Below are 288,358 nucleotides of genomic sequence, written 5' to 3'. Positions count from 1 at the left end.
AAACCTGTGGCTCTGGAGCAGCAATCGGGGGTTCAGCCTCTTTGTTGTGTCTCTCTTCACATGTGTGGATATTTTTTTCCACACATAGTGGGGAAAATCTGTGTCTTTATAATGAGTTTTACAAAATCCAACTTTCTATGAGACCGTGAATCCATCCTGGTTGAGTTCAGTTTGTTGATTGGATGAGCTTGAGTTTGGTTGCCTGTATTGGTTGAGATCACAAAAATAGAAACACATAGAAAGCTCACACCCGGACATCGCCGCCGCGCAGTGCTTCAGTGCAAACGCCGCCATCTTGTGTAGCACAACTTGGCATCTCAGTATGTGCAGCGTATAGGCATATATAGGTAGTTTACAGCCAGCATTTTAATGCTTTATCGCGTCCAGAATTTCAGAAAACATTGAAAAACATTGAAAGTCGCAAATAAACAAGGTAGTGCAACATAAGATGGCGACAAAAACGTACGGCTCATGAGTTTTCTACGTAATGTAATTCTGTGGTTGAGATGCAACAGACGCTAATGCTGTAAAGTAACCAACTATTAATATATAGTCCGCCCCAAAAATACATGGCAAGAATATGCGGAATAGCATTACATGCATTGCTGCGTCTTTTTGGCTGTTTTTATAACTTTACAACGCACAGAAAAGAGGAAGACACTCTCACATTCATAGTGTGGGTTTCCTTTAAGTTACCAAATATGGTTCCTTGTCCTTTTATAGAGGGATATTTATAATAATAATAATACATTTTATTTGTATAGCGCTTTTCAGAGTACTCAAAGACGCCTTTTACATTTACATTTAGGACTGTAAATATACAATACATAAACAACGTGATGCGTTCATGCTGTGTTGTGCACACACACACACACACATACACACAGACACATAATCACAGACAAAAGGCACATCCGCTATAGTTCCAATGTAATAAACACGTCCCTGAGGAACGTGCTTGGCTGCCATTTTTTAGAATGATGGACTGATAGTGAAGTGATGTTGGGGCAGATGGGCACACCACACACACACACACACACACACTTTAAAAATACAAACCCCTGCAGAGACATATCCCCAGTAGGTCTGATGTGGAGGTAGTGGCTTAGTAACAGCAGTGCTGTGTGTGTGTGTGTGTGTGTGTGTATTATGATTTAGGCTGCCATGCAAATTTAATCAATTGGAGTACTTGTCACCAGCCAGGGCTCATTAGCAGCCTTTTTAAAGAAGGTTTTGTGATCCTAACCTCCAGTCAGACGTCACACTAAGAACACATATCTGAACACTGCAGCAAAAATGATATTATATTTAAAAAAAAAAAAAACATGTCAAGAGGTGTCTGTCAAGAATATAAAGATTTTCCTTCACACATTTTCCCTCTGGCACGCCAGCCCATCCTCCTCCTCCTCCTCCTCCTCCTCCTCCTCCTCCTCTTCGGGTGTCCCTCCTCTCTATCCACTACTTCAAAAAGCTCCATGACACCCAGCTTCAAGTTAAAGGATAAGCAAGATCTAGCACTAACCCCCCCGCCCTCCACCGCCACTCACGTTCTGAGACAGCCTCCGAACACTCAAACCCTGCGGCGCCCCTCTTCTTCATCCCCCCACCCCCCCTCCATACAGTCCAGCACTATAATTATAATCGGGGGATCGATTAGTGCTGTCCTTAACCATACTTAACCTGGCCTCTGAGAGCTGGTCAATGAGAACACAAAGGGCTTCCAGGAAATGGACAAATCAAGTGTAATTCTATATTTATTTATTTAGTGCAGAAAATAAATACTAGTAAAAGTAAGCTTTTATAATCCACTGTAACTATTAAACATGTTTTTGTCAAATTGCAACGTTCTTGTATAATGTAAAAGTAGTAGTGTCAAAATAGGTAAACAACTTTATATTAAGACATAAAAACCACAAACAGTTTCTAAAGACAAATTGTCTGTTCCAGTGTCAAACTGTCTTAGACACAGATAACTGTAGGCCTTATAATATTTCAATTGAACAGGCAAAATTTAATTAAACTGCAATGGGCTGGCAACCAGTCCAGGGTGTACCCCGCCTCTCGTTTGAAGTCAGCTGGGATAGGCTCCAGCATACCTGCAAGTATAAGAGTAGAAGGCGGCATAGAAAATGGATGGAGGGAGAATGTTATTAAATATTTAAAAAGGTCAGATATACTTTTAATGTAATTATTTTACTACAATATGATATAACTATCTCAGTGTCATTTTGTTTTGTTTTTTGCTTGCTATGCTACAGCATTGTAATAACATTGTTTCAATATTATTATTTTTTCAGAGTTTAATTTATAAATGTTGTAATTAATTGTTTTACATTTTCATTAGTTAATCTACATATGTTCAGCAAATTGCAATGTATTTTTTAATAATAATTCTGTGTGTGTGAGACTGTCCACATGTTGGCATGATGATTGTCTAAAGGTTATCTTTAAAATCAGAAGGTCATATCTTCTGAGTCTTAGCATAAGAGTCCCATGGCTGTTGGAGAGGGAGGCGAGGGGGGGTGACAATGAAAGGACAGACTCAGTATGAACAGTGGCGTGTCTGTCCACGGTCAATGGGGGTGGGTGGGGTGGGGTGGGGTTCCGGAACTGCGTACATCGTGTTTTGACCCCTTGGCTTTGGGCTTACGGATGGTGGGGCAGAGGGTGCCCATGCAGGATGTCATACAGACATATTTCTTCTTCTATGGTCGATTCAATTGAATTAGCATCGCATCATTAACAGCTGCGGCTGTAGGCAACTGCCTTTTTTTCATGAAGTCCACCTGATGGCAGTAGCTACATTTAAAGAATGACGATTAGTCAGCATCCTTCAGCCTTCCCTGTGTTGGCCTGTCATAAGCGTACTAGCTCACCTTTGGTCACATCATCAATGTCTGGACCAAGGCCTTCGGTTCTCCTCTCCCTCCTCCTCCTCCTCCTCCGCTCTGCTGACATTTCTGCCTGACTCCCTCTCCTTCTTCTTCCCTTCCAGAGGTTCCCAGGAGACTTTGATGGATTGGCCCCGTTTATGAAGCTGCTGCCACCACTGGCGATCAATCACGGTCCCGATCACTGTGATCTGCTGTTGGACTTCAGCCTATCTCATACTATATAAAGGCCAAGCAGGAGGTACACACACACACACACACACACACACACATATATTATCAATGTTGTGACTGAACATTCACTGGCCACAATATTAGGCACACTACACATGCACAATACTGGTAATTGCCGTTGTGATTGACACGAGCAGTGTTTTCAATGTCAGTATATGTTTATGGTTGCTGTCATTTGAATTTACAGGAATGTGTCTAATATTTTCTATTTATATTAGAAACAGTTCTCAACGTGCTGGTGTAGGTGTACGCTGCTGAAAAACTATGACTGAATTATGGACAGAAAGAACTCCACCGTGACTCAAATTCACTCTTAAATAGGAATATATAACATTGTCCAGTGGTCCAAAGTGCAGCCCGGCGGCCATTTGCAATCCATAACGCAAATTGTTTTATTATTGGCTCGCAACACATTCTAAAAATATAATATATTTTTTTTAAATATCATCAGTAATACTCCAAGAATAAAGTCAAAATATTAACAGAAAAAGGAGTGAGAAAGTGCCATTTTAGGAGAACGTCATAATATTGTAAGGAAAAATAAGGTAATTTTAGTAGCAAAAAGTTTAAAAATAAAGAAAAAAGTCATAATATTATTAGAAACAAAACAAAGTTGTGATTTGGGGAAAATTCAGTTGCAGAAAACTTTCAGGGAGTAAATTTAAAATATCATGGAAGAAAAGTCATAATTACAATAAGAACATTGACAAGAAAGTTGAAATAATTAGGAAAATTTGCAAGAATTAAGTCAAAATATTAAGAGAAAAATATACAAGAAAAAAATATTACATTGAGGAAAAATTTTATTTTTGTAACATTGAATTGAAATAAAACATACAAAAAATTTAATTTTTTGTAATATGAGAAACAAAATGAAATAAAGTTGTCACTTGTGGAAAATTAGGTTTTTATTACAGGAATCAAGTACAAATATGATAATAAAGTCGTATTATGCAATGTAATAATTGTAAACAAAATGAAAAAAAAAAGTATCATTGACGGATAAAGTTGCAATACCTGAAAAAACAGCAAGCAACAAGCAAATATCAAAGTTGCATTAAAAAAATCTATAGTATATCCCAAAGCTGATATTTTCAGTTTTTCATGAAATGTATAACTTCTCAACATATCTATGTGTTGGCTTCCAAAAATCAAAGTGGCCCTTGCATCCTCTCATTTTGGATATGCCAAGCTATCATGGTCAGGGTTATCGTAATACAGGCTAATAGCACCATCTACTGGTACAAAATATAAACTACAGCAACATTATCAGGAGTCGTCCACTAAGTTTCTCATTTTTATGTCTTAAATTATGCAGAACCAAAGCAAAACAACAATAGAGAGTGATGTCAAGTATATTTTAATGTTTAATAACCACCAGACAGAAAAAGAGTACTTGTTTACCAAAACTAATAGCAGCAATAAAGTCCAGCATTGAGGCGAATCAGCGCTTCCTCTTGGTCTCAAACTTGTAGATGGCAGCTGCGTGAGTTGTCTCCTTCCTTACTTTCACCCTCTTGGTTTTATCCTGCAGCACACAATGAAGCGATCAGTCTAAAAAGTAGAGCTGTCAAGAATAACGCGTGTGTGTAACCTGGTGCCTGAAGGGTTAATTCAGATGTACAATTTGCAACATTTAAGTATGCTGGAAATTACACTGAAAAAAATCTATTTACCTTAAATGACATGTCTGTGAACACAACCCCTAAGAACCCCATTAAAGTGTGATTCAAGTGTTCTACTACTAGAGACTGTTAGAAAAATGGATCCCCATGCTATCTTTCAGCTTGATTGACATATTCAGGACGGCACGGCGATCGAGTGGTTAGCGCGCAGACCTCACAGCTAGGAGACCAGGGTTCAATTCCACCCTCGGCCATCTCTGTACGGAGTTTGCATGTTCTCCCCGTGCATGCGTGGGTTTTCTCCGGGTACTCCGGTTTCCTCCCACATTCCAAAAACATGCTAGGTTACTTGGCGACTCCATATTGTCCATAGGTATGAATGTGAGTGTGAATGGTTGTTTGTCTATATGTGCCCTGTGATTGGCTGGCGACCAGTCCGGGGTGTACCCCGCCTCTCGCCCGAAGACAGCTGGGATAGGCTCCAGCACCTTCGCGACCCTCGTGAGGAAAAAGCGGTAGAAAATGAATGACATATTCAGTTCATTTGGAGCGCTTAATACATACAAATATATATCATTTATATATATATATATAATTTAAATACAGTAGAAAATGGGCATATTTCAGACATAATTGTTAGATTAATCGTGACAATTTTTAAATTATTAATCAGATTTTTAATCTTTTTTTTTTTTAATCTTTTTAATCATTTGACAGCCCTAATAAAAAGTAAATATCAGATGCTACAAAAGTTACCTGCAGGTCCTTGCGGGTCTGGATCTTCTGGCTGATGACAAACAATTTCTTTTCCCGGTCAATCCTCTGGGAAAGAAGCTTGTACTCATTGGACTGTTTCTTGGACAGCGCCTATACACGAGTGGAAGGGGTGCAAAACTATCAGTCTCGGTGGCTTTTTTTGTGTTTTTGTTGCAAGGAACAAAGAAGCATTCATCACAAAGACGTACCTTTAGGTTGGCGGGCTGGACAGCTCCGTGAAAGTGCTTGGTCCTCAGCGTGTCCACCGTCGGTCTGTTGTACACTCGATGCACCAGCTTGGGGAGGGTGTTGAGGTGTTTGGCCAAGTTAAATGACTCCACTGCAGACACACACACACGCCGTTTGTTAAAATCTTGCACGACTTCAAAAACAAGCTAATCGTTCATATCTCTATAGACTGGATTTGATGCAGAGGTGTCATGTTTTAAGATGGCGCCGCTGGGGGCCATGTGAAAGCTAGTTACGGCTGAGTTTTTAGTGTTTAATAGTGCTTTATTTTTTACTTTCTTGTTGTTTTTGGTGCCATACCGACCCCTTGAGCAAGTGTGTTCATCTTGTTACATTTGTAGCTTGTGTGTTACTCCATTGTTTACACGCGGAAGCGGCTGTTAGCATTGAGCACCCCTTCACTACACTGACAGACCAGACATCCGCTGAGATACGGAGGAGGAGAGGCTGCATAGCGGGAGTGAACAGCGAAAAATACGTCATAAAGGTTGCTGGATAAAGACTGTATCAACCATGTTTAACCATCTGAACGTGAGATGGAAGCGCTAACGGCGCTAACCCTGCTGCAGAGAGATTACCATGACTATAGCATGATTACGCTGAAGATTGAACATTTACATTTTTCTATACTTATTTAAAAAGGAGAACATACCATGTTATTTCAGCAACTGTTTTCCTACAAGATTGTTTACATTTTAATAAAATGGGGTTCGCATATTTTGACTTTTGTGTAAACTCACTTTGCACATGTTAATTACATTTAAAAGGATGGCAACTCATACACTCTGGCAGGTGTATTATAATACTACGTTTTAGTCATTATTGACATTGTAGTATAAATATAATACATCATATTATAGTATACAGTAGTTAGCTGACAAGGTTAATAACTAAATACTAATTATTACGTTTTACATGATACCAGACACCTAATTTTCTGTCAGTTTCAGTTAATTTCCATGAAAACCGTCCAAAATTCATCTCGTCATTAGTATTTGTAACCAATACTCACCTTCCTTTTTGGAATCCACAAAAAAGATTTGCTTGTTTTTTTGGGCTCCATCTGCCGCCAGAAGATGGAGGTTTGCCTTCATCCGCTCAATTTTCTGAAAAATTAATAACGAATGAATGTCAACTTGACGTTTTCTTCAGCTGTGACACAATTATCAAAGGAATTAATTCTCAGATATTTTCCTCAATGATACATCCTTGCCAGATTTGCTTAGGTTTGCTGAGGATCTCAAGTGTCTGAGATGAGGATCGAAGAGCTATCATCATGGAAAGCGCATCCTTTTTAGAAGTTAGTTTGCCCTTGCCTGAGACATACTGTATAAAATACATGCAGATAGCTGCTGTATCAGTCTTAAATCTTGCAGAACATGTTTAGTAATATCCACAAATCAAATCTCAAACAAGGACAGTGTGTCAGTGAGTCTGTACATTTTTTCTCTATAAAATGCATTGTCAAATTTCATCACAACATCTCCTTACAATAAGGAAATAATCGGAAGTAAGAAAATGGGATTGACTCGTTCTGGAGTGGAGTATCAATATAGTGTTTCCACTATTTTCCACATACTGCATTGAAGATTCAAATATACATTCTGTATTTCATTTAGAGAACTTACCCTCGCCTCCGCCACCCTCTTCATTTCCACGTATCGGATATCTTGTGTCCTCATCATTTTCTTCTGCTCCTCTGTCACCGGTTCCTCCTCTTTAAATGTGTGAACGCCATCCTGCCATTGGGACATAACATGAGATATAATAATAAGACTTGTATACGTAATAACAGATCCTCAAAAAGATTATACATTTATGTTAAATCACTGTTTTGTGTGCGGCGATTCAGGCGTAGAAGACTTAACTAGTGTAAGTACAAGTACAAGTTTGTTGTCCGTTTGTTGGTTACCTTCATCTGCGATCTGATCATTTTGTGGTAAAACTCATCTGGATTCTTCTCCAGAGCTTTCTTCTTGAGGGCTGTGAGGGTGTTTTGTTTCTTGTTGTAGTCACTGTTAGTGTTAGAATAGAACACCATCAAAAAAAACGTGGTTATATATCTATGTTAACAAACTTCAACTTACTCTGCACGGAGTTTGTAGTCTTTCTTCTTCTCCAGCAATCCCAAATGCGATCTAAATGCAGGCTGATAAAACACATCCAAAGATTTAGAGCTAAATAACAAGTCGTATACTGTGTAACATACGTGTGTCCATGCATAGCTGTTAGCCAGGTCGGCGAGCTGCTAGCTAGTCAAACTTCCTATAAACTCACCTGAGATCTTTCATGGTGGTTTCTCTGTCGGGATTTCAAGGCTTTCCTGAACGACGACATGTTTAAGAAATGTCAGATAAAGCGGTTTACAGAAGACAAACCCTTTAAATGTTTTAATCTATCGGGCAACTCAATGCTGGTACTTCTCTTCAAACTGTTTCCTGGAAGAAACACGTGGTTTCCTGTTTGGCGTGCAGCGTGTATTTCTTTCCGTAGATTCAACACAAACATACTAAAACGTTCCATAGGTTGTTAACCGTGACTCGAACATGATAGATGGTGATAGTAATAATAATATATAATATAATAATAATAATATATACAATATAATTTTACAGCCAGCATATATCGTGTGGACGCTAACACAAAATAAATCGCCCATTGCTTCCAACTGTATGAGTTTTCGTAGAAGCGACAGGGGGTGCTATTCTGCAAATTTTTCCTGCGTGAATAAATCCTTTTGTTGATTTATTACCGTTCAAGCAACAGAAAAAGCAAGCAGACGCTACAATTTTACTCCTGAAAAAATATATAATTATACTTTCAAAGTAAATAACAAATAAGTCAACTGCTTTATGTAACTTTTTGCACCAGGTCACTTCCTGTTCTGCATCATTTATTTTAATTTATAAATAGTATTCTGCCCATTGTCAAATGTGCCCTAATGTGCAGATTCCATTATGATTTTCAGCTACAAACTGCACTAAAATCTCATGGAAGTGAACCTTGTAATCATGCATTGAAATGCTCAACATTGTTGTACATCCACAAGTGTTTAATCATGCAGTATTCACTGGATAACTGGACTGTGTCCATGTTATTGTTCCTTTGTCAAAGTGCATCAAACTTGGCTGGAACTACTCTAACAAGCGAAGGTCACTGCAGTGCAAATACAGTACATAAAAAAAACGAGAGCCTCGTTAACACCAATTAGTAACAAGAGTGTGTTTTACCAACATGGACTTTGATATTTGCCTTATGTCCACACCAATAAACCTAAGATGGAAAGTCAGCAATGTTTCTCATAATCAATAGGAACTAAACTGCATATTTAAAAATCAACAAGTAAACTACACATAAGGGGGGGAAAGACAGGCATTTGTAGCCAATTGCTATGCGGATGAAGACTTGTGCAAAGCAAGACAGATCAGATCAGAAAGCATTAAACAGCAATCTTCACTTGCACATGTAAACACTGTGGACCATCAACACAACAATAGACAGTGGCAGCGTGCAGGGATAAGAACAGAGAAAAAATAACACAGAGCAGTTAAGAGGTCTGACTTTTTTGTGATGCAAATGTTTTACTCTTTTGAACGCATATTGTTTTAAGAAACAAAACACTTAAGAGTCCCCTGCATTGTTCTCCACAATGAAAACCAACCAGAACTCGGCTCACAAGACGAAGTGGGGGAAAAGTCACAGTTGATGCATTACACTGCTGATGGGGATGTCATACAACGTCATGTCAAAAAAGCCAAACTCTCTTTTATGCGGAAAATGAGTAGCAGGAGGCTATTAGATAACAGCTGAGGGGGTGCCGATATTTTTCAGACATGACATAAAGCCACAAAGGCACCAGTGAGCTAATCTCACCCAGACTTGCAACTCTGCATGGATGTGATATCCCACCATACTCATCCTCCACCCCCCTCCTTGCCCCCAAAATGGCATCTCACTACCACTGCCTCCATCCCCTTTCGTCTGAACCGCGAAGAATGTCTGTTACATGTGTGAGATTTGCCCAGCATGCAGAATGTTTGTGGCGGATGAGGCCGATGAATGGGATCAGTGTTTCCACATGATGTCACATGTTTTGTTTATCAACCCAGCGGGTAAAGACCTGAACCCTTCACACGTTACAGCATGACCAAAAACCACCAGGGTAGTTAGTTACACTTCTTAATGTCTGCAATCAGACTTACGGGGCTCCTTGCTGTTCTGAGAGGAAAATACTGAAATGGAAATCAAACAATGCAAGCTGGTCAACTTTCACTTTGTTCAGATTTCTTTTTTTCCACACGGGAAGTCATGAAAATAGAAATAAAAAGTGTTCTGGGGTCAAACACTCACACTTATTGGAGGTTAGTGTGCAAAAAGATAGATTCTTGGATAATACAAGTGCAATACAAGTGTAAAGGTGACAATAGGGGTGTTATGTCACATCATCTCTAATAATGTCAAAAACCGTATTTAGAAGGTCATGAACAGGTTTTCTGTACTCTAATTACAAGAGTACAGAATTTTGCAGAATTTTGCCGTTTACTAATTAAAATTACGACTTCTCTGAAGATTATGTCTTTTTCCGGCAAAATAAATATAACGTAATTCCTAGAATATTTGGACAACTTTTTCCTCAAAATATTACAAATTCATTCTTGTCATTTTATTTTTAAAAAAATATGTTTTAAAGCGTGGCATGGTGATCTAGTGGTTAGCGCGCAGACCTCACAGCTAGGAGACCAGGGTTCAATTCCACCCTCGGCCATCTCTGTGTGGAGTTTGCATGTTCTCCCCGTGCTTGCGTGGGTTTTCTCTGGGTACTCCGGTTTCCTCCCACATTCCAAAAACATGCTGGGTTAATTAGCGACTCCAAATTGTCCATAGGTATGAATGTGAGTGTGAATGGTTGTTTGTCTAAATGTGCCCTGTGATTGGCTGGCCACCAGTCCAGGGTGTACCCCGCCTCTCGCCTGAAGACAGCTGGGATAGGCTCCAGCACCCCCGCGACCCTCGTGAGGAAAAAGCGGTAGAAAATGAATGAATGAATGAATGTTTTAAAGCGCGCCACGGCGGTCTAGTGGTTAGCGTGCAGACCTCACAGCTAGGAGACCAGGGTTCAATTCCACCCTCGGCCATCTCTCTGCGTGGAGTTTGCATGTTCTCCCCGTGCATGCGTGGGTTTTCTCCGGGTACACCGGTTCCTCCCACATTCCAAAAACATGCTAGGTTAATTGGTGACTCCAAATTGTCCATAGGTATGAATGTGAGTGTGAATGGTTGTTTGTCTATATGTGCCCTGTGATTGGCTGGCGACCAGTCCAGGGTGTACCCCGCCTCACGCCCAAAGACAGCTGGGATAAGCGGCATAGAAAATCGGTGGATGGATGTTTCAAGGCTTAGTGAATGCTCAGATTCCACTATATTTTCAAATATTTACTTCAGCTCTAATCCACATGTTGTGTAAAAGAATGCAGAATGCAAATAAAAATAATATAGTCAAGGGTCACACTCCATTCAGCCATCCGAGGTCAGGTGACGGGGATGGCAGCCTAAGACTTCCCTCTCCCCGGCCAATTAATCCAGCTCCTCCCACCAGATCACAGTCTCTCCAATGTCTCCTACGTTGGATGTGCCCTGAACACCTCCTTGGGGAGGCACCAGATGCCCAAGCCACCTCATCTGGCTCCTCTCAATGCGGAGGAGCAGCTTTTCTTCTCTGAGTTTCTCTTCTCATCTTATTTCCTCGTCTTGAGTGCTTTAACATCCTGCAGGACAGCGATTCCAACTTCGAGCTTTTGCACATATTTTATCTATTCTTGTTTAGTGGTTGTCAATTCCACTCCAGTCCTCTAGGTGTCAGTGATATACATTAGAAAATGGTTGATGACTACTACTAAACCACTGAAGGAGGCTATGAGAAAGTATTTGTGTAACCCTGACGCTGATACTCCTTGTACATTTGGTTAAAAAAGCTTTGTACCGAACATCACATTTTAGGGATCGCTGTATATTTACACTGTGGTCTCTTCATACAAACTTCCACAACTCGTTGGCCATCAGCAGCACTGCACGGCCTCCGTTCGATGCCCTCTCAGATATGGGTGGTATTCTCACCAGAGCCTCTGCACCGCAAAGTCTTGTAAAACAAAAATGATCTACAATTAAATGCAAATATACAGCTTATTTTCCCTGCTAGAAGTTTTAAGAGTGTATTACAGCATGTTAGTTTTTTAACACAGTCAAGTGGTGAGGCTATTTGGGTGGCATTGGGAGTCCAAGTGTGGAAAAAGTTGAAATGATCACTGTGGCACATCATTAGAAATGACATTTTGTTATATAACAGTAAAAGGATTACCAAAACAATTACCTCATGCCAGTTAGGGACAACACGGACCTTTTGTGTTAAACATGGCATGTTTTTTTAAATAGTGATTTACTACATTACATTCAGGTGGGAATCACATCAACAATTTTGTCCATTCTTTTACACGACAACATGTGGTTTAGAGCTGAAGTAAACATTTGAAAATATAGTGGAATCTGAGCATTCACTAAGCCTTGAAACGTCCATCCATTCATTTTCTATGCCGCTTAACCTCACTAGGGTCGCATGGGTATGCTGGAACCTATCCCAGTTGTTTTCAAGAGAAAGGCCGGGTACACCCTGGACTGGTGGCCAGCCAACCACAGGGCACATATAGACAAACAACCATTCACACTCACATTCATACCTATGGACAATTAACCTAGCATGTTTTTGGAATGTGGGAGGAAACCGGAGTACCCGGAGAAAACCCACGCATGCACGGGGAGAACATGCAAACTCCACACAGAGATGGCCGAGAGTGGAATCGAACTCGGGTCTCTGAGTGTGTGGCCTGTGCGCTAATCACTTTAGCAGCCCACTACAAAACATTTAACAAAAATACTGTATATTATTTTTTTCAAAAGTAAAAAAATGTTTAATCTTACAAGCATAAACGACCATCCTGAAGCATAAACAGTAGAAAATAAATGAATGAATGAATGTTTTGTAGCCTTTTTCATGTTATATTGTAGCCTTTTTTGTCACCCAACAACACACAGTTTTGTAGAAATTGGTTGAGGATTTTTTTTGTCAAGGATAGTAAATTGACTCAGTTAGACACCTTATAAAAAGAGCTTTTTCATGTTGATGGAGTAAAGAGAACTGAAACTTACCAATGTATTTCACTTACCATGATGAGCACAGCATTGAGCAATGTGTGCTACTAACAGAACCACACCTTGTACAATTCGTACTGTGTGTACGGTTTACTTAGTTTTGATCGTCTTGTGTCATGATTTGAGTTGGTTGTGTGGGCTGATCATCAAAGCCACTTCAGAAAGGAAGCTTCTTTTTGAACCAACTCCCAAAGCTGGTGAAATCCAAAGCTAAATTGCACATGTGTCTATGGGAGTTTACTTCTTCCGTACAGTCGGGGGGTGGATACCCTGATGATTTGCATCCTCCCCGAGGACGCCTTTTGGAGAGCACCGAACAGGAGCTGGCTCTGCTCGGCCACAAATTGTACCTTTTTAAAGCAAAACTCTGTGCTGATAACTTAAATGGTGTCAAAGACTTGGTTTCGTCCCACACTTCCTCCAGTGTAAAGGTCAAGGTGGATGTCTGGTTGCGCACTCCGACCTACCGCAAGAGAGACACACACAAGGCTGTAAAACATGTCACGCAGCAGCAGCTGAGATATACTGTATTCGTCTTCCAAATGGACTCAAAGCTTTTATTGCTTTTTCCACTCTGGATGATGGCAGGCCTTTTCGCCCTCATCTTCAATGTGTTGCTGTGTGGAAGATGGAGAGGGTTTATTTGAAATATACCAAGCCTGAAAGGACGGGGAGGACTGATTTAAGCTCAGTCCCCGAAGACAAAAGTTGTAAATACACTATATCAGGGGTGTCCAAAGTGTAACCCGGGGGCCGCCATCTCTTTTTTTAAAAATTGTCCTGTGGCCAGCGTTGTAAGTATTAAATTAGTAATTATATTTTTGAGTGATTGAATTAAATACAAATGGAATGCATTATTATGCACTGATATCTGCATGTGGCTTCAGTAAAAGATGTAATTTTTTTTGCAAATAATGTTGTAATATTATGAGGAAAAATAATGTCATTTTACAAAGTTGAAATACGTGGAAATTAAAAAAAAAAAAAGTCAACAGCAGGAATGGAAAAAGCAGCCATAGTCTGCAATATTGAGTGGAAAAAAGTCACAATTTAAGAAGAGTAAAATCGTAAAATTATGAGAAAAAATAATGCCATTTCAGTAGCATGGAGTTGAAATATTAAAGAAAAAATATGGACGTAATATTATGAGAAACAAATAAAACAAAAATTTACATTTTTGGGAAGTTAGGTTATGACACAGGAATCAAGTCATAATATTCCACTTATATCCCAAAGCATATTTACATGTGTTGGTTTACAAAATATCAAAGTGGCCCTTGCATCCTTTCATTTTTCAGTATATATGGCCCTTACAGCAAAAGGTTTGGACTTTCCTTTTTTTGTTAGGGTTCTCATTGGGAGTGACCAGGATGGATAGGATCAGGAAGGAGTACATCAGAGGGACATTACATGTTAGAGGTCTTGGAGATAAAGTCAGAGAGGCCAGACTGAGATGGTTGGGACATGTCCAGAGGAGAGATAGTGAATATATTGGTAGAAGGATGCTGCCAGGTAGGAGGCGTAGAAGAAGACTAAAGAGGAGGTTTATGGATGTAGTGAAGGAGGACATGAGGAGAGACAGATGCAGAAGACAGGGTTGGATGGAGGCAATTGATCTGCCGTGCCGAAAAGCTGACTAGAAAAAGTTTGGACACCCCTGCCTTTTCAGACATTCGGAACTGTAAATTGACATGAAACATTCGTATGTATATTTGGAATAAATTAAACCATAATCATAACTGCAGAAAGGTGCTCCCAATTATTTCACAAGCTCCCTTTGACGTTGAATTCCTAGTAATGAACCACTCATAACGCTTAATCTCAGTGACTACAGTTTTTGCAACCTTCCAAAATGTTCTACTTGTCAAAAGATCAGCCACTGACATTAGCCTGTAAGCCAAGACTTTAATGTCATGACTAACAGTAACACAATGTTATCAAATGGGGTGGGGCTTGTGTCAACACCACCATGGCGTTCAAATGTTTAGCTTGCATAATGACTCAAAAAGAGAATGATGTACCTTTCCTTTAAAGAGTATGACTTTCATATTTAGTTTGATACATTTTTTACATTTTTGCAAATTGTGACTGCAGCAGAATATGTTGTGTTATTTTGTTAATTGATGGTTTTGTGGGAGGCTGTATAAGTAATGTTAAATCTTCAGTTTTCCATTCATTTGTCATTTGTAATTTTTTTCTGCATGTGAAACTATACTTAACTATAACTTTAATTATACAATGTGTTTTTGTTAATATTTGTGGGTGTCTGGAACGGATGACTTGGCTTTAAATTTGCTTTGTTTAGAGTCGTACATATGTATATACAAAGAAAAGACTACATATTGTAATCATGACTACTACTACTAATAATAATACTTTGTATAATAACATTCATTCATTCATTCATTTTCTACCGCTTATCCTCACGAGGGTCGCGGGGGTGCTGGAGCCTATCCCAGCTGTCTTCGGGCGAGAGGCGGGGTACACCCTGGACTGGTCGCCAGCCAATCACAGGTCACATATAGACAAACAACCATTCACACTCACATTCATACCTATGGACAATTTGGAGTGGCGAATTAACCTAGCATGTTTTTGGAATGTGGGAGGAAACCGGAGTACCCGGAGAAAATCCACGCATGCACGGGTAGAACATGCAAACTCCACACAGAGATGGCCGAGGGTGGAATTGAACCCAAGTCTCCTAGCTGTGAGGTCTGCGCTAACCACTAGACCGCCGTGCCGCCCTGTATAATAACAAAAAATTTAAAATAAATAAAAATAATTAATAAATAAATATTAAATATTTAATAAAAAGTTAACAAGTTTGATTCCCTGTTAATATTTTTAAATTGCAATGATTTGCAATGATTTTTACATACAGTGATAGCTGTGGCGTTCAATGGCAAGACTATGCACACGTGCAACCACTTAAACAGCTCCCATTATCTGCCTTATATTATGTCCAATTAAAGCTCATTTCGTTAAAATACCACGGAAGCAAGCCACTGGCTTTCACCTCCCCATAGCCTGCTGCAGAGATGCAAGGAAGGGAGAGTACTTTCCATTTATGGAAGTGGGGGGCGGGGGGCTGGGGGGAGTAGGAGAAGGGGGCGGGGTCCTGTGACTCACCAGCGACTTCCTCAATAGTACAGACTAAAAAAAAAGTAGCCGGCAAGCTGCACAACTTTGTTGACCACAGTCCTCCCAGGAAAGTTTTTGAGCGTGTACTGCTGGCGGGCGACGCTGCCGACTCACCGGAGCAGCCTCCACTCACGAGCCCGCGTCATAGTGCTCGATTCCCGGCTGACTGACACCCAGGCTGCCCCGTGTCAGATCCTGCTTCAATTCCTGGTAGGACACATGGATTTTTATTGATTTGATCTTCCTGACAGTCTTATAGCTAAATGCATGCAAATACACACGGAAGTTGTGTGTGTTTGACGGTTTAACTTTGTATGTATGTGCCTAATGAACTTCATTCAAACTTTGCATGGATTTAAAGGAACAGTATCCACACAATGCTACTTATTGCATTCTAAGGTCATATAACTTTTCTAATTTTTGCCATAATCTCACACTTATTAAAAGCTTTGGATATACATTTTCTGTTGGCATCATGTATGATGATTCTTTTAAATCAGAAAACAAAGAATATATGTTATATATGTGTGTGTATGTATATGTAGATATGCTAAATCTAATTTCAATGTCTTTTTAAATTAATTTCAATTAAAAAGTTACATTTAAATATCATCTTATAAAACGAATAAATCTTTGTTCTGTTTTATCCACACAAAAAAGAAGTAACTTTCCAAATAATAATAAAAAAATAAATAAAAACCTGGGTCAGTGTGAAAAAAAAAAAAAAAAATACAAAATTACTACTAATTACTCTAGCTAACTAACTAATTATTCAAAAGTAATCCAAATAGGGTCAACAAATTGTACATTTTTATTGAAAAAAAATATATTTTTTAACTTAAAAGAAGATTTGAAAAATCTGCTTTTGTGCTTTTTAAACATTACAATTAAAGGAAAAAAAATCTACTATTTTTTCCAATACATAATATGTGGAACCAAGAGTTATACTTGTCTGTAAGTTTGTGTTTTGTTTTTAAAAATAAGGACAATTTCAATAGAATTTTAAAGAAAATTTCCGAACAATAAAAAAATAGAATCTTTTTGCGATTAAATTCCTTTTTATCTGAAAACAACAAATGTAATTTTCACATTAAAAACTAGATATGTTGTGATTGCATTTTGTGGCAATAGTGAGCGCAGGCACGGCCAAGATAAGGCTTGATAAGGCTTTAATGCATCACTATTTAGTCAAAGAGAAAGAAAAAACACTTCTCATTCATCTTCTGCCAGGTTGCGTTTTTCCCTTTCTTTACTTGTTACACCGTAAAAAAAGACCCTCCATATTGTGTATTAGAGTGTGGCTATGGCAGAATATGCATGTGTTATAAGTGTTATTGCGTCGAACCTGTGACGTCTGCTCACCTGTTGCACAGTCACAAGGTGATGTGGGAGTGAAGGGAAGCACATATGATGCAATTAAATACACATATAAAGCTTACAACACTTTACTTTAGCAGTAAAAGAGAGACTGTAAAAAAAAGAGGGCTGTGGCTAGCTGCTAGTGTTAGCATTAGTTTACTAGAAGTAATGTAACACCCTTCAAAGCCGCTGCTAGCGTAACGCTTAGAACATTAGCTTGAAAGTAAATGATATATGAGCGACTACAAACAAAGGACTGCAGCTAGCTACTAGTGTTAGGGTGGCGCTAACGACATTAGCACATGTAATTCAAAACCGCTGCTTTGTTAACACAAACGCTAAACATTTGTGAGATACCACAGAAGAAGGGCCGCTAGCGCTAAAGTAATTCTATGAAAAATAGCCTACCAACAGAAGTACTGTGGTATGCATTTGCCTACCTGGGCTTTGTTGTAATGTGTTTCTGACCATGGGCAAGCAAATAGAGCCAAAAAGGTAGCGTCAATTGTTTCTGTGGTGGTCCAAATTTAATTGTGCCGGGCCATTCAAAAATAACTGAATGCAACCTAGCGCTTAAAAGCCACTGGTAGCTGCTTGTGCAATGCTTACATGAGCTTAGCAGTAGAGGTTTAATTTGACTTAACAAAAGCAAAGCTGTGGCAAGCTACTAGCGTTAGCATGGTGCTAACAACATTAGCTTACCAAGAGATTTTGTGATTGATACTACTGGTAGTGTAAACAGCAACATTCTTGATTTCTTGTGTTTATAGTCTCTAGTTGTTGTGACCTCGGTTTTGTTGTGAACAAAGAACATATTTTAAGGCCTTTGAGTCGCTGTGCTGCTTTTCAATCGTTTGGCGGCACTTTGGACGGAAAGTGCGCGTTCTGTTGGATCCATCTGCAAGAAGCCGCCAAGAGGCTGTCACTATGTCTGTCTCCTTTTTAGCATCTTGGAAACAGGCCTCAGTGACGCCTACGGGCTGCATAATATGTTTGTTTGCCTCCCTCCTTGTCCTCTCGTCACTGTTTTTATGGCGTGCATGCTCATATTTCTCCGAGATCACTCAGTGTTTGCCACGGGTCAACCCTGTGTGGTTGCTGGAGGCCGGCCAGCAGCTGAAGAACTCCTTGTGGCTGGCATCGGTTTTGAAAAGCAGCTCAAAAAGAACAGGCAGTCAAGTGCTTGCAGGTGCTTAGAAAGTGGACATTTTTACCCCTTCGGGGACAAATCTGCATCGACACCAAAAGCTTTAATGTTGGATGGCATGGGTTCAAAAATGTAGTCTCCAAAATGACTGAAATGTCATGAATGAATGATAACATTACATAAAACATCTGTTTCAGCTAAATAAACCACAGCAGTGCAACAAAGTGGGTGTTCCGAACGAGCTAGCGGGAGTCAAAGATCCTCTATACTAAAGAAGCAGTCTGTTGTTTTTAAGCACGTGCTGCAAAAGCGCTAGTCAAAGATTGTCCACTTGTCTTTTTAGGAATCTACTGCAAAAAATCTCGTCAAAAATTCTTAATGACAAGAACCCAGCTCCTTTTGTACTGCAGTTGTCTCATCAAAGATCCTTTAGATCATTTTTGTTAGCCTTTATTGCACCAAGGCTCATACTGTAATTCTGTAAATGTACTGTAAATGGAAAAGTTGGGGGTGAATGGAAATGTGTATGAATGACTCAGGTTAATTACAGACATTCTATCATCTAGTGGAAGAGATTTGAATTTCTTGTCACTGTAAAATCTAAAAATCTACAGTAATTTTACAAGAATAAAATCAAAATCTAGCAATAAATTGTCGTAATTTTCTTCGTAATATGAGAAAAAGTAGCATTTAGTAGCTTGAAGTTGATATTCATTCATTCATTTTCTACCGTTGTCTTGGGGCGAGAGGCGGGGTACACCCTGAACTGGTAGCCAGCCAATCACAGGGCACATATAGACAAACAACCATTCACACTATTTGGAGTCGCCAATTAACCTAGCATGTTTTTGGAATGTGGGAGGAAACCGGAGTACCCGGAGAAAACCCACGCATGCACGGGGAGAACATGCTATCGCCACACAGAGATGGCCGAGGGTGGAATTGAATCCTGGTCTCCTAGCTGTGAGGTCTGCGCGCTAACCACTCGACCGCCGTGCCGCCCTGAAGTTGATATATTTAAGAAAAAAAATACGTTTTAATCAAAGAAACAAAGAACGCTAAGTTGTAATTTTTGGAATAAAAGTTATAATTTTATGAGAATTAACTCAAACTATTATGGGAATAAAGTCAAAATATTACAAGAAGAACATTTCCAGCAAAAAAGTTTGAAAAAAAATCAGAAATGGAAAAAAACAGCATTTTTTGTATGTCAAAATATTAAGACAAAGTCGTAGTATAATGAGAAAAAAGTCATAGTTTTACCAAAATATACTTGTAATATTTTCCGACCAAGGAAATTAAATTGCATAATTTCCTCCTTTTCATAGCACCCTACTTCAGATGGTAGCGCTCTGCTGTTTAAGGCCCTACAGAAAAAATGAAAATCAATTTTCCATGCAGATCCACTATGTCAGAGGTTTTTAAAAATGCAGTGGTCCCTCGCTACATCACTGACAGAGTTTTTTTTTTGTTTTTTGTTTTTTTACAGCGTATGAACGCGTATTGTGCTCTGCATTCTGATTGGCTGCAATGATTGCAGACCTGCTAATCCGTCTCCGCCAAGCCTTCCTGTGCAGTACAGAATGCGTTTGGCTTTGCCAAATTTACACAAATGCTGGTAGTGTGACTCTGAAATGCTGCATGTTTTCAAGTTTTATACCCGACAACACCCACAATGTTGACGAAACTTTCTGCTCCCCAAAAGGCAAAGTAGAAAGAAGAAGTTGCGGCTGTAGGGCACCATTACGGAAGAAAAACGATGATAGGAGCAATACAAGGATACAAAAACACTACAGTACAACGGAATTGCACCAGTATGAGGAGTCTAATACGCGTAATAGTTAAAATTCAAAGGACGTTTTGAACTTTTTGGAGTGTTTAAACAAGAGAGAAATGTGAGGCCCCCATTAATTTCTTGCTTTGAGCCCCCAAGAACCCCCCCATGGGGGTATCCTGCCTCTCGCCCAAAGACAGCTCCAGCATAACCACGATTCTAATGAGGATAAGTGACACAGAAAACAGATGGATGCCTTCTTTTATGTCATCATATCTACTTTATATCGGATAAAAGGAGTTTAAAAGGGACTATAGGGGTGTTAGTTCAAGTCTAGAGGGCTCTAATCTTGTTCAAAACTGTATTTAGAAGTGTGTGTTTGAATATATTATGAGCAAGGAAAAACAGGTAGTGCTAAATGTATTTGTGGCGGTCCACTTGAGTAGCCCTGATGTGTTGTAGGCTTAAACACATTCTAGTGCAAATTCTTTCCCTTTGTGCCCGAAATTGCACACAGGGGCGCGTGGCTGGCAGTAAGAGTGCGTCTGCATTCCCTAAAAGATTGGGGAAGTGACCTCAGGTTTCCTGTGTGGGTGAGGATGTCCATGTGTTACGGTGAGGGGTGCGGGACTTCCTTCATGAAAGCTCATGGACGTTGTTAACATGATCCTTCCAGCCTGTGGGAGGTCAAACACCCCCCCCCCCCATCCCCATCCCCAACTCTTACACAGTGTTGCTTTAAAGCAGCATCAGCGTTATATAAGTCACTGACTTTGCTGGTGTTGTAATTACACTCCTCATGGGATATAATTACAGTTCTGCACCTAGCACTTACCCGCTAATTTTAAAAGAAACGCTGTTTTCCCTGGGAAATGGAGAAATTATAGGAATTGTCGGATATATTCTAATTACAGACACTTGTTGAATTTTCTGTTTATTTAAGAAGCAGACTATCCTGTACAGTCGGTCAATTATGTAAGGCTTTTAATTAATAGCACCATTTCAATCAATCTTTCTCATCACATGTAACAGAAATCTCACGCAGCAGAAATACAGTCAAACCTCAGTTTTCCAACGCCTCATATTATGTATGATTCAGTTTTTGTGGTAAATTTTTGCAGATTTGCGCCGTTTTTTGTACATTACTGAGCGTAACAAACAAGTCTATTTGCCCTGTACTGTATCGTTTTGTGGAATCGAGTCCCCAAACAAGGTACCCTATGCATTGCTGACTCACTGCCAATGCATTTTTTTTATTGTTGCGACTGCAAAGTCAACAATTAGATAAAGAAGGTGAGAAACATACAAAGAGCTATAATTATAGTCTATAAATTGCATTTTATATTTCCAATATACATATTATATATTAATTAATTATAGAGTAATTATAAATTAATCCTTTCCAGAATATGAGCGACTGAAACCAAAACGGACTCTAACCAAAACATATTTTCCCATACACAATCATGTAAATCCAATATTTTGGGTGTCTGAAACATTCATTCATTCATTTTCTACCGCTTATCGCTGGAGCCTATCCCAGCTGTCTTTGGGCGAGAGGCAGGGTACACCCTGGACTGGTCGCCAGCCAATCACAAGGCACATATAGACAATTTGGAGTCGCCAATTAACCTAGCATGTTTTTGGAATGTGGGAGGAAACCCACGCATGCACGGGGAGAACTGTCTGAAACATATTAATTGAATTTACATTATTCCTTATAGGAAAGTAGTCTTGATGTTGGTACGTCTTGGTTTTGGAAAGAATAATAATAACAAAAAGGATGGTCCAACATTTCTGTGGTTAAGCATTGTTATAATCTTGCAAGTGTACATTGATAACTATTTTCAGGGTTTTGATGTTTGTCAAATATGAGAACCATGTCATTTTGGGGTTGATTTAGTAGTGTAGTAGTGTAGTATCTGAGAAAACAATGAAAATATGTTTTTGTAAAATGTACAGTATGCATGTACCACCTCTAGAAATCCTACAATTTGTATGTTTATACTTTTATGCTTCACTGATAGTTTGTTCATCAAGCATTGAGCTTTTGCATTTTCTTATATTAATGGTAATGGTTTTATTTCCTTTGAACATGCATCAGATTACAATTGAATGCATCACATAATCAGTTCACAGTTCCACATGTCCAAAAGGAGTAGTTACATTTGTTCACTTCCTGCTTTCAATACAGTTTTTTTTTCTTTTTTTTTTAATTTTTAAATTTTGTAATTTTTTGTCACGTGCCGAAGTACGAGGTGATATGACCATGCAATTACATAATGGGTACCATAGTAAGTGTCAATATAGTGATATGTATAGCACATCATGACTGGTTCAAGACTCTTCATCCTTGTATTTAGCAAACATCAACTGCTTGTATTGTTTCTTGAATTGGCTCATCGTTGTGCATTGTTTGAGGTCCTTACTCAATCCATTCCATAGTTTGATTCCACATACTGAAATGCTATGGCTTTTTAACGTAGCACGTAGTGTTCCCTGAGACATAAGAGCAGCTTTGACAGTCAATCCGGCCTCACCATTTGCAGGTGAACATAACTTCCTATAGGATAGTAAATTGTGAATGGAATTACAACAGGCAAGCAGTGTGGATTATGACGACCAGGCTAAAGGCTACACAGTAGCTCCGATTTAATCTGTTTGATTATCTTACATTATCATCAGGAGGGTTATGAGTGTGTTTTTTTTGCCATTCACAGTTTGGTTTGAAAGAGCAAAGTTCTACCACTCTATTGGTCTAGAATGAATTATGCTATCTTGGAAACACATACTGGGATAGCCGTTACAAATAACCAGCACAGATGGGAATATATTTTTAGTCAAGTCACATTTAAATGGACAAATAATTTGCTATGTTTTGGTATACAGCCTGTAATTTGATGTATCATCGTCACACTGGACGATCGCTAATGACCTACTAATAGCACACCCTATGGCTGATGGAGGAAAATACTGCTGCGTATGGAGAATTCCTCACATAAATGAGGTAACGCAGCGGCATGTATGCCCAAAATCCCTGCTAGGATACAAGTTATGCATGACATTGCAACCCCACATCATCATAAATCAATAAAAGAAGGCAACCCCTTGCTGGGTAATGTTGTTACTGGGGGTGGATTACGACTTTATTGACCTTAATTTTTCATGGAGTTTACGTGTTGTAATACCCAATCTTCCCTGCTATTATATGCCGTTATGGTGTGAGTAAGACCTCAGTCATTTCATGGCAGACGGCCGCCTCACCCACATAACTGTCAGAGTTGTTTTATTTGTGCGGAGGTTGTCATCATTCTTCCTGTTCGATGTTCTTGCTCGCTTACTTAATTAGGCAATACTGGGAGAACATGTGGCAAGCAGCCCTCAGCAGCAACAACGCCTGCAGGCCCGAATGTCACCTTACAGCAAAAAAAGAAAGTAGGCGAGTAAGACTTCCCTTTATCTTTGGCAGCTTTGAGGCATCTTATTTGTCCCCCCCTTACTGGATGTTGTCTCGATAAGGCTTTAAACATGCCAGCCAAGAAAGAATCCAGACTCATGAGAACATCTAATGCACATGCATCTGTGGTTTCTTGTCAGAACTCCGCATTGAGCAACTGTCGCCCAAGCAGGAACCAGAAGGACGTGAGTTGTTGTGCTGCCAGTTGGTTGGGAATGAGATGCGCGTTGTCTTGTTCGTGAGTAAATTTATGACCGCTCAAGAGCATTCCTCTCACTGACAGTAAACATTGTTAAAATCACAGCTCGGCATGATGAAACTAGATCACGGCTATTCGACTGAAGCTAAATAGTTCTGGGAGACCTCCTGCAAAACGCGAGTCAAAGAGCCTCTACCTGACAGGAACGCTGTGCTGTTTTGAATAAAGTTACATCATTGCTATTTGCTTAAATAGTCACCTGAATACACACCTAACCCACGAGGCGAGGCGATGCACGAGATTGGGTCGACAAGATCAAGACTAGATGAGAATTTAACATTAATTATAAGGAAAGTAAAATAACAAATATGAATGGACAAGCAATCTTTTTTATTTAACAAAGTCAAAAAACAATGCAGGTGTGTTTTGGTATTGACGCTCAAAGAATATTGTTGTCATCATATTTTGAGACCAAATCAACCACTGTTCTAATAATAATAATAATAATAATAATAATATTAATAATAATAATAATAATAATAATAATAATAATAATAATAATAATAATAATAATAATAATAATAATACTATATAATTGTATATACTACTACTACTAATAATAATAATAATAATAATAATAATTATTATTATATTTTATTTTTAATATTATATAATAATAATAATTATTATTATTATATTTTATTTTTATATTATTATTTTAAAATAATATAATAAAATAATGATTTTAATTATTATTATTATAACAATAATAATATAACAATATAACAATAATATTAATAATAATAATTATTATTTTTTATTTTCTGGCTGCACGGGTGAGTGGTTAGCGCGCAAGCCACACAGCGAGGAGATCCAAGTTCAATTCCACCCTCGGCCATGCATGTTCTCCCCATGCATGTTTTCTCCGGTTTCCTCCCACATTCCAAAAACATGCTAGGTTAATTGGTGACTCCAAATTGTCCATAGGTATGAATGTGAGTGTGAATGGTTGTTTGTCTATATGTGCCCTGTGATTGGCTGCCGACCAGTCCGGGGTTTACCTTGCTTCTCGCCTGAAGACAGCTGGAATAAGCTCCAGCACCCCCGCAACCCTTGTGAGGATAAGCGGTAGAAAATTAATAAATGATTGAATAATAAGTTCCGCTCTATTTTTCCACTTGTTGTTCCAATTTGTGTGTCCAAGGTCTACCTTCTAGGCAATGTGGGCTGGGTTGCATTATGGAGGTTTTTCCAGCTTTCAGACACACTTTGCTGAAACTGAGTGAGAAAGAAGGACAAAATAAGCAGCCAAAAAGTTACCAATTCCACACAGAATAGTTGGCCATAGTCAACCATAAAACAGAGATAATTAATATTGTGTTTTAACCTACTGCAGAAATGCTAGTCAAAGATCTTATAAATGACTGTAAATAATACTCTGCTGCGTTTAAGGATCAACAGTAAAAACACTGGTCAGTGATGCTCTATATGAAATAACATTCTGCAAAAATGTTAGTCAAGGGTTCTATAAACGACAGGCTTGTTCTGCTGTTTTAAGGGTCAACATCATAACGTCTTTTGATGACAGCATCCTTTCAGCCAAGTATTTACAGGCGTGGTGTCTCGCTCTCACTTTTGTCTGCGAACTAGTGTGGATTCTACAGATGAGGGCATGCTCAGACAAGCCAGATGAGCTCTGTGCAGCATGCTGAGGTGTGGAATTATGTCACTATTGAATTGAATTGAACGTATGTGCAGAAGCTCTGATTGACTGGCGACCAGTCCAGGGTGTACTCCGATTCTTGTCCGAAATCAGCTGGATAGGCTCCAGCATACCCCCCACGACCCTAACGTGGACAAGTGCCATAGAAAACAACTTGGTGGGTATGTGCAGAAGTCAATGAGGGGTATGCACTCAATACTATTCAATTAGTAACCTGTTGAGGTTACCTTGGCGTCCAAAAGGATGGGTTCTCACATTACTGGACTTCACTGGACTTCACTCTGACGGTTCCATAAATGGCAGAAAGTGTCCTTGGTGTGTCCAAAAAAGGACTTCTCCTTGCTTGTTGATTTACGACAGGGACGAGCTAAACAGGGAATTTTTTGGCGTCTCCTGTTGGCGTTAATAGAGAAGAGTGAAGGGATGACTTAAGGAGAGGAGCGGCCCGGGCACATCATGTAACCCACAGGCTAGTCTGTCATCAGGCTGTCAGAGGAAAAGCTTAATAGAAGTCAAATGCAAGTCTTCCACTGTGTTAGTTTACTCGGTGCGTGCCACCTCTTCACCCTGCAAAGCTTTCAAACAGCTTTTTACCGCTATTTACACTTGTAGCTAAGAAGTTCTTGACGTTATCAAGCAGTGATTGCGTGAAGGATACTTGGAGTGAAGCATTCACTTCACTTTTATTTGTCATCTATTCAATGAAACGCTACCAATGTTGGCACTTCGCTCCTCTTAGTATGTTTTTGGATCAAAGATCCTCTATATGGGGCGGCACAGTGGGCGAGTGGTTAGCGTGCAGACCTCACAGCTAGGAGACCAGGGTCGATTCCACCCTTGGCCATCTCTGTGTGGGGTTTGCATGTTCTCCCCGTGCATGCATGGGTTTTCCTCCCACATTCCAAAAAACATGCTAGGTTAATTGGTTACTACAAATTGTGAATGGTTGTTTGTCTATATGTGCCCTGTGATTGGCTGGTGACCTCTCGCCCGAAGACAGTTGGGGTAGACTCCAGCGATAAGTGGTAGAAAATGAATGAATGAATGAATGAATGTTTCAGACACCCAAAATATTGGCTTTACATGATTGTCTATGGGAAAATATGTTTTGGTTAGAGTCCGTTTTGGTTTCAGTCGAAAGGATTAATTTGTAATTACTCTATATTTAATTAATATATAATATGTATACTGGAAATATAAAATGCAATTTATAGACTATAATTATAGCTCTTTGCATGTTTCTCACCTTCTTTATCTAATTGTTGACATTGCAGTCACAACAATAAAATAAAAATGCATTGGCAGTGAGTCAGCAATGCATAGGGTACCTTGCTTGGGGACTCGATTCCACCAAAGGATACAGTGCAGGGCAAATAGACTTGTTTGTTACGCTCAGTAATGTACAAAAATCTGCAAAAATCTACCAGGAAAACGGAATCATACATTATCTGGGGTGTTGGAAAACTGAGGTTTGACTGTATTTGTGCTGCGTGAGATTTCTGTTTCATGTGATGAGAAAGATTGATTGAAACGGTGCTATTAATTAAATGCCTTATATAATTGACTGGCTGTACAGGATAGTCTGATTCTTAAATAAACATAAAGTCCAGGGTGTACCCCGCCTCTCGCCCGAAGACAGCTGGGATAGGCTCCAGCACCCCCGCGACCCTTGTGTGGATCCTCTATATGACAAGAGTGTGCTGCTGTTTTTAAGGACCTGGTGCAAAAACATTAGTGAAAGATCTTCCGTATGACAGGACTATGCTGTTTTTAAGTACTTCCTACAACAACACCAGTTAAAGATTTTCTATATATTACAAGGGTGCTGGGTGTACTGCAATAATGCTAGTAAAGGATCCTTTACCAAGGTCCACATAGTGAAAAATGAAAGAGTCAAGGGCCACTTTGACGAAAAACACAAGAAAGGACAGAATCTGAAAAAGGCCCCCCCATTCCAAATTCAGCCTTGGTGGAGGTCTGCACTCCCCAAAGTGACATTCTAGTTATATATGGTCATGAAAGTATTGTGTCCTAAAACTTGTTGCATGGTACCGTAAACTGCAAACATCCCAAGCTCCGTGTGATTTGCTGCTTGTGAACACGCTGTCAAACAATGCTGTATTTCAGCATAACGATTTCCCCTGCTTTTTATGTTGCACATAGCATATCCCCTTCGTCATGTGGATGGCGGAAAGTAGCTGGAATTTTTTTTTGCAGACGAAGGGAATATTCGGAACGATGGAGAAAGAGAGAGGTGGTGTTCACTTGAGTAAACGGCACAGGAGGTGGAGGAGGAGGAGGCTCGCCGCTTAGCAGCTGTCACCACATTTCTGTGAATAATCGCTCATGTATTGTATTTCACTGGCTGACTTTTTGGGCCCGCAAAGTGCTAGTTGCTAAATGTGTATTTTTGTCAAAGCCACAAAAGCACAGATGGACAAATGCTCTAATGCTTAATAAGCTACATTATAAACAGTGGCCATGAATCACAGCTACATAAGCCAAAAGAATAGCCCTCAGCAGAATGGCCGACTGTATCTTTCACACAGGGTGGTACATGAATATATATTAATTATGACAATTATGGTCCTTCTTAGGGCTTTTGGCCATGCAAACTCCACACAGAGATGGCCGAGGGTGGAATTGAACTCAGGTCTCCTAGCTGTGAGGCCTGCACACTAACCACTCGCAATTCAAGAAACAATACAAGCACAATACAAACACAATACCATCTTCACACACACAGGTGTAGCGGGCTGGACCGGAGAGCCTACTGCCTACCCCCGCGATTGGCCCGCTGGCTGCTGGGGCTTGGCGGCTCGCTCGGGGTGCCCTGGGCTGCAGGATATTTTGGTCTGGTCTGCCTGGCCTTCCTGGGGGTCCCGCTGGAACCAGCTGACGCCGGGGCTTGCCCTGGTGTCATGGTTGGCGCTACCTCCCTGGATCTGTCCTGGGTCGCGGGCGCCAACGTGCCCTTGGGGGGGCGTTCACCGGCCTCCAGGCAGTGGGGTCCGCGCTGCTGGTGGCCTGAAGTCTACGGTGGTGGCTTGGGGTTGTTGCACTGTGGTGGCTGCTGCGGGGACCGGGCTGTGTGTTGGGAGGGGACCTGATCCTGCTCGTGGGTACGGGGGCCGGGGTGGCGTGTGGGGATGGGGAGCATGCTCCTCGGGGTGGGGCCTGCTGGGGGGGCGGTGCTCTTTCGGGCGTTTGGGTGTCTGCTGCCACTGGTCCTATGCTCTGCCGCATCGCTGTCCCTGTCTTTGCCCATCCCCAGTCTTGCCTTAGGGCTCGTCGGGGATGGTTCTCCGGTACGTGGGCGGAGCGCTGCTGGTTCTGGGGGCGGGGGGGGGCTGGCCCTCCCGGTGGATGGTGGGGTCCTTCGGGGGCCTTGCGCTGGTCTTAACTCCTCGGCTCTGGTGCGTGGCCTCCCCGTGACTTGGAGCTATGGCTCTCCCTCACGGGGGTGAGCTGCCCGGTGGATGTCGGCCGGCGCAGTGGAGCGCCTCACCACTCGCCTGCTCGCCCCCTCCGCTTGCTCATGTGCGGGCCTCCTCCCCTCGCCCGCTCCTTTGTCTGCCACACTGCAGTAGCCCTGATGCCGTGGTCGAGGGGAGTTTGGGGGTGCTATGCCTTGGCGGTCCGTACCTCCCTGGGCTCGGGGCCTGGTTGTGGGTCTGGGACCCCTGGGTCCCCCACCCTGTGATGCCCCGGACGCCCCACCCGGGGACGTCCACAGCATGTGTGTGTATTGAGTGGATGGGGTGTGCATGTGTCTGAGTTTATTTTATGTATTTATTGTTTTAAATACTTAGATAATTAATGATTAGTTTTATTATAATTATATATATATGTATATATATATGTATATGTGTGGATGTGTATGTGGGTATATGGCCATGTAGATATACGGGGGGGGGGGCTCTGCGGGGGTCTGGCGTAGGGTGTTCCATCTCAACCGCGCGGTCCTCCATGGGGCAGTGTGCCCGGGCCTCTTCTGTCCTGGCCGGGGCGGTCCTATGTCGGTGGTCGGGCCTGGGGTTACCTGGGGCGGGCCGGGTTCTGCTTCCTGGGGGTGTGTGGGGGGCGGGAGGCGGTGCCTCCGGCCGTGGACGGGCTCCCTTCCGGCCGGCAGGGGCGCCCCTGTGCCCACGGGTGTGTGGCCTTCGATGCCCTTCTGCCCTAGTAGGGTATGGTCTCCCGCTGGTCTTGGGGGTGCGGCTCTCCTCCGGCCTGCTGGCGCCCTGTTGCCGGTTGGGATTGCTCCTCCATGGCCTCTTGCTGGTCTCTTCGGGGAGTTGCTTCGGGGGCGGGTCTTGGGGAGTCGGCCCTGGCTTTGCCCACACCCACGGGGCCGGAGGATCTCTGGCGGTGGGGGCTTGACCTGGCTGCGCGGGGCGGGGTTTGCTGGGTGGTAGAAGGCAGTCTCTCTCCTTTTGTCATTCTCAGTGACAATTACACATTCACACACTCGCATTCACATACACAACACACCTCCATATGGGCAATCACAGCACATGGGTGCTTCTCTATACAATCTACTCTCTTATCCCTGATGTTTATATAGTATTGGTATGCTATTATTACAGTAATAATGATGTCAAGCAATGAGATTTTAATTACTGTAACTGTATGGTTGCAATTGTGTTTACTATCATGGGTCATGTCCTCATTGTTACTATTGCTATTGGTAAGTTGGACTGTTTCATTCCACTGATATCATCTCCAGTGTGACCCTTAGCCATCATTGACATTTAACTGTTCTGTTTGTCACTGTTGTTGTTTTGGGAATTCTTGTTGCTGCTGTTTTTGTCTCTCCCTCTACTGCCCCCCCCCCCCCCCCCCCGACCCCACCTTTCTCTTCTCTCTTCTTCTTTTCTGTTCTTCTTCTTGCTCCGGTCCGGTCGTCCCAAATGGCATAACAAAGACGTCAAATAACGGCAAATAAAATTTCATGGTACAGGGAAGTTGTAGCCAACACCTTTCCTGACACAGAGCAAATCTGTCTAGCATGTAAGGGCATTTAGATCAACAATACTATCTGCCCCAATGGCTGGACGGGACAAAAAAAAAAAAAAAAAGAAACAATACAAGCAGTCATTGGATGGTCATATCACCTCGTATTTTGGTACGAGGTGCATTATTAAAAAAAACAAAAAAAACAAAAAAAAAACAAACAAACTGTATTATGGAAAGCAGGAAGTGAACAAATGTAACAGTTACTGATTTTAAAAGTATTTTAAAAAAAGTATTTAGGATTTAATAAGCTTTGCTTCTTCCTACTCCTTTTGGACATGTGGAACTGTGAACTGATTATGTGATGCATTCAATTGTAATCTGATACATGTTCAAATGAAATTAAACCATTACCATTCATTTTCCACTGCTTATCCTCACGAAGGTCGCGGGGTTGCTGGAGCCTATCCTAGCTCTTTAGAGCGAGAGGCGGGGTACACCATGGACTGGTCGCCAGCCAATCACAGGGCACATATAGACAAACAACCATTCACACTCACATTCATACCTATGAACAATTTGGAGTCAACAATTAACCTAGCATGTTTTTGGAATGTGGGAAAAACCCCATGCATGCACGGGGGGAACATGCAAACTCCACACAGAGATGGCCGAGGGTGGAATTGAACTCGGTTCTCCTAGCTGTGAGTCCTGCACGCTAACCACTCATTCACCATGCAAGTGTTTTTCAACCAATCTTGCTCAAATTTTACACACGCATGCTTGTCAGTCCCTTATAAGTGTTTACCAAATTTTGTGGTGCCCCCCTGACGTTACAGTTTTTTTTATTGTGCATTGAGCTGTGTGAGAAATGTCAAGTGAACCTTACTAATGAGGTTTCATAACTAACATGTGGTATATTAGTCAGGAAAACTAAGGAGCGTAGGCAATATAGTAGGGGTGCACGCTTGTCAATTTTTGACACTTTAATATGAAGCGGTTCAGGAGTAGAAGAGTAACTGAGCAGATGTTGGGAGTTTGGGTGTTAAAAATGTCAAATTCTCGTACCGGTATTGTGAATATGCAGTACTTTCACACAGCCACTATCCTGCCTCTGTTAGAGCTTTAATACGACCAGAACAGGTCACCAAGAAAACTTGGTCACCATATTCAAAGTGTATTTTCTCCCATAAAACCATAGCATTACGTGTTCCGTGTCTCCTCAAGAGTCTGGCAACCATCACCAAATTTTCACCTCCACGTTCTTTGCTTCATACGTTAGCAATTCTGCCCCCACCCCCTTCGCTTTAATGGTCCAAAACATCCAGCTTCAAACAGAACCACATCCAATGGCGGCTATGGAAATGAGATCAATGGGTAAAATAGGGGCCAGACGGCGAGCAAAGCGAAACGAAGAGGGCCTATGACACAAGCAGTATGACCTCACCATGCAAGTATTCAAACACCCCCCTCCCCCCCACCTTGTCCCTGCCCCTTATCCCCTCGTATGGCTTCTAGTACTGGTGCCTGGAAACAGTTTTAACGGTTCTACGTTGTTTTTAACATTGATGCGCTGCTTTTTTGTCATAGTTCCTGCATCTTTTTTATTGGACACAGGAGCAGCATGAGATCGGGTAGGATAGAGATGTGCCGAAGAGATCCAAACCGACAGGCCTGTGTGGCTGAACATAATTCAACCACTGCCATTATCAGTGTTTTACCAAAGCACCTGTTTGTTTTTTTTTTAAAGAAAAAAGAACGGTGTCTTCCCTTTTAACAACAGCAGAGACTTTGCATTTTATCAGCAGTAATGAATTAGGTGCAGAAGACGAATGGTGTTTTGCATGCGTGCATGATAAAGAAACGTGTGTGACATCGGGAGATAAGCAACTGATGGATTGCAATTCCGTTTTGGCAAAGTCGAGCCTTTCGGGATTTTCGATCCTTCTGCCTCTTGAGACCCAAACAAATCTGCTGTGATCTATTGGAGAGCGAAAGGAGGTTTTGTTTTTGATAGCGGCCATATCAGGTCATTCAGGCTTAGATCTTTTATTCTGTCACCACTGAATCACGTCTTGTGATTGATCAAACTTGGCCTGCACACTAAGGCAAGAACTAAAGGACATGATTCTTGGGGAAGAAACCAGAATCAATGAAATGCGCCACTGAACCCCAAAACACAAAACACACAAACAGTAAATCCAAGCAGTACATAATGCCTTAGAAATGGCACAAAAAGGGTTTGATTTCCCGCTCGGGCATCTGGAGTTTGCATGTTCTCCCCATGTGTCCGTGGGTTTTCTCCAAGTACTCCGGTTTCCTCCCACATTCCAAAAACATGCTAGGTTAATTGGCGACTCCAAATTGTCCATAGGTATGAATGTGAGTGTGAATGGTTGTTTGTCTATATGTGCCCTGTGATTGGCTGGCGACCAGTCCAGGGTGTACCCCACCTTTCGCCCTAGAGAGCTGGGATAGGCTCCAGCACCCCCGCAACACTCATGGGGATAAGCGGTAGAAAATGAATGACGGAATGGTTGAAAAACACCATCAATAAAAGGGTTCGATTTCCCGCTCGGGCATTGGAGTTTGCATGTTCTCCCCATGTGTCCGTGGGTTTTCTCCAGGTACTCCGGTTTCCTCCCACATTCCAAAAACATGCTAGGTTAATTGGTGACTCCAAATTGTCCATAGGTATGAATGTGAGTGTGAATGGTTGTTTGTCCATATGTGCCCTGTGATTGGCTGGCGACCAGTCCAGGGTGTACCCCGCCTCTCGCCCGAAGACAGCTGGGATAGACTCCAGTATACCCAAGACCCTCGGGCATGGATGGATGCAGGAATTCCAAGATTTTCCGTCCCCCTTTTGATGAAAGTCACACCGTGTCACGGCCTGTCCACATGAGAAAATAACTTTTTTTTTTAGAAAAAATAGTAATGTTGTCCTTTGGCAAGTTACTTCATGGAAAAGTTTCTGACAACTGAAAGGTGCAGAGAGGCGGCACAATGACATCAAAGATTTCACAACACACATGTGAACAGAATTCTAATGTGATAAACTTATGCAGATTCTCCAAAAACGGCTTCCTGTGGTTGTGTGTTCCATATTTGTTTACTTCCATCTTCCATCCGTCACCGCAAGAACTAAATCTGTATTAGCGTGGACAGATCCACAATGAACACACAGTCCTGAACCCACAACAAAGAATTCTGGAGCTGACATAGCAATGGGTGGGGTGGGACTGTGAAACAGCAGGGGGGGGGGTGCAGGCATCGTCAACATACATGGCAGCATGATTTATGGACACCTTTTGAAGTGAGATCATTTCAGCTGCTGGCTACATTTTTCTGGTGCTGGTGGAACGTGGAGAAGGTTGAAGAACACGACCCTTGGGTCACTGACCTCCTCTGATGTATACCTCAAATGGTTGCTGGTCAGGTGAAAAACATTCATGACCGTAAAGAATGACCTGATAGGCTTTGGAGGTCTTAGTATTTGCTGAAGTTCAAGAAGGACAAGGACACTGTGGTGCTTTGGTCCTTCACCCAGAAATATCAATGGAAATTTGGAAATGTCATTGCTTTTGTTAAACTTGGAATTAGAGCTCATATGTTGATTATCCAGTTAATGTACAGCTATTTTGGTATTCAAGTAATTGTTTTTAATTTAAATACGTAAACATTCTCTGATTTCAGACTCTCAAGTGGGACAATTTTTAATTTCTTTAGTCCTCCATTACAGCAGACCTACTACCTTTGTGTTTTGGACTAAACAAGATATTCACCCACATCAGCTTTGACTTTATTGCCTCTTTTCTGATGCTGCAGACCAAACCACTAACGAGTTGAGCTTGGGTCATATTGACTCGGTGCGACTGAGACTACATCAAATAACAAAATTTAATATTGCATTTTTTCACTGCATTATGATCATGTTATAATTAGGGCTGTCACTCGATTAAAATATTTAATCATGATTAATCACATTTGTTCATAGTTAACTCACAATTAATCACATTTCATCGAAGATAGAAAAGTTTTTATCTATAATAAGTAGGGGAAACCTCTTTGTGGTAAACAATTCGATGCACAACTACAACGATAATTACATCAAATTTTATGTAAAAGGATATACATTTCAGAACTACACATCATTATTTAAAACACTACAGTCAAGTAAGCATTTGTATTACTATATTTTTTTGTATTAGCATATTAGCTCTTAAACTTGCTCTTAAACATGAATTACGCTGATATCGGATGTCATTGCTTTTGTTAAACTTGGAATTCGAGCTGATATGTTGATTATCAAGTTAATAGACTAGCTATTTTGGTATTCAAGTAATTGTTTTTTTTATTTAAATACGTAAACATCCTCTGATTTCAGCCTCTCAAATGGGACAATTTTTAATTTCTTTAGTCCTCCATGAAAGCATACCCTACTACTTTGGGTTTTGGACCAAACAAGATATTCACCCACATCAGCTTTGACTTTATTGCCTCTTTTCTGATGTTGCAGACCAAACCACTAACTAGTTGAGCTTGGGTCATATTGACTCGGTGCGACTGAGACTACATCAAATAACAAAATTTAATATTGCATTTTTTTCACTGCATTATGATCATGTTATAATTAGGGCTGTCACTCGATGAAAATATTTAATCACGATTAATCACATTTGTTCATAGTTAACTCACAATTAATCAAATTTAATCAAAGATAGAAAAGTTTTTATCTAAAATAAGTAGGGGAAACCTCTTTGTGGTAAACAATTCGATGCGCAACTACAATGATAGTTACATCAAATTTTATGTAAAAGGATATAAATTTCAGAACTATGCATCATTATTTAAAACAATACAGTCAGGAAGCACATTTTTGTATTACCATTTTTTTGTATTAGCATACTAGCTCTTAAACTCGCTCTTAAACATGAATTACGCTGATATCGGATGTCTTTTGCATTGTTAAACTTGGAATTAGAGCTGATATGTTGACTATCCAGTTAATAGACTAGCAAGCATATTTTTGTATTAACATATTAGCTCTGAAACATGAATTACGCTGATATTGGATGTCAATACTGATTCTAGATTCTAGACCCCCAATCGCATCTACTTGAGTCTGTGTCCTGCCGTTGATGCTCCTCCAATGAGGAAAAACAAGGTACCACCGGATACTGTTTCTATTACCAGGGTTGCGAACATGCCGAGTTGATATCATACAGGTGACGTAAGCCACCGTTGCTGTTTGTTGGCTCTGGATACCACAGACTCCACTCTGCTGCAGTGCTCCAGATCCATTGCCTTGGCCCTCAGTCTCCTCTCGAATAAAATGTGTCCACTTTACAGAGTGCTTCTCAAATTGTGGTGCTAGCCCCCTTGAGGGGGCGTGAGAGACTAATCATTTCTTCAAGGGTAGCAGGTCCTTAAGTGTCTTGTTTCATTAACAATACTGGTGCCAGCAACTCATACAGTGGTTTGTACGGATCAATATCATCAGGTTGTCATTTGTGTTGGTACTGTTGTTAATTACAGCGTCTCAATCCTACAATTTTGGTCTTCCTCTGAAGAGTGAAATTGTTTTGATTGTTTTGTCTTCATCGATTAGATGAAAAAAACAGTTAGTAAATATAACAGGTTGTACATCTTGAAGGGAAGTATCTCCAAAGAGTTTTTAAACAAATGCCGTGTGCTTGTGTATGCAGCTGTTGTTCCTGCACTGCCCCCCCCCCCCACCAACACCATCAACCAGAACTGTTTTTGCTATCTAGCCTTCGTTTTGCTTGCTTTAATGGCTGTAATGTATGCCGGTCTCTGTGAGGTTTAGCTAAGAAGCTGTCATTGACTCATTTGTGTTGTTAAAAGCATCATTAAGCTCATATTTTTTGGCTTTTATAGCAAATACCAGGAATATAGTTGTCATAGTCTGGAAGTGGAGCACAGGGATGTTTCAGGGTGAAAGATTTTACAGTGTATTCACAAAACAATGTGTAGGTTTAACTACCTGCATTGTTAAAAGTGACATATTTATTTGTCTTAGCCAATTCCCTGAGTATGCATCCCAACTTTGTGGGGATGTGTTGATGCATCTGCTTTCTGCCTGTTTTTGGCACAAGCTCATCACGTTTGCACATCGCCATCCCTTTATAAAACACGCTAAGGCCAAGTACCTTGCTGTGAAATGAGTTAAAAAAAAAAAGTTTATGATGATGTGGTGGTGTGAGGACACTGTTTGCACGTTGCCACGGAGATGCGCCTGTAAGGAGAGAGGTGGGCGAAAAAATGGCGGTGCAGACCGGAAATTACTTTGAAGATATTCATCTGTCAGTTTCATATTTTGGCAGGTGACTCCGGGCGTTGTGAAGAAGCCAACAATGACTTTATTTCTCTGCACATGAACCCTTTTGCTACGTTTTACTGGAAAAAATGAGAGATTTTTGAAGAAAAGAAAAGAGTTTTGGGAGGAATAAGCCTCTATAGTTAGACAGAACCAGAAGACTTCAGTAAGGACTGAAGTACATGTGACTCACTACATTAGATCATCGGCCATCATTAGTTTTTATGTTATTATTTTACATATTTAACATATTTTTAGGGCTGCATGGCGGGTTGAGTGGTTAGCATGGAGGCCACACAGCTCGGAGACCGGAGTTCGATTCCACCCTCGGGTATCTCTGTGTGGAGTTTGTTCTCCCTGTGCATGCGTGGGTTTTCTCCGGGTACTTCGGTTTCCTCCCACATTCCAAAAACATGCTAGGTTAATTGGCGACTCCAAATTGTCCATAGGTATGAATGTGAGTGTGAATGGTTGTTTGTCTATATGTGCCCTGTGATTGGCTGGCGACCAGTCCAGGGTGTACCCCGCCTCTCGCCCAAAGACAGCTGGGATAGGCTCCAGCACCCCTGCGACCCTCGTGAGGAAAAGCGGTAGAAAATGAATGAATGAATATTTAACATATTTTTAGGGCTGCATGGCGGACGAGTGGTTAGCATGCAGGCCACACAGCTCGGAGACCGGAGTTCGATTCCACCCTCGGCTATCTCTGTGTGGAGTTTGCATGTTCTCCCCGTGCATGCATGGGTTTTCTCCGGGTACTCCGGTTTCCTCCCACATTCCAAAAACATGCTAGGTTAATTGGTGACTCCAAATTGTCCATAGGTATGAATGTGAGTGTGAATGGTTGTTCACACTCCTGCCCGAAGACAGCTGGGATAGGCTCCAGCACCCCCCGCGACCCTCGTGAGGAAAAGCGGTAGAAAATGGATGAATGAATGAACATTGTTAAAAAGACAAGATGCTTCATTCTTCCAGGCATATATTTTTGTCACATTTTCATAACAAGATGGGTTAACTTCTTTTTCCACTTGTGTGGCAATTAAGAATGTCAAAGAATATTACACATTACACTATAATCTTCAAAGTTATGACTATGGACCAAATTATTTTCTTCTATAGTTGTTGTTTCCTCTTGATATTGAAATGTTATAATTATTGTCAATAATGAAATGGTGCCACAAATACTGAATGTATTAAGTCAGGCAAAGATGTCTTCCTATGTAGGCATGGATCTCCAGGGTCAACTTGCATCACTGCAGCCATGAGCCACAAGCCTGGATGGCTTAGAAATAATTGCAAGCAATCGCGGGTGTGAACGCCACATCTTAGTGTGTGGCACCCGTTTGCGGCTTGGCAAATCTTAACATCAGCAGACCTCCTGCAAATGACCACACATGTTATGGACGTGTCGCATACTGTTAGCAATATATTTAATAGCTTGAGGCAGGAGGTTTTTGGTCTATGAGAAGACGCTTAAGACGTCTACCATGAATGTAGAGGTTCTAATATTACCGTAGTTTTCCATGCATCCTTTTTGATGCTGCTTATCCTTGTGGGTATGCTGGAGCCTATCCCAGCTGTCTTTGAATAAGCGCGGGGTACACCCTGGACTGGTCGCCAGCCAATCACAGGGCACATATAGACAAACAACCATTCACACTCACATTCATACCTATGGACAATTTGGAGTCGCAAATTAACCTAGCATGTTTTTGGAATGTGGGAGGACCTGGACGAACATGCAAACTCTACACAGAGATACCCAAGCAGAGATTCAAACCCAAGTTTTACATATCTCCTGAGTGTGTGGCCTACATGCTAACCACACATCCACCATGTGGATCCTAGTTTTCCATATTTATTTTATTTTTCTAATAAAACTGGATCCCCAGATAGATGATGCGCTCACACTCTGGTCCGTTTCCTCTGTCGGTACGGTTCATTTGATTATTCGAATTCCGGCGTGCACCAAACAAGCGAACTTGCAAGTGAACCTTGGTGCAGCAGCACTATTTGAGTTTCATCACTTAATATATCACGAGAGCTGTGCAAAGCTATTGATACAGTATCTTCTTTACTGCTCAGATTGTTTCAACGCAGCCTCAATATAATAAAATAGTCCTTTGATACAGTAGATAGATAGATAGATAGATAGATAGATAGATAGATAGATAGATAGATAGATAGATAGATAGATAGATAGATAGATAGATAGATAGATAGATAGATAGATAGATAGATAGATAGATAGATAGATAGATAGATAGATAGATAGATAGATAGACTTTCTTTATTGTCATTGCACAATAACACAGCAGGGAAATTGCCAACAAAATGTCATTGCCTGGCTCCCGTATAATAATAAATAATAATATGGAGAATAAATAGATTACATCAAATATGAACAATGTACAGCGTAAACAGTAATTTGTACAAATAATTTAAATAATTTAGAATAAATAATAATAATTTCAAGTTTTGCGTGTGCGTTTGGATGTGGGCAGGTAGAGGCTTATTTGGCATTGAGCAGGGGGAAGTAGCTGTCTCTAAACCTAACATCTAATGACTGTAATGCCACTGTCACTATGATATCTTCCAGGACTTAACCTACTTTTTCCATTTGGAGTTAGCGAGCATATATTTGTGCTTGACAGCTTTACACCATCCTTGTAACCTTTCTCTCATATTATTTACCATCTCGCCGTGCATCCACAGATGAGTTAACAGGCTGTCACAAAATCCACTACTCTCTTTTCTCACCCTGGCTGCAGTCCTACTGCCATCTAAACATATACCAGAAGTTGCAGCAAGGGAAAAAAAAAAAAAAAAAAGACAACCTTGCATTCTCCAGGCAGTGACTCTCCAAAACTGGAAGGCACACAGGAGTCCGCCGCATAGTTTCCTCAATGCAAACCAGATGTCAGGCACTAATGCATGGCAGCGTTTTTCTCGTACTCAAAGGAAGACAAATGTAGGCCAAATGTGTTGTATGTAGGCTATCCGCACACAGCTGTATAAAAATAAATCCATTCCACAGATCCCAAACTTCCTTCATGGTGGTTTGACAGGAACTATATGATTTAGAGTCACTGTGATGTTATTGTTGAGATGATAGCATTGTGAGCACCCTCCGAGCTAACACGTCATCTAGGACGTTACAAACGTATATTTCAAGTCAAACTAAATTAGTGCAAGCTTTTTAAAGCAGACACAAGACTAATATTAGATGGGCTCCATTAGAACAAACTACAAAGGCATCTGTGGGGTTTTCTGGCTGCAGGCGGTCATTTTCTTCTAGTTTGTTTATGATGGTGGCCCTCATTTGATTCCTCTGTCACCTCCCACTCCCACACCAGGCCATGTTTAAATACTCAGCGGCAATAACGGGTTTTGGGTTTCAATGTCTGGTCGTAAAGTCATTCTAGACCCAAGATTTTTCGCATAGGAGTAGCTATGACGCCCAACACCAACAAAGTCATTGATCCTGTTCATATTAAAGAGTCTATATATACAGTAATCCCTCATTTATTGTGATTGTCCTTGATTAGCACTTTCTGCAAAGTATGGTTCCTTATTTATAAATTGAGAATTTTCAAAGTTATATCATCGAAAAAGTATTTAAATACGTTTTTAATATTAGAGATGAGACAGTGCCACTGAGGAAAAGGCAGGAAGCAGAACTGGAGGTAGCAGAGATGAGGATGCTGAGGTTGTAATTGGGAGTGACCAGGATGGATAGGATCAGGAAGGAGTACATCAGAGGGACATTACATGTTAGCCTTGGAGATAAAGTCAGAGAGGCCAGACTGAGATGGTTGTCAGATGAGAGATAGTGAATATATTGGTAGAAGGATGCTGCCAGGTAGGAGGCGTAGAGGAAGACCAAAGAGGAGGTTTATGGATGTAGTGAATAATAATCAGACTGTGCTTCCAGTATAACAAACGAAAACAAACTGTGTATGTATAGTTATACTGTATATTTTGTATTTTCATTTTTAATAGATGTGTCTGCACCTACCTCACCAAAACAAATTCCTAGTATGTGTTCAATCATACCTGGCAATAAACAATTTCTGATCCTGAAGGAGGACATGAGGGTAGTTGGTGTGAGAGAGACAGATGCAGAAGACAGGGTTGGATGGAGGAGATTAATTTGCTGTGGCGACCCCTGAAGGGAAAAACCGAAAGAGAAAGAAGAATATTATGGATAAGATAAGGACTATGCATTACGCACAATGTATGCATTTATGACAAGTACGAAAATGAAACAATATATCATATATATCATCACATATCATCATTATCCATAATCGTGTGTTCACTCTTCATGCTCTGTGATTGGCCAGTCACACACAGCAAATGCCCCTACCTAGGCAGTAGCCACGGAGGAGCATACACTAACTCCAACAATATTCAATTTATTATCACGGAAATTATTTTAACACGGCTCAGCGTGGAACCGATTAACTGCTATAAACAAGGGACGACGACGACGACATACAAATGCAGTAGAGCAGGGGTCTCAAACTCAATTTACTTGGGGGCCACTGGAGCTAGGGTCTGGGTGAGACTGGGCCGCATCAGGTTTTCCAAAAAAAAAAAAAAAAAAACGCATTTATTAAAAACAAAAAATGTTAAAACATCGCTTTGGTTCCAGTTTTCTACAAGAAAAGCTCTGATAAAACATTCCACTGTTCTCAAATATCTTAATTTTTATTTTTCTACACAAAATAAGATGAAAAATAAATAAACAAATCAAGAATAAAGAAAATCAATCAATCAGTAATAAATAAATATAATAATAATAAAACGGCAAATAATAAAAACTTAAGAAACCACATATAGTTGGTGGGTAGACAAATTATTTTTTTCAGATTAAAATGAACAAAGCATTATTAGAGCCCTGTAGACATGACAAAACACGACTATAGTCACATTTATACTCGTTTTATTTACAACATATTGCGCAACTGCAGGGTCTTGAGACACATGCTAACTCGCAAACTAGAGAGCTAGCGACCTAAACGGTAGCCTTCAAGTTATTTCCTTTAAACTTAAATAGCCAAAAACGTACCACTTCCACACGGATAGGGAGGATAACTATTAACAGTTATTTAACCTTTAACATGAACATTAATCAAACGTAATAATTTTTTCTGGGTACATGATACCATACAGCATCCATATCAAACTTGCGCGGGCCGCACTAACATTAAACTTTCATATCAAGGCGGGGGCCTCAAACTAGTGTCCTGTGGGCCACATTTGGCCCGCGGGCCGCATGTTTGAGACCCCTGCAGTAGCGTTATAGGATGTCTACCGGGGTACATTATAGTCATTTACGGCCATGAATGTCTGGTTACCTGAAAAAAAGTTGCTGCTCTCATAATACAGTGGGACAAAAGTGGAAATCATAGCTTTCAATAAGCATTAACATGTCGTCATAGTTGTGCATTCATTTAAATGAAAACATATGTTGATGAATGCACACTGCAGGATAATCATTCCCTCCCCCCCACCTTTCATGTGTAATTCATTCATAGTCTCAGTGGGTTCTGTCAAGTAATGGATTGCAGTCCTGTGGAGGAGGGAGCAGCACGCCTACACTAAGCATTTGACTAATGCCCTAACGTTCGTTTGGGTGACCTGACAACATTAAGTATATGTTCATGTGACACACTGATGTTCATTTAGTCCTCAGAATGAGTGCTCGGCGTCGTCCTAAAAGGAGCAGGTTGCCAGTTTCCTGAAGAATAATATACACTCTCGGACATTGAGTCATAAACATACGTTCTGAACCATTAAAATCTTCTGGTGCAATCCATGCACTTGACTTTTCCCATTCGTCACCCCATGGAACGTCTTCCACGGTCATGAGACGTAGGAGTAAATAAAACCAGTGGACACTTCCATCAGGATCCTATTCAGGTTTCTGACGTGTTTTTTTTTTTTTTTTGACAGTATGCTTTATTTTTTAGGCCCTCAAATGATATACTTGAGTGTCCAGCGTTGAACTTTTTACCCAGCTAAAAGTCAGCCAAGGAGCTTGACTGTGCCTGGAAGATCTCCAGGCAGCAGACAAGAGCGCAAAGTGATGGTATGTGTTTATCCAAACGCTGCCTCCTTCTCTGTTCCTTTGCATTCACGTCTGATTTAGGACTTGTCTCAAGGTTTAAGCTTTGATTTACCCCCCATCTTCAGTTTCCTCGCGTCCTCCTCCAGCAGTGCTGTGAGAGTTCCTCCATCAGTCTTTATGAATCTCATGTAAAAGGAAATAAAAAGTTGCATACTGAAAAGGGGTGGGTTCAAAAAGACACTCCTTCGGTTTTTGTGAGTGCATCGCCTGCCAAAACATTCAGGCCGTTCAAGGTGATGCAAAGGCTTTTGAAGCAGTTAAATCATAAAACACCAAACCTCACAATGAGAATACTCGGCTGTGTTGCATGTGGACCTTCACTAGACGTCCTGTGGTGTTTCCCACAACGTAAATTATCATTTTCAATGGGGCGCTGGTCACGGTTTTGGTGTTTATTACGTTTTTATTGTTTTTTTTGTGCCATACCGAACCCCTAAGCAAGTGTGCAGCTGTATGGATGTTCATCTTGTTATGTTTGTTTACATTCGGGAGCAGCTGTTAGCTTTGAGCGCCCCTTCTCTACGCGGAGCGATGCAAGATCCCCGTGGAGATATGAAGGAGGAGAGGCTCCAAAGCGAGAGTGAACAGCAAAAAAGACGGTATCAACCATGTTTATCGTGAGGTAAAACATATCAAACAGTTATTATTATTATTTTTTTTGTTCACAAATTATTTCAAATAGACGGGAAATCATATGTATGTCTGTGGCTGACACAGCAACTATAATCTCCAAATTTGACATAATTAGTGTACTAATTAAACAACGCTGCTGTCTAAAATACAACATTTCTCAATCCACACAAGTAGCATATAATTTTAGTTACACATTACTTACAGTCACATAGTGTCTAAGGCAAAAGTGGATTAGAAAGTTTTTAAAAAGTGTCCGGTATTGCTCTTTATCACATACTACAGTATTAATTGTCCCTGTACCCTAGAAACCACCAATGAATGATACGGGAAAAGGCCAAAATGATACTGTGTCAAAGCCCAGGGCAGTGATACTGATAAAATATAGAGTTTAACCATGTCCAGTATCAGCCCCCGTAGCTGTCCGCTCTGGTATCGTGCCTGTGAAACAACCAATCAGAGAACAGTGCACGAGCGTGAACACACAGCGCTTGTTTTGCTGCCGTCTGTGCTCTGTCAACATGTCAGTGGTTAAATAGTATAGTAAATATTAGTATAATAGTAAACATTAAATAGTATGTGATAATAAGCTCATGATTAAATACAGTAAACCTCGGATATATCGGACTCGGATATATCGGAAATTCGCTCACAACTGACAGATAAATACGCATATAACGGATTTCGCTTATATCGGACAAAACCAGTGGGAACAATTGAATCCGATATATCCGAGGTTTACTGTAGTATGTGATAATAAGTGCCAGTAACTCGACCTTCGGCCTCGGGCTGATACTGGCACTTGGGGGCATGATACCTGGCCTGATACCAGACAAACCATGTGATAACCTATAAGTATCATAGAATTTGTGTGCCGAACTGCATCACAAGCTCAATTCAATAAATTTCCGTCATCAAAAAAAAAAAAACTTTAATTAAAGGCAGCACCACCAAATTATGAAAAAAAGTGTGATTTATACTCGGTAACAGTTGACTCGGGTACAGTACGTTTTGGTTTGATTTGGACCTTCTGGAAGAGATTACTGACGCTAACCGAGGTTCCACTGTCGTAACTTACTGGCACTTATTCTATGTAAAGACAAATCCCCATTCATCATTCTGTCTTTCCTGTTTGGAATCAGGAGAAAAAGATACAGTGCAGTGCAGCCGTTTTGTTTTCACAGGACTCAGTCATGCCTGCTGCGGTCAAGATGATCTCTGTGTTGTTATAACATGATGTCAAATGCTTTGTCTCGCCCTTTTTAAACCACTTTTTTTTTTACTAAAACTGATTATTTGTACGAGACAGTAGGGTATGGGGACTGGGAAGCCAGGACCTCTTCCTGCAGGGAGTAAACACTCTCATTGGGAATCAAGCAGAGCGTAAGAAGAGTTTGGGCTGGGGATTAAGACCAGACCAGACAGGACCAAACTGGACAGGGCATCGGTAGAGCCGCCCCAGCAGCTTGTGGCTATGTTGCCCCGGCAACAGCCTGCCCCGTCCACTTCCTAGAATCAGCCAGTTGACTTTGTAGTGTCTTCCAATTGGCCCTGAACCTGTCCTTGTTTGCCAATTAGGAAAGGATTGTGATGACTAGTCTAATCCCGGCCTTGGCATTCCTACTCTATCTCACAGGCGGATATTTGAAAACAAATAAAAGCCGGGAAGTCGCAAGGTTCATCGCTAAATTAAAGAGTTGCGAGGAAAGGAATAACACGCCAAGGGTTTTTTTGGTTTCCAGAAGCCGCAGCAGCGAGGCCAAAGTGCAACACGGGTTTAAGGAAAAAAAGGCCACAGACTGAAAACAAGAGGAATGGGCGTGCCTCGTGGAATTCAATTAAACGAAAGCTCTTGTCAACAAAGCTCTTCATGTCAACTTTCTTAATGTGACTTTCTTGGGACCTTTTATTCCCAGTGAATTCAATCAAATGCTGCGAATAAGCAAACTAATCAACGTCCAAACACTTAAGGGAAAAGAAAAGCATGTCTGGTGCATATAGCCGCATTCAATATTTGGCTTCCCGTCTCAGATGAACTCCCACAGGGATCACTGCAGAGAATGGAATTCTCCATTTGGTGGTGCAATACTGTAATAATTAAACTCTGCACAATGTCCTTCATCCTGACTGGACAAATTCTGATTTCCTTGAAATCCAGTCACAGCTGTGGTATTTAGCAAGCTTCCAGACCTGCTCCAAAGTTCTGAGTCACTGGATGTGAAAGAGATGGAGCTTTGTCGGGAAGATCTTACTACTTTCACATTCCTCAACCAATTAAAACCATCCCGACATCAAAATGTTGAAATAATTCGAGAAACGATGGCTTTCCATTGACCTGGTTCCACATTTTCTGTGATCAAATTCCTCTTGAAAATGAATGAAGAATTTTTACATTCCACATTCCAAAGTTGGACCAATGTGAGAAACAACATGACAAAATATGAAGGTGGTGTCATTTAGAAGTGTTTTCTGCATGTACAACTATTAAAAGATGATTTTGTTGATATTTTTTGTTCATTTTACATTCTATTCTGTCTCTATTTTTTATGATATATTGTTCCCTATTAGAAATTAGCAACCTGGTACACGTTAAACACAGGGGGCACTAATTTCGTAGGCCTGGTGCATCTGCCCTGCGCCACGCCTACTTCGTGCCAACCAAATTTTCAAATTTTTGTGAGCAGCGCAGCACAGCGCACTCACGCCCCCGTCCTTCTCACCGGTGTAAGTGGCAAAGAGGGAGGAAAAAAGCCGTTAGACCAATCAAATGACCGCAGTCCAGTCCTGCGTATTTAAAATAATTTAAAAGGTTCATGCACGACGTACAGTTATATTAAACGCAGCATTTATTTAGTGTAGAGCCGACCCTGGTTGGCATCATACTTTCAGCTGCCGTCAGGTTGAGTTCCCATTATGCCTTTGATTTGACATCAGATGTGATGGGACAATTATTACAAAAATGTACATTACATTAAATAGTGGTTGCTGGTTGCATTGAAATGTGCCTGACACTCTGAAAAACCTGATTGAGAGGTTTTGGTGACATATGTGCACTGTGCGCCTGTCAGCCAATTTACCACTCTGCAGGTTGCGCTTCACCTGCGCCAAAAATAGACCAGGTCGGAGCTTGTGATCTTTCAGTGCACTTTTGGCGCGCTGTTTTGTCACAAAATTGTCACTGCAGCAAGATGAAAATGTGGACACCTCCCCTGGTGCGCCACCACAGTCATTTTGGTGCAGTCCAATTACCAAATTGTCTGCATAGTGTTGGACTGGACCAAATTACCACTGTGTGGGCTGCGCCACACTCTGCCACCCTTTGCGCTGCGCCACAAAATTAGTAACTGCTGCGACATGGAGAAGTAGGATTACATAAACTCTGCTTCTTCCTGCTACTTTTCGGACATGATGAACTGTGCTCATGTGATGTACTTCCCTCTAACTTTGTAGAGGGCTGCGCTTCACCTGCGCCAAGAATAGACCAGGTCGGAGCTGGTGATCTTTCAGCGCACTTTTGGCGCGCTGTTTTGTCACAAAATTGTCACTGCGGCAAGCTGAAACTGTGGACACCTCCACTGGTGCGCCATGGCGGCCATCTTGGCACAGTCCAGTCTAACAAATTACCAAATTGTCTGGGTAGTGTTGAACTGGACCAAATTACCACTGTGTGGGCTGCGCCACACTCTGCCACCCTTTGCGCGGCGCCACGAAATTAGTAACTGCTCCGACATGGAGAAGTAGGATTACATAAACTCTGCTTCTTCCTGCTACTTTTCGGACATGATGAACTGTGCTCATGTGATGTACTTCCCTCTAACTTTGTAGTGGGTTGCGCTTCACCTGCGCCAAGAATAGACCAGGTCGGAGCTTGTGATCTTTCAGTGCACTTTTGCTGCGCTGTTTTGTCACAAAATTATCACTGCAGCAAGCTGAAAATGTGGACACTTCTCATGGTGCGCCACCACAGCCATTTTGGTGCAGTCCAGTCTAACAAATTACCAAATTGTCTGCGTAGTGTTGGACTGGACCAAATTACCACTGTGTGTGGGTAACTGCTGCAACATGGAGAAGCAGGATTGCATAAACTCTGCTTCTTCCTACTACTTTTCGGACATGATGAACTGTGCTCATGTGATGTACTTCCCTCTGACTTTGTACAGCATGTTACCATACAGTAGTCGATCCAAAAGCCCTGTGAGGCCTGGAATCTGGAGTTCACTCTGACCCAGATCCTTCTCTCCTCGCAGTCACGTCTTGGCCCTCGCATGGCCTCAGGGGTCAGCACACTGACGTCATGCACCCTCCCCCTCTTCTCGCTCTTTCGTTTTTGGAAGCCTGTGCCATCAGGAGTTGATTTAACCCCCGCGTTGGCCACTCCAGTTCTAACACTCTGAAATGGAAATACTACATGACCCCCTCAGGTCGCAACAAGCCCTTTTGTTTTTTGAAATAATACATATTTATGTATCAGGCTTTTGGATCTGGGGGTATAAAGTTCCCATCTGTGCTGGAGTGAGTTCACTGATACTTACTGTAATCTTACATGATTGTTAGTTATTCTTGCTCAAAACCACATCTCTCCCAAGACCATAAAAACAAGCCAAGGATTTATGAAAGCGCTCTCATGAGGAAATAATCCAATCTTTGGAATAGCCTTGATGATCCTTTCCAGGTATGTGGGTGTCAGCTTGTTGTTCAGATGGTGCTTAAACTGTCACAGGAACACAAACCTTCTAAGCTACTTCCTTCCAGATACAGACGGCTTTTGCTAGCTGCCTTATTTGTAAAGGCCCCCTGTTATGTAAAAGTGACATTTTAATGTTGTTATGTGTCCTGAGAGATGGTTTATGATACGTATGAACAAGTACACCACAGTCTGTATCTGCATTTGTTCACCCATCTAAATTGTCTGTATCCGTATCTGTACTCAGAATAGGCATGATTAACCGGAAATGGGCGGGGACATGATTTTAAGTCTGCAATGGATAAGACAATGAGGAATTGCAATATTTATTGTTTATTAAGCAGCTATATATGTACTTTGTATGAATAGAATACAGACAGACTTGCTGAAGCATGAGCAGTGATTACATTATGCAATGTTTTTGTTTTTTAAATAAACTTCATTCCTAACAACTACTGATCAGCATACACACACAATGAGATTTTCCCTTATGGATACGGATAATTGACATCTGTACACGTTTCATACTCGTAATTGGAAAAAATGCATTATATGTATAACACATAATGAGTATCCGATTGATTCTTAGTTTATGAGACTCAAACCCAAGAAAAATCATCTTTTGAGACAGGAGGCACTCATGAAGGAAAAAAAACGCTTTCCTCATGATAACCTGCTCCTGCTATATTAGCCCAGCCTATGTACTTACCAGTACTTCCCTAACATTTTGTAAGTAAAATACAAGGCTTTGCTACACATCTTAAATAAAACTTTGTCAGTCAATTTTGATTGTTTTGTTTTTCAACAGCTAGCAGGCTAAAATCTATGGGTAATGTTTACACCATATTTGTGTCTTCCTGTCCCACTTCTTAGCTGCACGATGGAGGAGTGGTTAGCACGCAGGCCACACAGCTAGGAGAACCTCGGCCATCTCTGTGTGGAGTTTGCATGTTCTTCCTGTGCATGCGTGGGGTTTCCTCCCACATTCCAAAAATGTTAATTATAGGTTAATAATAGGTTAATAGGTGATTCCAAATTGTCCATAGGTATGAATGTGAGTGTGAATGGTTGTTTGTCTATATGTGCCCTGTGATTGGCTGGCGACCAGTCCAAGGTGTACCCCGCCTCTCGCCCGAAGACAGCTGGGATAGGCTCCAGCACGCCCGCAACCCTCGTGTGCATGTGAAAAGTGAAAAAAGTCCACAATGATGCTTCAGACACACATTAATCCCAATCTAAATTATTGTTATTTTATTGTCTTTAAATTATTATTTATTCTAAATTATTTAAATTATTTGTACAAATTACTGTTTACTATTTATTCTCCACATTATTATTTATAATTTATTATTACACAGGAGCCAGGCAACAACATTTCATTGGCAATTTCACTGCTGTGTTATTGTGCAATGACAATAAAGAAAGTCTATGTCTATCTAGTATTGACAACACACTTTTAATAGACTATAGTATTGTGCGACCTCTGAAAAATATATACAATTGCAGAAAAATACTATAATATTTAAAAAAAAATTGACAGCTAACATAATTTGTCAGCGCATATTTCCACACACAGGGAGTCATGCCTTTTTGTTGTTTTCATTCCCGGCAAGCACATACCTGCCGTACCTGGCAGTGTTGGCAACATAGTGTTCAGTTTCATGGTAATATTGTGTTGATCTAATCTTGACGTCATGGTTACATGGGTCGATGACAGACCGGCTTGGAATTTTTATGATACGTAGATAGATGGAGTGTCAAATGTACATGAAAAATTGAAAAACAAAAGCTGAATACCTTGAAAGTCATGCACAGGTACTCCGAACACAGCTGCTCTTGCTGGCATTTTGCTATCATATTTCTGATGAATTTATTCAGTCAAGAAACCCAGAAAAGTCTTGTTAGCTGATATGAAATGGAAAAATTTAAATAATAGAATGCCATGCAGATATTTAGAACAATGAAATCAGACAGAACGGTACATTAAAAAGTATAATGGTCCACTTTTATTCTATAATCATTAATTATGTATATTATGCAAACATCTATGTACTTGAGCTACAATTCCTTTGTTGATTTTTGTGCGTCTTTCTGTTTATTTCTACTATGCAAGGTGATGTTTTTCATGAGTAGCTAGTAGGAGGAAGGACTGACTTGATAATAATATGTCACATTTATTTTCCGTCCATATTCTCAAGTGTGATTGAGCCTCCCGTGGTCTTAAATATTCTGCATTATTATGCATGCATCTTTCTGCTTATTTCTATTGTGCAAGATGGCGGCAGGAGGATAGGAGGAAAGCTTCAATTGATTACATGACACAACTACATCCATGCACATGTGCTTGATAATGAGCGAGCGTGCCTTGGCTTTGATTTTGTGGATTATTCCGCATTGTAGATTATTCCAGATGGCAGGAGGTTTAAACGCATTGACATTTTGACATGTTCAGGTTGCGTGCGTGCTGCTTTTTTGCTTGAGCAATGACGACGGGCCCCGGCCCTCTCTTGATCTTAAACGTCATTATGTGGTTATCATCGCCGCTGCGGTGGGAATGAAAAAGCCATCGCATCCTGCCAGAGGGGCTGCGTCACTTATCGCCAGGCTGCGTTCCAGTAGTGCTGTAATGTTTAGTCAACCCGATACTGTCGCCACACTCTTCTTACGCCATTGTTAGGCCTCGTCATTGTGCGCCAAGTGTACGATCGCTGTGTTTTCAGACATAACACTCCCTGCTTCTGTGTGAGTGCTTATACTTAAACGGTGACAGGGTGGGCTTTGTGGTGGATCTGGTTGGTGGTCCACGCTCTGATCACATCACTATTATTCCTGTGTTGATGATGTTCTTAGAACAGAAGGAAACGGGAGACGTTTGTTTGTTAACCCGGCTTGTTTCTTTTCCCACTTTCTGTTTCATTTGAGCTAGGGCTGGGCAATGTGGACCAAAATACATATTCCGATATATTTAGGTGGAATATCGAGCCAGCCGTGTTGTTTGGTCAAGAGACAGTGCCACTGAGGAAATGACACAAAACAGAACTGGAGGTAGCAGAGATGAGGATGCTGAGGTTCTCATTGGGAGTGACCAGGATGGATAGGATCAGGAAGGAGTACATCAGAGGGACATTACATGTTAGACAGATGCAGAAGACAGGGTTGGATGGAGGAGATTGATTTGCTCTGGTGACCCCTGAATGGAAAAGCCCAGAAAGATTGAAGAAGAATAATTTTACAAATTTGAGATTTTTGACATTTTTACTGACTTGAGTGGGGAAAAAAACCCAAAGGTTTTTCACGTTCATCAGAATGGGGTAACTGTTAACTGTGCGGTAAGACGGGGCTTAAAATCACCAAAATATAATAAATACTTGATGTATATTTTATGCAGAAGTAGTGGAAACAATGTACGAGGATGCTGAGGTTCTCATTGGGAGTGACCAGGATGGATAGGATCAGGAAGGAGTACATCTGAGGGACATTACATGTTAGAGGCCTTGGAGATAAAGTCAGAGAGGCCAGACTGAGATGGTTGGGACATGTCCAGAGGAGAGATAGTGAATATATTGGTAGAAGGATGCTGCCTTTAGACGAAGACCAAAGAGGAGGTTTATGGATGTAGTGAAGGAGGACATGAGGGTAGTTCGTGTGAGAGAGACAGATGCAGAAGACAGGGTTGGATGGAGGAGATTGATTTGCTGTGGCGACCCCTGAAGGGAAACGCCCAAAAAGAAGAAGATAGTACTATATTTCTAATATGAAGTTGTAATAACATAAAAAGCATATTACATAACAAATGCATATTATTAGAAGTATATTGTTTCATATGTTATTAAGTATATTCCTATTCTTATTCTTGCATCTCCAGGCTTATAAACAAACCGAAAGAAAAACAATGTCCGACCGCTTCGACTGTGACAACTGCAAGGAGTCCCTGTACGGCCGCAAGTACATCCAGTCGGACGACAGCCCCTACTGCATCCCCTGTTACGACAGCCTCTTCTCCAACACGTGCGACGAGTGCAAGGAGCTGATCGGCCATGACGCCAGGGTACGTGTTTGTTTTGATTTCCCCCCCCCCCCCCCAAAAAAAAAACATTTACGCAAGAATGCCATATACTATGATGTCATGCCAACACACTGTGAACCCATTGTATACAATTACAGAGATAAAAGTATCATTCACGAAACAAAGTATGTTAAGGCTAATTTAGCAAGCAAATTATCGACAATCAACTTCAAACATAATCTGCCCTTAATGGGTCACTAACATGAAGTGGACCATTCCAGACTGAGTGATTAGCATTGCATTGAAAAGGGCCAACAAGTTATCAACACCCTCAAGGGCAGCACATTAGAAATTACGCTGTCGTTTTCTTGCTGCTGTTATGCACTATTCACTTTTTATGTGTGCGCTAACATGGCTTATCATGACACAGTCAAAGGATTTTGGGAGATTTTTCCGTCATGATGTCATCATGAAAAGCATACCACGCACCAAACCTCCTTCCCTCTTTTCATTCTAGCGAGCAGTAAGAGAAGAGAGCGATGCCACGTGTTTTGCTGTGACACATTTTGAGTCACTTGGATTTTATGTGAAAAGAAGCCGAGGTATACCGCAGTCAGAACCGCAACAGTGATGTAATTCTTGCCCAGGGGTCTCAAACACGGGGCCCGCGGGCCAAATGTGGCACGCAGGACACTAGTTTGAGGCCACCCGCCTTGATATGAAAGTTTAATGTTAGTGCGGCCCGCGCAAGTTTGATATGGATGCTGTATGGTATCATGTACCCAGAAAAAAATATTATGTTTGATTAATGTTCATGTTAAAGGTTAAATAACTGTTAATAGTTATCCTCCCTATCCGTGTGGAAGTGGTACGTTTTTGACTATTTAAGTTTAAAGGAAATAACTTGAAGGCCACTGTTTAGGTCGCTAGGTCTCTAATTTGCGAGTTAGCATGTGTCTCAAGACCCTGCAGTTGCGTAATATGTTGTAAATAAAAAAGTATAAATGTGACTATAGTCGTGTTTTGTCATGTCTACAGGGCTCTAATAATGCTTTGTTCATTTTAATCTGAAAAAAATAATTTGTCTACCCACCAACTATATGTGGTTTCTTAAGTTTTTATTATTTGCCGTTTTATTATTATTATTATTATTATTTATTTATTACTGATTGATTGATTTTCTTTATTCTTGATTTGTTTATTTATTTTCATCTTATTTTGTGCAGAAAAATGAAAAGTAAGATATTTGAGAACAGTGGAATGTTTTATCAGAGCTTTTCTTGTAGAAAATCGAAACCAAAGCAAAGTTTCTTCATTTTTCTGTTTTTAATAAATGCGTTTTTTGGAGGGTTTTTTTGAAAACCTGATGCGACCCAGTCTCGCCCAGACCCGAGCTCCAGTGGCTCCCAAGTAAATAGAGTTTGAGACCCCTGTTCTTGCCGAATAGCTATCCCAATATGAGCTGCTTTAATTACTTTAATTACTTTAATTACCTCTTTGCAACAGTAGCAGGAAACATGAACTTAACACAATAAGGATCCCTATTGCCGTTTCTAAATGCTAGTAGCTCACAAAAGATTATTTCTACACTTTTTACGAGGTTAGTCCTTCTTGTAAAGTGCCACCAATTGACACCCGCGCCCTTTTTGTGTTCCACCAGGAGCTGTTCTATGAGGACAGGCACTACCACGAGCACTGCTTCCGCTGTTTTCGATGCGACCGCTCCCTGGCGGACGAACCTTTTACCAACCAGGAGGACGCACTGCTCTGCAATGACTGCTACTGCAACGAGTTCTCCTCCAAATGCGTCGCTTGCGATAAGATCGTCATGCCGGGTGAGTGTGGGTAATTTGAAGACCACAAGCTTCTGGTTTTGGAATTGATTCCAAAATATAACCCAAAATATCCAGGAAAATATGTTTTTGGGTCAAATTTTGGCCGTCAGAATCTTTTTGGAGGCATTTTAAAAGGCAATTGACATGCAAGGGTTTGCGTTTTTTTTTGGTCAACACAGTTTTCTTTCCCTTTTGTGCATTATAACACAAAAAAAGAGTTAATTTCAGCTAGCTTACACCTATACACCAATTTCGACTATGGATCCCTCTAAAAAAAATGGTTTGATATACACGCTGTTATCATGCACTAACATGTACACTGATGATAACATCTAATAGTTGCAGTATCTTACCGTATTTCTATTATTTAAAACACTACTGAAACGTCTTCTCTCTTGATTGATACACATACTTATGCTAGTTCTGTCAACAACAACAGCGGCAACAACACTTACGATGTCCGCTCTCATTGGGATGGCTGTGTCTTCCAGCACAAGACGTCTGCTCCAATCCTCAGGCAAAAAATGCTGATGGCAAACGAGCATCTTGCAGAGTCTTTGTAGCGAAATCAAGAGCTCGCTATCCACTCTTTCGTCTGTGAATGACGCTGTGACTAGCAATTAGTGAGGCGTCGTGTTAGTTAGCGAGTATCAATGCACAGAGTAGTGTTTTAAATCATCATAATACAGCAAGATACTGCAACCATTACATGTTATCAGTGTACATGTTAATGCATGATCACATGTATATCAAATCATGCAACGTTGTTAGAGGGTCGAAATAGATGTATCCCAATGACAGTATTGTAAGCTAGCTGAAATTAACTTGTTATTATGCACAGAAAATGGAAAGAAATGTGTGGTCATGTTCAACATAAGGATTGAGAATGATGGTCAAAATTCCCCAAAAGTGCATTTTCCCCTTTAACTCACACTATAGTGTAAAAAGTGCCTAGTGGCTTTGTACAATAATGTCAATTGTTGTTTGTATTTGTTCATAGCAGCACAGTGCAGAGCGGTTAGCACGCAGGCCTCACAGTTAGGAGACCCGAGTTCGATTCCACCCTCGGCCATCTCTGTGTGGAGATAGCATGTTCTCCCTGTGCATGCGTGGGTTTTCTCTGGGTACTCTGGTTTCCTCCCACATTCCAAAAACATGCTAGGTTAATTGGCGACTCCAAATTGTCCATAGGTATGAATGTGAGTGTGAATGGTTGTTTGTCTATATGTGCCCTGTGATTGGCTGGCGACCAGTCCAGGGTGTACCCCGCCTCTCGCTCAAAGACAGCTGGGATAGGCTCCAGCACCCCCGCCGCCCTCGTGAGGATAAGCGGTAGAAAATGAATGAATGAATGAATGAATGAATGTATTTGTTTATGCCGCCACTGAAGGGTACCAATGATGGCAAAGAGTAAAAGTGTGCTGATAGCCATTGAACATCCTACTGGAAGTTGCAATATAAGAAAGCATATTGTTGCATTGTAAGGTATGAGAAATGCAATTAGTTATTATTTATAAATAAATATATATATTTATAAATAAATAAATATAAATAAATATAAGTAAATATAAAAATATAAATAAATATAAATTAATTAATTAAAATAAATTAATATTATCTATTAAAAATTATTTAAATTATTTGTACAAATTACTGTTTACGCTGTACATTGTTCATATTTGATGTCATTATTATTTATTATTATACGGGAGCCAGGCAACGACATTTCGTTGACAATTTCACTGCTGTGTTATTGTGCAATGACAATAAAGTCTATCTATCTATCTACAAAGAAATGATTACAACAAAAATTATTATAACAAAAAAGTACCAGTGATGGCAAAAAGGAAAAGATGTCTGATCGCCATCGAACACTAAATCAACTTTTAATGCAACCATCAACCATCATCACAAAACGCATAGTGTTGGACATTTATTTGTGTACTGGATTTCATTCAATGATGCATGTGTATTTCAGGATCTTGGTGCTGAATGTGTATTTTTTAAATACTGTAGTACTGCAATGCATGTGAGTTTTCCATACATGATATGAGTCTTGAATCCTCCGTCTGCAGTTAGTACAGAAAGTAGATAGGACCCTGAAACCACAGCGTCATCACTGAACAACCCAGCAAGTACTGTAAAGTGAAAAAAAAAGTGGGAGAAGATGGATTATTCAATGACACAAAGAGGGAAAATCGTAAGAATCCATCCTGTACGGCCTGTCGCCAGTTTCCAGCAGCGGTAACCCAATGTGGGGCTTGTGGTATTATGATTCAAAGAAATTACCAATAAATCAAAATAGCTTTTTATGCATTTGTGCAATTCTAGTACATTATTCAAGCAGTCCTGTGAAAAGACCGCAAAACAAACATTACTAAAAGATTTTTCTTTTCCAATCCAGTGAAAGTCTGCCTGTGTTTTTCCGTCGTCTCCAGGTACAAGGAAGCTGGAGTATGCGGGATCCACGTGGCACGAGGGCTGCTTCATCTGCCACAGTTGCGAACAGCCCATCGGCTCCAAGTCCTTCATCCCTGAGAAGGACGAGCACTACTGCGTGTCGTGCTACGAGGACAAGTTCGCGCCGCGCTGCACTCGCTGTAAAAAAGTCAGTGAATGCATCCAGTGAAAGACACAAACACTAGAAGGGTTCAATTAACTAAACCGTAACTGCGAATGACATCCTGGCTGCAACAAAAGTACTTAAAACATCCGTGGCTACATAATGTCATCTTGCTTATTAACTATATACACAAAAGGGTGAAATTCTGTGCTATTATTTTTCTGACCGGTAAGTTTGTTGACTTGTAGGACGCTATGATTTCCGCGTTCACAGAATTGCGGATGGAATCACAGAATTGGCCAATAAAAACGGAATTTAATGTTTAACGCAGAATCACGCAGACATTTACATAATTTGAATGAATGTTGTCGTCATGTGGGGGAGTATTTACCCGACAGATGGCTCAATTGTGGCAGATACAAAAACCTAATCACAAAGCGTGAATGGAAGTTAGCAAAGTGTCTAGCAAAGTGTCTAGCTATGAAAATAGCTAAAATTGTACTATGCTAATATGCTATGCTAATTAATATACTAACATGCAGCATAATAATGTGTAAAAACTAAAGTGTCTATATATGTCCAGTTATGAAAATGGCTAAAAATGCTACTATGCTGATGTTACAATGCTAGAATGCTAACATGCCAATTTTAACATGCTAACACCTAGCATGATAGTGCTAAGTGTTTATATATGTGTCTACCTTTGAAAATAGCTGCAAATGCTACTATGCTAATGTTACAATGCTAGAATGCTAACATGCCAATTTTAGCATGCTAACACCGAGCATGATATTGCTAAGTGTTTATATATGTGTCTACCTTTGAAAATAGCTGCAAATGCTACTATGCTAATGTTACAATGCTAGAATGCTAACATGCCAATTTTAGCATGCTAACACAGAGCATGAGAGTGCTAAGTGTTTATATATGTGTCTACCTTTGAAAATAGCTGCAAATGCGAGTATACTGTCATTAGCATGCTAGCAATACTAACACCTAGTATGATGTACCAGTAAAAGTAAATGTCACAAATGAGTTGAGAATTTAGATGGCGTGAATGGAAGTTAGCAGAGGTTAGCTTAGTTTAGCACACTCGTGTGGTTGTGTGTGTGCGACCACGTTGTGTTTATTTACGGCTTTAAAGGGGACCTATTGTGCTTATTCCACTTTATGACCTATTATGACCTATAATATGTTATTATAATGTTGTATTTTTGTGTTAAACTATGCCAAAGTGTCAGATTATGAGGTTTGCGCATTTGGAGGTGAGCCCTTAAAGAAGTTTGGGATGATTTCAGAGAGTTTTTTTTTTATAATTCCGGCTTACTGTGACATCACAGTGTCTCTGACTTCCTTATATGGGTGTACCCGGGTACAAGCTGTTAGCTGTACGAGTGGAATCGGACCAATCACAGTGGAGTGGGCATACCCATAGGCAGGAAACAGGCCGTTTTGGAAATCCAAGGAAATACAGCTAGAGTAGGTGCAGATTCTTGAAGATCTAGAAAGCTTTCTGTGCACGTTATCATGTGTAACTGCTCTATAGGAGTCCACAACTCAATACAAAAGGCCAAAAATGAAAGTAATAGGTCTCCTTTAATGTAAGCAACGTTTGCCGATGACAACGTGCAGGTTCTGAGTAAAAAAATATGATTAGAAATGTAATTAAATGTGATTATGCATAAACGGGGCATACATGGCATAAATTTGTTTCTCCATCACAATCCACAGTATTTTCATGGCCTTTACAGTCTTATATCCTGTTCTAATAAATTACTGGCTGTTCTGTGGACAGTAGCATGTGAAACTCCATCCTACATCGTAATAGTTTGGGAGGATTTACAATGGAAACTGCAAAAATGTACACAGTTCAGAAGTGAACTGTTCTTTCTGGAAACGGTCTTAAGTGGGACATAAAACAGATCTGTGCTTTGGTCTGGAGTCGTAATGTACCTTCACTATGAAAATAGATGTCATCAGGGCAACTTTACCTTCATGCTTCCAGACTCTGGCGAAAGGTGGTGTGACCTACCGGGACGAGCCGTGGCACAAGGAGTGTTTCGTGTGCAGCAGCTGTAAAACGCAGCTGGCCGGCCAGCACTTCACCTCACGGGATGACAGCCCGTACTGCCTCAAGTGCTTCGGTAGCCTCTACGCCAAGAAATGCGAGGCCTGCAGCAAACCAATCACAGGTAAGATCATTGTGGACATGGTCTTATCATACACTTAAGAATTTACATTGAGGAACATCGCATCCTTATATTCTTTGCACAATTCAACATCCAAAAAGAGTTCAAAAAGGAGTAGGAAGAAGCAACAATTATATCATCCAAACCGATCGCCATGTCTCAACAATTACTGATAACATTCAGTAAATTTACACTTCCTGTGTTTGACATTTATGTTATTTATTTTTATATTGATATGCTAGGTTAATTGGCGACTCCAAATTGTCCATAGGTATGAATGCGAGTGTGAATGGTTGTTTGTCTATATGTGCCCTGTGATTGGCTGGTGACCAGTCCAAGGTGTACCCCGCCTCTCGCCTGAAGACAGCTGGGATAGGCTCCAGCACCCCTCGTGACCTTCGTGAGGAAAAGCGGTAGAAAATGAATGAATGAATGAATGTTTTATGTGTGATACTTTATTTTGCTAACGTTATCATGCTAATGTTATCATGCTAGCAATGTTAGCATGTTGGTAATGCTAACATTAGCATACTATAATATGTGGAAAGTGTTTATATAAAAGTGTCTAGCTATGAAAATGGCTAAAATAGTACTATGCTAATGTGCTATGCTAATTAGTATGCTAACATGCAGCATAATCATGTGTAAAAAATAAAGTGTCTATATATGTCCAGTTATGAAAATGGCTAAAAATGCTACTATGCTAATGTTACCATGCTAGAATGCTAACATGCCAATTTTAGCATGCTAACACCGAGCATGATAGTGCTAAGTGTTTATATATGTCTACCTTTGAAAATAGCTGCAAATGCTACTATGCTAATGTTACAATGCTAGAATGCTAACATGCCAATTTTAACATGCTAACACCGAGCATGATAGTGCTAAGTGTTTATATATGTGTCTACCTTTGAAAATAGCTGCAAATGCTGGTATGCGGACATTAGCATGCTAGCAATGCTAACACCTAGTATGATGTACCGGTAAGAGTAAATGTCCCAAATGAGTTAAGAATTTAGATGGTCTGAAACGGTTGAGAAATGTTAAAATTAGAATTTTAGATCACCCCCAAAATTTAATCAGTTCTTCCATATTTCCGACAATTTCTGAAAACGTCATCAAAATTAGTTAAAAACTTTCCACGTTATTTTGAACACAAAGATAAATGCATGATGATTGTTATTGTTAATAATAATTATTATTTTAATATATTTTTATATATAGTATAATAAAATATAAGTGTGTTCATCATAATTGCCAGGTTTCGGCGGGGGGAAGTACATCTCCTTCGAGGACCGCCAGTGGCATCAGCTTTGCTTCACCTGCTCCCAGTGCTCCGTGTCGCTGGTGGGCGCCGGCTTCTTCCCCAACGGGGAACGCATCCTGTGCCGCGAGTGCCACAACAGCCTATAAAGGACCCCCGAAATCCTCCTTCCACTCGTGTCACAGCCTTTTTACCTGAAGCCAAAGTCCTTACCCAGCAAGGTAAAATCAGGCAAACGAATGCAAAAAATGGTAATTATATGGACCACCACAAAGCACCACAAAACTGTTTCTGTAGTGCCTTAAAGCAACATGATGATAATCATTTTTAAGAGGTGGGACTCTGGTTTACTGTAGTGCAATTTATTGTCCTCACAGTTTTAATGCTGTAACTGCATTTTGAATGTTTGCTTTCTCCCACACAATCACTGCATTCATCATCTTTACATCTTGTAAATATATACCATATTTTTTTTTTTTGTCCCAAAAAAACTAAATCATTAATATTTACAATAAGGGCAGTCTTATGGATGGTATATAAATTGGTTATTAACAAGGTTAATTCTTTATGACAGGAGTGACCAAAGTGCGGCCCAGAGGCCATTTCTAGGTGAGGGCTGTTTTTTTATTGCCCCGCGGCACATTTAAAAATATTATTTAACAACAAAAAAAGTGGAATAATCTATAGTAATTTTACAAGAAGAAGTAAAATATTAGGATATATATATGGTGGTATATATATGATGGTTTATATATATATATGTATTAGGAGAATTACAAGAATTACATCATATTAATATGATGATTAGTAGCAAAGTTTGAATATGAAAAAGTACTTTAAAATTAAATAATTTTAAGTCATAATATTACATTTAAGTTTTTTTTAGAAAATTTGGTTTTCAGAAAAATTATAATATGAGAATAAAAAAATGAAAATATTATGGGAATAAAAAGTGATACAAGAAGAAAGAAGAAGTAAACAACAACTGAAATAACAAAAAAATAGCTGTAATTTTACAAAAATTGCAGAATATTAACAGAAAAAGTTGCAATTTTACAAGCATAAACTTTTAAAAATGTAAAATTATAATGCAAAATAATCAAATTTAATTGATCGCGTTAAACATGGAGTTGAAATATACTTTTTAAAAGCCATAATATTATGAGAAACAAATCCCTGCTTTAGGAAGACGTAATACACTGTGATAAGCCTTATGATAGACTTTACTTAAAATAATTAAGTTATTCTTTTAAAATGTGTAACAGCATTAGCTATGCATAAACAATCTTTATAAAAGTACCTTTAGCAATGGTTTCCAAATTATTTGATTACTAACGATGCTGTTAATGCTTTTTGCCATATCATATGCTAATGATAGCCTGAAATAACTAATTGTGAGCTTCATGTTGAAAATGATAGTTTATAATATCTTTTTATAACAGCATTGTTAACCTACTAATCACCAATTTATAAACCCTTTATAAGAGATTATTATAAAGCGGTGCCAAACCATCAATTTGTATGTCGTCGACGTGAACAATCAAGTAAATTTGCACTCTACTGCTACCATTTTGCATGCACATAAAATAAACACACACAATACAATACAAAAAAACACTGCACAAAACCACTTTTTTGTCATTTCTCTGATTGCTGAACTTTACGTATTCTTTTTTTTTATTATTTAAATATGCCTGCTTCTTTTCTACGATAACTGAAACTTATTTTTTAATCACTTTTCTATCTCTAAGGGAACATTTTTTACCTTTCTGGTGCTCACCCTGTAATACCATTTTGTCCCTCAAGAGGAGCTAGTGAGTCGAACATGTGGGAAAGTTCTGTTCCAATTCGAAGAATGCTAGTGTTTGTTCTTGGACGGCAATTATTCTGGTACTCTGCTGCCCCCTTTTGGTGTGAAGCCTTTTTTACGATTGCCTCCAGATTACACCTAAAAGCATCCAGAAATTATAATCCTAAAGAGGCTGCCTTACTTTTTACGTGTAATGTCGGCGTATGCATGTCTTACTTTATTTTTATGTCTTACTTTTCTCTCCTTTTTTTTTATTGTAACATATGTGACAAAAGTATTACAAAATATATATATTTCATCATTTCAGCTTTGATGCTGGTGAGTCAGAGTTGGCAAATGTGCTTTTTTTTATAAGAAAAAGATACGTCTTCGAAAAAGAGACGTTTTATCGGTATGATGTTACTGTAAATCAAAAATGTTAACAAATCCCAAAATAATGACGAGTTGTGTTTGTTGGTGGAAAATAAAGGGAGTAAAGTATGTGTGCTGTCTGTCTTGGTGTGGTACGGTATTTCAGGAGGAAAAAGACTTTTGCTCTTCCAAGGAAATCATTAAGATTTGTGTTGCAGTGTGAATGAAAATTACAAAAATTCGGAGTTCAATTTTTTTTTTTCTTGGAAAATATGCCTTAAAAGTTCAAAAAAAACTTGTAGATCAAACTACAGTCTACCATTTAACTTTGCTTTTGCTTTTTCTTTGGCTTTCTTTTCTCTTTTTGTGATGCCACTCCAGAAGGGCACACAAAGCTTTCTAGTTCTTCCAGAATCTGCACCTATTCAGCTGTATTTCTTTGGATTTCGGTCTTCCTGCGAAAACGGTCTGTTTTAATGTATTCCACCCATGGCCCGCCTCCAGGCACCAACCACAGCGAAGTGTCACTGTGGTCACACTTGCGAGTGCTTAAAAGGACTTGATTTTTTTTTACTTAGATTTTTCCCGCTAGCTGCTAACAGTATAAAAGTTGATAATAAACGGCAATGTATCTTTTAAAATGTCGACTTTTAACATAGAGAGCTTATCTGGCTTACAACCACGCCCATATAAGGAAGTCCGCTCCTCTGTGACATCACAAAAGACGTCCTGCACGTCTTTTGCAGAGTGTTTTGAGCCTCCCAAACTTCTTTCAAGGCTTCTTTCAAATGCGCAAACCTCGTTATCTGAAACTTTGGCATTGTTTAACACAATAATACAACATTCTAACTACGTTTATAGGTCAGAAAAGTGGAAAAAGCATAACGGGTGCCACTTTAAATATGTTAGCAACATGCGTAAATTGATTTTACTATGCAAATGCTAAAACAATAGCTAATAGCATAATGACTAGCATGAAAATGAGCAAAGAAGCTTTCCATAAAACTGTATTGAACTAATTATTTTTCCTGAGATATAGTCTTATGCTGCTTTGCCAACACAAAAAACACTCACGCATTTCAGCAGTACCTATAAACCGCCACTAGGTGACTCTTTGCTTTGCTTGTCCATTACAGGTATCTTCAAATGGTGAGTAGTTTGCATTATATTGGTTTATTATTAGCTGAGTTTTTGCAGAAATAAATGTAAATAAATGTTTTATGATGGCCACAGTTTGACCCTGGAACAGATGAATGCGCTTACATTATTTCCTGTAATAACGATTTAGTGCGTTGATGCTTGCATACAGGAGGTATTTGTGTGTTTTCTGCGATAACAAGCTCATATAAGTGTCTAAACACGCACACACCGCCATGTTTATGCTTAGTCAACTGTTTTACCACCTTCATGGAGTACACACACAGAATAACAGATACACGCTCCTGTTGGTAAAACTCCCTGCCGCCCTCTCAGATTTTTTCACCAAAAAAGGAAATGGAAAACTCATAGCTGCTTGGGGTGGGGGGTAGGGGGGGTGAGTGTGGGAGAGAGGAAGGAGGATGTTCACATCTGGAGTTGCTCCACGACACTTTCAGCAAGGGCAGGGGGCGGGGGGGTCAGGAACAGCAGCGTTTGTCCGCCATTTTTGGGATTATTGACAGGAGGCCGGCAGTGTCAGCAAGGACAGTTGCTAAGGTTAGCATGCAAGGCTAACATTACTGCAGTTTAGTAGCAAATGGATTACAGTGACATCACACTTTTCCACGGAGTTAATGCCTTTAACTTTTTTCAAAGTTTTATTTTTATTTGATAGATTGACATCTCGGCTGCACGGCGGTCGAGTGGTTAGCGCGCAGACCTCACAGCTAGGAGACCCGAGTTCAATTCCACCCTCGGCCATCTCTGTGTGGAGTTTGCATGTTCTCCCCGTGCATGTGTGGGTTTTCTCCGGGTACTCCGGTTTCCTCCCACATTCCAAAAACATGCTAGGTTAATTGGTGACTCCAAATTGTCCATAGGTATGAATGTGAGTGTGAATGGTTGTTTGTCTATATGTGCCCTGTGATTGGCTGGCGACCAGTCCAGGGTGTACCCCGCCTCTCCCCCGAAGACAGCTGGGATAGGCTCCAGCACCCCCCGTGACCCTCGTGAGGATAAGCGGTAGAAAATGAATGAATGAAGATTGACATCTCTACTCTCATCTCTACTCAAAGTAATGGGAACAAGTTGATGGAGTGCTACTAAATATCAAGAAAGTGAACAAAACTATAAAAATAATAGATCATGGTGCAATTTTCCAAGGATTATTATTCCATAGCAAAGTATTAACAACCTTTTAATAATTATTTTGAATGATATATAGGTACTTTATCCAGATCATGCCCATACGTACCCATGTTCCTTTTACTAAGGAGTGGCTTTCGTCGGCCACTCTACCATACAGGCCTGATTGGTGGATTGCTGCAGAGATGGTTGTCCTTCTGGAAGGCTCTCCTCTCTCCACAGAGGAACACTGGAGCTCTGACAGAGTGACCATCGGGGCCTTGGTCACCTCCCTGACTAAGGCCCTTCTTCCCCGATCGCTCAGTTTAGAAGGCCGGCCAGCTCTAGGAAGAGTCCTGGTGGTTCCAAACGTCTTCCATTTACGAATAATGGAGGCCACTGTGCTCATTGGGACCTTCAAAGCAGCAGAAATTTTTCTGTATCCTTCCCCAGATTTGTGCCTCAAGACAATCCTGTCTCGCAGGTCTACAGACAGTCCTTTTGACTTCATGCTTGGTGTTTGTGCTCTGACATGCACAGTCAACTGTGGGACCTTATATAGACAGGTGTGTGCCTTTCCAAATCATGTCCAATCAACTGAATTTACTGTAGGTGGACTCCAATTAAGCTGTAGAAAGATCTCAAGGATGATCAGTGGAAAAAAGATGCACCAGAGCTTAATTTTGAGCTTCATGGCAAAGGCTGTGAATACTTATGTAAATGTGATTTCTTAGTTTTCTATTTTTAATAAATTCAAAAAAAGTAAAAAAAAAAAAACCTTTTTCACATTGTCATAATGGAGTATTTTGTGTAGAATTTTGAGGTAAGAGATTAAATTAATACAATTTGGAATGAGGCTGTAACATGACAAAATGTGGAAAAAGTGAAGCGCTGTGAATACTTTCCGGATGCACTGTATGTTTCCTGGTTGCATTTATCATCCCAGTTCAAGGTGAGAATAATTACTTTAAATTAGGGATGTCCGGATCTGGTCTTCCGGATCGGGATCCGTGTCCAATCTGAAGAAAACGCAAGGCCAAAACGCAACATTAATATGCGGACATGTCCACAGTGTACAATAATGAATTTAGTTTCATATTGGATATTAGGCTCCGTAGCAACAGCGGTAGTTCCCCTTCACTTCACTACAGACCATCAATTATTTATTGGGTTGTATATCATATAACCAAGCGGGTGAGGATTACCATAATGTTAAGGGAGTCGGAACTGCAGGAGGCATGCTTATTAATATTCTCACGCCATTTATCTCGTCAAGTGACCTCAACACATACAACAATACTTCCGGCCTTCAAAAAAACATGGCTCGGGACAACCTACTTTAAATTGTTTGAATTCGAGTTAAAATATTCAGCTGTCACTTTCTGTCAGAAAACCTTCTTTATTACTACAATAAGTCTCAAATATCTACACGTGGTTATATTTTGTGATGGTTTATAAAGTGCAATATTACGGTGCAATCAAAAGGAGGCAATCCCACTATAGTTTGTTTGACTGATCATTGTTCAATTAATACATGTATAGTTCCCTCTTGTGGTCAAATATTTTAGTTACATTGCAGCACGGGTATAATACTTGAAATCTGCATGTATTCTGTGCACAGTCTAATGTACTACTGTATACTTGTCACCAGTTACTATCATTTGATGAAAGGACTTATTGTACTTACATTACAATATTGTGATGCAACCTTCAACTGCAATACCTTTATATTTCGGTGTAATTTTGGAAAATACTTCAACCCTCCCACCCAAAAAACTGCAGAATTGTTAAAAGTGTGGAATGTAACTTCAACACATTGTGGACTTTTAACAACTTATTAGTAATTTTTGCCCGTGCGGTTCTGAATATTTCCAAAAGAGGGCAGCAGAAACACACTTTATTGTTCTCAAATGGGGCTTGTAGTTAAAAAAATAATAAACACTATACATACATTGAGGTAATGAAGTACTTGATCCTGCTGTAAATCTGGCTCCCTACAAATATATGACATTTTACCAGTCCATTGAGTGGAAAAGTTATTTTACAATGTATTCCAATAGGAGTGTATACAATGCCATGGACACCCTTTATTTAATATATTTTCATCTTTTGTTGACTTAATTACATGTTAAAACCAATGCAATGTAGGTAGAAATATGTCATGTCATTACATATTACTCGGCTTTTAGCCAGCAAAACTAATGGACTTTGTTTTTTGAATATTCTGCAGGTCAATCAGGTCAAAAAAAATGCACTGAGGGCACTACAATGGCCCCCAGGTCAGACTTTGGACACCACTGCTTGTTACGCAATGTGCACATTTAGCAGCCTTACTTTTATTCGTTTCTGAAAACAAACCATCCGTCACCCTTGACCCCAAACCAGAGTTACCCAGTGTTTAAATAGTCAGCGTTAATGAGTGACATCACCAAAGGTCTTGATAACAAAACCAGACTATTCACGATTATTAATGCAGACGATATTGTGAGCAAGTGGAAAAATGTCCTTAATGGCTTGCAGAGCATGCGATCATGATCACACTGTGAGCCAGGCCTGGTGTTTGCAAAAAGAAAACATTTCAATATGGATTATTCCCTCAGCAAGTCCTCCGGGTGAACTTGGATTTGGATTTTTTTTTTTTTTTTTTTTGCTTGATAGGAATGACAAAAAGCATCGGGAAATTGTATGAATAGTATAAACAGTCATAATTTAAAATGACGTTAATGGAACAACGTTACAGGTTTGTGTAACAATAAAGTGCAGCCCTGAGCTCATCTCCACGGCAACCAAGCACTACCACAGCACACTTGAGAAAGCCTTAAAAAGTCAATGTGAAGGCTCAAAAACAATAATAGAATCATAAAAGGACGCCTGCACATGTGCTATCATAGTTTTAAATTGTGAACATACATATAGGGCAGGGGTCTGCAACCCGCGGCTCTGGAACCGCATACAGCTCTTTATTCTCTTTATTTGGTTTATTCATCTATGTACAGTCTTCCCTCGCTACATCTTCGTTCAAACACCGCACCCTCTCTCTATTTGGATTTTCACATAATTAATTACAAAATTACACTTATTAGTATTTTTAAAAATGCATATTTAAGCAAATAAGCGTTGTCAAGTATAAAAATGGGTAAATGAAGTAACTAAATGGACTAAAATACAAATACATGGAGAAAAAGCATTTTAATTAAGTACATTGGCCATTAGGGTACACCCTGGACTGGTCGCCAGCCAATCACAGGGCACATATAGACAAACAACCATTCACACTCACATTCATACCTATGGACAATTTGGAGTCACCAATTAACCTAGCATGTTTTTGGAATGTGGGAGGAAACCGGAGTACCCGGAGAAAACCCACGCATGCACGGGGATGGCTGAGGGTGGAATTGAACTCGGGTCTCCTCGCTGTGAGGCTTGCGCGCTAACCACTCAACCGTCGTGCAGCCTTAGGTGTCAATGTATCCGTTATAAACAAATATCTGTTACGGATAATGCATTTTTGTCAGAGTACATTTTCTACGTTTTTTTCTAACTTTTACATTCCGAGGAGCCTTGCGGATGACATCACGGTCCACGGATTCCACGCCCAAACTCTGAGCAGGCGGTCCATCCATGATGATGTTCATCATGTTGTCATGATGTTGTCATTATCCATATTCGTGTTTAAAGAAAATTATCATTATGTATTCACTCTTTATGTTCTGTGATTGGCCAGTCACACACAGCGACCCCCCTTTCCGGAAATGGACTCTCCAAGCGGTGGTCAGAGAAGAGGATGGCCATTGTTGTCTGGTGAGTCAACTCTGAGAAATCATGATGATGGTCAACTACGTATTTTGCTTGCTGGCTTCCTTTGACATTGTGCCAACTTAATGTAATGGTAATGGTAATGGTTTTATTTCATTTGAACATGCATCAGATTACAATTGAATGCATCACATAATCAGTTCACAGTTCCACATGTCCAAAAGGAGTAGGAAGAAGCAAAGCTTATTAAATCCTACCCCTCCATCTGGTACTTTTACAATCAGTAACTGTTACATTTGTTCACTTCCTGCTTTCCTAATATAGTTTTTTTTTTGTCCCGTACCGAAGTACGAGGTGATATGACCATCCAATGACATAATGGGTACCATAGTAAGTGTCAATATAGTGATATGTATAGCACATCATGACTGGTTCAAGACTCTTCATCCTTGTATTTAGCAAACATCAACTGCTTGTATTGTTTCTTGAATTGGCTCATCGTTGTGCATTGTTTGAGGGTCTTACTCAATCCATTCCATAGTTTGATTCCACATACTGAAATGCTATGGCTTTTTAACGTAGTCCTAGCATATAAGTGTTTCAAATGTAGTTCTTCCCTGAGATCATATTTCTCCTCTCTTGTAGAGAAGTATTGGATGACATTTTTAGCTAATTGGTTATTTTTAGCCTTATGCATTATTTTAGCTGTTTGAAAATGAACTATATCAGCAAGTTTAAGTATTTGTGATTTTAGAAATAAGGAGTTAGTATGTTCTCTGTAGGCCGCATTATGAATATATATATCATTATCATTGTACATGGGGTATGTTATAGTACACACTGTATATTATAGCCATACATTTAAATGTTTTTCAAATTTCAGGAAAAAAAAAACACATCTCTTGGAGTTCAGCAACAAATGGTAACTCTGAATGTGTTCTTTTTATTTGGCTTTTGCGTGCCTTTTTGACACTAAAAAACAGCTAAAAAAAAATCATATACAGTAGCGTGTGTAAATAGTATAAGTAACCACCGGAGTCTGTAATTAACGTCTGTAATTATTTGTGATTTTAGAAATAAGGAGTTAGTATGTTCTCTGTAGGCGGCATTATGAATTATCCTTACTGACCTTTTTTTTTTGCATTTTAGCGAATGAAGATTGCTCTTGTAGTTATTACCCCATATTTCCACACAATAAGTAAGATATGGTAGAACGAGAGAGAGCAATAAAGCGCGTGGAGTGATTTCACTCTGTTGATCTAAAATCGGCTTAAGAAACATTTCCAATGCCTGGTAAATATATTAAAATCACAAAATCTTTCAAAGATCTTGTAAAATAAGCTGCAGGTGTCCATGTTGTAAGCTGGAAAATCACACTATAAAGTTTGCAAACCTATCATTAATATAAGAAGATGGCCACCTTGTTGCCTGAGTGGGTTAAATGATGTCTTAACAAGCCAGCATGGTGTGTGTTCATTGTCAATAATCGTAATGTAAACAGCAAAGTTCAACTTCGGGCTTCCCGCCAACCACTCTTTCCAATTGAATGGACCCAGTGTTCGCCAGCCCCCTTACCCCCCCCCCGCCTCTATAACTGCTGCCATCTCAGCGAGGCGGCTTGTCTTCAGCGTCTTCTATCTGCTGCCCCTTCAATTAGATAAGGACAACAGAGAGGCGCCTTGGCAGGGAGGTGGGTGTTATGGCAAGGCTGCGAGCTGCCACTGCTGAGGTCATGCCTTTTAAGGGAAGTGAGGCACGGCTGCTCCCCCCGCCCCGAGAACCCAGAAACACAAGCGATTAGGTTGGCTGATCTGTCCAAGGTTTACAGGCTGGTGAGGATCAAACGCTCCTGGGAGACCACCTGGAACCTCTCTTGGCAGCAAGACAGAGGGCTGAGGGGCTCTGGGAAAAGCCACTGTGCCTCATCTCTCTGTGAGAACTCTCCTTTTTTGCATCCGTGCCGCATTCATGTGAAGATGAGTGACCAAGATCAGGAAATGGTTCAAATCCCAAGTATCTGGGTTGGTCTAGACCTCCCACGAAAGATACTGTAGACAACCAACCACTTTACTAATAACCAAGGAAACTACCTTTCGTTTCTGATGTAAACTCTGACCTCAGATATTTCAAATGTTGCATATTTACTATTTTTCAATGATTTTAAATACATATTAAAGGTGCTTCAATAGTAAAGTATCATAGAAGTGTGTTGCCTTAATGCTGGAACTTTTTGGCATTTTAGTTAGCCTTGCTGTGAACACACCATTTTGTGTGTCTGTAGCTTTAATGCTAATGAGCTGAGGGTGTGACTCCACTTTTTATATATAGTCATCCATTCCTTCATTCATTCATTTTCTACCGTTCATCCTCACGAGGGTTGCGGGGGTGCTGGAGCCTATCCCAGCTGTCTTCGGACACCCTGGACTGGTCGCCAGCCAATCACAGGGCACATATAGACAAACAACCATTCACACTCACATTCATACCTATGGACAATTTGGAGTCGCCAATTAACCTAGCATGTTTTTGGAATGTGGGAGGAAACCGGAGTACCCGGAGAAAACCCACGCATGCACGGGGAGAACATGCAAACTCCACACAGAGATGGCCGAGGGTGGGATTGAACTCGAGTGAGGTCTGCACGCTAACCACTAGACCGCCGTGCAGATCTATAGTCAGCCAGTTTTTCAAAAATTAATTAACAATTGAAGTATAGAATAATAGGAGTGTAACGGGTGACTGCAGGGTTGTTATTTCATCTCCACAGGGCTCTAATAATGTTTTTTTTTAAATCCATATTTAGAGAGTCCTAAACAAGTTGCTGTAATGACAAAACATTCTATTTATTAACACTGAATCCTAATTCATTCATTCATTTTCTACCGCTTTTCCTCACGAGGGTCGCAGGGGTGCTGGAGCCTATCCCACTTGTCTTCGGGCGAGAGGCGGGGTACACCCTGGACTGGTCACCAGCCAATCACAGGGCACATATAGACAAACAACCATTCACACTCACATTCATACCTATGGACAATTTGGAGTCACCAATTAACCTAGCATGTTTTTGGAATGTGGGAGGAAACCGGAGTACCCGGAGAAAACCCACGCATGCACAGAGAGAACATGCAAACTCCACACAGAGATGGCCGAGGGTGGGATTGAACTCGAGTGAGGTCTGCACGCTAACCACTAGACCGCCGTGCAGCCCGAAAGTCATCCAGTTTTTCAAAAATTAATGAACAATAGGAGTATAGAATAATAGGAGTGTGACTGTAGGGTTGTTATTTCATCTCCACAGGGCTCTAACAATGGTTTTTAAAAAATCCATATTTAGAGAGTCCTAAACAAGTTGCTGTAACGACAAAACATTCTATTTATTAATACTGAATCCTAATAATAAATGAATTGCTGTGTTTCACGTGATGTCACATCCTGTAGTTCTTGGCCCCACGAGATAGGGGAGGCAATGCATATTCGTAACTATAAGTCATGTAAAGTCAGAGCAAAAATCATTCAAAGTATCACAGATGATGCAAATGCCTATTGGTAATGTGGGGACGGGCTCATCTACCTCGGCGCCAGTCAAAGACAGAATAATTTTTTCCTTCACAACATCATGAAAATCCATGAGCGTGTTTACTGTTGAAACTAAAAAGTCACTTTTGCACATAAACACATTTTTAAATGTCTTTGGCATGGACAAATACAGTATACTTTAAACCAGTTGTTTGTTATGTACAGGTTATTTTCCTAGCCTGCGTTCTACCCTCCGCAACTATCCAGCATTACATCACAGCACAAACCACTTTGACAATTCTTTTTATGACTTTCCATCTTACAAATGTAACTTCAGGCCAACCGGCATATTCAAACTACCCCTGGTGGACCACTTTCCACGGCCATTTTATTTTCACCACCGATTCTGAGGTAGGTGCTTTTGAGTGCCTTGCCAGAAGAATTTTGAGGCCAATCGGTGCGCTTTTCAGAATTGACCAAAACTTGGAAGACGTTACGGACTCTTGCGGCACCTGGCTGAAAATAATGCTTCCTTCCATGGAAAACTGACTAATGGTGAAAACAAGGCATGGTAAAGCGCTGTCAAGGTCAAGTGTAAGTCATTTCAAGCTAATTTTCAACCATACTGAAGGTGGTTTTGAAAGCCAAATGTGTGTCATCTTTGTGGACAATGACCTTTCCTGTTATTATTCCTCCAGATGTTTTAATGGAAAGCACTGATATTAATATCTGGATAAAAACAAAAAAAATAACTGACGGAACAGTGGAACGTGGGTTTTCATCTTTAATCTGAGTTACAGTTTCCAATAAAGTACATAAAATGACAGCAGTTAATGAGGAACGAACCTACCTAACCCTAACCACTACTCATTGACATCACCTCAGTAACTACTCTAAATGTATGTGCCTTAGTTCCTCAGTAACAACTGTATTTTGTGTACCTTATTGTAACGTAAGACCTTAATCCGTCCAAGGGCTGAAGATACCCAAAAAGTACAAAACCCGAAGCAATCTTTTTCATAATAAATACTATAGGCTAATGTACATCCAATGAGCCTATTCCAGACACACAAAATATAAACATAAAATACTATAATTCATAAGATGAATAATAGTTTTACTTCCAAAATACATTCATTCATTCATTCATTTTCTACCGCTTATCCTCACGAGGGTCGCGGGGGTCGCTGGAGCCTATCCCAGCTGCCTTTGGGCGAAAGGCGGGGTACACCCTGGACTGGTCGCCAGCCAATCACAGGGCACATATAGACAAACAACCATTCACACTCACATTCATACCTATGGACAATTTGGAGTCGCCAATTAACCTAGCATGTTTTTGGAATGTGGGAGGAAACCGGAGTACCCGGAAAAAACCCACGCATGGACGGGGAGAACATGCAAACTCCACACAGAGATGGCAGAGGGTGGGATTGAACTCGAGTGAGGTCTGCACGCTAACCACTAGACCGCTGTGCAGCCCTATAGTCATCCAGTTTTTTAAAAATTAATTAACAATAGGAGTATAGAATAATAGGAGTGTAACAGGTGACTGTAGGGTTGTTATTTCATCTCCACGGGGCTCTAATAATGTTTTTTTAAAAATCCATATTTAGAGAGTCCTAAACAAGTTGCAAACTCCACGTAGAGATGGCCGAGGGTGGAATTGAACCCTGGTCTCCTAGCTGTGAGGTCTGCGTGCTAACCACTAGACGACCGTGCCGCCTTCCAAAATACATATAAATGGCGAATGAAATGAATATTTAACGTTACCTTTACTGAAGTCGTGTAGGCGAACATGCTGATGAGTGGAGGCAATTTGGGGGCCCTGCTTTAAAGGGTGGACGGTTAGCGCTGTATACTTTACTGTAAACTTCAGCAACAGGTACAATCATAATTATTCACTATCTGTTATGTGTCTCTGTTGAAACATTCCCCCTGCAAACTGTGTTAATGGTTCCTAGCTTGACGTTACAATCCTATTGTAACAAATGCTACTTTCGTACTTTGCTACAACACTTTATTGAATTATATTTTCTTTATTCAAGTTCTGGCACTCGCAACTTTTTTTTACGCCATATTTTCATTCATTCATTCACTTCCTACCGCGGGGGGTGCTGGAGCCTATCTCAGCTGTCTTTGGGCAAGAGGATGTACCCCGCACATCCTGGACTGGTCGCCAGCCAATCACAGAGCACATATAGACAAACAACCATTCACACTCACATTCATACCTATGGACAATTTGGAGTCACCAATTAACCTAGCATGTTTTTGGAATGTGGGAGGAAACCGGAGTACCCGGAGAAAACCCACGCATGCACGGGGAGAACATGCAAACTCCACACAGAGATGGCTGAGGGTGGATTTGAACTCGGGTCTCCTAGCTGTTAGGTCTGCGTGCTAACCACTAGACCACCGTGCCGCCCACGCCATATTTTATGATGACTAAATATACACACATACTCACACACACTAATAATGATTAATGGATTTCCTGAATGGCATATGTCTATACTGTCCTAACTATAAGAACTACTGCACCATTCTTCCCAGAGATAGAGTTGCTAATGTGTGGATGCTGTGTTTGGGCACTCGATCGATTCTTCCGACGAGTTTGTGAGGCACACCATTTGGCAGTACAAAAACGAGGACATACTGTATTTTTAAGCAATAATTCTCATTGAAAACCGTGGCTTACGAAAACCAAGGTTCCACTCTATGTGCCTCTTCTTTAAGCTGGACCTGAGCCGAGAAGAAGAACAACAACTGAACAATAACAAGATTTGGCTCTGAGGCGTCCTCTGCCAACTACAAAACTCTCAAGGGTGAGCCAGAGGACATATAATTTTAGACCGACTACCCTCAAATTCCCTTTTTTGTTTCTTGATGGATCAGTCATCTAACGGTGGTCTCTCTCTATCTGGGCAGAAGGATTTGGCGACTCTAAGACTGTCTCTGCCGGGTCCCATAAATTTTACTATTGCTGACGTTGATCTGTCCTTTCTTTCCCTGACTACGTCCGCCCGCAGAACCAGCAAGACGCTTGCCTAGTAATGTTGCGTTAAACGTAGGCGCAAATTACAAACTCAGGAACATTCCATCATATGTGCACCATTAAGTTTGGTGTTCATGTATATGAGATTTGTCAGATCATATTTTCTGATCCTGCAATACAGGATAATTCTGACAAATAACAACCATTCAGCAATTTTTGTATTTGGGGTTAAGTGGAACAGTTCCATTGAGAGTCAAACTATTTATTGAACTTTATTGACTCTATTTATTGAACCATCCATCGCTAAAAGAGTTGTTTCAGATGGTTTCAAATCAGGGGCCAGATTGGACATCTGCTCCTAGCTGGAGTACAGACAAAAAAACAAAAGCTTAACTTACAAATGTGTTTGGGTAGTTGTCAAAGCGTGCGCAAGATGCTTTCCAACTCACACCGAAACGCAATTTAAAGCAGGAATGGCAATGTATTATTATTCGTACTTGGATGACACACTCAGACGCAAAAGCGCTTTCGACCCCTTCACATTTCACTTGGCATTTTCCATTTGTTGCTAAAACCCAGGACAGTTACTTGATGTACTGTATAAGGAGTGCTGAGTACTACAATTTGGGAAGGGAAATGAAGTTGGGCAACTTTGAGACCCAATCGTCTAAGGTCAGAATGACTGTGTTGCCATTGGACGGTGGGAGTACTGTGACAAAATCCAAGGCCACATAGGACCACGGGCAGGAGGGGATGGGAAACGGGCGCAGAAACCCTGCTGACGCCTAATGGGAAGCCTTATTTCTTATTTCCGATCTGATGGTAGCATCAGGTTTTCCAAAAAAAAAAACGCATTTATTAAAAACAGAAAAATATAAAAAATATACAAACTTTTTCAGTGCTTTGGTTCCGATTTTCTACAATAAAAGCTCTGATAAAACATTCCTCTGTTCTCAAATATCTTAATTTTTATTTTTCTGCACAAAATAAGATGAAAAATAAATAAACAAATCAAGAATAAAGAAAATCAATCAATCAGTAATAAATAAATATAATAATAAAACGGCAAATAATAAAAACTTAAGAAACCACATATAGTTGGTGGGTAGACAAATTATTTTTTTCAGATTAAAATGAACAAAGCATTATTAGAGCCCTGTAGACATGACAAAACACGACTATAGTCACATTTATACTCTTTTTATTTACAACATATTGCGCAACTGCAGGGTCTTGAGACACATGCTAACTCGCAAACTAGAGAGCTAGCGACCTAAACGGTAGCCTTCAAGTTATTTCCTTTAAACTTAAATAGCCAAAAACTTACCACTTCCACACGGATAGGGAGGATAACTATTAACAGTGATTTAACCTTTAACATGAACATGAATCAAATGTAATAATTTTTTCTGGGTACATGATACCATACAGCATCCATATCAAACTTGCGCGGGCCGCACTAACATTAAACTTTCATATCAAGGCGGGGGCCTCAAACTAGTGTCCCGCAGGCCGCATGTTTGAGACCCCTGATCTAGACAAAGCATCTGGCTTGCCATTTGAGAGCCTGGGTGGAAGACAGCAAGAAGTCGGCAACAAGCAGGATGCTATGTTTGGGCACTCAATGTTGTACGATAAGATGATTTACAAAATACGGGGCAAAATTTTGGTAAAATGTTTTTTGAAAAACCAACCTTGTATTGCATCATCATTGTTTAGTTTTGTCACTTCCAGCCTTGTACCCTCAAATGTAAAAAAAACTATGTGTCCACTTGAGTGAACAGTTCGCAAAGTTTGTTTTTCTAGAGACGTTCACCTCTCACTTCGTAGTTGCTGATGAACTCATTAACCACTGGCTGGAAGAAAAAAAAACATACAGTGACGGATTTGTCGGTGAAAGGAGGCCAGCCTGCTTCACACGGCCGAGGATGTTTCCTGATGATTAACACCCTGGACAGCTCCAAAACATGTGTGGGAGGACAATCATGGTCGTGAGTAAGGTAAACAATATCTCTCAGGGAGGAGAAGCATGTCTATATGTAAAAAAAAAAAAAAGAAAGAGTAGAATAAACGTTGTAGAAACAATCTTGTAGTCACACAGCGTGTATAAAAAGTCATCTGTCCCATGACTACTCTTTTTTTAAAAAATACAACAGACTTGTTGATTTAGCTGTGATTGAGTTGTACCTCTTCATTAAGTTACTTTATGAGTTGTTTTAATTGCATGGAAGATAAATTGAACAAAAATCAACAGCAAAACCATGTGACAATTCACCTGACATTGAAGCCAGGTCAGATAGTGCATGATATGCTGCTGCTTGCTGCATTAAGATCCACAGTGTTGTTGTGCTGATCATGCTCTGTTCTGATTAGGATGTCACATGAAGCATCGATGGGAACCTGCTCTGACGTTCCAATTCTCTCGGAATCATTCATGTGATCAGCCAGCAGCACAAGACCAAATAAGAAGGGTGACAGGAAGCGCTTGTGTTCATCCATTTCAACCAGAGTGTGCAACGACGCTTGCTAATTTGGCTGAAATTGTCCATAAAGGAGGATAGTGCAAAGGAGGATGCACCACTCACAGGATTAAACACATCCAGATTCACTGTGCACAGACAGTGCCCCGTTTATGACGTGCTACTGAACTTCTTCCAACCAATCAGGTAAGCAAAACAATAAATTACGTCAATCTTATGCTAACATTGAAGCACCAAACAAATTATACTTTATACTGTGAATAAGGTATATGAATACGGAATACCAGCCAGGAAGTTGACCAGAATCCATGTCTGGGGTCTCAAACACGCGGCCCGCGGGCCAATTGTGGCCCGCAGGACACTAGTTTGAGGCCCCCGCCTTGATATGAAAGTTTCATGTTAGTGCGTCCCGCGCAAGTTTGATATGGATGCTGTATGGTATCATGTACCCAGAAAAAAAATATTACGTTTGATTAATGTTCATGTTAAAGGTTAAATAACTGTTAATAGTTATCCTCCCTATCCGTGTGGAAGTGGTAAGTTTTTGGCTATTTAAGTTTAAAGGAAATAACTTGAAGGCTACCGTTTAGGTCGCTAGCTCTCTAGTTTGCGAGTTAGCATGTGTCTCAAGACCCTGCAGTTGCGCAATATGTTGTAAATAAAAAGAGTATAAATGTGACTATAGTCGTGTTTTGTCATGTCTACAGGGCTCTAATAATGCTTTGTTCATTTTAATCTGAAAAAAATAATTTGTCTACCCACCAACTATATGTGGTTTCTTAAGTTTTTATTATTTGCCGTTTTATTATTATTATTATTATATTTATTTATTACTGATTAATTGATTTTCTTCATTCTTGATTTGTTTATTTATTTTTCATATCATTTTGTGTAGAAAAATAAAAATGAATGTAAAAAAGAATGTTTTATCAGAGCTTTTCTCGTAGAAAATCTGAACCAAAGCAAAGTTTATAGATTTTTCTGTTTTTAATAAATGCGTTTTTTTTGGGGTTTTTTTGGGAAAAACCTGATGCGGCCCAGTCTCACCCACACCCTAGCTCCAGTGGCCCCCAAGTAAATTGAGTTTGAGACCCCTGCTCTATGTTAAGTGTTACTCCATCAACTTCCTCAACACAGGTTAGTCTCACTAACTATTCTGTCTATTCTGCATCACCAACACATGTGCAAGTGTTTTTTTAGAAGCTTTTTAAAAATACAAATCATTTGTGAACATGCATCCATCTATTTTCTATGCCGCCTTTCCACTGGCTTGCAGCCACACCCATATAAGTCCACTCGTCTGTGATGTCACAAAGGGGCAGTTTTACGACGCCTTTTCAAATCGAGCGTTTTGAGCCATCTCAAACTTCTTTTAGGGCTCACTTCCAAATGCGCAAACCTCATTATCTTGAACTTTGGCATCGTTTAACACAGTTTATAGGTCAGAAAAGTGGAAAAAGCACAATAAGGCCCCTTATGGTTGCTTTTAATTTTAAGATAAGGGTTTTGCCTGTACTAACAGTCCCCTCTTCTCCATATTTTATGTTGTCCATCTATTTGTCTTTAAGACTTTGCTCCACCTGGTCTGAGTGAGCATTGGCCAAAACCCCTGAAAATAAAATCTCTCTCAATACAAATCGTGAGGATCAAACCACAGATGAGTCATTCAAAGTAAATAAAATGCCTCTTACTAAAATACTGACTGCTACGTTACGTCATTTTTTCAGTCTTGTGGTTTTGAGGACACTGGCTTACGATACATATTTATTATATAAAGCTTAAGTGGCTTTGACGTGGACACGATGGAGTCTCATAGCGTTGACTGCAACATTTAAGGGGCAAACAGCGAGGGTTCACGGTAAGTAAGGTGATACTCAACCTTGTGTACTTGAGGACCTTAATATGGCAAACACATGTTGGCTGCAGCCAGCACTTCTGGGGATGTTGTCGGAAATGGGATCAATCTTGTTTTCCAGGGAAAAGTAAAGCTACAAATACATCTACTATTCACTTCATGGTATGGTGTTTTATGATTTGGGGTTGAATAATGACGTTGAATAATTGTGGTAATGTGCTTTCTGCGTGATGTTTGTGACAAGATTTAGTGTAAAGGTGACCATAGGGGTGTTATTTCATTTCTACAGGGCTCTAATAATGTTAAAGATTGCATTTAGAAAGTCGTAAACAGGTTTTCTAACTATAAAAATGATAAACATATTCAATTTATTAACATTGTTTCCTACTAGTGGTTAGCGCGCAGACCTCACAGCTGGGAGACCAGGGTTCAATTCCACCTTCGGCCATCTCTGTGTGGAGTTGTTCTCCCCGTGCATGCATGGGTTTTCTCCGGGTACTCCGGTTTCCTCCCACATTCCAAAATCATGCTAGGTTAATTGGCCACTCCAAATTGTCCATAGGTATGAATGTGAGTGTGAATGGTTGTTTGTCTATATGTGCCCTGTGATTGGCTGGCCACCAGTCCAGGGTGTACCCCGCCTCTCGCCCGAAGACAGCTGGGATAGGCTCCAGCACCCCCGCGACCCTCGTGACGAAAAAGCGGTAGAAAATGAATGAATGAATGAATGTTTCCTACTTGGCTTAATCCAAAAAGTTCACTAGCTGTTTCAGACTGACTCATTGGAGTTTGTCTGACAACAAACTTTGTCTTTAAAGCATCCATCTTTTGGCACATAATAATAAATTTGGTGCTGTTTTTTTTTTGACAATTACAGCAGTGTTCATTGCAGGTTTATTGAAAAAAATAGAGATTTATGTATTCACAGAATCAGATATTGGGTAGAGTTGAAAAAACGGAGATAAGTGTATCCTGGATGTTTCTGTTTTTGGCAACGGATTGATTTTGGCAGCTTAGCTTTTGTTATCCAAGCAGAATGGATGCCTCGTCTCACTCGTAGCAGATGTCTGGCCACCAGATGGAGGTCTTGGCTCTAGCACTCGGTCAGCTCCTGGTAGCTGTGGACTGGATTCAGGACATTTGTTCCAGGTGGCATATGGATGAGCGTTCAGTGTTGGCACAGGATGGAGAATGTCCCAATGACTCGATTAAGTGGCAGTTGTTGAAGACCATGTGGAGTCATCCAGACCTTGACTAGTGGAACAGGTTCCTCCAATGACACCTGTGTCAAGAGGGTTTTCACGATGAGATCTTTATAACCACATTGTCCCGATCAAACAGATATTTGTGGTACTTGGTTGTCTGGGGGGCGGCACGGCGGTCTAGTGGTTAGCGGGCAGACCTCACCTAGGAGACGAGGGTTCAATTCCACCATCTCTGTGTGGAGTTTGCATGTTCTCCCCGTGCATGCGTGGGTTTTCTCCGGGTACTCCGGTTTCCTCCCACATTCCAAAAACATGCTAGGTTAATTGGTGACTCCAAATTGTCCATAGGTATGAATGTGAGTGTGAATGGTTGTTTGTCTATATGTGCCCTTTGATTGGCTGGCGACCAGTCCAGGGTGTACCCCGCCTCTTGCCCGAAGACAGATGGGAAAAGCGGTAGAAAATGGATGAATGACTGGTTGTCTGGGCCTTAGTAGAGTCCTTTCTTCTTCGCAGAGCGTTACCATCCACAGGGCTCAAGTTAGTCATGTTCTTCTCTATGGAGCTACTTCTTGAAGTAAATCCCAGTCTTGAGATTTTAAAACTTTACAGAGGACTGCAATTTTTTTCTGTCCTGCATGCCGTGTCCCCAGATATTTCCTTGTCAGCACTCTCAATTATGATTCTGATCTGTTCATTTAAGCTGATACGGTTGTTAACACATATTGTCCTGACTGTATTTTTTGTTATAGGGTTGTCTTATATTTGGGTTGTATAAAAAAGGCCCTCTCGAAACAGAGGAGGAGGTTTGTGCCATCATCGTCTGCTTACAGTAATGTCCAAACATTTCATCTCCAAAGTTTGTTCCATTCACTAACGAGCTGTATTATCATTATTCAGGTGAACCATCAGCTATGATGGACAACCACCACAACAACAACACTAATATTTGCCATTTTGGCCACCTAGCAGTTGGAGAGGGACATATCCACTAGATCAGGGGTCTCAAACTCAATTTACTTGGGGGGCCACTGGAGCAAGGGTCTGGGTGAGACTGGGCCACATCAGGTTTTCAAAAAAAAAATGCATTTATTAAAAACAGAAAAATATACAAACTTTTTCAGTGCTTTGGTTCCGATTTTCTACAAGAAAAGCTCTGATAAAACATTCCACTGTCAAATATCTTAATTTTTATTTTTCTACACAAAATAAGATGAAAAATAAACAAATCAAGAATAAAGAAAATTAATCAGTAATAAATAAATATAATAATAATAATAAAATGGCAAATAATAAAAACTTAAGAAACCACATATAGTTGGTGGGTAGACAAATTATTTTTTTCAGATTATAATTAATAAAGCATTATTAGAGCCCTGTAGACATGACAAAACACGACTATAGTCACATTGAAACTTTTTTTATTTACAACATATTGCGCAACTGCAGGGTCTTCAGACACATGCTAACTCGCAAATTAGAGAGCTAGCGACCTAAACGGTAGCCTTCAAGTTATTTCCTTTAAACTTAAAAAAGCCAAAAACATACCACTTCCACACGGATAGGCAGGATAACTATTAACAGTTATTTAACCTTTAACATGAACATTAATCAAACATAATAATTTTTTCTGGGTACATGATACCATACAGCATCCATATCAAACTTGCACGGGCCGCACTAACATTAAACTTTCATATCAAGGCAGGGGCCTCAAACTAGTGTCTTGCGGGCCACATTTGGCCCACGGGCCGCGTGTTTGAGACCCCTGCACTAGATTGTCAAGATGGTGTTAACATGTCTGACTCCAGATGTCTACCAATGACAACCAGGGAAGGAATGCTTCACAGTGTCCAGCAGGTCACTTAACGTCTGTCTCCTCGTTTTCCCAGGAAGCACGGCTGCGGCGGGGAAGATGCCACAGGTGCTTCGGTGTCACGTCCAATTAGACGGTCACGATCACCAACATGCTTAACCAACGATGAACAGACTGAGACCTCTCGTCACTCATACAGCCGCTATGTCTCTGTGGGGGAGGACACTCCGCAAAAGAGTGGAGCCTCGTGAGGAGCAATGCAAGGTAGCGTAGTAGAATTTAGGAGGGAAACAGATGCTTGCAAAGCCAAATTCCATACTGTGGGAATATTAATATGCAAGGTGAGCGCAAGTATGCACAATTTATTTGAAAGTGGCAACAACATAAAAGAAAACAAAACGAACAAACATATCCATCTGACCCAGTTTTCCCATCTGGGAAAAAGAAACTACACATCAAGAAGCAGAGCCTTTGTTCTGACAGTCAACACTAACTGAGACTTTTGGGCAACAAACTTAATACAAACAGAACAGTGAAAAATGGTGTGCTCTCATAGAAAGTTATCGAAAAAATGCTGCTCTTCACTACAGTTAAAAAGGCATATCTTAATTTGGTTTTAAAAAATTGTTGACAATAATATAGTTTAGCATTATTTATGGGACAATAACGCAAGGCAACTTTATTTATAGAGTACAATTCATACACAAGAGTGTATTCAAGGTGCCACTTATCCTCATTAGGGTTGCGGTGGGTATGCTGGAGCCTATCCCAGCTGTCTTCGGGCGAGAGGTGGGGTACACCCTGGACTGGTGGCCAGCCAATCACAGCGCACATATAGACAAACAACCATTCACACTCACATTCATACCTACGGACAATTTGGAGTCGGCTTTTTTTCCTGATTACGGAGTCGCCACAGCGGATCTTTTTGATCCGCATACTGATTTTTGACTTGAGCCCTTTAAATTCCGGATGCTCTTCTTGTCGAATACCGATGATCATTTCATACAACAAAATAATTGAAAATGAAGATAAAATACTTTCAATTGTCAAATGCACAGTCAAATAGAAGTGTAATTGTGTTTTTCTGATAACTCATCTGAGTTGTTCACCCATCATTGGTTGAATTTACCATCTACATCAGAGATGGGCAAATATTTTGACTTGTGGGCCACAGTGAGTTAACAAAACTGTCCAGGGGGTCCAGAACATATATTTAACACACACACTCTATTTTATGCTTATAATTTTCCTTGGAATATTTGTCTAATTTTATCTGTAAAAGTGTTCTATCTACTATCTGCTATATGTTCTCATGTTCCCTTTTTTTAGGAGCACTTTAAACATCAGACCACATCAAACTATGTAATTTAATTTTACAGTTTTGTTGGGTTTTTTTAACTAAATAATACATTCAACTTGCAAGTCATGTTGCCAGTTTGTATGTTCATTCATTCATTTTCTACTGCTTTTCCTCACGAGGGTCGCGGGGGTTGCTGGAGCCTATCCCAGCTGTCTTTGGGCGTGAGGCGGGGTACACCCTGGACTGGTCACCAGCCAATCACAGGGCACATATAGACAAACAACCATTCACACTCACATTCATACCTATGGACAATTTGGAGTGGCCAATTAACCTAGCATGTTTTTGGAATGTGGGAGGAAACCGGAGTACCCGGAGAAAACCCACGCATGGGGAGAACATGCAAACTCCACACAGAGATGGCCAATGGTGGAATTGAACCCTGGTCTCCTAGCTGTGAGGTCTGCGCGCTAACCACTAGACCGCCGTGCTGCCCCAGTTTGTATGTTAAAAGTTGAAATGGCGAGCCGGATTCAAATGCTTGGTGGGCCGTATGTGGCCCCTGGACTGTAGTTTACCCACCCTTGATCTACATGTTGCTGATAGTAACACCGCAGCCTGTTATGCAAGAAATGATGACTTTAATACCACACTTACATGCATAAGCATCTAACAGCTGACTGACTTTAGTTTAGGACTCCCCCCGGGCTGGTTACTGGCAGACAGTGGATATCCTCCATGACTTAACGGGCTGTAAAATTGATGGAAACATGCTACAAAAGACCCCAGAAGCACCACTTTGTCTCTTAAAATGTCAACTGCCATGTATCACGCATGTCCTCCAACACTGACAAAAGTCCACCGAAGGCATATAATGACATATTAAACCTTCTCATACAACGACTGTGTGCTTGCTGGGCTCAGTCTATGTTTCTGTCATCGCAGGCATTACAATGCTTGGCTGGCAACCACAAAGATCCTTTAATATTCTGTTTTGGAGACAAGAGGTAATAACAAACAGGCCGTGTTCAAAATAAATCTATCATCGGGAGCAGTAGTTTTTCATGCAGCAGGCTGATAAATGTCACATTGTGAAATAATTAACCCCCACTTAGATAAAAGCTGGTCAATCTCTGTAACAAGTGATTCTGTTATTTTTTGCCAAACAGGCATTAAAGGTTACACATTGAACCTGACTTTTTAATGATGATCGAACAGTAATGTGTCCCTAGTGTCTTTTTATGAGCACCAAACATGATAAAAAATCTATCATCACCCTCTGCTCCACTTTTGAAAGAAGAGGCACTGAAATGTTTGCTTTTGAAGTCATGGACATGATACCGCATCATGCTAACCTAGCATGATGTTAGCACTGTAGCTCACAAAGCTATGCTAGTGCTGCTAACGTTTGTGTCCCACTACTTAAAATTATATTGTTGGTTCATATGTGATAATGTAAAGCTCTGCTTTTCGCAGGTATTACATTCCAGCAAATGGCATAAATCTAGGAGAGGCACTGAAATGTTTGCTTTTGAAGTCATAGACATGATACCGCCTCATGCTAACCTAGCATGATGTTAGCACTGTAGCTCACAGAGCTATGCTAGTGCTGCTAACGTTTGTGTCCCACTCCTTAAAGTTATATTGTTGGTTGGTATGTGATACTGTAAAGCTCTGCTTTTCGCAGGGATTACATTCATTTCATTCATTACATTCATTACATTCATTACATTCATTACATTCATTACATTACCCTTGTGTTTGCTTGGCATTGACACTCACCTCCAATTTTCAGTGAGTAATTATTAATTTAGATTTTGTTTCAGAACACTCCCCTTCTCTTATCAATATGCCTCTGACACATAAAACACATTTTCAGGTATAAAATGTATCGGTACTCACCTCTAGATGAACAGATAAAATTGCAGTCACATTAAAAAAAGTGCTAATATATGTTTCACATTTGCATCTCAACTGCCACGTATCCTCACGAGAGTTGCTGGTGAGCTGGAGCCTATCCCAGCTGTCTTCGGGCGAGAGGCGGGGTACACCCTGGACTGGTCGCCAGCCAATCACAGGGCACATGTAGACAAACAACCATTCACACTCACATTCATACCTATGGACAATTTGGAGTTTGGATTTGGTGGAATTGAACTCGGGTCTCCTAGCTGTGTGGCCTGCGCGCTAACCACTTTTCCGCATTGGTACGTGTATACTGACATTTTACCTGTATTATTACATAAATAACGGGCAGCACGGTGGTCTAGTGGTTAGCGTGCAGACCTCACAGCTAGGAGACCAGGGTTCAATTCCACCCTCGGCCATCTCTGTGTGGAGTTTGCATGTTCTCCCCGTGCATGCGTGGGTTTTCTCCGGTTTCCTCCCACATTCCAAAAACATGCTAGGTTAATTGGCGACTCCAAATTGTCCATAGGTATGAATGTGAGTGTGAATGGTTGTTTGTCTATATGTGCCCTGTGATTGGCTGGCGACCAGTCCAGGGTGTACCCCGCCTCTCGCCCGAAGACAACTGGGATAGGCTCCAGCACCCCCTGTGACCCTTGTGAGGAAAAGCGGTAGAAAATAAATATAAATGACTACCGACTTAGGCTGAGTGAAAAGTATTTTCTGTGGAAAAAACTGCAAATTTCGCAAATGTGCTGGTATACACGGTACAGTATATGGTGACACTTGCTAAGTTGTTCAGTGCTGTGTTAAAGTGTATCGGTAAAAAAGTGGCACTTCAGTAATGTAGTTTACATGTATACAAGCATTCTTAGCAGTATAGTCAAGTCAAATGTTGACGTACTTGTATTAGTATTTATGCTTACAGGGGTCCAGTGCAGTTCTCTGCTATGTGGGTGCAGACTTTTTGTGGGCGTGGCTTCCATTGCTCCTGGCAGCAGAGAGCATTGGATGCAAATATCACAGCTAACAGTCCACTTGTAACAGTTGGAGGCTGCAGTGCTCCAACTTGGATTTAAAAAGTTAATACTTTTAATGAACTCCAATGGGAATATATTGTTTTTTAACTTCTTTTTTTGTTTAAATTGGAGTATTTCCTTATTGTTTGACTGCTTCTGGCAAAAAAAAAAAAACTCAAAAATTTCCATTGATGGCAGAGCTTCTGGCAGCTGTTTAATCAGTGAAAGGATTTTCTTTCCTTAAAGACGCCACCGATCTGCAGTGGACATTTATACAAAGGTGAGCTGATCCATTATTCAGACTTGTTGAACTTGGATAACTTATATTAAGTATTGGTATTTGATTTTGCTAACTATGCCAGTGTGCCTAATGTTGAGGCAAGTGAGGGTTAAAGATTAACGGGGGAAAGGGTGGGTGTATCGAGGTGGTCTGTCTCATGTCGCGGCTCTGTCTTCGTACAGCATTATTACACTTGAAGAAATGGCATCATTGGGACTTTTAAAATAAATTTGAATAATTTAACCTGGCTGGATTTGACTCCAATGTAGAACATCACTGAAAACAAAGCAGGTAGGAAAGGTCTAAAGTCAGACACAAATGTAAAGCTTTCCCACATAGCAATAAATTCTCTGATTCTATGGTTATCATCACATCTTTTTTTTGCCCTCACTGGCACCCTTCTGTGCATTATGTTATTAGAATGAAGTCAAAATATTATTGCCATACATTCATAATGACAAAAGAAAATTTAAAAGAAAGTTGAATAAGTTGAAAATAAAAAACAACTGTAATTTAATGAGAATAATGTAATTAAAGTTAAAGAATGTTGTATTCTAACAAGAAAACAAGTCATGAATTTATGAGAATAATGAGAATTATGAGAAAGTCATAATGTTATGAGGAAAAATAATGTCATTTTTGTAGCACGCAATTGAAATATTAAAGAAAATAATATGTTATTTTTAAGTCTGTATACTATGAATAGTCATACCGTACATATTCACTGTCAAATATGATGAGACACAAACAATACAAAATAAAAATGTGATTTTTAGAAAATTCGAATGGGAAAAAATGTATATCAATCTATATAAATTTTAAATATAATGGGAATCAAGCCATAATAGTTTGAGATGAAAATGAAAAATCTAATCAAAATTATTCTAAGTATATCTACGTGTGTTGCTTCATAAAATATTAAAGTGGCCCTTACATTTTTTCATTTTTTTATTGTGTGGCCCTCCTTGGAAAAAGTTTGGACTTATACTTTCAATCACCGGCGCCGCCAGGAATTCCGGGAATCATGAAACCCCCCCCCCCCCCCTCCCATTGCTAATAGCATTATTATTTTAACCTACAGTATTTACTTGGAATTTTTTCCCTTTTACAGCTCCCCTGATTTCAGTATATTTACAGTATCCGCATGGATAGAAAGCTGTTATATTACAAAATACAATCTATAACCAAATACACAAATTAAAAAAGGAAGAACGTTCTAAATCTGGCATGAAAAGTGGACTTTTGTAATATAACAATATTTTTGTAAAAGTGCTCTCTAAAGTTGCAAGAGGATTGCATCAGAGGATTAACTCCATGAATATGATTTGATTTTTCTTTGGCTTTTTGCATCTTTTTGGTAACACTAATCCAAAAGCCGCCCACACGGCAGCCTTTCAGGGATTACGTCACCTGTGGCAGGTTGCCCTAATACCACTCAATTTAATGACCCAGTGAAAAAAAAATTGCAAAATTTTCATCACTTAAAAGAAGAAGAAAGGACGTGTCCTTGGAAAACAGGGCATTTGGTCACCCATTGAATTGCCTTTCAGTGCTTGAATAATTGATGGATCACACTTGGATTTTACAAAGGAGGCAATTTAATCCGCAAGGCTGTGTTTCATAGCCGTAAAGGCTTGCCGGTGCACCCTTAACACTAAAGAGCCTTTTTTACTGTCACATAAATGAACACACGAAAGTTGACCTCATGCATTGAAGTCATCCAACCTGGAGGTCGTCGGACGTAATTGCTCGTCCCGAGCTGCCTCTGAGCAAAGTGTGTAACGTCGGCATTATAAAAGGGTTTTTTTGGCACGTGTGTTGTGTTATTCAGCTGTTGTTCCCAGCGATCCAAGCGTGTGCTGATTGCCAATTATCTGTCTTTCATGGACGAAACAGGTTCTGCACAGTAGAAGGCTTTCATTGACTTAGTTTTTTTTCTAATTGAAAACTACCATTTGGAGAAGCTACAGTACGTACCTCTGTTAGTTCATAATGAATAAAAAATGTTTAACTAATTCCATGTGTCACCATTTTTAATTTGACAATCAAATTGCCTGAGTCACTGTTAGCATTTATTGTAAAAATTAATAGTTGGGAAAGTCAGGAAATTGTGCTATTTTGAATATAACTGAAATCAGGGGTAGTACTTTTAAAATGATAAACTCCCAAAGATCAAATGTCTCCTACAACTATCGAAAATATACATTCAGTCATTCATTTTCTACCGCTTTTTCTCACGAGGGTCGCGGGAGGTGCTGGAGTCTATCCCAGCTGTCTTTGGGCGAGAGGCGGGGTACACACTGGACTGGTCGCCAGCCAATCACAGGGCACATATAGACAAACAACCATTCACACTCACATTCATACCTATGGACAATTTGGAGTTGCCAATTAACCTAGCATGTTTTTGGAATGTGGGAGGAAACCGGAGTACCCGGAGAAAACTCACGCATGCACGGGGAGAACATGCAAACTCCACACAGAGATGGCCGAGGGTGGAATTGAACCCTGTTCCCCTAGCTGTGAGGTCTGCGCGCTAACCACTCGACCGTTGTGCCGCCCCGAAAATATATTATATAACAGTACAAGTATTTATGTAGGCCGTGTGGTGGGCAAGTGGTTGGCATGGAGGTCACACAATCAGGAGATCGGGAAGGCCTGGGAATCTCCTCTTAGTCGTACGTGCGTTACTTTTCTCCCGGTAGTCCGGTTTCCTCCCACATTCCAAAAACATGCTAGGTTAATTGGCGACTCCAAATTGTCCATAGGTATGAATGTGAGTGTGAATGGTTGTTTGTCTATATGTGCCCTGTGATTGGCTGGCGACCAGTCAGGGTGTACCCCGCTTCTCGCCCACTTTCTCATGCACTACAAACCATTATGAAAAAACAACTTTTTATATGTAAGTTTTCAGATTTAGGAAATAACATCCTCTTCTCTCTGTCCTATGCAGGTTTTAGCACAAAGCTACAACATGCAAGCCCTTATTGGAGTTAATAAGATGCACTTGTGAGCTTTGATGATAAAAGAGACGCCTCCCCAGCTGATTCATGGGTTGAAACGCCAAACGACCTCCATCTCCATTTTTCTCTTCACTAAAACCAGATTCATCTACAACAATACTGCCACCAAAATCCATGGCTTGTCATGCACCATGCTCACCTGGACCTGCCGCTTCATCGACTGGTCAATGCAGCAACCTCTAGAGTGAAACCCAAAAACAAAAAGCAAGAGCCCATCCATAGACAAAGCAGTGATCTTCTATCAATCTCAAAAGTCAATCACAGGATAGGCTACCTGCCGTCCACCACCCTCCTTGTCCACAACGGACCCTGCATAGCCAGGAAGCCAACAGGGACTATGCAGTTGGGACTGGTGGCTTTGGCAATGTTCTTCCTCAGCTCCTTAGGTCACACTGATGTGGTCAAGCCCTCCAAGGCCAGGAGGCAGAGACGGGGTGAGTAGGTTCTTTGGATTGTTTTTGACTGAATTAGACTCATTCATTCATTCATTCATTTTCTACCGCTTTTTCCTCACGAGGGTCGCGGGGGTGCTGGAGCCTATCCCAGCTGTCTTTGGGCGGGAGGCGGGGTACACCCTGGACTGGTCGCCAGCCAATCACAGGGCACATATAGACAAACAACCATTCACACTCACATTCATACCTATGGACAATTTGGAGTCACCAATTAACCTAGCATGTTTTTGGAATGTGGGAGGAAACCGGAGTACCCAGAGAAAACCCACGCATGCACGGCGAGAACATGCAAACTCCACACAGAGATGGCCGAGGGTGGAATTGAACCCTGGTCTCCTAGCTGTGAGGTCTGCGCGCTAACCACTAGACTGCCGTGCCGCCCCTGAATTAGATCTTTGAAAAATCTGTTTATTCTATTATTCAATTGAAAAGTGAAAGTGAAACACACCAGTCTTGTCCTCCAGAATCTCCACTGGCTTCCTGTCCAATACTGTATACATTATAAAATCCTGCTACTCACTTTGCTACTCACTTACTCACAACCTGGCTACCTTTTACCTCACTGACCTCCTCGACCATCGCCTTCGCTCCTCTGGCGCCAACCTCCTGTCCACACCCTCAATGGCCATGCACCGTACCTTGGAAAACACAGTCTTTGGATTGTAGAATTGCATGTAGATAAATCCATTTCCATTTGGAGGTTGGAATGCCTACTGTGTTGTCAATTTTTGACAGTAGGACACGTAATTTTAGGAGCAGATATTTTGAAAAATTGGTTAATGGAAGGATTGCTTTTCCACATTATATTATTGAATCTTGCGATAATTATTGATTTGATTTGTATGTATTGAAGAAAGGGCGGCACGGTGGCCTAGTGGTTAGCGCGCAGACCTCACAGCTAGGAGACCAGGGTTCAATTCCCCCCTCTGCCATCTCTCTGTGTGGAGTTTGCATGTTCTCCCCGTGCATGCGTGTGTTTTCTCCGGTTACTCCGGTTTCCTCCCACATTCCAAAAACATGCTAGGTTAATTGGTGACTTCAAATTGTATGAATGTGAGTGTGAATGGTTGTTTGTCTGTATGTGCCCTGTGATTGGCTGGCGACCAGTCCAGGGTGTGCCCCGCCTCTCGCCCGAAGGCAGCTGGGATGGGCTCCAGCACCCCCGCGACCCTCGTGAGGAAAAAGCGGTAGAAAATGAATGAATGAATGTATTGAAGAAATGTGCTATGGTTTATGCCATACTGCGATACAAGGTCATTAAATTGGACAGAGTAGTTTCCTTTACCTTTTACCTATTTGTACCATATGGGAAGATCCAAGGGTGTCACAATCGGGCTTCACCCCCTTGTGACAGCCTTCTTAGTTTTCGTCTTTTCCTCTGTTCCTCGTTTGTGCCCTTATTTTGAATTATTTCCTGTGTTGGTCTGTCCTTTGTTCCGTCACTTTTACTTTCTCCTCTACGCGCACCTGTTTGTAATTTGTTGATTGTATTTAGTTCAGCCGGTGCGTCTTCCTTTTGTCGGTTCATTGTCTTGTGTTGAGTTTGCCATGCTATTGCGCCATCCTGCTGCATAGCGAAAATAAATATATTTTTACCTGCATTTGGGTCCTAATCTCTGCATCCCGGGGTCGAACCTTAAAACTCTCAAGCCGCACCGTGACAAAGGGTTTCTTATAAGATGTCTGCATTATTCCAGAAGGGTGTATATTGGCAAGGAGCGAAGACCTGGTTATTTTTAGAAATTCCCACCAAACTGTCACAGAGGTGCTAATCCAGTACAATAAACCTCGGATATATCGGACTCTGATATATCCAATGCATTTCCAATAAAAATTAATTGCATATATTGGATTTTTTATAACGGATTTAGTCTATTTCGGACAAAATCTCCAGTCTTGTTCCAATGCATTTCCATTAAATTTCCCTCGCATATATCGGATGGCCGCATCGTGGCGCTCTGATTCGCCGAATCGTGACAGGCCGCTATACGACGTCATTTGCAGCGTTTGCAGCATTGCCTGCGCGTCCAGGTACATTGGAAACATAGTCAAGGAAGTGCCTTTTTATCACGGATAAAATCTGATTTATGCATATACCGGATATAAATCCGATATATGCGTAAAACGGACATTTTCCGGTATACGCATATAACGGATTTCGCTTATATCGGACAAAACCAGTGGGAACAATTGAATCCAATATATCCGAGGTTTACTGTATTTATACTTTTAAAGCAATTTTTTTTGTCCCGTAACCTCATACAAGATTACAGCATCACATGTCTGCGCACACACCACAAAATCCTGGCAAAAATGTGAATTAAATGTCATTTTCTGTCAGGTATTCACTGTTACGACCTCATGATAGCAAAGACAAAAAGGCCTCTCATAGAAAGCCATTGCTGCTGAGTTTGGACACAGTAAGACAACTTTTTAAAAGATCCTGAGGGTTACGCTACAAAAAAAGTCAAGTGGTAGACCCAAAAAATGTTTTACTGGCCATGAGCCTGATGATCCAACTGGCTGTCCTTCAAGACACGGAACAATGCTCTACCCAAATGAAGGCCGTTACTGGTGCCGAGTGCTGTTCAATAGCCATCTCACGGCATCTGTGAGAGAAGGGTTTTAAGAAGAAAAATTGTCCTCAAAGGCCTCATCTCCTACAAAGGCACAAAACTGCCCATTTGGAAATATCACAAGAGTACTAAACATGGGAAATTAAAGGTGGAGGAAAGTTTTATTCTCACATGAGTAAAAAAAATGTAACCTTACTGACGTTACTGGCATGACAAGGAGATCCCACCTGATATGTTTTCCACATGATACAATGGAGGGGCTGCCATCAAGACCTGGGGTGTTTTTTCCTTCAATGGAACAATGGAGCTTCAGGTTGTGCAGGGGCGTCAAATGGCAGAGATGTTGCAACGGGCAACCCTCATGACTGAAGGCCCTTGTCTGTGTAGTAATGCAGTAAATTGCTTACTCCAAAATGTTTTTGTCTCATTCTCATTTCTTCTTTTTTTTTATTTTGATGCTCTACTTCAGAGGTCTCAAACTCAATTTACTTGGGGGCCACTGGAGCAAACCACTGGACCAAACTTCGCTTTGGTTCCATTTTTCTACAAGAAAAGCTTTGATAAAACATTCCTCTGTTCTCAAATATCTTACTTTTTATTTTTCTACACAAAATAAGATGAAAAATAAATAAACAAATCAAGAATAAAGAAAATCAATCAATCAGTAATAAATAAATATAATAATAATAATAAAACGGCAAATAATAAAAACTTAAGAAACCACATATAGTTGGTGAGTAGACAAATTATGTTTTTCAGATTAAAATTAACAAAGCATTATTAGAGCCCTGTAGACATGACAAAACACGACTATAGTCACATTTATACTCTTTTTATTTACAGCATATTGCGCAACTTCAGGGTCTTGAGACACATGCTAACTCGCAAACTAGAGAGCTAGCGACCTAAACGGTAGCCTTCAAGTTATTTCCTTTAAACTTAAATCGGCAAAAACTTACCACTTCCACACAGATAGGGAGGATAACTATTAACAGTTATTTAACCTTTAACATGAACATTATCAATCAAACGTAATAATTTTTTCTGGGTACATGATACCATACAGCATCCATATCAAACTTGCGCGGGCCGCACTAACATTAAACTTTCATATCAAGGCGGGGGCCTCAAACTAGTGTCCTGCGGGCCACATTTGGCCCGCGGGCCATGTGTTTGAGACCATTGCTCTACTTGGAAAAACTCGGGATCCAACAGTGCAAAATGTGAATTCTTGCAATTTTTCAACTGGTCTTCAGATTTTGATCAAGACTGTACAGTGAAACAAGTGACCATTCATGATACGATGCAAGAAAAAGTCAATTGGGAGGTTGCCTACAGCCACAGTTGTTCATGCCAATGTTTTTTGACCCTGCACATATTAGAAACCATGGTGATTATTTACTTTTGTAGACTGTGCACCCGGTGCAACAAAATTGGGGAAAAGAAAAATCTTTCTTGACTAAAATTAGCATTGTTCTGCTACAGAACACCAAAATCACAAATACCCTAAAGATGGATTTTGTCATACTTTCGTTTAAAAATGGCACCTTAGCTACGGCCTTCCTGCATGCCAAAGACACCCCTAATCCGACCTGTGTGTTTTTATAGCTCAATATGTGGGAATGCCAGTAAAATATCAAGGCAAACAAATCTCCTTGTTAAAGTCTTTCATATCTTTCTGGAAACAATTTCTTTCCTTTTATTTGATGTTGTTGACAAAATGACCTAATTTCTCTTGTGTGCGTTTCTCCATAGTTAGCAGCGAGATGCTGCCATCTTGCCCCAAAGGTTGTGAGCGTTGCTCCGACTACAACGGCTGCATCAAGTGCCAACCCAAGCTCTTCATCTACTTGGAGCGCAACGACATCCGTCAAGTGGGCGTGTGCCTGGCCTCCTGCCCCATGGGATACTTTGGCATGAGGAACCCGGAAGGCAACAACAGATGTACCCGTGAGGTTTTACTTTACTGTGTGTTTGTTGCCAGTAATTCAGTAAATCCAGTGGGTTTATTCGTCAAATGTCATATTGTTATTGTAAGAAACTCTCCGTTTATCTACAAAAAGTTTGTTATGAAGGCAGCATTCCCGTACTTTGTAGCGGAGGAGAGCCAGCATCCTCAGTCTGTAGTCTGGTTTTGCTTATGTCTGGGCAAGCAGCAGAGGACTGGAACAATATCATGAAACAAAACGCATTGTAGTTTTGAAGATGGTGTCTGTGTTTTTCAATTTGGTCATCACATGCAGGAATTTGCAGAGGCCCAATCCATGTTGGTTTTACTGTTAATTATTACTAGTACTTCTTACTTATAATCCTTATTATCATTTTTAATGATCCTGAGTAGCAATAGTATGATTATTATTACTAATAACCAGTGTTATTTATCTAGATATAAGAATAATGACAATAAAATATAGTATGGAGTTTGCATGTTCTCCCCTTGCGTACATGGGTTTTCTCTGAGTACTGCGGTTTCTTCCCATATCACAAAAATACGCATGTTAACCTAACATGCATTTATTGTTATGCCCATAGGTATGAATGTGAGTGTGAATGGTTGTTTTAGATGGTGGGATAGGCTCCAGCATGCTCCCGTGACCCTAGTGAGGATAAGCAGCATAGAAAATGGATGGATAGAAGAATAGTATGAAAAATAATATGGATAATAATAATATGAGTAATGTTTTTTTACGTACTTCAGTATTTTTTTCCAACAGTGCCATTATGTTAAAAATACTATCGTTTTTATTGTATTTCATATGTGTCACGTACGCACTTGTACTTTTTAGTCTGTGTTAACAGGGAGTTAGAAAAATATGACTTTATCATTACAAAATCATTTGGACAGAGTTTAATATTTATAAAATCAGATTGTTCTCTAAGGAGATTATTTGTAACATTTAATGTCTCTAATGTGTTTATTTAATGTCATGTCTTTTTTATGTATTTTTTAATGAGAGACGACACTAGGGGTTTACTTTCACATGGGAATGCGTTTAGAATTTAAATTTCATCAAATGTTTTTTGGGAATGTGGGGGTGTGTTTAGATCCTCTGTCATTTTGGCAAGGAACCACACGCAGTCGATGCTCTTTTAGGTCTGCACACGCAAACGATGCCAAGAAAACTGCCAACTGGCCCGGAGAAGACAACAGATTCCCAACTTGAGCTGCTGTTTTTCTGGAAAACAACAGTACATTCCGATATTAACACCATAATAAGGGAACTACCTCTCCTTTCCCCCCCCTCATACCCACCCACTCAAGTGATGTTTTAAATTAGACAAATGTCAACAAGTTGTTTGTCGAAGGAGCTGGACACACTGGCTCTTCTCGTTCACACCAAAATACAAACACGTGTGTCACACATGTTGTTAGGGGGCTGTAATTCATTGAAGTGTTGCTCACTAACTAAACGGTCAAAGCTGCTTTTAGCTGCCAGTGAGTTCAAATGGTGGACGAGTGACATCATGTCATCCACATTCTCCTCTTTGTGTCTTCCAGAATGTAAGATAGACAACTGCGATGCCTGCTTCAACCGCAATTTTTGCACAAAATGTAAGGAGGGCTTATACTCCCACAGCGGCCGATGTTATGTCAGCTGCCCGGCTGGTCAGAGCACCGCCAACGACACCATGGAGTGTGTGGGTAAGGCACCTTTGACTTTTAACATGATCCACTGCATCACACTTGCTACAGAAGGTGCATTCATGAGGCAAACTGTATCATGCTTGAGTATGCTCAGGACCACCCCTCGTAGGGCCCACGATTCATGTGGGAGGGTCCCATTTGTCGTGAGGCATAAGTCAGCCACTTGTCAGTTAGTGATGGTGTAATGATACAGCTGCTGCCTCTCATGGTAGAATGTGTGGGTTTGATTACAACCCAAGACATTTTTTGAAATGTGTTATTTTGCAAGCTGCACGACGGTCGAGTGGTTAGCGTGCAGACCTCACAGCTCGGAGACCCCAGTTCAATCCCACCCTCGGTCATCTCTGTGTGGAGTGTTCTCCCCGTGCATGCGTGGGTTTTCTCCGGGTATTCCGGTTTCCTCCCACATTCCAAAAACATGCTAGATTAATTGGCAACTCCAAATAGTCCATAGGTATGAATGTGAGTGTGAATGGTTGTTTGTCTATATGTGCCCTGTGACGACCAGTCCAGGGTGTACCCTGCTTCTCACCCGAAGACAGCTGGGATAGGCTCCAGCACCCCCCGCAACCCTCGTGAGGATAAGCGGTAGAAAATGAATGAATGTTATTTTGCAGTAAAGATCATTTATTAAAGACCTATAAATGTTAGAATGTTGTATTATCGTGTTAAACGATGCAAAAGTTTCAGATAATGAAGTTTAAGTATTTGGAAGTGAAGCCTTAAAGTTATGGATGGCTCTGAACACTCAGTTTAACAAAGTTTTTCCTAACATCGGCTCACTGTGATGTCACAGTGACTTCCTTTTATGGGCGTGCCTGGGTTCAAGCTGTATAAGCTGTTAGCTGTACAAGTGTGACCAATCACTGCGGAGTGTGCGTGCCGTGGGTGGAATAAATTAAAACAGACCATTTTTTGAAATCCAAGGAAGTACAGTTGGAATAGGTGCAGATTCTGGAAGATCTAGAAAGCTTTATGTGTGGGTTATTGTGTGTAGCTGCTCTATATGAGTCCACATCTCAATACAAAGCATTCTGGGTGTAGTGCAGCTGTTTTACCTACAGTCTGTATTGCCGCGTTCAAGAGTGGTACAGCTCCTGTGGGCCTTGCATGGTTACTCAGACATGAGCACGCCATACTTGTCAGCCTTCTTCCATTTTCCCAGGAAACTTAGCCTGTTAATTTCCATAAATTCAAACAAAATTATTGCAGTGCTATCCACGGTTGGCAAATATGGACGAGTGACTGCATGAGCTTTCAACCTGGACGCATATACTGAAAGTCATGCATGCTCCTGCCAATGATGATAAATAACCCACGAGGTCAGGAAAGTTGCAGTAATGCATGGTTTTATGATGAAGTGATGGTGCATATACCGTAATTGTGCTGAAGTCCAAAAAAATGCTGTTTTTCCTGGAGTGGTTGGAAAAAGCAAACATGTGTCTTTAAATAATGGTATCTCTTGAGATAAATTGTAGGGACTTTCTTAGTGTCTGTCTTTCTCACTTCCTGTTCCTGCCAATGCCAATGGTCTATTCTCCACTGTGTGGGGCAGTTGCCAAATGAAACAGAAGACGATACAAATGTTTTAGGGGCACAGATGAGTCTTTCTGCTGAGCAACAAGAGATGTGATAAAAAAAAATGAAAAATCAAAGCAATTGTGTTTGCTAGCTCGCGCAATTGACAGTCGTGAAGTGCAATGTCAAACTAAACTTGAATAGCCGTGTTTATTCCTCATGAATGCATTTCAATGACTCATTGACTTTACAGGAATGTATTACTGTTTTCCATGCAGAATGCGAAATGGCCGAGTGGAGCCAGTGGGGGTCATGCACCAAGAAGAACAAAACATGCGGTTTTAAAAAAGGGACGCAGTCTCGGGTGCGGCAGCCCCACAATCCTGTCACCTACTTGGCGGGGCGTCCTTCTCAGAGGTGTGCAGCGCAGACTGAGAGGAGGAAATGCACGGTGGCCAAGATGCCGTGTGTGAGAGGTAAACACATGTTCCACACAATAACAACTTGTAGAACAGTGATTCCCATCCACTGTTCCGTGGCACATTAGTGTGCCATGGAAAATAATTAATTTTACCTAATTGGTCAGAAATTGGCGTCACAGCGGTCGAGTGGTTAGCGTGCAGACCTCACAGCTCCACCCTCGGCCATTTCTGTGTGGAGTTTGCATGTTTTCCCCGTGCATGTGTGGGTTTTCTCCGGGTACTCCGGTTTCCTCCCACATTCCAAAAACATGCTAGGTTAATTGGCGACTCCAAATTGTCCATAGGTATGAATGTGAGTGTGAATGGTTGTTTGTCAATATGTGCCCTGTGATTGGCTGGCGACCAGTCTAGGGTGTACCCCGCCTTACGCCCGAAGACAGCTGGGATAGGCTCCAGCACCCCCCGCGACCCTCGTGAGGAAAAGCGGTAGAAAATGAATGAATGAATGAACATCCAAAAAGAGTTAAAAAAGGAGTAGGGAGAAGCAACAATTATATAATCCAACCGGATCGCCATGTCTCAACAATTACTGATAATATTCAGTAAATTTACACTTCCTGTGTTTGATATTTATATTATTTATTTTTATATTGATATGCTAGGTTAATTGGCGACTCCAAATTGTCCATAGGTATGAATGTGAGTGTGAATGGTTGTTTGTCTATATGTGCCCTGTGATTGGCTGGCCACCAGTCTAGGGTGTACCTCGTCTCTTGCCCCAAGACAGCTGGGATAGGCTCCAGCACCCCCGCGACCCTCGTGAGGATAAGCGGTAGAAAATGAATGAATGAATGAATGAATGGTCAGAAATTCTAACTCATTTATTCCTTTGTTCAGCTATATTTGCCAGTGATGTATAGTGACATGCAAATTAATTAAATGTACTTCTACTTCATGACCATTCATACAACAGAATAAGTGTAAAATATGTGCTTTGGCTCGGTAAAGGTTGTGACACACTGTTGCAGAACATTGTATACCTTCACAGGTCAATGCAGTGCAATGAATTTCTAGTATTTTGGTTACCTTATTTAGCTCAGTGGAAGTGCAAACCATGAGGAACACCTCTTAGTAGGATGAAGTGGAGTTGTACAACCACAACAATAAACATATTGTCCAATGAACTCCTCTCTGAAGTGGGCTTGAATTCCCAGTCGTGAGTCACTAAATCTGCGTGCTGATTGGGTTTGGTTTGGCCAAGCTTGCCAAAAGGATTCCGACGCTCTTGATTTCTCGGCGTGTAAACAATAAACTCGGTGGATTGTGCCAAGAATCATGAGGGAAGCAGAGCTGGACACGAATCATGCATGGCGCGAGAGAACATTCAGTTGTCTCAGTTGCATACCTGCCATTTATAGTCCATATTCACCTGTTATCAGCTTTACTTGCAGCCTATTCATACCTGTCAGTCCTCCAGTTAGCTTCCCCTTCTTGTCTTACTTTTATCCTTCATTCCCGTCAGCTTCCTGTTTAGTTTTGTACAAACCTCCAGCACTGCTTGGATCATAAACTTATTGTTGTGCGACCCTCAATGGGCAATGCTTTCCAAGAGATATATATTTGGCAGATATGTCTGGTACAGCGCTTGATGCTAATCATAAAGCACATCTGGAAAATCAACGAAGCGTGGCATAAACAGGCTTTAAAGCTTTCATCTGAACAATTTAGAGGGGCAACAATCTAATATTGTGCAAATGTTAATGACTGGAGAGATGTTGCAACAGGTTTGCCTGCATAAACAATAACCAGGGTTTGCATAACCATAACGACATTTACATTTAAGGCCATAGTTTAAGTCAGGGGTCTCAAACATGCGGCCCGCGGGCCAAATGTGGCCCGCAGGACACTAGTTTGAGGCCCCGCCTTGATATGAAAATTTAATGTTAGTGCGGCCCGCGCAAGTTTGATATGGATGCTGTATGGTATCATGTACCCAGAAAAAATTATTACGTTTGATTAATGTTCATGTTAAAGATTAAATAACTGTTAATAGTTATCCTCCCTATCCGTGTGGAAGTGGTAAGTTTTGGGCTTTTTTAAGTTTAAAGGAAATTACTTGGAGGCTACCGTTTAGGTCGCTAGCTCTCTAGTTTGTGAGTTAGCATGTGTCTCAAGACCCTGCAGTTGCGCAATATGTTGTAAATAAAAAGAGTATAAATGTGACTATAGTCGTGTTTTGTCATGTCTACAGGGCTCTAATAATGATTTGTTAATTTAAATCTGAAAAAAAAAATTGTCTACCCACCAACTATATGTGGTTTCTTGAGTTTTTATTATTTGCTGTTTCATTATTATTATTATTATTATATTTATTTATTACTGATTGATTGATTTTCTTTATTCTTGATTTGTTTATTTATTTTCATCTTATTTTGTGCAGGAAAATAAAAATTAAGATATTTGAGAACAGTGGAATGTTTTATCAGCGCTTTTATTGTAGAAAATCGGAACCAAAGCACTGAAAAAGTTTGTATATTTTTTTGTTTTTAATAAATGCGTTTTTTTGTTTGTTTTTTTTTTTGGAAAACTTGATGTGGCCTAGTCTCCTCCAGACCCTAGCTCCAGCGGCCCGCAAGTAAATTGAGTTTGAGACCCCTGGTTTAAATCATTCTGGGTACCGTAATGTAACAATGGAAAGTCTAAAACTGATTAGCTTTCATTATTTTTTTTTCACGAAACTATAACCTATATTATTATACTATATGATGTTATGTAACTGCATTGGTTCAGCACCGAGACGTTTCATAGAACAATGGCATACAGAGTGAGTCCTCTTGTCAGTCATACAGTTGTGTGGTCTCTGTGGGGGAGGTGGGGCTCCTAGCATAAACAAAACAAAAGAGTTATGCAGGTGAAAAGCAAGAATTTCAAAAAATGCTGCATATGATTGACAGACTGTGAGAAAATGCATGTCACAAATTCCGCAACTTTACAGAGTAAAAGATGACATATTAAAGGAATTATGGCATTATTATGATATATTTAACAGTGGTTTATTATGAAGCAGAGATTTACTTCATCTCTTGTACTGACTCATTAAATGGTGCAGGTGTACCTAATGCTCCAAATGTGATAACCCTTCCATGGAGCAAAGTCAGCTGTTCAGTAAATGGCCACAGCAGGCCCCGTTTTTGAGAAATGAGACGTTCACCTTGGAAAGAATTCCAGTGTGGGGTCGGGAGAACAATTAGCAGTGAAATATTATAAACCCTCTCATAAAAACTTCGAAGTGGTTGGCCAGGATGAGGTGTGGGGTGTCCGCTGATGAGAAAAATGATGTCCTTCTTGAGCTTCATGAGGACACACTGCTGCCAAAATGCACAAAAGTGTAGGTGGGGGGGCTGCTGGTACCCTGAGAGTGATGATGAAGCGGTTGGGAATTGATTGTGGGAGTCATCAGGCTGTGGTATAGCACACTGAGGGCAGGGCTTGTATAACAATGTGTGATTTAGTGCTGCACACATCACCCACACCGCCTTTTGTGAGGTTCCTCTAAGGGGTCTCACGCAAAAACTTCTCTGGACGCCTCATTGCATTTGTCAGGCGGAATTGTTTGGACTGGATGGAGAGGAGGTGCAATCAAGGCAGTCATAAATGGATGGAGATGTAATTAAATCCTTACACAAGAAACCATCACATCCTCCATTAGCATGCATCTACTACCGTTTTCTTGATTTGAATGATGACTTATGTTGTTTTTGGTGACATATGAGTCACTTTGTCAATTGTTTAAAGTTTCAGCATGAAAATGAAAACGCGACGGCGCCCGTTGACCTTTGTGTTGTGTTGTCGACGACATGCTGAACACTGTCCAGCCCTTGTGCGCGTGTGTGCTCCTTTAGCCAAGTTCATAACAAACATCCGTCAGTGTAGCTAACTAGCCCGCCTAGCATAAACAAAACGGACTACTTTTGAGTGCAGCCTGAGTAATAGACGTCTGTTCATTTCCACTTTCTACGCAGGGTCGATATGTGACGGGTTAGCTTAGCTTGTGATTGTTTCTGCAAAAATGCATGCTACTTGAGATGTTTGCTCATTATTGATGGTCCCATATTATAGTATTTGTCACCAATGTACAATCGTTGAAGTTGAATGTGTGTTGTTCAAAATCTAGCCTTGATTTAGACCAGGGGTCTCAAACACGCGGCCCGCGGGCCAAATGTGGCCCGCAGGACACTAGTTTGAGGCCCCCGCCTTGATATGAAAGTTTAATGTTAGTGCGGCCCGCGCAAGTTTGATATGGATGCTGTATGGTATCATGTACAAAGAAAGAATTATTACGTTTGATTAATGTTCATGTTAAAGGTTAAATAACTGTTAATAGTTATCCTCCCTATCCGTGTGGAAGTGGTAAGTTTTTGGCTATTTAAGTTTAAAGGAAATATCTCTCTAGCTCTCTAGTTTGCAAGTTAGCATGTGTCTCAAGACCCAATATGTTGCAATATGTTGTAAATAGAGTATAAATGTGACTATAATTTTTTGAAAAATGTCGATAGAATGAGGGCATGATGTTCGAACCGTGATGCGAGGGACGACTGCACACTGTGATTTTGGACGAAATAGGTGCCATATATCACATACAACACATAGTAACGCGACACTAGCATAGCTATGTCAGCCACAGTGCTAACATTCAACTCACACAGCAACATCATGCTAGGCTAGCCTTGGATAGGGCTGTCAAAAATAACACAGGAGCAAATTTTTGTCATTATTTTTTTATATGTAGCAAACAAACTCACAGTTATAACCTGAACACATCAACAATGTATGTATCTCCAACTCACACTCATCTCTAGTCTGTTCATCCTGGACACCACACATCCTCATTCTCATTACAAGAACATGCGATGCATTCAGGCACACTCCAAAAATCACAATACCAGCATTGTAATATGTGTATGTGTATAGGTAAATAAACAGGAAGATAAAGAAAAACATGGGATGGATCTTCTTATCAATCACTTTGTGATTCTTAATTTTGATGTACAATTATCTACATTTAAGTATACAAGAAAATACACAGAAAACAAGTAAATGTACCTTAAGTTACGTGATGTATTTGAGTCATTATATCACGGTTGGAAGCCTGCTTTTTTCTTTACAATGTTGTCCTATACACAAGGTGAGCTCTACTTCCTAGCGGTAAGGGTTTTTTTCCTTCATGATATCATGAAAAGCCACAACTTGTTCTTTCAAAGTGGAGCAAACAAGAGAGGGAGATTTTTCTCACATTTGGTGCTCATAAACATCCTCTAGAGACACATATTACTGTTAGAAAAAATAGGTGTACCTTTAATGTGCATTGCTAGTAATAACAATACTGCCAAAAGGACTGCTAATAGTTTCCTAAGGCTGTATTTACAATCTTTAGTAGGCTTATTAGACATATAACTATAGTCTATTAAATCTAGTCAAGAATGCTCATTTGCAACCTCTGCCTGCCTGATTTTTCCCCATCAGACAAGAAGAACCAAGGTCACGCGAGGGGGAACACACCAGGAGGAAACATCAAAAAAGCCAGTCGAGGCGGAGGGAGAAGGAGTAAAAGCCAAAGCACCGTTGTTGCCAACATCACAAGCAGCTCCGTCACTTAAAGTCCCACGGAAGCGTCACAAAACTAATCCTGGACATGTTGATGATGACACGTGCTGACATCTTGACAAGCTTGACTGCGACACAGCAAAGGCCCACTTGTAGATGCTGACTCAGCATTCTTGCATAGCAAACACAGACTGGAAGGCCAGAGCTCCCATTGGTTTCGAACAAATTTTGCTCCCTGTTTGTGTCGTCAGAGGTGACGGATGGATTCTTTTCTCTTCCACAGACATGAGTAATGAAAGTGGGAGCATATGGAAAGGCACTGGAAGGCATTAGTAGTTGTTCTACACAATATTTTTCCCTATTTTGTAAGAAGTACACACACATCTACAATGTACTTTAGGCTGAATGAGAAACTGAATACCCCAACTATACGCCATGGCTGCTCAGTTATATGTTTGCAACACAGGGTTTTTGATGTTTTTGCACAGTCATGAACATTTATATTTGTTGGTCTTTATTAAGTATTTGCATTATTCATTTATGCTAAGGCTTGTGAACACACATAAACAAATATTAGTAAAGCTGTGTATACCGTATCTTATTTCTTTTTGCGGTGAGACCCCAAATAAAGAGGACTCAAACACTCATTCTGGGGCAAGAACCCTATTGGTTTGGGATAGTATCCAAAATGACCAAGGTGGATGATTGTCAAGGGCATGGACATCACTCTAGCTAAGCCCCCCCCCCTGGATGAAGCCTAAATCGGTGCAGGCTAAGCGCTCTTATCTTTCAATCTTAGTGACGTCCACTAGTCAAGGTCAAGGGTTAATTAAGTCACACAGAATTTGTGATCCAGGGATTTTCAATTTCAAAACAAGAACTGTTCTGATTTTGAACAATGCTGAACATGATTGAGGGTAGGTGATGTCATACTAAAGGACAATTTTACGACCCACTCTCAGATTTTCAGATGCAGTTATGTCTCGGGTAAGAACCCTGTCCATTTTGAAGAATATTTGAGCCAATGTAGTTGAGGCCATATTGGTGAGTGCACTTTATTATTGATAATCTGCATGTTTACAATTATATACCCAATATTTTACCCACGGTGACTGAGGTCACTGAGGTCAAGACTAGGTGTAGCCTATGCTTTTGTGAGTTTGGAACCAGTTTTCAGGCATACAGAAACTAAGAAAACTATTAATTTTGACGTCAAATGAGTTTCTTTTCTGCTCTTGAGCAGTCACACAAACATTCAGTAACAATGTAATTTTTCCATCACTTTTTGGGAACATCGAAACCAAGAAATGTAATCATTTTGAAGTCAAATTAGTTGTTTTCTTCAAGAAAGTAAGAAAGTAAGAAAGTAATTTCTTCAAGGACCCTGCTCATTTCTGAAGAATATCTGAACTAAAGTGACTGAAGACAGTAGACACTGAGTCCCTACGCCATGTACATGTTTCTTTTTGCACAATCTTCAATTTTACTACATCAAAACAGGTGTTTCTTCTCAGTCTTTTCCTGACTCTGTCTCTCAATGGCGCAGGCAATGGCTAAAATATTTCTGGAGAAATTAATCTCCAGAAACATCTCATCCAACACCTTAAGTCAGGGGTGTTTCAATTTGCAGCCCACAGCTTGTTTGTTATTCTCTTGGTTTATTGTACAAATGAAATTCCTTCATTGTTAATGACATATAATACATTTGCTTTGTCACTTAAATAACTTACCTTATATTGACCTATACTGGGTTGAGAATCTTTAATGTACAAAATGCATGCATTCTTTAGCTTTTCCACACCTATCTTAAGGAGTGTTTTGCCTGCTTTGAATACACAAAAGCACACTTAAGCTTAACTTGACCAGTGGGGGCTCCGGCTTCAACTTGACCAAACATGGAGGTGTACTCAAGAGATTATAGTCATCCGCAACATTATTGTTAAATTATCTGACAAGTCCTCCCAAAGTCTCTTGACTAAAGTCTATGATGTGATTTTCAAAAACGAATGAACAATGTTATAAATTAGCATGACAATACACCCGTCTCTATTTCATCCCGACATGATCCTTTAATTTTTTTGGTTTTGATTCCTCATACTTCACATTAGGCTTAGTTGTTCCTACAGGTGTGGGATATGGATAAAGACAGGAGCTTCTGGCCACTTCTTTGCTCTATGCAGTGCTTACAGATGGCGAGAAAATGCCTTTCCAATGAGTTATGGCCTCAAATGTCAAGAAACTAGCACTTGGATGCTGTTACAAAGTGACTATTTAAAGTTTTAACAATGAAACAGAATTTGCTTTGTGGCCTCCACAAATGTTTTTTCTCTGTGATAGTACACTTAATCAACTTGGACACTGTGGTGGCTGTCGATCTTTCTATATTTGCAACAGATTTCTTTTGCTCCAATTCAAAGTGGCCTTCATCAGTTGCTTGTCTTTGTTTAGTCGACCCCCTCACCTTGCCGCCGTTCCAGTTTTTTGACTCAAAGCAGAGACTCGGCATGTTGGACAGGCTGACGTATTATCCACAAATGTGCACATTCACATGCATAGATACGGACCTGTCACGGTGACCCCTGCCTGGATGTGGAGTGATTCCCACTACCTTTTGCCCACAGAAATGCATCTGGAATTTTGTGAGGGCCGTGTGTGGGAGAAAAGACACAAATGTTTTCAAGACAAATTCCTACATCTGTGTATTTGATCGTCTCTGAGAAACTGAGAAGAAGCAACTGTTAAAAATGTATTGTTTATAATGCACATGGTGTACACAAGAGGTTTTGTAGCTGCCGTTGCTATTGTTGTTGTTGTTGGGACGTACGGGTTCAACTGTTTTTTTACATTGGATCATATTTCTTTTACATATTTGGGATCACTTCAGGGAATCTAAATGCTGAGAATTCTAACATCATATAATATCTACAGTATAACATAATATCATTTACATTTTAATTGCATTACAGTATATTGCTTCTATTGGGTGTAAAACGAAAACTGCACGTCTTTGGAATTTTGCCAAACATCCACAATCCTTATATGAGACATGAAAACACGTCTTTCTCTTTGCTATGCGTTCTAAAGATACAAAAACAGATTTAAAAAAAAGGCAGCTCATTATGGTATACAAAGACCACTATTAAAACACCTCCAAAAACCAACATGTTATATGGTTTTGCATTCATGTTGTGAGCAGGTGGTAATAGGTACACTAATGTAATATTTGCATTATTTTCTCCGTATTTTGAGACATTACCGGAACTTCTTACCTTCCTTGATTTCACATAGAAATGAACGACTACACCTAGCATTAACTCAAAAAACAAAACACAGCAGAAGTTCCAATATGTACAGTAGCTGGCTAGTTGCTAGCTGGCTAGTAGCTAGCTGGTGTGGTGGTGCTAGGTGTCAATAAGTAATAAGTAATAATAAGTAATGTAGAAAAAGCAAAGCCATAGTATATGTTCATGTCTCACATAAGGATAGTGGATTATGTGCAAAAATCCAATCATTGAATATTTTCCATTATATACCATAATACAAATCTTTATATATTATTGGAAATCAACTTTAATTTTGCTTCATTCAAAACTTGCAGATTTGTATTTAAATAGGATCCGTATCTGTTTATTTACATTCGTGACAGGCCCCACACAAGCGCCTCACTCTGATTGGTCAGCATCACCGGCGCGCTTTGATGACGTACTTCCGGCCTCCCTTTCTCTTGGCACGTGTCGGTACAGTTTCGGACAGAGGGGAGGAAAACAACGATTAAACTTTTGGGCACCTTCATTTGGTGCCTCTGTTTTTTAATTACCACTGAAGGGGGTTCCGTCTAAACAGTCAAGATGGTGAAGCCTCAGTTTAAGGGAAAGATGACGATTAATCCCTCAACCTCCAGCAGCAATCCGGGTAAGATAGCTAAATTAGCCGCAGTTTGTTTATAGCTAGGCGATTGACATGCACTTGTCAAACGTCGTGTGCCAACATATATTTATGAAGCGCAACTGTAATTTGTTGTTTGTTTACCCACTTTAGTGAAAAGTGTCACGTTTGAGTTAGTGTCGTGTCTCAGTAGTTTTTAAGATCGATCATTTCGCATATCATAGAAACACTGACCGGTCACAACATTAAAGAGTAACTTAAAGAGCCAAATGAGATGTACCTTAGCAGTCTACAACCACAATGATAGACACAGTGTTACGTCAATTAAGTCTGAGTATCAGTATGTTAGTAAATGAATATGAACTTGTTAATTGACGTAATTAACCCTGTAGAACCCTTAATGCTCAAATGGGAGTCCGAAAAAGCTAACCTAGTAGGACCCTTGGGGCTCATTTGGGACGTAATATACTCGCATTATAAATGAATGTTTTTTATATGATATTTTCTTCTGAATTGTCCACAAAAAGCAGATATGTCTTGTGCTCGGGCTCCCCCTGGTGGTGTCATACTCCATGAAGGACTTTTTTCGTAATTCTTCTTTGAAACATTTTGGGGGGTAAACATTGCACATTTTTTATTTAGCAATTATAACAATTGGGAGAGGGGTTTGGACAGAGAGACCTTTAAAACTTAATAATAATAATAAAAACTTAATATCAACAGACTGAAAAGAAAAGGATTCCAAGGTGTTAAGCATATGTTGTTGGTCTGTTGGATGAACTGATACATTATATAAGTACACTTGTGTTTTTACCAGATCGGGTGAAAGGTGCTGGAGGCAGCAACATGAGGGACCGAGCCACCATCAAGCGTCTGAATATGTACAGACAAAAACAGAGATGGTAAAGAAGAGACTTCATGTGTTTCTTGTGTACTGAATGTGTAGAAGTGACTGCAATGCCTTTTAATCCATATTTTTATTCCACAGTAATAACAGAGGAAAAGTCATCAAACCTTTACAGTTCCAGTCCACTGTGAATCCAGGCACGGTGGCCCGAGTGGAACCGAATATTAAGTGGTTTGGTAAGTGTGCTAACACATTTTGTAATGCTGAATTCATTTCATTTATCACAAAATTATAATTCTTAGGCTGTGTTTTTGGTCAATAATAATAAGTGGGCACTTTATTAAAAGTAAGAATAACACGTCGGATCAGGGCTTGAAATATTGATATATCCAGGTTGGTGGGTTCTACTGTAATCGCTACCTCTGTTTAAACTAATCCTGTTGTGTTCCAGCAAACACACGCATTATCAAACAGACCTCCCTCCAGAAGTTCCAAGAGGAGATGAGCGCCGTGCAAAAAGATCCATATCGTGTGGTGATGCGACCAAGCAAACTACCCATGTCTCTGCTGCATGACCGAGTTAAAGCCCACGTGAGTGCATACCAGACTAGAGAGCCTCCTCAGTGTAACATAGTGGAACCGGTGTCAAACTCAATCACACAGGGGGCCAAAACTGGCAACACCCGGCCCTGAGTTTGACGCACATGCCTTAAGATTTTCATTAGAAATAGATGACAAAGTTTTTCCCTTTTCGGGATTCTGATCATCCTCCAATATCATCACATAGGAAATACAAATAACCCATTCCAGGTTTAAACCCAAATTCATACAGGCAACATTTTAACATTACTAACTTTCTGCCATACTCTCTGCAGTTTTTCCTGTATTGTTGCGTCAGACATATTTTAATATATGTTTCCTATTCTCCTATATATCACACTTTTCTTCTTTGCCATCACTGGTACCCCTCTGTGAGGGTGTCATAAAAAGATAATATTTTACTGCGCTAAGTTTATTAAAAATTGGACCTTTTGCGTACCTTCCGGTAAAATATGTGTGATGGGTTTTCGTGAATTTACAGGCATGGAATTGTATTGCACCATTGCATGTGCGTTTGACTTTTTACATGTGCGTTTATATTTTTCACTTTTAACACTAATCAAATTAAGCACCTTCTGATAAAAAATAAACCCTTCAAGTGTGGTATAAATTATCTTTACTGTTTATTTTGCAGAACTCTAAGGTGCACATTTTAGACACAGAGGCTTTCGAGACAACTTTTGGTCCCAAAGCACAGAGGAAGAGGCCCAGTCTGGTGGTCAGTGATGTGAAGGACCTGTTGGTGCAAGCTGAAGCATCCAGTATGAGCTACAATGCAGACAATGACAAAGACTTGGTGACAGAGGACACAGGGGTCCGGTAAGGCCCATTGAATTAACAGTCATCACTTTTCCACCTCATCTTGCAGGTCCACTCATAATCTGTATACATGAAAGACTTAATGTTATCATTTTTTGACAACAGGGATGTGGCCCGTGAGGAAATCTTCAAAAAGGGTCAGTCCAAGAGGATATGGGGAGAACTTTACAAGGTATCGTTTGCTGTTCTTATTTTTGTCCAACCGTAGGCACGCTAGACCAGAGTGGAGACATTTATTTTGATGCCCACCTGGTGCAGTGGGTAGGTTATAGGCTGGTGGATAGGCTCCATCCTACACCCTCGAAGCTAATGAGAAAATTAGGGAATTGATACACAATATCGGCATGTTGTTGGGGATAGTTGGACACTGAAACAGATTATTCCCATTTTGTTATCCTATGGTAAAAATGTCTTGTTATCAGTGCTCGTGGTTGTACTTTGTGAAGACATTTTATTGTCTGATTTATTTCATTGGTTGCCTAAGGTGATCGACTCATCCGACGTCGTTATCCAAGTGCTAGATGCCCGCGATCCTATGGGAACACGCTCCCAGAACATCGAAGCTTACATCAAGAAGGAGAAGTCCTGGAAGCATCTGATCTTTGTCCTCAACAAGTGTGACCTCATCCCTACATGGGTGACTGTACGTGGTTTGCTTTGGCGTTTCTTCTCCAACGTACTATGAATAGCTGCACTGACGTGTTTCTTTTTTGCCTCGTCTTGAACCAGAAACGCTGGGTGGCAGTGTTGTCCCAGGAGTATCCCACCCTGGCCTTCCATGCCAGCCTCACCAACTCTTTTGGTAAAGGCTCCCTCATTCAGCTCCTCAGACAGTTTGGAAAGGTAAATCAGCATCTTTTCCCCAAAAGCCTTTTAAAAAAAATAAAAAAATACATTTTAATGTTCCTGCAGCTCCACACAGATAAGAAACAAATAAGTGTGGGCTTCATCGGTTACCCCAACGTGGGGAAGAGCTCCGTCATCAACACACTGCGCTCAAAGAAAGTCTGCAATGTGGCACCCATTGCCGGAGAAACAAAGGTAGTGTTTCTTCTTTCTCAAAAATGAGCACAATAAGCTTTGTTAAACGTGGTTCATTTTCTCTCATGAATTCATAATATTGTTTATTCCAGGTGTGGCAATACATTACTTTAATGAGGCGGATCTTCCTTATTGATTGCCCAGGCGTGGTCTACCCCTCAGAAGACAGTGAAACCGATATTGTTCTCAAAGGAGTGGTACGTTTTGTTTTAGTTTCAGTCAAGCTGGTTGGAATCATTCACAGGAATGACTTATTTGAAACTGTGCGGCCTTTTTAATTTCAACTGAAAACTTCATGGCTTTTTGTCCTCGTGAAGGTTCAAGTGGAGAAGATCAAAAACCCAGAGGAGCACATTGGGGCAGTGCTAGAGCGGGCCAAGCCAGAATACATCCAGAAGACCTACCGTGTCCCCACGTGGACCTCCACGGAGGATTTCCTGGAGAAGTTGGCATTCCGCAGTGGCAAACTTTTGAAGGTTTGAGAAGACGGCGTTTGCTAGTTATCGCAAATAAAATAAATCTATAAAGCTGGTTAATAATTAAAATGTAAAATGGTTTATTAATATGTCCGTTAATTCCATTTTAAAATTATAAGCTAAAATAATTGTATTGGTCTTACACATGTATTTTGTGACTAATTTATGTATTTAACAATACAAAATATATATTACGTTTCTTAACATAAGTGTTAACATTTCATTCATTCATTTTCTACCGCTTTTTTCCTCACGAGGGTCGCGGGGGGTGCTGGAGCCTATCCCAGCTGTCTTGGGGCGAGAGGCGGGGTACACCCTGGACTGGTCGCCAGCCAATCACAGGGCACATATAGACAAACAACCATTCACACTCACATTCATACCTATGGACAATTTGGAGTCACCAATTAACCTAGCATGTTTTTGGAATGTGGGAGGAAACCGGAGTACCCGGAGAAAACCCACACAGAGTTGGCCGAGGGTGGAATTGAACCCTGATCTCCTAGCTGTGTTACCATTTAATGATTTCAAATATTCTACAGTTTTCTATATATTTGTAATATGTTTTGTATTATGAACTAAAAATGTAACAAAAACATAGCACAGGGGTCAGGAACCGGATGCAGTCATCAAAACAACCACATCTGGCTTCCGATCCATAGGTTCCCTACCCCTGGTCTAGCATATCTTCTGATTGTATTGTTTTCTTGTGCAGGGTGGTGAACCAGATCTCCCCACGGTGTCCAAAATGGTGTTAAATGATTGGCAGAGGGGGCGTATACCTTTCTTTGTGAAGCCCCCAGGACCCCAAGGAGACCAGGAGGTAAATATTTCAGAGATGTTGTGCTTTGCCCAATATTTGTCCCATCTTTTATACTGATAAACCTTTATCTCATACAAGGAACCGTTGCCAGTAAAAGGCCCCTCAGAGGAGGCAGTAGACAGTCAGACAGAAAACACAGCCCTTATCCCCGCTGTTGAAGATGAAGAGAAGGAGAAACAGAAGGAGCAGCTCAATACGATTGTCTCTAGCGTGCGACAGAACTTCGGCAAGATCAACGTGGCGCCCGAATTCAACGAGGAAGACTTGGTTCCCGTGGAAATGCCCGACCTCGACATCTCCAACTTCTCAGACTCAGAAACTGAAACTGAAGATGATGATGAGGAAGAAGAGGCAGAGAAAGAGGAAGAAGGCTCCATTGAGACAACCGTCAAAGAAGCTCAGGTGGATGAGCCCGCCACGACTCCTAGCAAGAATTCCCGGCAGGTGATCCGCGAGCTGGACGAGAAGATCGCCAAGTACAAGCAGTTTCTGGACCGGGCAAAAACAAAACGCTTCTCTGCGATACGGTCAGTCAACTTTTAAACTATTGTATTATTCGGGAGGAGAAACTAACTTGTTTCTCGTTTTGGACAGGATACCTAAATCTCTTTCGGACAAAGTGCTGAGTAACATCAAGAAACGAGAAGCCCCCAAGAAGCAAGCACAGAAGAAAGGTACAACATGACGTTTTAAAGCTATCATGATTTCACTGAAGAAAAACAACTTTAGCAGACTCACTGATAAATTGCTCCTGGTTTTATTTTAAAATGTGTAGCGAAGCCTGTCTTTATTTATTTGTATTTTTTACACAGTCCATGACGACATATCCTGAAAAGACTTCAGCAATGTTTAAGTCTCTCTGTATTTAAAAAAATCAATTTTGTCCACTCGACGACCGAAAAACAGTTTCATTTGAACTGATTGTTGTTTTCTTTAAAGTACCTTTATCGTACAGGGCTCGACAATAATGATGTACCAATGGCCCGGGGCAAGTTAAAACAAAATTCGGGCAAGTAAATCCAATCAGTGATATTCCCGTGGGGCAAGTGTACTTTGGCATGCCATACTGCCAAGAGTTTTTTTTAAAAGCGGTTCTTGTTGGGTGTTGGTAAAACACGGTAATTCCGGTGGTAATTTGCAAACCAATCCTTGCAAATCTTGAAATGGACCAATCAGAATCGTTTATTTAGACCGCGGTCCGGAGTCCACAGTCCGTGTTTTACCCACACCCGTTCTTGTTCGCGATCAACCAATCAGCGGTGGTTTGACTAGGAAAACGTCTATCATGGCGTCCCTGCCAACATGGTCTAATTCTTCAACAACTTGTGAAGGAAAACACCAAAAAGTGATGAAGCAGTGCCTCCTAAACAAGTATTTTATTAGCGGCAGCAAATCAAATGATGGCACAGGTGAGTGAATCACATTGCTGTGACAATTTGAAGTGGTCACAATGAAACACCACCGATTAGATCCAATACAGAGTGCTGATTTTGCAGAAGCTACAAAATCTAGCGCTTCCATTTCTGTGTATTTTTCTCACCTTTGCTTCACAAATTATTGTTTGACCATTGAGCATTTTTTTCTGGATTAAAAACGTCATGATCTATGTAGGAATCTTTGAGATTCTAATGTGATGCCACAAAAATTAGATGATATCATTATGGCAGTCTTTTCATTTTACATGGGGCAGGTTCGGGCAAGTAGTTCTCACCTTAAGGATTCCCTATGGGCAAGTCATTTTTGTTTTTAATGTAAAGCCCTGTAGTATGTTTACTTTTGTCACTACCATAAACAATTGGACGATGCCTGATGAATACTTTGTGGTCATCGATCAGATATTTAGATTTTTTTATTTTTGAGTTAGCCAAAAAACACAATTATTATTAATTAATGATAAAAATAATAATAAAAAATAAAAAAAATATTTTTAATTACTTTAATTATTTTTATTATTTGTGTTCCACCTCAGCTGTACCCCAGAAAAACAAGAAGAGGAAAGCCGAAGATGACGAACCTGCCCAGCCACCCAAACTGTCATCCAAAGAGGTGAGCCTTGTCCTTTGCTACTTTCATTTTCCTCTAAATAAATAGAATGTATTCATATGTTCATATGTTTTTCCTCTACAGAGAAGAGCAATGGACCGTGCCAATAAGTCCAAGAAAGTGGGCGTGCGTTATTATGAGACGCACAATGTGAAAAACAAGAACAAGAACAAGAAAAAAGACATTCAGTCGCTGCATTCAGAGGGCAGTAAAGCAAAAAGAGCCAAACGCTAAAGTAGAGCAATAAATATACATAAAGGATTTTTAGTCATGCTTTTATTATTCAAATGAGTGTTGGATTCACTCTCAGGGGAATAATCATGCCTTAACTTCATCATTGGTTTAAATGTTGTCATCCTTTGGACGCTTTTATGGAAGTTACTTCTTTGGCATAACCATCCCTTCCAGCTGGGACTAAATGGGAATACAAGCCCAAATGTTAAGATAAAGGAAGATGCTAATTGTATCGTTTATATATATTATTTTTCTATCCTCACCTTGAGCTGCTGATTGGTTCTCTTCAGAAAGTGAACCTGCTCCATGTACTTCTTTTCCTGCGCTTCACGCTTTTCCTCTTCCCTCTTCTCAGTCGCAATACACTCTACTTTTTTTTCATTTAGTTGACGGCTTAGATCCTGTATCTCGCTCTCCAAATCCTGAATCTAAATGTGTAAAAAATGGAGGAAAATCTGCTTTATGCATAAAGGCTGCCCTCTGCTGGATATGCAGCAGAAGCACATACAATAATACTAAGGTAGTCTTGCTTACTTTTTGTTGCATGTCCACCTTGCCCTGCTCGGCCTGCAGAGCTTTCCTCATGCCAAACACCACACTGCTCTCGTACAGCGTTTGGTAGGCTGAGATGGTCATTTGGATCTCATCTCGGACCCGAAGCAGCAGGAGGCCCCTCTCTGCACAGTTGATGGTCACCTGTCGGATGAGCTCCTCTAATATAAGAGAGGAAAATAGACCGATGTGCTGTTATGGCTCCATTTGGTTCAGATTTACAAGCAACTTTCCCCATCAAAAGTAATGGAAATCCAATTATTAATCTATTTCACATGTAAGGCGGTGCAATGTATCACATTTTTTATCAGTGTAAGTGTAAAAAGAACATAACCAGTGTCACTTTAATGGTCTCACAAATGTAAAAATAAGTTAACTGCTGCCAATACGTGGAGCGGATTGATACAGCTCTTTTTAAAATAACCAAACAAGTATACGTTGAGGGGTTATTACACCTCATTTCCATTGAAATGTGCCATGGGATTGCTATGATATGCTTCTATGAGATGTGCCACCCAGTGTGAAGAATGTGTTTGGGGGTTCATTGCAATAGATTTTTTGTTTACCAAAGCACTGCGAGTAGAGCTCCCTGCGGATGGGGCAGATGCCCGTTTCCAAGGCGCGCCTCTTCTGCAGTTTCCTGTCCAGAAGCTCCTCCAGGTTGAGGACATCGGCTCGCGTGCACGGTGCAGTGGACACTCGCTGCTGCCACACCTGATTGCCATCCGTCCACTCCCTGCCAAGGACGAACTCATCTGCAATGACTTTGTTTATATTGTATAAAGGATGGAGGTGTGTTACCTGGGTGTGAACATAACATGGAGGATTTCTTCGTTTTGCTGCTTGCTGCCATCAGGTGGTTTGCTTTTAGGGGGAGGGGGCACAGGGGAGTCCACAGGCTGGTGCTGGCTCACTTTAAATGGACGTCCCTGGATAGAGAAACTTTTCAACTACTTAGTCTATACTCTAACAAATTATAATTTTTATTACCATAACCAACTGTAAATATGCACTTTTCTATCATGGCAAACTTCATTGTGAAATATAAAATAACTTTGTATATGAAATTCATTTATATAAATTAAATTATATAAAATGAAGTTAATATAGTAGTCAAATGTTTAAAATAGAGCTTCAAGAAGAAATAATAAACAAATGGTCACAATAGTTGAGCTGCTTATACTTGCGCATATAATATATTCATGTCGGCACAAACAAATAACATATAATTAATATTTTTCCTGTGCAATTGTATATTTTTGTTTATAAAATGTTATCCACTTACCTTTACTGATTTTCTAACACTGCCTTGGTTAGCGAGAACCGGAGTATCATATTTCAGGAGAGACTCTAAGGGCTCAGACATTGTACTTTTTTTTTATATTGTAAAATGATTGTATAATTCTTGCAACAGGTGAGCTTTCTATAAGGAAAAAAATTGCGTTGACGTTTTGCGTTGTTATGACAACACCCTCCGAGTGTTCCATTTAATTCGTCCGAGTGGACTCGATAGAGGACGCCAGCAAGTTCTAAATTAGAAAAAACACTATGCTTTATTCTTATGTTTTTAGTGTTCTTGTGATGTTTATTTGTGATATTTTATTCATTGTAGGTGAAATTTCGATTGCATCTGCAAACAAGGCAAACGGAAACTAAATTAGCAAGGTCTGTGTTGCCGAGACATTTGTCCGCCTAACACCGGAAGCGGAAATAGACGACAAAGTAAGTTCCAACACTTAGCTGCTGGCAAAGTTCGTCGCTTTGTTTTTGTGGAAACGGTGATGTACGCCTAATCTAAACCGCCGCTTATTTTCCTGAATTGACGAACAATGGCCAAAGAAAAGCGACACAAGAGAAGGGATTCACCGGAAGTGAAAGTTAAGGTGAAACAAGAGAAGCTGAGCCCGGAGAGGCCGCGAAAAACACGCCGCTCACCAAGCAGCAACACAAGTCCACCTAGGAGGAGACCGAGCAGGTGTGTTTTGGTTTGTTTTATTTCTCTTCAGAGTGTTTTTAAAACGTAACTGACACAGTGGCAACAACTCGGCCTTTTCTCGACATCGTTTGTTTGTTTGTTTGTTTGCTAGCTTAGCTGTTAGCATTTGTTGCACAACGAACGTGTGGCCCTAAAGACCTTTAATAAATTTACTGACGTTAAAGGACTGTATGCAACTGAATTCAAATGGCATTTTTCAAACAAAAAATATATAAGTATATCTCTGCCGGCGTGTTACTAGTAGCGGTTTCAACGGACAGATTTAACACAATTACGATTCCGGAATTAATTGTTCATTTGGGCCGAATAAAATAACTGGTGTTATTCACGTACATGTGGTGCGTACACACCATAAAAGCGGTCTCAGACAGGTAATCAACAATTTAAATTCATGTTTTAAGATAGACTACACATTCAGTGATAGCCAAACTTTGTCAAATAGCTATCATTCGCTGACAATGAACATAACTAGTGCACTCGTGTGTGTGTGTGTGTGTGTGTTACTCAGCATAATTTATATACTCAAAGCAGGAAGAGGTGGAATATAATGCTTGTAATACAGAATGTTCAAATCTTGCCGTGGAAGAACACAAGGAAGGAAGCTGCAAACAGACCCATAAATTAATTACATTGTTTTGATTTAGGTCACCTGGCAGGACAAGGGACCGACGAGGCAGCAGAAGCCCTCGAAGGAGAAGCCGAAGTCCGCATCGTAATGCTGATGTCAAGTTAAAGCGGGTAATTCAGTTCTAGTTTTCATTCACATAGATTTCACTCAAACTGCAACGTGAATTATTGCACAAATTTGTGTGTTTGATTTTTTTTTAAACACAACACGCCTTAATTAGATTTTGTTTGACTGTTTAAGGATGGAATTCACACACTTGGGCTGTGCAATTGGAAACCAGGTCTGTCATGCATATATACTATATGCAGGGCTGCACAGTGTGAGCATTTTACTTGCAGATGCATCTAAAAATCAACAATGTTCCGATCAGGGTTTTATGCTGCCAATACTGACCCCCATGGTCCATGAGTGAAATCAACCGATACCAATACCGATCACATACATGCAGAGTAAATTTTTAAATGTACAACCATGGGGCCACCATGGTTTTTTCTTCAAGATTAACTTTGTTGTCTCACAAAAAGAAATTTGTTTTGGGTCATTCCCCCACGCTGCAGCTGCAATACACCACTTAAAATATGTAACAAGAAAAACAATACTTACATGTGCCATGTAAACATAAAAAAATGATGCCATAACGTGCAAAAAGCAAGATGCTTCCAGTAACTGTAGCACTGCAAATATGCAACAATAATAGCTGTACATGAATGAATAAACAGCACCTAGCAGGATAATAAATACAAAGATTAAAATGATAATGATATAAATAAAATGCTTGTCAATAAAAACACAGTCATCAATTAATTCATTTAAGAAAATGCAATGTGCAGTGCAATTAGTTAAGAACATTTTTATCTTATCTATTGAACACAGGAGCGTGAAGAGCACCGCTCTGCCGGAGATGACCACAGAAGAAGAAACGAGCTGCCGGAGGAAAGGCGTAGCAGGTGGGAATCAGACCGGCCTCAGGAGAGAGACCGCAATGGCGGCCGACGCCGGGAAAGGGACGCAGCATCTTCCCAGCAGGCCGAGCGTCGGCACCATGATGAGCAGCGCAGGGAAAACCGTCGGCAGCGTGAGGAAAACCAAGAGTTTGATTTTGGGCAACCCAACAGCGGAGGTAACAGCCCGTCTGCGCCTCCTGCTGACAAGGAGAAACCAAACTTTGGTCTGTCGGGAGCGCTTACGGAAGACACAAACACGTTCCGCGGAGTTGTTATTAAATACAATGAGCCGCCCGAGGCTCGCATTCCCAAACGGCGGTGGCGGCTGTACCCTTTCAAGAACGACGAGCAACTTCCAGTCATGTACATTCACAGACAGAGTGCCTATCTGATGGGACGACAACGCAAAATTGCCGACATTCCCATTGATCATCCATCCTGCTCCAAGCAGCATGCAGTATTCCAGTACAGGTATGTCTTTTTACTTAAGTAGAAGTAGTTTTACATGATTTTAGAAGTGTGCAACCTACCTTCTTCATGTCTGCTTCTACAGACTTGTGGAGTTCACACGGGCCGACGGCACCACGGGGCGCCGGGTGAGGCCGTACATCATCGACCTGGGCTCGGGCAACGGTACTTACCTTAACAACCAGCGCATTGAGGCACAGCGTTACTACGAGCTCAAAGAGAAGGACGTGCTCAAGTTCGGCTTCAGCAGCCGCGAATATGTCCTCCTGCACGAGTTCTCCGACACCAGCGAGGTGGATGCTCAGCAAGTGGAAGAAGACGACGACGAAGGCCTTGACGAAGTTACTAACGAATCAGCAAGTTAATTTTTTTTTTTTAATCTGTGGGAACAGTTAACTACAATACTATTGTGTATAGATTGATGTATTCCCTTTTTTTAATTTTATCTGATCAGAGGGCTCACAGCGGTAAATGTACATTTACATTTTTGTACTGTAAATAAAGTCTGTGAAGTATTCATCTGCCTCCAGCAACTTTTCCAACTATTCACATCCAATCTAATTTTGTAGTATTTTACTCAGCAGGGCCGCATGATGGTGGTTAGCATGTTGACCTCAGTCAGGAGATCATGGGTTCGTATAACATCGCTGTGTACAGTTCTCCCTGTGCGGACGTGGGTTCTCTCCAGGTACTCCGGCTTTCTCCCAAACACATAATCACTATAAAAATATGAAAACAAATATACAATTCATTTACAAACAACTTTAAAACTATATAAAACTTCAGAGACCAACGTATCCATGACCCGAGAGGCTAAACAGGATAGAAAATGGATGGGTTTTATTTGAAATGTACACAATGCAGAGGCCATTACACTGATTTTGTATTTTATTGACTTGAAATTTCTCACTGAAATCTATACATTCAAACTACATGAAAAGGTTCTGAAAAGTCTTAATGACTGAAATTGTAATGCTTAAAACCAAGCACTTTGTAAAGTCCCATTACTTGTAGTTGTTGGGTCATGTCATTGGATTGCGTAAGCGGCAGGAAGTATGAATGGAATATCCACAGTATGGTGAAATCTCCTTATAAAGCCAGGCACTTGGTGAATTACCGTTCTTGTGTTATTGAAATTGACTTTTTTTGTGAAAATATAATTGCAGTAATCAAGACCGTCATGACAGCAGAAAAGCGTGCAAAAGTACAAAAGAATAAAACAGTTATGACTAGTTTGAGTATGATTAGTGGAGGTTTCTTTAGTTTGTGGTACTTTGATATACGTACATTGAAAATATCCATTACCAAGTAGAAAAAAACAGTACAAATAAAGTAATCACCTATTTTACTCAAGTACAATATGTTATTACATCTCTGTTCGGAAACATTACCTTTTAACTGCCAATAAAACCATAAAAAAGATGCACTTGTTACGTAATCCAGCATTCTTGTTAAAAAATCAATGAATTGCCATCTTTATTGTTAACGTAAAAAGTCGGAGGTGATGTTCGGTTCTATGTATTTTTTGGTCAAGTAGGTGTGGAGGCGTCCTGGTTCAGGATATGTGACGTCACTTGTGGAAGGGCGGGGTTTCGGGAATGTTTTTGGCTGGAACCTCGATGGGCGGGGACACACCTGGAGAACCACACACTGTCTACACGAGACAGGACGCCCGTTCGTCTACTTTTAACGTAAAAGTATTTTTTTTAATTAAAGGGCAAAATGTACACGACGGAGCGCAGGCGGATGAGCCTCCGCGAGACAAGGAGGCGGGACAACGATTGGTTGTCGTCGGCTGGAAGTTTGTGGCAGGACCCGCTGGCCATAGAGCTCAGCTCTCGAAACACCAAGCAGCACGTCGTCTCGCCGAGGAGCCGCGGCCGCCCAGTGACGGTGGTCTACATCGCCAACGAGGAGGCGGCGGTGGTGGCGTCTTCCCCAGCCGAAGGGAACTTGCCTCTGGCGTGTCTAAAGGAAGCGTGCTCGGAGACCCGCGCCACCTTTAAAAGTATCCCGTTTGAGAGGATCTCCATGGCGACCACAGACGTCCTAGATAGTTTCTACAATGCTGGTGAGTCTTCAATAATTAATATTGTTCTGCATTTTAAAGCAACAAAAGGCTTGGAAGGTGTTTCCTCTCTGTTGCCAAAGTGCTTGTTCATGTGGGGGTTCACTTTGGAGGAGTGTGGTTCTACACCTGCACTGTTGACTGGTTTCTGCTGTGTGAACTGGCAAAAATAAACTTGACCCTGCCAACTTGATCACATTGACCTCTATCCTCACAGACGTTGCCGTGTTTGAGATGAGTGACTCTTTCTGCCAGCCTTCCCTCTTCTACCACCTGGGAGTGAGAGAAAGTTTCAGCATGACAAACAACATCATCCTGTATCACTACAAAGACGACACAGACGTGCAAGCTGTCAAGGTAAGTCTGCAATAATATGTTTTTTTGCCTTACATATTATTTCAACCAGTGACTAAATCATGCATGGACCATATCTTTAGAAATGTTATAGGACACCTTTTAGCACAAAACCTTACTTTTCCTTGCTTATTATGACTTTATCCTCATAATATTTCGACTTTATTCCCATGATATAACTTCATTGTGTTTTGTTTGTTTCTCATAATATTATTATATAATTATTATTATTATTATAAAAATCTTTCAATATTTTAACGATTAATATTTTTTATTTCATGCTACTAAAATTACATTTTCCCCTCAAAATTACAACATAATTCTTGTAAAATATTTTTTCCCACATGAATACAAAAGTTGGCTTTATTCTCATTAAATTACAGCATTTTTTCATTGCTGCCGGTATTTTTTTCTTTTAATTTAACTGTCACTATATTGACAGTCACTATGGTACCCATTATGTCACTGTATGGTCATATCACCTCGTACTTCGGTATGTGACAAAAATAAATTTATTAAAAAAAATAAAAAAACTTTTTTGTTATATTATGTAATATTATTATATTATATATTATTTTTGTTATAATATAAACTTCATGGTCATAACATTTTTATTTTTCCTTATGATTTCCTTATGATTTGTTATTCTGATAAAAAAATATTATTCTGATTTTTTTTTCTTATTCGATTACAACCTTTTTCTCTTAATATTTTGATTTTATTCTTGTCAAATAACTGCTGATGTTGCCATTTTTGCTGCTCTTTTTACATTTTTTAAACTTTTTTTGGTAAAATTATATTTTTAGTCATTTAACAGCCACAGGCCGCAAATGGCCCACATTTTACACTCTGGACACCCGTCTGAAATGTGCTGCATCATAGTGAATAATTCACATTTTCTGGTCTTTATCTACATGAGAAGGTCAAAATATTACAACTGGCACCACGACAATAAATAATAACATGCAATAATAATACATTGTTTAAATGCATACAATTGACAGACATTTGTAAAGCTTTTTCGTGTGTTATAGTTATTTTGAGATGTAAACCAAGATGGAAAATGATAAATCAATTATTTGATGTATTAATGTCAAGGCTATCGCGTCAAAATAATCTCTCACTGTTTCTGTTCTTGTCCTTCAGGAGCAGTGTGGAAGTTATACATTCCTCCCTTACGTGGTGACGCCTCAGAGCAAGGCGTTTGCCTGTGATGGCGGCGTGATGACCGGCATCAAAGAGCTGATGCAGCCTAGCTTCCAACTGGACTCTCTGCTCACACCTCTGGTGGACAGACTGGTTTACATGCTCAACAACGTACACGTGCAGTCCAGGTCAGGCCTCTCCCAAAATACCATCATCTCACATTACGCCTGCCTAAGCGTGTCGATGTCACCTTTTGTTCTCTCTGGAGAACAAACTGTGGAGTAACATTGTGTCTTTATCCCGACAGCGAGTACTTCCGTGAGTCCATCAGGCACGACATCCGCATGGCTAGGGAGCGGTATAGTGGTCAAGCCTTGAGCGAGGAGCTGAGCCGCATCCAGAAGCGTCTGGACAGCGTGGAGCTGCTCACGCCTGACATTGTCGTCAATTTGCTGCTGTCCTACAGGGACATCCAGGTGAGGACTTCAGACAACACTGTGGATTTATTTGCAAGTTTCATACAAACATTCCAAGGTAAGATTCAGACACTTTGCATGAAAGATTTAGACATTTGAAACAACTAGTTCCTTGAGAGTGCATTTTCATCTTCGTTGAGACACAATGGAGCACACTATTTGCTCCACCGGTAGAGATGTTGATTCAGTTTGGAGGTTTGTCTGATGTTCCCTCACTCTTGGGAAAAACTCATCATTCTGCTAAATAAGTCATGGGTTAAAAACATTCCAAAAGACATTCTCTAATACCAATGAAAATAATACAGTAATCCCTTGTGTATTGCAGTTAATTAATAGCAGACCCGACAGTGATAACTGAAGTGGGATTTCTTATTACATTTGGGGGGGGGGGGGGGGTGATCTGGATGACCATCTGGATCCAGGAATTTTTTTAAGCGTTAGAGTGCAGCGGTGAAATACAGTCAAATGCCTTTCCCTGGTTTGTAGCATGTACTGTAAATTTAATTCATACTTGGTACACAAAAAATGTTGAAAAAGATATACAGTATATTAGCGTGGTGGAAATGGGGATTCAGTGCCTTGCTCAAGTAAACACAGTAGTGCTAAAGTAAGCTATAGCATCATCTTCTGCGTTGTTGTTAAGTTCTAAAAAAGTTCTAGAACTATAAATATTTCAAAGATAAATCTTAGCTATAGCTATTGAGCTACAGACTGTGAATATCTCTGACTTTAGGTCTTTTTTGCTACAAGTTGATGCGTCTGTAAAGTAGACTATGTCCTTAGCAACATTGGGCTTGACTTAACTATCTACAATGCTTCACACTGCAGAGGCCAGATAGACCGGATTGTCTTTGCGTATGTACTGTGCGCTCACTGTCATTGTGATGTGCCACTTCCTAGAACTACGATGCTATGATCAAACTGGTGGAGATGCTGAACAACTTACCTATGTGTCTCGTGGCGAAACATCACAATATCAAGTTTCACTACATATTTGCTCTAAACAGGTACGCATACTATTCCTGTTGCTGTGTGGTGTACAACTGAATTGAAATTGTGACAATTTTTGACAGCAAAAAAATAATTATTTCTCGTCCAACCAGGAGGAATCAGCCAGGGGATCGAGTAAAAGCTTTGGAGGAAATCCTTCCCATCGTGGAATCGGGAGGCAGAGTGGTATCGGATGTCTACTGCCTGTGCGGTCGCATCTACAAAGACATGTTCATCACCTCAGGCTTCACTGACCAGCACTGCAGAGATCAGGCCTGTTATTGGTACTATTAGTACAACTTACTAATATAGTGGTAATGATTATTCACCTTAACTGCATCTGGGTGTGTTTGTAGGTATGGAAAAGCCTTTGAGACGGAGCACACGCTTCACTCAGGCATCAACAATGTGGTCCTTCTCATGGCGGCGGGACACGAGTTTGACACCTCCATTGAGCTGCGCAAAATAGGTGCTCAAATGTCTACTTTGTCCAACATAAAGTTGCTTCTAACATTCATATAATTTGACATAAATTATATCATTAATTGAATGTTCATATTCTGTTATGCTTCTCGTACCTGAACTCATACATATGTGGATAAACGTACTGTCCATTCCACACGCGACAGGAATTAAGATTCATGAGGTCTAATACAGCTCCAATACTTTTAGCTGTGTAGTGCACATGAATTACCCCCACTAGCTATTAATGTTAAATGACTGGTTTCCAGGTGTGGCCATAAGCACTCTGCTGGGCCGTAAGGGCAGCTTAGAGAAGATGAAGGACTACTGGGATGTGGGCTTCTACCTCGGCGCCAACATCCTGGCTAATGCACACAGGAAAGTCATCGAGGCTTCAGAGAAACTCTACAAGCTAAAAGCTCCGATATGGTGAGACCATTCTCCATTAGAGCTACATGAAACATCAGATCTGATTAATTTTCTTCACTGTCAGGTACGTGGCATCCGTGATGGAGACCTACATTCTGTACCGACAGTTTGCCAAGCCTCCTGAGGTGAGGCCTCCCAAGCAGGACACATTGGACTTCTGGATGGAGCTTCTGTTGCAGTACTGCAAACCCAAAGTCTGCACTGACCAATGCCCGGTGAGACAACTTGTCCTACACAGGGCTGTTGACCCTTTTTCAGTGTGGTGCTAATAAAGCTAAAGTTTGTGGGTTTGATTCCCATATCGGCCATCATTTATTTACTATATTGCAATAGTGAAAGCATAATAAAGATGGTAAATGTATCTGATGTAAAATCTAAGTACTGTGCTACTTTCTGGCGCTCATCTTGTCAAGCTTTTCTTGCTCTAAGTCAGATGATGAGCCAGAGCTGAAGTGTGAAGCCTTGTTTTTCCAGGTGCTCATTCTGGAGCCCAGTAAAGTCCTTCAGCCTGCTAGCGTGTCTGTGAGTGATGGGGATGAAAGCTGCACTGTCCAGTTGAAGCACGTCACCCCGTTTAAGGTATGTAAACCACGTCACACCCGCCCCTCCTTCTTCTGTCGTTGTCTCGTTTTGGTTCTACCTTTAGGACTTTAAGTTTGCACAATCTAAAAAAGGCCCAACTTTGTTCACTGAGCATATCTTCCAGTACAGTTAACATTTGGTGCCAAATGTGAGGGTGTGTTCTTTGAGCAAATGCGTTGCGCCTCAGGCTGTTTACTTTCTTTTTTTCATGTGTGTGTGTGTGTAGGTGTACGAACTGTACACTACTAAACTTTATGAAGTTGCCCTGTCATGCAACATGGGTGTATTTTTTTCCAAGCCACTGAGATGAACCATGTCATGTTTGTTCCAGCAGAAAGGCTTACATCAGTGGACTTTCCCAGCTGCTGCAATCCGGGGAGTGAGGTATGCTCCAGTGCTGCTGCATGTGCTGACACCTTTCCAAATATGCTGGGGTGTGTTTGAGCCTGCAGCAAAAGCAAGTGGAACCCAAACACTTACATCTGGCTGCTGGTTTGAGGTTGGGTTTCACTTTCACCTATTTTTTAAATCTGATTTTAGACATAAAAGCGCTGTCTGTTTTTATAATTGGTGAACACTATTGACAGAAAAATGAAGTTAAACATCTTTTGGTGGCAGTGGAAAACACATACAATGATATGCACTGCAAAAGAGTAAAAAGTAAATGAAGGAGAAGAGAATATAAAATATATTGTTAATGAACTAAAGCGTAGTAAAGCACTTTCTAAAAATAAACACAACAGCGAAAATGGAAAAATCAGTAGTAATTTTACAATAATAGAGTCAAAATATTAAGAAAACAAAGTTGTAATTTAGAGTGGGATAAATGTTTTTTTTTTAGAATAATGTAATATGAGGAAAAATATAAATATTTTAGTACACAAGTCGAAATATTAAAGAAACAGGCATGTTTTATTAAAAACCTGTAATATGAGGAACAAACAACAAATAAAGTTATCATTTTGGAAAAATTGGGTTGTGAAAAATGAAGAATAAAGTCCTAGAATTACATATAATAAAGCCCTATTATGAGTTGAAAATTTACCGGATGGAGCTGTTTTTTATGAGAATAAATATATCTAAATATTAAGAGAATAAAGGCATATTGAAAAGTAGAAAAAAGTACCAATTTTAACAGAATAAACTTGTACTATTATGAGGAAAAATAATGTCATGGAATATTAGATTGTGTTTGGAAAATAAATGTACAAAATTTATTATTACGTACTAATAATATACCTTTACACATATCCCAAAGCTAATATGCAGTTTTTTCATGAAATATTTCTAACATCTTAGCATATCTACATGGATAACAGAGTATGTGGCCCTCAGTGGAAAAGGTGTGGGCACCCCTGCACTAAATGGTGCTTTCGGTACTGCAATGTGCGGTGGTTAAGCTTAAATGCTTTCCATACTGACCTGAATCATACCATAGGCCACTGAGGGAGCCTGGCCTGGGCCGAATGCCTGTTGAGCAGGCTTTTCCCCCATGCGCCCGTGCCCGCTTCGACCCATCACCGTGGGACCCAGCACTGTTTGTGCAGTAGACTTTTTCTGGGAACGCTTTTATAAGCCGCCTCAGTGGAATTAGAAGGGGAAAAAGGCAGATACAAATGGATGTAATGATGTGCAAGACATTAGTGCATTGTAAAAAAAAACAAAAAAAACTCTTGTCTGTCCTCTCCAAGTGTGTCAAAGATCGATGAGCGGAGCTGCTTTCTGTATGTCCACTACAACTCTGATGACTTCCAGCTTTGCTTCCCCTCTGAGCTCCACTGCAAAGGGTGAGTGACCCACCAAGCAACCGCCAAAATAGACAGAAGTTAAAAATCCTAATACACACAACTGTTGTCAACGCATTGATTTATTAAGTGGGTCGGTTGAGGGGCTAACCTTGCAGTGGCATCAGCGTTTTTTGTTTGTTTTTGAGTCACACTTCCTTTATGCTTTATGCTGAACATGGGTGGGGGAATATGGTGTTAGTCAATTCTGTACATTTTGGGGCACAGGTTATGGATCATAGCAATAAAAATACGGTATATTCGGACTATTGATACACTTTCATATGCACTTTGAATCCAGTGTGTCATGGATGTTTTTTCCCCTGTTGTGTCCTCAGTTTCTGTGACATGGTCAACTCTCTGCTCCATCAGGCTGAAGATGCCTCTCAGGACCTCAGCCATGTCACTGAAGGAATACTCGAGGTTGGTCTCTTCATTTGATTACATTTTAATTGGTTGTGTTGCATCTTGAGTCAGATGTGAGTGAAAATTAACTCCCTATTTTACATAAAAAATATTGTAATGACAATATGGGCTGCACGGTGGTCATGTGGTTAGGGCGCAGACCTAACAGCTAGGAGACCGGGATTCAATCCCAACCTCGGCCATCTCATGGAGTTTGCATGTTCTCCCCGTGCATGCGCGGGTTTTCTCACATTCCAAAAACATGCTAGGTTAATTGGCGACTCCAAATTGTCCATAGGTATGAATGTGAGTGTGAATGGTTGTTTGTCTATATGTGCCCTGTTTATTGGCTGCCGACCAGTCCAGGGTGTACCCGCCTCTTGCCCGAAGACAGCTGGGATAGGCTCCAGCACCCCCCGCGACCCTCGTGAGGATAAGCAGGAGAAAATGAATGAATGAATGAATATTGTAATGACCCTCAGGGATATTATAGGTTGTGCTTTTGCATGTGTTGTTGGGATTTAAAACCCGCAAGACCCAACTGTTCTACTACAATACTTAAAGTTTGCGCCACCCACTGGACTTTGTTAGTCACTCCACCTGTTGGCCATGATGTGGCTTGAAATGTGAAAGGAAATGATTGCATCTTCTCAGCACAACTGTCACCTTTGCACTAATACATCTGTCTTTTTAAATATCAATTTTGTCATTAACGGAATCCTCGCCATCTTCCTCCTGTGTTGCAGTACGTCTATGAGACCAACGAGAATGGCGACAAAGTGGTTCTCGGCAAAGGGACGTACGGCGTAGTGTATGCTGGGAGGGACATGAGCAACCAAGTACGCATCGCCATCAAGGAGATCCCAGAGAAGGACAGCACGTGAGTGGAACACTCTTCATGGGCCTTGCGCCACTTAAAAACAAACACAACCCAACACTTTTTTGTCATGACAGTTATTCCCAGCCTCTCCACGAGGAGATCCGGCTTCACAAGAGGCTGAAGCACAGGAATATTGTCCAGTACCTGGGCTCCGTCAGTCAGGACGGTTTCATCAAGATCTTCATGGAAGAAGTACCAGGAGGTCTGCATCTAAACATGTTGACTTTGAATAAGAAGGACGTTAACTTGATTCATTCAGAACGCCTCACTTCCTTTAAACCAACTTACAGTCCAAATTACACAATGTAGTAGCGTCGAAAGCGCTGAACTGTTGAAACATTCTTGCCATGGCAGGAAGTTTGTCATCCCTGCTGCGCTCCAAGTGGGGTCCTCTGAAGGACAACGAGGCCACCATCATCTTCTACACCAAGCAGATCCTGGAGGGGCTCAGATATCTCCATGACAACCAGATAGTTCACAGAGACATCAAGGTAAGCACCTCTTTTTGGTGTTGTTGTTTTTTTTTTTTTAAACCAAAAATGTGCTTAAATGTATATTTTTGCTGCAGGGTGACAATGTGCTGATCAACACTTATAGTGGCGTTTTAAAGATCTCCGACTTTGGAACCTCCAAGAGGTTAGCTGGGATCAACCCCTGCACGGAGACGTTTGCTGGTAAGATTGTATGAAAGGTGCTAGCATTTGAGTTGACAAAGACAGGGCTGTTTAAAGGATATTTACCGACAGGAACTCTTCAGTATATGGCGCCAGAGATTATAGACCAAGGGCCTCGGGGGTACGGCAAGCCGGCTGACATATGGTCCCTGGGGTGCACCATCATCGAAATGGCAACAGGCAAAACCCCCTTTCATGAGCTGGGAAGTCCACAGGCAGCCATGTTCAAGGTAACAATGGAACAGGCTTAGTGTTCTAAAAAGCCTGGTGGTACTAATCCCAGTGCTCCTACCCTAGGTTGGGATGTTTAAGATCCACCCCAAGGTACCAGAGAGTATGTCAGACAAGGCCAAGAGCTTCATCATGAACTGTTTCGTGCCCGATCCAGACGACCGGGCCACAGCCACCGATCTGCTCATAGACACCTTCCTCAGTTCGGCTCCCAGGAAGAAGAACAGGCCGATGCAGGATTCTGACCCTGAAGACGTTTCTGCTGGTGGGAATTTTTGTTTACACTGCGATGCATGCACAGTGTGACATCATAACAGGATCTAACAGCATCACAGCAGCAGCTAATTAATAGTTTTGTTTTGTAGGCGACTACCAGCGCAGCCTATCAGTGCCAGTCTCCATCCTGGTGGAGGACACAGACTCATACTCGGATTCGATAGACTTGTCCTGCTCCCTGGACTTCAGGAGTACACAGTCCGCTTTCAGAGCACACATCTCTGAGAGCCCACCCATCAACGGACAATTCCTGCCGTGAGTAAACCATGGCTATTTTCAATTTTCCTTCATTATTTTTTATATCAATATACTCGTCGAACATCTACGATACAACAGGAATGCTCTGCTATTTTTAAGTATGATTGTTGAATACTAAGAGGGGTGCTTGCTGCTTTTAGGAATCTACTGACTGGAATGTTGCTGTTTGCAAGTAGAATGTATTGCAATAACACAGGTCAATGGTCAAAAACACAGGTTCCTATCCTAGGTTCCCAAAGTGGGGTACACCAATTGTAATATGGGGTGCATGAATAAAAATAAAAAACAATTAATGCCCACAATTCCGAGTGTACCTAAACATCTCACGGCGCAGAGAATGTAGTGGAAAGTAGACATGGCAGAGCAGTGAAAACCTTCCATTGTGAAAATTGGGCTTTATAGTCATTGGTCTATGGGGCTGCACGGCGGTCTAGTGGTTAGCACGCAGACCTCACAGCTAGGAGACCTGAGTTCAATCCCACCCTCGGCCATCTCTATGTGGAGTTTGCATGTTCTCCTTGTGTGGGTTTTCTCCGGGTACTCCGGTTTCCTCCCACATTCCAAGGTTAATTGGTGACTCCAAAATGAATGAGTTGGTTTATGTATTTTTCTACTTTCTACTACTCTATTGTGATTGTTAAATTTTCCCCTTCAATTTGTTATGAAATTAATATACAGATTTAAATCGTAGCCATCGTAAGTGGACAAAAAAAGTGATCCTCAAATTTCCTTGCTGTCCAGCGTCCCGGAAGAGTCCCCTCTGGACATGAGCAGCCCCGCGTCCACAGACGAAAACATCGGTCTGTTCATGCTGAGGAAGGACAGTGAGAGGAGAGCCACGCTGCACCGAGTGCTCACTGACTACATCTCCAACGTTGTGGCCAACATACAGGAAGCCGTGCCTCAGGTAAGAACGAAGCAGTTGTACTGTCCTTGCAACACAGTAGCTCATCTTGTCAGACTGGTACACCTTCCACTCGTTTGGATTCAAACACCCAAACAGCGTGAGTGCAAATCATCCTTGTTTTTAACAGTACGGTGAGGGCTCTTCGCTGACGGAGGAACACATCACTAAGCTCATCTGCTGTTTGCGAGACAACATCTGCTCCCCAGACAGGAAGCAGCTGACCAGCAATCTGCTGGACCTCAGAGCAACACTACTTTCCACCGCAGTGCCCCAAAACGGCCTGCAGGCGGCGCTGTTCAGCTTCCAGGACGCAGTATGTGGACTCAAAAGCATAACTAAGACACATGGAATATTTTTGCAGATTATATGTTCTTCCTTTTGTTGCAGGTGAAGAAAGTGTTGAGGCAACAGCAAGTGAAACCTCACTGGATGTTCGCGCTGGACAATCTGCTGAGACAGGCTGTGCAGGATGCCATCACTGTGCTTCTTCCAGGTTATAGCACTTCATCTTCATCAAGTGCTACGTACATGAGACTGAACACTGTCAATTAACTGATTCTACAGAACTGAAGCTCCAGTTGCAGTCATCATTCGAGACAGAGGACAGCACTCCAGAAGAGCAGCCCCCTGTCCCAAATGGCAACCTGCTCAACGAAACGCCACACTCTGACCAGTCAGAATCTGTGGACGAGGCAGTCTTGGCGACTTCAGATTCACTCCTAGACAGCAACTGTCCCCTAAGCGACGAACTGAGAGACCTCCGAATAGAGACCAGAAGGTGCACACTGTGTTTTGTTTATGTCCAAACCTTGTTGAGTAACAAAAATATACTTTAAAAATATACTTTATACTTTCAGACTGCTAAGGCTGTTGAGTGACAAGGAGAGAGAATACCAGGACCTCCTGCGGACCTCAGTCCAGCAGAAACAACACCACATTGATGCTCTGCGGAGAGACTCTTCAGGTACGAGATATATTTTTTAATCATTTTAATAAAGCCCACAAAGGAGTTTGTTGATGCAAAATAACTGATAATCCTTAATAAATAATAAGAATCCTTAATGTAACAATATTCTAGCAGGGTGGGGCCTAGGCCAAGGAGGAGCTTTTTATTTATCATTATGAAGACTTAACAGTGGACATGCTTTCTTCTCTAATGGTTGGTTTGCAGGCGGTGACCACTATAATTATAGTTAAAAATATATAATTTGTATTTAATATGTATTTTGTAGTTTGTTTTTATTTATTTTCCTTATGACATGTATGTTTTATATACTATGTAAAAGGATATAAATACACATTTATTACACTAAATGTGTATTTAGTGTAATACACACTAAATACACTTGGACCCAGAAGAGCCCAAAAATGGCATAAAATGCCAAAGTTTGAAGGTGTTGATTTTTGAAAAAAACGTAAGGGGTTAGTATGTCGTTTTTTTTTTATTTTTTCAACTTGCTTGTAATGCACTTTTCTGGTCAAAAAAACAGCGGAAACCTCAAACACAGTCAACAGGGGGCCCAGGAGAGCCCAAAAATGGCATAAAATGCCACTTTTAAATTTTGGGATTTCTGAAAAAAACGTAAGGGGTTAGTATGTCGTTTTTTTCATTTTTTTCAACTTGCTGAAAATGCACTTTTCTGGTCAAACAAACAGCGGAAACCTTACACACACTGAACAAGGGGCCTAGGAGAGCCCAAAAATGGCATAAAACACCAAAGTTTGAGGGTGTTGATTTTTGAAAAAAACGTAAGGGGTTAGTATGTCGTTTTTTTCATTTTTTTCAACTTGCTGAAAATGCACTTTTCTGGTAAAAAAAAAAAACAGCGGAAACCTCACACACACTCAACAGGGGGCCCAGGAGAGCCCAAAAATGGCATAAAATGCCAGTATTAAATTTTGGGATTTTTTAAAAAAACGTAAGGGGTTAGTATGTCGTTTTTTTTCAATTTTTTCAACTTGCTGAAAATGCACTTTTCTGGTAAAAAAACAGCGGAAACCTCACACACACTCAACAGGGGGCCCAGAAGAGCCCAAAAATGGCATAAAACACCAAAGTTTGAGGGTGTTGATTTTTGAAAAAAACGTAAGGGGTTAGTATGTCGTTTTTTTCAATTTTTTCAACTTGCTGAAAATGCACTGTTCTGGTCAAAAAAACAGCGGAAACCTCACACACACTCAACAGGGGGCCCAGGAGAGCCCAAAAATGGCATAAAACACCCAAGTTTGAGGGTGTTGATTTTTGAAAAAAACGTAAGGGGTTAGTATGTCGTTTTTTTCATTTTTTTCAACTTGCTGAAAATGCACTTTTCTGGTCAAAAAAACAGCGGAAACCTCACACACACTCAACAGGGGGCCCAGGAGAGCCCAAAAATGGCATTAAATGCCAGTATTAAATTTTGGGATTTTTGAAAAAAACGTAAGGGGTTAGTATGTCGTTTTTTTCATTTTTTTCAACTTGCTGAAAATGCACTTTTCTGGTCAAAAAAACAGCGGAAACCTCACACACACTGAACAGGGGGCCTAGGAGAGCCCAAAAATGGCATAAAATGCCAGTATTAAATTTTGGGATTTTTGAAAAAAACGTAAGGGGTTACTATGTCGTTTTTTTCAATTTTTTCAACTTGCTGAAAATGCACTTTTCTGGTCAAAAAACAGCGGAAACCTCACACACACTCAACAGGGGGCCCAGGAGAGCCCAAAAATGGCATAAAATGCCAGTATTAAATTTTGGGATTTTTGAAAAAAACGTAAGGGGTTAGTATGTCGTTTTTTTTCAATTTTTTCAACTTGCTGAAAATGCACTTTTCTGGTCAAAAAACAGCGGAAACCTCACACACACTCAACAGGGGGGCCCAGAAGAGCCCGAAATGGCATAAAACACCAAAGTTTGAGGGTGTTGATTTTTGAAAAAAACGTAAGGGGTTAGTATGTCGTTTTTTTCATTTTTTTCAACTTGCTGAAAATGCACTTTTCTGGTCAAAAAAACAGCGGAAACCTCACACACACTCAACAGGGGGCCCAGGAGAGCCCAAAAATGGCATTAAATGCCAGTATTAAATTTTGGGATTTTTGAAAAAAACGTAAGGGGTTACTATGTCGTTTTTTTCATTTTTTTCAACTTGCTGAAAATGCACTTTTCTGGTCAAAAAAACAGCGGAAACCTTACACACACTGAACAGGGGGCCTAGGAGAGCCCAAAAATGGCATAAAATGCCAGTATTAAATTTTGGGATTTTTGAAAAAAACGTAAGGGGTTAGTATGTCGTTTTTTTCAATTTTTTCAACTTGCTGAAAATGCACTTTTCTGGTCAAAAAACAGCGGAAACCCCACACACACTCAACAGGGGGCCCAGAAGAGCCCAAAAATGGCATAAAACACCAAAGTTTGAGGGTGTTGATTTTTGAAAAAAACGTAAGGGGTTAGTATGTCGTTTTTTTCATTTTTTTCAACTTGCTGAAAATGCACTTTTCTGGTCAAAAAAACAGCGGAAACCTCACACACACTCAACAGGGGGCCCAGGAGAGCCCAAAAATGGCATTAAATGCCAGTATTAAATTTTGGGATTTTTGAAAAAAACGTAAGGGGTTACTATGTCGTTTTTTTCATTTTTTTCAACTAGCTGAAAATGCACTTTTCTGGTCAAAAAAACAGCGGATGCCTCACACACACTCAACAGGGGGCCCAGGAGAGCCCAAAAATGGCATAAAATGCCAGTATTAAATTTTGGGATTTTTGAAAAAAAACGTAAGGGGTTGTTAGTATGTCGTTTTTTTCAATTTTTTCAACTTGCTGAAAATGCACTTTTCTGGTCAAAAAACAGCGGAAACCTCACACACACTCAACAGGGGGCCCAGGAGAGCCCAAAAATGGCATAAAATGCCAGTATTAAATTTTGGGATTTTTGAAAAAAACGTAAGGGGTTAGTATGTCGTTTTTTTCAATTTTTTCAACTTGCTGAAAATGCACTTTTCTGGTCAAAAAACAGCGGAAACCTCACACACACTCAACAGGGGGCCCAGAAGAGCCCAAAATGGCATAAAACACCAAAGTTTGAGGGTGTTGATTTTTGAAAAAAACGTAAGGGGTTAGTATGTCGTTTTTTTCATTTTTTTCAACTAGCTGAAAATGCACTTTTCTGGTCAAAAAAACAGCGGATGCCTCACACACACTCAACAGGGGGCCCAGGAGAGCCCAAAAATGGCATAAAATGCCAGTATTAAATTTTGGGATTTTTAAAAAAAAACGTAAGGGGTTGTTAGTATGTCGTTTTTTTCAATTTTTTCAACTTGCTGAAAATGCACTTTTCTGGTCAAAAAACAGCGGAAACCTCACACACACTCAACAGGGGGCCCAGGAGAGCCCAAAAATGGTATAAAATGCCAGTATTAAATTTTGGGATTTTTGAAAAAAACGTAAGGGGTTAGTATGTCGTTTTTTTTTTTTTTCAACTTGCTTGTAATGCACTTTTCTGGTCAAAAAAACAGCGGAAACCTCACACACAGTCAACATGGGGCCCAAGAGAGCCCAAAAATGGCATAAAATGCCAGTTTTAAATTTTGTGATTTTTGAAAAAAACGTAAGGGGTTAGTATGTCGTTTTTTTCATTTTTTTCAACTTGCTGAAAATGCACTTTTCTGGTCAAAAAACAGCAGAAACCCCACACACACTCAACAGGGGGCCCAGAAGAGCCCCAAAATGGCATAAAACACCAAAGTTTGAGGGTGTTGATTTTTGAAAAAAACGTAAGGGGTTACTATGTCGTCTTTTTTTTATTTTTTCAACTTGCTTGTAATGCACTTTTCTGGTCAAAAAAACAGCGGAAACCTCACACACAGTCAACAGGGGCCCAGGAGAGCCCAAAAATGGCATAAAATGCCAGTATTAAATTTTGGGATTTTTGAAAAAAACGTAAGGGGTTAGTATGTCGTTTTTTTTCAATTTTTTCAACTTGCTGAAAATGCACTTTTCTGGTCAAAAAACAGCGGAAACCTTACACACACTGAACAGGGGGCCTAGGAGAGCCCAAAAATGGCATAAAATGCCAGTATTAAATTTTGGGATTTTTGAAAAAAACGTAAGGGGTTAGTATGTCGTTTTTTTCAACTTGCTGAAAATGCACTTTTCTGGTCAAAAAACAGCGGAAACCCCACACACACTCAACAGGGGGCCCAGAAGAGACCAAAAATGGCATAAAACACCCAAGTTTGAGGGTGTTGATTTTTGAAAAAAACGTAAGGGGTTAGTATGTCGTTTTTTTCATTTTTTTCAACTTGCTGAAAATGCACTTTTCTGGTCAAAAAAACAGCGGAAACCTCACACACACTCAACAGGGGGCCCAGGAGAGCCCAAAAATGGCATAAAATGCCACTTTTAAATTTTGGGATTTCTGAAAAAAACGTAAGGGGTTAGTATGTCGTTTTTTTCATTTTTTTCAACTAGCTGAAAATGCACTTTTCTGGTCAAAAAAACAGCGGAAACCTCACACACACTCAACAGGGGGCCCAGGAGAGCCCAAAAATGGCATTAAATGCCAGTATTAAATTTTGGGATTTTTGAAAAAAAACGTAAGGGGTTGTTAGTATGTCGTTTTTTTCAATTTTTTCAACTTGCTGAAAATGCACTTTTCTGGTCAAAAAACAGCGGAAACCTCACACACACTCAACAGGGGGCCCAGGAGAGCCCAAAAATGGCATAAAATGCCAGTATTAAATTTTGGGATTTTTGAAAAAAACGTAAGGGGTTAGTATGTCGTTTTTTTCATTTTTTTCAACTTGCTGAAAATGCACTTTTCTGGTCAAAAAACAGCAGAAACCCCACACACACTCAACAGGGGGCCCAGAAGAGCCCCAAAATGGCATAAAACACCAAAGTTTGAGGGTGTTGATTTTTGAAAAAAACGTAAGGGGTTAGTATGTCGTTTTTTTCATTTTTTTCAACTTGCTGAAAATGCACTTTTCTGGTCAAAAAAAACAGCGGAAACCTCACACACACTCAACAGGGGGCCCAGGAGAGCCCAAAAATGGCATTAAATGCCAGTATTAAATTTTGGGATTTTTGAAAAAAACGTAAGGGGTTAGTATGTCGTTTTTTTCATTTTTTTCAACTTGCTGAAAATGCACTTTTCTGGTCAAAAAAACAGCGGAAACCTCACACACACTGAACAGGGGGCCTAGGAGAGCCCAAAAATGGCATAAAATGCCAGTATTAAATTTTGGGATTTTTGAAAAAAACGTAAGGGGTTACTATGTCGTTTTTTTCAATTTTTTTCAACTAGCTGAAAATGCACTTTTCTGGTCAAAAAAACAGCGGATGCCTCACACACACTCAACAGGGGGCCCAGGAGAGCCCAAAAATGGCATAAAATGCCACTTTTAAATTTTGGGATTTCTGAAAAAAACGTAAGGGGTTAGTATGTCGTTTTTTTCATTTTTTTTCAACTTGCTGAAAATGCACTTTTCTGGTCAAAAAAAAACAGCGGAAACCTCACACACACTCAACAGGGGGCCCAGGAGAGCCCAAAAATGGCATAAAATGCCAGTATTAAATTTTGGGATTTTTGAAAAAAACGTAAGGGGTTAGTATGTCGTTTTTTTCAATTTTTTCAAATTGCTGAAAATGCACTTTTCTGGTCAAAAAACAGCGGAAACCTCACACACACTCAACAGGGGGCCCAGGAGAGCCCAAAAATGGCATAAAATGCCAGTATTAAATTTTGGGATTTTTGAAAAAAACGTAAGGGGTTAGTATGTCGTTTTTTTCAATTTTTTCAACTTGCTGAAAACGCACTTTTCTGGTCAAAAAACAGCGGAAACCTCACACACACTCAACAGGGGGCCCAGAAGAGCCCAAAATGGCATAAAACACCAAAGTTTGAGGGTGTTGATTTTTGAAAAAAACGTAAGGGGTTAGTATGTCGTTTTTTTCATTTTTTTCAACTTGCTGAAAATGCACTTTTCTGGTCAAAAAAACAGCGGAAACCTCACACACACTCAGGGGGGGCCCAGAAGAGCCCCAAAATGGCATAAAACACCAAAGTTTGAGGGTGTTGATTTTTGAAAAAAACGTAAGGGGTTACTATGTCGTCTTTTTTTTGGGCCCAGGAGAGCCCAAAAATGGCATAAAATGCCAGTATTAAATTTTGGGATTTTTGAAAAAAACGTAAGGGGTTAGTATGTCGTTTTTTTCAATTTTTTCAACTTGCTGAAAATGCACTTTTCTGGTCAAAAAACAGCAGAAACCTCACACACACTCAACAGGGGGCCCAGAAGAGCCCAAAATGGCATAAAACACCAAAGTTTGAGGGTGTTGATTTTTGAAAAAAACGTAAGGGGTTAGTATGTCGTTTTTTTCATTTTTTTCAACTTGCTGAAAATGTACTTTTCTGGTCAAAAAAACAGCGGAAACCTCACACACACTCAACAGGGGGCCCAGGAGAGCCCAAAAATGGCATAAAATGCCAGTATTAAATTTTGGGATTTTTGAAAAAAACGTAAGGGGTTAGTATGTCGTTTTTTTTTTTTTTTTTTCAACTTGCTTGTAATGCACTTTTCTGGTCAAAAAAACAGCGGAAACCTCACACACAGTCAACATGGGGCCCAAGAGAGCCCAAAAATGGCATAAAATGCCAGTTTTTAATTTTGTGATTTTTGAAAAAAACGTAAGGGGTTAGTATGTCGTTTTTTTCATTTTTTTCAACTTGCTGAAAATGCACTTTTCTGGTCAAAAAACAGCAGAAACCCCACACACACTCAACAGGGGGCCCAGAAGAGCCCCAAAATGGCATAAAACACCAAAGTTTGAGGGTGTTGATTTTTGAAAAAAACGTAAGGGGTTAGTATGTCGTTTTTTTCATTTTTTTCAACTTGCTGAAAATGCACTTTTCTGGTCAAAAAAAACAGCGGAAACCTCACACACACTCAACAGGGGGCCCAGGAGAGCCCAAAAATGGCATTAAATGCCAGTATTAAATTTTGGGATTTTTGAAAAAAACGTAAGGGGTTAGTATGTCGTTTTTTTCATTTTTTTCAACTTGCTGAAAATGCACTTTTCTGGTCAAAAAAACAGCGGAAACCTCACACACACTGAACAGGGGGCCTAGGAGAGCCCAAAAATGGCATAAAATGCCAGTATTAAATTTTGGGATTTTTGAAAAAAACGTAAGGGGTTACTATGTCGTTTTTTTCAATTTTTTTCAACTAGCTGAAAATGCACTTTTCTGGTCAAAAAAACAGCGGATGCCTCACACACACTCAACAGGGGGCCCAGGAGAGCCCAAAAATGGCATAAAATGCCACTTTTAAATTTTGGGATTTCTGAAAAAAACGTAAGGGGTTAGTATGTCGTTTTTTTCATTTTTTTCAACTTGCTGAAAATGCACTTTTCTGGTCAAAAAAAAACAGCGGAAACCTCACACACACTCAACAGGGGGCCCAGGAGAGCCCAAAAATGGCATAAAATGCCAGTATTAAATTTTGGGATTTTTGAAAAAAACGTAAGGGGTTAGTATGTCGTTTTTTTCAATTTTTTCAAATTGCTGAAAATGCACTTTTCTGGTCAAAAACAGCGGAAACCTCACACACACTCAACAGGGGGCCCAGGAGAGCCCAAAAATGGCATAAAATGCCAGTATTAAATTTTGGGATTTTTGAAAAAAACGTAAGGGGTTAGTATGTCGTTTTTTTCAATTTTTTCAACTTGCTGAAAATGCACTTTTCTGGTCAAAAAACAGCGGAAACCTCACACACACTCAACAGGGGGCCCAGAAGAGCCCAAAATGGCATAAAACACCAAAGTTTGAGGGTGTTGATTTTTGAAAAAAACGTAAGGGGTTAGTATGTCGTTTTTTTCATTTTTTTCAACTTGCTGAAAATGCACTTTTCTGGTCAAAAAAACAGCGGAAACCTCACACACACTCAGGGGGGGCCCAGAAGAGCCCCAAAATGGCATAAAACACCAAAGTTTGAGGGTGTTGATTTTTGAAAAAAACGTAAGGGGTTACTATGTCGTCTTTTTTTTATTTTTTCAACTTGCTTGTAATGCACTTTTCTGGTCAAAAAAACAGCGGAAACCTCACACACAGTCAACAGGGGCCCAGGAGAGCCCAAAAATGGCATAAAATGCCAGTATTAAATTTTGGGATTTTTGAAAAAAACGTAAGGGGTTAGTATGTCGTTTTTTTTCAATTTTTTCAACTTGCTGAAAATGCACTTTTCTGGTCAAAAAACAGCGGAAACCTCACACACACTCAACAGGGGGCCCAGAAGAGCCCGAAATGGCATAAAACACCAAAGTTTGAGGGTGTTGATTTTTGAAAAAAACGTAAGGGGTTAGTTTGTCGTTTTTTTCATTTTTTTCAACTTGCTGAAAATGCACTTTTCTGGTCAAAAAAACAGCGGAAACCTTACACACACTGAACAGGGGGCCTAGGAGAGCCCAAAAATGGCATAGAATGCCAGTATTAAATTTTGGGATTTTTGAAAAAAACGTAAGGGGTTAGTATGTCGTTTTTTTCAATTTTTTCAACTTGCTGAAAATGCACTTTTCTGGTCAAAAAACAGCGGAAACCTCACACACACTCAACAGGGGGCCCAGAAGAGCCCGAAATGGCATAAAACACCAAAGTTTGAGGGTGTTGATTTTTGAAAAAAACGTAAGGGGTTAGTTTGTCGTTTTTTTCATTTTTTTCAACTTGCTGAAAATGCACTTTTCTGGTCAAAAAAACAGCGGAAACCTTACACACACTGAACAGGGGGCCTAGGAGAGCCCAAAAATGGCATAGAATGCCAGTATTAAATTTTGGGATTTTTGAAAAAAACGTAAGGGGTTAGTATGTCGTTTTTTTCAATTTTTTCAACTTGCTGAAAATGCACTTTTCTGGTCAAAAAACAGCGGAAACCCCACACACACTCAACAGGGGGCCCAGAAGAGCCCAAAAATGGCATAAAACACCAAAGTTTGAGGGTGTTGATTTTTGAAAAAAACGTAAGGGGTTAGTATGTCGTTTTTTTCATTTTTTTCAACTTGCTGAAAATGCACTTTTCCGGTCAAAAAAACAGCGGAAACCTCACACACACTCAACAGGGGGCCCAGGAGAGCCCAAAAATGGCATAAAATGCCAGTATTAAATTTTGGGATTTTTGAAAAAAACGTAAGGGGTTACTATGTCGTTTTTTTCAATTTTTTTCAACTAGCTGAAAATGCACTTTTCTGGTCAAAAAAACAGCGGATGCCTCACACACACTCAACAGGGGGCCCAGGAGAGCCCAAAAATGGCATAAAATGCCACTTTTAAATTTTGGGATTTCTGAAAAAAACGTAAGGGGTTAGTATGTCGTTTTTTTCATTTTTTTCAACTTGCTGAAAATGCACTTTTCTGGTCAAAAAAAACAGCGGAAACCTCACACACACTCAACAGGGGGCCCAGGAGAGCCCAAAAATGGCATAAAATGCCAGTATTAAATTTTGGGATTTTTGAAAAAAACGTAAGGGGTTAGTTAGTATGTCGTTTTTTTCAATTTTTTCAACTTGCTGAAAATGCACTTTTCTGGTCAAAAAACAGCGGAAACCTCACACACACTCAACAGGGGGCCCAGAAGAGCCCAAAATGGCATAAAACACCAAAGTTTGAGGGTGTTGATTTTTGAAAAAAAACGTAAGGGGTTAGTATGTCGTTTTTTTCATTTTTTTCATCTTGCTGAAAATGCACTTTTCTGGTCAAAAAAACAGCGGAAACCTCACACACACTCAGGGGGGGCCCAGAAGAGCCCCAAAATGGCATAAAACACCAAAGTTTGAGGGTGTTGATTTTTGAAAAAAACGTAAGGGGTTACTATGTCGTCTTTTTTTTTGGGCCCAGGAGAGCCCAAAAATGGCATAAAATGCCAGTATTAAATTTTGGGATTTTTGAAAAAAACGTAAGGGGTTAGTATGTCGTTTTTTTTTTTTTTTCAACTTGCTTGTAATGCACTTTTCTGGTCAAAAAAACAGCGGAAACCTCACACACAGTCAACATGGGGCCCAAGAGAGCCCAAAAATGGCATAAAATGCCAGTATTAAATTTTGGGATTTTTGAAAAAAACGTAAGGGGTTAGTATGTCGTTTTTTTCAATTTTTTCAACTTGCTGAAAATGCACTTTTCTGGTCAAAAAACAGCGGAAACCTCACACACACTCAACAGGGGGCCCAGGAGAGCCCAAAAATGGCATAAAATGCCAGTATTAAATTTTGGGATTTTTGAAAAAAACGTAAGGGGTTAGTATGTCGTTTTTTTTTTTTTTCAACTTGCTTGTAATGCACTTTTCTGGTCAGAAAAACAGCGGAAACCTCACACACAGTCAACATGGGGCCCAAGAGAGCCCAAAAATGGCATAAAATGCCAGTTTTAAATTTTGTGATTTTTGAAAAAAACGTAAGGGGTTAGTATGTCGTTTTTTTCATTTTTTTCAACTTGCTGAAAATGCACTTTTCTGGTCAAAAAACAGCGGAAACCCCCCACACACTCAACAGGGGGCCCAGAAGAGCCCCAAAATGGCATAAAACACCAAAGTTTGAGGGTGTTGATTTTTGAAAAAAACGTAAGGGGTTACTATGTCGTCTTTTTTTTATTTTTTCAACTTGCTTGTAATGCACTTTTCTGGTCAAAAAAACAGCGGAAACCTCACACACAGTCAACAGGGGCCCAGGAGAGCCCAAAAATGGCATAAAATGCCAGTATTAAATTTTGGGATTTTTGAAAAAAACGTAAGGGGTTAGTATGTCGTTTTTTTCATTTTTTCAACTTGCTGAAAATGCACTTTTCTGGTCAAAAAAACAGCGGAAACCTCACACACACTCAACAGGGTGGCCAGGAGAGCCCAAAAATGGCATAAAATGCCAGTATTAAATTTTGGGATTTTTGAAAAAAACGTAAGGGGTTAACTATGTCGTTTTTTTCAATTTTTTCAACTTGCTGAAAATGCACTTTTCTGGTCAAAAAAACAGCGGATACCTCACACACAGTCAACAGGGGGCCCAGGAGAGCCCAAAAATGGCATAAAATGCCAAAGTTTAAGGGTGTTGATTTTTGAAAAAAACGTATGTCGTTTTTTTCATTTTTTTCAACTTGCTGAAAATGCACTTTTTTGGTAAAAAAAAACAGCGGAAACCTCACACACACTCAACAGGGGGGCCCAGGAGAGCCCAAAAATGGCAGAAAATGCCAGTTTTAAATTTTGGGATTTTTGAAAAAAACGTAAGGGGTTAGTATGTCGTTTTTTTCAATTTTTTCAACTTGCTGAAAATGCACTTTTCTGGTCAAAAAAACAGCGGAAACCTCACACACACTCAACAGGGGGCCCAGAAGCACCCAAAAATGGCATAAAATGCCAGTGTTTGAGGGCGCTGATTTTTTGACAAAAATGATGAGGGGTTAGTATGTCGGTTTTTTTTTACTTGCTCTAATGCACTTTTCTGGTTAAAAAAAAACAGTGGAAATCTTACACACACACACACATGTACATATACACCAAAAATTTAACATAATAATGTAACAAATTAGTTACTGTGTTATTTTTTACAGCCCTAATATACGTATATTGGGTATATTAGGATATATGACATCTTCAGTGTTTTTCGTCTGGCTTACCTACCAGTCAATGATGGCCACCTCCTCGGCTTCAGGCTTTTAGGTTTCTGCCTGACCGGTTTGTGTCAGGGGCGTAGCTCACTGGATCACCATCTCAAAACGCAACTACAGTACATGAATATTCACAATATCCGCAGGCACATGTTTCTAATGTTTCACTGTTTTTATGAAACTGAATTCATCATGGCCCCCTTGTTTGACTCTGGCAATTCAGGTGACTCCACTCCACAGACGAGATGTGACCCGGACGTAAAGGACATGGTGCGATGGCTGGAGGCCGTCCCTGTGGATCACAACACTGTTGACAAGGTGATTACTGTTTCATACCTTTCCATCTACTTTCTGTTTGTTCTGATCATGTGTCACCCTGTTTACCTAGTTGGTGGCTCACGAGTTCACCTTGGACTGTCTCCTCCGCATGGCCTGCAGGGATGACCTCATGTACTCTGGAATAAGGTGAGGAGCCTCTACGTGTCTTCCAGCTCTGCACAAAACATGATAAATACATTTAAAATATAAAGGCCAATATTCATAATCCTAAATGTCCAATTACATGTCCGTCCTTTGACTCTAAACCATCATGGGGTTGTTTTTTTCCCCACTTTATTTTCCAGAGGCGGTATGCTGTGTCGCATCTGGGCGGCCATTACAGCTCATAGGAAGTCTCAGCACAACATACACCACCAGGACAGTGATGGCGCTCTACTTTAACGGGACACTTTCTGTAGTGAACAGGCTGGTCCTGTTGCTTTTCACACATTTGAATATAAAAAAAACGGAGATGCTGCATGTTATTTTATTTTTTACTACATCCTTAATACAAAACTTGTATTGAAAATTGATAATTTTTACATCAAATGAATATTTTGTCTAAGAGAGTAAGTTATACATTCATATTTGTTGAATACACTTCAAAAGTGGTCAGCAGGAACACTTCTATGCTTATTTGCTTTGACAGTGCTGTAGTAGAACACACGTGTATGTGTTCAATAAATGATTCATAATTAAATGACATCTTGTTATAGTATGTTTTGTTGCCTTTATCACAATTACTGTACATGTACTGTTATACATATACCAGTCAACAGCCCAATTTACCCAGTTATTTATTAAAATTCAAGTCATTCAAGTACACTGAATAGCTTGAAATAGTATACAGGTAAGTGAAAGGTTACCCATAACTGAAAAATAATGTATATCTCAGAATTATACAAAAAGTCCTGTTTCAGGGACCACAAAATGGTCAAAACAACTTAAAGCTGTTCTGCAGAAATGGAGGCAGTTGGTGCAACTAATTCCTACAAGTGTTCCAAGTTCTGGAGTACTTACTTAAAAACTTAAAAACAGTGTTCAGAACACAAAAATTTACAAAATGGGAACAAAAAAGGGAATTGAGAAAGAGAAACAGACTATCTTGACAATTACAAAAATGTAGCTTTTTTTAGACATTTAAGTTATATTTTTTACATTACTTTACATATTTATTCTGACAAAAGTAAAAATCTTACATCTGTGTACAACATTCTTTATCATGTGTCCTTCGGACCACGCCTCACATCTCTGCAGACTTTCATGGAAATCGGTCAAGCAGATTTAGTGTAATCCTGCAAACAAACAAACATCATGAATACATAATCTCCTCGTCTGGGCAATTTTTACAATAAAGTGGGCATCATCTATTAATTTTAGCGTTCATTTCTGCACAGAATCTTACTCAAGTCACATGGAAACTATACAGAATGTGTTAAAGTAGACTCAGCAAGCATGATTGCAACATGCTGATGGGCTGATGTTTGTGGGATGTCACCCCCACCTTGGGGGGGGGGGGGGATTGGGGACACCACGCAACACTGGGAGGCCCACAATCTCTGGGATTACTGAAATCACAGCTCCCATAACACCAGTGGAACTGGACTATGTGACAAAAACTGCTTCCATTGCGGATGAAAAATTCCCTTAAAAGATCCCTTAAATGTTAAAAGTTAAGTCTTTGAGTGCCTCTTCTCTCAAGAGTAAAGCTTTCTTTTTCTCAGGTTGGGTGCTGTTAGAGCAGGGGTGTCCAAAGTGTGGACCGCAGTACATTTTATAGATAGAATTGTTCATGAGAAACAAACAAAACAGAATAAATAAGAATAAATAAGTTTTTGGAAAATGTTATAGTTGTAATCAAATAAAGTAAAAATATTTAATAAGATGAAAGTTTAAATATTTGGAAATTTTATTTTAGAAATGGACAGCAGATATTTGTAAATAAATAAATTAATTAATATTGAGAGGGAAAAATAATCTAATTTAAGACATAATGAAAAAAGTGATAAGGAGGGGGGAAAAAACAAGAATAAAGATGTCATTTATGGACAAAAATGTGTAGTATTACAAGTATGAAGTCAAAATATTTTGTGAATAAAGTCCTGATTATGAGAATAAAATTCACAAGAAGAAAGTTGAAACATTTGTAAAATTATATTAAATTGTATGGGGAAAAAATTCCAGCAGAAATTTTGATGGGCATGCAACTTGTGCTGTGAACTATTAAATGGTTAAAAATTCAATTATATATGTGTATTCTACTGTTTTGTTTTTAGGCTTAAAAATATTTTAAAATGTCAAAGAATGTCAATGTAATGTCAAGTATTTTAAAATAAAAAAAAAACAAATGAAAGTTGAAAATATGTCAATGAGTGACCTATGAAAAAGGCTAAAAATGACTTATGTTCAATTAAATTAAATGGAAAAAATATATATGTAAATATGTTCTATTCAAAATCAGCATTATCAGCATTATACATTAATATTGTGAAAAACAAGTTAAAAAAGTTTTGTAATGTACTTCAGTCCCACTTCAGTATCATGTAAGCAAAGCCGTGCTTACATGACATGAGGAGTTTAGCAAAAAAGCAAACATGCTAACTGTTAACATGCTAACATATAGCAAGATGGCACTTTACAGCGAAAGCACCAAGGCGGTCCTACAATATCCCTGCATCACGCCATATCTGTATTAGCCTTTAGATGGGAGGAATACAGCTAAAATGTTAGCATGCTAACAGATATCATGCTTGCAACAAAAGTGCAAAGAAAGCATTCCTACATCATGTCATGTGTATGTAGGCCTTTAACCAGGAGTAAAACAGACAAAATTCCAACATGCTAACAGTTAGCATGGTTAGCATGACAGCACTAAGTGGCGAAAGTGCCAAGGCAGTTCCATGGTGTCCACACATCACAGAAAAATATTGTAATCAAATGACAAAAAAGTCCCAAACTTATAATATTATGGGGGGAAAAAAATAATAATAAAATAATGTATATATAATAATATATATAATAATATATATTATAATAATAAAAAAATATTAGTGGCATTCACCTGCACCACAAACCTGAAATGCATTTTTTTCTTGTCTGCGTGTGTTCAAAGTGGTCCTTGCATCCCTTCATTTTTCACTATGTGGCCCTCGGTGAAAAAAGTTTGAATATTTTTGTGCTCGGGCATCATTAAAAAGTCACTTTTGCATAATAGTGGACCTTTTAAAGTCCAGTTGTACAACTACTACTCAAGCCAATTCAATTCAAGCTACATTAGTATAGTACAAGTATTTTATACTACATATCTCCCAGTTTAAAAGTTTCCCCCACTTTTAAATGAAAGCAGAAGGTCGAGGGGGGGAGTCACTCCCTCCTTCTCATTCACATTTTATTTCCTGCCTCGCTCGCTCTTCTTTGTGTGTCGTCATGGAAATGAAAGCAAGTGGCGGGGGGGGGGTTGCAATGGAGGGAGAAGAGTGCATTGGGAGGTTGGGGGTGTCTATTATTGAAGCAGTAGTTGGTAGATTGGTAGTGGGTCTGTTGTGGAGCAGAAGGGGAGTGGGGTAGCAATACTACGTCAATGACAGGACACCAGTTGATAAACACACACTGCATAACCCCCCACCCCCCACCAAAAAAAGTCCACCAAATAGCAGAAATCTCCCCAACGACGCCAGAAAAAGTCACCAAGTTTGTAAAAATGTTGCTTTTGAATGCGATGGTACATTATTTACAAACAACGCATGTGTCAATTTAGACTAATTTTAAAAGAATAAATGATTACGAAATAAAAATCTAATAAATTATATCTATATCTATTTTTAGAAAATGTCCCCATGAGCTCCTATAGGGGATAAGAAAGGCACACAACAGTAAACATGCTCATAAATCAATCAATAAACTTTGACCCTGTTGAGTGACGACAAAAACACCTCATCACTTTCTAAACAAGCTGAATGATTATTGATTATTGAACAATGGACGACATCGCTTTGCAAACACAACTGCCTCCGATTGATGGCTCAGCGTAACCACGTGATTGCTAATCCATACAGACTCCTCCAAATCCATCATTCCATGCAATTAGACATTAAATAATGACATATTCTACAGTATTATTATTATACTGTAATAATTTATATTTGTAAAAGCTTACAAAAAATTACAAAATGACATTTAGTAAGGAAATACAGTCATTTTTTAGGTTTGAAAATAATGTAAATAAAAAAATTGCACAACTAGTGCACTATTAAATGGTTAAAATTCAATTATATATGTATATTCTACTGGTAAATCTACAACTATGTTTTGTTTTTAGGCTTAAAAAATATTTTAAAATTTCAAAGAACGTCAGTATAATGTAAAGTATTTTTTAAGCTTGTTAAAATTTTTAAAAAACAAATGAAAGTTGAAAATATGTCAATGAGTGACCTATAAAAAAGGCTAAAAATGACTTATGTTCAATTAAATGGAATGGGAATATATATATATGTTATATTCAAAATCAACATTATCAGCATTATGCATTAATATTGTGGAAAAACAAGCAAAAAAAGTTTTGTAATATACTTCAGTATTGTTAAAAATTATATATTATTTTATTCAATTGAATGGGAAAAATCAGCATTATCAGCATTATGCATTAATATTGTGGGAAAAATGAAAAAAAAAAGACTTTTGTTCAATTAAATGGAATGGGAAAAAATATATATATACTATATGTTATATTCAAAACCGGCATTATCAGCATCATGCATTAGTATTGTGGAAAAACAAGCAAAAAAAAAGTTTTGTAATGTACTTCAGTATTGTTCTGGGGTTAAAAATTATATTTTAATTTTATTCAATTGAATGGAAAAAAAATATGTTATTTCAAAATCAGCATTATCAGCATTATGCATTAATATTGTGGGAAAAAATGAAAAAAAAATACTTATGTTCAATTAAATGGAATATATATATATATATATATATATATATATATATGTTATATTCAAAATCAGCATTATCAGCATTATGCATTAATATTGTGGAAAAACAAGCAAAAAGGTTTTGTAATGTACTTCAGTATTGTTCTGGAGTTAAAAATTATATTTTCATTTTACTCAATTGAATGGAAAAAAATATATATATGTTAGATTCAAAATCAGCATTATCAGCATTATGCATTAATATTGTGGAAAAACAAGCAAAAAAAGTTTTGTAATGTACTTCAGTATTGTTCTGGGGTTAAAAATTATATTTTAATTTTATTCAATTGAATGGAAAAAATATATATGTTATTTCAAAATCAGCATTATCAGCATTATGCATTAATATTGTGGAAAAAAAGAAAAAAAAAAGACTTATGTTCAATTAAATGGAATGGAAAAAAATATATATATGTTATATTCAAAATCAGCATTATCAGCATCATGCATTAATATTGTGGAAAAACAAGCAAAACAAAGTTTTGTAATGTACTTCAGTATTGTTCTGGGGTTAAAAATCATATTTTAATTTTATTCAATTGAATGGAAAAAATATATATGTTATTTCAAAATCAGCATTATCAGCATTATGCATGAATATTGTGGAAAAACAAGCTAAAAAGTTTTGTAATGTTCTTCAGTATTGTTCTGGGGTTAAAAATAATATTTTAATTTAATTTAATTTCAAATTCATTCAATGCGTACCTCATTGTCTCTGGGTACTTTTTCAGTGTAATCTTAGCAGTAGTACTAGCTACCACTTCTTCATGGTGTCAGCTGAATCTTCTCAGTGCTGTTCTATCCTTTTGCATCAACAGCCTCATTGAGGATGAGCACTGATGCAACGTCTCTCTCTCTCTCTCTCTCTCTCTCTCTCAGTGGGCCGATGACTTGTCTTTACGAGGATTTAATGATTTCCCCTTTTTACTATCACCACTATCATCACTGACCCCCATGTTTTGCATGGTTGTATCCGTGTATGTGTGTGTGTGTGTGTGTGTGTGCAGCTGCAGCTTCAAAATCAAGTCCTTTCATCAACACTGACCATTGGGAATTTGGGGGGGGGGGGGGGGGGGGCGTTTAACTTCCTGTGTGCAGAGGCATCACACACACAACACATTGATAAAGGCTACAGAAGGTGAAAAAAAAAGGATCATACCATCATGTTTTGCTTTTTCCTTGGCTTTTCCCTCCTTTTCCAGAGCAGCTTGCTTAAGGCACACCTGTGACGCTTTCAAATAAAAGATTACTTTATTATCTTTAAATCTTAATTTAACTTAATTAAACAGTGGTTAACTTCTTTTTACACCTGTGTGTCAATGAAGAATGGAACATAAATATGCATAGGGTACATTCATTCATTCATTTTCTACCGCTTATCCTCATGAGGGGTCGCGGGGGCGCTGGAGCCTATCCCAGCTGTCTTCGGGCAAGAGGCGGGGTACACCCTGGACTGGTCGCCAGCCAATCACAGGGCACATATAGACAAACAACCATTCACACTCACATTCATACCTATGGACAATTTGGAGTCGCCAATTAACCTAGCATGTTTTTGGAATGTGGGTGCATATTCAGTTAAGCATAATAAAATATGTCACAAGAAAAACAACAATGGACCTAAAACAGAGCCTTGGGGTACTCCTGAGCATGTTTTTGGAATGTGGGAGGAAACCCACGCATGCACGGGGAGAACATGCAAACTCCACACAGAGATGGCCGAGGGTGGAATTAAACTCCGGTCTCCTAGTTGTGAGGCCTGCATGCTAACCACTCGGTCTTCTTCATGGTCAACACAACTATACTTTAAAATAGAGTTTTGTACAGTGCTTATCTTCTCTTTACACTTGTATGACAGTGAACTATGCTCATAGCTGCCGTTTAATTCCACCAAAGCCCACTGCAGTACACTCTGACCATCCCCCCCCTGCCCACTTTTCCAGTTGCAGTGACAGGTGGCTGGGGGGTTTCAAGGGGGATGGGGTGGGGTATCGGGGTCGACCGCAGCTCAACAGCTGCACAAAAGAGCCCCACCGGGGTCCTTTAAGACGGGTGTCCCCCTTCTCTCAAGCGTGCCGATAGGAACCGCCCGCACCACAACCCTCAAACGGGCCCTGCCCCCCACCACCTTGGCAGATGCTCCCCTACAGATCCACAAGTGGTAAATTACAAGACAGAAGCGTGTTATGTAACGCAGATGCCTTCACACTACAGTGTGGATGAGTGCACGGCCGACTAGCTTGTTTTTAACAAACAAAACAATGAAAAGGGAAATCAAATGTTGTCTGCACTAAGTATGTATGCATGTGTATATCTATGAAAGCAGCTAATTACTAATTAACTAATATAGGATGCTTTCCATTGTAGAAAATAGAAGTTACAATGTTGTGAGAGGAAAACAAGGAGAAGAGGAAAAATCACGTGGAGAAAGCATTAGCTTTCACACAGTTAGCACTTTTGCACATGAAAAATCATTAGGTAAAAGTTATTATTATTATTATTTTACATGAATGAATATCGACAAGTAAGTTGCAATTACATTTAAAAGCATTACACTACAAGCATGCAGTTTCCATTCAAACTGAGCAGCCTATGAATGAGTGATGGAAGCAACCAACCGAGGGGGGAGACCAGGCGATGTATAACATATAACTTTACGGAAAAATACACTCTAAATGACATCTAAATCCTTCAAAACATGTATTGAAGCCTCTGAATAGATTTAATCTATAATGCATGTTACGTATTGTGAAATAGCAATATAAGATTACACCGCTGCTCCTCTATTTGATAATGGTACAGTCCAGTCCGGCCCGCTCGGGACTGTTGCAGCGAGCTCAGCATCAGCTTGAAAGAGCGCTGGTGAGAGAAGACATTCCCTCACTCCTTCTTCCATTTTGGTCCTGAAATTGTTTTAATTTTTTTACTAAACTACACCATTCAGTCAATTTCAAGCGTCCGTGGACATTTCAAGCCTGGGTTTGATTGTTTGTTGACCTACGGAGAAGCACCGCGGGAATTGAGTCAAAGTTCCCCCGTCCGGAGTGAGGGATGAGCGGACTGTTGGGCAGCAAGGAGTCGGTGCTTGAATAAACACAAGGAGAGACAGCGAGGGTGCTCTTATCGCCGCCGAAATGGAGCAAACTAAAGTTCCAGCCACAGTGTGTAAGTCTTTATATTTAGTTTTCACTGTCGTCTTCGTAAGATAGCAAGTCGTTTTAAATGCACCGGCCAAGTTGGTGAAATTCCGTATAGCAAACACGTGAGGAGTGCTTATGCACGTGCAAAAAAGTTGTTATTATGTATTTTTACATTCACTATGAATCCAAACGATTTCTCCCAAAAAAAAACACCATTTGCACTATGAGGTCATCTGTCCCATCCCCCTTCCTTATGTTATCTTCAGCTCCCAAATAATCGTGGTCAAATGCATCTTCTTTCTTGCTACTGGTGTTCAATGAGAAGACATTTTCCTAAATGTGCATCGATTGGAAGCATAAGATAGTAGATGCACCATAAAAATCCCATTGGTTCCATCTTCAATTGTGCAAATACAAACTGGATCTCTGCAAGACGATCTGGTGATTACGCATGCCTGACTATAGAAAAAGAGGGGAGCAGACTCACAATGTCACCCTATGAAAACAGAAAACTTCCTTCCTGTTGGGAAGCAGTGGTTCAGTCAGCATGTTTTGGCCATAGATCAAGTGAGAGGAGAGGGACTCCACCCAGATGGTGGGAATCTTTAGAGCTTGCCAAACTTTTTCCCAACCCAAGACCAACATTCCAATACTTAAATGTACAAAAGTACTAAATCAATGTCTTTACATTAACATACACTAGTCCTTGCCTCTTTAGATTCCGATTTCTGGGCATGAAAAAACCTTCCCGTCAAGCAAGCCTTCTGTTTGTCATCAGGGAAGAGCAAATCAATAAATTCACAGTCCATGTTTGCTTTTTGTGAGTTGTTCACATCATCAGTAGATTAAGTCGTTAAAACAAAATCAAGACCCTTTGCTGGAAGTCATGTACTCCTTAGCCGGATGGAAGGATGGAAATTTGTAATAACATGCACTTCTACTGTGTTTCCAGTGTTATTGTTTTTCTGACAACTACACCACATAGCATTACAGTAAACCTCGGATATATCGGACTCGGATATATTGGAAATTCGCTCACAACGGACAGATAAAAAAGAACCAATTTTTCTGTAATGCATTTCCAATAAAAATTCATTGCATATATCTGATTTTTTATAACGGATTTCGCCTATTTCGGACAAAATCTCCAGTCCCGTTCCAATGCATTTCCATTAAATTTCCCTCGCATATATCGGATGGCCGCATCGTGGCGCTCCGATTCGCCGAATCGTGACAGGCCGCTATACAACGTCATTTGCAGCGTTTGCAGCGTTGCCTGCGCGTCCAGGTACATTGGAAACATAGTCAAGGAAGTGCCTTTTTATAACGGATAAAATCCGATTTACGCATATACCGGATATAAATCCGATATATGCGTAAAATGGACATTTTCTGGTATACGCATATAACGGATTTCGCTTATATCGGACAAAACCAGTGGGAACAATTGAATCCGATATATCCGAGGTTTACTGTATATCATTAACCCCAAAATTTCTCACACAAACGTCAAAAGTACTCTAAACAATCCACTGTAAATTAACCAAAGTAGCATGAAATTTAGTACACACCTTTAAGGGACTGACGTGTAAAAATTGAGAAATATTGGTAGAAAAACATGGCGGATATCTACCAAAATGCATTATAAAGCTTTAGAGAATTTGCATTCTTAATAGGATCTCATAAGGAAGTCCAATAACCCATTTGGTCACACAAAATAACATCTACAGCATCTACTTGGCCATGCCCACAGGCACTCATTACATGTTTTATTAGTCACACCGATTAAACATGTTTGTGTTCATAACAATCCTCTGAATCTGTCCTGGTTTTGTGAATTATAACACCCCATGAAATATCTTCTCCTCTTCTCAGCACTTAGTGATACTTTTGATATGCGATGTAGTTTATCCTATGCTATCCATTGCCAACATTTTCTGATTGAACGGATATGAAAGAGTATCCAGAATGGTCTCTTGTCATGACGTGGCAACAATTGGTGCACTGTGCTATAATACTATAATATATATATAATATAATATAATATACTATAATGCTATAATACTAGAACAATCATCATGCAACTACCGAATCATTTAGGAGCAGTGTTGGCAGACTTACCTAAATCGCTTAACTAGTTCAAGCTGAAAAAAAAAATCAGTAAGTAAGATTTTATGAATGATAATTCACCAGAACAGTACATATTAAAGTGTCACAACCGAAAAAGCAAAATGCAAGTCTTGTTAATGCTGATTTACACAAAACCAGGACATTTCCAATCTCCACTTAGCAAAAGATGTTTGAAGTTTGAGTTGTCACGTCAATGTACACTGCAATCTGATGTCATGCAAACGTGAGACACAGTAAAATATAGTGCAACCTTGGTGCTAAGCATCGTAATAGTAATAGTAATAATAATGTAACTAATACTTTCCAGAATGGCAAAAGATTACAGATAAATGTACATTTAAAATTACTTTTATCTTCAATGAAGATGGGATTATTGACAAAGACATGATTTGACAGCGAGATCAACACAGTCCCCACCTTCTTGTTTTGCCATGAGTTATTCCTTGAATTCAGGTCTCTGCTTTTCTTTTGATGAGGCCTGCAAAAATGACACAAAATGGAGTGAAAGAAAGTTGCAGGTTTTGATAAGAAAAGATGAAAAACACTTCTGTTTCTATGTATTAGCAAGCTAATAGGCTGCTAACATGAAAGTTTTTTGATGAAAAAACACTGTTGGACTAATGCAGTGTAGTAATAACACAAGAAGATGTATTAGCATATTGTATGCTAACTGGAAAATGTATGTAAACACAGGCACCATTGTTAGTATATTATTGACGCCAATTGTAAAACACGCTAACCAAGGTTACACTATATTAAAAATTACTACATTTTAGCAACATTTTTATTATATCTGCATGATCTCTGAAATAGGGTTGGGCCATATTTTGTACCGGTATACCGGTAAAGATAGATTCTCCCAAAAATGAAAATGGCTTATACCGGTTAAGTGATAAACTTATATATAAGATGTCATCGTGTCATCTTTATAAACACTGAACAATCTCCTCTTGAATCTCCGCGTGAATCGAAGCTAGCAGGAGTTAGCTTGTGTAGTTGTGTGTGTGCGGCTCGTATCAACACATATTTTACGGCTTTAATGTTTTACAGTGCCCGGTGACCACGTGGAAGTTCTACGTGAAAAAAATACGAGAAACACGTTTATTTTTGTCTGCCTGAACCAAACAAGAGTGTCATGCAAAATATCTTCTTGGAATTGCATTGGCGACTACATCTTCCTTTGTCACCCATGTATTTGTCTTCTTTGCATTAGTTCGTATTTAGTATTTACTTAGCATTTAGTTAGACTTTAAATTTGATCTTGTTTAAGAGTATATCATGATACAGACTACAAATATCATGATATATGCTAAGGGCCCAACCCTACTCTAAAAGAACAATACTACAGAAGTGTAGGTGACTATACAAATCTGTATCATTTCTGCATGAAATTACTTGGTAAAATGTATTTTTTTTCAGGTTATGCCCCGTATCAAGTGGGATATTTCCCAGTAGTCTCAAAGCTGGTGCAGCTTGGCCAATGTCAAAGTAACTGTGTCGTTCTTACTATTAACACTTAAACAGGAAGAGTGCACGTGGTACACAGATGTATTGTTAGAAGGCATCTGTTTCTCATCATCCTGTCTTTTCTTTGTGTGGTTTTTGTCTTTTCACTCTGGACACAAGAGGAAGTCTGGATTCAAACTGTGTCTTTCCATCACTTCTGAAAATATCCCATACGTGTCTACCTTGTGCTCTCGTTCATGGTCTGACAGTCACCAGACCTGGATGCTATTATTAGAATGATTCCCGAATGGCTGAACGTATGCATGTATGCATGTATTTATGCATGTATGTATCAATACAAAATACTATATTATGTCATTGTCAAACATCATGTATGTAAAGTTACTCAACAATTGCTCATGCTGTTTCCCATCACAGAAATGTTGGGACATGGCCACTGACTACCAAACAAACTACCATATTTGCCAGGCTTTCATGTGAGCAGACAAGAATTTGGATAATGATAGCCTTTGGGGTTAATTATGCGTTGAAGCGACATGATATAACCGCTCCAAGAAGCGCTACTATGCACTTTATCCACTTTTTACATTGTAATAGATGCAATATACCACATACAACAACACAACATGAAGGACCGGGACAGGAGGACACGGGTTAGAAATACTAGCAAGGCATGGCATTACACAGGCTTTGGGATTTCTGAAGTGGCCACCATTTTAACAAAAGCAATCCACCAAGCTAACGAGACATCCTCCAATTTATTTATTCTAAAATACGAGAATAGGTTAGAACTGAGTAGGGAAGGACGATAAAGTAGCCAAAAGCATACCACTGCCACACTAAATGAGAGGATAACTTTTTTCACTATGTCATGTCGGTCTCTTCATCTATGGCTGACTTAATGTAGGTAATGTCTCTTCAATGTAACATTACTGATGCATACTGGTGACCAGAAGACAATATTGAATATTCTTTTTACTAATAACAAGCCAAATTGCGATCATTTCTTAATTTTAAACTATTGTATCTACATACATTGTGGGCTTTATGTGTATTTTATCGGACTGAAACTTATTTTCTCACCACTGCCACACTAAATGAGAGGATAACTTTTTACATGTTGGACTCTTCATTCAATTGATTATGAAAATGGGGAAAATATTGAAATATATTTGCAAATAAGCATTTATTCAAGAGGAAAAGGCATTCTGTTCTTTAAAAGCTGTCGTCGGGAGTGGAGCCGCTTGTGTTTATTGTGTGTGTTTACTAGGCTACTTTTCTGCATGGAAGCAACCATTAGTTTTTATTGAGGGAAATTCCAAGATCGTATATTGAAATTTAAAACTAAATTTTTTTTGGTGCTGTGGTTTATTGTTAAATCGGAATACTCTTGCTATATCCGCAACATCGTGTTTGCTTATTTTTTTTTTGATCAAACTAACAACTCATGAGTATATTGTGCAACTTGTGTGCTGTTTTCACACGGCTATGTCATGTCTGCATGTAGTATTGAACACTCAGCTACTCTGGACCTTTAAACAAATGAGCAGGCCCGGTCTGGCTTGGAGTCAATGCTTGCTGTTTACACTGCGCTTCCTGTGTGTCTGGGCCCCTTTGCCCCCACCCTTACGTCACCCTTTTGAGGGTGCATGAGGGACACAGCGTGGTAGAGGAGGGTGAGGAGGTGGGAAGCGAGCGATGAGGTAGTTCATTAGTCCTGCCTGGTTTCATTCCAAATGACATGCAGATCCTACTTGTGTTTCCCAAGTTTCTCTCATTTATTTGTGGTTTTTAATGAGCATTTAAAAAAATATATTTTCTTATGTACAATTTGGGCTGGTCTGAAAGCAGTAGCTGCAGTACTAGCATTAGTCATGCTAGTTTAAAACAAAATAGCAAAGCTCTTTACTCTTAAGATGTGTAGCAAAGCCTGTCTTTTAAATTTGCATATGCGTTTTTGTTCTGCTATCATATTATCAACTTTTATGCATTCTTTCATACTGTCTTCCCTCTCTTGGCCTCATGAATATGACATGTCTTGTCCAGTTGCAATATATTTTTAATTTTTTTGCCTTCTAGCTGGGAAAATAGCCTGACAGTGCTTTTAGATTATACTTAATATTCTCTTGGACACGTTTTAAACTCATTTGCAGTGGGATTTCTATTGCTTATTCATTAATATGCATATTTTGTGCTGCTGGTTATGAATGTTGGAAGGTTGAAGTGTTGCTGTGAGCGCTACATAACGCAGTGGGTATTTATAGCCTACCCAGGCAAAATAATAGGCTGTGAAATTGGATTTGCACAAAATCACATTCTGTGTGGCAGCATTAGAAGTTGTTCCAGTTTTAACATTTTTAACATTTTCTCTGCGTTGCCCAAATCAAGGTGACCTGCTGAAATGCTTTCTGGGTTTTTTTTTTTTTGCTGATCACCTGCTGATTCTCAACCTGCTAGTGTGCACACTGTGCTCATGCATGCATGCATGCAAGTGTACACCCGCCTCTGCAGGGTACTCTGTTTCTGCTTCTGCTCTTTGAAATTGGAAATGGGTGCATCTGAGTGCTTCAGGCATCGTCCTTCTGAGGTACCTGCAGCTGGGGGAGGGGGGGCTCAGAGTGAACTGAGAAGGCACTGATGAACAGTTTCCTGAACTTCTGATGTAGTTCTTGGGCAAAAGCAGGAATGGAGCATGTTGCTTTCAGCACTAAGATGCACTAAAGTGTTTTTCCATGTCCACCATTCTGGACTGAGTAAATGTGCATCAATTTGTGAGAATGAATCATAAGAAACAAAATGTCACAGGAGGTCGGATGGCTCTCGGCTGGAGTGACTTCTCCCTCAGGGGAAGTCCGATTGCTGGGGTGTAAATAAAGCGGGCATGCGACAACAGAACTCACAGTTCAGTTCATGGGTTGCTGATTTCATCATCCCATTTAGTACACCTGAACAAACGGTGGCAGAGTGTTCTCTTCAAAGCACCGCTCTCATTTGTGTCAACCTCGGAATTATTCCCTAAAGGAAATAAACCGTCATTTCACATGCTTTGTAGTAAATTGGAGTCATGAAGTCGATGCTAATATCGCGTTTTGAGGTCTTATACAGCTATCGTGTTTTGATCTGACAAATCTTATGTACATTTGATCAGACTGTGTTACATAAAACTCCATGTAACAATATGATGATAGTATTACATTTTAAAATCAAAACCAATGTATTGCACATCTTCACGATTACATTGTTATGGCTTTACTCTCCGTCTAATGTTCATGCTGCTCCTTTGTCTGGTAGCACAGACAGCATAAATCAGCCCTCATTTCAGTCTCTCTTGCCAAGCAGCATCAGCAGTCCTTTCCCTTAGCTTCCATCCCTGTCTTCCTTGGAGTTTCATTGGTATTCACTGCAAGACCCATCCTAGCACCAGAAGTATGTGTTGCAGGGCTGGGAATCTCAGGTTACGGCATGATTTACAATAACGATAACTTCTCCATTTGCTTTTTCTTCTTCTGTACCTTACATTTTTTCTGCCTCTAGTGCAGTGAAAGAAGTTTATAGCAGCTATATTCTAATAATAATAATAAAACACAGCCACCGTAAAGTTAAATGTTGCAAAATGTGTCGAAAATTTTAAATTCCTATCCTTTACAGCTTTCATTCTTAGTGTCCCTCCGCTGTGTTTTGGCTGTGCTCCGTCGCCAAGCAGAGACCACAACAAAGGCTGGCCCCCTGTCAGAGTACATCACCGCCTGAGGAATCCTTACTTAATAGTGTCGTGCTTTGACACACAGTCTCATTCCCCAGCTGCCTGGTAGATCGCCATGACGTAGCTTTTTTGCTCACGCCTTGATGAGCTCAGACAACCTTTTCTCTTCAGGCCTTCTGGACATGTCAATGAATGAGTCTAATCATCTGGAATTAAAGGTCTCATAATATACAGTACTGTTCTTCAACGGAATCGAGCCTTGATGCAAATGTTAGCAACACTAGTGTAGCTATGTGAGCTATACAACATCACGCTCATATTTTAACAGCAAAGTCATCATGGTTGATAGGTTAGCCTATTTGCTGCACAGTCAGCTCCCATATTTTTACGATGTGTAGGGAAGCCTCCTTTCAGCTGTCCTGATTATATATTTTTTCTTACATTCGATGCATCATACAGTCATGCTGTTCCTGAAGTCATACAATTAAAAAAATAGACAAAAATATGGATCAAAAGTCTTAATTGCTATCGCCAAAGGAGGGTGTTCAAATATGGGTTTAGCTTGCCATGGACAAGCTATAGTAGTCTGGTGCTTGTGTTTGTACCAGAAAATTACAGTAACATTAACAGTAACACCGTCATTGAATATGTTTTATATATGTTCATTCATTCATTTATTTTCTACCGCTTATCCTCACAAGGGTCGGAAGGTGCTGGAGCCTATCCCAGCTGTCTTCGGGCGAGAGGCGGGGTACACCCTGGACTGGTCGCCAGCCAATCACAGGGCACATATAGACAAACAACCATTCACACTCACATTCATACCTATGGACAATTTGGAGTCGCCAATTAACCTAGCATGTTTTTGGAATGAAAACCCACGCATGCACGGAACAACATGCAAACTCCACACAGAGATGGCCGAGGGTGGAATCGAACCGGGTCACCTAGCTGTGTGGCCTGTGTGCTAACCACTCGGCCGTTTTTTATATGTATTTTAGTTAATTTAGCATCATCACATACACATGAAAGCATCCAATCATTAGGATTGTTATGCGCAAGATTTTTTTAATTCATATTTTTTTCCCTATTTTCTTATGAAGAGGCAGAGATTGATCACTGCAAATAAGTTTTGAGTGCATCTCAACTTTTTAGTCAGCAGGTTCGGACAACGTGTTCATATTCATAGTTCCTTTTCGAGGAGTTGAGTGTGCCATGCAAATAGTATTTGTAGTTGGCACAAAGAGATAATGGACTACTTTTGAAGTCTTCTAGCTTGCCATTGGTTGCAAGTTTTTCAATAGCACAGCAATGGTGTAGTAAATCTTCAGTGCGTCTCAACATCCGTGACAGTCGCCTACTGTCTGTGCCGGCAATGATTTACAGCGTGTTGCTGCAGTATTTACCCTGCGAGAACTAAGCAGGAGAACCCGGTGCCAGAATGGGAACAAGGGCTCGAGGGTGCAGAGTGGACAAAGCCAAGTGTCCCCTCCGACGAGGGCCTTTGTTGGGCCGTCAAAGCCGGGCCAAACTAATGTTTGAGTTGGACATTGAAGTCCAAGCGGCCTGCCAAATAGTGAGTCATGGTTCGGCGTGACAATCCAACCTCTGGGGAGGTATTAGTTTGATTCAGCTAGAAGAAAGCCAAGCATTCTTCTCTTCATGCCTGTTAGACATAGTTTCTTCAAGAGCTTACATCACTGAATGGAATGAGGATTGACTGGTTGTGTTTCCTGCTTTTACATCGACATTTACCTGTTGTTTTCCTTCTCTACCGCTCTGTTGGACCAGCTCCGCATGAAGTCCTGAACAGAAAAACAACTAGACCTGACCCAGAGGGGGCTAGCAGTCCCCAGAAGACCGCTCAGGGGATGGAATCGCCAGCAAGGAAAGACGCCGAGCGGAGACTGACCACCCCGACTAAAGCCGACGTGATCCCCGCATCTCCGGGGTCGCCGGCTTCACCTGCCCCCAGGTCCAAAAGAGGTAAAGTTCATCCGGTTCTCTGAAAATCATAATGGACTGGGCTGAGGTTTGATAATGCAGGCTCTTAGCCGTTCACTTTGCTGGAGTTAGCTCAGCTCTCTTGAGGCAACGCTAGTGCTTTAGTGAGGGAATAAATAAGTGAGCGCATTTGCTTTCAGACCTGCAGCCAAATCCAATAGAGCTTAATTGCTAGAAGAGAAAGCATCTTGAAGTCGAGATGTCCGTCCAGTGTCGACATGTACCACACACCTGCCGTGAACGCACTTGAAATAGGAATCACGGTTTAGTGACTGATGCTGATAATTCCCACCTTGAACCCTCCCTAGAAGCCATTAGCCCACAGCTAATTATGAACTTGAAGAAGCATGTTTGAGTGTTTCGGGAATGTAAGCTTCTTTTCTTCCCCCTCCGGTCTTTTCATTTATCCAATAATCCATTCGCCGTGGTCTCAGACCGGCTTGAGGTGTTTTATCTTCCTATTCGGAGAAATAAATTGGTTAAATTCTTCCGATTCATTTAAAAATGACCTGCTTGTCCTCGTTAATTGTGGTCTTTTGCAGTCTCCAGAGGAGTTTTGAAGGGTTTAAGGGGGGAGCACTTTGCAGCCCCCTTAATTAGGCAAAGTGAATAGTCAGGCTATTAGCAGGATGAGATTGTTTTTGTGGTCTGATTACTTGCTATGGTCTGACAGCAGTGAATGGTTTCCAGTCATATTGTATTGTTTGTATCCATGGAAATAATTACTGCGGGAAAAGTGTTGTCGTTATTCTATTCTACCGAGTTTAGACAACCTCTCCTTGTATCCTGTAGTGGTGTCCAAAGAGGCGTTGATGGGGCGTTCACGTGCACTGCGTTTTCCGAGTGTTCTGTGTGCTTTATTATGGCAACACCGGCACTTTGATAAATGATTTGATTAATAATTTGAGAAAGGTTACTTGTTAACAGGGAACAGTCCAGGTTGAAGGAGTTCATTTATGTATTTCATTCATCATTTATATGTATTTTGCATTGTTTTCTGCATGTAAAAGTATAATTATTCTCTATAAAATGTGATTATGCTCATATTTCTGGGTGATTGGATTAATTGGATTTACATTATTTCTGTAGGAACAAATTGCTTTGGTTTAGAAATGCATTAACGACTAAAACCAAGGTTCCTCTTGCCTACACCTACACTAGCTGTGATATATCCAAAGCTTTGTGCATGTGATGTTATGATGTCACTTGGAACAAGATGGTGCATGTGCAGCTATCCACAGTCCTATAAATATCAAAGTGGGTCAGGGGTATTTTTTTTTCTTTCCTTTTCTTGGGGAGGCCGCGTTGCGTATTGCTTACAGTTCACACTTCCCCCTGTTAGGTAGATGCTGCAGATGTTATTTGATGTGAAGCATCTGGCCTGTGATGACTGAGCTATAGGTGGGTGGGGGATATCCCACTAAGGGAAAAATAGCCTCTGGTATTTTGCTAACTAATAAAGCAGTATGTTGCATATGAATCCTGCTGATCTGTGTATAGTTTTATATTTCTTTGCAGGCATTTGATTATTACTATAACATTGCTTATTATAATGTGCACGGTGTCCATTTACTGTAGCGAGCCATGAACCATGGCAAAAGTTATTCAATTATAAAATCAATGATATACTTTGATAACAAGCTCACTTGCTGGCTACACCTATTAGCAGCCCCACTGGCACTGACAGGAGGTTTCATTCCTTCCTCTATAGAACCAACACGCCCAGGTGTGGAGACAGAGGTACTGAGTAAACCAACCCTCTTGTCATTCAGTTTGGTAGAGAGAAAGTAGGAAAACAAACTCACAAGCACATTAATTTACCAAAGCTGGCAAAATTATTGAGTTAGTTTTTATATATCATGCGATGAATTGATTTATTGGTTATTGTGACGAGCCCAATAACAAGTGATGATGTGAATAACAAGTTTGCGCGAGAAGCAAAGAGACTACTAAAGATTTGGAGTGCATGAGAAAGTAGAAAGGAAAACGTAAACAAAATGACAACATTTGACCGGATGGTGATTTAGTAACAAGAATGTTACACAACACAGCAGCAACAGAACCGCTATTGTAATAGCAGTAATATTACTAGTAGTAATACTAGGATATTACTATTAATAATATTACTAATAATATTATTAGTATAATATTACTCCGCCAGAATTTATACCATTGATGTGAGTTCATTGTAAACAACAGGACACGAAGTGTAACAAGCATGACTTTCATACACTCATTTCAAAGCACGTGCAAAGTTGCTGGATGCTAATTACTCACAATGCTTCAAATGTAGCTACTGTCATCTTTTGGAGTTTAATAAACCATGTCAGGAGGTTGCCTACAGCCACAGCTGTTAATTGCTTTTGTAGACCAGCCACTCGCCGATTATAGAGGCTGGGTGGTAAATTTGATATGTTAGTTAATTGGAGCATTTGTGGTGTACTGAAACACTTTTAGGACTATATACGTAATATTTGTTTATTACAATAGTACATACTGTACTATTCTGGTAGTAACAGTATTATATTATATAGTATACAGTATTTCATTAACATTGTTGTTGTCATGTTCTTGTCATGGCAGACGTCATGAAGTCAGACGAGAGGCAGCAGCTGGCCAAAGAGCGCAGAGAGGAGAAAGCCAAATATCTGGGTAAGCGGAAACAGAGGTGCTTCATAAACAAGACACGGCATGAGTGCTCCCCCTAGTGATAGGGGGGAAAGAGGTTTTGGGACAGGACTTGGAAAACCACTACTAGAGACACACTAGTATCGAACGCCTGCATGCACGCCCACATTCTTTAATGCTTTCTTTGCATGAGCTCAACCCTGTTCCGAGTTTGTGCCAGGTTTTCTAATTTCCAATTTATCCCCACAAAAGATCAGACTATTGTTGTGAGCGGCAAGCGGTTTTGTTTAAACTTGCAGCAACACCGCACTGCACTGCTTTGCATGATTGACACTTGCTTGTCTTCTCTCTCGCCTCCCCCACAAACCCCCTCTGCAGAAGAACTCAGCAAGCTACAAGGTAAGCCACTCACCTTGTATTCATGTGAACGTGGTGATGGTGGTGGTGGTGGTCCATTCCAGTTCATTTGGATCCATGTTCAGTTCAGTCCATGTTCAGTTTCTGGGCAATACATCAACAATGAGAAAGGAACTCAAGAATCCCAAGACATTAAAATGGATTTCATCTGGTGGTCTCATTGTAGTAATGTGCAAATATCCCCTAAATTGAACACATTGTCAAGTTCTTTGAGAATAATCAGAGGTATAATTTAATAATACCAGCATGGAAGAGGAAATCAATACAACCTCAACAGCCGATTTCTACAGAATGAGATTTTACTATATAGGATGTGAATATGTGAGGCCAGGGGTAGCTTAGCCTAAGGTTATTCAGGTGATAAGCATGTGGAGGACTTGTTTTGGAGACACGAGGCGTCTAGCGTCTAGTCATATTACAGTCAGTGTTACATTAATGTGTATCTTAGCAGAAATACATATGTATGTTAGTGTATTATTAGAACTAACATTAGTGGAATAATGGACACAAAACATATGAGAAGTGCAATAACAAACCATATTTTCCTGACAATGCAAGCACCAGATGGCTATTGGAACGTTATTCCTTTAAGTTTTGATGATATTGCCCAACCCTTTCACTCACATTTAAATGTAATCTTTCTTCATCGTGAACATCTTCTGTAGACCCATCACTCAGCCATCATTATAAAAGATATCAAATAATATTTTTTAGGTGAACTCCAGATTGCTATGGTAATTTCTGTGAGATTAAAATACAAAAATTACAACTCCAATTAAAATGTGGGCTTTTATGGGAAAGTCCAAAATGGGTCGCCGTCGGATTAATAACTTCCATTATGATTCGGAGCTAAAAATAACACGGAGGACCTAACTGACATAAAACCTCCATGAATTTGAGCTTACAGGAGTCGAAGGCATGTTGCGACGCCAAAAGATCATAACAACCTCTAAATGTAAGTGAGGGTGCAATCACGATAGACAATCTTTGGAAGCACGGCATGATGACTGATACTCATGCAGGAACACATGTATGGGTGTCCAACCTGGACGGGTGGTGTCATTAATGCATTAATGATCATTCTTGCTGATATTATTGATAGATGCACTCTAAAATACAACCAAATCAGCAATGATGCACAAGTGCAAAGCAGTTTGAGTGCACCCTAAGGATTCTGCACTTTGTCATCGAATACAGTTGTGTTGTTGTGGAGGAAATACAGTGCGGATCAATCTAATTGGAGGATGTGTGTGGGGGGGAAGTGGGCAGGGCGCACCAGATGGGACCCATCTAATACCCTCAGTCAAGACTGGGATGAAAGAAGCTTGTGTTTACGATATCAGCTTAAAGGCAGATCTAAGAAGACTTATCTTACCCAGTCAACATGTTTCACATCGAGACTCGATAAACGAGAATAGAAAGGCATTCTGTGCTGGGGAGGGCATCAAAAACTTAATCTCATGTCATTTCATGACTTCACTGTGGTGAAATACGATCAAGTTGATCAAGTCCATATCAAAGCCAGAGGAGTTTTATTGAAAGCTTGGTGTGATGTGATGAAGTCGGAAATAATTTGATCTGTTTTAGATGTTTGACTTTTAATGGCCTTACATTGGATCTGTCAGGAAAACCTGCCAATGCATCAAAACAGATTTCTCGTCTGTATGAAGTGGAAAAAGGATGTTACTTCAATTATTATATCGCGGCACACGTCTCACCTGGCTTTCCCTCTCTGTGGTCTTAGCGGCTAAGAAGAGTCAGTGGTTGGAGAAGGAAGAGAAGGCACGGCAGCTGAGGGAGCAACAGCTGGAGGAGCGGCGCAGGAAGCTGGAGGAACAACGCATCATGGCCGAAAAGCGCCGGGCCGCCCTGGAGGAGAGACAGAAGCAGAAGCTTGAGAAGAACAAAGTATGTAACACTTTAACTTTATTTGTACTTATATTTGACCCACTGTATAAATCATGGGATTTATATTTAATGTGGCAACTACTCTTTCCAGGAACGCTATGAGGCAGCCATCCACCGCTCAACCAAGAAGACGTGGGCCGAAATCCGCCAGCAAAGATGGTCCTGGGCCGGGAATCAGAATCAGAAGGAGAGTGAGTATCCGAGAAATATACAGTCAAATATGGCTGATGCTGTACTGGAATAGAAACGCTTGCAATGCCTGTGTTGGAAGTCAAAGATGCCTTTTAGCCAATATCGAATTTTCCAATCCATTAAGCTGCTATATTGCAGCAGTTGCAGTAAGATGGTGCCCCCAGCTACAAGCAAATGATGGTCCTACAACAATAGAAGCACGATTGACATTCCCGAGGGTCCATGTCTCTTGTTATCATCTCAGGCCATATGCAAGGGGAATTAACGACAATCTCGCCCTTTCGTGCTCGCTCAATGATGATGAGCGTAAATAAACTGGAAGCGGCCGCTTGGGATTTGTTGAAAGATGCTCTCATGATTGGAGAATCATTAACTTGGTCACGTCATACCTCCAAGACAAGGTTGTTTTTAGTCAGCATGAGTTAGTTTTTCTGCACTATTCAGAAGTCCATTAACAATTCTGTGAATTTTAGCAGATCAGATTTGCCATCTGAATAGTAGATGACAGCCCGTCTGCTGTAATATAGTTTCCCCCCGTGCCGTCCGCTTCCTGTCAACTGTGTGTGTGTGAACGTGTGTATGCCGCTCTCTTGGCTTCTCAGGCAGATGCTCTGTTTCTACCGTCAACCTGCCCAAACACGTGGACTCAGTCATAAACAAGCGACTCTCCAAGTCCTCTGCCACGCTCTGGAACTCCCCCAGCAGAAGTAAGGCTACAAGTGGAATGACCAACCCTACCGACCTCCCCCACCCTCACGTTGAATTTAAAATGTGTCCATCACTCCTCCACCACCACCACCAGCGCTCGCCAACACTTCAAACATCAGTGTCACCATTTTGTTGTCCTTCCACCGTGCTTCTGAAACCGTTTTTGTTTTGTAAGGTTTTGTGGTTTGATGCACGGCCTCTGCATGATTGCACATTAAGTTGCATATTGTGCTTATTTGTTGTTGTGTTGTCTTGTGGTTGGTTCATTTTCTGTGGGGGTTTCATTACTGGTGTCCATTGCTCTATTTTTGGATTGCGGGCCATAAATGACTTATACTTTGACGCGACCTTTCTTCATGCTTCAGTTGAGAGCATCATTTTTGTTACCAAGGTAAGCCTGGAAGAACTTTCAGAAGTTAGCGACTGAGTCAGCATTTTGGGGAACGTAGCTAATATATTCCGAGGATGAAGAAGAGCTGCTGGTAAAAAATAGATGTGTCTTGTCGCAGCAGCACACACATCTTTCACACCGTGGTACCCGAAGTGCTAGTGCAGGTTGCTTTACCAAAAATAAATGCTGATACTTGCAATACGGACAACGGTATGGTTGAAAATGTGCTGACTCACCATTTAGACAGGCGTCTTCACAGTTAGTGTTTTTTTTAGTGTGACTAAAGTTAATCCTTTTCTCTAAACTCGCAGCCCGCAACCTCACACTGAGCCCATGGGAGAGCAGCATCGTGGACCGCTTGATGACGCCCACCTTGTCGTTCCTGGCTCGGAGCCGCAGTGCCGCCAGTGTGCTCCCCAATGGAAAAGACGGCCGTAAGTCGCAACCACAACAGCTGTCCGAAAGCACATCTAATCAGTTGCGACTTTGTAACAAAACATCTTCTTTAGAGTCTCCGCTGTGCCCCCGCTCGTCCTCTGCCAGCCCGCTGACGCTGTGCGCCCACCAGCCCCACCACCGCTGCTCCGAACGCTGGAGGGTGACGTCCAGCACGCCTGATATCACTCAGCGCCAACACAGACGCAGCTCCACACCCGTACGTTACACAAAGCCCAAACACATAGTTGTCAAATGTTTTACATTGTGTTGGACTGTCTTGCACCAGGTGGACAGGACCAAAAAAGAGAAGAAGGACAAAGAGCGGGAGAATGAAAAAGAGAAAAATGCTCTGACAAAGGAGAAATTCCTCAAGAAGAGGCAGTCTCTTCCCAGTATGAGACACAGACCAGACCTGAGGTAAAACCCATACCGAATTATCTTTTTAAGGCATTATTCATATTCATTCAACACAAGATTGGCTTGAGAACGAGTTACACAGTATGGTGTGTAACAAACTACATGCTTTGTGCTCAATATTGGCTACGCTTGTTGATCGCTTGACTCTCGCCACCATCATTAATGCTAGAGATGCTATTGTAACGTCAACTTGGAAGTTGGAAGAGGGGGTGGTCGATCAACAATCAAAACAGGCTACTGTTGGCCGAACCTCACCAAAATAACATAAATAAACTCAACACGCACATAACTGATAATCTGAAAGTGACAGTAATAACTAAACAATGTGGTGGTCTTATTGATAGGAGTGGAACTCCGGGTATTCCGGTTTCCTCCCACATTCCAAAAACATGCTAGGTTAATTGGCGACTCCAGACTGTCCATAGGTATGAATGTGAGTGTGAATGGTTGTTTGTCTATATGTGCCCTGTGATTGGCTGGCGACCAGTCCAGGGTGTACCCCGCCTCTTGTCCAAAGACAGCTGGGATAGGCTCCAGCATACACCTGCGACCCTCGAGGGGATGTTTGTAAAGTTAGCAATATCACTGAGAAACATCAATGAAGGCTTTTTTGGAAAAAATGAAACATCCCAATACCTTAAATAAATGGTCTGTATGAGATTCATTCATTCATTCATTTTCTACCGCTTATCCTCAGGAGGGTCGCGGGGGTGCTGGAGCCTATCCCAGCTGTCTTTGGACAAGAGGCGGGGTACACCCTGGACTGGTCACCAGCCAATCATAGGGCACATATAGACAAACAACCATTCACACTCACATTCATACCTTTTACAATTTGGAGTCACCAATTAACCTAGCATGTTTTTGGAATGTGGGAGGAAACCGGAGTACCCGGAGAAAACCCACGCATGCACGGGGAGAACATGCAAACTCCACACAGAGATGGCCGAGGGTAGAATTGAACCATGGTCTCCTAGCTGTGAGGTCTACGCGCTAACCACTAGATCGCTGTGCAGCCCGGGAGCCCGGGTCTGTATTCGATATAAAACACAAGTTATGAAGAAAACAGTGCCATCTGGTGGTGCACTAATACTTAAAACCATGTACATTTCTACTAGAATGAGAGCATATTTGTCACAGTGTTGACCTCAGATTCCCTCTCATTACACTGTTGTGCAGTAATCACATGTTTCATGGCCAGTGGAGGTAAAGAGAGGAAAGCCCCCATTGGAGTGGTCATCTCGTCTTTCATCCCCAGGCCACACAATAAATGACAGCTGTGGGGTGCAATGGGAGGAGAAAAAAAAGTCAGCAAACAGAACAAAGAGCATGAGTGAGCTGTCAGTGCCAGAGGCCTAAAGAGAGTGAGCGTAATGATGTAATCCCTAATGGTTTGCATGGAGGATAATGCACTTCCACGGATGATGTAATGGTTGAGTGCTTGAGCTAACTTTCTTCAGGATATGTCTTCAAAAACAAAGAAAAACTAAGCGTCACTCTGAATAAAGTGCCTTATTCTATTTTATTTATTTAATGTGAACTCTGGCTGCATGGTGGGTAAGTGGTTATAGCACGCAGGCCTCACAGCTAGGAGACCCGAGTTCAATTCCACTCTCGGCCATCTCTGTGTGGAGTTTGCATGTTCTCCCCGTGCATGCGTGGGTATTCTTCGGGTACTCTGGTTACCTCCTACATTCCAAATGTTTACATGTGTACCCCGCCTCTCACCTGGGATAGGCTCCAGCACCCCTCTTGAGGATAAGCGGTAGAAAATGAATGAATGAATAATGTGAACTCCATATGTGGTACAGTCCGAGCCCGCTATCAAGACCGCGGCCATCATCACCCGTCACGCTCAAAGGCAGGCCCGCCTCCCCGAGCCCCGCCAGTTCCCCGAAACCTCCATCTGCACGCAGCAGCCCATCGACCCCGAAAGGTCGGCCCAGGAGGGCGAGGACTCCCGCCAGGGTGGACCACCGCACCTCCTCACCCGTCCCGCTGGAGAGAGTGAGGGAGCCTCGCAGATCGGCCACCCCTGACAACAGTCGCTGTGAGTCCAACAATTCCCGAAGAACCTGAATTAACCTAAACCACCTCATGAAAACTTTCCATTGCATCATCGTTTATCCTCTTCCAGGTTCCCCTGTGGTTCCTGCTGTACAACCTGCTTCCAACATTTCAGATTCGTCCGCCGCCGCTGCATCGCCCAAGCCACCCAGGAAAGATGCTCCTTCATTTCGGGTATCTTCCCCTGCACCCTCACCGTCCGCCAAGCCCATGGCAGGCACCAACGACCCAGAGGAGGCCGCACGCATCCTGGCTGAAAAGCGGCGGCAGGCTCGCGAGCAAAGAGAGCGGGAGGAGCAGGAACGACGTGAACAGGAGGAAAAGGAGAGGTCAGTTCTATGGAAGTTTGAATCATTTAATTAGGGCAGTCAAGTGATGAAAAAATGTTATCAGATGAAATCGGTTTACAAAATAATTAATCATTAAAATAATTAATCATTTACAATGATATCTGAAAATGTTTACTGTTTTCTTGAAAGAAAGATAAGACTAAGGATTTTATATACATGTGTATTGAAATTTTTAATTAAAGTAAAAGATAACACGTCTGAAAATCTACTTAAAACACTAGACTTTCAGAATATTTGAATCGCACTTTAACTGTGTTATTATGAGCAACACGGGGTTGCATTCAAAGACACCACATAACATTAAGTTTAATTCACGTTTTGAGTTTTTTTCTTCAGGGATTTCCGAGCATACTTAAATTCATCACATTAAGTGTTACAAAGTGACAGATAAGAATATGCACTTGGTTTTGGGCAGAAAAAAAAGACGTTGTTATGTCCGGCGTATCCCTGAATGCATCTCGTAGTCATCTTGTGACAATGAGGAAGTGTCATTCCAAGACTAGAGTATGTGGTGTTGGAATTGCATTGTTGTTGATATGTTCAGGTTCAGAATAAGGCCTAAATTGAATTCATATGAATAAAATTAAACAGCGGGCTGCACGGCGGTTGAGTGGTTAGCACGCAGTCCTCACAGCTAGGAGACCCTAGCTCAATTCCACCGTCGGCCATCTCTGTGTGGAGTTTGTTTGTCTATATGTGCCCTGTGATTGGCTGGTGACCAATCCAGGGTGTACCCCACCTCTTGTCAGAAGACAGCTGGGATAGGCTCCAGCACCCCCGCAACCCTTGTGAGGATAAGCAGTAGAAAATGAATGAATGAATGAATTATCCATGTTTGATGCTCATAAACAGGGACACATTAATAGTCACATTTGCACAGTAGGGAACCATAGTAGGGAAAGTTTTTTGTCTCAATCTTGTTTTCATCTCAATTCCCATGTTTTCCTCAGAATCCTAAAAGAGGAGCGACTGGCAAGGGAGGCAGAGGAAAGGCGGCGTCGCGAGGAGGAGGCCCGCGCTATCGCGGAGGAGCAGCAGAGGCTGAACGAAACCCGACGGCTACAGGAAGAGAAGGAGGCGCAGGAGCGGGCCAAAATCGAGCACGAGGAGAATCTTCGTATGCAGAAACAGGTATGAGCATCCGGCACCAGTACCCCCAGCACCCCCCCCACCCCCTCTGTCATAGTGTGCTTATGTGGGGTTCAGTTGGGTTTCTTTAATATGGATATGCTTAGGTTTGTAAAGTGCCTTTACTGTTTTTATACTCCAAACATCACAAACATGGCTTTGTAATGCATTTAAATAGGGAAGATAAGAAAAAGGAAGATAAAGAAAAACGTCACATTGTAAGTATTAATTCGGATGTACAATTTGCTACATTTAAGTATGCTGGAAAATACCCTGAAAATAAGTACATTTACCTCAAATTAGCCTGATTTAATTTGATTGACATAATGCTGTCTCGTCATTATCTTTCTATTCATGAAATACAGTAAAGGATCCTATTCCTTGAATCCAGAGTTTAACCTTTGAGCTTTGTCGCCCTCTAGTGGCCATTTGCATTATTGACATTTCTGGTTTAAATTATTTAGTCTAAGTGTTGCGTTGCATGGTCATAAAGGTTCAAATGAGTTGTTTTTCCGAACAAAAATATCGCCTCTGTGGTGTGCTGGAGAGCGATAATTGCAGGGAGCAGCCACACCCGGAGCGTGGCATGCCGACTTGGCCCCAAGTATTTGCTCCCTTCTTCTGCTTCTTCTGACGTTAAAAAAAAAAAACTGTGGTTGTGATTTGAAGAAAGAAGAAGCCGAGGCTAAAGCTCGCGAGGAGGCGGAGAAGCAGCGTCTGGAAAGGGAGAAACACTTCCAGAAGGAGGAGCAGGAGAGGCTGGAGAGGAAGAAGGTAGGAGCGTCCTTTGTTTTTGTTAACCGTTGCACTGCTGCAGCTGACAACAATTTCATGAGGGGAAACTGACATTGAACATTACACGAGTATGCTGGCTCTCGTCCAAAAACTTAAAAACAAGCTCCCCGCGGTCCCTCGGTGGTGGTATTACATTCTCTGGACAAGTTCTCTCTCCCGTGTCCCTGGAACTTAGATGAATGATGTTCCAGGCTTATCCAGGATTGGGTGTCTGCATGCCATGATTTAATAGAGCTTGATACGAGCGTGTGTGCAGTTAAATATAAAACACACTAGTAGGGGGAAACTGGTCATCTGAGGTTGTTTGCTTATGCTGGCTCTGTAGTGCAAAAGGCACTGATGCATGCAACAATGCCAGATTCTCAGTCAAGATGGTTCTCTAAGCAAACATACCCAATACTCATTTTTCATAAGATATAACAATATGAAATAAATGTACAAATTGCATGTGTCACTGTTATGCAAGAGTAACCGTTCTCAATATTAGGTAGGGATGTTGCCATCAGGGTTTTATGCTACAGATGAGTGAACTCGGCCGATAGCAATACCGAACACACAGATGAAGTTCATTCATTCATTCATTTTCTACCGTTTATCCTCACGAGGGTCGCTGGGGTGCTGGAGCCTATCCCAGCTGTCTTTGTCATTCACACTCACATTCATACCTATGGACAATTTGGAGTCGCCAAACCGGAGAAAACCCACGCATGCACAGGGAGAACATGCAAACGGCAAATCCGTACTGAAGCAGTATTCATCCCCAAATTTTTTCCACACACAGCGGGTTGTAGCCACTGCCCGACAGTTGATCACATAGCGATCCTCCCAAATGCCCCACCAATCTAAAGATTGTTTAAAGCGCCACCCTGGTGAGGCATCTTTTATGCCAGGAGTCATGAAAAAAATCGAAACAAAAAAAGCAAAAACGTGCAGTTTGATACTCGCTGACCTGAGAATGAAGACCTCAAGAAAATGTAAATCCTGCCCCCTTTAGTTGTCTTTTCAGGCTTGCTGAGACAATGACTTATAATTTGTTTGTCATGAAATGAGAGTCCTTTGCCCATTTTCGGGAAAAAAACTCCACTAAAATCCAAAGAAAAAGCAAAACATGCAAAACTAAGGTCTTGGAAATTGTGGCAATGAAGACACCAAATCCTAAGACAAAAAAAGCACTCCCCAAAGTAAATGCTTTGAGGCTTGTTGATATGACGACTAGCGTTTCCCCTCCACCCCAAAAATTACATTTTATGTTCCTAAAAAACCTGCACATAAACGACAGAACCAATGTTGTAATAGCAGTAGAACATAGTGCAGCACAGCAAGTGAAGTGGAACAACCCACAGCTGTGTGCTTGATTGCTCAGGACGTCTCCGTTGGAACTACTGCCATCTTGTGGCGTTAATAAAAACTACATTAGGAGCTGTTAATGTTTTTTTTTTAACCTTGGCTGTTTTTTCGTTAGTATTTAGGGCGATTTAGAACAGCATTGCCTACATTGGTGGTTCCACTGTGGCATGAAAGCAAAGAGTAATGTAGTCATGACTTTTTGACAGTTCTAGCTCCTGCTGCCAACCCATAATAATAACAATAAAGATGTTTTATGAAGCGGATAAGAGTTGTATTCCATGTATTCTATAAACAACCAGCGAGATGTGATATTTATGACTTTTTTTTCCCAGCGCCTGGAGGAGATCATGAAGCGAACACGCAAGACAGATGGAGGCGACAAGGTATGCTGAATCTTATGGATTATTAACATTATTATGACAAAATTTACAATAAAAAATATGACGTTTTCTTTACAGAAAGAGTCAAAATCTCAAGTCAGCGACAAAGAAGCAGAAAGCAGCAAAGGTGAGCTTTGACCAGGAAGTGACTTGAACTTGATATTCTTTAACACCATCACACAATACGAGACTGGCACTATCACACATTCCCTCTTATTTAGCAGACGGCCGTCTGTCATCCAGCTTGTAGTTGTTTTTTTTGGTTTCATTTATTTCGATTTTATTATTCTACCCGTGCCTCTCATATCCTGCACAGCTGCAATTTGTGTTCTCCTCTGCACAATGGGACCCATGTGTGCTGTTTTTTTTTTTTTTTTTTGTCCTCACTGCCGGCCCGGGACTGTGGGACGGGCTAAGGAAACATTCAATCAGAAGAGGACTCACAAAGTTGTGCGTTTCTTTTCTAAATGGCACACGGTTACGCAGCTGCGTGTCATTAACATACAACATGGAGTCTTTAATTGAAGAAGACTAACGAGCAGCTGAGCAGATCAATAAAATGCTGCTTTTTCCAATGATATACTACTTGCCTATGCTTTACAGGCCCGACGTTCACATGCACGTCTTAAGTCCCGCCTTACCTAAAATTTCACTGTTTTCTGATTGGGCAGCATTTTGAAGCCCGTCCCGACACACAAACACACAAAAATAACAGCACACAGAGAGCGTAGATTTCCGTCCCTACCTACATTGTCAGAAAAACATGGCACCTCAAAAACCATATGGGCTAAAAACCCACGGCAATCTAAAACGGATCTCTAAACTGTGGATGTCACTTCCTGTCTGCCCCCAGCATATTTATAGCGTCTTATTTATGTCTTAAATCATGGGTCTCAAACACGCGGCCCGCGGGCCAAATGTGGCCCGCAGGACACTAGTTTGAGGCCCCCGCCTTGATATGAAAGTTTAATGTTAGTGCGGCCCGCGCAAGTTTGATATGGATGCTGTATGGTATCATGTACCCAGAAAAAATTATTACGTTTGATTAATGTTCATGTTAAAGGTTAAATAACTGTTAATAGTTATCCTTCCTATCTGTGTGGAAGTGGTACATTTTTGGCTATTTAAGTTTAAAGGAAATAACTTGAAGGCTACCGTTTAGGTCGCTAGCTCTCTAGTTTGCGAGTTAGCATGTGTCTCAAGACCCTGCAGTTGCGCAATATGTTGTAAATAAAAAGAGTATAAATGTGACTATAGTCGTGTTTTGTCATGTCTACAGGGCTCTAATAATGCTTTGTTCATTTTAATCTGAAAAAATAATTTGTCTACCCACCAACTATATGTGGTTTCTTAAGTTTTTATTATTTGCCGTTTTATTATTATTATTATTATATTTATTTATTACTGATTGATTGATTTTCTTTATTCTTGATTTGTTTATTTATTTTTCATCTTATTTTGTGCGGAAAAATAAAAAGTAAGATATTTGAGAACAGTGGAATGTTTTATCAGAGCTTTTCTTGTAGAAAATTGGAACCAAAGCGAAGTTTTTAAATTTTCTTTTTTTTTTTGAAAACCTGATGCGGCCCAGTCTCACCCAGACCCTAGCTCCAGTGGCCCCCAAGTAAATTGAGTTTGAGACCCCTCTTAAATGGTTTATTTACTATTGTTATGTCTACTATATTGGGTAATATCAATGTAAATTTAGCAGATAAAGTATTGTATGTGACAAACAGTCTGGCCTTTTTGTTCCAGAATCTGCTCACTGTCAGCCGAGGTCAGAGGTCAATGTGGTCGCCAACAACAATAACAAGACAGAACATGGACAGAGCGGCGTTAGACAAAGGTGAAAGTCAAGCCCCTTCCTTGTTGTCAAGCGATGTGAACCCTGTAAAGCTCTAATAGAGGAGAACCTCAAAACCTTTAACACATGTGACCGTCTTGGTTTACAGCCCCCCAGTCCAAACGGTGAATGGAGTCCAGCTCGGCGGAAGACACGAGAATGGCTTGTCCACTAAAGGAGACGCGACCAGCTTAGAGGACATTATCATCAACGCCGCCAACGGGGCACGGGGAAAGTCCGAGACCAGTATGGCTCCTGAGGACATCCTGGGTTTCGAGAGTGATGAGACCTTCATGAAGAAGGCGGGGCCACTGAAACCTCAGCATGTCGCAGGTAATACGAAAGTACAAAATGACCAATGGTTGCGCAATACCTGATTCTCAATTTTCTGTGAGATGCATGATTGCTTTTTTTTTTTTTTTTTTAGCTGTCTGGCTTTTATGTTGTTTTCACCTCTAAATGCACAATACTTGCACACAATGCTATTTACTGATAGCATAAGGAATGTAGTAGGACTAGCTTTCGAGGTTAATAACGGCATGTAATGGGAATTTTTCTTGGAAAACACCATGGGATTGTCTTTTTATGTTTAATCTTGCACAATGAGACAAAAAAATATAAAAATAGTAGCAGAGGCAACACAACAGGCGGTGCGAGTGTTGACATGTTCAGCCTTTTGTGTGCATGGTTGTTGCAGTAGAAGAGTTATCTTACACAAACATACACACACAGTCACGTACATCGTACATCGCTCAAGATCGGCTGACTCGGAGCCCGGAATTCCTCTGATGGCAAAAGCGATGAGGAGACTCTATCCACGGTCGCAGGGGGCTTAGAAACCGGACTCTTCTCGCAATTAAGCACCCCCCCCCTCTTCTAGCCACATGCATATCTTCACCTGTTAGCCTGACGACAAGCCAGCAGAGGAGCGTTTTATTGAGAGGCCCATCTGTCTTTTCCCAAAATCGTATTTCAGTTGGCATCTGCTCATCACTCCCGGCGGATCATCACTTGTCCAATAAAACCCCAACTATCCCTCTTCTCGCTTTTCACTCGTATAAGTGCGGACACGTGAGATGGCTTTGACCCCGGCGCTATTCCTAAAGATACCGAGTGCTGACACAAATTCAAACCACTCTCTAAAACGTTTGCACATTTTTTTTTTTTCCTCACAGAAGTGCTGTGATGGCACGGCGGTCCCGCGTCAATACGTCTCTGGCCTCACATGGGGAAGCCTACCGTGTTCTGACCCCTCGGTCTACGTCTGTGAAGATGAATGAAGCAGAGGGCGGGGTCACAGATGAGGAGCACCGCCTGACAGGATGCGAGAAATGATTGCGTGCACCTTATTCCACAATGACAGTATCATCCTTTGTACAGGATAGTACTGCTAATGCTACACAAATAATGCACACATGAACAAAAGGAAGGGCAGACGTTATGAGGTAGAAAAAAAACACTCAAGTGATTTCCTGTATAAACATGTTCATAGCTACTATGAATGAGTGTACACATACAATAGGGCAAATACACATAAATAGATTCCTATTTAAAAGCATTGGTTCTTTTTCTTTTTCATGACAAATGTGCATGGTTTTGCTCATTTGCGTCTGGACTGATCCAGATGTGTGTGTAAATGTTATAAATATATTTTGACGTGTGCTGTAAGGTGCTAGGGAAGTCTTATTAAAAAGCAAACTGTCCAGTCTGTGGTGTTATTTGTTGGATAGGATAAGCTAACACACAAAAAAAGTATTTCCAAACTTCACCTAGGGTCCTATAAAATCAATTTTATTTTAAAAAATGACAAATTAACAGGATAAATGATTTGAGGTTACTTTTACCTTCACTGAAGACGTGATTCTTGATGTGACGGTTCCCAATGACACGATGTAACAGCGAGATCAACTTATTCCTCTTCAACACCACCTTCCTGTTTTGCCATGAGTTATTTCTTAATCTTATAATAACATGTGACAAAACAGGAAGGTGTTGAACTCGCTGCCGTAACACGTCTTTGGGAACAGTCACACATCTTCATTCATTCATTCATTTTCCTCATGAGGGTCGCGGGGGTGCTGGAGCCTATCCCAGCTGTCTTTGGGCAAGAGGCCCTATGGACAATTTGGAGTTAACCTAGCATGTTTTTGGAATGTGGGAGGAAACCGGAGTACCCGGAGAAAACCCACACATGCACACGGAGAACATGCAAACTCCACACAGAGATGGCTGAGGGTGGAATTGAACCCTGGACCCTGGCCCCACACATCTTCAATCAAGGTAAAATGTTCATTTATACCTTTCATTCGTCATTTATAAATATTTACAATTTTTTTACGCATGTAAAAAAAATACTTTTGGTTAATATTTTAGATTTGGATTTACATTTTTCCTATGGCAAAAATGAACTTGGTTTTCCTCTAATATTTTTGGCTAATGAATAACAAAAAACTGATGCTCAACTGTATCACAATCATCCCTCGACACTTTGCTGTTCAAATTGTGTGGCTTTACTATATCACAGTCTTTCACAATATAATAAGCACTGCTTTGTGCTGGACTACGGCCTATTACTCGTGGGTTTTTGGGGCCCACATTAAGCATATTCAAGCATAAAAGGCTGAATGGACAAAAATGCAAATATAAGGCATTCAGAAGAAGCACTCAAATACAAGTTGTTTATATCTGGTACCGGTCACTAGGTGTCAGCAATGTTGCATTGATGAGGAAATGGCGACTTCTGATGCTAACATGTGGTCTATATTAATTCACTTAGCACAGTTGGGTCAGGAACCATTCATTCATTCGTTCATTTTCTACCGCTTTTCCTCACAAGAGTGAGCTGTCTTCGGGCGTGAGGCAGGGTACACCCTGGACTGGTCGCCAGCCAATCACAGGGCACATATAGACAAACAACCATTCACACTCACATTCATACCTATGGACAATTTGGAGTCGCCAATTAACCTAGCATGTTTTTGGAATGTGGGAGGAAACCGGAGTACCCGGAGAAAACCCACGCATGCACGGGGAGAACATGCAAACTCCACACAGAGATGGCCAAGGGTGGAATTGAACCCTGGTCTCCTCGCTGTGATGTCTGCGCGCTAACCACTAGACAAGGGATGACTATACATTTATTTACATTCATTCATTTTCTACCGCTTATGCTCATGAGGGTCATGGGCATGCTGGAGCCTATCCCAGCTGTCTTCGGGCAAGAGGTAGGGTACACCCTGGACTGGTTGCCAGCCACTGTACATTTGTGTAAAAATGACATTCACTATACAGGACGTATATATGGAGGTATATATTGGTCATAACAAAGCTTTCTAGGCTTTTTCACAATACTGTAGACATCAGTATAAATGTACAGTAGTATACATTTTTATTGTACAAGTACTGCACAGTGCAAGCAGTTGCTGTCAGTCAATCAGTGGCAGCGAGTGTTTGCATACATGCTGTGACAGCTGAATTGCATTAGATATTACAGATGATGCCCCCTCTTAGGAAGTGCCAGTGTGTGCTATTTTTGGACTTATGTGATTGACAAGACTTAACTGGCCTCCTACCGTATGTGAAGGATGCATACAAGCTAACAGCAAACATATGAAGACGCTTTTATGCGTTCAAATTATCTGATGCAGAAATCTGGCGTACTCCATTTCCACTTGGAACCACAACAGACTGTTTTTTTTTTTTTTACAAAGACATCACTCTGTAGCGCTCGCACACTTCCGTGAACAAGATGTAAAGCAGTGGCCAACGCTTTTCCATCACATGACCTCACTCATGCAGTGCTGGCTGTCCTGGCTAGAGGGTGCTGCTGATGGACAGCGTATCCTGTTGCAGGTTTGATGCCACCAATGCGTCAACAAATCTAAACAGCCAAATGACTTATTTTTAAATGCATAATCTTCTTGGTTTCTAGGGCTTGGTGGTGGTGGTGGTGGGGGGGGGGGGTCGATCAAGCTAATGCACTTGAGGGGGACGACGACTGAGGATTAGAGGACACTATTTTTAGGGAGGTGTCAGCAAAGCAGTGCCGGGAGTTTTCGGAATATGTTCATGCAGGATGAAGGCCGGAACAATAATAAAAGAGTGGAATTTCTGTAGGAGGAGGGATATGGGGGGGGGGCGTGGGTGGGTCGGGGGGTCAACCAAAAGACACTGATGTTCAAAGGGTTTGTTTGACTGATAGAATAAGACCTGACTTGACATAATACAGATATCAGACCGCGTGTCAAATAATACACACATAATCAGCCCCATAAGTCAATGTCAATATGGCTTATTTTAATCAATACAATACACTTTGACTTAAAAGCCACAGTTTGTACCATATTTTGTACTACTTTATACTATATGACAACAAAATGTGGTATTTTAACGTATCTTTTACTCTGTTTACTTGTTTTTATTCAACTCGATTTTTCTGTAAAGTGTAAAGAGTATTTTGAACAAATACAATGTATTATTATTATTATTAAGTCCAGGCTTTTCCACAAATATTACGTACCTCAAAAGGAGGTTTTTATGTCAAAATACATCATTGCTAATGTTAGCATAGCATGCTAGTCTATCGCAAAAGTAGCTGACTGGGAGTCATGTGGCAATGACAGAAAAGCTAATGTTAGCATTGATTCTAGCATCATGCACAAAGCAGTCTGGACAGGTCTACAAAGTATGTGACACACAAACAGTGATGTTAGCATTGATGCTAGCCGTGAAACAAAACAATGTCCAGGTTGGTCTACCAATATTATCATTGCAATATAACACAAGCTGTCTAGATCTGGTCTAGCTGGACTAGACCGTGAAAGGTGTCTGTGCCGAGACACAAATCTTACAAACCGCGATAACAGAAAGACTAATGTTTGCATTTATGCTCGTGCTAACACAACACAATGCTGGACTACCATTAAAAGGTGTCCGCGTTTGTCCACAAATCTTATGGACTACAAAAGTAGGTGAGTGCATTGTTGTGGCAAGGATGCTAATGCTAGCATTGACACTAACACTAATGCCAACACAACACAAAGAGTCCGGTTTTAAGACCATAAGTACAGGTGACTGGGACTGGAGAGAAATGCTAATGTTAGCATTTACACGAGTGCTAACAGTCTACTTTTAAATGGTTTTGGTGACCTTAGTAGGTGACTGGGTGTCATTGCGGCACTTATGCTAGTGCTAACAGTATATATGGTGTCCGGGCTGGTCTACCAATATTATAAAAAAAACTTTTGAAATATTATTTCAAAAGTCGCTAACGTTTTTGGTGATACCAGGAATTATGGTAATGCTAGGATTGACGCTAACATCAACACAACACAAGGCTATAAAAATGATAGACCACAAACAAAGATGGTCATTGCCGTCATGACCAGGATCAGGTCTTGTCACTATTACGGATACGGCAAATGTAGGTGACGACGGAGATACTAGTACTGCGCCATTTGAAGTATTTTAAAGATGTTAGTTTAAGGTCACGTTCTTACATAGTGCTTCTTTAACTGGTGTGACACTTGACTTTAAACTTGACCACAATTAGTCACGCCTTTCTCTTGGTCAAAACTGGCATCTGTCCAGTCCAGTCCAGTCGTCCCCGAAATAGCTGGCGTCACATGCGCCCCTTAGTGTTCACCTAAAATATTTATGGTTGTATTACCTGCTCAGCCTCTTTTCCCACCCTGACAGTATTTCCTCTAAAGCAGTGGTCTCAAACACGCGGCCCACGGGCCAAATGTGGCCCACAGGACACTAGTTTGAGGCCCCCGCCTTGATATGAAAGTTTAATGTTAGTGCGGCCCGCACAAGTTTGATATGGATGCTGAATGGTATCATGTACCCAGAAAAAAATATTACGTTTGATTAATGTTCATGTTAAAGGTTAAATAACTGTTAATAGTTATCCTCCCTATCCGTGTGGAAGTGGTAAGTTTTTGGCTATTTAAGTTTAAAGGAAATAACTTGAAGGCTACCGTTTAGGTCGCTAGCGCTCTAGTTTGCGAGTTAGCATGTGTCTCAAGACCCTGCAGTTGCGCAATATGTTGTAAATAAAAAGAGTATAAATGTGACTATAGTCGTGTTTTGTCATGTCTACAGGGCTCTAATAATGCTTTGTTCATTTTAATCTGAAAAAAATTTATTTGCTGTTTTATTATTATTATTATATTTATTTATTTATTACTGATTGATTGATTTTCTTTATTCTTGATTTGTTTATTTATTTTTCATCTTATTTTGTGTAGAAAAATAAAAAGTAAGATATTTGAGAACAGTGGAATGTTTTATCAGAGCTTTTCTTGTAGAAAATTGGAACCAAAGCGAAGTTTTTTTTAATTTTTTTTGTTTAATAAATTGATTTTTTTTTTTTGGAAAACCTGATGCGGCCCAGTCTCACCCAGACCCTAGCTCCAGTGGCCCCCAACTAAATTGAGTTTGAGACCCCTGGTGTAAAGAATGCAAAGTCGTAGTTTTGGGGTTATGGGGTGGTGTAGTGGGGTGGCGTCCAGACCAAAGAGGCCCACTCAAGATAAGACCACCACCTCTGGGGTTCTGTGAAGATGGCACAGCCATCAAAGGCTGAGAGCTCAACCTCTGCTCAGTGTTTATGCTCACGCCCCCTTGAACGCCACATGAAGCAGAGCGTATCTGCTCAGCAACAGGCAGTCGTGGTGGGTTTGTGGGGCGGGTGGGTGGATAGGGGTGCACAGCTGCTCTCAGATGACACTACATTAATGAAAGGCCACAGGACCTTTCTGGATCCCCGGCAGAGCTGACAGAAGCTCTCAGTTATTTCCATGGGATGTCTAGCTAGGAGGAGATGCCCCCAAGGGGCCACAAGCCATCCAGGGTGGTCACTGTCGGTCAGCTGCCGGGTGATTGTCACAACCTGACGGATGAAGACTCCCAAGTGTTCGATGTTCCATCAAACTTGGGTATTTTAGGGGGTCTGACCTCAGTGGGCGCACTCTAAAGCTGCAACAGTGGCTGTTTCAATAAAAGGGCGCTCAGAGAAAGCGGCAACAGATTTATTGGCTCAGACGCCATTTAATTTATGGTCGCACTTGCTTGGTGAATGATCAGTATTACAATTCCTTTGTTGAGTGTGATTAAAAATGAAAGCAGGCTAACTGTGTCACTACCAAACACTGTTTTTTTATTGTGGGGTTATGACCTAATTTTATACACTTTGTCATGTTATCCTGTTTTTTTTTTAACATAACTGTAGTGGTGTTGGTTGTTTACAAAAAATTGTAATTAGCTAAACGGCTAAAGTTTTGTCCATCTCCCACAATTCTCAAGTGAGACATGAACACATATGTCTTTCTTTTCTGTGCATTATAAACATAAAAACAGCTACAAAGAGGACCTCCCATTACCGCACGTAATGGAATACACCTGTGTTTCCTACAAAGACGGCAATTAAAACACCTCCAAAAACCTCCAACAAGGTTTTATGGTTTTATATACACATGCTACGGTACATTCATGATAACATGTAATGCCTATTTTGTCCTGTAGCTCCGGTGAAAGGCTGAAAGTTGTATTTAATTGTCCAAGCACTAAGTAATAATAAGTAATAATCCTAACAAACATGTAAAAGAATAAAAGTACACCCGATATCATATTAAAAATTTGCATCGACTCTCCTCCCAGAGCATGGACACTCAGTATTTTTATTACAAGTTTTGCAGCATGCTCCACATAACAACATAGAAACAAACACCAATGTTAACTTTTTGGTAGTGGCATAAGGCAATGAAAGTGTGGCGGTGATGTGCTGCAAGCGAGTGTGTGGTAAAGCTAGTTGCAAGTCGGCTAGTAGCTAGCTGGTGTACTGTGGCGACGTGTCAATACGCGTTGGCTTGGTTAATATAGACGTCACATAAGGTTTTTCCCCAAAGGCTTTATAGATGCATGCCATTACATGCATTCGAAACTTGTGTGGAGTTTGCACGTTCTCCCCGTGGGTTTCCTCCGGGTACTCCGGTTTCCTCCCACATTCCAAAAACATGCTAGGTTAATTGGCGACTCCAAATTGTCCATAGGTATGAATGTGAGTGTGAATGGTTGTTTGTCTATATGTGCCCTGTGATTGGCTGGCTACCCTGCCTCTTGCCCAAAGTCAGCTGGGATAGGCTCCAGCATACACCTGCAACCCTTGTGAGTATAAGCAGTATCGAAAAAGAATGGATGGATGATAAAATTAAGACAAAAGGACTTTTCAAAGACAATGCACAGAGCTTTTAAGAAAGATCTTGGAGAAAAAGTGGAGAGAGTGTACATGAAAACGAGTGTTGTATATGAAAATTAAGTATAAAGCATATGAAAACATTCTAAATATTTACATGAAGTTCTATGACAAGTGCTACCCAAACGAAAGTAGAGAAATCAGCCATGGATGACAAATAGTCTGCAAAATGCCTGTAAGAAGAAAAACATACATAGTTTTCATTCATTCATTCATTTTCTACCTCTTATCCTCACAAGGGTCGCGGGGGTGCTGGAGCCTATCCCAGTTGTCTTCGGGCGAGAGGCGGGGTACACCCTGGACTGGTCGCCATTCAATCACAGGGCACATATAGACAAACAACCATTCACACTCACATTCATACCTATGGACAATTTGGAGTCACCAATTAACCTAGCATGTTTTTGGAATGTGGGAGGAAACCGGAGTACCCGGAGAAAACCCACACAGAGATGGCCGAGGGTGGAATTGAACTCAGATCTCCTAGCTGTGAGGTCTGAGCACATAGAAGTTTTATTATTGGAAAACTAAAGAAGAGGGCGGCATGGCGGTCGAGTGGTTAGCGCGCAGACCTCACAGCTAGGAGACCAGGGTTCAATTCCACTCTCGGCCATCTCTGTGTGGAGTTTGCATGTTCTCCCCGTGCATGCGTGGGTTTTCTCTGGGTACTCCGGTTTCCTCCCACATTCCAAAAACATGCTAGGTTAATTGGTGACTCCAAATTGTCCATAGGTATGAATGTGAGTGTGAATGGTTGTTTGTCTATATGTGCCCTGTGATTGGCTGCCGACCAGTCCAGGGTGTACCCCACCTCTCGCCCGAAGACAGCTGGGATAGGCTCCAGCACCCCCTGCGACCCTCGTGAGGAAAAGCGGTAAAAAATGAATGAATGAATGAAAAACTAAATAAGCAGAAAAAACGATAAGATGTATAAAAAGATCTATATAAAACTATAAAAACTAATATTTTGAGTGTGTCACTAGACACCCGAGTTCAAGTCCACCCTCTGCCATCTCTGTGTGGAGTTTGCATGTTCACAATAAATGAAACCATTACCAAAATAGCAGAGCTGGCAACAGTGCATGCTAACAATAGTGGAAACTTGAATGTTGCGGCTTTGAATTCCCAAAACAAAGTTGAAAGAATCCCAAAAGAATGTGAACGTCAAACACAGCTGATCTTCAAAATGTCCATCTCAACTACACCAGTAGAAAACTACAAAACCAATTCTACTTTTACAAGCATTCAGCCTTGTTTCCGTTCCCTCCGTGGCATCAAAGCTAACATTCCCACCCGGGGCAAGAAGCAACCGCAAACATCTCAATCTCATTCAGCGGGACAACATCGCTAGCTATCAGCACTGAAACAACCAGCAGCTTCAATTTTGCCGTCTTGCATTCACGGCTATTTTCAGGTCCTGGGAGACTTCGGCATTAATCCGAGCAACAACCTCGCTGCCAGCAGCAGTTGAAGATCTTCGAGACGCTCAGGAAACAGGAGCTCTCGGAGGTAACGGGAGCTGTCCAATCAGACATGATACGAGATGTTGATGACAGTTGCTTATGATTCGTCTTGGAGTGACGCCCCCACAATGACTCGGGTCTTTTCCATTCTGACTTTGAACCTCACATTTCCTCGTGGAGAAGATTTATAACGTACAACAACTCACTGATGCTCCTGGGAGGGACATTGAACATATCATTTATTCATTTACTACCGCTTTTCCTCACGAGGGTCGCGGGGGGGGGGGGGCTGGAGCCTATCCCAGCTGTCTTCGGGTGTGAGGCGGGGTACACCCTGGACTGGTCGCCAGCCAATCACAGGGCACATATAGACAAACAACCATTCACACTCACATTCATACCTATGGACAATTTGGAGTCGCTAATTAACCTAGCATGTTTTTGGAATGTGGGAGGAAACCGGAGTACCCGGAGAAAACCCACGCATGCACGGGGAGAACATGCAAACTCCACACAGAGATGGCCGAGGGTGGAATTGAACCCTGGTCTCCTAGCTGTGAGGTCTGCGTGCTAACCACTAGACCGCCGTGCCGCCGATATTGAACATATTTCTTATTTATTAGCAAATGTTTTACATCTGCAAGTAGTGACTGATTACGTGACAACAAGAACGCTTGGGAGGGCAAGATGATCTCAAGTCAAGATGAGGATCTCGAGTGTCGCGTCCGCACACTCCGACAAAGGCCCGGAGTTGTCAACGCCGTCGTAATGAAAGCATTCCGGTGAACGGCAAAGTCAGTACGAGTGACGCATCGCTTCGGGTCAAAGACCAAGCAAAGGAAGCGGGAGTGTTTGTGGAATGTTTGTGAAACCGAGACCGAAAGAACATATTTACATGAATGCCAGGTGAGAATGTCTCAACAAAACACCTGCACATGACAACATCTGCAATGATGTCATTAGCAGTTAGCTCCTTCACTTATAAAATTAACCATTATGATGGATCCCAGGAGAACTCCAAGTGTTGATTCTCAAATAGAGATACATGAGCCATGACTTGTTATGGTGTAGGCCCAATGGCTAGCTAGCTCACAGTGGCAAGATCTTGGGTGCCCTAAAATTTCATGCAATCATGGTAATGGTAATGGTTTTAATTTCATTTGAACATGCATCAGATTACAATTGAATGCATCACATAATCAGTTCACAGTTCCACATGTCCAAAAGGAGTAGGAAGAAGCAAAGCTTATTAAATCCTACCCCTCCATCTGGTACTTTTACAATCAGTAACTGTTTCATTTGTTCACTTCCTGCTTTCCATAATACAGTTTAAGGTATTATTATTATTATTATTTTTAAATAATGTACCACGTACCAAAGTACGAGGTGATATGAGCATCCAATGACATAATGGGTACCATAGTAAGTGTCAATATAGTGATATGTATAGCACATCAAATCAAATCAACTTTATTTGTATAGCACTTTTCCTGCAAAGACATGCAACACAAAGTGCTTTACAGAATTAAAACAAATTAAAAAAAGGAAAAACAACTACTAAGAAAGCCCCTCCCTCCCACCCTCCATACTAGACACACAAACACACACCCACACACACAATCACACACAGTAGGGATTGTGTGGTTCCACCTTTGGGGCCGTCCGCACTGGGAGGAGCTGCAGGCTGTGCCATCGGGGGACCAGCACCCGGGCCCCCCGACTCCGACAGACGACCGGACCCCCACATTAAAGGGACGAACCCCCAGCCGGCCGGGCCAACGGGACGCAAGGTTGGCACCCCTTCAGCAGACCCGACACAGCCCCCAGTGTGGAGGAGCTGAGGAAACACTGGAGTTAAAAGCTAAAGACTAAAAGCATAAAATAGGACTAAAAAGATAAAAACATAAGAAAAGTTTAAAAATATGAGTTAAAAACCTGATTAAAAAGGTGTGTCTTTAATCTTTTTTTTTATTTTAATATCAACAGTCTCCGCAGTCCTGAGGCTCTCCGGCAGGCTGAACCATAGTGGCTAAATGCTGCCTCACCGTGGGTTTTAGTTCTGGGTTTTGGTATTGTTAAAAGGCCAGTGCCGGAGAACCACAGGGTCCGCGGGGGGTTGATATGGTAAAAGCAGATCCAGAACCAGAAGCCAGTGAACCTCCACCATGTTTGACCATGGGGACTATGTTCTTTTCTGAGAAGGCCTCATTTGGTTTTGAGTCCACAGTACAATGACGTGCTTGACCAAAAAGCTCTACTTTGGTCTCATCTGTCTGCAGGACAGGAGGAAGGAATTTGGCTTTTCAAGGCAAGTGTTGGCAAACTCAAGTCTGGCTTTTTATGGGTCTACATCAGCAGTGTGGTCGTCCTGTGTCTGCAAATAAATCCATGACTTCATGCAATGCAAGCCATTTTAAGTACAACCCTACAAAGTGGGTTCATTTGGACTGTTTAGACCAGGGGTCTCAAACTCAATTTACCTGGGGGCCACAGGAGCTAGGGTCTGGGTGAGACTGGGCCGCATCAGGTTTTCCAAAAAAAACCAAAACGCATTTATTAAAAACAGAAAAATTAATGAACTTTGCTTTGGTTACGATTTTCTACAATGAAAGCTCTGATAAAACATTCCACTGTTCTCAAATATCTTACTTTTTATTATTCTGCACAAAATAAGATGAAAAATAAATAAACAAATCAAGAATAAAGAAAATCAATCAATCAGTAATAAATAAATATAATAATAATAAAACAGCAAATAATAAAAACTTAAGAAACCACATATAGTTGGTGGGTAGACAAATTATTTTTTTCAGATTAAAATGAACAAAGCATTATTAGAGCCCTGTAGACATGACAAAACACAACTATAGTCACATTTATACTCTTTTTTTATTTACAACATATTGCGCAACTGCAGGGTCTTGAGACACATGCTAACTCGCAAACTAGAGAGCTAGCGACCTAAACGGTAGCCTTCAAGTTATTTCCTTTAAACTTAAATAGCCAAAAACGTACCACTTCCACACGGATAGGGAGGATAACTATTAACAGTTATTTAACCTTTAACATGAACATTAATCAAACATAATAATTTTTTCTGGCTACATGATACCATACAGCATCCATATCAAACTTGCGTGGGCCGCACTAATAATTAAACTTTCTTATCAAGGCGGGGGTCTCAAACTAGTGTCATGCGGGCCACATTTGGGCCACGTGTTTGAGACCCCTGGTTTAGAACTTGACCTTGAAGATGTTTGTTTGTTTCTTTCGGGTTTTTCCTGGTTACGGAGTCGCCACAGCGGATCTTTTTGATCCGCATACTGATTTTTGGCTTGAGTCTTTTATATTCCTCATGAATACCGATGGTCGTGGAGATTCGAACCTGCGGCATCTTCTCCAAAGTCAAATGCTACCACTACACCACGGCTGGATCGGATGATTTAAGATGTATTATTACAAAATTTGAATCTAAGTTCATTTCTATGACAGGTCTGAAGTATTTAGGTTGAAATGGTTCTAACTGGTTCTAAACGGTTCTCTGTGGTTCTAATCCTGGTTTACACTAATCTACCAACTATTTCTTCTTCTAAAGATGATCATTGTCAGGATTTATTGCACAGTCTTGCCTTTGGGGATATCGCACACAGCTGTTTTGCAGTCACACAATTGGAAAGTACCCTTCTTAGACGTTTTCATGTTCTGGTTTGTGGGAGAGGACACAAAGGTCGGGTCTTTGCTTTCATGCTGACTGTGCATTTTTCACTCTCAGATCTAATTGTCTCACAAAGTCACATTCCAGCACATATTATTATGACAGTATTTCTTCTCAAGGGACAGCACTAAGTCAACTTCAGAGTCAGTGTGCCGCTTGTATAGTTCAATTCTTTTCGAATGGAACATGCGCAGAACACAAATCAATACTCCTTTCAATGGGGATAACCCATGTATACATGACCCAATATTCAGGTTAGAAAAGGAGTAACCCAGGAGTAATATTCAGGTTTTTAAAAAAACTGAATATGAGTACATTCAGGTTTTTCAAAAGGATTGTTGGTGTTTACATGGTCATGCGCAACCGGGCCACTTAACCACTAATGGCTGCTTGTTGACACATTTTATACTAAATACTAAATCTATACCAGGGGTCTCAAACTCAATTTACCTGGGGGCCACTGGAGCTAGGGTCTGGGTGAGACTGGGCCGCATCAGGTTTTCCAAAAAAAAAAAAAACGCATTTATTAAAAACAAAAAAATTTAAAAAACTTTGCTTTGGTTCCAATTTTCTACAAGAAAAGCTCTTATAAAACATTCCACTGTTCTCAAATATCTTACTTTTTATTTTTCTACACAAAATAAGATGAATAAAGAAAATCAATCAATCAGCAATAAATAAATATAATAATAATAATAAAACGGCAAATCATAAAAACTTAAGAAACCACATATAGTTGGTGGGTAGACAAATTATTTTTTTCAGATTAAAATTAACAAAGCATTATTAGAGATTTATACTCTTTTTATTTACAACATATTGCGCAACTGCAGGGTCTTGAGACACATGCTAACTCACAAACTAGAGAGCTAGCGACCTAAACGGTAGCCTTCAAGTTATTTCCTTTAAACTTAAAAAGCCAAAAACGTACCACTTCCACACGCATAGGGAGGATAACTATTAACAGTTATTTAACCTTTAACATGAACATTAATCAAACGTAATAATTTTTTCTGGGTACATGATACCATACAGCATCCATATCAAACTTGCGCGGGCCACACTAACATTAAACTTTCATATCAAGGCGGGGGCCTCAAACTAGTGTCCTGCACAGGCCGTGTGTTTGAGACCCCTGACCTATACTAAATCTGATTAATCTATGATACTAAATCTACAACTGCTGACAAAGCTGTACTACTCTAAAGTCTATCCAAGTTTATCTTCTATAGTATTGTCCCTTGAGAAGTTATACTGACATAAAAAGCTCCACTACAGATATAGTGTACTATAGTACAGTATAAAACATCTGTCCTGACAGCACAGTACATATTGTTAGAGTAAAGTTACCACCCACGCATAAACAGTAATTTCCCTCTGCATGGTTACCTTTGAGAAAACTGATTCTAAATCAGAAACCTCAGAGGTTCCACTGTAATTTAATTGGCTACAGATGCGACGTGCATTAAGTGCACCTCCGGCGCTTACTGTGTCCGCTCACAGTGTGTCTTCAGGAAGGTAAAAGAGGAAGAAAACGCCAGCTTTTTTGAAAGTGGATCTTAGAGCAACACACGAAGCAACAACACTGATCTCATCTGTATGTTGTGAACATAAAAAGACAGATGGATACAATATTAGTTATTATAACCACATGGCTTACACAAGATATACGCTTTACATGATGTCCATTTGCTATTATTTTGGGGAGGATATTGGACACTGCAGCCCCCCCCAGTCATTTTAAATAAGTGTCAGAATTCTACTAAGTATGTCTTGTCCTCAAAACACTGTGTGTGGTTGTTTAATGAACATAAACAGATAATGAGTCCAGCCTTATGATGGTGATACTTCATAGGATGAGATTTAAATGATAACTGTTCAATTCAAACTTTATACTTTTGGATTATATCATGGCAAATGAACATAAAATAGCATAAAGGCTTGGTAAATAAAGGAGTGTAAATTTAAATGTTCATTCATTAATTCATTTTCTACCGCTTATCCTCCTGAGGGTCACGGGGGGTGCTGGAGCCTATCCCAGCTGTACACCCAGGACTGGTCGCCAGCCAATCACAGGGCACATATAGACAAACAACCATTCACACTCACATTCATACCTATGGACAATTTGGAGTCACCAATTAACCTAGCATGTTTTTGGAATGTGGGAGGAAACCGGAGTACCCGGAGAAAATCCACGCATGCACGGGGAGAACATGCAAACTCCACACAGCGATGGCCGAGGGTGGAATCAAACTTGGTTCTCCTAGCTATGTGACCTACACGCTAACCACTCATCCGCTGTGCAGCCTTGGACTCTAACAGCACCCATAGTCAATACCACATAAACTGAAATAACCTTTAATTAATGTGATCTCACTCATGGATGATTGGTAGGGATGTCCGATAATTATCAGTACAAATAATTATCAGCCCAATATCAGCATAAAAAATATGATATCGCTTGATATTTTTCCCAATCATGAAAACCCATATAAAAAATGCAGTATACAAAACATAAGTGTTCATTCCACCACAGGAGTTTGTCATGTTATACATATCGGATATCTGTATCGGTTTTCGTCAAAAAAGATAATATCGGACATCACTAACGATTGTTAAGGGAATCAGCAGCATAAAACCCTGATTGGAGCATCCCTAGCTTTATGTTTTATTTTTAATATGTGGAGCTACAACACTGTCATCCATGAAGTGGTGGGCGTATACATGGGTAGGATCATCTAGCTCAGGGGTTTCAAACACGCGGCCCGCAGGACACTAGTTTGAGGCCCCCGCCTTGATATGAAAGTTTAATGTTAGTGTGGCCCGCGCAAGTTTGATATGGATGCTGTATGGTATCATGTACCCAGAAAAAATTATTACGTTTGATTAATGTTCATGTTAAAGGTTAAATAACTGTTAATAGTTATCCTCCCTATCCGTGTGGAAGTGGTAAGTTTTTGGCTATTTAAGTTTAAAGGAAATAACTTGAAGGCTACCGTTTAGGTCGCTAGCTCTCTAGTTTGCGAGTTAGCATGTGTCTCAAGACCCTGCAGTTGCGCAATATGTTGTAAATAAAAAGAGTATAAATGTGACTATAGTCGTGTTTTGTCATGTCTACAGGGCTCTAATAATGCTTTGTTCATTTTAATCTGAAAAAAATAATTTGTCTACCCACCAACTATATGTGGTTTCTTAAGTTTTTATTATTTGGTGTTTTATTATTATTATTATATTTATTTATTGATGATCTGATTGATTGATTTTCTTTATTCTTGATTTGTATTTTTATTTTTCATCTTATTCTGTGTAGAAAAATAAAAATTAAGATATTTGAGAACAGTGGAATGTTTTATCAGAGCTTTTCTTGTAGAAAATCGGAACAAAAGCAAAGTTGATTCATTTTTCTGTTTTTAATAAATGCGTTAAATTGGGGGGGGGGGGGGGGGGAGGGGGGGGGGGGGTTGGAACCCCTCGCCCAGACCCTAGCTCCAGTGGCCCCCAAGTAAATTGAGGTGATCTGTCATTGAAGAAGGTTTTTCCTTTGCCCTGTCATAAAACCTCAAAAGTGACTGTTTTTGAATGCCTCTTCTTTCCAAAGCAAATTATGTCAGGTTTTTTAATGTTTGGTGCTCATAAACAGGATATTATGCCTAAAAAAGTCAAATAAAACGTACCATTTCTTTCTTGAGGACCAAACCACTGAGGTCCTGACAACTGTAGACAAGCCTGAATTTATGTCACAGCAAGCTTGCGGAGGTCTGTGGAAACATCTCATGAAACTCCACAGCAGGCTTCTGACAGGGAGTCATCTATCTGCTCCCTGCCTCTGTCAGCGCTCATCCCATCTCTCCCATGTTGTCACGGTCTCATGTTAGGGGTGTTTGATCTGCCGTTCGGGCAGCTGACCCCCACGCACCCTGAGGTCTGCAGAAGAAGAATCTCCGCTGCATCATCACATCTAAAGCCCCACCCCCCGTGCCCCGTTTTGCATAGTAAGACTGGGTCAGGTTACCTAATCACAACAAGTGGCTCACATGGAGACTTTGAAGACTTGCCAAATAAGGAAATGGTTGCCTGCAGAGAACAAGATGGTCCTGCTTCTCTAAAGGTGCTTTGGATTTAATTCATTAGCTTGCATAACACCAAAATAAAGCCAAACTGGAACATATAAAATGTCATTTCTGTTTTCACAATTAGTATGAGCACACGGAGAGTGTTGCGCATTGCAATTTTTTTTTTTTTAATTAATCGAACTTTCAGGCCGGATTGTCGCGTGCAAACTTTTTTTTTTCGTCGACGGTGCACAAAGCACGGCAGGAAGCACAGCATGTTCCCGCTTGAGTCACCCTGACAAATCAACACCAAATGCCTTCCAGTAGCTTCACGTTTATTGCAGGTAAACAGAGTGGTGGGGTTTGGTTTTGACAGAAAACATGGACATTAAACATCAAGAGCTTGAAGCTAATTGTTACCAAGCGACGTGGCGTCAGAGAGTATGGGAAAAATGATTCCCATGCTTGCAGTGATGTTTACGCACGCTCTGATTAAAAAAGGAGTGATTGTGGCCTTTTTTTGCACAAAAGCATATTGTCTCCCAGGCAAAAGGAGACGAAGTGTAGTCCTCGACATGTGTTCTTCATCTGGTGTGAAAATGGCACTATGTCAACATTATGTAGAGAGGACCGCTCAAGGAGGAGAGTTCTTGGATTCCCTAACGAGGTTTGATCGTAAACCACAAATTCCCCAAAGACTGATCACGACAATGTCTGACTTGTGTGAGTCTGTTGGAAGCTCTGGAATTAAAAAAAACAAAAAACCTGTCTAGGCAAAAAGACTTCTCTTCTTTAAATTGAGATGAGATTTTACCATTACTTTTAACATAACCTCATTAATTCGTTCCAGAAGGTCCAACTCAAACCAAAACGGACTCTAACCAAAACAAATTTTCCCATAGAAAAAAACAATTCAGTCACTGTACACTTTATTTTTGGTAAGTATCATTTAGTTCAGGGGCGGCACGGCGGTCCAGTGGTTAGCGCACAGACCTCACAGCTAGGAGACCAGGGTTCAATTCCACCCTCGGCTATCTCTGTGTGGAGTTTGCATGTTCTCCCCGTGCATGCAAATGAATGAATGAATGAGAAAATTTGGATATTAGCTCAATTGATGTTTGAAAACCCAAAGAAATTGAGTTGCACTGGTTTAATTTAGGCTGCACGGTGTCCTAGTGGTTACTACGCAGGCCACGCATGTAGGAGACCGGAGTTCGATTCCACCCTCGGCCAACTCTGTGCGGAGTTTGCATGTTCTCCCCGGGTTTTTTCCGGGTACTCCCACATTCCAAAAACATGCTAGGTTAATTGGCGACTCCAAATTGTCCATAGGTATGAATGTGAGTGTGAATGGTTGTTTGTCTATATGTGCCCTGTGATTGGCTGACCACCAGTCCAGGGTGTACAGCTGGGATAGGCTCCAGCACCCCCGTGACCCTTGTGAGGAAAAGCGGTAGAAAATGAATGAATGAATGATTTACTTCAATAATGAGATGAGAATAACAACTGTTGAAAAGTGACGCGCCATAAAAAAACGCAGCTGAAATGGAATTTGAGAAAGTCTCCACCCCAGTATTCCAAAACAGTGAGCATGGACCAAAAGTAAAATATCAGTTTTCATGTAGACATGGCCTTATTGGAAACAGTACTTTAACTACAGTTGGCAGAGACTCCTTTTTTCCAACCTTTACACCAATGATTATGAGTTGGATGGCGTTCTGAGAAAAAAGGTTTGTGTGGCCTTCTCATGACCCCGATTTAATTTTATCATTGAAAGCTTGAAGCTACTTTATGAGAGGAAGGACTCTTAGAGTAGCCAGTGAGGTTATGAAGGTGTAGTGTGTCGCTATGGCTATTCCTGAAAGCTCCAAGCTCTCTCGAGCCTTAAAGCCTCACTCTTGCTCCATCTGTCCATCAACAGGCTTCACTTCCTGGCAAAAAGCCCCTCACCAGAGAGGTGCTACATTCACAACAATGGCGGCTCTGCGTTACTTCCTGTACAACAAGAAAAGCATACACATGCCACGTGCATGTGTCTGAAGAGCAGAAAGATTTTTTTTTAAAAAAAGGGAGGGGAAATGCCACTTCACCCAAAATCTGGAGTGCAACCAAGAGCCACAGAAGTAGACCTGTGGAGACGTCTAGTAGAGAAGAACACAGCAGAACAGTAGTCCTATTGAAAACCAAACCATTTTTCCCTGGCACTCGTCTGAATGGGTTGAAAATGAGATCGTGTTTTTTTTCCACAGAAATGCCAAAAGAAATTTACATGAAGGCAGAAAGGAAAGTATTTTTCCTCCAACCTAGTAGAACACTGACTTGACCATAAAAATACAAAGACAAACAAGCTTGACCACACTCCAGTCAATGGAGTTGGTCGGTTATGTGGTCTACAGATCGCCACTTGCTTGAGACTGAGTCACTGACTAAAGACAAAGAGTCAAATGTGGGAATGGTTGGTCTTATTTGCTGAATGCTACGTTGTCATGCACAACAGACATATCATATACCGTAAATTTTCGGACTGAACAGAAGCCACACCCACTAAATATAAAGAGAAACATTATGGGCTGCACTTGTCTATAAGCTTCAAGTGTCCATGTTGTAACATGGGATGTCTACACAGCAAGACACTATAAACCTTGCAATCCGAGCCACACTCGTTAAAGCCGATGAGACTTGCACTTGAGCTACTGTGGCCCAAGCAGAAGCTGTAGTAATTCTACATTTGATCAAACTTACTTAAGATTTGTCAGATCAAAACACAATCACTGCATAAGACTTCAAAACTTAAGGCATCATGGGAACTGTAATATTTGGAGCCATCATTTCAAGATGCAGTGTTCAAAGGGTGTGATAAAGGCACCATAGTACAAAAACAATTATGTTTTGCATCAATAAATTTAAGGATTTTTGCATTTAATTAATGGACATTTTAATGACTAATGAAAAAACACACACACTGAATGCTGGTAAAATAAGTGTAAGAGGTAAAAAAAACAATATATGAATATTTTGTCACACACCTACTCAAAATAACCCACCATGTCAAAAAAACATGTATGCTAGCTCATGTTAGGGTCATTTAATTAATGTGTAGTTCCATCTGCAAGTAATTAATAACCCTCACCTTGCATAATAGAGATTATGGTTACCTTGCACAACAGTAATAGCCAAAAAGACTCAACATAAGTCAAAGACCTCGGTCCTCGCACCTGTCATGCGCAACAGACATATGTACCATACATTCCGGACTATTGAGCACACCTGAACAGAGGCCACACCCACTAAATGTAAAGTAAAACAATATGGGCTGCACCTGTCTATAAGCTTCAAGCGTCCATGTTTTAACAATGGATAACTACACAGCAAGACACTATAAACCTTGCAATCCGACCCACACTCGTTAAAGCCGATGAGACTTGCACTTGAGCTACTGCGGCCCAAGCAGAAGCTGTAGTAATTCTACATTTGATCAAACTTACTTAAGATTTGTCAGATCAAAACACGATCGCTGCATAAGACTTCAAAATGTAAGGCATCATGGGAACTGTAATATTTGGAGCCATAAATTAGCCGCATCATTTGAAGATGCAGTGTTCAAATGGTGTGATAAAGGCACCATAGTACAAAAACAATGATATTTTGCATCAATAAATTTAAGGACATTTGCATTTAATTAATGGAGATTTTAATGACTAATGAAAAAAACACACACTGAATGCTGGTAAAATAAGTGTAAGAGGTAAAAAAAACAATATATGAATATTTTGTCACACACCTACTCAAAATAATCCACCATGTCAAAAAACATGTATGCTAGCTCATGTTAGGGACATTTAATTAATGTATAGTTCAATCTGCAAGACTTATGCTTGAGCTACTGCGGCCCAAACAGAAGCTGTAGTAACTCTACATTTGATCAAACTTACTTAAGATTTGTCAGATCAAAACACGATCACTGCATAAGACTTCAAAACATAAGGCATCATGGGAATGGTAATTATTTTGAGCCATAAATTAGCCGCATCATTTGAAGATGCAGTGTTCAAAGGGTGTGATGAAGGCACCATAGTACAAAAACAATAATGTTTTGCATCAATAAATTTAAGGACGTTTGCATTTAATTAATGGACATTTTAATGACTAATGAAAAAAACACACACTGAATGCTGGTAAAGTACGTGTAAAAGGTAAAAAAAAAACAAATGAATATTACGTGTTTAAGGTAAAAAAACAAATGAATATTACGTGTAAAAGGTAAAAAAAAAACAATAAATGAATATTTTGTCACACACCTACTCAAAAATAACCCACCATGTCAAAAAACATGTATGCTTGCTCATGTTAGGGTCATTTGATTAATGTATAGTTCCATCTGCAAGTAATTAATAACCGCCACATTGAATAATAGAAATAACCAGAAAAACTTGACATAATCCACAAAATTAAAAAAGCCAAGGTGTGAATGCTATTCTTTCTGCGAGTTATTAATAATTGGAGTCTTGCACAATTTGCATCAATTTGCATCATGCACTAGTTTCACTCCCCTCTATCGGTATGACTTTTCAACATCCTGCTATTAGTCATATGAATAAATCAGATTTAAAGTGCTGAAGTCAACGGTTCTAAATTTGGATGATTCATCCAATATTACGTAGATCTTCCATGGCTATTGAAGACTGGAAGAAAGACAAAGAAAAAAGAAGATGGAAAGCTGGCATAAGACGCACAGGGTGCTTATTGGGGCGTTTTGTTAATGTGAAGGCGAGTCAGTCAACAGATCCTGTCAGCTGAGTCTATGCGCTTGCACTTTATATTATATACTCTGGCAAATCCATTCAAATCACACAAGCATCCTGTTTGGCTCGGGCCACTCGAGGAGTGGGCCTGTGGCTTGGTTGTTGGCTGCTTCCAATGCTTCTGCAGATGCATGGGAAGTTTCAAACGTTGTGTTCATTCACCAGCTACTGCAGTTACTGCAGCTTTACAGTTTTGGCACAGCAGCTGACTTTGTAGATGTTGGACTGAGTCATGCTGCGAGAGAAGTAGAAATGTAAAATGCGTGTGTGAAGGAAGATACCTGTATGTACATTTTCGCGCCAGAGTTCCACCGGATTAATGAGGGCAAAAACAAGCAAGACTCAGTTATGCTCTCAGGTCGTGTTTGCGACAAAGCCAAAGCAAATGGAACAGCAACACACTGAAGTTGTGTTGTTGACCATGGAAGAAGTCTGAATGGAGCCAATAACTGTTGTAAAGCACAAAACAGGAAAGAACCTTCACTAAGATTTGAGAATGTTGTCTGGACCCTGTACCGCTCATCCCTGTTGTTGGCTCCAATGTTACTCATCTTCCTCTTCAAAATTACCCACAGATTCTTTGGGGTTCTGGTCAGTTGAATTTGCAAGCCAGTCCAGCACAGTAATACTGTTGTCAGTAAACCAGTTACTACTGGTTTTGGTGACTTTGGAGTCACAATCTCCAAATAGGTTTTCAGCAGATGGAAGCATGAAGTGATGCAAGATCTCCTGGTAGACAGGAGATAAAACAAGAGTGAACCAACACCAGCAAATGACATGGGACTCCGAATCATCACAGACAGCTTCAGGCAGCTTCAGTTCAGTGCCTCTCCAGTCTTCATCCAGACCCTAGGACCACTGGCCAACAGTCCAATTCTTTTTATCCAAAGACATTTATTACTAAACTGAGCAATTACATACTGAGTACTTTGAGACTGAGTAACCAAGTACTGTCAGAATATTCTAATATTATGAAACATGGATTTTGAACCTGGAATATATCAAGGTTCAAAAATTTGAATGGAGTCAACAGTTGGGATTTTGGATATTAGCTCAATTGACGTTTGAAAACACAAAGAAATTGAGTTGCACTGGGTACAGTGGTTAGCACGCAGGCCACACAGCTAGGAGACCCGAGTTTGATTCCACCCTCAGCCATCTTCTGTGTGGAGTTTGCATGTTCTCCCCGTGGGTTTGATCTGGGTACTCCGGTTTCCTCCCACATTCCAAAAACATGCTAGGCTAATTGGCGACTCCAAATTGTCCATAGGTATGAATGTGAGTGTGAATGGTTGTTTGTCTATATGTGCCCTGGATTGGCTGGCGACCAGTCCAGGGTGTTTCCCGCCTCTTGCCCAAAGACAGCTGGGATAGGCTCCAGCACCCCCATGACCCTCGTGAGGATAAGTGGTAGAAAATGAATGAATGAATGAAAAATTTGAATTGAGACAAATGTTGGGATTTTGGATATTAGCTCAATTGATGTTTGAAAACCCAAAGAAATTGGGTTTAATTTAGGCCGTGCGGGCTAGTGGTTAGCACGCAGGCCACACAGCTAGGAGACCCGAGTTCGATTCCACCCTCGGCCATCTCTGGGTGGAGTTTGCATGTTCTCCCCGGGTTTTCTACGGTTTCCTCCCACATTCCAAAAACATGCTAGGTTAATTGGTGACTCCAAATTGTCCATAGGTATGAATGTGAGTGTGAATGGTTGTTTGTCTATATGTGCCCTGTGATTGGCTGGCGACCAGTCCAGGGTGCCTCTCGCCAGAAGACAGCTGGGATAGGCTCCAGCACCCCCACGACCCTTGTGAAGATAAGCGGTAGAAAATGAATGAATGAATGAATGGTTTAACTTAGGTGAACCATGCCCTCTTTCCCTGAACACTAACTTTTTTTTCGATGAATAATGTACTTTTATTTTACCACTTCAAGTTCAATAGCTAAGGTTTTGATACTATCATGTTACACTATGGCAACATAAATAAAGCATGAATATATGAATGCATAGATATGCTAAATTTTGTGATTGTGTCTAAGAATCATAGTTTACTGAGCGATATGCATCTAAGAGGGATCTAAAAGAAAATATAATTGAAGCTTCTTTTGGTTCTTTCATCCAGCTAAATCAATGTTGACTGTCCAAATAAAGCTCAGCTCAGTCAGCAGGAGGTAAAGACTGAAAGTTGAGTATAGCTCCCAAAGCAGCAGGCCAATAGAGGCATCCTGTACGGCGTCATGACCAGATGTATCAACTGGTGTAGTGCCATGCCATACACATTTAAAGCAAGCTGTGTTTGCTGATGTTCTTCATGACTCACTGCGGTACGCCAACATTTTCGGGTTGCGCTCTATTTAGAGACTTTTGGTGATAGTTAAAAGCTTTTTTTTTTGTTCATCATGCCAGTGTGGATTTTATTGATTTGTTTGTTGTTTTCTCTTTTTGTGTGGTGTGTGTTTTGTTTTTTTGTTTTTTTTACATTCCCTGTTATGGTCTGAGAGTTGATATGATGGCATCTGCTTGCATTTAACTCAACAAAAGTTCACTTTAATGCATTTCCAGAGTGTTGCTATGAAAAAAAAATGGGGTGCCCACGCCAAACAATGAGAACAAACAAGCAGAGATTAATTACCCCAGACAAAAGTGTATTGTTCTAGTCAATTCATCAAAATTTAGGCTCCTTGTCAAATTAAACAACAACCCTTTGAGTATTTTTTTCTCCACAAATAATCCAGTGTTGGTCATACACAGTTTTAACAAGAATTAACAGGCAGTACAGCAGTGTTTGGTTACAGGACCAAGACCTCCTGACAAAGTACACTCCATAAGGTTTATTGCTACACTGATTGACAATAACGAACACCATCCTCCGCATAAATTACAGCAACAAACACTTACACTATTATTACAGTTAAAGATCAGGTTTTGTTATTCATTTGGTCCGAAAGGTCATGGTAATTTTCCCAATTTTTCCAAAATTCAATTAAATAATAACAAACATCCCAGCTGACTTCGGGAGAGAGGCGGGGTACACCCTGGACTGGTCGCCAGCCAATCACAGGGCACATATAGACAAACAACCATTCACACTCACATTCATACCTATGGACAATTTGGAGTCACCAATTAACCTAGCATGTTTTTGGAATGTGGGAGGAAACCGGAGTACCCGGAGAAAACCCACGCACGAAAACATGCAAACACCACACAGAGATGCTCAAGCGGAGAATCGAACCCAGGTCTTCCTGATCTCCTGGCCACCATGCTAACCACTCGTCAAAACAATGCAAAATATTTAAATTCCAGTACACTGGAAACAAAGATTGATGGGAACATAAAGGAATGAGGTTCCAAATGCTGGCAAGGTTATCACATCAAGTACAGAGGAACCTCGGTTAGCTTCTGCCCCAGTTAGCGTGTCAAAATTGCCTCGGTTTCTGTACATTTTATGGTTAGCATACATTATGATGCGCTTTACTGGACTGCCTGATTCCATTTGTGCTCTTGTGTATTTTTATCCCAAACATTACTGTTAGCATCCTTAGCTAGCTAACAAAATGTCAACAGGAAGTCAGCTACGTCATCTGTCCATGATGTCATTAGCTTTCATAGTTGAACATTTAAGGATACTTTTACCTTCATTGAAGAAATGACTGTTCCCAAAAGGCACAATGTAGCTGCTAGACACTTGTTTTGTTATGAGTTATTTCTATAATTTAATACTGAAGAAGGTGAGTCTTCATTAAAATGCTGGTATTAGCAACAAAGGTTTGTCGGACGATAACTTATGTATTTATCAGTCAAACTTTTTCCCAAGGTCACCATGCAAAGTATATATATATTTTTTTGTTTATATATTTTTTTCGGAATTGCTATAAAGTGAATGAACCAATGAATTATCTTTGATATTTAAAGTAAATTAACATATTAACATATGTTTTTAACATGGAGGAGTAGGGGGTACATGCTTTTAGGTCAAATGTCTGAAGGGGTACATGACTGTGAAAAGTTTGGGAACCACTGATATCGCTTTCATTCATCGTTTACATTAATTTACATCCATTTCCAATTGTTTATAATTGTGAAACTACATAAACGCCATCCGTGTTAACATTTTTGGCATTCTGGATTGGATTAATTGGATATAATTTTTTTCTTATGGGAAAAATTAACTCTGTTAGCATCCGTTGTGGTTATAGCGGACATTCTGGAACAAATTAATGATGCTAGCCAAGGTTCCACTGTAGTACATTCATTCATTTTCTACCGCTTTTTCCTCACAAGGGGCGCTGGGGGTGCTGGAGCCTATCCCAGCTGTCTTTTGGGGCGAGAGGCAGGGTACACCCTGGACTGGTTGCCAGCCAATCACAGGGCACATATAGACAAACAACCATTCACACTCACATTCATACCTATGGACAATTTGGAGTCACCAATTAACCTAGCATGTTTTTGGAATGTGGGAGGAAACCGGAGTACCCGGAGAAAACCCATACATGCACGGGGAGAACATGCAAACTCCACACAGAGATGGCCGAGGGTTGAATTGAACCCTGGTCTCCTAGCTGTGAGGTCTGCGCGCTAACCACTCGACCACCGTGCCGCCCCACTGTAGTACAAAAACTTGTAATTTGGTACCTCCATTGTCTGTTTTCTATGGACTCTAAAACACTTTTAGTTTGTTGGCGTATGTATTAAAATGCTATGTGATGCAACTATGAGCCTCAAGTTTCAATGCCTTTTTAATGACGGTCATCAATCAGGGACTGATTAAGACTGGATTTAGGACTTTTGTCCAAGCCAGGTCCAATTGTTATGAGTGCTAAATGAAAAAGACGTGTGACATCCACAGTCCAACTGCTAGTCTATTTGAATTAGGAGTCTCAACTTGAGGACACCCGCAGCTGTTTGGACATAAGACGTTAAGCACCTATTTAATTTAGCTTTCAGAGGCAATCATTTTGGCAACAATTCTTACCACTTGAGCGTGACAATAAGTCAAATGTTTTTTTTTCTTTTCTTATTTTGTTCATAGCTTGGTTTTGTTCTCAGTTTCAGGTGATCGGTTGGAAGGCTAAATGTAAGCGAAACCGCTGACAAGCTCTACCCCTTACTGACAGCTCTGGGAGGACGGGACCGCAAAGGTTGGCTGGATTTGCGCAGGCACTAATTTTACCCCTGGCGGACCACAGATCAAGGCTAAGGAATGCCATATGAATATATGTCAATGTTTGTACAAACGTCAGGAATCAATGTCACGACCAGTACCACCACATCCAAAAAGTCTTGATGTCGAACTGTAATAGATAATTTTTTATTGGTGTAACAGATCGTAAACGAGCAGCCTTGTGCGGAGTGGCAGTCTCAGCTGCCGCCATAAAGTCCATCCTCTATGGCATCCCTCAGGCTGGCCCTGAGGGATGGCCCTTTTGGGGCTGGAGAAAGTGCAGCTGTGATGGAAGCTAAAGTGTTTTTCCATATGCATCATAAACTCCCGTGTGCATATCACGTACATAAGCAAATGCAAGTCTTTCCATACAAGTCAACATATGAATGTTTTGAAATGTTTACAAGAGTCAAAGTTAATGCCGTATATCAACAAAAAGTTCTTCACAGGACGGGGCTCTTGAATGTTGGAATACAGTCTTTCCAAGACATCCAGGTCCGCAGTCTGATTGAATATCAAACCTGAGAGGCTGGAAAAGCAACGTCATAGTGATTGACCAACAAGATCTGGTTCCAGTGTCCGGCAGGCATTTGGGAAGATGCCTCAAAAGGTGTAGTGTGACCTCTACTTAGTTCAGGTCATTTATTAGTCATGACTGGCGACAGCACCTGCTGCCAAGCTCCAGATGAAGCTGTCATAAATCTGATCGTATTAAGAGGAAAATGGCAGCGACACAAGCCTGGCCGTTTTGCTCGGAGCAGCCGGGGGGGCAGTTCACGGGGGTCACGCATTTGGCTTTACACTTGCAGCACAACCATTTCCACTTACTAGAGTAGTCCCCGAGGTTCTGATTGAACAGAACTTCGTTTGTGGAGACCTTTAGCCTGCCTGCTGCAAACAATCCCCCTACTTAAAACTCTGAGGGACCACCCTTGACGGGTAGGAGGAGCAGCATGCACAATGCTGACATGCTGCATTATAGTGCTACTCCATTTAGATCTAGACTGTTGGCAGAGACACTAAAGAGGGGATTAAGACCCAAACTTAGTTGAGAGAAGAAGATCAGTAAGCAAAACCGATCCCAAGAGAAAAGAGTCGCATCAAGCTGGATTTTTCCTGCATGGAAAAAACTGCCAAGGACATTGTGGCAAGGATCCGGGAGCAAGAAACAAATCTATCATTTGGAAGAAAATGAACATAGATCAAGTGTCTAATGTGTACCCTTAAAGTGAAAGGTCAGATTTCAGTTTTAAATATAACTCATTTAGTTTCATTTGCTTAGCGATACGGCGGTCGAGTGGTTAGCCTCACAGCTAGGAGACCAGGGTTTAATTCCACCCTCTGCCATCTCTGTGTGGAGTTTGCATGTTCTCCCCGTGCATGCGTGGGTTTTGGCGACTTAATTGGCGACTCCAAATTGTCCATAGGGTTGCACGGTAGTCAAGTGGTTAGCACACAGGCCTCACAGCTAGGAGACCCGGATTCAATTCCTTCCTCGGCCATCTCTGTGTGGAGTTTGCATGTTCTCCCCGTGCATGCGTGGGTTTTCTCCGGGTACTCCGGTTTCCTCCCACATTCCAAAAACATGCTAGGTTAACTCCAAATTATCCATAGGGGCCTCTTGCCCAAAGACAGCTGGGATAGGCTCTAGCACCCCTGCAACCCTCATGAGGAAAAAGCGGTAAAAAATGAATGAATGAAGACGTGTTATGGCAGCAAGGTCAACACCTTCCTGTTTTGTCACATGTTATTATGAGATTAAGAAATAACTCATGGCAAAACAAGAAGGTGGTGTTGAAGAGGAATAAGTTGATTTGTTTGCATGTTCTCCCCGTGCATGCGTGGGTTTTCTCCGGGTACTCCGGTTTCCTCCCACATTCCAAAAACATGCTAGGTTAATTGGCGACTCCAAATTGTCCATAGGTATGAATGTGAGTGTGAATGGTTGTTTGTCTATATGTGCCCTGTGATTGGCTGGCGACCACCTCTTGCCCGAAGACAGCTGGGATAGGCTCGCTGGATCCTGTTTAAAAGTTAACATGCATAAATGCCGGAATTTGATTCGGTATCATCACTAGTCAAATACTAGTCGAGGTCCTACAATAAAACGATTTGTTAAAAAGTAATAATAAAATCCTTTCATTTAAAACCGGCAATCTTTGGAAATAATCAGGATACTACAAGGAGGTCAAAGTGCAAATTATATTGGACATGCCAGCAGCATGTTTGGGACACACTGTCCTGGCTATTTGGTTTCAAGGAATTGTGCCCTCGTAAAGCTCTGCTCTACTTTTAACTCCTCATTTGCCTGCTAATCAAACAGGGCTTTTGCTCATAATCAACTGCTGTGACGGGACCGGTCGTCTTTGGTTCCCACTTTTCTTGCTGACTTGGTAGATTGATGGGCAAGGCCTGCAGAAACATCTAGAAGGTGATAATAGACTCTGGGCAGCGAGGTCACGGAACCATCTGGAGCCACCAAGGGGCAGCTGTCTTGCGCGCTCATCCCCGCACCCTCTGTTGGGGTTGAGTTGTGTTGACAACAAAGAGGACAAGTGAGAGATCGGTGTTATTTTAAAGTGCGTTAAATGACTCGGTGTTTGTGGTGACGCTAAGGGACCATGACGATGGAGGTGGCATGAAGGTCTCTGTTATGTTGCCAAATCTAGTTCTTTATTGGGTGGGGAAGCTGGACCTGCATTCACATTCCAAAATGAACTTGATGTTAAACTCAAAAATACAAGGATCGTAAACACTTTCTGAGTTTGGCAGTGATGAAGGAAAGGGAGAAATGCTAAGGGATTTAAAGCTTGGTGTTATTGACCTTGAAAGTCAATAGGCTGAACTATTGGAGATGAACTGAAACCCCAGGCAGAAGGGCAAAGTTAATGGCTGCACAAACAAATCTGAATTTGGAAAATTTACATTAAAAATACTGTAGTCATTGACGAAAAAATAGACAAAAAACCCAGAAATACACAATTAACATTGGGTGCCAATTCAGACGTCAACTCATTTGCATATACTGTAGTCTTCCTCCATTTGGTTTTAGTTACATTTATGACTACGACTATGCTGTTTACATTCAGGAGGTGTAACGTTTTGTCAGAATTTGGTCAATATTGACATACATATTTTGGATGCAGCAAAATAGCTGATTGTTGCAAATAAGCTGATTTCAGAAATCACAGCAACTGAAACCTACTGTAAGTTCTATCGTTTTGAATTATTTCTTTCATCTTTGTGTTAAACCGTTGCATGTCACAAAATGCACAATGCGCATACGGGCTGAAATTGACATCAGATCATGTTTTATACACAACAGACAACAGAATTCAACACTGGTTCCCCTATTTATTCAATGTGTTTACAGTATATTTAATTCTGTTTTTGTTTGTTGTGTGTTCATTCAATAATTCATTCATTTTCTATCGCTTATCCTCACGAAGGTCGCGCAGGGGGTGCTGGAGCCTATCCCAGCTGTCTTCAGGCGACAGGCGGGGTACAACCTGGACTGGTCGCCAGCCAATCACAGGGCACATATAGACAAACAACCATTCACACTCACATTCATACCTATGGACAATTTGGAGTCGCCAATTAACCTAGCATGTTTTTGGAATGTGGGAGGAAATCGGAGTACCCGGAGAAAACCCACGCATGCACGGGGAGAACATGCAAACTCCACACAGAGATAGCCGAGGGTGGAATCAAACTCGGGTCTCCTAGCTGTGTGGCGTGCGTGCAAACCACTTGACTGGCAGCTTGTGTGTGTTCAAATAACTGAAAAAGTTCTGAATGGATTTTGATGCAATTTACAGGAATTGTTAGAAATGGCATATCAAAGAACTGATTAAATTTAGGGGGTGATCCCAATCACTGTCTAGATGCAGCAATTTGTAAAAAAAAAAAGATTCTTTAACATTGCGAGATTTTGGCATTTGTGCATATAACTCCATCAAAAATGGTCAAGGGCAAGTTTCCAACAGGTTCTACAAAATATCAAAAACTGATCCAGATAATAAAATCAGAGACCCTTGGAATTTTTGTCATAGGAAGACAACAAATGAAGCTATAAACATGCAACAAACAACATTCCAGATAGTTAAGACACTGCGGAATCTGTTGTGTATCTTTGTTGTATCTTCAAATGCTATGGCGCTAGATCCAAATACATAAAACAATTCTTATCAACAAGACAGGGGAAATATGATCTGAAGGATAAATTAAACCTAACACACTTAGATGCAAGGACAACACCTTCACATCTTCAGCATTTCCGTATGTGGAATCAATGCACTAAAATGAGCGATTTTCCAGAAACAGTACAAGCAGATGATGTTTACAAAATACAAAAAGAAGTAGAAACCTGAACCGCTGTGTACTAACCACTTCCACACTGACTATTAACCTTTTCATTTCTGGCGAGTACATTGTTTGTATTCACTCATTATCAAGTCATAATTCTGTCAACTATTTTGTCAGTTATTGTCACGGTCATTAAGTCTGTAGTTTCTTTAAAGTAAGCATAAACCGAGACTATTATTGCATTATATTATTATACTCTCTATTTACAAATGGCAAAAAGTACATTTAGAAAAGAGGAGGTCAACAAATGTATTGCAACTGACGTGAAACTGATCAGGAGTAGGATTAAATAAGCTTAGCTTATTCCTATTCCTTTATTGACATGCAAATCTGAATTGTGCTATGTAATATGCTCCAGTGTAACTTGTGTGCATGAAATATTAATTAGTTAATTTACTCCTGTTAAACACCATAATGCCTTTGAACAACAATTTTATTTCTTCATTCTATTTTTTGAAAACAATCGACTATTGTCTTCTGGGCTAGAATTCTAAAAAGGACTCACACGGTGAAGAGTGATTCAACTTGCAGCCGTTTTGGTCCATCTGGTTGTTGTTACTGTAAATGACCAATCAGAGTTAATGTTATGCAAAAGTGAGTTGCAAAGGATCTCCCACACAGCCAGCCATTCTCCCTGCAAGACAACTGCTAAAATAAGAGTCAAAGATGCAGTAGCAACATCCTCCTCAAACAAAAGAGTTGAGTTATGAGGAGCGATGTCGAAGGCACGTTAGCGAGGAGATGGACACCTCTCACAACAGGTGACAAGGACACCAAGTAGTGGAGGGGGTTTGGGGGGGGTGGGGGGTGATATGAACTCATTTATCTAGACACAGAAGGTGGTGTCAAGGGGACTTGCTGAAAATAGATAGCCCTGCATTGTGTCAGTGCTATCCAGGCAGTAGGGGGGTTAACAGTTCAGAGGAATGTATGGGAAGGAGTCAAAAGTCAAAAACTGTAGATGCGGGAATATGAATCAAAACAAGGTAATGGTAATGGTTTTATTTCATTTGAACATGCATCAGATTACAATTGAATGCATCACATAATCAGTTCACAGTTCCACAAAGCTTATTAAATCCTACCCTTCCATCTGGTACTTTTACAATCAGTAACTGTTACATTTGTTCACTTCCTGCTTTCCATAATACAGTTTAAGTTTTTTTTTTTTTTTTTAATAATAATGTACCATATGGGTTGTAGGAGCCATGAATGAATTTGGATTGTTTTTTTGTAGGTGTATGATAGTTTAAATTTGAATAGTGGTGTTTGTTATTGTTTATGATATTATTTAGATTCGTTGTGATCACGTGGACAAGGGAAGTAGGTCAAATGGTTATGGGCAGTGACGTTTCGTTAATATAGGCACCTGTTCACCTGTGTGGCCAGAGAGAGACAAAGAGAGAGGGTGAGCGGGGTTGCCGTATTTTTTGTTGACCGCTAATTCATTTAATCTCTGTGATTACTTTGATTATGAGTTTGTGCACGGTATCATAAGTTGATCATTAATTTTCTTTAATAAAAGGTTGAACTCATTTTTTGTATCTCGGAGATTTTTTATGTGTGGTGCGTCCGTCAGACAAAGTAAAGGCCCGGCTTCAGCCTCTCAGCGTCTCTTTTGGATGAAGTCGCTATATGGGTACCATAGTAAGTGTCAATATAGTGATATGTATAGCACATCATGACTGGTTCAAGACTCTTCATCCTTGTATTTAGCAAACATCAACTGCTTGTATTGTTTCTTGAATTGGCTCATCGTTGTGCATTGTTTGAGGGTCTTACTCAATCCATTCCATAGTTTGATTCCACATACTGAAATGCTATGGCTTTTTAACGTAGTCCTAGCATATAAGTGTTTCAAATGTAGTTCTTCCCTGAGATCATATTTCTCCTAAGGTTAGACGATAACGAGCATTTTGGTGAGGTGACTTGAGCTTTAACGAAGGCCTTGTTCATATTGCTAGTATGAAACGGATGTAAACAAACCTAGCAATTTATCAGTCACGGTATGTCCAATGCAAATATACATCGCACCCATTGGAGCATTAGAGAATTAATGCCTGCAAAGACAGCTTTCAATACAACGTCTTGCACTGTAAACACAATTGTAATGACTAATTAAGTACAGAGCATGGTGGTCTCACTTGGTGTGGCAATTAAGAGTCACTCTGTAAATTTTGTGCACTTCCTAGCAATTAATGAGGTAAACGGCAATAAACAAATGTCAGCAGACTTTGTCAGAGTTTAATCGTTAGTCGACGTGTTTTATAAGGGTTTTCAAAATGTGAGGTGAAAAAAAAAACGTTTTCAAACCAGCCAAGTTAACCTCAGTTACATTTAAAAGGAAAAACAATTTAATTTTAAGTTTCAATAGTAAGAGAGAAAACAGAGGAGCAGTTTTCATTGTGAACCCCTAGTAGTAGATTATTATTTCTCATTAGGATTGAAAAGCAATCATCGCTACAATCGAGCCACTGTGTTGGCCGCTGTGTACGGCAGACATAACGTAAACACAATATAAAGAACATTCCACAAGAAGAAAAAAAAAGTGCAGCCGAACTCAATGCCCTGGACTGAATGGAGTAATTAAAAAGGAAACGAGCCAAGACAACGAGAAGATAAGAAATCCCAGAAGCGAGCCTTGAGTGACTCCTGTGCCCTTGATGAACTGAAAACATTTATAGTCTCTTTCAAACACTTTTAAAGATGTTAAGAGTATCCAAGTATGACTGTTTTACTTAAACTCCTTCAGGGTTGATCTCTTGCAGTATTTCAACTAATGTCAACCACTAAGTCTTAGATGTTTGGATGAAAAGACCGAATGTTAATGACACAAATCCCTTGTCAGTGTCAATATAACCACCATTTAAAGATGAAAGCTTCCATGCCAAAATTTATTCTTGGTATTTTAGAAAATCCTTCAATAAATGCCATGAATGACGGAAAACAGGACTTCCTCATACGACAGTCCTTCGCTGCAACAGTGGAACCCCTAACTAAGACTGGGGTGTCCAAAGTGAGGCCCGGCTGCTTATTGTTTATTGGTCCAAGGTGTATTCGAAAATAAAATCAAACATTAAAACTTAAAAAAAAACAACAGCAAGAATGTGAGGGAAAAGAGGAAAGTAATGAGAAAAGGTTGAAATGTTGATATGTTCTACATACAGTGAAACCTTGGTTAGCATTAATTTGTTCCAGACTCTGACCAAAATCAATGTTAACCGAAACAAGTTATGTGACCAGATGGATGCTGGAGCGTTACAGGGAAGATGACTTCTGTGATGCTAAAAATATCGCATAATGCGATGAAGTCTTTCTTTTGTCATGCATTTACTGTCTAATCCTCACGACAGCCTTGCCGTCAGAGTGTGTGCACTACTGTGGAAGCCTGTCTAGTCTTTGCTTACAGCGGGGGTCATTTAATGATAACTGTTCTGATTGCCATTTAGCTAGTTAAATGCTAACCAGGAAGGACATATTGTGATTAAAAAAATACATTAAAAACACAGTTGGACTCACACAACACAACAAGAGGCATGAAATGTTGTATAGTAACTGAAGAATACATTCAAAACTGGGCAAAATTAAATTAATAAAATGTTTGACGTGAACTGAAAAAACTGAAAACTTCTTAGCATGCCGTATTTTTCTGAATATAAGTGTCATGAGTCAAAAATGTGTAATGAAGGCGAATAAAAAAAATAAAAATAAGTAAAAATAAAAAATAGTTAAAAATAAAATAATAAAAAAGTTACCACATACTTTGTCTGGTGTAACTTTGAGACTTATTTACATTTTTTTTTTTAAATCTGACTTTTTTTCTGTTTAGATTTTCTTGACTCATGATTGTTTCTTGAGGAAATCATGCATATTTCAGAATGACCAGGTCCTAGCGTATGCAGTTTGCAGTGTAGTCGTTAATATCCCACAACTGCTGTCAATTACCAGCTATGCTTTCATGTGATGTCTGGGAACCGTGTTAGTTTTTGCCGCTAGCACACACCACAAAAAAAAACAAAAAAAAAAAAACAGGTAAGGTTGCGGATTTCTGGCTTCCGGACCTTTTTATATGCGCCCAGCGTTTACGTTAACTGAAGCCTCACGAATTAACACTTGACAGTAAACAGCACCATTTTAATCTACAGCAATAATAGTTATATATTTTGACTATAACACATTTACATTTTTAAACACTTTGTTCGAACAATTAACAAAATGAAGCACTGACAATGTATTATTATAGACAGCATTAAAATAGCAGTCATAGCCAGACTAGTAAAGAGGGTTCAAACCTGTTTCAAAGGTCAAGTTTGAGCACTCTTCAGCTCCAATTTCACGCACTTTACAGCTATGGTCGGTTACATAGGGTATTTATACATGCTCAAAGCATTTATATTATACTTTACTACAAAGCATAACACATTCAAGAGTGTGGTAATATGATATAAACAAATAAAAGAACATACGGGAAAAAGAAACAGGAAGTTAAACAGGTATTATGCACATTTGATGCTGCAAAAAACAAAACAAAAAAATGGTCGGCTGGAAAGAAGGTGTGCCCGAGGCACCGCCTCCTCCTCCTCCTCACTGTTGCGCGCATGCACGCACACACACACACCCATAAGTCAGACAGGCGTGCATGCAGATAAGCAGACTAGAACAACTCCTGAGGGTCTTTGGTGGGCCAATGTGACAGGACGACACTGACATAAGACATTGACCGGTAAGTGTCTTTTATTGCGGTGGGATGATTTAGAGAAGAATGTGCGGTTCTTCTAATTTTAGCAGCATCACTCGTGCTAATATAGCAACCGTGCAGCGATATGTCGGGAGAAAACTGCTGCAGATGTGCGGAGCCAGAGTGGTTTGACTGGGATTTATTCTTGAAGCGTTGTGGTTAAGAGGAGTGAGGATGTAAAGTGTGGTATAACACAATGGATGCTCACAAGAGGAACTACAAAGTGCTTCATAGTCTCTAAGTTTATCAGTCTATAGCACAGTCAAATATAGTGGCAAGAATTGTCTTTTGCATTGGGTTTTACAGGAGAGTATTTTGGGATACCACGGATGTAAAAGTATATCATGTACTGTTGGGATACAGCAATAGTCCACAGTGATGCGTTTGGATTTACCAATGTTGCCAGTCTTGCGGTGTTCTAATTTGTTTCTGTAATAGTCTGAGGTCCTGTTGGGGTCGGTCATACAAAAAGCATGTGTGTCAGCAACATTGAGATTGTCTGAAGAAACGGATAATAACTGACATTTTTAGATTACGTTTTTGGAACCCAAATATTTGAGAACTCATGGCTACGAATTTTTAATCTGTCCAGTGTAGGCAGTCAGTGCATGTTTCTTTGTAAAGTGACATTACCAACTGCTTGGCATGCGTTTGCTATGGTTTTTGCTAGTCTAATCAATATCAAGTGTCAATGTAACCAAAATGAGCACAGGAAGTGCTAAAATATGTTAAAAGCAGAAACCTGTTGAAAGCAATATGCCCGAAAATCCATATTCCGATATATACAATATGGGTGATTCTCCCAGAGAGTGAGCCGTCACTTCGAGGGACATGATGGTTTGCAGCTCTAATTAAATAAAACCTAATAAAAATATACTAAATAAAAAACTAAATAAAAATATACTCTGTTGTGTATAAAACACAATCTAATGTAGGACTGCAACAATTATTTGAATACTTAGATTACGAAAAATATATATTTTTTTCTTCTTATGTTCCCAAGGTGCATACAAAGAAGATTAAAGAGGCTACAAAAAGCAGCAAGGCAACAAAAGAAAATGTAAAAAACAGAGAGAAAATGTGGCTAAATAGCTAGTTGATCACCGTGACGTATATCCATTGTATTACTCTTCAAGCAGCAAAAATATGTTTTTTTTGAGTCGAATACTCCATTACTAAAGTATTCAATAGTGACATTCAAAACTACGTCAGAAAGACAATGAAATAAATTATACAAAATGATAGTGGAACTTAACATCTAACAACTGCTGTGATATCGGAAGTATAACACCTCACAAGTACGTTTAAAGCATTCATTCATTCATTTTCTGCCGCTTTTTACTCACGAGGGTCGCGGGGGGTGGACTGGTCGCCAGCCAATCACAGGGCACATATAGACAAACAACCATTCACACTCACATTCATACCTATGGACAATTTGGAGTCACCAATTAACCTAGCATGTTTTTGGAATGTGGGAGGAAACCGGAGTACCCGGAGAAAACCCACGCATGCACAGGGAGAACATGCAAACTCCACACAAAGATGGCCGAGGGTGGAATTGAACCCTGGTCTCCTAGCTGTGAGGTCTGCGCGCTAACCACTTGAGCACCGTGCCACGTTTAAAGCAGTGGTTCTCAATTATTTTCTCTCACGGCAAATTAAAAAAATCCAAAAAATAACATATTCAGACACATGTGCTAGCTAGCTATGGTGCTAAATTACACGGACGACGTGTTGCACCTTATCGCTCTCTTTGCACGACACGCCTCGGTTGCATCATCAATATGCATCATTGCGACAGAGCCTCCAAAATGTGCAATGTGAGCTAAATTTAAAGTTACTACTGCCCGTTCCTATTTACCAGACACGTGTCCTTTTGTTATATACAGCATGCCATCCGCGGTAGACTACAAAGTCAAATGCAAATAGCAACTGTGCACAGTGTATTATTTCAAGTATAAGGCTATAATTCATCACTGGCCGGCCGGTTCTCAAAGACCTCGAAGACTGACCAAAATAGAGAGGAGTGACTTCAGCTGATGGATGGCTTTCTTCTCATGTGCAAAGGTGGCGATGACAGGGAAGCGACTCAAAGCCAGAATGCCTCCGTGACATTCGTGTGTGTGTGTTTTAAGTCACACAACCACGTCCATCAAGCACATGATAAAAAGGGGGGTGGTAATGCGGTGTTAAGGAAGGTTTGAATGGAACTGTTCAGAAAGTTAGAAGCAGATAAAAATAAACTTTGAGCTGAATGAAAGGACAAACTGCAGGCGGTGAAGCAGTTTGTTTTCATTTAATAAAGCAGGAAGTAGCGTGGCTTATCTTCTCTGAGGCTCAGTTGTCCATCATAACAGAATAAGTATGCCTTTAAGGGGTCATATTATTGTTGCGTTTCAATAAATCAGCAATCCCCCCCAATGGACAGTTGCTGAAGCAAGGCGTCCCCGGGGGTGCATAAGGAAAGCAAATGTGATTCCAGCTGCCCCTGACTGTGGCATCCCGGGCCCTTAATGGACTGGACTGTTTGTTCTCTGGCACTTTGAGCCATGTATCAAGTTGCCAGTTCCATTGTTGATGACTGCTGTTACAAGAAATAAAACAGGTGAAGGGGTCCTACAGCTATTATGGAGACTTTATGTTTAGGGAACTTTATGTGGGAATTATTTGAATGTGCAGTATTCAGGTACTTTGTCTAGTAGGGATGAGATCGAGAGGAGTCAGTTGAGGTGGCTCGGGCATCTAGTGGGGATGCCTCCCGGACGCCTCCCTGGTGAGGTGTTCCGGGCATGCCAAGCCGGGAAAAGGCCCCGGGGCAGACCTAGGACACGCTGGAGGGACTATGTCTCACAGCTGGCCTGGGAACGCCTTGGTGTCCTCCCGGTGGAGCTGGAGGAGGTGGCCGGGGACCGGGAAGTCTGGGCTTTCCTACTAAGACTGCTGCCCCCGCGACCCGGACCCGGATAAGCGGAGGAAAATGGATGGATGGATGGATGGATGGATAGTAGGGATGATGGCTGGTTGTGTTTTTTTTTTTAAAGTACTGGAGTTGATTTTGAATCCTGCTTGCCAAGTTGTATGTCAAATATCAATATCAAAGCATTGTATACATTTGATAAAGTATTTAGTGATCTTTGCCCTATATTCTGTCTGATCTTGCATGTAGAACGTCAGAATGCGACAATAGTACGCGTTTGTGATGAAATCCAGTGTTGACTGATAAAAAAAAAAGATCCAAACACACTGCAGACTCTCCTCAAAGAGGCTAAAATCTTGGTGATTAGGCTGCCGACTCTGTGCTGCAAGGCAGCAACAGCTGCAAATGGTTATCAAATCGAGACCATCGAAACAGATGCCACGACTCTGGAAGCTAGATTTAAGCTGTAGAGGAAGACATTATGGTTTGGATAAATATACTGTAGTACATATTCTGCAAATGCTCTTGAAAAAAAATGTTCACAATTCTCAAAAATCCCCAGTTCATGATGACGTGTAAGTTGACAAATTCAATTTGCACAAATGGGAAATTATCAAGTTCTCAACTAACCATACATATTATATTGTATTCGAAGAGCACATAACCGATTTGAACCCAGACCCTTCTTCCTGTGAGGTGACCGTCCTAACCACTGGGCCTGCTAAATGTGCCGTAGAAAGGAAAGGATTCTAAATGCAATTGGCAATCTAATCTGCCTTTTACACAATTCCTTTTGACTGCGGTCCAGATGTTTCAAGAGAACTACAGAAAATCTATTTATTTTTGCTACTTTATGGTCATTGAAATGTGCAAAGTAAACCAATTCAGTCCTTAAGGAAATGACTTACTGGAAGATACTAATAACAAACAACCAGGAACAAAGAGAGTAGGGTGTTTTGATATAAAACGGTAGCAACTGGGACCACCAAGTTGTATTATGAATACCAAAATGTGCATCTATGGAATTTGAACCACAAGCCAGTGCAACATGGTAAACTAACTATTGCAAAAACAACAAAAAACAACAACATTTTTGTTCATATTTGGATAGCTGAAGAAAAAATAGTTCTTCAGACAAACAAAGACGCCATTATTGGAGACGCAGTTGCCACATATTCTACAAATGCTCTTAAAAAAATGTTCACAATTCTCAAAAATCCCCAATTCATAATGATGTATAAATTGACAAATTAAATTTGCACAGATGGGAAATTATCCAGTTCTCAATTAACCAAACATTAATTCATTCACTCATTCATTTTGTACCGCTTTTTCCTCACGAGGGTCGCGGGGGTGCTGGAGCCTATCCCAGCTGTCTTTGGGCGACAGGCGGGGTACACCCTGGACTGGTCGCCAGCCAATCACAGGGCACATATAGACAAACAACCAGGAACAAAGAGAGTAGGGTGTTTTGATATAAAACGGTAGCAACTGGGATCACCAAGTTGTAATATGAATACCAAAATGTGCATCTATAGAACATGAACCACAAGCCAGTGCAACATGGTAAACTAACTATTGCAAAAACAACAAAAAACAACAACATTTTTGTTCATATTTGGATAGCTGAAGTAAAACAACAAAGCCGCCATTATTGGAGACACAGTTGCCTTTCACAAGCACCTGGTTTAATGTGGTGTAAAAACCACATTTGACAGCAGTGCGGTTTTTTTTAACATGCTTTAGTTACTTTCTTAAAATAATTACCATTGTCACAGTTAATATACATTTTAAGCGTTACCCTGCCAATTCTGTTCTGGCTTCAGATTTATGTTTGGCAAAGAAGCCTGCTAACAATGGTTGTGCAGAGACAGACTTCATTCCTCACATCCGTTTTTGGACATGGTGTAATTTTCTGCAACAGAGACAATTGTGTATGCGGAGTGGTGGTCAGGTGACCAAAGGGAAGCCTGCCCCCCTATGCAAATGAGGAGTGACTACATAAGAACAGCCAGTGTTTCATGCCTGACACTACATGTTGCCTTAGTCCTTTCTGCAAAGCAGCTCATTCAGCAGTTTTGAAGTTGGAAGTTTGTTTCTTGATTGTTCATCTATGGTGGATATTTTTCCCTTTTTTTATTTTTTGAAAATTTTTTACCATGAACTCTAACCCAACACATCCTCCATTGATCCCACTCAAGCTGTGCTAGTAGTGTTCAAAGTCTATTTCATATTTATTGTCCATGGCATGTTCTTTTTTTTAAAAAAAAAGCTGTGACTGAAATGGAATACTTTTCTTCTACGAGAGTGTGAGGTGGTGCTGCTGTCCGCAGGGATGTCCAGAGCCGTGAGGTCGGCCTCTCGGTCGCCAAGCCACTCCAGGTCCAGGTCAAGATCACGGTCACGATCGCACTCGAGATCCCGGTCCACTTCTCAGTCCAGGAGAAGTCACTCCAGATCTCGCTCAAGAAAACATCGCTACAGGTAGATGTCATCAACATTCGTCTCACTGATTTTAAAATGACTTGACTTGACTGTTGTGGTGGTTGAAGTGGTGTATCGGTTCGATTCCGCATCTAATTGTTTCTATTTAACAGAGGTAGCACTATCATACTTTTGATATAGATGGACATCATTCCTTAAAATACCTTCCTTAAAAAACCTAGAAATGCCCTACACAGTATAAACAGTAGTACGAAGAGTAGTAGTATTTAATGAATATTGATGGAGATCACATTGAAGGAAACCGTAGATCTCATCCACAGTTTCTGCAATGTGTAGACACACCATAGCTATACACTGATTGGCTAGTCCTTATTACCGGCAAGCATAGAGTCAAAAAGTCTTTCAAATAGAACCCTCCTCCCGTTTGGCCCACGTGACACAGTTTGCAACTCAAGTTCAGTGTGCAAGGCAGCTCAGTGTGCTGCCTTTTAAATCTTTTGGTGCTCCAATGAAAAAAAGGACTATGTAAGTAGTGTATACTTTTTCTTTTTGGGGATGAGCAAATATGTTGGTGATATATTTTATGTTTTGTGCATGTGGCATTACAGTTTTGAATGGCTTTGTATTAAGTTGGCATACATATGTACGTTAAGTTTGGAAAGGTCAGCCATAGTCTTAACTTTATGTATGTTTTTTTTTTGTCAAGTCTGTTTTGTGCATTGTAAAATCTGAGACAAAAATCTCTTAAAACATAAAATGTTGCTGTCGACATCTATAAAATGTTCATGTCCGCTGCAGATGAAAAACATTCATAACATCAAATATACCAGCGGGAGGGAGCTGTGGCATTGTACCAAAAAAATAAAATAAAATTGAAGAACATAACATGCTGTACTATCTTATGGCTATAAACTGCAGAAGACTGAGTTAACTGAGTGTTATGTGTTTAGGCAAGCATGGTACAATAAGAGGAACACCAGAGCCACCGTGTGGACGAGTGAATTACTACAAGTTGAAGTAAATAGACTTAAAAGAGACTACTGTGAAACAGTCATATTTTAACACTTTTGTTTTTGCTTCCATTTCTAATTCTTTTTCTAATGGTAATAGTAATGGTTTTATTTCATTTGAACATGCATCAGATTACAATTGAATGCATCACATAATCAGTTCACAGTTCCACATGTCCAAAAGGAGTAGGAAGAAGCAAAGCTTATTAAATCCTACCCCTCCATCTGGTACTTTTACAATCAGTAACTGTTACATTTGTTCACTTCCTGCTTTCCTAATATAGTTTAAGTTTATTTATTTATTTATTTGATTTTATTTTGTCACGTATCGAAGTACGAGGTGATATGACCATCCAATGACATAATGGGTACCATAGTAACTGTCGATATAGTGATATGTATAGCACATCATGACTTTCTAATGTGCAGTTAAACTGTATTCTGCAGCCATGGAACCAGACATCCATGGGCAAGAACTGAAGAGATACTGACTAAGCAAGTTACAGAAAATAATACTTGCAGAAATGATCATGTATGTTGCATGCAATGAAGAATTAACAACTGAACAAACGACAATCGAATCTTCCAGAAACCCCAACTGGGTTTAAGTGGACACATCCAGGGATACAAATGAATGTCTGAATCCAACAAAAATCTATTAATTTCATAATTAGCGGCACAGTGGTTGAGTGGTTAGCGTGCAGCTAGGAGACCAGGGTTCAATTCCACCCTCGGCCATCTCTGTGTGGAGTTTGCATGCATTTCCCCGTGCATGCGTGGGTTTTTTCCGGGTACTCCGGTTTCCTCCCACATTCCAAAAACATGCTAGGTTAATTGGCGACAAATTGTCCATAGGTATGAATGTGAGTGTGAATGGTTGTTTGTCTATATGTACCCTGTGATTGGCTGGCGACCAGTCCAGGGTGTACCCCGCCTCTTGCCTGAAGACAGCTGGGATAGGCTCCAGCACCCCCGCAACCCTTGTGAGGATAAGCGGTAGAAAATGAATAATAATAATAATAATAATAATAACAACAATAAGAACAACAACAATAATAATAATAATTATTATTATATAACAACAATAATAATTATTATTGTATAACAACAATAATAATAATAATTATTATTATTATCGTTGTTATTAATAATAATAATAATTATTGTTATTATATAATAATAATAATAATAATAATAATAATAATAATAATAATTATTATTATTATTATTATTATTATTATTATTATTATTATTATTAATTGTTATTATTAGTTATATTATTATTATAGTTTTTATTATTATAAAAACTATATATGAATCAAAACACACCTGTTACTAAAGCCAGTATCATTAATGACAAAGGCTTTTAATCATATTTTTGTTTTCTTTTAGCTCTAGATCTCGGTCTCGATCACGGTCACGTTCAAGATCTCAATCTCCACTTTATAACCGTGAGAAGAAATACTTCAAAGGATACCAGAACAATCGGGAGTTCCGGGGCTACCACCGTGGCTTCCGGAGGCCGTACAACTTCCGAGGCAGAGGACGGGGCTACTTCCCACGTGGACGGTACCAGCGTGGAGGTGGAGGTGGTGGCGGCGGCGGCGGGAGAGGCTATCATAATAACAATAACAATAACAGTAATCATTTCCGTGGCAACTGGAAGAATTACAAACAGAATCCACAGAAGCAACAAAAGCCGCACAATCAAAACCAGTACAGAGGGCGGCCCCATCTCCAGAAATTCTCCGGCAGCCCTTCTCCGGGACACTCTCGCCAGTCTGACCGATCCATTTCTCCATTATCCAGGCAATCACAGCATTCTAATGCTTCCTCTCACTCCTCTTCTCCCAAAAGTAGGCCAACCTTGTTACCGGCTAATGAAAATTCTAAGACCGTGAAAGAGGATCTTTTGGACTCCAAGGAGATCCAGAAACAAGGGGCTGATGTAGACCAAATTGAGGCGGGAGACGCCAAAGAAGGTCAAATCGGTGAGGAACGTGAGCGAGACTGGGAAGGTTTGACGGACTGTACCAACAGTCCAAAAAGAGCCAGTCCTGCAAATACTGCTGTTGTTGTTGCTGTTGCTCAGGACCAGCAAAACTCTGACCTGGCGTGCAAGTCCCCTCAAAACATAAACGACACCAGCAATAGCTCCCCCTCGTGGCAGACTGTGTGTAATTCATCCTCTACAGAAAACCTTTCACAAGAAGCGCTAAATCAAATGCTGTCCAGCCTTGACATCTTCAACAGTGAGGAATACCGAGATGGGGATAAAACTGCCATCACCATTGCTTTCAGAAAGTAAGACCGGTTTTATTCTTTAGCCTCTTATCCCTCAAATTGCATGCTCTAATGATCTTGACCTTTCTTTATCTTCCTTTAGGTTTTTGAAGGAGCACAATAAAATATCTAAATCCACTCGAGGAAATGACAGGTGCAAAGATGCAAACACAAAAGTTACAGATAAAGTCAATATTAACGGTCAAGCACCTGCTAGTATTACTGGACCGTTATCGAAGCGCTACAAAGAAGACACTGATGGTGAAGTGCCTCCAGATCATTTGTTGACAGCTTCTTGTATGTCTGACGAGGAAGACAAGGAGGTGATAACCAAGCCTCATTTAAAGTCTGTTCAAAAAGACAAGCACAATGGGGATGACTCCTGTACTAAGTCCAAGGTCTCTCAGCCTGTGTTTGATGAGTGCTTGGACAAATGGCGCAGTCTTGTAGCTGACGGTGAGGTGAACACCACGAGAGATGAGATGTACGCCAATCACAAGTCAGCCGCTGTGACCGCCGCCATCGCTCGGCGGGAAATGGTGGGGGATTTTGAAGAATCGGGTTGCAAACCCAGGAAGATGTCTAAATCTGCCTCCATGTCATCTCCCACGCCGCCACTGAGGCAGATGCTGATGGTCACGGGAGAGGACAAGTCTCTGTTGTCCATCAGAAAACCAGAGACAAAGATTAACGTCAGAATGGATTTCCTTGGGGACAGCTTGATAGGGTAAGTTATTACGGCGGCAATTTTACTTCCTTGGTCTTGCATCATGGATTTGAACGGTTCGATCATCACTACTTGACTATATCATGTTTATCCAGAAATTAAGTACAGTAAGTATATGCATATTGGTAATGGTAACGGTTTTATTTCATTTGAACATGCATCAGATTGCAATTGAATGCATCACATAATCAGTTCACAGTTCCACATGTCCAAAAGGAGTAGGAAGAAGCAAAGCTTATTAAATCCTACCCCTCCATCTGGTACTTTTACAATTAGTAACGGTTGCATTTGTTCACTTCCTGCTTTCGTAATATAATTTAAGTGTTTTTTTTACTTTAGTTTATTTATTTATTTTTAATGTAATTTTATTTTTTTTTTATTTTTTCAATGTTTTAATTTTTACATTTTTAAAATTAAATTAAAAAAAAAAAATTTTTTTGTTTAAAGATCCAAATGAACACTCACAAAGTGAACATAACATCAGACAACAAAGTGATGTTTTTTTTTTTTCTCCATCTGGTATTTTTACAATCAGTAACTGTTACATTTGTTCACTTCCTGCTTTCCTAATGTAGTTGAAGTTTTTTTTAATTTATTTATTTTATTTTTGTCCGGTACCGAAGTACAAGATGATATGACCATACAATGACATAATCGGTACCATATTTAACCAAATGTTGTGTATTATTGGCCTAAATAATGCATTGCCAAGCATAAATGCATACTGATTGAAGGAAAATACAAGGCCTGGGTACATGTATTATACAGTCCAGGAAGTTATTGTTCAGTATCCTCTGCACTGATTGGCTCATCTTAACACAGCACCCATCCAGTATCTCTCACATGTGCTTCCTACATTGTTGCACAGCAGAAAGTATCTTTGATTTTTGTCATATTTTCCATTACAATAGTAGAGTATTATGTTTACTATATTTGGTTCATTTCATGTCTACAGGGCTCTTATGTTAAAATTTAGAAATGTTTAAACAGATTTTCTATGCCCTAAGTACAATAATATTGTATTTTTAAACATTGATTCATATATCACGGTTAGGGCTGGAACCAAATATTGATAAACAAGGGATTACTGTACTGACTAATTCTGTCCAATTTCAGAACTTCAGAGATTTTAGCTCAGGAGCGACAGCTGTCTCAGGACCTGGTTCAGTCTTCAAAGAGGGGTCAGGAGTTTCACTCCATCTTTCAACATGTTCAGGCCGGTCCACCGCAGAGAACTCCCTCTGAACTTTTTGCTCAGCACATTGTTGCTATCCTGCACCACATCAGAGGTGAGTCCAAGAGGAACATAAACCTAAATGCTCCTAAAGCAGGGGTGGGCAAACATTGGCCCAAGGGCTACATCCGGCCTGTCAAGCAGTTGAATCTGGCCCTCTAGTATTTAATTTAAACTTTTAACATACAAGCTGACAATTGTCTTGCTAGTAGTCAACTTCAGTCAAACTGAGACAACCTTCTGAACTTAAACCTACCCACTGCACTGTCTGGGTACTAAAAGAGACATTGTCAGAACCATAGACAATGGAGTCGCCAAAGTTTGCCATGCCCGAGCACCAAATCAAATCAACTTTATTTGGTGAGCACTTTTCCTGCAAAGACATGCAACACAAAGTGCTTTACAGAATTAAAAACAATTACCACAATTAAAAGGAAAAACAATTACTAAGAAAGCCCCTCCCTCCCACCCTCCATACTAGACACACACACACACACACACACACACACACACACACACGGCATGGCACTGAGGATCAAGGAAACGCCACCTTTGGGGCCGTCCACACTGGGAGGAGCCGCAGGCCGTGCCATCAGGGGACCAGCATCCGGGCCCCCCGACTCCGACAGACGGGCGGACCCCCACATTAAAGGGACGGACCCCCAGCCGGCCGGGTCGAAGGGACCCAAGGATGGCACCCCCTCAGCAGACCCGACACAGCCCCCAGTGTGGAGGACCCCCCCTGAGGAAACACTGGAGTTAAAAGATAAAGACTAAAAGCATAAAATAGGACTAAAAAGATAAAAACATAAGAAAAGTTTAAAAATATTAGTTAAAATGTGTGTCTTTAATTTTCTTTTAAAAATATACAGTACAATACAATAACAGTCTCCGCAGTCCTGAGGCTCTCCGGCAGGCTGTTCCACAGGTGGGGGCCATAGTGGCTAAATGCTGCCTCACCGTGGGTTTTTGTTCTGGGTTTTGGAGTTTTTAACCTTGACTGTTAAAGACCCAGTCGAGAAAAGCCAAATGTTGCTGGGCCAAAATGGGGAAACAAAGTGGTGCTTTTTTGGTTCTTACTGTATTATAACCAGCATAGAACTGGCATATCACAACAGATTAGTGGAAACTAATCAAATCAAAAGGTATAATCAAAACAACACTGACCTGTGAATAGTGTTATTTATTGAATATTATCTCTAGAATCACATATGGATGGAAAAGGACAAAGAATTAATGAAGAATCAATGAAAAAAAACTATCCCTCTTGATGCAGCTCAGCACTTTGCATCGTCGAGAATGACTCTTAACGAGCGCTTCACCGTGTACCAAAGGCAAGCCGCGCAGAAGGAAACCATGAAGCCAAGGCAAAGTCCAGAGATTCACAGGTAGAGTCACCTGGTGAGGGACCCCACCCCCCTCTCTCTCTCACCTTGAGTGTGCTGTGTGTCGTCATATTTTAACAACTTTCAGGTATTTTTCTCCATTTGTCTACCTGACAAATCCACTGTCTGCCTTTTATATGTTTTCATTCTGAGTGGAGGTCAGTTTTTCATTCTTTGTCCTGCTGGATGTTGTCTTTCGTGATTCGGCGTGTCTTAACGAACACTTCACAAACACTCCATCTTTTCTTAACTGTTCCGTTGTGTCTTCCATACAGGAGAATTGACGTTTCACCAAGTGCTTTTAAGAAACACACTCAGGTTTTTGAGGAAATGAAAAGCTCAGAAGATGGCACTTACAAGGTGACTGAATATTTTGCACTATGAACTATAATGGGATCAAAAAAAATCAAAACAAACAAGCAAACCAGTGAGCAAGCCGGGTGCCTATATAGAGTGCTCTCCCTTGAACCGAAGCCTGCCCTGAAAGGGAGATGCAAGTCAAGTCAAAGCAAAACTATGGCATTGTGACTTGGTTGTCGGTTGGTTTTTATGTTGGCACAAAAGCCTGACCGAGGCTCACGCGCTAAAATAAACGTCAAACGTGGATGCTGCTGTGCCCGAGCTGTTCAAAAGGACTAATTGTCTTTGTAAGTATCCTTCAAGAAACAAACAACGGAAATAACCGTTGAGCAGCTTAATCAAATGGATAAACTTAAATAAGTGTCTTAGCACCAATGCATTAACATTATTTACGTTGGTTTCTTATGTACGCTAGTTGAATTATTGGCCTGAATGTTTAATTACCATGAATGCAACACACAAATGTGGCTCCAACCTGTGGGAGATTTAACAAATTTGTTTAAAAGAACCGTGTTGACTTCCTTACAATGCAAACCAACAAAACAACAATATTTGAATGAAGACCATCAGTATGAAAAGTCAACATTTGACAAAAATATTCGAAAGTTTTATTCATACCGATACTTCATTGCAATAAAGGCTTTTTTAATTCACAAAGCAGCTTCGCAGACGAAGTAGCATCTGCACACTTAGTCCAAAAGTCTGTCCACGACATTGTATTGTGTTTTTTCTGTTCAGAACGTTGGGGAAAAAATGAAGGCTGACCCAATGGACCTACGCTTGGATATTGAGCGCCGTAAAAAATATTGCAGCCGCGAAACAGATTACATCCATGATCAAGATGTTGGGGTTTCCCCGGACTCTCATAACAATAGAGAGAGATCTGCGGAAAAGTTGTCCTACAGCAACAGGAAACCAAAGTATGTGCAAACTGTGCTGTATATATATATATATATATATATATAATTATATATATACACAAAAGGATTTGGAATATGCACGTACCATTTCTCCCCTGTAGGATCAGTGAAAGTAAGGGCTCTCGATCCAGGTCGTCCTCATCTTCGTCGTCCTCTAAGTCTCAAATGGATGAATTCCCGAAGTCTGATCTCAAAGATGAAGGCTTTAACAGAGTTTGTCTGAGTCCAAACAAGTCACTTGGATCTGCTGAGAAAGAAACAACATGGAGAGGATTTGTAAGTCAAAGTCTGTGAAACACCTTAAATCTGACCTACAGGAAGTCACATGTCTATTTGTTGAATTGTAGCAAGTACGATTCCGTGGAAGGGGGTGGAAGAGAGGGAATCACCAGGAAGACGATTCACATTGCAATGAAGACATGGCCAAACAACCCAAACATGAAGACTGGGATCCCGAATATCCTCCAAATAGCAGAACATACTACTTGGTAGGATCACTTTAATTTCAATCATTTAAGCCAATTCATGTAACTACCTTTATTATTTTTCACAGCACGATGACAGAGACAGTGAGGCAGACTCCAATTGGACGGAAATTCGAGGGCGAGGACGTGGCAGCTTCACCCATGGACGAGCAAGATTTATCATACGCAAAACCAACGCCAACCCAAACGTCCAATGCTCCAAATGGGCCCACAATAAGTTCAACAAGGTTAACGGAGAAGAGAAAAGTGGAGAACAGGAAGACGGGTCGGGACCATAAAGATGGAAATACTCAAGGGTCAACACTGACATCTTAAGAATCTTAAACTGTCTTCTTCTGAGTGGACTACTGTTTCAAATGCCTCCTGTACTCACGCTGTACCTCTAGATCTTCTAGACTTTTTTTTTTTTTTTTGAAGTGCCAATCACATTTGTGCCTCAAAGTAATGTTTTTTTTTTCCGGGCGTTATCCCATTTGGATTCAAGCGCAAATCAGCACGCTGTCCTTATTATGATCGTACAACACAGACGATGTGAAGGGGGACCAAACTGTAAGCATCATATTTACAATAGGATAGCATAAAGCAAACGATCTGAGCTTTTATTATGCTAGTCACATTGTTACATTTTTGGATTTATCTTCTTCACATGATGTGCTTTAGGAAAACACGTTAAATATATACATCACTTCGTTTGTTGACGGAAGTTTTGTGTTGCGTAAGAGAACTTAGATTTTAGTCATTGTGTGCTAATGTGTCAACAATGTCTACAGGTGGAGGATGAGGTAAATTAATACTGCCAAAACATCAGGAATTTTTTTTATATATTTTGGAGGGGAAACTAAGTACAGCTATAAAAACTTAGCGTCTTAACATCATTTGTTTACATCTGTTTATGTCATTCGAGTGTACCAGAAGACTTGGGATGCATACATTAAATTCATTCATTCATTTTCTAACGCTTTTCCTCACGAGGGTCGCGCTGGAGCCTATCCCTGCTGTCTTTTGGGCGAGAGGTGGGGTACACCCTGGACTGGTCGGCAGCCAATCACAGGGCACATATAGACAAACAACCATTCACACTCACATTCATACCTATGGACAATTTGGAGTCACCAATTAACCTAGCATGTTTTTGGAATGTGGGAGGAAACCGGAGTACCAGGGGAAAACCCACGCATGCACGGGGAGAATATGCAAACTCCGCTAACCACACGACCGCCGTGCAGCCCGGTCAAAAATATGTATACAAAAAAAAAGTGAATGATGCAGTAATACTGATACAAAGTGATGTGCTGTGATAATGCTGGAGTTATGAAACAATGTCATTTAAAAAGGTACGGTAGTATTTGTGTTCACCCGTGTGATTTGTTTTTGTCAAGATAAACAAATAAATGGCTTTTTCATTGCCAATTGTTGCAACACCTGTATGTCAGCCATTTGGGGAATTTGCTATGTTTTTCACGTGTGTATCTCGTGTTCTTGGAGGACATGCTAATTAATTAAATGATGACACAGTTGGATTGAGTTTGTCTTTTTCGGTCACAACAAGTCAGGCAAAACATTATAGTGTTCCGATGAAAACAAGACCAATATCTTATTTAACGAACAGTAAATGGTGTTTTGTATAATTACATAACCTTTGAAACATATGGAAGATACATGTTCTACCTGCGTGGTTGACTAGCTCAGACCACTAAGCTGACCAATTTGGTATGGTACACAATAGTTTTGCATTTCCACGATATTGACAACAACACTAGGATCAACATTTTTGATATTTAGATTGATCTGTCCATTGACCAATTCAAATATTGCAAACTATACACAAGTGGCTCATACTTCTGACATAAATATTCATATCACTTCTAACAAGCACACAGTGTGTCACACATACACACCCACATACAGTTCGCTTTTGCAGAATTTTTGGCGCAGTTTATATTATTAGTCTGACAGCTGCAGGAAGGAAGGACCTGCGATATCGCTCCTTCACATACTTTGGCTGTATCATTCTGTCACTAATGGAGCTCCATAGTGCAGTGAGTGTGTGTTGGGAGGGGTGTGGGAGTCATGGAGGACAGCTTGGCTGTCATCCTCCGCTTGCCCAGCTACTCCATCTGTTCTAGAGGACATTCCAGGACAGAGCTGGCCTTCTTAGGCCTTGTCCAAGACGTTGCAGGATATTTGTAAAACCATATATTTCCCCCTCTCGATTAATGAAAAAGATGGGACTCCACACAACCTTGTATTTTAAAATTTTTAAAAAAGCATCCACAAGTAGAATAAATGTAATGGATAATAGCGAGGAGTGTGACATTCGGTAATTCTCGCACCATTCCTCCAGGAGGACGACTCCCACCATATGGCAGTACGTCCCTGTCTGACCCAAAAACAGCATCGGTTTGGGTGTCATCCTCGACAGCACACTATCTTTTCAATCCCACATCAATAACGTCACCAGGTCAGCTTACTTCCATCTGCGCTCCATCAATCGTCTACGCCCCTCCCTCACCCCCCACACAACCGCCATCCTCGTCCATAGCCTTGTCACTTCCCGCATCGACTACTGTAACGCTCTCCTCATCGGCCTCCCTCAAAAATCCCTCCATAAGCTACAACTGGCCGGATCATCACCAGAACCCCCTCATCCCACCAAATCACCCCCATCCTGCAGCAACTCCACTGGCTCCCAGTGACCCAAAGAATCACCTATAAAATCCTTCTGTTCACCTACAAGTCCATCCATAACCTTGCCCCCCCCTTATCTCTCTGACCTCATCCACATTCTCAAGCCATCCCGTTCCCTCAGATCTTCCGCGTCCCTCCATCTCACTGTTCCCTCTGCACGTCTTAGCACTATGGGGAGCAGAGCGTCTGAAAGCTCTGGAACTCATTCCCACCAGACCTCCGTAACTCAGCCACCCTTCCCATCTTCAAATCTAAACTCAAAACTCATCTGTTCAAACTTGCCTATTCTCTTTAACTGCTTCACATGGTCCCCCCTCTCCCGATTTATTGTATGTTCTTATTTATTCTATGTTGTCTTTTATCTTGTATTTTATATTGGCATTTTTTATCTTCTGTACAGCGACCTTGGGTGTCCTGAAATGCGCTTTTAAATAAAATGTATTATTATTATTATTAATATCCCTTGGCGGTGGAAGTTATTTGAAGGAAAACGACTAACCTTAAGAGCTTCTTCAACGCGAAGCAAAAAAAAAAAAAAAGTCCCCTGCAGTACTGTACATATCGAGGGAAGTTCAACACGACTAATACGCATACATACAAAGCAGCGCCACAAAATAGGATCCTCGGAAAACAAACTCGGCCACCTCACACAACCAACACTGCTCAAAACATCCACAAAGCATGACAATATCATTTTTTTTTTCATAATTTCTATTGCTGACTATTGCTTTCTAAATACTATCACTTGGTCAAGCCTTTTGTAACATTCTGAACTACAAAATAGGTAACAAGTATGTACTATGATTCATGCCGATATTGATATCGGATCAATATCGGTATCGACTGCAGTATTGGTATTATACAGGAAGTGAAAAAAATATATAGGAACACCCCTACAAAATAAGGTGCACTACCAGTAGAGGCATGATGTCCAAGCAGCATTATTATTCCGTGTGAAACTGGTATTGAAACAGGAATTCAGAACATTCAGAGAGAAATTCTCTCATCCCAAACACTAATAATATTTTAGGAATAAAACATCATCCCTTTCCCAAACTGCACCATGGCAACCGAATGCCGACCTGTTATACGTGGAAATAAATACAACACACCGGCCCTCAAAACTCTAATCTACAAAACAATGGATGATGTCAGAGTCGTCACCTTTAATGCACATAAGCCCTTCCTCCATGATCTCATCAACATGATGTTTTCCCCGCAGTTGCCATGTGACAATTATGTAATACTGTCTTGCGTTAGCTGCCAGTTCTTCTTTCTCGCTGTTAGCTGTTTTGTTTTTTTTACAGAACAGCATTCATAGTGACTCCCCTTAGGCATGACTGAAACGTTCATCATGTTTGCATTAAGAACACATATTAAGAAAAGAAACATTCTATATTATTTTTCATGCTAAATTCAGATCATTATGTTTACAACAATGCATCTTCTACATAAGCAAGGTAAACATTTATGAGGCTACTTAACTGTACTATTATAAACCAGCCTTACCTGTTTGTCTCTGCCCTTAACCTCGCTCCTCCCCTCCCTCCTTCCTCCTTCCCTCCTTGCCGTGTTGACTTTCATTGACAAGCTTCAGGAAATGTTGCTGAGTGTTAATGTTTGACAAGTAGGAAAAAAGACACTGGCTGCTACTGCTTCACTTCTGTAGTGTCGTGGAAGGGTTTAGAGGTTCACACAGCTGACTGAGATAGACTTGAGTCAGACACAATGGGTGAGTTTCCCTATTGCTTCTTAAAGATACGGATAAAATATATTTTCTTTTGGTTTGCTAGGGATCATAGGGGTAACTGCTAAGTCGAGACAACATGAAGATCTGTGTTCTAACTTGCCATTCAGCAATCACTATGACGCTGTATGTCACTTAAGTACGACAAAAGGATATTGGTCAAAATGTCTAGACAATGATGTGCAGTCAGGGAATGCAGGTGAGGCTCATCATGAAAAAAATCAAAAAATAACATTTATTTTAATATACGTCCACGTGTTTCATCCATTGTAAAGGTATTTTTGGATGGATTAAAATATTTAATTGCGATTGATCACATTTTATTCATTGATAACTTGCAATTAATCACAATTAATCAGATACAAAAACCAATCAACAACATTGGACAAATGGACAACATGTTTGCCATTTGTGTTTATGAAATATTCAGTTTTTTTAAACAGCCTTAATGTACGTAAAACAAATAAACCTTGGTAAAGTAAACTGTCCATCACTCAAATATTGTATCTTCAAGCGAATCACCTAACAAAATATAATTGTGATTAACATTACAAATAAAATTTTGCAAAAACACCGACCAACTAAGTGAAATTAAAACAGGGTGTTAGAAAAATAAACACAGTGGTACCTTGGTTAACGTCGACCACACACATTTTTCAGTTAACATCCACAATTTGGGATCACAATCATTTTGTCTTGGTTTGTGTTGACAACAAAATGACAACGCTTCCGGACGACTTATTTACACCTTGTCAAATACTGTTAATGTCTAGTGCTCAACAATATTATGCACAATACGCATTGTTCTCGCATGGGTATGCATTGTCACCGCCACTTACTGCATCCGTGAAGCAGTTATGCCATGCAACAGCAGGCATTACGCTTAGCTTCATTAATTCCATTATTTGCAAGAGACCTACTTGGGAATTGTGCCAAGAGGTGGCGGAAAAGTTAACCCGTTCATGTGAATGAGACACACAGAGCCATGCTTTCAAAGGCATCATGTAATAACGACGAAATGTACTAGTTTCATACTTGTATCTGGCAAAAATGCTTTATCCGTAATGGATACTTGTTTATAATGAGTATCTGGCTCCTACTCAGTATATTACAGACCTAGAACTGCACCCATATACTGTAGTGAAGTCAGGCTTTATACTTCACATCCAAACACTCTTTTAGAGAGACATACACACACACACACACACACACACACACACACTCTTATTCTGTCGTCTTTGACAAACACAGCCGTTCAAGCACAAATGCTAATAAATCACTAATCATGAATTCTTTTGTGAGCCTTTACTGCCATCTCATTCAGCGCTGTGAATATGCTTGTCCGCTTCCGCCTTTGTCCTCACATACTAAGGTGACACAAACCCAAAATAGCTCTGCCAATAACTTGCTTGTCATACCCAACATTTTTTTACTCACTGCTGAGTAATGACTATTATCTAAAAAACACGTTAGTTGGAACACTTGTATGCTGAGGTATTACTGTATAAATTACAATTAAAATTATTACATTATAATTATTATAAATAAATATTAAAATGAGATTTGAATGGTAGGTAATCTGAGGCTCTCGAATTGAGAAACAGTAAAAATTGAGGAAATGGACTTTGTAGAGCATTAACTTAGATCCTATGAGAAAAACTTACTGACTGCAGATAGTCTGTAAGAGCAGTGGGAGTTGGATGTTGAGGAGGACTTGGTTGCGAGATAGATTCCAGTGCCATCAGGGTAACAATGAAAACGAATACCAAATAACAAAAAATATTCCCAAGGGGAACAAGATAAATTGTAAAAAGTAGAGGACTGAGGACTGAACCTTGGGGGACAACCATGAATGATTGGTGAGCATGAAGATTTTACATTATGTCCTTCAATCACTAGCAAATGATTGGACATGTAAGAATTGAACCACTGTAGATCTGTGCCAGAGACCTGCGCTAAGCTGCGCTAAGGAAAAGAATGGACAGAAGGCCAAAGTCTTCTGCAAGGAAGAAGTCATTGGTGATGTGGATGAGCACTGTTTCAGTACTTTGCTGGACTGGAAGGGCTCGAACAAATTATTTGTGAGTAGATGGTCCCGCAGTTGAGCAGCTATTCTACGCTCAAGTATCTTGAAAATGAACAGAAAATTTGATATGGTCGGTAGTTATTAACTATTACAACTCAACTCACAGTGACAGTAGATAGTCTTCTTGATAGTGCCATCTGACAGGGCTTTGAAGCTATACGTACCGTTCAAAATACCCTAGTCATTGTCCATTTCTACTCAATATTTGCAACACCGCTGCGTTTTCTCAAACTATGGTGTGGGCCAAGGGTCAACCAGGATATTCGCACATTAATCACGCACCAATAATAAGGTACAGTTAAAAAGGAATTTGCATTAACTCATTATTTATGCATTAACTTTGATAGCCAAAGTAAAATTTGCACTTTTCCTAATGCTAGTACTTTGCATGTCGTGCTCATTTGTTTCTCAGCATGTAGCTAGCTAGTCTAAAGTGTATAGTGTGTGATGGCATTATTTTTTTCTAATTCAACAATAAACAGAAGGAACAAGTCATAAAAGGTGAAGCAGACAGTATTCTGACAGTTCTGAAGGGGGGCATGCCCATAAATCACCAGCCATGAACTTCATCACACATTACTGTGTCCACATATTCCTTCCTAATCTTCCACTGCAAAGAAAGTTCAGTTATTCAATGTCATGAAACATTGCTGAGCTGAATTAAGACACCGGCCTTTGCAGAGAGTCTAATCAAAGAATCACATTTTCTGCCCCATTTGCGGATGCGTTTCAGAGGTGCTGGTGCTCATGGACTTCAAGGGCACAATGGGTGATGAGCTCACCATACGGACGGGTGATGTGGTGAAAAACGTCACCAAGGCCAGTGAGGATGGCTGGCTGGGGGGTGAACTGAGGGGGATGCGCGGCATCTTTCCGGCCAGCTTTGTCAAGGTGTGTTTGTGGGGGGGGGGAGCACTGTACTGTGTCCTGTTTTTTTCTGCAGCCATGTTCACCTATTTGTGCTTTTATCATTCAAGGAGGTGCCTTTTAATTTGACGGGGAACAGCAAGAGGGAACCGCGAAGCATCCGAACAAGTACATGAATATATTCTCTGCATTGCTTCCTTCTCTTCAGCCCATCCATCCATCTGTTATGGTCAGTGTAGGGGTCATTCCAATAGATCCAATAGACCTTACTTCAAATCCTCAGACATCTCTGATGAATGGTGTCAGAAGTTGGCTCAATAGCAGTGAGCCTGTCTGTGGGTACCCACTTTGAAGGACTGCTCTATCTGGCAAGTCAACAAAACAAATGCAGGTTCAAAGTCCGGTTAAGGTTCCTCACAGGTCTGTATACGGTCAATGAGAAAGGCCTTAGGCATTAGATCAGTGGTTCTCAAACTTTTTTATTTGCAGCGCCGAGTTTACCAAGCCTTCAAAAAACTGTTTTTTCTGCTGTACACGAAACCACATGGCTGCCCCCTGCAGCGCCAGGAAGTGGATCAAACATTTTAGCTTTGTGGGTATGGTGGAGACAGGGATCTGACCATTCCCAAGCCTGGTGACGTCAAATTTCCCCACTGAGGGACGAATAAAGGCATATCTTAATCATATCTTAATCATAATATGAAAATTATGGTACATGGTATATAATTTGTGTGTTATCTGTAACCATTTTAGCTACAACCATTTGAAATAGTAATGTCAAAACTGAATATTTTCTTGAAAAAACTCTGGAGCCTAAAGCGTTAATAATGAAACGTGTTAGGTCAAGATAATAGAATTAACAGACTATAATATGATTTATAAATATCTTAATTTAATAGATAGGTCTCTCCTGCTCAATTTAAAACACAATAACTTCAGTGTTCAGGTTACAGGGGTCTTTTAACTTTCATCACTTAGAGCTGTCAATTATTTGTGTTTTATTTATGACTGTCAACATTTAAATTAAACACTGTTTTATTTACCACATAGATCTCCACTCAAACAATTTAGCCATCGTCTTTATATTTTTTGGTCATTAGACATTATATGAAGGCATAAAGTCTCAAATTCACCTGTGAGGTGAGGTACTTTGGTGCCCTGATCTGGATGAGAGTTGAGTTTTGGTATGTATGTTGGTAAACCACACTGAATTAAGTGTATTAGGTGTACAGGTGAATTACATTGGTACTGTGAACTGGATGACAGTGAGTTTTAGCGGGGTGAGTATAAGGGGGATATAAGTTGGCCAACCTTGCCCCCTCAAACCTTAAGAGTCATGCTGGACATTGAGAGTCTGGGCTTTTAATTCGATGGCCTGCACTCTCCACTCTGATTCTGTGGACCCTGGTTCGAGCCTGGGCAGAAATTGGGGCTGGCTGAACTAGGAGGGTTACACAAATATCGGTCAACAATATTATGGAGCATACCTAATACACACATGTCTCTCTACAGCAAAGAGGATGAAACACGTGAGGACATGTGAGGTGGTGTTCCCATACAACCCGATGAATAACGATGAGCTGCAGCTGGTCATCGGGGAGACGGTAGAAATCCTCAGCGAGGTGAGGCTTAGCTATACCAGCAGGTGAATCCTGAGCACAATAAGTAAATAAATATAACATAATTCGGTAGCGTGTTTACTCGTCAAGATTTACTGTATGACAATTACAGTCCCCAGAAAGTAGACCCTGAGGGTTTACTAGGACATGTGAGACAATTACATACTGATTATAAGCTGTGCTAAGTTTCAGGTTGGAGCAGTGTTAGGAAACTTGTTAGCTTGACAGCGTAGCTATTTGTTTGTCTCTTCAACATGACAGATTGAAGATGGGTGGTGGATGGGGATTAAGAATGGCAGAGTGGGGGCGTTTCCATCCAACTTTGTACAAGAAATCTTTGTCAGCCCGAAAGGTGAGAACATGCATGTGATTCATCAAAATAACCTGGAAAAGCACTACACTGACTGACACGTATTATGTCTTTAAAGATGGCAAACACAATGACAGCAAGGCCAGACCAAAACTCAGTGACGCCATTTTCAGCAAAGAGGTATCCTCAGACAAAAATTACCTTTTTTGTTGCTTCATGATGGCTGTTTTTACTTAATCCATTTTTTTAAAGGCATCACAACGAGCAACGGTACGCAGCAAAGCAAAAAACGGTATGTTAACCTATTTTAATGCTTTAAATCGAAAATGATACTCAGACAATTGCTTGTCAATGGAGGATGACAAAAGCAGATAGACAAGTCTATTTATAGCTATGACAACAATTGACAAGGGGAAAATCCTACACTGGAATTGTTGCGGGTGAGGTTGAACAGAATAGACTATGATTAATAAACCTTATGGGAGGTTTTACATCGCTCTCTGTTGAGTCAGACTTCTTACAGGGATCTGAGTATACAACTTTTATCACGTCAGCTGCACCTGGCTGGTCCACACCTAGTTCAACTGAAACATTATGGCAGGAGATAGTCTCTGCTATGCACTGATCACTGATAAGGTGTGATGAAATTAGGTTGAAAGTTGCAACCATGTACTGTATGAACAGCTGTATTCAAAGTAGAGACATGATTATTAATTATTAGTGAACAACTATTTTGGTATCAATAGTTTAATGTAAATATCCTCTGATTTTAGCCTCTAAATTTAGCCTCTAATTTCCCTTAGTCTGCCACCAAAGCTGACTTGTTATATTTGTATTAAACAAATACAACATATAAAACATGTTATTATGTTGTTACGAGTGGTTAGCGCGGAGACCAGGGTTCAATTCCACCCTCGGCCATCTCTGTGTGGAGTTTGCATGTTCTCCACATGCGGGCGTGGTTAATTGCTAGGTTAATTGGTGACTCCAAATTGTCCATTGGTATGAATGTGAGTGTGAATGGTTGTTAGTCTATATGTGCCCTGTGATTGGCTGGCGACCAGTCCAGGGTGTACCCCGCCTCTCGCCCAAAGACAGCTGGGATAGGCTCCAGCACACTCCGCGACCCTTGTGAGGAAAAAGCGGCAGAAAATGAATGAATGAAAACAGGATATTCACATCATCTTTGACTTTGGAAAAGAGTGACTGAATTTTTTCACCTCTTTTCTACGAGGACACGTTGCAGACCAAACAACTTAATGTTCATGTTTGGTTCCTATTGATTTGTTCAGTCTCTGGCCTGATTTCTTGATTAATCAAAACAATACGCTTCAGATTAATCAAAAATATCAAGAATAATCCTAAATTGCAGCCCTAAAGCAAACTATCAATTTTATGACAATCTTTGTTCAATCCTCAGTGGTGGAGTGTTGCCAAGTCATGTTTGACTACAAGGCCAAAGCGGAAGACGAGCTGGAACTGAAGACTGGAGACGTCGTCGTCATACTGAGAAAGGTCTAAGCCCAGACTTAACTGTACTGCCATTGTATGTTTTCTCTTGCCTTTCAATTCCATTTGTATGGTGTCATTTTGTTCAAACCAGCACAACCAGTCGTACCTCTTTCAAGGAAATGTTCTGAAGCATACACAGGTCCAATCATGTTATCTTGAATAAGGGGATACATTTGAGAAATAGCTAAAGAGATTAACTGATAATGGCGGACAAGGGTTCAGTCTCGTTTGAGGCGTTATCTCTTGAGAAAGCAATTTAGCATCCCAAAGGAAGCAGTGTTGCTGCCTTTGAGATAAACGACTGAGTGACTTTCCTGTCCATCAAAAAGGAAACAGAAGATGATGGCTGGTGGGAGGGCGAGCTGAACGGACGCTGTGGATTCTTCCCTGATAACTTCGTCATGGTGATACCGCCAATGGACAGTCTGAAGGTTTGTGGATGCTTTCTTGTGTTTGTTCTAAACAGTACAGTATGTCAGGAGGCACTTAGTTGTTCCTGGCTCAGCATGCAGTGACTCAGGGGGTTTTCTGTGTTTTGGAAGAACTCACCAAAAAGTCCCTCGATTGGAAAGAGTTGAGTGTCAAAACGTGTTGACTTAAAATTAACTACAGGTCTGTTCTTCTCCAGGATGGCAAGAAGAGCCTACCACCTGCACGCAACATCCCCAAGCCAGTCTCAGGTAACCAATGAAATGGAATGTGATGAAACAATGCGGCACTTGGACATATTTATATTAGAAGGTTCTCTTGCTGTACAGCTGGGTGATTATATGATTGCAATGGGCAATTATCAGTGTCTGCAAAAATGCTAAAGCTACTTAGCGTTGAGAGACGTCTTGAAGTAACCACTTTTCTTAAGAAACTTCAGACTGTCCAGTCTCTACTTCCGGATCGGATTCGAGATCCAACATATATGTTAAAAGCCCACATTTTCACAAGATAAATCACTGTTTATTATCAAGTCCGATAAAGTTAGCGGCACAAACCAGAACTCTCGATGCACTACAGTACAGCGGGATGGTGCCAGGACGTAAAGACACGGTCACAGGAGTGAATTATGCGTTCAAAACAAACTTTGAACTTTGTTGAAAATGTTAAAACACGAGAGAAATGTGTCTGAGGAAAGTGTTTGGTGAGGGCCTTAAAACAGTCTTATCCTCACGAGGGTCGCGGGCGTGCTGGAGCCTATCCCAGCTGTCTTCAGGCAAAAGGAGGGGTACACCCTGGACTGGTGGCCAGCCAATCACAGGGCACATATAGACAAACAACCATTCTCACTCACATTCATACCTATGGACAATTTGGAGTCACCAATTAACCTAGCATGTTTTTGGAATGTGGGAGAAAACCGGAGTACCCGGGGAAAACCCACGCACGAGGAGAACATGCAAATTCCACGCATAGATGCCGTGCAGCCTAAAACATATATATTAATTATAAAAAAATGATGTTGACTACTTCATGGATTTCACTTGCGGGCTATTTTGGGAAACTATCCTGCTGTGACAAACAAGAATTGCTGTTTATTGGCTAGCAGGATAGTGCCGGAAGTACACAACCAATGTCAATGAAAATCTGAAGATGCAGACAAGAATTTGTCACCATTTGGCCAAACAGCTGCAAAATGTGGCCCACCCTTTAAGGGGAATGACGAGCAATAATGTTTTGAGCCAATTTGTTTGGTTCCAAGAAAAACATGCTTTCCATGTATGCTAACATTCTGACCACCACCTACAGTACATGGGCGCCCAGAAGTCACTGACTGAAAAACATCATCTTTGCGTCATGTTTTGTACTGCCGCCACAATTACACAGCTCTTCCAGAGGAAGTCTTAAAAGTAAACAGGGGGATGGTGAGATGGTGGTCATGTGACACTGTTTGGGAGTCTTGGAAACAGGGAGGTTGTGCGGTGAAGGAGGGTGCCTCTTGTCACAGACATTTCTACAAGCAGAGCAAGGAGCAGCTCCAGTGTTGTCACTTGCTACTCTGTGTGGTTTTTTACTTGGGAGGAAATGCACAATGCTCTAAATTCTCGAGGTAGGCTTCCTGTGCTGCTCATTTGCTGCGACGTTGCCATACGCCTCGTATAAAGTAAGTGTTTTATAATTGCACTTTTTTTGGATTCATAAGCAAAATGTAATGGGGCACTGGATCCATAATTAACAGAACCAAAAATAGGTTTACTCAGGATTTGTAGTCTTAATAGTGACTGTCCCTACTTGAACTTGTGGAGACCCTTGGGAGCTGTGACTATAACAATTGGTACCAGATGTGACTCTGGCTTGTTTTGCCTTTGTTTACCTGTTTTTAAACTAGATTGATTTTTAAATAGACACTATATGGTATTGGTAATGGTTTTATTTCATTTGAACATGCATCAGATTACAATTGAATGCATCACATAATCAGTTCACAGTTCCACATGTCCAAAAGGAGTAGGAAGAAGCAAAGCTTATTAAATCCTACCCCTCCATCTGGTACTTTTACAATCAGTAACTGTTACATTTGTTCACTTCCTGCTTTCCATCCATTTTTTTGTTTTTTAATAATGTACGTTGTACTGAAGTACGAGGTGATATGACCATCCAGTGACATTATGCGTACCATAGTAACTGTCAATAAGCACTATAACTACATTATCTGGATAATCTGTGCTCATTTTTAAATCTACAAATGTCCTGAACTCCTGATTTGTCCCAGTCTTGTACTGAGAAGAATAATTCCACCTGTAGGAAGTGTCATAGCATGGATATACTGTAGCTCAATTTCCATAGCTGACATCAATTGCTTTTAAAAAAGTTTTGTTTTATTCAAAAAATTAACATTAAAAAGTCATTTGCTGCTATATTTTCCAGCAACAGAAGAGAGCCCAGCAATGGACAAAGGTGTTCCAACGAAGGCAAAAGGTAGTACCGGGTTTTTGCTTCCATTCTAACTAGGGGTGTCTCAATCCAATATTGATATTCAGCCAATTGATATTGAACAATATTCAAGACTGCAATATTGGAAATATGAAAACGTTCTATGGGACACCCCTAATTCTAACATCAGTACAACATAATTAGTGCAGAAAAGCATTACATAAAGAATAACCTGATAATGTCCCCCCCACAGATGACAAAAACGAGCTTAAGGACATGCGAAGCCACCCTCCAACCAAAGTCAAGCTTCCAAGCATCAACAAAATCAGCCCACCGGCAGTCAAAGACAAACCTGCTAAGCTATCACCAAAGTGAGAACAAAGCATTTTGATTCTAACTTTCTATAAAAGAAAAAAAAAGGTAAAGGTCATTAAGAAAATGCCAGGAAGCCTCCTGCTTGGCACCAGGAGCAAAAGCTCTTCAAAAGTCAAAGTTTTGGTTGCCATAGTATCCTCAAAAAGAAGAATGCCAGGATGCCCGACCTTTAATGGCAAACAGTGGAAAGTCTAGGATGAGTCAGATCGGGCTTAAACAGACGAGAACAGCCTACTTCCTGTTTCCTGTGTGAGCACACTTTCAGGCTCAGAAAACAAAAACAGGCCCGTTTTAAATGGGCTCCTTCAAGATTGTTTTGAAGCATAGACGTTTATACATTTAAAATGGGGTTAATTTAGGTCATGGAACAAGATGCTAACATACACCCACTATGACAACCTTGTGTTTATTACCAGAGCCAATGGTGAGCCGGCTCCAACGTCACCAAAAGGCCCTGAGCAGAAAGACACCAACCATTTTGATGGCGTTGACATGGACAGCGACAAGCTGAACCATCCGACGGTGAACCGGGCCAAACCCCCCCAGAGGAGACCCCCATCGGGCGGGGTGATCGGGACACAAGTAAATCCAACTCAGCGACACGCTTTGATTCATAATGGAATTAATGTTTTTATGCTGAGTCAGCGTTTACCAAACATAACCTTTACAACAATGAGGCGATGCCTTGCTTCTACTTTGGATGCTTGCACATTCTGTCATATGGAAGATAGATAGCCTGGTTATACAATGGAACCTAGAAAAGCTCTACCAAATTCCATTCATGTACGGTGGTCAACAACAAAAGCTAACCTCGGATCAAACCCAGCAAGTGACTTAACAACTAACAATAAGTACTTACAAACAGCACAATGTTCCTGTCATATAGAGGATCTTTGACTTTGCATTTCAGGTTCTAACAAAAACAAGCCAAACACTGCTGAGCTTCTCTCCCTTTATTATTCCAGCCTTCTTGCGCTTTTGAGAAGGAAAATCTAAGCTCTGAGTTAACCCAAAATAGCCCGCAATAAATGAAATCGTGAAATCTGTGAAGTTGGCAACATAATTTTTTTTTACAATTAATACACTGCATGTTTTAACTAGGGCTGTCAATCAATATAAATATAGCGTTCAAAAAATTCAGACAGCATTCCAAATATTTGTGCCTATTCATGTGGCTGGCCTGAATGTTTTGCTGATGCTAAAAACTTTCGAGGTGCATAATTAGGGATGCTGGGATATTAGGGATTCATTCATTCATTCATTTTCTACCGCTTATCCTCACAAGGGTCGCAAGGGTGCTGGAGCCTATCCCAGCTGTCTTCGGGCGAGAGGCGGGGGTACACCCTGGACTGATTGCCAGCCAATCACAGGGCACATATAGACAAACAACCATTCACACTCACATTCATACCTATGGACAATTTGGAGTCACCAATTAACCTAGCATGTTTTTGGAATGTGGGAGGAAACCGGAGTACCCGGAGAAAACCCACGCATGCACGGGGAGAACATGCAAACTCCACACAGAGATGGCCAAGGGTGGGATTGAACTCGGCTCTCCTAGCTGTGATATTAGGGATTATTAGGAAATATTATTAAGGATGTTGAAAGCGAACATGATCAGTGGCTAAATGTCCTCTGCAGACCCTGACTGACTCTGAGCCAGAGACAAAAAAAGTCCAGAATGATAAACTGCCCGGCTTGCAAAAGGTGAGTAACTTATTCTTAATGAGCTGTAAGACAATTTAGAAGTATTTTACACCAAGATGATGTGGTGTTCTACCAAAATATGTTTCTTTTTAAAATCAGGGTGCAGAGCATCTCAAGCCATTACCAGCAAAGCTGGACCACCGGCCCAAGACGCCGCCTCCAGTTCGACCATCGCCGCCCCGGGTGGTGGTGGACGGTCGAAAGGTGGCCCACAAAGACGAGCTGACGCTGGAAAACTTACAGGCTGAAATCAAGGATCTGCGGATGGCGTTGGAGCTTCTACAGACACGACATGAGTGAGCGAAGTTGACGTTTTATAATACGACTACTTGTTTACAATGCGCCCATTTGTACAGTTGACCCTTTGAAGCAGTGATGGTAATAATACATTGATCATTGAGAAGTTTTTTTTCTTGTGTGTGTCACATTCTAAAATGTTCTACAAGTGTAAAACAAAGCTAACATCAGTATCAATAACGAATTATAAATATATAAATATATATATATATAATGTGTTTTCAAACTTGAGGGGACAGCTTGCGAAAAATGAAGAACAAACCTTTTCTTTCTTTTTTTTTTACTTCATACATTCAGATTAAAAGGTTTGGGGTGAGTAGAAATTGCCAAAAAACGTGCTATAGAAGAAAAGTGTCCAAAATCCACCAAGGACTTTTTGGCCTCGTTCTCCTTCCGGTCGTTGATGTTCTCGCTCAGATTCCAAAGTCTTTCAAATTTGGAAATAATGCTTAAAATGACCAAAATACTGTACATTTTACATGTTATGAATATGCCTGTTACTTTACATATAAAACCATTTAATGGGCTTTGTAGGCAGAACAGGTGTGTCCCATTACATGCATTAATTAGCTGCTACTTAGCTGTTTTTATACCTTTACAAAAGCACAGAATTGATTTCCAAAAATGCGTAACACAAGTACCACCTGTATCCTATTATGAGTGTATTGTAAATATGTATATAAAAGATATATATAATTTCTAAATGTACCATTTTGTGTCTTTTATCAGACGCGACATGCAGGAAGTGAAAGAAGAACTGGAGAAGGAGAGAACCAAACGACTGGCATTGCAGGTCAGTGTAGCATCAAAAATGACCACAGTACAATTACAAATACACAAAAATTAATACTAAAGTTGTTTGTGTTTTTTCCATGCAGGAAGAAGTGCATACGTTGACTTTGAAACATTAAATAAGGACTGCATCATTGAAATCAGCTGTAATTAATTCTGCTGGCACACAAAGGGCTACATTAAAACACACTCCAACTTTTTAAAAATATGTTCTGAATGCTGGAAAAGGTTGGATTATTAGTATCTTGCTGTATATATCACTTTGTATTCTTCAGTTTGTTAGTTTTTTTAAATATATATATATTTATCTCCATTGTTTTTAACATTTAGTCCATGTGTATCGCAGCAGAATATTACGTATTACATATAAACAAGAGTAAAGAATGTCATGGCTTTTGAACAAGGTGTTTATTATATATGGCTAATACTGTTTATTTTTTTCTACGCAAGAATGTTGTACTACCAAAATCCACTTGGGGGTGCCATATAGCTATTAAAGATCATCTTTAGTTTTTCTGTGACTGCTGAATTGATGAACATCTTTGCAGCATGGATGGGTCGACAAAGGCAAATTCGGTTCCTTGCATTGGTGAGGTGTATCCTTAGTGAGCCCACATGTGCTGCCCACCTTGAAACACATCTGGAAAACATCTGGTAGCTGTCTCGTAGAAATAGAGGACCATGGGAACGTACTATTTTTAAAACAACCATCGTATTTAGAGACATTTTTATTTCAGGAGCAGGGGGGTGGGAGAAGGGTCATCCACTAAATCTAGGATTTTCACAGACATGAGGAAAAAAATGAATGCAAGATGTCAGGGAGTTCAGAATTAAAAAAAATGAAATAACGACAAAGAGCAGCTTGTCACAGATTCATGAGTGTGACTTCATGGGAATTTACTCCAGGGCTTGCTTTGGGGGACATTTTAGATACGAGATGGGGGGAAATATGATTTAAATGCCACTCGAGAAGAGAGTATTTCCGCAATTCTTCCCCAGTAATTACATGAATGTATGTTTTCATGTAATGCCCATCACATTAATTTTCTAGTCACATCCTCAAACTTATGTCGTTTCATAAAGAGGAAACATGCAATGAGGGTATACCCCCAAAAAACTAACATTAGCATAGCAGCATTCAGTTGAATTCAGTTATGGCTAATTAGCCGTCAGTGTAGCCGGTGTAGTGTCTTCGAGCTACATGCTAACGGCACCAAAGTGGTTCATAATAGCTTCGTTTATGTCATGTTCACAAACTCCAACGTAAGATATTAGGGCCAAAATGAATACATGTTCTTTAGAAACGTTTCTTACTTGTTTGGGGTCCACTTGTCGTGCACGTCTGCCGTGTAATGCCTTCAACTAGCTTGTTGAGGACATACAAATGTTTGTATGAAGTGCCTTCACAAAATCAACAAAGTAGCTGGTGAAAGCTCAACCCTGATTGGTCAGTTCTCCCAACAAGCTGGCTTCTTATTGGTTGAAGCGAGATCCACCGAGCTCTTCATACAAAAAGAGTATATGATGGAAAAATTACACATTGTTGTTTATAAGAGATATTTATGTACAAAATACACAAATACATGGAATGCAAGTAATAAAAACACATAAAAGTACACTATCCTTCCCTGGGGGCGTGCATGTGACACAATTATAGGTTCCAGCTCTTTGTTCTGTGCGGTATTTTCTTAAAAAATACTGCCCTCTATTTTTAAGGAAATTACTAATCCTATGGCATCTCATACTGCTTCCTTTCAGAAGACTAGTAAAAACATTTTTCTCACGCAAGTGACACAGTTTTGTTGTTATTCCCACATATTTTATTATTTAGTTTATTTTTTTCTGTGAAGAATCAACAGCAGACTATTTGAGCTTAATTATTTAATACTTTAATTTCCTTTTTGGTGAAAATAATTCAAAAAATATGTCATTTAATAGCAACCTGACTATGATAACTATATTTTATTTGGAACATCATGTGCTGTGGGATTATGTTATTTAATCATTGTAATTTCCTTTACAGGGGCACGACAGTTTCACCTACATGAGAACCTTCATTGCAACATAGAGTACATTCTAAATAGTGTCCATATGAATGCTTTCATTTCATATTCAATACATAACACATTAAGCACCACGCTCAAAGCTTCAAGTGTCATCAGCTCCATTCATTCTGCAGTCTTTTAAGACACCTTTTGGTTTTCATTGTCAGTATTGTAACGTAGCAAGTGCAATGTCACAGTCAAACACACCACAGTGGGCCTTCAAGTCATGTGGCTTAGTAGTAATGCACCCTTCCGATGGTCCCCGTTCCCGAGCCCAAAATATCTGGTTGTCCGTTCCTCCATATCTCCCGTATGATCCTCTCCCGCTCCTCCAGCCGCTGTGCTCTTTCCAGCTCGTCGGCCGAAGTGAACACGTTCAGCGTCCCGTCGGAATGGTTGCTGCTGTGGTTGCAGACGGGGATCTCGGTGGCGAGTAGCGAGGCGGGCGCTTCCACATCGTGAGACCTCTCATCGTCGTCTTCGTCATCGCTGTCCTCGTCGTCCTCGTCGTCCTCGATGTCTTTCGGCTGCTTTTTCTCCGGAGCGGCGGCGGCGGCGGACGAGGCCAGGTTAGTGCGTGGCTTGCAGGAGATGCGGATGACCAGCAGGCAGAGGGTCAGCACCAGGCCGAAACACACGCCCAGCACGAAGTAAAGCCCGAAGGTCTCTGGGTTTGCTGGGTGAACAAGTACAATCATTTCATACACACTTTTTTTGAGGAAAAATAGGCTTCTAAAGTAGCACGCAGACCTCACAGCTAGGAGACCAGGGTTCAATTCCACCCTCGGCCATCTCTGTGTGGAGTTTGCATGTTCTCCTCGTGCATGCGTGGGTTTTCTCCGGGTACTCCGGTTTCCTCCCACATTCCAAAAACATGCTAGGTTAATTGGTGACTCCAAATTGTCCATAGGTATGAATGTGAGTGTGAATGGTTGTTTGTCTATATGTGCCCTGTGATTGGCTGGCGACCAGTCCAGGGTGTACCCCGCCTCTCGCCCGAAGACAGCTGGGATAGGCTCCAGCACCCCCGCGACCCTCATGAGGAAAAAGCGGTAGAAAATGAATGAATGAGGCCTCTAAAGTTGCTTTTTCTTTGGCTTATCTGAGTCCCAACCATACACTGTATGATCTCATTTAAAACCTCAGCATTTATTTTACCACCAGATAGACATTTAAAACCAAAATTAATGAATTATTAATTAAATAACTTTAACAATTTGTTTTTGAATAGGTTAGCATATATTGAGCAATAATTTACTTACATGACTAAATCAGTATTGGATACTACATCTGTGACTTACCTTTAATGTGTGCATAAGCAGCTATGCTGTTGCTCAGGAGGTCCATTTCTTTCTTCTTCACATCCATAGTGGCTTTTGCGTCCTTCAAAGCTGCAACAGATAAATCACATGCACCCTCATGTTGGGAATGACTTTTAAACATCCATGCTTTTCCAGTGTGGAGAGAATTCCGTGCAGCACTTGGATGTCAAACCCACGAAACCGCTGCGGTTCTTCACATGCCTTGCGGGTGGGCGGGATGACGCCTACAGAGTATCACACAAAAGCGCCTCTGTGTGCCTCTTTTTCGCGCCCACTTCATCTGGGGGTCGTCATAATGCATCTGGCACATGGTACGCTGCTACTGCCTTTCCGTCTCAGAGGTCGGGGTCAATTTTGCATGTACTCGACTAGGAACTCTTTCTGATGGGATCTGCAGAAACCCTTGTGAGGCATGTTTGTACAGTGTGGACATTTTTGTCCTTGACAACTAAGATTCTTGATGACTTTTGACCTTACAGACCTTACAAGACCGCCAGCACATTGAGATACAGTCCCTCGTTTATAGTGGTTCATTGGTTCCAGACCCTGTTTAGCCCTAAAACAGATATAGCTTATGGTGGCATGCCTAACACAACCTATAGGGGGCCCAAAAATGTAAATTCCAGTCATTGGAGTCATGGGGGTATGCTGGAGCCTATCCCAGCTGTCTTCAGGCGAGAGGCAGGGTACACCCTGGACTGGTCGCCAGCCAATCACAGTACTGAAAAGCCAATAGAAACATAAAACAAACCAGTAGAAAATAAAAGGAGGTGCTTTCATTCATTCATTCATTCATTTTCTACCGCTTTTCCTCACGAGGGTCGCGGGGGTGCTGCAGCCTATCCCAGCTGTCTTCAGGCGAGAGGCGGGGGGGTACACCCTGGACTGGTCGCCAGCCAATCACAGGGCACATATAGACCAAAAAAATGCAACTTTTTAATGTGAACAAAAAGTGTCTGAGAAGTGACATGAGTGCGCAAAAGGACAACATCAAACGCAAAAAAAACAAAAAAAACAAAAAAATCAGATACAGGTCACATACAGTATGAACAAGAAATAAATGGGAACTGATCTGCAGTGGGGGGCAGCACGGCGGTCGAGTGGTTAGCGCGCAGACCTCACAGCTAGGAGGACCAGGGTTCGACTCCACCCTCGGTCATCTCCGTGTGGAGTTTGAATGTTCTCCCCGTGCATGCGTGGGTTTTCTCCGGGTACTCCGGTTTCCTCCCACATTCCAAAAACATGCTAGGTTAATTGGTGACTCCAAATTGTCCATAGGTATGAATGTGAGTGTGAATGGTTGTTTGTCTATATGTGCCCTGTGATTGACTGGTGACCAGTCCAGGGTGTACCCCGCCTCTCGCCCGAAGACAGCTGGGATAGGCAGCACCCCCGCGACCCTCGTGAGGAAAAGCGGTAGTAAATGAATGAATGAATGAATGAATGATCTGCAGTGTGAAGGTTCATTCATTCATTCATTTTCTACCACTTATCCTCACGAGGGTCGGGGGGGGTGCTGGAGCCTATCCCAGCTTCAGGTGTCTTCAGGTGAGAGGTGGGGTACACCCTGGACTGGTCGCCAGCCAGCCAATCACAGGGCACATATAGACAAACAACCATTCACACTCACATTCATACCTATGGACAATTTGGAGTCACCAATTAACCTAGCATGTTTTTGGAATGTGGGAGGAAACCGGAGTACCCGGACTAAACCCACGAATGCACGGGGAGAACATGCAAACTCCACACAGAGATGGGAGGTGCTTATAACCAGAATAATTCCCAGATGATCACCAATATGGGCCTCGTCTTGTGGCTGGCAGCGGGAAAAAAAAACATCTTGAGAAATGATGACGTACTGGCAAGTCATCCCGCACTAACCTGCCGGCTCTCTTAAGTGGAACCACATGTCATCGTGCCCACACATAGGTAACACGGATAGCTTTAAATTGCACTAACCGCATGTTTATGTCTGTCCAAATCTCACCTTCTGGTGACCTCAGTGAAGGGTCTCTGTCATGATGTCAATGCCTCTGTGATTTATACCTTATTTGACTGTTTTGGGAAAATTCAGCCACAAAAAAAACACACATGTAGACCATATGTCATGTAGATTTGGGAGTCAACGAGTGAAGCAAAAACACGTTCTTGTAAACAGAATGGAGATGAGGTACTTACCACGGAATTAAACTGCAAAGTGGGTCTTCAGTCCCAGTTCATGGTGTGGAGAATGGATGTGAAACAATCACGCTCCTTTACTTTGTCCTTCTCGATTTGGAACAAGCTTTGCGATCTTTGGTCCTCAGTTCATTTGGACACCCTGAGACATGAGCAAACACACACACATACACACACAGACGTCAAGCCACATTAGATCTAAAGTCACTGAGGCGTCTGCAATGCAAACAACAGTCGGCCTATTGGAGTAAGAGGACCACAGGGAACACTTTCACTGCAAAAAAAAGTTGGCGCTTTTGGTTGGCTTTTACGTGCATCACACACGGCTCTCGTGTTCATCATCTTCCTTCTGAGATGACAGCCATGCAGACCCAATTTGATGCAGTAAGCGGAATATGGTCCGAGCGCTGGCAGACTGACCCCCAACCAATGCTAGCGGAACTCATATGTCTATTTTACAACATGTACATGTGATGCTGAGCATGTGCACTCAACTTCTTTGGTCGATCATGTCGAGGCCTACCCTGAGGGGACTCTGTCCTGTCAAAGAACTGGATGGTTTTGCTAGCTCAGTTTCTGGGTGTTGGCAATATTCTTATACTCCTAGAAAATCCTTAAGTAGAACAACAATGTGAGGGTGTACTAACTTTTGTGAGATAACCTTAAATTGTATTATTGAAAGCAGGAAGTGAACAAATGTAACAGTTACTGATTGTGAAAGAAAAAAAAATTATGCAAATTTTAGCCATCTGATTTCTCCATTTTTTCTTAAACCTAATGCAGTTGATGTTTGCTAAATACAAGGATGAAGAGTCTTGAACCAGTCATGATGTGCTATACATATCACTATATTGACACCTACTATGGTACCCATTATGTCATTGGATGGTAATATCAGCTTGTACTTCGGTACGAGGTGCATTATTTAAAAAAAAAAACAAAAAAAAACCTTAAGCTGTATTATGGAAAGCAGGAAGTGAACAAATGTAATGCATTTATGCATGGAAATGCATTATTTAGGCCAATAATACACAACATTTGGTTAAATATGGTACCGATTATGTCATTGTATGGTCATATCACCTCGTACTTTGGTACATGACAAAAATAAAATAAAAAATAAATTAATTAACTATATTAAGAAAGCAGGAAGTGAACAAATGTAACAGTTACTGATTGTAAAAGTACCAGATGGAGGGGTAGGATTTAATAAGCTTTGCTTACTCCTTTTGGACATGTGGAACTGTGAACTGATTATGTGATGCATTCAATTGTAATCTGATGCATGTTCAAATGAAATAAAACCATTACCATAATGGATATCGGTTGCCATGTTTCTTTAATGGCTAGTTTGTTTATTAGATGTTTATTTGTTTTCAAACATGAATGACTTTAAAACATCCTTTCCTTTGCCTCTATTGTCATCAAAAGCGAAGAAACCATCCCTCAGCTAGTCCAGTCTACTTCAATTCTTTGCTGGATATTTAACAACCTGTCACATTTGGCCCTGAGGAACTCCAAACATTCCAATAACTGGCTGTTAAACTTGGCCTAAGATCACTGCAAAACCCCTAAAACTTTCTACTGTAAGTGACCTTAATAACAATGAACAGAAGCCAACTACCCGGAACACTCTATACCTCCTAAACCAGGGGTCTCAAACAAGCGGCCCGCGGGCCAAATGTGACCCACAGGACACTAGTTTGAGGCCCCCGCCTTGATATGAAAGTTTAATGTTAGTGCGGCCCGCGCAAGTTTGATATGGATGCTGTATGGTATCATGTACCAAGTTTTTATTATTTGCCGTTTTATTATTATTATTATATTTATTTATTTATTACCGATTGATTGATTTTCTTTATTCTTGATTTGTTGATTTTTCATCTTATTTTGTGTAAGATATTTGAGAACAGTGGAATGTTTTATCAGAGCTTTTCTTGTAGAAAATTGGAACCAAAGCGACGTTTTTTAAATTTTTTTGTTTTTAATAAATGTTTTTTTTTGGGGGGGGGGGGAACCTGATGCGGCCTAGTCTCACCCAGACCCGAGCTCCAGTGGCCCCCAAGTAAATTGAGTTTGAGACCCCTGCCCTAAACTTTGCAGTATATACTAGATAATATAAGACTCTTCAGTAAAAATACCCAAAAGTACCCAAAGACCATGACACCATACATTTAAAATTGACCTTGAAAAGCCTCAAACCTGAGGGGGTGTTGGTTGCTTCTAAGTAGGTGGGCTGTGAAAAATGTCGCACTTTGACCTTCTTACAACTTGTACCCCTAAAAAAAAGGCCCAGCTGCCAGCTACATATTTTTTAGCAGCACTTGAGTGCTTTTTAAGGGTTAGAGGTTGATCTCAACTCAGCTTGTAGTCAAGACAACATAAACCAAGGCTGTGTCTCAAACCGCATACTTACATCATAGATTTAAAGGGGACCTCTTATGCCTTTTCCACTTTTCTGACCTATAAATGTAGTTAGAATGTTGTATTCTCCTGTTAAATGATGCCAAAGTTTCAAATAATGAGCTTTGCGCATATGGAAGTGAGCCTTAAAAGAAGTTTGGGATGGCTCAAAACGCTCAGTTTCAAAAGGTGTGGTAAAAATTCCCCTTTGTGATGTCACAGAGGGGCAGACTTATGTGAATGGCAATGTTTGGAGGCGGGCCGTGGGTGGAATAAATTAAAACAGCGCTAACCACTCGTGCAGCCCCCAGTGTGAAGGTATCCTGATTTACATTTTATGAATTATATGATTTTTCAGTCATATTACATGGATGAAAAAATAACCACCACAGGAAGTACGCTGTCAAGAAAAACACAATACAAAGGAACTCTCCAAATGTGAGTCTCTTATTTTTGTCTAAAATATCATATTTTGGGCGGCACGGTGGTCTAGTGATTAGCGCGCAGACCTCACAGCTAGGAGTCCAGGGTTCAATTCCACCCTCGGCCATCTCTCTGTGAAGTTTGCATGTTCTCCCCGTGCATGCGTGGGTTTTCTCCGGGTACTCCGGTTTCCTCCCACATTCCAAAAACATGCTAGGTTAATTGGTGACTCCAAATTGTCCATAGGTATGAATGTGAGTGTGAATGGTTGTTTGTCTATATGTGTCCTGTGATTGGCTGGCGACCCAAAGACAGCTGGGATAGGCTCCAGCACCCCCTGGGAAGTCCCTCGTGAGGAAAAAGCGGTATAAAATGAATATCCGACTGGTGTCAAGCAATACAGTTTGGTTTTCCACTGTGTACTATTTGTACTGCAGGGTTTGTTAGTGATAAAACATTATGGATTACAGCAGAGTTAATTTGCATGTAATAATGTCTTCTTTGTTACATCCATTTGTGAAGGTTTACCCATCAGAACTTTACAGTGTACCTGTATTCAAAACATATCTTATGACTTCACGTATTCCCAGACAAAAAACGGAACTGAGTTTCTGCTATCTGTTGCACTTACTTCCTTGTTTTTCAATTACTTTTCCAGTCCCCCACAGAGCTAAATGTCCTCCTACTAATCCACTCTCTGTTAGCCAAGCATCCTTTCACTGAGATCTTTGCTTTTGACTCCAGGGTAATAAAGTAAATAGCTATAGTATCTGAGTAATCAAGGTCAAAGTTAACACTTGCACACCTTATGCTGGAATGCGGACAACCTGAGCTCCATCGGGACTCCTTGGGGGATCCATTTAGAGCCCCGTCTAAAGTAAATACTAATTACACCACACTTGTTGTGTTATTGTTTCGTTGCGAGGGGAATTATTAACAGACCTCCCTAAAACAAATTTCAAGCGTGCCAAGTTTGCGTTCCTCTCACAAACATTCGCCGTTTTTACAACAACCTCGTCGTTTTTAACAAAGGCGTCACACAGCAGTAAAACCCTTTAGCGCACACTCTATAGCACGCATTGTTGTGGAGTGCTGAGCGCCGCAAAACCGCTGTGCCAAAAAAACAGTGCACTCGTCTGTGGTACTGTGGGAAGATCTTAACACAAATATTTCTGCAGTGGTTGGGTATATTTGACTCTTGAAAGCAGCTTTCATATCCAGACTGGAAGAGTTGTAATGAGTTCTCCCATGATATTAATATCTTGTCCTATTTTTGGTCCCGGCCGGGCTTATAATTGTGTCTTTCCTGGCGTCATATCCTGAGGTGTAACAACGAAGCATCCTCTTCCTGTGTTTTTCTGATGGTCATTTAGCCTGGTCTTGACAGGATAAATAAAACAGTATTATCACATACTACAGTATTAATTGGCCCTGTACCCTAGAAACCGCCCATGAATGATACGGGAAAATGCCGAAATGATACTGTGTCAAAGCCCAGGGCAGTGATACTGATAAAATATAGAGTTTAACCATGGCCAGTATCAGCCCCCGTAGCTGTCCACTCAGAGCGCGCTGCTCTGGTATCGTGCCCGTGAAACAACCAATCAGAGAACAGCACACGAGTGCTTAGTGCCTAGTGCTTCTCCAGTCACCAAAAAACTCAAACTTGATTATTCATTCATTCATTCATTCATTTTCTACCGCTTTTTTAATGGAACTTTAATTGTCAGACATTGATAAGATAAGACTGTTGATAAAATATTATTGTTGAAATATTTTTGCAATTACTGTGTTTACACTGTTTAGATATAATACATGTAATAAACTGAACATTTTCGGGAAACAAAATGGTCTTTTGATTAAATAGTACGTGATAATTAGGTCATGATTAAATAGTATGTGATAATAAGATCGGGCGGCACGGCGGTTCATGGAATTGAACCATGGTCTCCTAGCTGTGAGGTCTGCGTGCTAACCACTCATGCAGCCCCCAGTGTGAAGGTATCCTGATTAAAATTTTATGAATTATATGATTTTTCAGTCAAATTACATGGATGAAAAAATAACCACCCCAGGAAGTACGCTGTCAAGAAAAACACAACACAAAGAAACTCTCCAAATGTGAGACCTCACAGCTAGGAGACCAGGGTTCAATTCCACCCTCAGGCATCTCTGTGTGGAGTTTGCATGTTCTCCCCGTGCATGTGTGGTTTTTTTCCGGGTACTCTGGTTTCCTCCCACATTCCAACAAACATGCTAGGTTAATTGGTGACTCCAAATTGTCCATAGGTATGAATGTGAGTGTGAATGGTTGTTTGTCTATATGTGCCCTGTGATTGGCTGGCGACCAGTCCAGGGTGTACCCCGCCTCTCGCCCGAAGACAGCTGGGATAGGCTCCAGCACCCCCCGCGACCCTCGTGAGGAAAAAGCGGTAAAAAATGAATAAATGAATAATAAGATCATCACATGGTTTGTCTGGTATCAGGCCCAGTATCATGCCCCCGTGTGCCAGTATCAGCCCGAGACTGAAGGTGATAACCTATAATTATCATAGTTAAAAAAAACTGCCAATACTAATATTAATAATACACAGGGAGAATGTTCCGACGACAATGCTATTTCTGTCTGAGCATTGTTTACATTGAAGGATGTGAGTTCCAAACTATCATCTTGTGCGATTATTTTCTTATCATCCTAAAACAACAATGGACTTTCCTTTAGGAAATAAGATTCCCCGGATCATCCAAGTCCAGTTTCATAAGCGGAGGATGTCTGGTGTCTATTGTACACAGATGTCATCTCAATGATTTATCCACAGCGCTCCGAACAGCAGCACAAAAACTGCAGTAAAGCAATGAAGAACTCCTTTGGAATTTATGTAAGGGAGTTGAAACATTTGATATACGCACTGATGAAATAATAACAAGGGAGCACAGCACCGTCCGTGTTGTTTCCTGCTTTTAATGACACAGAACGAATATTTTTAGCACCTGGAATTTCAGTACAAGCCGCAAACTGCTTTTTTCGGCGGTTTGGCGGTGGCTGGCTGGCAGACTAAAAATAGATTTTAATTAGTCACAATTGTTGTTTTTGGTGTCGGATATGAGAAGCTGCCATTAGAATTTACAGTATCCTGCGTCTCTGCAAGTAGTTCATTAAAAAAGTTCCTGCGGCTCAGCATTTTTAGAATAAGCAGGTCAGAATGTGGAAATGTTAAAATGTGAAACTCCTCGGAGGAGCAGAGATGGAGGACAACATCTCTGTGGAAACATGAAGCTCAGTAAGGTGAAGGTAACCTCTAATGGAAGCCACAACAAACAAACTTTCTTTGGTCCTTGGGACAGCAAGAAGGACCTCCTTGTCAAGGTCTTTTCAGGGTCTCTAATGTTTAGCTGTAGTATTTGGACACAAGACAGGCCTGTGGTTGACCCCCACGTTCCAAACCAGACTTAGGTCACTGAGGACTTTTGAAAAAAATCGCACGGTTTGATTTAGTGAGAGCGATTGGAACATTGTGAAACGACCACATACCGTTTTGGAGCACACCACAGATAATACGAAGGCTACATCGAGTATTACAGTACATTTCATATCCATTAATATACTGTGTACATCTGAAATTGTTGTAGAGTGAAACATGTAATTCCAACAGAATTTTCTGGAAAAATACGCACAAAACGTTGGACTTGGAACTGCTGTCATCACAAGAGACTTTATCGAAGTCTAACAATGTTTAAAGTTTCGAAGTCTATCGAAAACCTACATTTCTACTGGTTCACTTCCTTTTACGCTTGTATGTCAGTGCATAAATTCATTGCTACTTTGTGACTATTACTCTCAATGTGAAATTTTGACATTCTGTTTCATACTGGGTAAATGAATGCATCCCATAGTTGTCATGTTATTGTGAATGAATGAAGTGCCTCTGCTGGTTGCAGCCAAGTAGTGCTCTTCATGCTTCAAGATACAATCTGGCATGGAACTATACCTTTATCTTTAAAGAGATGTATTGTTTTTACCTTTTAATTAAAGCTGTTAATCGAGTAAAATATTTAATCATAATTAATCACATTTTTAATATATAGTTAACTCATTATTAATCACATTTTTAAAAGTGCTTCTGCTGGTTGCAGCCAAGTAGTGCTCTTCATGCTTCAAGATACAATCTGGCATGGAACTATACCTTTAACTTTAAAGAGATGTATTGTTTTTACCTTTTAATTAGAGCTGTTAATCGAGTAAAATATTTAATCATAATTAATCACATTTTAATCTATAGTTAACTCATGATTAATCACATGTAATCACAGATATAAATATGTTTTCATCTATAAAAAGTAGGGATGTAAATATTGTATATTTGTGGTAAACAATTCTATGATAACTACATTAAATTTCATGAATTAATTAATAAATGAATTAAAAGTGCCTCTGCTGGTTGCAGCCAAGTAGTGCACTTCATGCTTCAAGATACAAACTGGCATGGAACTATACCTTTAACTTTAATGAGATGTATCGTTTTTACCTTTTAATTAGAGTTGTTAATCGAGTAAAATATTTAATCATAATTAATCACATTTTAATCTATAGTTAACTCGTGATTAATCACATTTAATCACAGATCTAAATACGTTTTGACCTATAAAAAGTAGGGATGTAAATACTGTATCTTTGTGGTAAACAATTCTATGATAACTACATAAAATTTCATGAATTAATTAATAAATGAATTAAAAGTGCCTCTGCTGGTTGCAGCCAAGTAGTGCTCTTCATGCTTCAAGATACAATTATTCACCAATCACGTGATCATTACATTACATTATTACGCCCTATTTGACGTAGAGCTATACCTTTATCTTTAAAGAGTTGCATTGTATTTACCTTTTAATTAGAGCTGTTAATAGATTAAAATATTTAATCATGATTAATCACATTTAGTTTGTAGTTAGCTCAAGATTAATAACATGTAATCACAGATATAAATAAGTAAATACTGTATCTTTGGTATCTATGGTAAAAAATTCAATACACAACTATGATAAATACATCAAATTTTATGTAAAGGGGTATCGGTTTTGGGCCATTATTTTATGTGGTACGCTTTTGGAAAACATATGGAACTGATTGGTGTTTGATGCTCCGCTGTTTATTGTTTGCCCTGCTGTAAAAATGTTCAAGGCATGTTAAAAAGAAAATGCGGTTGTCATGTTTAAGACTTTGGTCCAAATGCTCAGCTCTATTAATATTTGTACTACTTCCACTGTTCATAACTTAAGCTCTCTGCTTTGTGTTCCCAGCTGCATGTTCAAAAAGCAAAATGCAACTTGTGCTAAATTCCCTCTGTAGTGGCTCTCAAACGAAGCCCTGCGTGTTTGTGCAGCACTCCCGAACGCTTCCAGGACATGATCCTTACGTTTGATGTCGAATCTAAAAGAACATTGTGTGTTTGGTCACGTGTTGATGATGTGTTTGACTTTGGCCACACTTTTTTTTTTTTTTTTTGACGTGCACTCAATGAACAACAGAACCAATGAGTAAACACAGACCTGAGCCAGCACTGGCATTAACAAGACTTTTCAATAAAAGATAGACTTATAAATTCAACGCCAGTGTGACGCCAGGCCTGGATGACTCCCAGCGTATCCTCGTGTTTTGGAGGGGTGGGGAGCGGGGGGCTACCACAGTGTAATGCTTGTCCCGTAGAGAGCGTGTTCAGTGAGCCCTGGCAGGTAATGGGAGGGTAATGGAGATATGCCATGGCGCTGGGGGTTAGGGCAAGTGGTTAATAGCGGCCAGATGTGCTCCTGATGTGAAGCAGCATCACTTTGCTTTAGTATGTAAATCACATGCAGATATCCCAAGTCGCATTTCTTTATACCGATGTTATCACACTATGTACAAGCTGCTCACTCCAATGCATGCAATCTTATTGAAAGCATTTATTTGTTGATATTCCACTCCTGTGATTGGCTAGCGACCAGTCCTGGGTGCAGCCCCCAGTGTGAAGGTATCCTGATTTAAAATACTATTGATTCCAAGATGGGCGGCACGGTGGTCGAGTGGTTAGTGTGCAGAGCACAGCTAGGAGACCAGGGTTCAATTCCACCCTCGGCCATCTCTGTGTGGATTTTGCATGTTCTCCCCGTGCATGCGTGGGTTTTCTCCGGGTACTCCGGTTTCCTCCCACATTTCAAAAACATGCTAGGTTAATTGGTGACTCCAAATTGTCCATAGGTATGAATGTGAGTGTGAATGGTTGTTTGTCTATATGTGCCCTGTGATTGGCTGGCGACCAGTCCTGGGTGTACCCCGCCTCTCGCACCGACATCAGCTGGGATAGGCTCCGGCATACCCCCGCCACCCAAATGAGGATAAACGGTATCAAAAATGGACGTATGGCTACAACATTTCACTCTTACTCCCCAATCGTCAAAAAAGCATGAGCTCACATCGATCTTGTACGCCACCCAGCACCACATGCTGTATCAATTACACGACCGCCGCCTATTAGCCTGTGACACACAACACGTGTTTGCCTTTTTCCATGACTGGTTTTTCTATGCCGTTTTTCAAACATTCCTGATGTTTTGACATGGAATACCAACGTTTTAGCAAGAGAGCATTGCCTGCAGGGGATTACATCAGGAACTGTCACACTGACTGTCATAGCAGGGATGTATTGGGGCGCTTGTCAAAGCAGCCGTCATTGAATATGGGAAAACGTTATGGACACATGATGTTTGTGGTCTAACGTTGAAATGCAAGGGGTAAAACATTTACAAGTGAATCAAACAACTCACGATTAAATCTGATTTATCGAGTAAAGTTTTGCTTCACAATGAATACTCTTTCAGTAACAAACAATGCCAATTCCAGATTAAGTACATTTCTATATACTGAAAGGCAACTCAATCAATTGCTAATTAAACAGAAGTAAACAAAGCTATTATCTTGAGGTGCAAAAGTCATTCATTCATTCATTTTCTACTGCTTTTTCCTCACGAGGGCCGCGGGGGTGCTGGAGCCTATCCCAGATGTCTTCGGGCGAGAGGCGGGGTAAACCCTGGACTGGTCGCCAGCCAATCACAGGGCACATATAGACAACCATTCACACTCACATTCATACCTATGGACAATTTGGAGTCGCCAATTAACCTAGCATGTTTTTGGAATGTGGGAGGAAACCGGAGTACCCGGAGAAAACCCACGCATGCACGGGGAGAACATGCAAACTCCACACAGAGATGGCTGAGGGTGGAATTGAACCCTGGTCTCCTAGCTGTGAGGTCTGCGCGCTAACCACTCGTGCAGCCCCCAGTGTGAAGTTATCCTGATTTAAAATACTATTGATTCCAAGATGGGCAGCACGGTGGTCTAGTGGTTAGCACGCAGAGCACAGCTAGGGGACCAGGGTCGACCCTCGGCCATCTCTGTGTGGAGTTTGCATGTTCTCCCCGTGCATGCGTGGGTTTTCTCCGGGTACTCCGGTTTCCTCCCACATTCCAAAAACATGCTAGGTTAATTGGTGACTCCAAATTGTCCATAGGTATGAATGTGAGTGTGAATGGTTGTTTGTCTATATGTGCCCTGTGATTGGCTGGCGACCAGTCCAGGGTGTACCCCGCCTCTCGCCCGAAGACAGCTGGGATAGGCTCCCGCTACCCCCGCGCTGTGCCGCCCTCTCTGAATATTCAGAACTCCTATTTCCATGCCACGGTGGAATTGATCCTTAAAACTCTGACTCTGACCTCCTCGAGGTCTCTACTTTGTGAAACTGCCACCAAGGGAGTCTAAACTAGAACCTGAGACCAAGAAGAGCAGTTAACAACCATCGTAGGGACAGATAACGACAAAGCATACTGATGAAATGAGTCGGTGGTTGAGGAAAGTCTGAATAGCTCGGAGAGGTCGTGCAGAAGTCAACCGCGGCCTTGGAGGGGGGGGGGGGGGGGGGGGGGTCAGTAAAACAAGCATTAACACTTAATCCTATGTTATCAGGGTTATCTGATTGACTGGAGGAGCTTAAGTGCGCTCAATTGAAGGAGACCCCTGAGAGCAGTGCTGTCCGTCATCTCTCTTTCTGCCTGATAAGAAGTGCTAAACGCTAATATCCCTATGGAGGTAGATGGACAGTCATTATAATGGAGGAGCTGCATGTACATTTGACAGTTTTTGTGCTTTGTTTGCATGTTTGTTTAAAGTGATTATACATGAGCTGGTTGGCTACCAATGAGCAGCTGAACAGGAAAGCTTACATCCTGGCTCAAATATATATGCTGCATCAGCTCATTTTTGGAACAACTTGCATGGTCCAAACATAGACTTAGCAGCAACCTCCATGTGCAATATTAAGGGCTCTAAATGCAATATACTAAGTTCTATGTGAAGTATTTCTATAATGCCTCATATTAACTCTCTAACAAGATCTCAATGTATAGACTGGTCATATATCTCATCTCGTTTCATATTATCTACATACTGTATTGTATATAAGTCTGGGAAAAACTGTTGATTTTGTTAATACTTGGGTTGTTCATTCATTCATTCATTCATTCATTCATTCATTTTCTACCGCTTTTCCTCACGAGGGTCGCGGGGGTGCTGGAGCCTATCCCAGCTGTCTTCGGGCGTAAGGCGGGGTACACCCTAGACTGGTCGCCAGCCAATCACAGGGCACATATAGACAAACAACCATTCACACTCACATTCATACCTATGGACAATTTGGAGTCACCAATTAACCTAGCATGTTTTTGGAATGTGGGAGGAAACGGAGTACCTGGAGAAAACCCACGCATGCACAGGGAGAACATGCAAACTCCACACAGAGATGGCCGAGGGTGGAATTGAACCATGGTCTCCTAGCTGTGAGGTCTGCGCGCTAACCCCTAGACCACCGTGCCGCCTACTTGGGTTGTTTATATTGTTTATTTTTCTATATTGTGTATTTTGTACTGCTTAACTGACTGTGTACTCTTGCTGCTGTGCAATACAAATTTCCCCACTGAGGGACGAATAAAGGCATATCTTAATCTTAATGCGTTGCAATAAATAGACATTGTTGGGATGGCTTTGCATGCTTGGTAAAATAGCAAAAGTGAAAGTGTAAAGTAGGATTATAGAAAGGTTATCTTGCTAAACAAGGATGCATAAACTGCTTATCAATCAAGATGTCCCGCATTCATGCTCCACTATTGTTATTAAATGAAATACAGTTGAAAGGAACGTCCCATACAGTAGAATAGATGCAAACTCACCAGTCTAGTCACAACAAATCATGTCCAAGTCTCTCACGCTTCACTCCACACAGAGTACATCAGGCAGGTTTCCTCTGAAATCAACCAGAATGGTGTGTATGAAGAGGGAGAGGGAGGCATTCATCACACACAAGCAGCCCGGGATGGTCTCTAGTTGCTGTGGTTTAAGTCCTGTAAAGAGTGAGACTGGGAAGAGGTGGTAACTTCCCCTCCAAGTTGGAGGAGGCTGACTAACACACTCGCTCTCTCTCTCTCTCTTTCCCGGCTCCAGTTCACAAGAAGCAGGAAAAAGCTGTCATACTATGCCCCCCCCCCCTGCTCTTTTTCCAACAGCAAAAAGAAGGAACAGCCTAAAATGGTCAAGATTGTAAAGGAAGGGGAGGGAGAAGGCAATGTGTGTGTGTGTGTGTGTGTGTGTGAAAGTGGGAGGTGTGGCTACCAGGTCCAGGAAAATGGGTTTGTTTTTCCAACAAATAAACAATAGGTGATTAGATGTGTGTGTAAAGATGCATGATATCGCAACCATCCGTGTTGCTGCTATAATGACTGACATGCAGACGGGGGCCATTGACTGCAAGAACAGTGGACTTAAAACAGAAACAGAAACAGCAAAAAAAGGAATATTACATGAGTGACAATTTTAATATCACTTTTATAGGTCCCAAAAATATGGCAGCTCTGCCCCTTCTTATGAAAAAGTGACTTTTTAAATGATGTCATTCATTCATTCATTTTCTACCGCTTTTTTCTCACGAGGGTTGCAGGGGGTGCTGGAGCCTATCCCAGCTGTCTTCGGGCGAGAGGCGGGGTACACCCTGCACTGGTGGCCAGCCAATCACAGGGCACATATAGACAAACAACCATTCACACTCACATTCATACCTATGGACAATTTGGAGTCACCAATTAACCTAGCATGTTTTTGGAATGTGTTTTTGGAAAGCACGGGGAGAACATGCAAACTCCACACAGAGATGGCCGAGGGTGGAATTGAACCCTGGTCTCCACGCTGTGAGGTCTGCCGCTAACCACTAGACCGCCGTGCCACCTTTTTAAATGATGTTAATGAGCACTAAATGTTCATTCGCTTTTTCTCACGAGGGTCGCGGCTGTCTTTGGGCAAGAGGCGGGGTACACCCTGGACTGGTCGCCAGCCAATCACAGGGCACATATAGACAAACAACCATTCACACTCACATTCATGCCTATGGACAATTTGGAGTCGCCAATTAACCTAGCATGTTTTTGGAATGTGGGAGGAAACCGGAGTACCCGGAGAAAACCCACGCATGCACGGAGAGAACATGCAAACTCCACACAGAGATGGCCGAGGGTGGGATTGAACTCGGGTCTTCTAGCTGTGAGGTCTGCACACTAACCACTTCTACGCCATGCAGCCGAAAATATGAAAAAAATAAGAGATTTGGAGAGTTCCTTGTTGTGTTTTTCTTGGTTATTTTTTGATCCATGTGATATGACTGACACCTAGTGACTAGTATGGAACACTACATATTACGTCTTTGAATGCATCTTCTGAATTCGTTTGTAATTTTGTGAACAGGTTTGGCTGAGAGATGGCCGAGGGTGGAATTTAAGAATTGAACCCTGGTCTTCTAGCTGTGAGATCTGCGCGCTAACCACTCCATCGCCGTGCCACCCTAGCACTAAATGTGAGAGAAAAAAAAATAAATCTTTTTTTTTTTTTTAGCACTAATGTGAGAAAAATCTATCATCTCCATCACTTGCTTGCTTTACTTTTCAAAGACGAGGCATGTTTGCGTTAAAAAAGGCTTCGCTACACATCATAAATAAAGCCAAGAGCTCACGCAACTATATCTGTCCATCCAGAGCTGAAAGTTTGATCATTTCGTTTTTATCCTGTGAATAGATTAACCTAGCATGATGTTGTGGTTAAAATGTGACCGCACTGTTAGTATTAGCATTAGCATAGTATTAGTATTAGCATTAGCTCACACAGCTATGCTAATTTTGCTAATCTTTGTGACCTCCGTTCCCACTCCTTAATGTTATGTTTTTATATGCGATATATGTACATCTATGTTGGAAAAGTGCAGATTTACAGTGTATGTGTAATAAGTGGATAAAATACAGAATAACTCACTCACACTCGGAAACCAACACAATTGCAATACACTACTGTTGGACCTCTGACAAATATTTAAAATTGTATTCTGCAGATTAAATAATGTTTTTACTCACCATTTACATGACCTATGACCATTGAGGTGTCTCAATACTTTTGTCGTTTTCAGTGCCTCAATTGTGCACGTCATCAGTTTGACTTAAAAGCTGCTAAAAATGCTTAAAATAGAACTATCCATTCAACCAATGAATAATGTACAACACTGGTGATGATGTACATGAAGCAGTAGATGTACTGCTGCTAATTCAACATGCTGGAAGCCGCCATCAATCACTTATGCAAAGACTAAAGCGATTCAGATGTCGGAAGGTTTCAATTTAGTTTGTCTCATTAGTGGTTTGGTACGAGGTTGTTTTGCCATGTGAGACATAAAACTACGAGACATGATGTCCTACATGCTGCAAACTATCAGTGAGTTAGGCATTAGGCTCCTTCTTTGTGTCATCTCAGCTGTAAATCTTGGGAAAGGAACTATGATGTGGAAGCTCACCTTGTTATAAAGTTATACTCTCGAAAAAAGAAAAAATGGGAATGTAGGCAGGGAGTGCATACATTTGATGAAAACAAGGGAAGCCTTTAGGGGAGTGCATACATTTGATACACAGAGTGATTTGGGGGGTGCATACATTTAATAAAAAAAGAGTATTTTAGTGGAGTGCATACATTTGGTTAAAAAGAGTGTTTTAGGGAGTGCATACATTTGATGTAAAAAAAAAAAGTGTTTTAGGGGAGTGCATACATTTGATACACAAAGTGATTTAGGGAGTTCATACATTTGGTTAAAAAAATTGTTTTAAGGAGTGCATACATTTGATCCAAAAAGCGATTTAGGGAGTGCATACAATTGATCCACAAAGCGATTTAGGGAATGCATACATTCGATTTAAAAGAGTGTTTTAGGGGAGTGCATACATTTGATAAAAAAGTGTTTTAGGGGAGTGCATACATTTGATCCAAAAAGCGATTTAGGGAGTGCATACATTTGATAAAAACAAGGGAAGCATTTAGGGGAGTGCATACATTTGATAAAAAAGTGTTCAGTGGAGTGCATACAATTGATCCACAAAGCAATTTAGGGAGTGCATACATTTGATTAAAAAGAGTGTTTTAGGGAGTGCATACATTTGATTAAAAATAATGTTTTAGGGAGTGCATACATTTGATTAAAAAGAGTGTTTTAGGGGAGTGCATACAATTGATCCACAAAGCAATTTAGGGAGTGCATACAATTGATGAAAACAAGGGAAGCCTCTAGGGAGTGCATACATTTGATTTAAAAAAAGAGTGTCTTAGGGAGTGCATACATTTGTGAAAAAAAAGAGTTTTCAGGGGAGTGCATACATTTGATTAAAAAGAGTGTTTTAGGGGAGTGCATACATTTTATTAAAAAGAGTGTTTTTAGGGAGTGCATACATTTGATCCAAAAAGCGATTTAGGGAGTGTATACATTTGCTGAAAACAAGGGAAGTTTTAGGCCGTGCATACGTTCTCTGGTTCAAGCCAAAGCAGAAAATGATACATGGTGCTTTTACTGTCACTTACTTGGTTGTGGTTCAATTCCTGTTTCCTGCAGAAGGAAGAAAGGTGATAATTAGTAAGAACAAGCAATGAAAACATTGTAATTACAGGGCACCGTCTGCTGTTGAGTTTTCCTGGATTATGCTCCACAAAAAGGTACTTCTTACTGTAAATACTTATCACACACACCCTGATAAGCAGTTCCGGAGTATTCGTGAAATAAAACGAGGGCTAGATGATTGTTGTGGGTCTGTCTACAGGTGAGGGACTGAATGAGAGATTTGAACAAGATAGTGCTCGCTCACCAGGCTGAAGAACAAAAGGCCGCCATGTTTAACCCGTGATAATATTTGCAGGGCTTTTCATGAGTCGCCCACTCATTCTCCAAACATTGCTTGTTGTTTTGCACTGTGGATAGACTGTATGAGGAAACCCCAGGGTGAGGAAAGCCCTGACAAAAGGAGGGATTGTCTGGCGTAGATACAGCATCACGACAAAAAATGTCAGATTGACAGGAAATTAAATACTCACGAGAACAAAAACTCCAATGTATGACTCATTTGTGTAAAAAATGTGAGTAGGGCTTCCTAAGAGAATTCGCCAATCTGTCTTAAATCAGAAACACACGCTGCTATCAAACTGCAAACATGTGTTGCAGAACCTTGGCTTGTGTCAAGTGACAATGAAGTTTATGAAAAAGCTAATTTGGAGTGACAAGGAAAAGGAGAACAAAATGTATCTTTCACCTTGGCACCAACAAACATGGTGAAGAATGTCCTTGGAAAACGGTCCATGGCTCTCATCTCCACACCTTAAGCTCCAGCACAAGAAACCACATGTCTTCGGCCCTTGTGCCCCTCCCACCTTCCCCACCCATAAAAATCACAGCGGAGGCATCTGCCAACAGCTCTTTATGAGACAGATGAGATCTCGGAGCAGGGAACTCCCGTACGCGGAATCTTGTGTTGCAATCTTAAACTCTTCTCCATCTGCATGTAGAAGTCATCAATCACATTAACACAAGTGTCCATTATTCATTCATTCATTCATTCATTCATTTTCTACCGCTTTTCCTCACAAGGGTCGCGGGGGGTGCTGGAGCCTATCCCAGCTGTCTTTGGGCGAGAGGCGGGGTACACCCTGGACTGGTGGCCAGCCAATCACAGGGCACATATATACAAACAACCATTCACACTCACATTCATACCTATGGACAATTTGGAGTCACCAATTAACCTAGCATGTTTTTGGAATGTGGGAGGAAACCGGAGTACCCGGAGAAAACCCACGCATGCACAGGGAGAACATGCAAACTCCACACAGAGATGGCCGAGGGTGGAATTGAACCCTAGTCTCCTAGCTAACCACATGACCGCCGTGCCACCAGTGTCCATTATTTCTTTGGTAAAATCAGTTTGTTGAATACAGACTAGCATTTTAAATCTAATCTAAATCTAAATCTCCTGTCTTACATAGGATGGTTGATTGGGTGGTACACCGTCGAGACAAATGGCCGGGTATATAGGAGAATGATTAGATGGATGGATGGAAGGATGGATGATTGGATGGAAGATATTAAATGGATGGCCAGAGGAATAATTAAACATATAGCTAGTGGGATGGAACTCTGACTGATAGATGGTCGTTGGATAGGAGCGTTGATTAGGTCAGTGGATGAATGGAAAAAGGATGAGATGGATGAATGGATGGATGGGTGGCTGGATAACAAGAAGGATAGATGGATGGATGATTAAGATTCATGGGTGGTTGGAAGAATGTTGTCGTGGTTAGATGGATGGATGATCTCATGGATTGATGGAAGAATGATTAAATGGATGGATGAAAGCATGATTAGATGGCTGAATGGATCAATGATGGGTAATCATATTGATGGATGCCTGGATGATGGATAGATGTATGGAAGAAAAATGGATGGGAGTGTGAAAGAATGATTACATAAATTACGATTTGGATAGACGAATGGGTGATTAGGTTGATGGATGATGGAAGGATTGGTGAATGTGAAAGAATGATTAGATGGATGGATGAAAGATTATAAAGATGATAAATGAATGATGGGTGGCTACTGTATATTATTAGATGGCTTTCCCCTTAAACTACATTGAAAGGGTGTCTTTAATGTTAAAATTTAAAACAACAGGTGTATCTTAGGTGTAGACCAGGGGTCTCAAACTCAATTTACTTGGGGGCCACTGGAGCTCGGGTCTGGGTGAGACTGGGCCGCATCAGGTTTTCCAAAAAAAAAAAAAAAAAAAAATGCATTTATTAAAAACAAAAAAAATTAAAAAAACTTTGCTTTGGTTCCAATTTTCCACAAGAAAAGCTCTGATAAAACATTCCACTGTTCTCAAATATCTTACTTTTTATTTTTCTGCACTAAATAAGATAAAAAAATAAATAAACAAATCAAGAATAAAGAAAATCAATCAATCAGTAATAAATAAATAAATATAATAATAATAATAAAATGGCAAATAATAAAAACTTAAGAAACCACATATAGTTGGTGGGTAGACAAATACGTTTTTTTGCAGATTAAAATTAACAAAGCATTATTAGAGCCCTGTAGACATGACAAAACACGACTATAGTCACATTTATATTCTTTTTATTTACAACATATTGCACAACTGCAGGGTCTTGAGACACATGCTAACTCGCAAACTAGAGAGCTAGCGACCTAAACGGTAGCCTTCAAGTTATTTCCTTTAAACTTAAATAGCCAAAAACTTACCACTTCCACACGGATAGGGAGGATAACTATTAACAGTTATTTAACCTTTAACATGAACATTAATCAAACGTAATAATTTTTTCTGGGTACATGATACCATACAGCATCCATATCAAACTTGCTCGGGCCGCACTAACATTAAACTTTCATATCAAGGCGGGGGCCTCAAAATAGTGTCCTGCGGGCCACATTTGGCCCGTGGGTCGCGTGTTTGAGACCCCTGGTGTAGACGATGATACCACTGTGTGTGCTATTTGTATGATGTTCTGGTCTGTGTGGAACCGTGGTTCTATAGGAGCAAATGATGGGCCCTCTCTTTCACGCTAAAGTATACAGCCCACAATAACCAGGGACAATGATGCATTTATGGTTTCCTTCATGTAAATGCTCAAATTCAGAGCAGCCTTTCTATTTCAGGACAGCGAGTAAAAACATTGGACGTATGAAGTTTCAGTCTGAAAGTTTGACAAAAGAGCATTATTATGGGAAAAAGAGTGATTACTGATGATATGCAACACTATAAAGCAGGGGTCTCAAACTCGCGGCCCGCGGGCCAAATGCGGCCCGCAAGACGCTAGTTTGAGGCCCCTACCTTGATACCAAAGTTTAATGTTGAAATGACAGATTAAAGCTGTGTGCACACCGGACACAATTAACATGATTTTGCCCCGCTCATACTTTTACCCTACCTTGTTACCCTACCCTGTTTTGCTTTGGATTAGCAATGAAGCTAAATGCTTATGACGCTGGGTACAAATAAATGCAGGAAATGATTTGGAATAAAACGGAAAATACACGTCAAGATAAAGCATCTCATAAAAACATGTTGTTAAAGTTATGACGCTGCTCCCAGATGGAACTGAGTACGATGCTAACTTGCTAATTGGGTAAAATTATTAAGTTTCATTAATGTTCATGTTAAAGGTTAAATAACTGTTAATACTGTACATTTGAATCTGAAAAAAATAATTTCTCTACCAACTGTATGCGGTTTCTTACTTTTTTCTTATTTTCTGTTTTGTTATTATTTTACTTATTTATTACTGATTGATTTATTTATTGTCTTTATTCTTAATTTGTTTATTTCATTTTTTTAAATCTTATTTTGTGTATAGAAAAATAAAAATTAAGAAATTTAGAACAGTGGAATGTTTTATCAGATATTTTGGTGTGGAAAACCGGAACCAAAGTAGTGAAAAAGTGTAGGGTATAGCAGAAGCAAAAGCATTGAAGATAGTTTTTTTATTGATTTTTTTTTCCAGTTTTTAATAAATGCGTTTCGTTTTTTTTTTTTTTGAAAACCTGAAGCGGCCCAGCTTCACCCAGGTGGCCCCCAGGTAAATTGAGTTTGAGACCCCATGCTATAAAGCATTAAACATACTTTTGCAACAACAACAAAAAAAAACATCTGAAATAAAAGTAGCTGTGTTGGACGACAATTAAATGAAAGTGGAGCTGGCAGTTGGCGTGTTTGGACGGTTGCAGCAGAGAATATTACAGGGCCCTGGCCACCACCGCTAACACTTACACAGTGTCAAATTGGAGGCTGACACCAAAAAACAGCCAAGGTAGCAATTATGGTTTTGATAAAGGCATCGCTCCCAGAAGCAAACTGGAGCCAGGAGGTTTGTTTGTGTGTGCTCAACAAACTCACATAAACACTGAAGACACAGAAAGACATCCAAAAAGGAGGCCAAGAGCAGCTGCTGACTATGAGTGTCCCTCGGTTTTAGCCACCATATTTAGGCTTCATTGCCCTCGTCCATCAAGTCTCTGTTACACACGCGTTCAACTGTTTAACAAAACACACAAACAACAATGACAACTCTTCATTTGTCATGCAAGAGGCGGCAGAATAGGAATTTTCAACACAATTTGTAAATGGCAAACCTTATTTACGGCTGCACGGCGGTCTAATTAAGCATTTTCAAGCCAAACCTGTTCACAAAATTACAAAGGAATTCAGAAGATGCATTCAAAGACGTAATATGGAGTATTCCATACTGGTCACTAAGTGTTGATTACACAGGGCTTAAACTTCAGGGGGCAGGAAGCAGATGCCTGGTGAATTCAATGTTATAAAAGTGTACACAAAGTGGTGTTTTTGTACATCCATTTCACAATTTAGGGAATATTTCAGCATTAATATTACAATTTTCTATTTGATCTTGTATGAAGTTGTTATGATCATACTTAAAGCAGCCATACCACTGCTGCCAGTTATATCTTCATTCATTTTCTACTGCTTTTTTCCTCACGAGGGTCACAGGGGGGCTGGAGTCTATCCCAGCTGTCTTCGGACGAGAGGCGGGGTACACCCTGAACTGGTCGCCAGCCAATCACAGGGCACATATAGACAAACAACCATTCACACTCACATTCATACCTATGGACAATTTGGAGTCGCCAATTAACCTAGCATGTTTTTGGAATGTGGGAGGAAACCGGAGTACCCGGAGAAAACCCACGCATGCACAGGGAGAACATGCAAACTCCACACAGAGATGGCCGAGGGTGGAATTGAACCCTGGTCTCCTAGCTGTGAGGTCTGCGCGCTAACCACTATAGCACCATGCCGTCCCCAATTATATCTTTTTACACCAAAAACCAGCTCAAAAATATTTTGTTTTGCAAGTACTTGTGCCACGCCACGTTGCGGTTCAAATTTCGTGGCTTCACTCCATCTGAGTTTTTCAAAATAAATGAATTAATAAATTATTGCTGTTTTACCGTTGACAGCAGCCTAATATTAGTCAAGAATATGCACGAATTAAGCATTTTCAAGCCAAACCTGTTAATAAAATTACAAAGGAATTCAGAAGATGCATTCAAAGACATAATATGTAGTATTCCATACTGGTCACTAGGTGTCAGTCATGGTCACATGGATGAAAAAATAACTACCACAGGAAGTACGCTGTCAAGAAAAACACAACAAGGAACTCTCCAAATCTCTTATTTTTGTCTAATATGTCATATTTTGGGCTGCACAGCGGTAGAGTGGTTAGTGCGCAGACCTCACAGCTAGGAGACCCGAGTTCAATCCCACCCCCGCCATCTCTGTATGGAGTTTGCATGGGTTTTCTTCTGCTTTCCTCCCACATTCCAAAAAACATGCTAGGTTAATTGGCGACTCCAAATTGTCCATAGGTATGAATGTGAGTGTGAATGGTTGTTTGTCTATATGTGCCCTGTGATTGGCTGGCCACCAGTCCAGGGTGTACCCCGCCTCTCGCCCCAAGACAGCTGGGATAGGCTCCAGCACTCCCCGCGACCCTCGTGAGGAAAAAGCGGTAGAAAACGAATGAATGAATGTCATATTTTGGGCTGCATGGCGGTCAAGTGGTTAGCGCGCAGACCTCACAGCTAGGAGACCTGAGTTCAATCCCACCCTCGGCCATCTCTGTGTGGAGTTTGCATGTTTTCCCCGTGCATGTGTGGGTTTTCTTCCCGTTTCCTCCCACATTCCAAAAACATGTTAGGTTAATTGGTGACTCCAAATTGTCCATAGGTATGAATGTGAGTGTGAATGGTTGTTTGTCTATATGTGCCCTGTGATTGGCTGGCGACCAGTCCCAGGTGTACTCCGCCTCAGCTGGGATAGGCTCCAGCAACCCCCCGCGAACCTCGTGAGGAAAAGCGGTAGAAAATGAATGAATGAATGAAATCTGTGACTTGAATCTCGTGGTCTCCTATGAACGAGTCTCTTCGTTTGCTTTGCTTCCTTTGTGCATTGTTAAGCAGACCTCGTGCTCTCATCCCAATATTCACGCTGGAATCAACATCAAATTTACCGTGACATCGGAGCCTCTTCACAGTTGAAGAGGAGCTTGTTGATGCAATATCATCTACCTCGTGCCTCCGGCCTCGAGCGCAAGTCATGACTCTGTTCTGGCATAAAGTCCGATGGCTGTGATCATCTTGTGATGTCATCCTTCTCTTGTAGAACAAAAGATTTTTTTTTCTGTATTACATGAAGGGTTCATGAAGTGCACAGAAAAAAAAAGATTTTTTTTTTTACGTGGGAAATTGGCAATACCTACTTACCCACAAGTACCCCAAGAGTGTCCAGAGAACCATAATAGACACGCTATGCTTTTAACTTCCTCAAAACTCCTGCAATCAGCATAAATACATCCAGAGAGCAAAGTGAGCATCTACTATCCCACACAGTAGAACTAAAAATACAAGCTGGTATTTATGACTGCTGAGAGCAAGTTGATGTGAAATCTGGCCTGTGCATAATAACACATCAGAGGGACGAGGACAACTGCCAATCTGCTTCCTACTAGCCTAACTATCTGGCTTTTTTTCCTCTCACAAACTGTAGGAGTGTGCATGAGGGTTGTAATGGGTTTAATAGCATGGTTGCACGCTCAGCTGCTGATGCGAACCGCTGAGCCCGAGCCTGGGTTCTGGCTGTTAGTCGAAGTGCAAGTTTACCTGACAGCACATTTCTCTGAGGACAGGACCCGACAGGCCAGCGAGGCTGGAGAGGAACCAGATGTGAGTTTCAGACGTGTACAAAAAAAGTCATCATTTTCAAAAAAGCAACACGGCCTTGGGTGTCAAATAGGCTTAAATCTGGATGGGTAAAAAAAATAATAATAATCTGGATGGGTAGGTCATAAAAAACAATAAGAAACACTTGTTTGGATCTGTTATGCATCTGTCATACTCAGAGTTTTATATACAAATACTACTACTAGGAATAAACTGGACTAATAAACTAAACTTCAAACATGTATGATATAGTTGCTTAAATACAAATACAGGCAAAAATGGTGGTACTGTATTCCCTCGTTAGTCCCCGTTAATTTGTTACAGACCTGACCGTGATAAGTGAATACCTGCAAAGTAGGAGTCCATATTTAAAAATGGATTTGTATATGTGTACAACCTTTAAAATACAGTTTTTAACATTAACACTCCTTTACATTTGCATTACCTCATATAGTTGACATTCATTCATTTTCTACCGCTTATCCTCACGGAGGCTATCCCAGCTGTCTTCGGGCGTGAGGCGGGGTACACCCTGGACTGGTCGCCAGCCAATCACAGGGCACATATAGACAAACAACCATTCACACTCACATTCATACCTATGGACAATTTGGAGTCGCCAATTAACCTAGCATGTTTTTGGAATGTGGGAGGAAACTGGAAGAAAACCCACGCATGCACGGGGAGAACATGCAAACTCCACACAGAGATGGCCGAGGGTGGGATCGAACTCGGGTCTCCCAGCTGTGAGGTCTGCGCACTAACCACTTGACCGCCATGCAGCCCAAAATATGACATATTGGACAAAAATAAGAGATTTGGAGAGTTCCTTGTTGTGTTTTTCTTGACAGCGTACTTCCTGTGGTGGTTATTTTTTCATCCATGTAATATGACTGACACCTAGTGACCAGTATACTACAGAATACTACATATTATGTCTTTGAATGCATCTTCTTTGTAATTTTGTTAATAGGTTTGGCTTGAAAATTCTTAATTCATGCATATTTTTGACTAATAATAGGCGGCAGTCAACCATACAACAGCAATAATTTATTAATTCATTTATTTTGAAAAACTCAGATGGAGTGAAGCCACGAAATTTGAACCGCAACGTGGCGTGGCACAAGTACTTGCAAAACAAAATATTTTTGAGCTGGTTTTTGGTATAAAAAGATATAACTGGCAGCAGTGGTATGGCTGCTTTAAGTATGATCATAACAACTTCATACAAGATCAAATAGAAAATCGTAATATTAATGCTGAAATATTCCCTAAATTGGATGTTCAAAAACACCACTTTGTGCACACTTTTATAACATTGAATTCGCCAGGCATCTGCTTCCTGCCCCCCCTGAAGTTTAAGCCCCGTGTAATCGTTCAACACGAGTGGACTTCCTGTCGCCACCCTGCCAACCCAATCTTCCCTCCCACCAGGCAATCTGCTTCTGCTGGGAATTGTTGACTTATGGTCTCGTGAAACAACACTTTAGGGGTCGGAGTTATCCATCTGCACTGGTCCACCGACTGGTCCACTGACCGTGTAGCGGAACAACCCCCCCTCCCCAGTTTTGGTCAACAAGCATACGCACTTGTGATAACAACTTGGCTAGCTCTTTATCAGACCATTCACTAAACAGCGTCAAAGAGAGTGAAGGAATACCTTGAAATGGTGGAAGAATGAATGACACAGTACAGGTCTCATATATGACCTTTGCATATGCATTCATTCATTCATTTTCTACCGCGGGGTACAGCCTGGACTGGTGGCCAGCCAATCACAGGGCACATATAGACAAACAACCATTCACACTCACATTCATACCTATGGACAATTTGGAGTCACCAATTAACCTAGCATGTTTTTGGAATGTGGGAGGAAACCGGAGTACCCGGAGAAAACCCACGCATGCACGGGGAGAACATGCAAACTCCACACAGAGATGGCCGAGGGTGGAATTGAACCCTGGTCTCCTAGCTGACCTTTGCATATTTGAACAGAAAAACCAATGGTGTGACATCTGTTTGGTTGCAGTCAAAAAAAAACTGCATGTTTCAAACATTGGTCATCTGTCAGCATCTCAGTCTTCACAGCGCCAACCCAACCCCGACCTGCTTGCTTCCTCCACACTGAACTGTTCAATGATTTACGCCAACCCCATGAGCAGTCGGGGCAAGAGCTGACACGCAAGAGACACTTTTTCCTCATCATTTCCAAAGCACCGCAACATCCAGTAAGTTAATGCATCCCCCGAGCCCTGTCGGGGATATATTTACACCAAAAGGAGAGCTTGTGAAATATCTGATGCATTTTTGGCCTGTGCACCAAGAATCTGTCTCTATAAGCTCTCCACAGTTATAAAACAGCATTGTTGCATCTTTAGGGCTACAATGTCAAGTCATTAAGTAAGCACACCCTTGACACGCATAACCTGCACCTTTTTGGCCCTGTAAAAAGTGGAAACTGGTAGCTTAGAGTCCAGTAGGTAGTCCGAGAGGGAACGTTAAGAGTAGATTGAGCCTTGGGGAACGTAAGTGGACTCCTACAGTACCCCTACCTCTGACAGTAAAATACAACTGGAATCTAATCTTCAACAAAGGGATTATGGTCAAAGGAGGCTAGTCAAAGACTGGAGTGCTGTGTTGTTTATAAAGACCTGCCAAAAAGCTAGTCAAATATAACCGATATAAGCGGTCGCCAACCACCTAATGATGAAATGATAAAACGAATAAATACATTTTTTAATAACTACAGTAAATTGTATACAATTTTTGCCTGATTTCTGATTTTCCCATTTTCTCTTAAACGTGATGCAGTTGATGTTTGCTAAATACAAGAATGAAGAGTCTTGAACCAGTCATGATGTGCTATACATATCACTATATTGATACTTACTATGGTACCCATTATGGCATTGGATGCTCATATCACCTAGTACTTCGGTACTAGGTGCACTATTAAAAAAAAAAAAAAAACTTAAACTGTATTATGGAAAGCAGGAAGTGAACAAATGTAACAGTTACTGATTGTAAAAGTACCAGATATGATGCATGTTCTCTGGGTGGGGGCCTCACAGAGAAGACCCAGAACACGTTGGCGAGACTATGTCTCTCAACTAGTCTGGGAAAACCTCTGGATTTGTCAGGAGAAAACATAAGTGGGAGAAGATAGATGAGTGGATAGATGCCACTGTTAATTATTTCACATCTCATAAGTCTGTCCCACCTGGACAGTTAGTATGGTACACATAATGTCATTGTATGGTCATATCACCTCGTACTTTGGTATGGGACAAAAAAAAAAAAAAAAAAAAAAAAAATCTGTATTATGGAAAGCAGGAAGTGAACAAATATAACAGTTACTGATTGTAAAAGTACCAGATAGAGGGGTAGGATTTAATAAGCTTTGCTTCTTCCTACTCCTTTTGGACATGTGGAACTGTGAACTGATTATGTGATGCATTCAATTGTAATCTGATGCATGTTCAAATGAAATAAAACCATTACCATTGAATAAGTTTCCAAAAAATTCAGTTTGTCTCAATGGGAATGAAGAGTGAGATGATGTATGGAGCTCTACTGTAATGTGAGTAATAGTAAAGCCTGCGATTTCTAAAACACACATTTGGCATTCGTCTTACAAACTAAATGTTTTTACAGGCTCTACAAGCACTTACTTCACATGCATCAGGCCCCCCCTGTGACGCGGGGGCGAATAAAGCATGACTCCCTCGCCTCTGGAGCCATCTGCCTTGCTTGTTATCGTTATTTGCTGTGTCGCAGTGTTTATATGAAGGCTGTATGCTTGATGGAATAGATGGGCAAAGACTCCATCAATCAAGCCCCCCGAGAAGTTTGGTGTGGTTTGATACCATCGTTTGTACGGCCTAACAGGCTCGCATGATTTGTTAAAGAGATATAGCCCGTGTGGACTGAAAACTATTAGACATCACCTCCAAGAGAGTGACATTCCATTGCTGCAGCCCTCCTACAGGGACGTTCCCCCTCTTGCTTTCCTGGATTGGAACCCTGTAACATGAGAATGAAACAGGTGTTTAAAACGGGAAATTAGATGCAAAAAAAAGTCAAAATATTCTTTCCTGAGGTTTGCCTAGTGAAATAGTCGATAAACGCCTGTGTGTTTAAAACCGCTGGAATGGAAGAAATATCCCACTTGGAAGTTACCTAATGTGGAAAAAAACCCAGTAATGGTTCCACAATGTTTCCCCACAATGTACCACCTCAATTTGTTAGCAACCATGTTTGCAAACGCCACTTACCATCACAGTTTAACTTTAAATATGCATCTTAAACTTGCAGGCATGTCTAAACTCCCCTAAACTTGTTCTAGTCTCTGCTTTCTTAAGTCGGGGTGACTCATGGTTCTGTCACCCAACCCCCAGAAATAGAACTTTGTTTGGTGTATGAAGGTTGGATGTTTATCCCGGGGTCGGTCATGGCGAGTGAGTTCATGCAAGGACGTAGCCGAGGGGAAAATAAACAGCTGGAAGTCTTTGGCTTCAGGGCAATTTAATTTGTGTGACTTAAAAAGCGATTACATGTGCAAGTGTGTATGGAGAATAATAAACATGACCTGAGGGAGATATATGTAAACACGGAGGACACTTAGTCAGGGTTTCTCAACTCAGCTGCATAAATCTCTAATAAACATTCTAATAGACCTTCTTCATTATGATGATATTCAACGTATAATGCGACTGAGATCCAAGCTCAAGTCAGTATTTTAGCCTACCTCAGGAGACTTCAGTATGAATAACTTTCGTTCATTCATGATCTACGCCGCTTAATCCACATCAGGTTGTAGGGGAATGCTGGAGAATGTCTATTTTGACTTTGGGCAATTTGGACTTTTTGGACTTTGGGCATGCAAAATGAGATTCGATCCTGATGGTGAAAGTTACACCCTGGCAAAAAAGTCCTATAATTAATTGTATTGGACCCTAAAAGGTAGGCCCTATCACAGTATCAATGACCAGGCACAATTTTCAATCAATTGGAATATATAAGATACTAATCAGGAGATCAGGGTTCAATTCCACCCTCGGCCATATCTGTGTGGAGTTTGCATGTTAAGATAAGATATGCCTTTATTCGTCCCTCAGTGGGGAAATTTGCATTGCACAGCAGCAAGAGTACAGAAAAAGTTAAGCAGTACAAAATACACAATATAGAAAAATAAACAATATTATTAACAAAATCAACAGTTTTTCCCAGAGTTATATACAATACAGTATGTAGATAATATGAAACGAGATGAGATATATGACCAGTCTATACACTGAGATCTTGCTAGTGAGTTAATATGAGGCATTATGGAAATACTTCACATAGTAGAACTTAGTATATTGCATTTAGAGCCCTATGTTCTCCCCGTGCATGTGTGGGTTTTCTCCGGGTACTTCAGTTTCCTCCCACATTCCAAAAACATGCTAGGTTAATTGGTGACTCCAAATTGTCCATAGTTATGAATGTGAGTGTGAATGGTTGTTTGTCTATACGTGCCCTGTGATTGGCTGGCGACCAGTCCAGGGTGTACCCCGCCTCTCGCCCAAAGACAGCTGGGATAGGCTCCAGCACCCCATAGAAAATGAATGAATGAATGAAGATACTAATCTTTTGTACCTTATTCAAATACACATTTGTCTCGTCTGTCTTGTTTCCATGGTAAAAAAAAAAAAGTGATTTCAAAGTGACAGCATCCAATCAAGCACTCACAAAGGGCGCTGCTGCAAAGTTGAAAGTCCTCTCAAAAAGCTCAACCGTCCCTTTGGTGTCTGAACTCAATTAAGACAGGAAGAGATGCTATCTGTGTAATATTCAGGCGCCTGAAACTGTTCCTTTATCCATGTTATTTCAGCACACACACTTGCGTCACTTCCAGGAAAAATAAAACGATATAGCTTTGAGACACAATTTCCTGAAATACATTCATTATCTTCGGGAAATGCGATCCTGTCAGGTATATCACGACTACTTTGAGATGACCGTGTGAATACTGAAGTACAGACTTCAAACTTTGTGTGCTCTGTAAACGATCACTGTCACTGCAAATGATTCCTATTAGCCTTACTGTACGTTTAGTCAACACAAGTACATTGACTGATAGCAGAGTGTGAACGCAGGCAGTAGATTTTATTACACCCTCAGCCTGAGCAGATGCAAAACGTAAACAAAGTATATCTGAGGAATCCAAAGCATGTGCTGCTTTATCATCACTCCCTTACAGCATCTATTAGCTTTCACTATCAGGACTGATTGGATTCTTGGTATTAGGCTATAAGCAGGTTGCAACGCCATAGTCAAACATTGGTCATGGTAAAGTTTTTCTTTAAAGAAGAAAGAAATGTTCATGTGACAAAAGCAGAAGGTATGCAGTGCATTACAGTGAGACCGAGCAGGTCAGTGAATTTATGTGAGGTATCTGACGTAAAGGTCATTTTAAGAAATGTTGGTAATATGCAGTCAATGGATACTTCATCAGGTACGATGGGATACAATACTAGTCGGGCCCTGTGACTTCTGCATTAACGGAATTGTGGAATTGGCCAATAAAAAACATACTGTTAAATGCAGAATGAAATGCTGTCATTATGAGGAGAAGTAATTATATATTTTATATTTTATATTTTATATTTTATATTTTATATTTTATATTTTATATTTTATATTTTATATTTTATATTTTATATTTTATATTTTATTCATTCATTCATTTTCTACCGCTTTTTCCTCACGAGGGTCGCGGGGGTGCTGGAGTCTATCCCAGCTGTCTTCGGGCGAGAGGACTGGTCGCCAGCCAATCACAGGGCACATATAGACAAACAACCATTCACACTCACATTCATACCTATGGACAATTTGGAGTCGCCAATTGATATATTTTATATTTTATATTTTATATTTTATATTTTATATTTTATATTTTATATTTTATATTTTATATTTTATATTTTATATTTTATATTTTATATTTTATATAATAATTATTTCCACTGTGGACTGCTCACATCACAAACACCAACCAACAAACTCTCTCAAACTAAACATGTCAAAATGATGACCTGAAACACTTTAAAACACAGCGTGAATGGACGCTAGCAAATTTAGCTTAGTTTAGCAGAGCATGCCAGTGCGCCTGTGTGAATGACTGAGGTTGTATAAGTGTGTTTACACCGTGTTGTGTTTTACCACTTGTTAATGCAAACGCTGCATGAAGCAGCTCTGAATGATAAATAAGGACGAGAGGAATGTTTATTTTTGCTCCCAGCTCTTGTTAACCGTCAAACACACTTCTGGCCTTCACAATAAGAGAGCACTGTTTTCCATATACTGTTTAACTGTGCAAACAAAATAAGGGAGTCATAAAAAATATTTTCCATTAATTAATGAATAAAGGTATATCTAATCTAATCTAATTGGAACTGCATTGGTGACTACATCTTCCTTAACCATGAGAATTCCAGTTTGTTGAGGAGTTTCTAGCAATGGGACATCTCATTAAAAAAAGTTAGCCAAGCTACTACATTGGTTTCTGAAATATTGGTAAAAATAGGCAAATGATGTATTGCATTAGCCCTGCAACAATTAATCGATGGTTAATTAATTATTCAATTAATCAACAACTATTTTGGTAATAATTTTTTTTAATCCTCTCATTTCAGTTTCTTAAATGTGACATCCATGAATGCAGACCTATTATCTTTGTGTTTTAGCCAAAACAAGCTATCACACATATCAGCTTTGACTTTGGAAAACAGTAACAGTAATTTTTGTCCCTTTTTTTCATATATTGCAGACCCAACCACTAACTGTAGGTGTTTGGTCCAAAAATTGCTACGCAAAAATGATCAACAGGATTCTTTTCAGGGTTTTTATAGACTCAGAATCTTATGAGTATAGACTGATGCATTCGAGACAGCTGGGGAAATAGGAACTATCCTAGTCGTATATCCACCACAATGGGCTACAATTTAGTAAATGTTACTGTTGTCAGTCCAGGACAAACGACGACTGCATTACAATAAAGTCTGGGCTACATCGTTTTTTTTCCTGACTTTGCAAGTATTTTCTTGTTGGAAGACACTCCACTTTTCCTTAATCCAGTTTGATCCACAAGGACCAATGGTTCTCAATTATTTTCTGCCATGCTCTCGCTGGGGGACAGATATGTAAGATTGAGAAACTGATATTTACTGTACTGTACACACTGAACTTAAAACTGAAGCCAGCAAAATGGCGAGTAGTAAAGCATACAAGCGTATTCAAGTGTCAAATTGCATGCTGAATATTCATTCATTCATTCATTTTCTACCGCTTTTCCTCACGAGGGTCACGGGGGGTGCTGGAGCCTATCTCAGCTGTCTTCGGGCGAGAGGCTGGGTACACCCTGGACTGGTCGCCAACGAATCACAGGGCACATATAGACAAACAACCATTCACACTCACATTCATACCTATGGACAATTTGGAGTCACCAATTAACCTAGCATGTTTTTGGAATGTGGGAGGAAACCAGAGTACCCGGAGAAAACCCACGCATGCACAGGGAGAACATGCAAACTCCACACAGAGATGGCCGAGGTTGGAATTTAACCCTGGTCTCCTAGCTGAGAGGTCTGTGCGCTAACCACTAGACCGCCATGCCGCCCCTCATGCTGAATATGACAAATTCATACATGTTGGCAGTAATACCAAAAGTCCTCCCTGCCCGGCCCACTATTTGAGAAGCACTGCCCAGTGACCAATGCCAAGACCTCCTGACCCAATTCAAAATTCTTAGCATTAAAATGCAAGAGTGCCTCCAAGCAAGAACATAATGCATTCTAACAAACACATTTCCTGTATGCTTTTAATGTTACAGCCCCACACATACACAAATACAGAGCAGCAAACCAAACCATAAACCCAATTGGGACATCGCCCAAACCAAAGCCTGCAGGAATTCACATGTTAAACCAGTAGTTTGGTCCAGACTTGTAGATTCTTGGCACCAGTGGGTGATTTTTTAGAAAGTGGCACTCCACCCTATGCCTCACTGAGGCTAAAACACCACAAGACTATGTGGGGTATGTTTGTCGTCCCGCTCGAGACCTAGACCGCCTCATGCTGACTGGACCGTGCCACAGTCTGCAATGAGAGGCCAGTCTGGAATGACTCGGGAAGCCTTTAATGACCACGTCTAAGTGCATCCTGCTTTCTGTGGGAAATGTGATGGCTACGACCGAACAGAAAAATAGAGAGTCTCAATTGTAAGTTGGCTTTTGTTGCTGACGTTGGAATTTTAGTGGTGGGTGTTGTTCTGACACAAACAGCAATTTACGTATCGTGAAATGAATACTGCTCAAATGCTTGTTTTGTATTTTTGGGGGCAAAGATGAAAGGCATTTCCCAGCCTGAACGGCTAATGAAAAGAGAAATGTTAAAATGTTTAAAGAGCACAAATTGGAAGGGGTGACCTCTCTCTTGCTTTGATAGGAGATTAAACGGGATGCGGTACCACTCTCTGATTGGAGGAAACATTTACAACTGACTCAAAGGATGAGCAACTCAGCCGCCCACACCAAAGATGAGCTTTTGATGCGGCAGCGAGAGGAAAGCCAAAGGCTGTTTGCTATCAGCAGATGAAGCAGTGGGAGGCATTGGAGAAAAAGTATTGTGTATATTGTTTATTTTGCGGTGGAATTAAACCTGGTGGTTCCCTAACAGGTGGGCTGTATTTCTCCTCATATGATGTATATACGGTTCATCTGTTGCATTGCAGAACGTAAGTACTGACGAATCCGAAGATCACATGTTGCTGTTAACATTCATTCATTCATTCATTCATTTTCGACCGCTTATCCTCACAAGGGTCGCTGGGGGTGCTGGAGCCTATCCCAGCTGTCTTCAGGCGAGAGGCGGCGTACACCCTGGACCGGTCGCCAGCCAATCACAGGGCACATATAGACAAACAACCATTCACACTCACATTCATACCTATGGACAATTTGGAGTCGCCAATTAACCTAGCATGTTTTTGGAATGTAGGAGAAAACCCACGCATGCACTGGGAGAACATGCAAACTCCACATAGAGATGGCCGAGAGTGGAATTGAACCCAGGTCTCCTAGCTGTGAGGTCTGCGCACTAACCACTAGACCGCCGCGCAGCCTGCTGTTAACAAGACAAACACAAACGCTTCTTGGTTTTGGTGTTGATTAATGAAAGATTCTTTGGTCTCACTTAAGAAGGTACACAAAAATACACGAGTAAAGCATATCAATTTAGAGTACTTAATGTGGAACTAATGAAGTACTAATGAGGAACTACTGAGTAGCGTCGTTACTGAGAAACTTATGAAGAAATAATGATGAATTAATAAGTAGTGGTTAGGGTTGGGTAGGTTTGTTCCTCATTAACTACTGTTATTTTGTGGAAACCTCATATTACAAATATACAACATAAGGTGGCCAGAAATATTTCAATATTGAACAAAGCAAAATTTGTTCTCAATCAGAAATCACTCCACACTCTTTATTGCTCTCTGGTTCTACCATATCTTACTTATTGTGTGGAAATATGGGGTAATAACTATAAAAGCAATCTTCACTCGTTAAATGTACTGCAAAAAAGGTCAGTAAGGATAATTCATAATGCTGCCTACAGAGAACATACTAACTCCTTATTTCTAAAATCACAAATACTTAAACTTGCTGATATAGTTCATCTTCAAACAGCTAAAATAATGCATAAGGCTAAAAACAACCAATTAGCTAAAATGTCATCCAATACTTCTCTACAAGAGAGGAGAAATATCATCTCAGGGAAGAACTACATTTGAAACACTTATATGCTAGGACTACGTTAAAAAGCCATAGCATTTCAGTATGTGGAATCAAACTATGGAATGGATTGAGTAAGACCCTCAAACAATGCACAACGATGAGCCAATTCAAGAAACAATACAAGCAGTTGATGTTTGCTAAATACAAGGATGAAGAGTCTTGAACCAGTCATGATGTGCTATACATATCACTATATTGACACTTACTATGGTACCCATTATGTCATTGGATGGTCATATCACCTCGTACTTCGGTAAGAGGTGCATTATTAAAAAAAAACAACAACAAAAAAAACTAAACTGTATTATTGAAAGCAGGAAGTGAACAAATGTAACAGTTACTGATTGTAAAAGTACCAGATGGAGGGGTAGGATTTAATAAGCTTTGCTTCTTCCTACTCCTTTTGGACATGTGGAACTGTGAACTGATTATGTGATGCATTCAATTGTAATCTGATGCATGTTCAAATGAAATAAAACCATTACCATTACCATTATTGTGAAGTGTTACCGCATCGTTGTGTTTTGATTAGAAGCAGAATACAGCAAAAAAATACCAACAGGAAGTGCAGTTGCGCTTACAGTATATGGAAGAAGATAATTCTACCTAAATCTCTCCGACTTAACAACTGGTTCCTGGGACCTAGCTCCCCAGGTGCAAGATCACAAACATCACAGCCTATCATTCTTACTTGACTTTTATGACTCCATCCAATGTGAGCTATAGAGCTCACATTTTAACAGCAACATCATGCCAGGTTTGCTTATTTGAAAAAAAACCCAAAATGATCAAACTTACAGATCCCACATCTGTAGCTGACTGACAGATAGTTGGCAGACCTCCAGCCTGAAGCAGTACCTGATAGTACCTGCTTTTACCTGTGGACAAACATCAATATTGCCCCCGTAATGAGCCACATTGGTTCCATTTAGAGCATGGATAGTCCTGCAGTAAACAAATGAAATAAAATGTGCACATTACCACAATCCACTGGAGACATCTGTGGGCAGAGGAAGCGTGGGTCTGGGAAAGAGCTGCTGTCACTGTTGGTAGTAATGACTCTCAGCTGTCCTCCACTCAGCACCGTCAGCATGGAGAGACTTGTCCAATATGGTCACAAGTGAGGAAAGTTTGCCAGCACCTGTCCACACCAATGATCCTTGAGCTCTCTTGTCCATTTAAATGGCTGAAACAGAAAGGATGCTTGCAGGTATGGGGTGGATGTTTCCATTTCACTTGAGTCATGTTGTCTGTCTCCTACAACTGGAAATGGACTGAGAAGGTGGACCTCCACCAAGGCCAGTTGACATCAGGCAACTAGCCCTAGTGTTGACAATCAAATATTTCCATCTTTATGGTCCAGATCCATCCTGTCTTTCTATTCTTCACTTTTGTTTTCTCTGTTGACCTGGTTGAACTTATTATTGGCCCATTTGGAGCATTGGACGTTTGGGCATTTGCTTTGTGTATAGGGGTGTAAGAAAATATTGTTTCGGCGATATATCGCGATACTTCATTCCACGATACTGTATCGATATTAAAAAGTATGATATAGGTTTATGGTTTATCACTGGGCCTGATACCAGACAAACCATATGATGATCTTATTATCACATACTATTTAATCATGAGCTTATTATCACGTACTATTTAATCAAAAGACCATTTTGTTTCCAGAAAATGTTCAGTTTATTACATTTATTATATCTAAACAGTGTAAACACAATAATTGCAAAAATATTTCAATAATAATATTTTATCAACAGTCTTATCTTATCAATGTCTGACAATTAAAGTTCCATTAATCAAGTTTGGGTTTTTTGGTGACTGGAGAAGCACTAGGCACTAAGCACTCATGCGCTGTTCTCTGATTGGTTGTTTCACAGGCACGATACCAGAGCAGCGCGCTCTAAGTGGAGAGCTACGGGGGCTGATACTGGACATGGTTAAACTCTATATTTTATCAGTATCACTGCCCTGGGCTTTGACACAGTATAATTTCGGCCTTTTTTACCGTATCATTCATGGGCGGTTTCTAGGGTACAGGGCCAATTAATACTGTAGTATGTGATAATAAGTAGTATCCATCCCTGTGGTTATGTTTGGGTTGTATGTTTTCATTGCAATGTCTTCCTGGTGATTCCCCCTCCCCCAGAAATCAGGAAGGCGGCAAACACTTTCTTACACCACTGTATATGGCATCTATTATGCGTGGACGAACTAAATTATTGAAAACCTGTACATATTCAACATATCCTACTGTACAGTGAACTGTACTGAATATTTCCACGCTTCATCTCTGACTTTATAAAGAACAGGAAATCAAAGTCTCATTTTGAGAGACAACACAGCTGGTATTTTTAATCTGAGGGCAGACTGAAGAAAAACAGCCTACAGGAGCTCTGTCACATCTACGCCTGCCAAACATCAGTCTAGTCAAGTTAGAACCGTGCCCATGCAAATGTTACACACACACACACACACACACACAGTTCCTTGTTCACCTTGCGATGGACTGTTCTTGTGGAGCTCACACATCAGACAAGAGCTCGCATTGATGGGGGTCGCCCTCCTCCTAACAGGACCACCAGATGTTCAGAGTTAGCGGGCAACACTCATCCTATTTTGGATTTCCTCCATTCGCTCATGATTGATGGGTCGTGGGAGTGCAAGACAATTTGGGCAATGTCCGAGGGTATTTTAAACTTGTTTCCAATTTTCAAGGTCCAAAAATATCAACAGATACAAATGCTGTTTAGTTGAAATTGTGAAAATGAACAGACAGTAAAGTGTCTGAGAAGATGTTGCCTCGAAAGTTGACTCAGTTCATCAAAACTTGCATAACAACAATCTCTTACATTTTGAGGAGCTTTTTCAGGATACATTTTCCCCAAAATTATGCTATGAAGCTAAAAAGTAGGGTTTTTAAAGCCATGTGTAACCAAAACATGTACAGTGTAGTATGGACCTTAACATGTAAAACTGCTTAGAATGATGGTGGGGATGGTACCAATGCCCCATAGATGTCATCTATCAGAGAGGAACGTTGGGGCAAATAAATTTCATTGGCTGCATAAGAAGACAAGGTCAGAGGAGACAGGAAGCAGCTGCAAACAATCCAAAGCGCCTCCGAGTGATGACTTTCAGATGATTAGGAGAGAGAGAGAGGGGGTGAAGCCGTACGACTGCACTCCATCCTCAGGGTGATATATAATACGTGATAGCCGTGGAGTGCACATCACAGCCAATTACACTGAGCGTAATGGCGACTGAAAGACAACAGGAAGTTTGCATTACATTCAAATTTGGTAGGACTGTCATGGCGGATGAAGACTGATGGTCATTTAAACACAAAACAAATTGTGAGTTGCAATTAAACATCATATTTATTTTGATCAGTGCCGAGTGCAAAGGATGCTAATATACATGACAGGAGCCTATTTCTTTTTAGGACATGCAACAAAAAAGCTTGTCAAAAATCCTCTACACTAGTGTTGTGCTGTTTTTAAGGGCCGACTGCAAAAAGGCATGTCAAATATCCTTTTATTTGGCAGGCACCGACTGCAAATGCAGGGCATCCATCCATCTTCGATGCTGGAGTCTATCCCAAATGACTTTGGGCGAAAGGCGGGGTATGCCAGCCAATCACAGGGCACATTTAGACAAACCATTCACCTATGGATAATTTAGATTCACCGATTAACCTAACATGCATGTTGTAAACAAATATTTCTAAATGACAGAAGCGCTGCTGCAAAAATGCTTGTTAAAGATTTTCCCCAGTGCTTCAGCTGGGTTTGAATTTTTAATGGACTTCATTGGGCCTTTTTCACATGCTGTCTCTCTCCAACATGAAGGAACTAGTAGCCAAGAATGCAACATGAGTCTTTTTGTTTTTTAAAATGAACAGATGTTTCCTGCTCAGCTGCTTTAGTGGCCATGACAGCTTGCCAATATGCATTTTAATGCAAATCACATTGCTGTTAAACTAATCTTTAAGGGAATGGACACAGTCAGTTGCAACTTTATATTGTGTATAAACACAAAGAGTAAAAGGCTTCTTGGCAGTATGTTTTGTCAAATTAGCATTGTAGAGGCCAAGGGTTTAGCTTGTTTTCATGCTAGCTAGCAAATGTTTGCTAACACAACACACCCATGAGTTAAAAAGTTAACTGGAGAGTACAAATCAGACAGACATTTACTTTTCTTTGCTCATTTACTAGCTACATACCTTATGTTCATTGGCATCTTGAAAATTCTCAATATTTTCGTGTCCTTTAGGATCCCCCATATACAATACGGAAGGTCCCGCTAAGGGCTTAGTGACGTCACGACGACGACGACATCCACCGCTCTTTTCTCGTTTTCTCCACGTTAGCAGTGTCAAGCTAGCTTAGAGTACAAACTAGCATTAACTTCTAAGTCGAAGATTTGTTTGTATTCACTCCAAATCAGTGTTGTAATACAGCATACCGCGTTCTTACAGTAATCTTGTGTATGTTTTATTTAAAAAAATAAAATAAAATAAAACATGAGCTAGTTCCGGAATCTACAGGTGCTATGCCGGAAGTGCGTTTGGCTATTGCGCCCATTTATTGTAGTGGCCAAACGGAAGAACTGCAAGTACAAATAAAGACAATTATATTGCTACAAAACAGCAGCAACGCACACACACACACACAACCTCTAAAATAATAGCAGCATATTTTTGTTTTGTCATTCAGTTGGATGTCATCGGAATGCATGGAGCTCCCCAGAGAAATGATGTAAGAACATGGCAGATGTGTGACTTGCTGCACTTCTTTCACACGCAATTTTGCTTCAGTTTTTGATGCCTGAGTCCAATCATCCTCAAGGACAGCTGCTTGGAGTTAACATCTGCATGGCGTTGACCCCCCCTGAGACCTATGGACCTTTCCTGCTCATACTCAACCTTGCTTTT

General features: G+C 40.6%; 11 protein-coding genes and 1 long non-coding RNA gene across 19 annotated transcripts; 8 read left to right on the top strand and 4 right to left on the bottom strand.

The window, feature by feature from the left end:
• Positions 1–4,469: 4,469 nt before the first annotated feature.
• On the bottom strand, positions 4,470–8,234 carry utp11 (UTP11 small subunit processome component). The gene is made up of 8 exons (XM_058053414.1): positions 8,033–8,234; positions 7,843–7,904; positions 7,668–7,770; positions 7,384–7,494; positions 6,768–6,861; positions 5,716–5,846; positions 5,507–5,617; positions 4,470–4,653 (listed from the first exon to the last, which is right to left on the bottom strand). Exons 1-8 carry the CDS (start codon positions 8,090–8,092, stop codon positions 4,570–4,572), a joined length of 756 nt encoding a protein of 251 aa, XP_057909397.1. The 5' UTR covers positions 8,093–8,234; the 3' UTR covers positions 4,470–4,569.
• Positions 8,235–16,131: 7,897 nt separating this feature from the next.
• On the top strand, positions 16,132–62,653 carry fhl3a (four and a half LIM domains 3a). Of its 2 annotated transcripts, none has more exons than XM_058053439.1 (6): positions 16,132–16,312; positions 52,370–52,552; positions 54,171–54,345; positions 56,784–56,953; positions 58,914–59,100; positions 60,359–62,653. In XM_058053439.1, exons 2-6 carry the CDS (start codon positions 52,397–52,399, stop codon positions 60,508–60,510), a joined length of 840 nt encoding a protein of 279 aa, XP_057909422.1. In that variant the 5' UTR covers positions 16,132–16,312; positions 52,370–52,396; the 3' UTR covers positions 60,511–62,653. The 2 variants fall into 2 exon arrangements, with proteins under 2 accessions (XP_057909422.1, XP_057909421.1); XM_058053438.1 differs by lacking the exon at positions 16,132–16,312 and adding an exon at positions 48,198–48,492.
• A 24,014-nt stretch (positions 62,654–86,667) lies between these two features.
• Positions 86,668–107,401, top strand: rspo1 (R-spondin 1). The gene is made up of 6 exons (XM_058054019.1): positions 86,668–86,923; positions 89,877–90,380; positions 94,733–94,927; positions 96,477–96,620; positions 98,420–98,617; positions 104,087–107,401. The coding sequence occupies exons 2-6, from the start codon at positions 90,071–90,073 to the stop codon at positions 104,218–104,220; spliced, it is 981 nt and encodes a 326-aa protein (XP_057910002.1). The 5' UTR covers positions 86,668–86,923; positions 89,877–90,070; the 3' UTR covers positions 104,221–107,401.
• A 420-nt stretch (positions 107,402–107,821) lies between these two features.
• Positions 107,822–115,440, top strand: gnl2 (guanine nucleotide binding protein-like 2 (nucleolar)). The gene is made up of 16 exons (XM_058053152.1): positions 107,822–108,079; positions 108,870–108,954; positions 109,041–109,135; positions 109,351–109,490; positions 110,134–110,318; positions 110,424–110,490; positions 110,803–110,961; positions 111,048–111,161; positions 111,231–111,359; positions 111,452–111,556; positions 111,677–111,835; positions 112,551–112,658; positions 112,737–113,185; positions 113,253–113,332; positions 114,628–114,704; positions 114,786–115,440. The coding sequence occupies exons 1-16, from the start codon at positions 108,016–108,018 to the stop codon at positions 114,933–114,935; spliced, it is 2,166 nt and encodes a 721-aa protein (XP_057909135.1). The 5' UTR covers positions 107,822–108,015; the 3' UTR covers positions 114,936–115,440.
• On the bottom strand, positions 115,157–116,853 carry dnali1 (dynein, axonemal, light intermediate chain 1). Its single transcript, XM_058053153.1, has 5 exons — positions 116,773–116,853; positions 116,289–116,416; positions 116,054–116,223; positions 115,470–115,648; positions 115,157–115,363 (listed from the first exon to the last, which is right to left on the bottom strand). Exons 1-5 carry the CDS (start codon positions 116,851–116,853, stop codon positions 115,181–115,183), a joined length of 741 nt encoding a protein of 246 aa, XP_057909136.1. The 3' UTR covers positions 115,157–115,180.
• Positions 116,854–117,155: 302 nt separating this feature from the next.
• snip1 (Smad nuclear interacting protein) lies at positions 117,156–120,042 on the top strand. The gene is made up of 4 exons (XM_058053395.1): positions 117,156–117,462; positions 118,128–118,221; positions 118,985–119,526; positions 119,609–120,042. The coding sequence occupies exons 1-4, from the start codon at positions 117,317–117,319 to the stop codon at positions 119,886–119,888; spliced, it is 1,062 nt and encodes a 353-aa protein (XP_057909378.1). The 5' UTR covers positions 117,156–117,316; the 3' UTR covers positions 119,889–120,042.
• Positions 120,043–121,164: 1,122 nt separating this feature from the next.
• si:ch211-1i11.3 (mitogen-activated protein kinase kinase kinase 5) lies at positions 121,165–145,061 on the top strand. Of its 2 annotated transcripts, none has more exons than XM_058052814.1 (28): positions 121,165–121,594; positions 121,809–121,948; positions 123,092–123,279; positions 123,399–123,567; positions 124,468–124,574; positions 124,671–124,841; positions 124,914–125,026; positions 125,289–125,448; positions 125,513–125,663; positions 125,923–126,027; positions 126,365–126,414; positions 127,722–127,817; positions 128,153–128,237; positions 128,966–129,099; positions 129,174–129,301; positions 129,454–129,590; positions 129,668–129,773; positions 129,846–130,003; positions 130,071–130,269; positions 130,370–130,535; positions 131,280–131,445; positions 131,573–131,758; positions 131,833–131,938; positions 132,010–132,223; positions 132,303–132,409; positions 144,286–144,380; positions 144,451–144,527; positions 144,686–145,061. In XM_058052814.1, exons 1-28 carry the CDS (start codon positions 121,246–121,248, stop codon positions 144,780–144,782), a joined length of 3,960 nt encoding a protein of 1,319 aa, XP_057908797.1. In that variant the 5' UTR covers positions 121,165–121,245; the 3' UTR covers positions 144,783–145,061. The 2 variants fall into 2 exon arrangements, with proteins under 2 accessions (XP_057908797.1, XP_057908796.1); XM_058052813.1 differs by having other exon boundaries at positions 126,362–126,414.
• LOC131105079 (uncharacterized) lies at positions 143,771–245,437 on the bottom strand. Of its 2 annotated transcripts, none has more exons than XR_009119873.1 (8): positions 245,318–245,437; positions 226,739–226,900; positions 166,558–166,708; positions 164,835–164,923; positions 155,038–155,098; positions 145,580–145,675; positions 144,447–144,555; positions 143,771–144,369 (listed from the first exon to the last, which is right to left on the bottom strand). It is a non-coding gene; the product is annotated as an uncharacterized LOC131105079 (long non-coding RNA). The 2 variants fall into 2 exon arrangements; XR_009119874.1 differs by having other exon boundaries at positions 143,771–144,354.
• map7d1a (MAP7 domain containing 1a) lies at positions 152,211–178,503 on the top strand. 2 transcript variants are annotated; one of them, XM_058052818.1, is made up of 19 exons: positions 152,211–152,515; positions 161,582–161,776; positions 164,378–164,446; positions 164,801–164,821; positions 166,584–166,747; positions 166,839–166,938; positions 167,542–167,646; positions 168,350–168,472; positions 168,548–168,693; positions 168,763–168,893; positions 170,705–170,943; positions 171,031–171,289; positions 172,261–172,441; positions 173,108–173,212; positions 174,913–174,963; positions 175,039–175,087; positions 176,716–176,806; positions 176,913–177,136; positions 177,979–178,503. In XM_058052818.1, exons 1-19 carry the CDS (start codon positions 152,485–152,487, stop codon positions 177,987–177,989), a joined length of 2,295 nt encoding a protein of 764 aa, XP_057908801.1. In that variant the 5' UTR covers positions 152,211–152,484; the 3' UTR covers positions 177,990–178,503. The 2 variants fall into 2 exon arrangements, with proteins under 2 accessions (XP_057908801.1, XP_057908802.1); XM_058052819.1 differs by lacking the exons at positions 164,801–164,821; positions 167,542–167,646.
• On the top strand, positions 213,026–228,641 carry thrap3a (thyroid hormone receptor associated protein 3a). Of its 3 annotated transcripts, none has more exons than XM_058052815.1 (11): positions 213,026–213,354; positions 218,623–218,773; positions 221,137–222,048; positions 222,131–222,754; positions 223,871–224,043; positions 225,265–225,376; positions 225,649–225,733; positions 226,472–226,653; positions 226,755–226,929; positions 227,001–227,141; positions 227,207–228,641. In XM_058052815.1, the coding sequence occupies exons 2-11, from the start codon at positions 218,625–218,627 to the stop codon at positions 227,414–227,416; spliced, it is 2,763 nt and encodes a 920-aa protein (XP_057908798.1). In that variant the 5' UTR covers positions 213,026–213,354; positions 218,623–218,624; the 3' UTR covers positions 227,417–228,641. The 3 variants fall into 3 exon arrangements, with proteins under 3 accessions (XP_057908798.1, XP_057908799.1, XP_057908800.1); XM_058052816.1 differs by having other exon boundaries at positions 218,596–218,773; XM_058052817.1 differs by lacking the exons at positions 213,026–213,354; positions 218,623–218,773 and adding an exon at positions 218,974–219,259.
• sh3d21 (SH3 domain containing 21) lies at positions 231,407–244,524 on the top strand. Its single transcript, XM_058052821.1, has 17 exons — positions 231,407–231,558; positions 234,393–234,550; positions 234,637–234,694; positions 236,039–236,148; positions 236,407–236,497; positions 236,574–236,635; positions 236,708–236,747; positions 237,876–237,970; positions 238,297–238,398; positions 238,596–238,647; positions 240,824–240,874; positions 241,083–241,200; positions 241,621–241,786; positions 242,849–242,914; positions 243,014–243,210; positions 243,941–244,004; positions 244,090–244,524. The coding sequence occupies exons 1-17, from the start codon at positions 231,555–231,557 to the stop codon at positions 244,120–244,122; spliced, it is 1,467 nt and encodes a 488-aa protein (XP_057908804.1). The 5' UTR covers positions 231,407–231,554; the 3' UTR covers positions 244,123–244,524.
• A 120-nt stretch (positions 245,438–245,557) lies between the features above and the next one.
• eva1ba (eva-1 homolog Ba (C. elegans)) lies at positions 245,558–261,836 on the bottom strand. Of its 2 annotated transcripts, XM_058052823.1 has the most exons (5): positions 261,636–261,836; positions 249,552–249,693; positions 249,361–249,428; positions 247,350–247,439; positions 245,558–246,724 (listed from the first exon to the last, which is right to left on the bottom strand). In XM_058052823.1, exons 4-5 carry the CDS (start codon positions 247,414–247,416, stop codon positions 246,282–246,284), a joined length of 510 nt encoding a protein of 169 aa, XP_057908806.1. In that variant the 5' UTR covers positions 247,417–247,439; positions 249,361–249,428; positions 249,552–249,693; positions 261,636–261,836; the 3' UTR covers positions 245,558–246,281. The 2 variants fall into 2 exon arrangements, with proteins under 2 accessions (XP_057908806.1, XP_057908805.1); XM_058052822.1 differs by lacking the exon at positions 249,361–249,428 and having other exon boundaries at positions 245,560–246,724; positions 261,636–261,835.
• Positions 261,837–288,358: the final 26,522 nt, after the last annotated feature.

The sequence above is a fragment of the Doryrhamphus excisus genome, chromosome 17 (genome assembly GCF_030265055.1).
Source record: "Doryrhamphus excisus isolate RoL2022-K1 chromosome 17, RoL_Dexc_1.0, whole genome shotgun sequence".
In the NCBI taxonomy this organism is placed as follows: domain Eukaryota; kingdom Metazoa; phylum Chordata; class Actinopteri; order Syngnathiformes; family Syngnathidae; genus Doryrhamphus; species Doryrhamphus excisus.
The sequence above is the reverse complement of the archived record's forward strand: the minus strand, read 5'-3'. Positions and strand labels throughout refer to the sequence as shown.

Coding starts and splice junctions, on each gene's coding strand:
- gnl2 (XM_058053152.1), top strand. CDS start 108,016: ATGGTGAAGCCTCAGTTTAAGGGAAAGATGACGATTAATCCCTCAACC. Junction 110,491..110,802: donor TATGGGGAGAACTTTACAAG/GTATCGTTTGCT, acceptor TGGTTGCCTAAG/GTGATCGACTCATCCGACGT. Junction 110,962..111,047: donor TCATCCCTACATGGGTGACT/GTACGTGGTTTG, acceptor GTCTTGAACCAG/AAACGCTGGGTGGCAGTGTT.
- sh3d21 (XM_058052821.1), top strand. Junction 236,149..236,406: donor CGGTAGAAATCCTCAGCGAG/GTGAGGCTTAGC, acceptor TCAACATGACAG/ATTGAAGATGGGTGGTGGAT. Junction 238,648..240,823: donor CATCCCCAAGCCAGTCTCAG/GTAACCAATGAA, acceptor TATATTTTCCAG/CAACAGAAGAGAGCCCAGCA.
- dnali1 (XM_058053153.1), bottom strand. CDS start 116,853: ATGTCTGAGCCCTTAGAGTCTCTCCTGAAATATGATACTCCGGTTCTC. Junction 116,417..116,772: donor GTGTTAGAAAATCAGTAAAG/GTAAGTGGATAA, acceptor TTCTCTATCCAG/GGACGTCCATTTAAAGTGAG. Junction 115,364..115,469: donor AGGTGGACATGCAACAAAAA/GTAAGCAAGACT, acceptor TTACACATTTAG/ATTCAGGATTTGGAGAGCGA.
- map7d1a (XM_058052818.1), top strand. CDS start 152,485: ATGGAGCAAACTAAAGTTCCAGCCACAGTGT. Junction 152,516..161,581: donor TAAAGTTCCAGCCACAGTGT/GTAAGTCTTTAT, acceptor CTGTTGGACCAG/CTCCGCATGAAGTCCTGAAC. Junction 166,939..167,541: donor GAATCAGAATCAGAAGGAGA/GTGAGTATCCGA, acceptor TTGGCTTCTCAG/GCAGATGCTCTGTTTCTACC.
- snip1 (XM_058053395.1), top strand. CDS start 117,317: ATGGCCAAAGAAAAGCGACACAAGAGAAGGGATTCACCGGAAGTGAAA. Junction 117,463..118,127: donor CCTAGGAGGAGACCGAGCAG/GTGTGTTTTGGT, acceptor GTTTTGATTTAG/GTCACCTGGCAGGACAAGGG. Junction 119,527..119,608: donor CATGCAGTATTCCAGTACAG/GTATGTCTTTTT, acceptor CTGCTTCTACAG/ACTTGTGGAGTTCACACGGG.
- thrap3a (XM_058052815.1), top strand. CDS start 218,625: ATGTCCAGAGCCGTGAGGTCGGCCTCTCGGTCGCCAAGCCACTCCAGG. Junction 225,734..226,471: donor CAGAAGATGGCACTTACAAG/GTGACTGAATAT, acceptor TTTTCTGTTCAG/AACGTTGGGGAAAAAATGAA. Junction 227,142..227,206: donor ATAGCAGAACATACTACTTG/GTAGGATCACTT, acceptor TATTTTTCACAG/CACGATGACAGAGACAGTGA.
- utp11 (XM_058053414.1), bottom strand. CDS start 8,092: ATGTCGTCGTTCAGGAAAGCCTTGAAATCCCGACAGAGAAACCACCAT. Junction 7,771..7,842: donor GACTACAAACTCCGTGCAGA/GTAAGTTGAAGT, acceptor TAACACTAACAG/TGACTACAACAAGAAACAAA. Junction 7,495..7,667: donor TGATCAGATCGCAGATGAAG/GTAACCAACAAA, acceptor TCCCAATGGCAG/GATGGCGTTCACACATTTAA.
- fhl3a (XM_058053439.1), top strand. CDS start 52,397: ATGTCCGACCGCTTCGACTGTGACAACTGCAAGGAGTCCCTGTACGGC. Junction 56,954..58,913: donor GCTGCACTCGCTGTAAAAAA/GTCAGTGAATGC, acceptor TCATGCTTCCAG/ACTCTGGCGAAAGGTGGTGT. Junction 59,101..60,358: donor CTGCAGCAAACCAATCACAG/GTAAGATCATTG, acceptor CATAATTGCCAG/GTTTCGGCGGGGGGAAGTAC.
- eva1ba (XM_058052823.1), bottom strand. CDS start 247,416: ATGGATGTGAAGAAGAAAGAAATGGACCTCCTGAGCAACAGCATAGCT. Junction 246,725..247,349: donor TGCTTATGCACACATTAAAG/GTAAGTCACAGA, acceptor TTGTTCACCCAG/CAAACCCAGAGACCTTCGGG.
- rspo1 (XM_058054019.1), top strand. CDS start 90,071: ATGCACCATGCTCACCTGGACCTGCCGCTTCATCGACTGGTCAATGCA. Junction 94,928..96,476: donor AGGCAACAACAGATGTACCC/GTGAGGTTTTAC, acceptor TGTGTCTTCCAG/AATGTAAGATAGACAACTGC. Junction 96,621..98,419: donor CGACACCATGGAGTGTGTGG/GTAAGGCACCTT, acceptor TTTTCCATGCAG/AATGCGAAATGGCCGAGTGG.
- si:ch211-1i11.3 (XM_058052813.1), top strand. CDS start 121,246: ATGTACACGACGGAGCGCAGGCGGATGAGCCTCCGCGAGACAAGGAGG. Junction 123,568..124,467: donor TGTCCTACAGGGACATCCAG/GTGAGGACTTCA, acceptor GCCACTTCCTAG/AACTACGATGCTATGATCAA. Junction 132,224..132,302: donor CTCCGAATAGAGACCAGAAG/GTGCACACTGTG, acceptor TTATACTTTCAG/ACTGCTAAGGCTGTTGAGTG.